Source organism: Hippopotamus amphibius, chromosome 5 (genome assembly GCF_030028045.1).
Source record: "Hippopotamus amphibius kiboko isolate mHipAmp2 chromosome 5, mHipAmp2.hap2, whole genome shotgun sequence".
Taxonomy (NCBI): Eukaryota; Metazoa; Chordata; class Mammalia; order Artiodactyla; family Hippopotamidae; genus Hippopotamus; species Hippopotamus amphibius.
Genome location: NC_080190.1, coordinates 115,888,022 through 116,176,379, shown reverse-complemented (window position 1 = coordinate 116,176,379; position 288,358 = coordinate 115,888,022).

Genomic DNA, 288,358 nt, shown 5'->3' with positions numbered 1-288,358 from the left:
GGAGAGAGAAAGTTTTTTCGGACCTGCTTTCTGTTGGATAAGGTACTCCCGTTTCATGAGAGAAAAACATGGGTGGCCCACGTGTTATTGCCTTCAGCCGGGGTCCCTGGCTGTGGGCCAACCCGTGGACAAGGCTGGGGAGTAGGTTGAGGAGGCTCTCTGGGCGCTGAGAATTAGGTGTTCGTTAGGCAACTGAGTGAACAATGACAGTCAAGCGTGATGAGTGACATCATAAAGACAACACGTGGAACTAAGGAGACACAGAAGAGAAGTAGGTGATAATCCACTGCTTAGAAAGCATTTGCTTGGAGGGAAAAAAAAGCAAAAACAGGTCTCTGGAAGGTAGCTGGTATGCCAATATTGCAGGCATTTATACAAGCTCTAAGCTAGATTCACAGACATGAATACAATCCCAAGAAGGAAAACAGAACAATACTCCAGCATGAAATCTTTTGTGGTAAGTAAAGAAAAATCAGCTTGAGCAATTCATGTAGAAGGAAGATGGAAATGTAAATTTTAACCCAAAGTACATGGAAATATAAGCACCCAGTTGAGGAGTACTATGATTCGGGTTCTCGTTCTGGTTATCTCACTATTCAGTGTTAAATCCCATCCCTGGACCTCATTCCTCAGCCGTAAAGCAAGATGGTAGACAAGATGGACTCCGAAGACCATTCCAACTTTAGCATTCTCTGGTTCTGTCTTAGTTGTGAAAAGAATAATGCTCAGCAGCTCCAGTGAAATAGCCCCAATTAGAGAAGGCAGAGGAGTGCTCACCTCCACAGTCCAGAAGTCAGGAAGCAGCCCCAGACAGTGAGCCCACGGAGGAAGCACAGCCGGGGGCCATATTATACACATCGGAGATTTAGAAATAATGGATGTTGAGTGTATTCAAATGTGAAGTCTCAGTCTCGTATGATACCAAAAAAATAAAGTTCGTTTTTCCTGAATTAAAAAAAAAACGAAAGGCTTAATCCCAGAAAGGAAAAGAATGAATTTGCAAATAAAGTGAAACTCAAAAGAATCAAATGAACAGGAATTAGAGCTCTCAGCAGTCACATGTTTGCAAGTCAGCTGTTTACAATAACCTGAGACATTAAATTGATTAATTATTTTATTGAGCTAGCTAGTCTTTTGAAAATATTTACATCAAATAGTTTGAAAATGAATCCAGATGCAGTTGCTTCTTTGACATTATTGGGACTGTATGAGCAAGTGGAAGAGAGATCATTGGATTAAAAGTCACTAAAATGTCATTTTCTGTTTGAAATATGAGAAACAGTTTTAGTGTTAAAAGTACAGTATGTAAGTTGAAGAGACAATTAGCCGATTTGTAATAGTGGAGGGATACATTGGCATTATCGCTAATTATTGAAGATTAGCGTATTTATGTGATAACTCATCTTTGCAGAGATAACTGGTTACTTCTTTCTTCTAAAAGAAAGTGGAAATGGGTGGAACTGTCAGGAGCTGCTACCTCTCACAAAGATGTTACAATAGCTCTTTGTTTACAGAGGCAAAAAGATTATGAGACTTTACAGTAATTGGAGAGAGCATTTATTTAATTACAGATACTTTCACTATAATTTTAGAGGAAATACCACACAATTACATAAACACTGAATATAATATCTTTTAAATTTACATAGTGCGTGGTTAGAGCTGTACTCTAAAATAAACCAGAGCCATAATTATATATACTTTTGAAGTTAATACCTAGTCTACTCACCAAGTACGATTGTCTATTATTTTATTTGTAAATATGTTAACATAGCAACACTGTATAGCCCTTAATGTATGGTGATTTCTTGTAAATAATTCTTTATATTTTCTGACCCTTTTGAAACTATTTACATAATTTCGTCCAGTTAATACTTTAGAAGAACATAGTTGGCAACATTTTTAAAAATTCCATGTTTTAAAATTGTATTAGGTCTATGTAGAAAACACTGCTTAAGATTTATAATCTATAAGGACTTACTTCAAGAAATTTTCTTTCCACTTTGAACCCTAATTGATGTGTTTATGCCATTTGATAATTTTATGCACACTAAAGTAGTTTTTAGGTTCAGTGTATGTTGCTAATACAGTTTTGCAGTGTTTTCTGTAATGCACATTTTTGTAACTGCTGGATCAAAGAATTGATTTAACTTGTCTGAATCTTCCACAATATAGAGTGGATCTTCAGGAAAAAAATATGAATTTTTTAGCTTAAATAAAAGTTTCTGAGGAGTACAGTGTGTTTCATTTAAAAAAAATTTATTAATAAATCACCTACTATGATCCAGGCATAGGAATTCAAGATAAGCTGGCATGAACTCTGCCTTCAGAGAGTTTACAAACTCTGAGGGGAGATAGGACACACGCCATGAAATAGGATAGGAGACAAGATGGAAAGTCAAAAGTTTTTACAACAGAAGAATGAACCAGGTCAGAAAAGGTGAAAGTGCAAAAATATTGAGAGAGAGACAAAGAACAAAGTGGTTTAGTCCTCGTTACACCTTCTTATTAACCCTCACTCTCAGCAAAGTACAATCTGTCTTCCTTCTTCACTGAGAAAACTGAAGCAATCAGAGGAAAACTTCCATGAATATCACCATTTCTACTCATCTCCCCTCACTCCTGCCCTAAACACCAGCTTAACACAGGTTACCACAGGTAGCCTGCATCTCTATCCAAGGCCAATTCCCTATTTTCTCTCTAGATCCCATTCCCTCTTTTTATACAAGGACATTTTTTGAAGCAGCTGACCTCTACACTGACTGCCAAGACTCAATTCCTCAGATCAATTTGCATTGCAGTCTGAACTCACTTCTTCGACAATCTCATCCAATCACATGGCTTTAAAGATGGTCTTTAGGTGGACCTCTCATTATTCAACTGCCCATTTGATAGGATGGCCAAATTTGTCCAATAAAAATACAGGACATCCAGTGAAACTAGAAATTCCGACAAACAATGAATAATACTTTTTTTTAGTAGAAGTAATGCCATGAAATATTTGCTTTGTATTTATATGAAATTCTAGTTTAACTGGGAGTCCTGTGTTTTATCTGACACCCTACCATCTAGTACTTCCATATTTCCACTTGGATGTGCAAGAGGCATCTCAAGTATAAAATATCAGAACTGAGCTCTGGGCGTTCCTTCCTATACCAGTTCATCTTGCAGAAGCCCTCACCTCAGTAAAAGGCAACTGCATTCTTCTAATTGCTCAAATCAAAAACATCATGGTCACCTTGATGCCTGTCTTTGTCTCACATCACAGCTAATTTATTATTGCATCCTATTGGGGCTAACCCGGAATATTAGAGATTCAGAATTTGACCTTTTCTCATGGTCCTGCTGCCACCACCACCTCTTGACTCCTAGTAGGTCTCCCCGCTTCTGCCTATATCCCCCTTCAGTCTGTTCTCAAAACAGCACTGGAATACATAAATGGATGGATAAGAATGGTGTCTCTAAAAAGTAGGTGATCATTTTAAAAGACAGCACCAACCTCAGATGAAAAACTTTTAGAATTAAAGAAATATGAACCTAAATCTTGTCCAGATAGTTTTAAATAACTCTTTAAAGGGAAAACTATGATGCTCACTAAAGATTTTTCCTCCAAGGTTGATAGGAGGGTAATCCACTATTTTGTAGCCTGTTTTTGCATCCCTAAAGTTATGACATACTGCAGGGAACATGCCAAAAAGCCCTGACAAGATAGGCAAAGGCTGAACTCTTAGAAAGGTTTGAGAAATTTAAAAGAGCAACAATTCAATAGCTATTGAATGGTTACCTGGTTTTTTTTTTCCTTTTGTTTTCTGCAAAATAATAATAGATGACATTTATGGACAAGTTACTAAGTGCCAGACCCAGTACTAAGGATTTTGCCTTGAATCTGTACTACTCTATCCCCATTGACACGTGAAGAACAGAAAAGTTAAGTGACTTTCCTGGGGCCAGCAGCACTGCTTTGGAGTCCCGCACACTACACAGAGCTCAAGCAGATCAGGGACGCCTCATCTGGCTTCAGAATCCGTTTTTTCTTCTGGAAACTAGAGGCACAAGTGAACATGTCCATGTTATTATTTTAGTTACTTGGAGTTCTTCTTTCCCTTAAAAATTCCCCCTTGCAATAGTTTACTTCTGCCCTTATGTCATCAGAGAAAAAGATACCAGTAAGCCCAGAAATATAAATCGGTGATTGAAATTCACATACCCATACCCACATACATTCCCAGAGTTGGAAAAGGCTATGATGCTGACATCAACAGTCCCAGCCTGCAGAGCTATGTTTGGAGGATTAGAACTTAGTAATTACGCTTCTCTGTGACTCCTTGAAATTATGTTGGTTAAACAATGCCACTGTATTCTGAAGCCCAACAGTTATTACTGATGAGGTAAATACTGTGGCTTAGTATTATTGGGGGGAGGGGTCTCTCATGTGGTGCTTAAGAGGATTATGCAGCTGTCCTGTGTCTTGTTTGGAATCCCACAACCCCAAGAAGAAGGTTGGCAGAAACCCACGATGGAATCCACCCACCAAGGAGCCCTGCATTCCTCACGTCCTTTACTGGCCACACAGGAGAGACTTTTCCAACCTGAACAAAGACATTAAGTAAAAATTCGAATCAGCAATGATGAGTCAGCAGTTCTGGAGTCTAGTCCCCACTGTGCTCCTCCTCTGGCTGTAGGAAAGGTAAACCTTCACTGAGGGCCCCTGGATTTCTCAGCAAGGGTAGCTGTGTATGGATCACGTCACATGGTGACAACAGAATACAGTGGCAGTGGTCATGTGGGCATTTGGCCTCACTCTCAGACAGGCTTTGTTTATTTTTAATAGGAGAAACTAGATTAAATAAAGCCAGTTCCCCTGGATAAAATTTCACCCGAGAGAGCTCAGAGAGAAAGTGCTACATGTTTGATGTCAAAACATCATCTTGGTTCCCTTAAAAGACAGAAATGGCCAAATTAATTTTTTGTTCTTCATAACAGCAAAACAACTGATTAATAGATTGGTTTCTATTAACTTTTCAATTGATCGAACAACATTTTTGGGGGGTAGAAAGAAGAGGAAAACAATCATATTCACTAGACTTAATTAACTGTCTTTCACTTTTTAACGAAACCGAACACATTCCCTATTTTTTTTTTTTTTTCACCTTAAGGTAAAACCAGAGGTTGATGAATGAAAGCACCAAAAATTAGAGAGTGATTCTCAACATTGCTGTTCCTAGTCAACAAAGGTTTGGCAGTATCCATTGAGGAGATTAAAAAATCAGAATGATACTAAACAAGTCAGTATATTTAGATAGACATCATGGACACATCATAATACTGCCTGTGTTTTTTGCACTTGTTACTTGCTTACCATTCAGCACTGTTGGTGTTTAGAAAAAAATGTTTGCTGCCATGACCACACTCACTAAGGAACTCATAAGGCAAAGTCCTTGCAAATGTTACTTGCAATATTTATTGAATATTCCCTGTAGTAAAATGAGCCCCAGTCTAGACCAACGCAAATGTTTCACTCAGTTCCGTGTTTATGCTGATAGACATTGCTATGAGTATTTTTACTCAGTTACAACACAATGTTTGATGTGTAGTGAGAAGAAAAATGCATTCTAGCATGAGAATTTCTTTTCAAAAGTATGATTGAATTAAAATACATCCACAAATTTTTTGATACTTCTCCCTTCAAGCAGTGGAACCCAGTCCCCCATCTCTAGACACTGGGCTCTAAGTATTGACTTGCTCCTAGAAAATGGAATTTTGCAGACGTGACAGTGTGGAACTTCCAAGAACAGGGCATAAATAGCATTGATGTTTCCTCCCTGGAATTACCCACTGTGGTGGAAATTGGATACCATTCTGTGAGGCTACTCCAGGAGCCCTACAGGGCAGTCCATGTTGTGAAGACTGAAGCCTTCTGCCAATGAGTCCAAAGAACTGAGGCCTCCTGCCAACAGCCATGTGAGGGAGCCATATTGGAAGGACATTCTCCATCCCCAGTCAGGCCTTCAGATGATTGTAGCCTAGGATGCTGTCTTCATAGCATCCTCAAGAACCAGACCCACCCAGATAAACCTGCTCCTGAATTCCTGACCCACAGAAACAGTGAGATAATAAGTGTTTCTTGTTTTAAGCTGCTAGTTTGGGGGAGTAACTTGTTACATAGTAATAGATAACTAATACAGGTAGGAAAGAGTCTTTGTTCAAGAAAAGACATTAAAAAACACTTGGAGTGGGAATTTCCTAGCAGTCCAGTGGTTAGGACTCTGTGATACCCCTGCCAAGGGCCGAGGTTCGATCTCTGGTCAGGTAACTAAGATAAAGTTCTGAAGGCATGGATTGATGTCAGAGCCCAGGAAGCCAATAGTGATTATTGATTTACTCTGCATGAAAAAAGTAAAAGGTGTATGTATGAGAGAGGAGAAGAGAAGGCAAGGGAGTAGCCAGTAAAATACCTAAAGGCCGTACAACCTATAGGAAAGGGCCAATGAAAAACCTCAGGAGTTTGGAAGTAGAAATGATTTTTAAGAACTGGAATGCCTGATATAATTTTAAGCTTTGGGGGGTGTGTGTGTGTGTGTGTGTCTGTGTGCGCATATTTGTGTGCATACTTGGAAATCAAGGAAATTCAAGATCAGGAGTGAGCAAAGATGAACATGGAAATAAATGCCCCCATTTGTTTATTTAAACCTCAGGTAGCTATTTGGGCTTCCATAGCATATTTTGCTTAAATCTCAAGAGCCATAGGGTTCTTTAATTATAAAAACATTCAACAAAATTTAATGACCCTCCTCCAAATGATTTTCCCTAGACTGAGACATATCAACTGAAACCAGGGCAATAGGTATGTCATAATATTTCAAAGGTCAATATTTTTCTAATTCATGTCATTCCATGATGCCAGAGGAGTAAAGCCTAAATTGACAGGTGAGTGGATTGGACTAAGTCTGTTCTCTTCCTATCTACCTGTCTCTCCTTTCATTCACTCTCTCTAACCCTCTTCATCTCCAAATAATTTTCACCAAAAATGTCTATTCTGCATCGCATTGAAATAGAGCAGTGTAGTTTTATTCCAGAAATGCCATGAACTTTGGAGTCAGACACATCTGGGTTCAAGTCTTAATTCAAATTTCCACCTGAAAGCTGCTGTAGCATCTTAAACAAAAATTTTTAACTCTCTTTCAGCCTCATTTCTTCTTAATGTGATATGTAATTTATAATATTTATTTCCTATGGTTCTTGTAAATATTAAGTGAAATAATATATATAAAAACTTTGCTCAGGGCTTAGCCACAATTGGGAATTTGTAGACTGAAAGAAATGGTTGTGCTTGTTAATATAACTTAAGACTTGCTCTTGGCTGTCCTCTCCTACTAAAATGTAAGCTGGTAAAAGTGTAAGTTTCTACCTTTCTATATTATATCCGAGGAGAGACAAGCAGAATTGCCTGAGGAATTGTCCTGGAACCTCAGGTTGCCTGGCAATGAATCCCCTGAAATCTGGGGCTCGGTCTCTATTAGGTCGAAAGGGAGGGGTTTCCACTGTCTTAATGGAATAGGCTGTCTCTGAACTCAACCACTGAACTCAGCTTTCCATGGAAGCCTCTTTCTGCCATTGAGCATGTAGCCTCTGATCATGAGATCATCAGGCACTAACACCTGGTGCTATCAGACAACTGCCTCTACTCTGCTTTTTGGTGCCAGAGTCCTGAATATTGACGAATAGACATACACAAGGCTGTTCTCACTAGAAAAGACGTGACCGGGGACCAGGCTTCATCCTATGGAGCACAGCCCTGTGGTGTGTGCAGTATCTTGAATGCCTCTCTGGGAGATAATGAGAGAATGGGGATTGTGTGCTTCCTCTTAATGATTTTTTGGCTTTTGTGTTTCCCCAGTAAAGTCTGGCTTTTACATCCAGACCACATTACACTGTAATATTTGCCAGCACACATCTTGCCCAACAAAACAGATGAAAATCCTTGCCCTTGGAGTGTACATTCCATTGGGAAAAAGAAATACAAAAAATAAAGGAAATGAATAAGTAAAATGCTCTATATGTTTATGTAAAATACAAACATGTGTAAAGGCTATATGTGCATGTGAAAGATGTGTATTAGATGAAATTAAATGCTGTGAAGAAAAATTAAGCAGACAATGGAGAGTCCTGGGAAGACACACATATCTTGTAAGCTGGTAATTTACTTATAGGTGTGAATACCTATGCTCTACAAATGCTCTCGATGACATGCACAGTGATGCTTGTTATGGTGATGTTTAAAGCAGTAAAAAAAAAATGGGAAGCTCTAAATGGCCATCAAAGAGATGTCACCTGGTAGTGATCTTCCTAAGGAAAGATCACTGTAGTCAATTAGGGGTAATGGGTGGAAGAGAAATAAGATTGGCACCAGGGAGATTTGGTAGAAGACCATTGAAGTAGTTTAGAGAAAAATGATAAGGACAGGTAATATTTTGAGGTGCTTTCCAAGTGCTGGATGGTGTTTCAAGAATTTAACATAACATTTAATACTCACAACAACTCTATGTAATAGATACTATTTTCATCTCTTACAGGTGAAAAAACAAAGAAAGGTTGAGGGAACTTCCCAAGACCACATCTTGGTGAAGAGAGGCCTCGAACTAGACAGTCTGAGTTCAGAATCACTGTTTTAACTATGATTAACCATGCTACCTGCCATATGTTCTCAGTAACCATAAGATCAGAGAAAGCATAAAGAATTTCAGCAGGAAAATTTTTTCTGGGAGAAATTCTATTTCCTTCTATTTAGTTACCATCATTTATGTCCTGACATTCCTGAGAAAGGATGTTATAGAAAGAATAATTTACATGAAAGGAATTCTAGGGATAATCTTTGGGAAGGCAGTGTTTTACTGGTCCACTTTCAGTTGACAAAATTCCATCTTCATTAATGTCTGCTTAGAGTAATTTGCTCTCCTAATTAGGCTTAAAATATTTGGAGGAAAAGTGCAAGAGTTTACGTAAATCATAAAAAGGTAATTGTCTCCCATCTGCTCTAAGAGAGACATTCCATTAAGTGCTGCATTATGAAACTTAAAATGATAGCAGAAGCATTTTTTCCTTTGTGTTTTCTCATGTGTATGTTTTCATAGTGTTGCTACCAGCCCTTGATTTAAGGCAGATTATAGCACTTTTTTAGTTATTCCATTGTTATCTTGAGTGTGTATCATAAATCTAACATTTTAATGAGTTAGCAATGGTTTAAAATCAGGCACTGCATGTTCCAAATTATAATGGGCCTGGATTTTTTTTTTATTACAACCATCTTTTTTCCATCAATTGTGAAATCAAGTGTGTACTATCTAGTAGGGTTATAAGCTCCAAGACACATAAAACTGCCATACTTATACTAAAAATATCAGAAATCATTTTGTACAATGTCTACAGCAAGGCCATTAATAATTTTGGACATAGTGAGCCTTCTCGTAGTTTCTCCCTAAAAGTGCTATTATCTGCTTTTAATACATGTGTCTTTAGATAGAGTTCATTTCATTGCTTAGCTGTAAAAAGAAAATAAAAGAAACTTTTAGATAGATTATTGGATTTATTGGTCTAAGTAAATCCACTTTGGAATAATAAAAAACTTATTGAGTCATTAAAGACTGAAATATGGTGTATTTGTTTTTACAATTTTACCTCATGTGCTTCATGCTACATTGAAATTTTTAGAACTTTGTAAACTTTCTCACCTTGAAATAACTATGCTATTCAGCTATAAAATGGTTTTACTTCTTTCCAGAATGTCTCAAGCATGTCAACAATCTTAAAATCCTGTGACATTTCTCTTTTTGTAAGCAGGAAATAATCACAGCTCAAATACATTCTCAATCCAACTTAGTCATTGGGAGAATTGAGAAACTTACTCTTCTACGAAAAATAAATGCCAAAATGTCCATGAACTGTGGAAAACCACTAAAACAAATTTCTACCGCTTCTATGTAGTCATTTAGAAGGAAGGACAGAAAGACCTGAGTCCAAGTTTTATTTCCACCCCTTATTCTGTGGTCTTATAAAAGTCATGTTTTTCTTGTTTAATTTTTTTTAGGCTCAGTTTCTTTCCCTGCATTTGTAAATGTGGGGTTAAGGTGGTACCTACCTTGGAGAGTTGTAATGAGGATTAAATAAAATAAAGTGTTTAGTGTGGTGCCTAGAATATACTGAGCCCATAATGGCAGATATCCTTAATATTTCTACTTGATTATTTCATCTTATCCTTCATGATATTCCGTTTTTCACGGATGCATAGCAAGATGGAGAGGAATATTGTGTCTCCAAATGAAAGCACTTTACTTGAATGTCTCAGGAAGCCAGATGCTAAGCAAAGACCATGGAAGTTCTTGATTTCTAGGCACTGTCACTCTATAAGACATCAATGTAACACATGATTCAATACGCAGACACTGCACCAAGTGGATTTCAGCGTATGTCACGTTATAAATTAACCCTGCTTATAGAAATAAAAGGATCATAAAAAAAATACTGTGAACAATTGTGTGCCAACCAATTAGATAATCTAGATGAAATGGACAAACTTCTAGAAACATGAATTGCCAAAACTGGCCAAAAGGAAATAAGAAATCTAAATAGATCTATAACAAGTAATGGGATTGACTCAGTAATCAAAAACAACCAAAGAAAAGTCCAGGACTAAATGGTTTCACTGGTAAATTCTACCAAACACTTAAAGAATTAACACCAACCTTTCTCAGGCGGTTCTAAAAATGGAAGAGAAGAGACCAATTCTCAACTCATTTTTTGAAGCCAGTATCACCCTGATACCAAAGCCAGAAAATGATATCACAAGAAAAGAAATTTGCAGGGCAATAACACTTATGAATATAGATGTAAAAATGCTATAGAGAATACTAGTATATTGAAACCAGCAGCATATTGAAAGGATTATACACCAAGTCCAAGTGAAATTTATCCCAGGAATGCAAGAGTGGTTCAAAACTCAAAAATCAGTGTACTACAGCACAGAATAATTCATCAATAGAATGTGGGGGGGGGGACCATGCGATCAACTCCACTGATGCAGAAAAGCATTTGACAAAATGCAACACCTTTTCATGATTAAAAACATTCAGCAAACTAGGAATAGAAGGGAGCTTTGTCAATATGATACAGGACAGTTATGAAAAACCGACAGTTATCATATTTGTCATGGACTGAACTGTGTTCCCTCAAAATTCATATGCTGAAGCCCTAAATCCCAATCTGATTGTTTTTGGAGACTGGGCACATAAAGAAATAATTAGGATTAAATGATATTGTTTGGAAAAGGGAGAACAAAGTTGGAGAGCTCACAGTTCCCAATTTCAAAACTTATTACCAAGCTATAGTAATCAAATCATTGTGGAGCTAGTATCAGAATAAAAATACAGAACAGTGGAATAGACTTGAAATTCCATAAAAAAAAAAACCCTATTTCCATGGCCAGTTGATTTTTTACAAGGACTACAAGACCTATCAGTGAAGAAAAAAATAATCTTTTCAACAAATGGTGCTGGAATAACTGAATACCCACATGCAAACGTCTGAAGTTGGACCTGTACTTCATGCCATATAAAAAAAATTAGCTCAAAATGGAATGAAATCTAAATGTAAAAGGTAAAACTCTGACACTCTTAGAGGAACATCCAGGGATAAGTCTTCAGGACCTTGGATGTGGCAAAGGATTCTTAGGTATGACACTACAGACATGTCTAACAAAACAAAAAACGTAAATTGGATTTTATCAAAATTATAAAAATTTGTGCATCAAAGGACATTATCAAGAAAGTGAAAACAGAACCTACATGATGGGAAAAAATATTTGCAAATCATGTGTCTTCTAAGGGACCAGTATACAGAATATATCATGAACCCTTACAACGCAACAACAAACAAAAAGACAAACAACCCAATTTAAAAATGGGCAAAGGATGTGAATAGATATTTCTCCAAAGAGAATATACACATGGCCAACAAGCACAAGAAAACACGCTCAGCATCCTTAGTCATCAGAGAAATGCAAATCAAAACCACAATGAGATTTTACTTCACACCCATTAGGATAGATATAATCTTTTTTTAAAAACAGAAAAATAAAAGTTGGTGAGCATGTGAAGAAATTGGAACCCTCCGACTTTGCCAGTAGAATAGAGAATGATGCAGCCACTGTGGAAAAGTTTGATGGTTTCTCAAAAGTTAAATATAGAATTACCATATGACCCAGCAAGTCCACTCCGGGGTATCTAGCCAGCATATTGAAAACAGGTGTCCAAACAAAAATTTGTACACAGATGTTCACAGCAGTACTACTCATAATAGCTAAAGTGTGGAAACCATCCAAATGTCCATCAATGGATGAACAAATGAACAGTGATATACACATACAATGAAATATTATTCAGCAATACAAAGGAATGAAATGTGGATAATAAGCTGCAATGTACATGGATCACGAAAATATTATGCTAAGTGAAAGGAGCCAGACACAAAAGGTCACATATCGTATCCTTCCATTTATATGAAATGTCCAGAATAGGCTAATTCAAAGAGACAAGAAGCAGATTGGTGGTTGCCAGGGAGGGGGAGAAGTCGAGAGTGACTGTTTAATGGCTATGGGATTTTCTTTGGCGGTGATAATGTTTGGGAATTAGATAGAAGTAGTGATTGTACAGCATTGTGAATGTGTTAAAACCCACTGAGGATGCACTGTACAACACGGGGAATATAGCTAATATTTTGTAATAACTGTAAATGGAGGGCACCTTTAAAAATTGTTTAAAGAACTAAAAATTAAAAAAATTAAAAAAAAATCCAAACCTCACTGAATTGTGCACTTTAAAATGATTAAGTTTACATTATATGAACTTCATCTCAATTTTTATTTATTTATTTATTTATTTATTGTTTGCTTGGGTCTTCATTGCTGGCAGGCTTTCTCTAGTTGTGGCGAGCAAGGGGTATTCTTCATTGTGGCACGCGGGCTCATTGTGGAGCATGGGCTCTAGGCTCGTGAGTTTCAGTAGTTGTGGCATGTGGACTCATTAGTTGTGGTGCATGAGCTTAGTTACTCCACATCATGTGGGATCTTCCAGACCAGGGATCCACCCCGTGTCCCCTTCATTGGCAGATGGATTCTTAACCACTGCACCACCAGGGAAGTCCCTGATGGCACTTTCTATAACCAAAAAAACCTCTAAGAATCAGCACCCTCCACATACCCAAAGGCAAATTAGTCAAGTGTGGGATCACTTCTAGACTAGACTATTCCTCAGGGCTTCTAGGTTTTGAGTCAGGTAGGACAGCCCCAAAGTCCCGGGAGTTAGGCACCTCTCCTGGAGTTCCTAATCTTTTCTATTGCACGTGTCATCCTTTTCCCCGGCACCACCATTCCCCACCACAAAAGCGTTCAGTGATCTAACTATTGCATTCTGGTGCAAACCTCCAGTATTAATACAGAAGTCTGAACAAAAATAAACCATTCTGGGTCACCTTTACACATCCCCCACTGACCAGGATTCCCTGCACAGTCTAGCCAGATAAGCTTAAATATCCTTTTATTCCTGAAGCTAAGCTTACTCAACTAGATTATATGGCTGTACCGCTCTGCTCTCAAGCATTAAATTCTTTTTGAGACTAAATACATTCATTAGCATTATTTAAAGCCTGTTGGCTTAAGTTAATTTCTTATCCTCTTCTATGAGTTTTTGGCCTTGGGCTTTAGTTAATCTATGCTAAGAATGTTAAACCCCATCCTTGCCATCCTTTTTTTATTTTAACTCTTTAAAAATGCTACCACACATTCAGCCACTCCAATCCACAGCATTACCACTGTGCCCAAATCCTCGGTTTGTAAGAAGGATAGAAGAAAGGGCTGCAAAAAAGCAGGACATGGGTTTTGAACTTCATGAGAAAAATCACTAAAATGTAACATTGAAAAGGTATAAAATTTGGGGTTCAGAAATGCTGGCCCAATATTTTGCAAAGTAAGTTAGCAGAAAGGTCTAAATACCTTTCAGTCACCAGCGAGTAAATATCACCACCCTCACAGAGGCCTTTAATTTGGTAAAAGCCCTGCAGGAAAATGGATAAAGTCAAACCATGTATTAAGCTCCCTTTTACCTTTCTAATTTCACTTTTTAAGGACTTTGTACTCTATCTAAGCCCATGTAAGCATGCAACTCCTAGGATTTATAAACTTCCAAAACGCAATTGCTTCTATAGTAATAACTAGTGTTTGTATGATTACAAACCAATTTCACACACTGTCTCACTGGATAGAGTAGAAAACAGAAATGTTATCAACCTCATTTTAAAGATGCACAGCCTTAAAACGAAAGCGTTTAAATTATAAACTGATAAGCCACAGACCTGGAAGCGAAACCCAGATCCTCTGATTGCCATTCTCCCTAAACTCGTTATACTATTTCCCAAATGAATGGTGATACCTGACTCTCCCAAATATCTGTTTGCTTCTATTGTTCATGTCTGTTTTTCCCAGTAGGATTTTAGGTACATGCAAAATAGATCCTCCATATATAATTAAAAAGCAGGCTAATTTTTTATTGATTAACTAATGCATAGCAAATATTGCATAAGACATGTTGGAAGATTGAAACCAAAATAATGAATAAGACACTGAAATGAATCTAATGAGTGGTAAGTTTACCCAAATGGCTGAAATATACGTTAGCAGTGTTTGCCAAATGTTCCCTGTAGTATAACTTACCTGGGGTTGCTAGTAAGAGTCTCACAGGCCTCCCCTGAAGATTCTGATTCAGCATCTGTATGTTATCAAGTATTCCAAGTAATTCTTATGATGAGAAACATATTCTGAGTTACAGAAAGTTGATGGTAATAACAGGAATGACTAAAATCCTGCGGCACCTCAAAGGACATAGAGTTTACCTCCAGTTGTGGAAATCTACAAAGGCCATGTGCAGAGAGATTCAAGTCTTGACAGCTGGGTAGGATTTCAACAGCAGAGAAAAGTCAAGGGCAGCAATAAATATCATGAATGCAATGCACTACATTTCAGAATGGAAATTATTTCACCACAACTAATGCCTGTAACATACGTCAGGAAGGATAAGGCCATACTGCAAGGGGTCTTTGCCTGCTTATGCTGGAGGATTTTAAATTAATTCAATGTGTAATGAGGAACAATGATAGGTTTGGGTTTTTTAGAGGCGGAACCAATTGATTGTTTAAAGTTCTCCATGTTATTTTTCATTGACTCCGAAGGGAGGTCAAAATGACCACTAACACTAGTGTATATGTGTATATTTATGTGTATATGTGTGGTTCATTTTCTGGGATATTAATGACAGAATTTATTTATTTATTTACATTCTGCATTTCAGCTTTTTGCAAATGCATTTTAATTTTCCTTCCATTTTCCTTTTTTTTTTAAAGTGTATCATGTATTACTGACATACAAAAAGCTGTAGATATTTAATGCATAAAACTTGATGTGTTTGGAAAGGCTAGTATAGTCTTAGAATAAGAAATTTGAGCAATGTCTATTTGAATGTATTATCTTGGACTCTTTTCAAAATAAACTGAGGTGCTGAAAGAGGTAAAAAAAAATGATCATTAATTTTCATTACCTAAAGCCAAAACAATAATTTTTATTAAAAAAGAGAAAAACATTTTATGTACTTTGCTATGCAGGTGAACAAGTCATTTCTATAAATGCAAGTTTGTGTGTGTAAATATAATAGATAATTATTATTCTTTATATACTTTTCACAGAAATTTATAAATCTTCCCTGGTAAACTGAAACTAAATTTATTACCCTCATCTTTGTATATCACTTTATTTACAGTGTTTTTTATTTCCCTTCCATATCCTGCTGCATTTATTTCTGTGGCATCCAACTGAAAAGTCTTATTAAAGTGCTCTGATTAAGTAAAGTATTTTGGATCCTAGGTTTATTTGTCTCATATGATTGGGTCTAAAGAGTCCAGCAATGGAAAAAAACTTAACATGCAAACAATTTTAGTTATCACAAAATGTATTGATACAAAATGTATCAATTGCCCATTCTAGATTAAGTACTGAGGTCTGCAAGGCACAACGTTACCCACCAGGAGCTTGCATTCCAACAGAGGAAGACATAAATGCTAAATTAAAGCAATGACTTGTTACATTGCAGTGATAGAGGGGAGGAATAGTAAAGAGGTAAAGAAGATGTGTTCAGTTTTACATGAAATGAGAGTTTGGGGGATGAAAATAAATGAGTGAAATGAGCAGATTAGAGATAAGAAAAGTTCATAGAGCAAGTGGTGCTTGAGCAGAATCTTTAAAGATGATTGTGTGTTCACAGACAGGAAAGAAGAAATCATACGATTCAGCATAAGCGAAGGAAGAAGATATCCTGACATGTCCTAAGCCAGCAATAGTTTCACTTGCTCACATTTTGAAGATGAGTAAACATAGGCTTATTGAGGTTATGTAGCTTGCTCAACGTTACAACATTATATACAGGTTCGATCTCATTTAATAGTACTTAATGCTCTCAGCCTCAATCTACACTGTCTCTTAACTTGAATTCTCCACTAGGTGGAGAAAAAGAAGATGGGAGGGTCTTAAGTGATATGCACTGACCTCACCCATCCAGTATTCATGGAGCACCTGCGTTACGTCAGACATTGTCTGCTGCTGAATGTACAGGAGTGAAGGACACACCCAGAGAGCCTGCCCTCCTGTAGTTTACATTCTGGTGGAAATAAAGAGAAAATCCGCAGAACTTGACTATCTCGTGAGGACTGTGAGAAAGAATGGGAGAGAGAGAGAAATCTAGGATATATGGGTCCAACACATTCAGAAAACATTCAATCCATCAATGCTGTTCAGTCCCTACTGTGCAACATGCCTAGTACTGGCTGCTGAAGATACAAAGATACAAGGACACAGTCTCTCCCTTTCAGAAGCTCAAACTAGCTCTTCCGGGCAGCAGAACTTAGGACAATCAGTAAAGTCATAAACCCTGCCATCTACTTACCCAGAGGCATTCAAACCAGATTCGCCCTGTTGCACAAATTATAATCTGCAGCTACTCAGAAGGAATTTTGCTTGTCTTTTTAGATACTCACACTTGTCTCCCAAAGTGAACTTTACATCTACAATCTTTTACATGCATTTATATATTTAAGTCAAGCCATTTTGAAAATACTCTCTAAATGTAAAATGTGTCAAGCAGTTTTTGCTTTATTATATATAATGGCAAAAATAGGAAAAATTATTTAAAAATTTAATGTGTTAGACACTGATCGAACAGTAAAGAAAGACTTGGAAAGTTTGTGATATACATGAACCAACAATAATAATAGACTACAAGTTCCACAAAGTGCTCGGTCTTCTAAGCAAAAAGAGAAAAAAATAAATTTGGCCAAAGTTGTGTGTTAGGAAGTAGGAAGTTTCATCTGGATGAAATAAGGAGAGGGAAGACCTGGGATGACTACTTAGTGGACCACTACCAGATTCTGAATGAGAGTGATCAAACACCCCTGATTATGGGACAGCAGGGGGAAAAGAAGCGAGAGAAAGATGCCAGAGACCTTGAAGTGGCTAAGGCAAAGGCTTCCATACTGATAGGCAGGGGGACAGGAAAAACGAATCCAATGTGACTCGGGAATTTAAGGTCTGAGCGACTCAAAGACTAGGGAGGTCATCTACGTAAGTCAAGAAAAGAGCTTGCTTTGAGGGAGGGATGCTCTGTTTCATTTGACTTCAAAATAAAACAGCAAGCGATTGTGGGTAATGCTCTGGTTCATTGAGGGATGTGGATCACTATCACTTAAGACAATAGCCTAACTGGCAAGATCTAGACCATCTTCTGTTGGGAGCAGGAGAATATTACTCTGGTATTTGATCAGCCTATCCAGTGACATGTGGATTCTATCCCCAGACACAAGAGCCCTTCCCACAAGAACCCTGTGAGAAGTATGCGGACAGAGGTTGATAACAGGGAAGGAACATTTCCTAGAATCTTGGCTCCAGAGTCTAACTGTGAAACTATGCAGAGCGAGCCAAGATTGTGGAAAGCCATAAAGGTTCTCTTTGCCCAAGTGACCTCCTTTCTCCTGGACTTCTCTCTAGTGGCTTCTTGGCTTAGGGCTAGAGAACAGGGGTGGTGGTGAGGTGTGCGTGTATATGTGTTTGAGTATCAGTGTATGTATGTGTGTATTTCTTGAACATTTATCTCTACATTGGAGGAATCTCTGCATCTTAATTGCCTCCAGTTTGGCGAAAGATGATAATCGTGATATTTAGCATTTATTTCAATTATCCAATTATACAGGAACAAATTCTTTAATTGTTATAGCAACCATATATTACTAGCTTCAGTTTACAAAGGAGAAAACTAAGGCATAGTAAAGTTAAGTCAATTAACCAAAGTTGTACAATTAAAGTGGCAGAATCAAGATTTCAACCTGGTCTGGCTGTCACACTGCTTCTTAGTAGAAGCCCTTTTAATTCATTTCAAATTAAGTAACAAGCCAGATAGACCAATGCTCTTCATACCCTCTATGAGACACAGTAACTGGAGATGGAACATACACAGGGTGGTCATGACTAGCGAGCCACTCTCTGAAACCACAAACTTCTACTTGCAAATTATGTGCAAGAATCAGTTGTGTTTGTCCCCAAATCTGTTTCACCAATTTTGAACTTGTAATTACATGAATTAATTAAATAATACATTAACTAGTGAAATGTGGGTGCAAAAGGAAAGATAAATTAGCAAACATTTAAAAAAAATGATTGATTATATAAAAAGTTAATTTTTAATTAATAAAGAAAAGACATTTTAAAATATTGCTGTTGAATTAGGTAAGGGCAAGTCAGTTATTAAAAAATTGGGCAAATTTAGAATCTTTTTGCATTCAGACTACTTTGAATGTACCTTTAGGTCACAGCACTACTTTAAAAAGTTGATACAATTATTCATAGATGATATAATAAAAGCTTAGTTTCTATAAGGAAGACTTCAAATTCTAGTAAGAAAACATAACATCAAAGAAAATATTTCTCCATCAAAATATTGATGAATAAATGTATATGTTTTAAATTAAAATAAAAATTTTATGGCATGATTACATAGCATTTTATTATATATTTTTTAACTTTTACAATTAATAGAAAAAAATCACCATTTCTGTATGTATCATTTAAAAAGGTTTCTACTAAACATCCAAAGAGAGAGACCCTTTTAGTTACATTCAGGGTTTAATTGAACTCTAACTCCAGCAAATTGATTTAATATAATATTTTCAAATTGAACAACCCATATTAATACTCCACCACCTATATTGGTGGAAATGGTAGGGTAAGCTGAGAACTTCTTTAAGCTAATGTATATGTAAAATTATCCTTTTCAAACGGGCAAGGGCCTTATCTCTGACTCAAGAAATCTGCTGTAACTTCATGTAAGGACAGTAGCCATTTAAATGACTTCGGGAATGCTAATAAAAGCATAAATGTAGTAAGAAAAGGAAAACAATCATAGTTTTATGAGCATTGATCCTCATTTGTCAAGTCTGACTTCTTAAAAATGCCTTGTGCCTTCAGGGGAAATATTTTCTATGGGTAAAATAATAAGTACCTCACATCTGAACACTTCATATCAAAGAGTGGGCCTGAGGCAGAGGGTTGCTTAAAATAGAACATGTCCTGTCTTTTCCTTGCTTTTTGAGTTTGCTTTCCTTGCAATCTGTCAATTACAGGTTTAAAACATGGGGAATAATATCTAAGTATCTAGTTTCCATCTTTCTATATGCAATTTTACTAGAATGAGAGAAGAAAAGGAATGCCAAGGAAAGAAATAAGGGCTGGAGTGAGGTAAGCCAAACGTGACTGCCGTATGGTGAGTGGCTTCGTGTGATGTGCCTATTGTACACAGAATTTCTGATTTTGTGGTGGGAACTAGGTAGAGATTGTGGCTTCCCATAGCTTCCTTTTCCATCCCAACTTTACTGCTTTAGCTACGTGGAATGGAATCTCCTCATTTTTCCCATAAATCCAAATCAAACTCATACATGACTCCAGAAAGATGAAAATTTACTTAAATTAAAAAAAAAAATGAGTGTGCAGTTTCAACATCTGCTGGTGAAGTGGAATATATCACTCAATCAGAAAATATGCTAAATTATTTGGCAACCCTACGGTACAAGGAGTTGACAATTCTATTTCTATCACCTCTAAAAATATGCTTTTTTATATTTAAAGGTGTTTTGAATTTGACACAAACACAGATCCCTTAAAGGTCGAATTTGTCAGTTTGGTACAAGTGCTCTGATGGTTAGCCATTAGAGCACTGAATAGAGGGGACTAAGTCCTAGGGGAGTGACATGTTATGTAAGTGCCTCCTGTCTGGCTGAAACATTTGCATTTTGGGCTGTCATTGTTGGAAAAGAAGTGAAATTATCTAGTTGGTGTTTGATCTGTTTTCTTTAAAAGAAATTTCTTTGAAGAGATAAAGTTTCTCAAAAGTATCTTCAAGTGTTTTTCAATTTTTAACTTATTAATACCCAATTTCAATTGAAACCTAACCTTTCATTTTTTCTTGTTTGTCATGGAGGGTCTGCAAACCCAAGGCCCTTGCTCAATAAATGATACCTAAAAAAATTAAAACTAACGGTCTTATATCCTGAGTGATCACACTGAAGGAGATAAGGCTGTATTAACAACTCTCAGAACTGTTCCTTCTATACTTTTCATTCTTTCTTTCATTAATTTATTTGTCTGAAAATGTTTTGAGCACATTGTGTGATAAACACTAGGACACAAGAGAACAAGATGAGTGAGGGAGGACCAAGATGGCAATACACTTGGCTTCTGACCTGACCTCCTCCCCTAGACTCACTGAATGTACAGCTACACACAGAGCAATGCTGTCTGAAAAAATCCAGAAACTAGCTGAGTGACTCCTACACATAGGGTGAAAGAGAAAACACCCACACTGAAGTAGATCAGAAAGGCTAAGGCACTCTCACCTTAAGCCCTACCCCTCACACAGCATTATACAATTAAGAGGGAATCCCCAACTCCCAGCTGCTCCTTAAGGAGTGAAGGATTTGGACTGCACATCTAGCACCCCAACTTTTAAGACTTTCACCGAGGTACAGGTCTCCAAAACATCTAGTTATTGAAAGCAGGGCTTGTACCTACAAGACCCAGAAGACTACAGCAAACAAAGAAGCAGTTTTGGACTTCCCTGATGGGGCAGTGGTTAAGAATCTACCTGCCAGTGAAGGGGACACGGGTTCAATCCCTGGTCCAGGAAGATCCCACATGCCATGGAGCAACTAAGCTCATGAGCCACAACTTCTGAGCCTGTGCACCACAACTACTGAAGCCTCCTTGCACCCAGAGCCCATGCTCTGCAAGAAAAAAAGCCACCACAATGAGAAGCCCGTACACCACAACGAAGAGTAACCCCCACTCACTACAACTAGAGAAAGCCTGTGCAGAAGAACAAAGACCCAACACAGCCAAAAAAAAAAAAAAGGGTCTGAGCAAAGAAATGACTGAACAGATTTACAAAAGAAAACAAGACCCAACTATATACTGCCCATAAGAAAATCACTTCAGCTTTAAAGACACACACAGACTGCAGGTGAAGGGATGGAAAAAGATATTCCATTCAAATGGAAACCAAAAGAAGAAAGGGATCACTATACTTATATCAGACAAAGTAGATTCTATGCTAAACCTGTAACATGAGACAAAGAAGGTCATTATATAATGAAAAAGAAGAGCAAACTAAGCCCAAAGTTAGTAGAAGGATGGAAGTAACAAAGATCAAAACAGAAATAAATGAAATAAGTACTAGAAAGAAAATAGAAAAGGTCAATGAAATTAAGAGCTGTTTTTTAAAAAGATAAACAAAATTGGCAAACCTTTAACTAGACTCAGAGAAAAGTGAGAAGACTCAAAATCAGACATAAATGAGGACACATTATAACTGATAACAAAAAGGATTATAAAAAAACCATGATGCACAAGGGTATGTCAGCAAATTACATAACACAGAAGAAATGGTAAATTCAGAAATACAGAATTTACCAAGAGTGTATTATGAGAAAACAGAAAATCTGAACAGAACTCCCAGCAAAGAAATATTCAATACCAGATGCCTTCACTGGTGAATTCTACCAAGCATTTAAAAAAATTAATAACAATCCTTCTCAAACTATTCCAAAAAATAGGAGAGAGGGAAACACTTCAAAACTCATTTTGTGAGGCCATCACTACCCAGATAGCAAAGCCAGACAAGGATATTATAAGAAAAGAAAATTACAGGCCAATATCCTTGATGAATAAAGATGCAAAAAACCTCAACAGAATATTAGAAAACTGAATTCAATAACACTAAAAGGATTATGCACCGTGTTCAAGTGGGATTTATCCCTGGGATGCAAGAATGGCTCAACATCTACAAATCAGTCAATGTGATACACGACATTAACAAAGTGAAGGATAAAAATCATATGATCATCTCAACAGGTGCATAAAAGCACTTGACAAAATTCAACATCTTTTCATGATGAAAACTCTCAACAAACTGGGTATAGAGGAAACATACCTCATAAAGACTACATATGACAAGCCTGAAACTCTAACATTGTACTCAACGGTAAAAGCTTTTTCTCTAAAATCAAGAACAAGACAAGGATATACACTTTCGCCGCTTTTATTTAACGTGTACTGGAAGTCCTAGCCAGAGTAATTAGGCAAAGAAAAGAAATGAAAGGTATCCAAATCAGAAAGGAAGAAATAAAATTGTCTCTATTTGCAGATGACATGGTATATACAGAAAACCCTAAAGACTCCACACAAAAAAATCTGTTAGAACTAATAAGTTGTCAGTAAAGTTTCAGGATACAAAATCAATACACAAAATCAGTTGCATTTCTACACATCAACAACGAACTATCAGAAAAAAGAAGTAAACAATCCCTCTTACAATAGCATCAAAAAGAATAAAATATTGTCAACTTAAAAAATGCACAAGGTGAGAGTTGCGAGTTAAGTTTTATTTGAGGCAAAATGAGGACTGCTGTCCAGGAGATAGCATCCCAGATAACTATGAGAAACTGCTTCAAAGAGGTAGCGGGGAAGGTCAGTATATATGTGATTTTGATGAAGGGGGAGTACATACAATCGAGCACATATTTTTTTGCAGAAGGTTTCTCCTAGTCATGACAAGCAGTTGTTACCATGAAGGATTTTAGTGTTTTTCTAGATATGAGGAGATACAAGAATTGAGTTCATAAAACCAGCTCCAGATAACATCTAACTATCTGAAGACCTGTTCTGCCAGTTTTTTCCTAGAGCACAGAATGCCTCATTTCAGCTCTCCACTCTGATCTCCTTTCAGGAGGGTATTGAAAATCAGCAACTGCAGAAGCACATGACTAAATCCTTGTAGAGTGGACGGCAAGTGTCAATGGCGACTGCCAATTTGTAGTTGACAATACTCAGGAATAAACTTAACCAAGGAGGTGAGAGATCTGGACACTGAAAACTGTAAGGTATTGATGAAAGAAACCAAAAAGAGCACAAGTAAATGTAAAGATACTCTGTGTTCACTGATTGGAAGAATAAATACTGCTAAAGCGCCCATACTGCTGAAGCCACCTGCAGATTCAAAGCAATATCTATCAAAATTCCAGTGGCACTTTTCATAGAAATAGAACAAATAATCCCCAAATTTGTATGGAACCACAAAAGACCCTGAATAGCCCAAGAAATCCTGAGGAAGAAGAATACAGCTGGAGGTACCACAATTCCTGATTCCTAATTACAAAGCTGTAGTAAATCAAAAGTGTATGATACTGGCATAAAAACAGACACATAGATTAATGGAACAGAATAGAGAGCCCAGAAATAAATCCACATATAAAAAGTCAATTAATTTATGACAAGGAAGCTAACAATATACAATGGGGGAAAGGTAGTCTCTTTAGTAAATGATGTTGGAAAAACTGGATTCTCACATGACAAAGAATGAAACTGGACTTCTGTCTTTCACCATATACAAAAATCAACTCAAAGTGGACTTGAACATAACACCTGAAACTATGAAACTCCTAAAGAAAACATAGGGGTTAAGCTCCTTAGCATTGACCTTGGAAATAATTTTTTGGGTTTAACAACAAAAGCAATGGCAACAAAATCAACAATAAACAAAGTGAAACATACCAGACTTAAAAGCTTATGTACGGCAAAGGAGATCATCAACAAAATGACAAGGCCACTTCTAGAATGGCAGAAAATAGTTGCAAACCACATATCCAATGAGTTTAATATGCAAAATATGCAAGAAATACAACTCAATAGCAAAAAATAAATATCCCAATTAACAAATAAAGGACCTGAATAGAGATTTTTTTCCAAAGAAGATGTAAAATGACCAAAATCAATAAGTATTTAGAGTCTGGTTACTATCTAAAAGGCACTAGACTAGGTTTGGATGAATAAGCATATGTGAAATGTCTCTAAGATGTACTGGGGAGAAAACAAAAACTAATAATAGGCATTATAAGCTAAGTGATTTCTTTTCATTATGAATTTATTTCCAGTGGGCCCAAGCCCTAGATTTTAAATCCAATGAATTAATAATTTTGTAGTAATAGACAAAACAAACACTGGGAAAAAAATGACAGAAAAGCATTATACTTTTACATGGCACAACAACTAGTAATTTTAATTGCTCCTTTTTCTTCTTTCTATGACAATAAATTTTTAAGTCTATTTAACACATTTTTAAGGACTTTTTGAAGGCTTAATCTGGGAAAAGAGGCATTAAAAGAATCCCTGAACCCTGCTATTTTCTGAAGCAAGTTTCAACAAGTATCAGAAGTAGGTATTTGTTGTAGGACTCAGAGTATTTCTATTTTTTTCATGATGATATGCTTTCAGGGGATTCATTTTTCCTTATGTGCTCCATTCATAAATATGAATTATATTTCATTCTCAAGAATGTTGGAATGTTCAAGAGCTTAAAATGAAAAGCACGCAATGGTGAAGTCCTTTTAGTCATCACCTGTGAGCCTCTATCAACAATGTAAAGAATGTCTAGAATGTTTGTGTGTGTGGCCTAGACACTGGCTCTGTTGTGATGTTTCCGTAGAAAACAAAGAATCACTACATGACAAAATGTACTTCCTCGTCACACCAACATACATTCACTCTGTAGAAGTACTGTGGAGACTGAATGCTTATTTAAAATGGAGTGATAGAATTTTTGACAAAGGATAATCTAAACTATGGAAAGAAATGAGAAAATACCTTTTTGTCAGGAGTTGTAGAAGCTCACAGATAGTCTCCATACTAAGTGAAGTAAGACAGAAGGAGAAAGACAAATGTCATACGATATCACTTATATGCGGGATCTAAAAAAATGATACAGATGAACTTATTTACAAAACAGAAACAGACTCACAGACATAGAAAACAAACTTATGGTTACCAAAGGGGAAAGGGCGGGGAGGGATACATTAGGAGTTTGGAGTTAACATATATACACTACTATATACAAAATAATCAGCAAGGTCATACTCTATAGCACAGGGAACTCTACTCAGTATTCTGTAATAACCTAGATGAGAAAAAGAATCTGAAAAAGAATGGATATATGTATATATATAGCACTGAATCACTTTGCTGTATACCTGTAAATAGCACAGCATTGTAAATCAACTATACATCATTAAAAAAAAAAAGACTCTAACAGATATTCTCATCCCATGACTTGTCTGAGAATAGCAGCTTCTTAGTCAACCACACTACATTTATAGGGTATAAAAATGTGTCGTCTTTCTAGTCCAAGTTTCCAAACAGTGGACTGAATCACACACTTTGAAATGTTTCTCTTTTCAGCAAACATACTGGAGAAATCTTAATAGGCTCCTAACGAAGAAGTCAAAATGAAGGTTTTTGTGGTAAAGGAATAAGGTCGTTATTTTAAAGTTACAAAATAGGGCACATAAAGTTCTCAGTGATTTTTGGATGGGAAATTCTTTCCACCCATTCTGTCACATAAAAATATCGACACCACAGTATTATAATACACCAAGGAGGAGAAAACCATGAGTATCCTTTTAGGATATATTCATGTGTCCTCAGGATGTAATTTTCCACTGTTTTTGAAGTCAAATAAGGAAAATAGGCTATTACTGGATTTTTCTTTTTTTAACTTTGGCCAAATAATAAACTTGACAAGCACTGGGATTATTAACATAGTCTTTCTTCATCTTTCCGAGTTGGATCTGAAACATCAAAGTGGAATCTCCCCCCTGATTCCTTCCTTCCTTCCTTCCTTTCTTTCCTTTCTTTCTTTTCTTTTCTTTCTTCTTTCTTTCTTCCTTTCTTCCTTTTTCTTTTTCTTTCTTTCTTTCTTTCTTTCTTTCTTTCTTTCTTTCTTTCTTTCTTTCTTTCTTTCTTTTTTTTCTTTCTTTCTTTTTCTTTCTTTCTTTCTTTTCTTCTTTCTTTCCTTCTTACCAGGACCAGAGGATTGGTTTCCTATTTTTGTGTTTTTTATTGACATACAAACAAATGTCAATTAAAATTTGGTTTTGGGGTGTCCATATTCTAAAATGGTATTCATAAGACTCTGTTATCCTGCTTAAATTTTCTACTTCTTGTGTCTTCTTGGCATTTGTCTAGAAGTGGGGTATTTAAAAAAAAAAAAAGGAAAGGTCATCACTGAGATATAATGGAATGGGAACTTTGCAAACTAAAGACAGAGGAAGAAATCAGTATAGAGGACAGGATTTTGGTTAAATTAATGCATAAAGAAGTTGAAAGTAGATTTTTAAGAAACTTTTTGGTTGTATTCTGTTTTAGTAATGGAATAAATTTGGGATGTCATTGCCATCAATGCAAAGAAAGTTTTCCCTTATTTCATTGGAGTTAGAGAGAGAGAGAGAGAGAAACCATCTCTCTCAGTTACAAAGCTCTCTTTTTAAGGATAGCCCTTTATTTTTGTATGACAAAGATATGGAAGAGAAAGTGAGGTGTCAGATATGTATCAGTAATATAAAAGTAAACACACTTTTAGAAGATGATAAAAGTCTGTAAACATTTTACATAATCTGGTAAAAGAAATGTTTTAGAAATCCAGCTTCACATGAAATAAAATATATGTGTCTAAAAGAATTTTTTTCCTAAAGGTCAGGAGCTTTTTAAGAAAGTCAAATGCAGGAGGATTGACTGCAAAATTTTGTTTATGTAAATGGATACTTTCCTACTCTGAGCACCACTGTGTCATTTCTGTCTCTGGAGTCCTACTGTCAAATGCCACTTTTCACCCTCAGCAAATCAATGGAGCCTCCTCATTTTGTAACTGATTATAGGAATTTCAGATCTGATTCCAGAAGTACATATGACCCATAAAATAAAATTGTGTGAACTAGGAAGAATCTACAAAATCTGCAGCATTTAAAACATTATCCAATTTTAACTAATTGTCAACCATCAATTAACTGAAAACAAAACTTTTATTTTTTTTATTTGAGAGAGAGAAGAAATGAAGATCTCTGGCTAATAAACTGTTATGATTTATCAACTTCTTATCCTTCTATGTTCTTATCTGTATACTAGAAGCTGTGGGGCGGTGGTTTTCCTTCTTCCCTCCCTCCCTTCCTCCCTTCCTTCCCTCCTCCCTTTCAGTATGTCTTGCTTCATATTCAGTATGTCTTGCTTCATATTTTCCAATTTTTCTTTTCTCTCTTCAACAAAGCAAGCATCTTTGTTTTATAGTCTGTATTTGATAATTCCAATCTTTGAAATTTTGTGAATATGTGAAATTGTTTAAATCCGTTCTGCAATTTCTCGATCACGTTGCATTGTTCTTTTTTGTTGTCGACTATCACTCACTGTGAGTCAATCATTTTGGGGGGGGTAGTTATTTGTGGAACTTACTGAGGTCTGAGATAAAAATCTTATCCTTTAGAGAAAATTCACATTTGTTTCTGCTAAGCACCCTGGGAACAATACCAGTCTAGGTCCACCTGAAACCACATTCACAGCTTGAGGCTAATGGGACCCCCTCAGTGTTGTGACTTTAAGACACAAATCCATTTGAGAACTGACTTGAGGACTCAACGATGTCCTCTTCTTCTCAATCCCCCTCTGCTTTGTGCCAAGACAGCTTGCCTTGCTGTCCTTCAGGAGAGGGAGTCAGGGTGGATGGGTCACTTTACACTGGTGCTGCTCTGCTGTGCGTTGCAGTTAGAATTTTGTGACTAGGTGGTAGCCCAGGCTTGGTCTTCTTCCCCCATGTCCTACAAGTGCATGAACTTGGCAGCTCTGATTTTCACAGGCAGCATGCCCTCAGGGCAAAAGCAACTTAGATCCTCAGATTATCTCTCTGGGTCCAAACCTTCATTTAGATTTCAGACTGATAATTTTTCCAAGTTTGTCAGGGCTTTCATGGTTTTCAGAAGCGGTGAAAAATGTGTTTTAACAGTTTTTATACTTATTTCTATTTATAATAAATATACAGGCATCAATTTTACTATACACAGCAAAGTCAGGATAGTAACTATCTACTCTGAATTTTTCTCAGGAATGGAAATGTTAAATAAAAGATTAGCAAATTTACTCTAAAACTAAAATAGTAATACATCCTATGTAATAAACTCTATTTCAGGATACAGAATTCATTTACTATTTTAAAATATAATGATATGTTTAAGCCATTAACAGGCTACTATAGAAAAATATTGAATTATCTGTATAGATAACAAAATGAAATTTAACAAAACTCAATAACAATTTATGTTAAAATAAAATATATTAAAACCCTCTAAGTAAACTGAAAATGGAAGAATGATTTTCTAATAAGGTAAAAAATATATTTCTAAAATCTTTAATTAAAACTAAAACAATGTAATAACACTAAAAGTCATCTCTCAATTTCAAAAGCCAAATAAAAATTCCTCTAGAGCCATTGTTATGAAATATTTTTCTGGCAGTTTTAAGCAATTCAATAGTAGAAGAATTGTTAATTATTTTTAAAAAGAAGCAAGACTTCCGTCATTTACATAAGGATTTTTTTGACAACCTAACAATTAACTTTAAAACTTGAGACATAATAAAATTGAAAATATCTACATGTGATAAATATATAAGCATCGGTTTTACTAGAGACAGTAAAATCTAGTTAGAAAATAGACTGGAGAGAAAAAAGCCAATCGGAATAACTAAAAAAATATAAAATATCTAAGAATAAATGTAATAAGAACTGTATGGGACCTACGAGGGTGAGTCAAAAGTTATCTGCACTCTAGCTGTAGTTTTAACAGAAGTTTTAATGTCACTGGAGTGTGGATAATTTTTAACTCACTCTCGTATATGATGAAAACATCAAACTTTCATTGAGGTATATGAACAAGGTGTGAATAAATTGGAAGATATACAGAGTTTCCAAACGGGAAGACTTAAAATGGTAAAGATAATACTACTCTCCAAATGACATATATATTTGTCAATAATAAAACAAAATCCTACTGGTTAATTTAAGACTGTGACAGTATTATTAAATTTTGAAAACAAAGTTATAAAAGCCAAAGTAAAAACGTTTCAAGTTACATTGTTATGAAATTACCCAATACCAAGGATAATAAGCAGATTCCAAAATCTTCCAGAGAGAAAATAAAGGTTGCTTGCAGAGGAAGAAGAATAATTGTCTTAGACTTTTCTGCAGCAATGCAGGACGTTAGGAAACAGTGTATCAAAGTCTTCAAATTCTTTAGAAGAAATTATTTTCAAATTAGAATTCTATATCCAGCCAAGTCATCAAACAATTATAAGATGTTTTCATATATGTAAGAACAAAACAGTAAAGTTCCCATGCACACTTTTTAAGAAGCTGTGAAGAATACTTTCAGGAAAACAAAAACATTAACCAAGGAAGAGGAAAGCATGAAACCTAAGAGTAAAAGCAATAAAGGAGTCAACATGAAAAGCAATGAAGGGAAAACTCAGCATGAGACACATGCCCAAAGCCCAGAAAGAGCCAGTCCTTACTGGAGTGGGAAAAAAGGGTGCAGGAGAGAACCTCTAGAGGAGAAAGAAAAGTGAAATAGATGATTACTTGACATGGATGAGCGTTTAAAAAATAATTGACAGACATTTATTTGTTGAGTCTGCTTGAACTCTAAAGTTAAATTTAAAATAAGTACTAAAATTAATATTATTTGAAATAAAAAGAAAAAATAGCATTTACAATGATAACAGCTAACATTTATGTGTGAATAAAAATTGTAAATAAAACTCCCTTTATTAAAAAAAAAAAGATTGTAAAAGTAGCCAGAATAATGTTGGAAAAGCAAGTTATGTGAGAATACCAGTGAGAACTGAAAGAGACTCCTTTCCTCCTTTTGGTGTCACCATGCACTGTGATATTTCAAGGGTCCCAGTATCTGATTGTGATGCTATTATGGAAACAGGTCAGTGGATTCAGTCATCAGAGTACGTAAAATAATTTAATAAGTAAGAAATGAGCACTTCAGATCAATAACAAGAAGATGAATTATTTCATTAATAGTGTTAGAAGAATTGATTGACTTTGAGGAATGAAATAATGTATCTTCTTGTCTCACATCATATAGCAAAATAAATTATAAATGCATGAAGATTTAACTCTAACTTCAATTTGAATATTCAAAATCACATCATAGAAGTATTAGAGAAAAATAAATGATTATTGATATCATTTTGGAACTTGAAAAATTTTTCTAAGTATAAATCCAAAGGTAAACACTTTGAAGAAAAATAGTGATAGATTTGATTACTTTTAAAAAATCTTTAAGTGATCATGGTGTGCAAATGGTCAATGGAATAGTCTTGTGGAAATTGTTAAATGCATAACCTAATTCTTCCCGGAGCTGTCATATTTTCTTTTAGCTGGAAATTTTTATGATGTGTTTTCCTTTTTGGTGCATGGAAATGTGGTTGTTGAAATATTTAAAAAGGCTTTGCTGCCCCTTTTTGGCCTATCAGATTGGAATGAAGATTATATTAGGGGACTTCCTGGCAGTCCAGTGGTTAAGATTCCGAGCTTCCAATGCCAGGGGTGGTGTGGGGTGGGTTCAATCCCTGATCAGGGAACTAAGATTCCACATGCCGTGCGTGCAGCATGGCCAAAAGATTTTTTTAAAAAAAGCTTATATTAAAATATTCATAATTATTCGTAAAGTTAGAGAGAAATGACTTCTTAGGTTTAATGGATGAACAATCTTCTATTAACTCAGAGTTAAAACTGTTCCTACATTTTGGAATAAACATCCAAACAATTGACAGAAATTATTTTCTAAGTAAACGTTGTGTTGAATAGCTGACACATTATATAGGTTATAAGCAAATTTGGAATCTAAAATGTTTGGTTTTATAAGCTTTCTTTTAGAAAACTCCTATGTGAATTAAATATGAAAATTCTGATAAAAAAGAAGCTAAGACAATGGCTTTTTAAATAAAGTCTACTTAGAAGGCTCTGATCTCCTCAGTACTGACAAGGCTAATATGTTTGGTTAAAGTACAGGACACAGAAATTTAGGAGTGATTTCATCCTATCGTATGCAGAATTTCATTAGGCTTCTTCATAGTAGGAAGAACACACAAGATATTATCCAAAAACATGTTTATAATTCTGATGGTGGTAAAAATGATGAGAAATTTAAAATATTGTTAGGATATTTTAAGATGTATCAGCACTAGAAATATACAATTGACAGATTCTTTTTCAGGAAAGTGCTTGAGGGCATGCAGTATTTGATGGAAAAATGAATCAGCACAGAGGAGCGGAGAGGGCAGAGAATATGGTGTCTAATGAATAGGGATGGTTGTTTAAAGCTAAAAAAACCCAAACAATAATGTTCAAAGCCCATAACAAAAAAGTGTGCCGTACTCTAATTGAAGGAATGGAACGAACTCATGAAATATTGTGCTGGATTAAAAGCTATTTAGTTGAGTCAGTGGAACCACAAAAGATTGTGGCTCCCCAGAGCCTGAATCACCCACGAAAAGGAAGATTCCCCAGGGCTGAGGTTATTCAGTGAGTTTGGTGGCCCACATTCTTTTGGAAAACTGCTGACCTAAATCCAGATAACCTGGAACTCTACTCTCACACTCAATTGCTAGAGAACCATGCAATATTTTCCAACTGTAAATATTTTTATAGAAAATTTTATAAAGTATCATTCTAGTTGTTACCATGCTTTGGGATTAGTTTATTGGCATTTTACAGTGTGAGGGATGCATTCACATTTATGTCCTGAAAATGAATGAACCTGCAAATTTAAGATAAACTGTTGCTTTAAAAAATAACTTTTGGACTTTCTGTTGGTGCAGTGGTTAAGAATCTGCCTGCCAATGCAGGGGATACGGGTTTGACCGTTGGTCTGGGATGATCCCACACGCTGCGGAGCAACTAAGCCCAGGTGCCACAACTACTGAGCCTGCATGCTGCAGCTACTGAATCCCCCACACCTAGAGCCCTTGCTCTGCAACAAGAGAAGTCACTGCACCAAGAAGCCCGCACACCAAAACAAAGACTAGCCCCCACTCGCCACAACTAGAGAAAGCCCGCTCGCAGCAACAAAGACCCAATGCAACCATAACTAAAAAATTAAAATCAAATCAAAATAGTTAGAAAAAATAACTTTTGAGGTTGCATATTTTGTTAATGATTAATCATCATTTTAAGTGTCTTACTAAAAATTATAAACTAGGTGACTCAGGTTAATCTTGTAGAAATGTTCACCCAGAGAGAAACAGTATCAGTGATTGGCAGAAGTATTTTTTATTTTTTTAACCAATTGAAATATGGAGAATAAATTAGAACATCACCAGACTGAGAATACGGAAGGCTCTTGGAATTCTCAAACAATAACATCTAAATTATAAAGACTTTACTTGGAACAACCTATCTTTTTTACATCAAGGTTTATTAGATGGTTAATTATCCAGAGATGTACTTATGATATTTAATATGAGCCTATCATATATTCAAATGCTTACTCTAAACATGGATTGATGTCCATGAGAGTAATTGTTCCTAACCAATTCTTTAATTGGGATAATACTTGCCATTTGTCAGCTATAAGTCATGTTTTAACTTCAGGCAGCAGGCTCCTTACTGTATGACGGTTATAATGTGGGAGATGTCCTGGACTTTCACGAGTGTGTGCAAAATTCAGATGTTCTCATTCTCCCTCAGGAACTTGCCTTAGTTAATATTTTTAGGACGGTAGAGTTCCAAAACAGGCAGAATGTTTAAGGTAATAAGTGATTAATTTTCACAATCGAACTACAAATAGAACCCTAATAAATGAATTTGATAATGTATGACTATTTACTATTGAGGACATGAACAGCCACATTTATAAAATAGCTGAAAAACAGAGAGCCAGCAGTCAAGGACAGAAGACAGCCACTAACACATATTCATCAGGAAGCTATTTATAGTCTTTTTATAGAGGAAAGCTGGTTGTTTGCTTCAGATCCTCTGTCTTAATTCAAGCTGCATTATGTCAATCAGTGTGTGAAGCTGGCTCCCAGCCAAGAAATATACCATGTGAAATGTGAATATTCTTTTAGAAATTTAAGTGTGTATGCCTAATCTATGGATGTGTATAAATGAATGAACTAAAGTCTACTAGTTCAAAGGAAAAAAATTGTTTTCAATTGACACTGACATCATCACATAAATTATTTTTTCCAAAACTGCTTTAAGTATATAAATTTGTATTGTATCCACTATTGGGTTTGTCTCACAGATCTGACTAGTGTCTGCATATATTTCCTGGATAGAAATGATGCTGAAGCCTTCAGCTTAAAGAATATTCCATTCACCCTCACCGTTAGGCATTCATTACTGCGAATTGTTTGTAGTCCTCACGGAAATGCAGACATCTCTGAAGGGAGTTTCACATACATGATGCTCATCTCAGTCAGTAACATTTCATCATTCATCTTTTATTAGAGTATTTTAAGTTCCCAGAAAATAGGTTTTGGTGTGTTTGAGGGGGAGAAGAAAAATCTGAAGCCTGGAACCAAAATCTTTCCTAGTTGGAGAGCCAGCTAGACATTCCAAAGACCAAGGAAGGGAAGAGAGGAAGAGAAGAACACAGAGCAAAACAGGATGGCACTGAACTTCAGTAACAAACCATGTCCGATTCATACTCAGCTTTTCTCCTGGTGAACTCTGCCCATGAAAAAATCAAGTATTCCTCAAAGTTCTGGACAAATTGTGATATGCATGGTGCTAGTTTACAAACGTTTTATCTAAATCTGATGTATATGCCAGCTGTTTAGAATTCAGAAAACATTTCCCAGAGAAATAGTGCTTTAAATTATTGACAGAATCATGGTCCAGCCCTAAAATTCTACTTAAATAATGTAGACACATAATAACTACTAGTTGTCTATTGTGACATCACAAACTATGCCAAAATGTAGTGAGTCAGAACAAACGTATTATTGCTCTCAATTCTGTGCGTTTATTGGGTTTTCTCCTTCACGTGATGTGATGTTATATTGGGCTGCCATTATCTGGATGATGGATGGGCAGAAATGGCCAAAATGGGCACTCACATTGTTGGCGGGATGCTGGCTCTTGACTGGGTGCTCAGCTGGCAAACAACCAAGGCACTTACACATGGCCTTTCATTAGACTTGGGCTTCTCATAACATGGCTGTTGGTCCTAAGAGGGAGCATCCCAAGAGACAGGAAGGAGAAGCTGCAAGGCCATTAAGGGGTACGCCCAGAACTAGCAAAACATCACTTCAGCCGTGTTCTATTAGGGAAAGCAGCCACAGAGCCCGCTAAGATTCAAGAGGGTAGAGAAATAAACTCAATGCGTTGGGAGAATGGCAAAGTCACATTTCAAAAGAGAATGTGGGACGGAAGTTATTTGTGTGGCCATCTTCGGAAAATACAATCTGCTACTCCAACTATCTACTAATAAAATATCCATAAATTTACCATTGTATAAGGAAATAGCTGCGATGCATTGTACTAAGATCAAGGACCCTAAGGCTTCACACTCAGCTCTACTTAATCTCTCTAATTGTTAGCAGCCTCTGGCAAAACATGGGATATTACAACAACAATATAAAAACTGCTTATTTAGCAACTACTGTGCGCCAGATTCTTTTGAAGTGATCTATGCTCATTTATGTATTTAATCCTAACGAGAGCCCTATGAGGTAAATTCTTTTATTATTCCTATTTCAGGTATAGGAAACTGAAATAAAAAGGGATCAAAGAACTTTCTCAAGGTAACGTCATCCGTAAGTGACAAAGCCGGAATTTTTCAGTGTGCTCACAAGGATTAAATCAGGTAATGCATATAAGTTGAGAATGAAAGGTCAAGTCATCATCATTATTTATAACTATCTAATTCATAATGTTCTTTTAAAGTTAAACATTTTCATTGTGATATTTCCAACATGCAGAAGAGTTTAGGAACCATGCAACATATATACATAAAGAACTAGCACATACGTCTTATTTAGTAATTGTCTGACACGTTAGGAGCTCAGTGTTGTTATTATAAATAGTCTCCTGTTTATATAAAAGTTATAGACCTTGATACATCATGACATTTGAATTAATCATTTTGGGATTACATATAAAAACTCCCTCACAATCTGGACACCTTCCTCTACCACTTCACAGCCCAGGAGAATGCAAAGCGTGAAGGCAATTTCCCAGTTTTAAACTTTGACTGAGAGGTGTGCTGCGCCAACAATCATGCAGGTGTCTACCTTTTAAATATTCAGTATTGGAACTAATTTGGGGAGTAAGGTGAAGAAAATAATTCTTTAGGCAGTTCTAAGAAACAAGTTAAAGAGAAACCTAGATTTGGGTGGGTACATGGGAGACAAAGAAATTATGCTAAAAAAATAAAACGTCCTCAACTCAAGCAGACAAGTGTTTATAAATGAGGTGCCTTGCCAAGTTAGAGGAGATAAACGTTTACACAATGGGGCTTTTTGTATTCTCTCTATATTTAGGAGAAACTAGAATATACATGCCAGTTCACCTAGGAACAAGTCCTAGTTATCCCTGCGTGGTTATTAACAGCATAGCATTTTACGCAAAAGTGCCGCAATTTGGACGATAACTTACATGGTCACCGTACCTAGCTTTAGTTAATGGAATTACCATCCTTTCAGTCACCCAGAAACCTGAGTTTTATCTTATGTTCTCTTGGCTTTCATTCATTCATTCATTCATTCATTCATTCCTTGGGTGAGCATCTACTCACAGCCTAGGATGTGCCATCCTTTGTCCTTGGGACCAAGGACACAAAGATAAATGGAACATAGCTTCTGTTCTCAATGAAATTATACTTGCAGGAGAAATAGTCATATAAATATATTATGAGAAAGAATGTATTGACAGTGAAACAATAGAAATGCATGTATTGGGTTGACCAAAAAGTTCAGGTTTTTCCATAAGAACTTACAGAAAAACCCAAACGAACTTTTTGGCCAAGCCAGTGTTATATTGTAGGGGAATAGATGGGGACATATCAAGGATATCTCAGAAGAGGGAAATCTTGAACTGAGCCTTAAAGGGTCACAGAACCAGGTGAGCAGAGGAAAGCCTTGGGATATTGGTGAGAAGAGAGAGTAACACAGGCAAAGACATGCAGATTGTATTAATTTTCTATTGCCTTCTAGCAAATTACCACAAGCCTAGTGGCTCTAAACAATGTACATTAATTATAGCACAGTATCTGTAAGTGGGAAGTCTGGGAACAGCTGGTTGGATTCTCTGCCCAGGGGCTGAAATCTAGGCGTCAGTCAAGGTTATAGTTCTGTCTGAGACCTGGGCTCTTCTTCCAAGGTCACTGGTTGTTAGCAGAACTTGCCTCCTAACAGCTGTGAGGCTGGGGTCTCTGTTTCCTTCTAGCTATTTGCTGGAGACCACTCTCAGCAACTAGAGACCACCCTTAACTTCTTGCCACATGGTACTTCACAGCCAAAATGTTGCTTTCTTCCAAGTAACAAAGTCTCTCTAACTTCTTGGTTTGTGATGTACTGGAGAAAATTCCTTGCTTTGAAAGGACTCATGCGATTAAATCAAACTTACTAGATAATTTTCCTATTTTAAGGTCAACAGATTTGAGACCTTATGTACAACCACAGAATCCCTTCATAGCAGGAAATAGATTAGTGTTTGATTAAACACCTAGGAGAAGATGTGTGTAGACCAGGGGTCAGGGATCAGGGTGGGGGTGGGGAATTGGAGTTCTGGGTACCACAGAGAAGTAGCATGGCCTGTTTATGAGGAAAAATCACAAAGAGCTCAGGATTGTGGGACCCTAGCATTTCAGACTTCATCACTGTTTGTCAAAGTGTGGCGTATAGCCCTCTTGCTTAAGAATCACCAGATGTGCTTGTTGAAAATACAGATTAGAACTTTAAACATATACTTATTTATATAATAAAGATTCAAGGGCTTCCCTGGTGGCGCAGTGGTTAAGAATCCGCCTGCCAATACAGGGGACATGGGTTCGTTCCCTGGTCCGGGAAGATCCCACATGCTGTGAAGCAACTAAGCCGGTGCGCCACAACTACTGCGCCTGAGCCCTAGAGCCCGCGAGCCACAACAAAAGCCACCACAATGAGAAACCCACGCTCCGCGATGAAGAGTAGCCCCTGCTGGCCACAACTAGAGAAAGCCCACGTGCAGCAATGAAGACCCAATGCAGCCAAAAACTAACTAAATAAATAATAAAATAAAGCTTAAAAAAAAAAAGATTCAAGGTCACAGAATTGAGTTGATTATAATCTTCAATCCCTGGCATGCTATTATTTATAATTTACAAGGCTCCTCTTTTGTTTTATGTTGATTCTTCCTCTTCATCCCCAGTCGCACTCTTACTCCCAAGCCCCACAAACATGGTGGCTCTAATATTCTTAATATTGTCCTGCTAATCCACCTTCTGTGTGATCCTGAAGTATATACATCTCCTTGAAAAATACACAACGTTGTTGTGTGTATGTGTGTTTTGTTAGGTTTCTCATATATAACGTTGTGCTATAAATTTCCTTCCAGTTCCTTTTACTCCAGTAGTCACCCATTTACTTAGTGACTGCTACAAAGTGTTCTCTCCTATTCAGAATCACAATTTGCTTATCGACTCCTCTGGGGTGGAAATCTGGACTGCCTCCAACTTCTTGTCATCACATCCTTCACCCTCTTAGGGAGCTGTGTGAAAATTTCTCAGGGCTACACATCCTGGAATGGAATTGCTGTATTATTGGGTTAACACATACTTAATTTCATTAAGTGCCATCAGATTTGTCTCCAGAAATCTTGCTCTAATTCAACCTCTCATCAGAAATGCTTGAAAGCTTTTGTTTCCCTATATATTTCTTTTTAGTAGGTATTTTTTTTAAATCTTTTTTTTTTTTTCCTACCTTTCTAGCGGGGTTAAAAGTTATCTTGTTTTTCGAAATATGTTTATCTTATTACTAGTGAGGTTGAATATTTTTTCATGTTCTTTGTTCAGTATTTTAGGTACTTTGCTTTTTTTTCTTGCTGTTTTATAGGAAATGGTTGTATATTCTAGCTTTTAAATCATGGCCAGTTTTAGTTCTGTCACCTATCTTAATTTTGGTTTTGATACTCTTTTTTGAATAGAATCTATATTTGTGATATTACCAAATTCCTTATTGTTTATATTATGTTTACTTATGGTCAAAGAGTTATTATACATTTAACTTTCTCTGCCTTTATATTTCACATTTAGACCTACAATTCATTTGGAGTAATATATGGTATGAGATAGGAATCTGACTTTTTCTTTGTCCTGTACTGTGAGCTAATTATTTATCTTTTACTAAATCATTTCTCATTTCTGGAACTTATGTAACACCATCTTTATCAAGCTGTCATATAGAAAAAACCTGAATCTGAGCTCTCTATTTTGTTCAGTGGGCCTATTTGACAGTTGCGGTGCCAAAAAGACAGTGTTTTTTTTTTTAAGTATGATAGTTTTGTAGCACGTATAGATGATAGAGAAAGCTTCCATCTTTGCTTTTTTTTTTCTCCGCAAATTGCCTTGAAACTTTATTCATACGTATCTTAGAATCCGTTGGTAAGTTTTAAAAACAAACAAACATACAAATCCTGCTAATATCTGGTTACATTGCTCATATGCAGTAATTAAGGAAATCCTTTATTAGAGATTTTTAAATGTTATAATAGAGGTCTTATGAATTTTTTAGATTTATCCCTAAACGTTTTTGATCATCGTTCTTTTAAGTTTTTGTTTCTTGCTCCTGTGACTTGTTTCCTACTGTGAATTTCTGATGTAAATAAATGCTAATGATTTTTCTTTGGTTATCCAGGAACGTTGCTGAATTTTCTTATATTCTTATAAAAATTCCTATGTTCAGAAGAACAGTTAAGGACAATTTCAGAAAATAAACACCTAAGAAGAGAAAATGTATTGAGCTAGTTACACAATGATTTGGATAACAGATGCCTTTGATAGGAAAAAGAGAAAATGTATCACAGATTACAAAACATTTTGCTGAAACTTGCTACACAAACATCATTTTTTCAATATTATTATTTTAGATGCCATTATAAAATAGAAATAATATGTTGCTATAACACGATTCTATAACACACTGTGTATTTACTTTTTATGCTGTTACTTTAAAAATATGTAACACCGTATATACTTCTGCTTCTTCATTTACAATGTGAACATTTTCCCTTGATTGATTTTTTTAAAAATATGGTTTTTAAGTGTTTAACCATTTTCTTTTTACTGTTACATTTATTGCATTATATATATATATACACACACATAGAACAGTGAACAAATCATTATTCTACAGTTCAACAAACGTTCACAAAGTGAAAACAGTGGTATATCCAGCAGCCAGACTAAGAAACACACAAAAACAGCATAATTTTGAATGTTTAAGTTGTTTCCAATTTCCCCACACATAAAACTTTTTACAATTCTGATTTTATTTCCTTTGGAAAGATTCCTAGAAATTGAATTACTAGTTACATAACATGAGAATTTTTAAAGTTTGCTATACATATTGGTAAATGCCTTTTGGGAAAGATAAAATCATTTCATAGATCCAAGAAAGGAGTCCATGGAAGAGCCTCTGTTCCAATGTAGAGGACTGTTGCTTTGTTAGTATTTTCCAATTTGATGGATAAAAAAAATAGTCTCATATTGCTTCAGTTGATTTCACTAAAAATGATTGTACTTTTTGACATCTCTTACCCTGCATATTATCTCTCCTCTGGTCATTTTTTTTTTTTCCTGGAGTGTTACTGATTTTTAAAATTAATTTTTAAAATAGTTTACACTTTACAAATATTAGCCTTGGGTAATATTTGCTACAAGTAGTTTTCTACTTCTGATTATTGCTTTTCAATTTCTATGTTTTAAATTTACTTTTAATTTTTTTAAAGTACACATGCAAATAATTTAGGGTTAAGTGCAATGGTATCATAGCTAAACCATAGCTAATCTATGATTCCTTTTACTCTTCATTACGACTTTTCATTTCCCCTGAAGCAAATAATTTTTTGCTTTTTGTTTACTTACCTCTTCTAAATTTTCCTATCTAATTCTTCCTCAAACACTCTCTAAAATTGTGTATCTTTCTTCCTAATAGGTTTTTTTTTTTTTTTAAGATGGGTATTCTACTCGGGGGGGGGAGTCAAGGAAGGGAGGGAATACGGGGATATGTGTATAAAAACAGATGATTGAACCTGGTGTACCCCCAAAAAAAAAATAAATAAATAAAAGATGGGTATTCTATCAATTTAATCTACCAAAAAGGACTTCCCTCAGAGCCTCTAAGCAGCTGCAATCTGTACATGCTCTTCCCTGGGCCTGCTGTGCAGATAGGATGCTCACAGGTCTTTTTCCCACCTCGCCCATATTTTAAAACCCTGGTTCTCTGGATTCTGTGTTTTATCCTTTCTTTGTTTAATCCCCTGCTTTGACTGAAAACCGCCTTAAAGTGGTGCACATCCAAGATTATGTTCATTCTTCCCACACACTTTATTGATTGCCTGGCTATCTGAAGCATTTTTGGTAGTTCAGATACTGACATACACACTCATTTCCTGGACTCAGCTCACAGAATTCTGGCTACCAGATTACACACTCCGGTCAGGAGATTGGAAAATTCTTTTCTGTGGCATCTTGACGAGCTCAAGAGGAAAACTAATGATGTTGACATCTTGGGCTCCCTAATGAAATGGAAGAAACTTCCCAGATAATGATTCTGCAATTGACAAATTCTAGCTGGAATTATCCTCAGGATTTGGAAAGCATTGTTCTGTTTTCTTCTAGCTACAAGGGTTATTCTGGAAGCTCTGTTTTCATTCCAATGCTTTTATCCTTTGAATATAATCTGTTTTTTTTTTTTCTTTCTGGAAGATTTTAGGATTTTTCTCTTCGTCTTCAGCGTTTCTGAAATTTCATGTTGTACCTTGGTGTATTTCTGTACTTATCCATCTGTAATAAGAACTCAGTGTATTCTTTCATTATGAAGACTCTTGTCCTTTAGTTAGGGAAAAGTTTCTTGAAATATTTTTACTTACTTTTCTCCCCTCTATTTTCCTCTGTTCCCTCTTTAAAACCTATTATTTAGATAGCAAGACTTCTGATTTTCTTATGTTTCCCCCATTATGTTCCACTTTTAAATCTTTTTTTCTCTACATTCTGGAAGATTTCCTCATCTTTAACTTTCTTCTTTTTTAAAAAAATTGTTATTATATTTATAATTTCTTTTTTGGGGGGTGGTCCCCTTTTTAAGGTAGAATTTAAAAATACAATCCCATTGATGTTTCTCAGATGCTGCATGTCTTTTAACCCTCTGAGAATGTTATAATTTTTTTAAGTTTCTATGTCCTTGTATCTTCTCTGTTGTGCCTGGGTATCTTTTTAAAACAATATATTTCATATTGGAGTTTTCTCTAGATGTCTAGTTTTCCTTGGTTGTCTGCTAATGCAAGAGGGAGACTAAATCACTGATGCAATCTTTCTGGGCATAGAGCTGCCATCACTATAGGGTAATGTTCCGGGTAGTCATTATCGCTGTTGTCGTTATTTCATTGGGGGGCCCATTATGTAAGTGATTTGAGGTCTCTATTGGGCTGTTCAATATTCCACCCAAAAGAATCCTCCACCCTCCTGCCTGCAAGATTACATCTGGCTGCATCCAAACAAGGGGTAAAGGGAGCGATTTCTTAGCATTTAATTGTATACTTCTCTAATCTGCCTATTTTTAGCATAATAATCCTGCCTACCATTGTACACCATTGTACCCGGTGTCCCTCAACCTAGAAAACATCTGTTTGGCTCTCTTCAGAGAGTATGCCTCCAGCTTCCTGCCAGGCAGGAAAAGGGGAGTCTCCCAGCTGCTTTGCATGGGGGCAGTGACTAGGGATGGGGGTAACTGCTTTTTAAACAGAATTTAATCTCATTCCTAGCTTTTGTTGACAAAGAATGTCGCCTACCACATCAGTAAACAAAGGATGTCGTGGCCATGGAGTCTTCAGCCACTGCCCCCTACTGTACACCCTGAGGGAATTCAGAATGGAGAACACAGGATACTGGCCCTAAAGAGTTATGGTGCATATCAAAGGAAAGATTTTGGTAAGCCCAGACACTTGCATCTTCCCATACACAGAAAAGTGCTAAATACATTAACTTAAGGTGTCTAGTTCTTATTTAACTAACAGTAATCTTTTGATGTTCCAACTAGCTTATATGTTTTGCAAAAACTCCTATATATCCTGGCTCCTTCCTTACCTCTTCGAAGCAGTCTCTCGGAGCTATCTGAGAGGCTGTCTCCTACATTTAAGTCCTCAGTATGTCCTCCAAATAAGACATAATTCTCAACTTTTAAGTTGTGTATTTTTTGTTCAGTTGACACATGTCAGCTCCAACCTCACTCCCACTTTAAGAGATAACTGCTACTACTGATTCCTGCACTTTTGGGGTGTGCAGTACACACCAAGTTGCTTCTCAGCTTTCTCTGCTGCTGACTTAGAATTCTGCTTTCTTAGTTTGCTAAACCAGTCATCAATCATCCTTTTGCTCCATAGCTTCCAAGTCCTGTTGCATCACCTTCACTCCTGTTCTCTTTGTCCTTGTGAGTTTATTATTCCTGTTCCTTTAACAATTTATGTCATTTGAGTGGCTGTTGGAAAGAAACAGAGGCAAATGTTTCAGTTCACTCTCTCATTCATAACGACTTAATGTTGGCTTTGGATAAAGATATATTTCATTTTCATAAAGTGGGATTTTAAATTTTTTTCCTTGACAATTCTTTTATTTGTTCTCATGTTTAGAAGCCTTTCTATACTCCAAAATCAGTTACGTATTCACTCATGTTTTCTTCTACCTGTTATTTCATTTATGTTCAATTTTAAAATTCACCTGGATTTATCTGTACATATATGTTCTTTAAATAGTTAGCCAATTTCCCCTTACCATTTGTCGAGTAATTCATTAGTTTACAGTTGTTTGCATATCCTTTGTTTGTTATCATTCAATTCCTTTAATATCTAGGAATGATCTTTGTATTTCATGGATGTTTTGGTTTACTATCATGGTTATACGGCAGTAACACATCATAGAGAGATTTGAAGGCTTTAAAAAAAAACAAAAACAAAACTTCATGATTCTTTTTCATGGGAAAGGATTAAGATGGTCAGGTGCTGAATATATTTAAGTTTTGTTTTTAGAATACGAAGTAACCTTTTACTTAATAATCTAGTGAATCTGGAACTAGCTAAATTTCTAAAATGCAATTTTAAAATTTAAATTCAATGAATATCTCTGCAGATCTGTTATTGAGGGGAAGAACAGTGTGTTCAAAATAATCAAAAGAAGCCTGGCTGCTTAATTCTCTTAAAATGTATTTAACCTGCATAGCTGCATTTTCGTTTAGTTAATTCAGGTTCACTGGTTTTAATTCCAATTGAAGTTTTTGTTTAATTTCTTTCTATACTAACTCCAAGTTAAATATTTTTCTGCTCTATACAGACGATATCTTCGGTGTTAGCATTTACATTACAATCTCTGGTGAGTGTTTAGGGAAAGAGTAATTACGGTGGTGTTACAGACTAAGTTGTGTCCCCTGCAAAATTTATATATTGAAGTCCTAACCCCCTATGTTAGGGGGACTATTTGGAGATTAGGTCTTTAAAAAGGTAATGAGGACTTCCTTGGTGGTGCAGTGGTTAAGAACCTGCCTGCCAAAGCAGGGGACATGGGTTTGAGCCCTGGTCCGGGAAGATCCCACATGCCGCAGAGCAACTAAGCTGGCGTGCTACAACTACTGAACCTGCACTCTAGAGCCCCCAAGCCACAACTACTGAGCCCATGCACCACAGCTACTGAAACCCACATGCCTAGAGCCCATGCTCTGCAACAAGAGAAGCCACTGCAGTAAGTAGCCCATGCAGCACAATGAAGAGTAGCCCCCACTTTCTACAACTACAGAAAGCCCAGGCACAGCAACGAAGACCCAAAGCAGCCAATAAATAAATAAATTTTAAAAATAAATAAATAAATAAAACAAAACTTGGGAAAAAAAAGAGGTAATGAAGTTTCATGAGGTTGTGAGGCCCTAATCCAATAGACTGGTATCCTTATAAAAGGAAGAGACACAGAGGATAAATGCATGTAGACCAAAGGCCATGTGGGACACAGCAAGAAGGCTGCTGTTTGCAAGCCAATGAGAGAGGCCTCAAGAGAAACCAACCCTACCAGGACCTTTATCTTGGACTCTGGTCTCCAGAGCTGTGAAAAAGATTAATTTCTATTGTTTAAGCCGTTGAGTGTGTGGTATTTTGTTGTGGCAGCCTCAGCTGACTAATACAGGTAGATAGATGGAAAAGATCTTCATGTTTACTCCTTCAAGTTCACTGGACACATTTAGAGAAGCTGATATCATTGTATTTCTCTTCTTCAAAAAATTCCTGATTGCAATCTACTAAATTGATTTCAGAACCCCTTTAATGGATCACAATATAAAGTTTTTAAAACACAGATTTGTTCTACCAGGTCAACTCCAGGTCACAAGACAAACAGAAGGGATGACACACTGCTTTGTGTGACCATGAGGCATGCTTCCAGAGAGGGCAGAGTTTCTGCTGGGTCACCCATACAGATGGAAGGGGCTGCTTAGCTAGACTTCCTGCTGCCTAAGACAGGAATGTTACTTCATCCCCAAGCCAAAAATGTTGTGTTTGGTCGCATCTTTAAATGAAGTAAGGAACTCAATTGTTCTCTATCTCAGTTTATCAATAGGTAAAATGAAAATAGCCCCAAGCTTAATGACAGATATTGGTTGGTTAAAATGAGTTGCATGTGAAAAACATCTGAAAAACAAAATTTTAAAATATATGCCAAGTTATATTTAATGGTTTACCATTTATCTCCCCTTACTATTTCCTCTTGTCAAAATATGTAGAAGGAAGAGATCATAACAATAAAAGCAAATGGTTATAAGTTAAAACAAATGTATGAGTTGGCAAATTTGAGGAATTCTTACCAATAAAGTGTTCCATCCTTTGCTCTTAACTTTTTTATCAAAGGAAGGTCAATTGAATGCATCATGTGATATTTAGATCATCTTTACTATCATTACTCTGAATTCTTTTTCAGCTCAGTTGCCTATTTCCTCTTCATTTATTTGGTCTTGTGTGTTTTTACCTTGTTCCTTCATCTGTGACATATTTTTTTGTTGTCTCAGTCCCTCCCCTCCCCCCCTTGGATGGGCAGGGTTGTGTTCCTGTCCCACTGGGTGTTTGGCCTGAGGTTTCAAGCACTGGAGTCTGTCGGCTGTTGAGTATAGCTGGGTCTTGGTGTTGAGATGAGAACCTCTGGGAGACCTCACACTGATGAGTATTCCCTGGGGACTGGGGTTCCCTGTTAGTCCAATGTTTCGACTCAGAGCTCCTACCTTAGGAGCTCAGGCCAGGCCCTGGGCTTGTGAATCAAGATCCCACAAGCCATGTGGAGCAGGAAAAAGGAAAAAAAAAAAAAGGATAGGAGAACAGCAGAACAATAGTAAGATGAAAAATATGATAAGAATAGGAAACTAACAGATGTGTTAGAAAAAAGTTAAAAAAAATAGATGGAGCAATAACTGGAAGGTAAAACAACTGCAATAGCTGAAGTGAGGAGGTGAGAAAAAGAAAAAAGGGGGAAAAAAAAAGCCAGTAAAGGCCTTGGCTGTGGGGGTGGGGCTTAAACAAGGGTGGGAGGGGGGCAGGGCAGGCAGGCAGTGGGCAGGGCCTACACTTAGAAAAGGCCCTGGGGTGGTGGGGAATGGGGCTTAGGCCCAAGGAGGCAGAGGGTCCCAAGAATGCCTCTGGTCCTTGGGGCAAAGGACCATGTCCAGGTACCCAGCAGGATCCCTGGGCCCGAGTTGGTGGGAGAAATACTAGGCACCACCCCTAGTCCTCCAATCTCAGAGGGTCTCTCCCCCTTGGGTTCTCTTTTTCCCCACCCCCTCCCTCCTATTCCCCTAGGACCCTCACAGCTAGAGGGGGCACTGGAAGGCAGGAGACCAGACTCTGATGCCCAACAGGCTTCCCAGGGCCAACTGGGCTAGGGTAATGCCTGCCGCACTTCCTCAGATCTCCCAGTCTCGTAGGGTCACTGTCTACCTCTCTTCCTCTCGCCCCCTCCACTCTCCTAGGTCCCAAGCGGCTGGAAGGGGCCCTGGAGTGTGAAAGACCAGGTCCATGAGCCTAGCAGGTTTCCCAGGGCTAGTGAGCAGGGGAAATACCTTCCCCGCCTCCCTTGATCCTCCAATCCCAGCAGGCCCCCTCCCCTGCCTGCCTCTCCTTTTCTCCCCTGCTTTCCTCCTACACCCCTAGGACCAGTGGGACTTAGAGGGGCCCCTGGAGGACTGAAGACCAGGCCTTGGGGCACAACAGGCCTCCTGGTGCCAAGTGGTAGGGAGATTTCCTGCAGTGGCTCCCCTGATCCTCTGGTCCTGCAAGGTTCCCCCCACCACTGTCTGCCTCTCTTCCTCTTCCCCCCTCCTCCCTCCCTCTCATGCCTGTAGTACCCACACAGCTGGAGAGGGCCCCAGAGACCAAGGGACAAGACTCAGGAGCCCAGCAAGCCTGCCGGGCCCAAGTGGGTAGGGCAAATGTCCTCCGCACCTCCCCTGGTCCTCTGATTCTGGAATGTCCCACCACCAGTCTGCCTCTCTTCCTCTTCCCCTGCCATGCTCCTATACTCCCAGGACCAACATGTCTGGGAGGGGGCCCAGAGAGTGAAGGACCAGGCCAGGGAACCCAGTTGGCTTCCCTGGCCAAGAGGGCAGGCAAAATGCCCTCTCGCCTCCCTGTCTCCCAATCTCAAAGCCCCCCCGCCCACCAGTCTGCCACTCCACCTTTTCGCCCCTCCTCCCTCCCACACCCCAGGACCCAGGCAGCCGGAGGGGGCCTTGGAGGGTGGCGGACCCTGCTGGGGAGCCTAGCAGGCTCCCAGGCCCAGGAACTCAGCAGGCCTCCTGGCCACCTGGGCGGGAGAAACCCAGATGTGGTCTCCCGATCCCCCTAGACCCCAAGGGTCTCTCCAGGTGGGAAACTCCCCCCTCACCCAGCCACCCCCTAGGGGCACTGGTCCTGTCCGGCTTCCCCTTCTATAACCCCCCTGACTTCCCTCAGGTCCTATCAGAGGGGTAGGGTTCCTCCGGTTCCTTGGGCCTCAGGTCCCCCACCAGCCTCCAGCAACTGATCTAGTTGTGGGGAGACACGACCTCTGTGTCTTCCCATGCCGCAATCTTGACTCCCCCATGTGATTTTTAAAAACTAAATATCATTAGGTTATGGTCCATTAAATGGACTGCATCAAATTAACTGCATTTCTTTTTTAGTAGGAGGGCTTACTGTTTTGATTTTTTATTATAAAATAATACAAACAATATAAAATTCAAAGGCTATAATAAACTATTTTTTGTTCCTAAAATCACTAAAATTCTAGCTCTCAGAGATAAAGACTGCTATCTTTAGCTTTTATCCTGGGTGAAAAGATGAAGGAAATAAAAAAATGAGGATGGAGCCAGAGGGATGTCAGTCGGCACCAATTTTGAGCCCTGGCCCCTAAAGTACCACCATTCAGACCTGTAGTAATGTTCCTAAGTTGACATCCTACCAGATGGGCATGGATTTCTGCAGACACCAGTGAATGGGTTATGTTTCTCCCAGGAACTGGACAGGCGGTCAAGGGTATAGGGGATTGTTGTGGGAGGGGGACAATCAGTCATGGTACAGCTAATGTCCAGGCTATGAGCCTATATCTCCCCCATATGTTGCAAATACTGTCCCATGTTTTCATTTGACTCAGTCACCTCTATTTTTTTTTTTTAATTTTTTATTGGAGTACAGTTGATTCACAGTGTTGTGTTAGTTTCAGGTGTACAGCAAAGTAAATCAGTTATACATATACATATATCCATTCTTTTTTAGATTCTTTTCCCATATAGCTTATTACAGAATATTGAGTAGAGTTCCCTGTGCTATACAGTAGGTCTTTATTAGTAATATATTTTATATATAGTAATGCTTATGTGTTAATCCTAATCTCCTAGTTTATCCCTCCCCTACACCTCTTTCCCCTTTGGTAGCCATAGTTTGTTTTCTATGTCTAGGACTCTATTTCTGTTTTATAAATAAGTTTATTTGTACCATTTTTTTAGGAGTCCATATGTAAGTGATATCATATGATATTTGTCTTTCTGTGTCTGGCTTACTTCACTTAGTATGATAATCTCTAGGTCCATCCATGTTGCTACAAAATGGCATTTCATTCTTTTTTATGTTCTATGTATTTTTAAATATAAATCAGTTGATTTTGCATTTGCCTTAGATGTGATTCTGCTTGTCCCTTGTGCTTCTTCCTTTCAGGGCCCCATGGCCAGTTCTAGGTAAGTCACTTTTCCCCTTGGGGCCTGTGCTTCCTCAACTGTGACATAAAGAGTTTGGACAAGAGACCCTCTAAAATCTCTGTCTCTAGAAACCTCTGCTTTCTCTGTGTCATATCTCTAAATATTTGTTTTATTCATTGAGTGTAATTTTTGTTTAATTTCTTCCTAGTCTCCATAATGTGTAACACTTTGGTTTAGTTCCATACACACTTATTACATTTTTTATATACCAACTATGATCCCAGCACAATATGTTGGCTGAATAATATCTGCTAAACAATTAAAGAGTCAAATTCTTCTGATAAAGTAATAACTGTAACTTTTAGAGTCTATGACTCGTAGCTGGTCCTCTCAGGTTTCTGTTTCTGTGTTTGCTCGATTTTGTCTACATTATAGAAATGTTACAAATTAAAATGCTCCCAAAAACAGAATAGTTGATGCCATAAATACCTCCCATGAATTATTATTTTATTAAAATATAGGTGACTTGGTTATTGTAACACCTGAATAATTTCAGAAAAAAATAAAATATACAAAGCCATTTCTATACACATTTAACCTATTTTTCAGCAAAAGCAGTATCGTTGCTTAAAATAACATAATGTCATAACATAATGACCAGTGTAAACTGAATACACCTGTGCTTGGGGCCTATAAAAAGAACAAACTGAACTAAAATTTAAGTATGCATTAAACCTTGACTATATTTTTTCAGAATTAACAGAAATACAAACTTCACATTGAGCCAAATCTCTGGGTGTGCCTCTGCCAAGAAAAATAGATGTTTGAAGGGCAAAAGCAGGTGGGAAACAAATGTCTTTCTAAATCACGGAATCATAACCTACTTAATGAAAGTACTGGTAAAATTCAATCTCCTGAACCCAGCATAATCTTTTATCCAGGTATATCCTTTTACACCAAGGATATGGCTGGCCGATGGTAACAGATGAGGTTTCATTTCTGACTTCCCCATAATAATCCAATTAACATGATTTACTTGTGATTTAGTCATCTCACAAGTATCTATGTAATAAGTGCTTTGTTGGAAGTGCTAAACCAGTGGTGGCATCCAAGAAGAGTTGAGTTTTCATTTGAGTCTTGCAGGCTCTATAGGAGTTCACCAGTCAAGACATCAGGAGGAGCTCACTGGAGCCAAAGAATAGGGTGAGTACTGATGGGTTCTTTGCCTGAAAACAAGGCCCTGTATGAGGTGGCTTTGCCTCCTTGCCTATCTCCTCCTCTGCTCTATTTATATCATAATATCCAATTATACTCAACCATTAGCTCTTTACTGCCATGATTTGTCCATATAAATGGCTCAGCAGTTTGCTTGAAAACCACACTAAGCTGTTAATAATAAATTCAAGCATTATTTCTACATTCAATCTTTTCTTGTTCCTGTTCCACAACCCCAGCATAAGACCCTCCTTTCCTTTGTGTCCCCAGATGCTTCGTGGCATCTATTTGTGTAAACGTGGATCTTCCCTTCTAGCCCCTTTAGCATAGAGCCTCACTCGTCAAGAGGCGTGGATCCCTGAAACATATGATAGTACCTGGCAGAGTGGAACATCAATAATATGTATTTAATAATTTGAATTGTTTATTTATGGAAACACCATGTCAGATGCTTGAAGGATCTCATCCTTTCCTGTAATTTGAAAGATTTTTAAATGATTAAAATGAAAACATGCTATTAAAACACTTCTCTCAAGCTAGACTGAAAAGAATTTTGAGTTAGTAACTGGGTTCTGTGTCCTCTTTTGTGCATAACTCACTTAAGAAAAATGTTTAATCATATCATTTCCAACTCAGAAAGGAACAGGGGACAACCTCTTGTCTATTCCTTAGTCTATATTTAATCTAATACTAAAGATGTTGGTGTCTGTTAAAGTAGATGAAGGGACTTCCCTGGCAGTCTGGTGGTTAAGACTCCATGCTTCCACTGCAGGGGATGCGGGTTCAATCCCTGGTGGAGGAACTAAGACCCTAGAAAGAAAGAAAGAAAGAAAGAAAGAAAGGAAGGAAGGAAGGAAGGAAGGAAGGAAGGAAGGAAAGAAAGAAAGAAAGATGAAAATTAGGTAATCTTTGCTGCCTTGAAATTTAAGAATTACTCAAAAGACTTTGAGCAGTAAGTTATGTGATGCCAGATATCTATATCATATCATATCATATCATATCATATCATATCATATCTTGTGGTCAGGGTAATTTGACTTTACATCAAGTCAATATCTATGTTATATAATTAATTTTTTTTCTAAGCAATTTTAATTAAGAATTATGACTTCTCTTAAAATAAAATTCAAGTAATAGCCAGTAAAGAATAAAGAAGAAAGTCAAATTTTCCAACATACCCCCTCACATATGTCAGAAATAATCACTATTAATGTGTTTGTTGATGAGCATTTTTTCTAACCTGTCTAACATTGTCTATGTATCCTCTCACTCATTTACACACACACACACACACACAGTCAGAGTTATAATAGAAAAAATGATATTTAAAATAGTAACTCAAAAAGTATACCTTTGTGATTACTATTCTAAACACCACCTTTTTTCTGATTGCATTGTTTAATATCTCCAATGTAATGTTGGTTTTCCTGTTTTTTATCCCTGTTTTCAGTAGGAATGGGTCCAATGTTTTCAAATTATGTAAAATGCTAGCTTAGGGGACAAAGTTTATATATATTATAAAGTCGAGGAAGTATCCTTGAATGCTTTCTCACTATTTCAACATTTGATATGTGATTTTCTTCTGCAGAACTATTAATATAGTAATCAAACCAATGGATTTCCTAATATTGAACCATACTTATGATCTTGAAGTAAAGGCAACTCTTTATTAAATGTGCTATTGGATTCTGTTTGCTAATTTTTATCTCAGAATTTTTGCATTGTTACTCACAAGATTAACCTGTAGCTGTTCCTTTTGTGCACTTTTAATTCAATTTTAGGACCAACAAATAAGAAGTTATTGGTTTAAATGGAAAATCGCCTAATATATGAAAATAAATGAGAAAATGGCCAACAATAATGATATTCAATACCGGCATAGATGGCAGAGTGAAATTGAGAATATTTTTCCAAGATTCCTTCAAAAATAAAATATTCATCTATCAGAAATAATGTGTAAATTCTTTCATCAAGATTGGACCCTCACTGAGCATTCTTTCCATGGATTATTTTTTATCTTATATAAACTTCAACTTTTTGCCTATGACATACTTTATATTCATAAGCTATTAAATCAAGTTGTGGCCTTGGTTATTTAATGTAAAAAAAATGCTACATCCAGTAAAGCTATAAGTACATTCACAGGCCACAGAATTAGTAAAACAACCAAAACACTTAAACACTTTATGATTCTCCTTGTTACTCCTGAAGCTCCACATAAAAGTTGAGTTCTCATTTTACTTGGCTCTAATATTGACATTATCATTGTATTGAATTCCATTGTGTGTTGGAAAGCTGAACCTCAAGATGTAGGATTATATGGCCGTAAATTATAACTATTTGACATGTGTCAATAAAATAACACGGCCAAGTACTAAAACACTTTGGCTTCATGTCAAGTCTGAGGTCAGGATTTGTAAGAATGAAATAGTCCTTTTTCAGGCCTGCTTATTGCGGTGGCCCTGAGGCTGTAGTAGCCAGATGTCTGGCACTTTGCATTTAAAGATCTCACAGTTTGAGCAGATAAAGCCCCAATTTTTTCTTATTTAACTCAAAGTCCGACTGATTCCACTAAAACACACACTTCTTTTTATTAATTGGATTTTTTCTTTTGCCATAATCTATTTTAACAATGAAAAATAAGAAAATTGTAACTTGTATGTTTGAATTACCTTTTTAAACTAAAGAATTAAAAAAATAAATATATTTAATTTTCCCTTACGCTGCTCAGGTCATGTTATATAAATCTTAAATACTGTTGGAAACTTACTTTCCTCATGTAATATCAATAATTTGATGGCAAGTTCCTCATCTTCTTCATCTCTGAATCTCCAGCCCCTATACACTCAAGGAGTGTGCAGTAAATATGCTGAAAGAATAAATAAATGGATAAATCTGGAATTAACATCATTTGAAAACAAGATTGTCTTAAGAGTACCTCCACATTGTGATTTAAAAGCAAAATGAAACCCCCCAAAATTGGCCTGCACTAGTTTGTTGAAAGATTGTTGGCTACATCTCCACAGGGGAATTTACAGTTGGATCTACCATCATAGCTAAAGAGAATCAAATCTCATAGGTATTCAGCTATACCTTTAACGGCGTGCATGGGTAGATGAGGATCCAAAATGTACCCTTAGGGACCATAGTAACTTCATCATTCCGTTCCCTTTATTAAATTTTAAAATTAAATTTTATTGTGGTTATTATGACCAACCATCTGGGTTTTATCTGAGCAACTTAAAGACTATAGGGGTTTGGTTGCATCTACAATAATCTTTATGTCAGAAAAAAAAAATGTCCTTTATAAAATATAGGAAGAAGTTCAAAATACTATCTAATGGGCAGTTGAATCCCAGAACAGAACTATAAAATTGCAGTCAAAAGATAGAGGCCATAAAAGGTCCAGGGCTGCTTAGAGACTTGACTAATTTCAGGTCAGGCACAGGGGACAGACAGATGAACCTGGGGCATGGTGTTGTGCCAGATACCAAGAAATCTATTAAAATTTACTGACGGGTGTAGCAAAAGGACTCAGGAATCAAGATGAAAAGACTCTCACTGACCAAAGATGGGATTATTTGAGCATCCAAAGCAGGAAGTGGAGTAGTGGAGTGTATTGAAACACTTAATATGTCTAAAACCGCGACATCACACACACACACACACACATACACACACCCCCATCATTACCTTCATTGGTCCCCTTCAGAAGATACTAAGTAAACCATCTCAGTATTTTTAAAACTGGTAATGAAGGAAAATATTTCCCCTGCCTTCCCTATATAAACTGTATCTCAAAGTAACCCAACAGTGGATAAAGAGAAGTTTCTCAATATAGAAACTTCCGGCTAATAAATGAAGAGGGAATGATAGAATTAGACCATTTTATTTTGCCATCACCTATGAACTAATAAGTCTAAGAAATAATTACTAAATGGAAATTGACACCATGAAATATGAGGCAACCAGACGTTCATGCCTGCTGATGGAAGTATACAGCACTACCCAGGAAGTTGTGTTGCAAAAAATTAATTCTGAATCTGATTAAGACATTAGATGGACTACCAGTCTACAAAAAAAATATAGACAGGAGACAAAAGAGCTTCTTGACTGACATTCTGGGGATGCAGTGAACAGGACCTAGACAATGGTGCTTCTCAAAGTGTGGTCCCCAGAGTCCCCAAAGGTTTGGGAACTGTTTGTTACTTGTCCATGATGAGATAAGGAACTTGTGTCAGAATCTAAGTCAATTACACCGCTAAGCACACTCTGTAGTTCAGCTGAAGGAAGCTGTGTGTAATTGTCATTCTGAGGCAATTTCCTTATTTTATGTAGACCAGTACATTGACTAGCGAAGCACTACTGCACAAATGACCTTTTGAAATTTGTATAAAATAGAGGAAATGAAAAAGATTCAAAGAGATTTCACAGAAATATCAACTAATTACAACATATTAAGTATATTTTATGCTGATTTAAACAAATAAACTGTAACGAAAAGGTGTAAGAAAATTTGGGCATTGAGTATTTAAAAATATTAATGAATTGTTAGATTTGTAGGCAAGATAAGGGCATTGTGGCTATATTTAATGCTCAGAGACACATTTTGGAATATTATGGATAAAATATATCATTTTATCAAGTCTAGGATTTGCTTCAAAATAATACAGAAGGATGTGAAAAGTGGGTAAGATGTGCGAAAGTAACAAGATTAGACATATGTTAAAGTTGTTTAAGTTAGAAGATAGAAACATGTAGTTTCATTATATAATTTTCTCTACTTTTGTATATGTTAAAGTATTCTGAAATAAAAGGTTAAAAACTAAGACAAAAACAGAAAATCAGTACGTGAATTTCACCGCTATAAAGATAAATAAATAATAAAGATAGAATTCACAGAAAGTGAGAGCTAGAATTAGGATCAAAACAACACTGAGTAATTTTTAAATAGGCAGAAATAGTTTGCAAACACACCTTATGCTGGATGCATACTTACAGTTTTCTTTGCCCCAAAGTTTGTTTTTCTAACATTGAAACATTTCTAACATTCAGCTATTGTATAAGGACATAGGCAAAATGTTCCTGTAAGCCATAATTATGGGTTGCATTGCATCCCTCAAAACCATGATAAAGTCCTTCCCTGGTACCTGTGAATGTGACCTTATTTGGAAAAAGAGTCTCTGAAGATGTAATTAAGATCAGGCCATTAGGTTGGGCTCTAATCCAAAATGGCTGGTGTCCTAATAAGAAAAGGGAAATTAGGGTACAGAGAAACACAGGGAGAGTACTGCGTGGAGACGGAGACAGAGATTGGAGTGATGCTTCTACAAGCCAAGAAACACCAGGAGCCAGGAAAGAGACACGCAACAGGTTCTCCCTTCCAGCCCTCAGAAGGCACCAATCCTGTTGACACCTTGATTTCAGACTTCTATCCTCCAAAACCGTGGGATGATGTTTCCATTGTTTTAAGCTACCTAATTTACAGCACTTTGTTACAGCCTGAGACACAAGTACACTTGCTGAGCTTAATAAGATTGGTGTCTACGTATATGCATGTTGGGAGAAGCAAGGCAGAGGGAGGGTGGTTCATTGTGTTTTTACAGTCCTTTTTACCAAAATCATGTTGTCATTTAACAGTTGACTGAGTTGTTAACTTTTATTTTCCAAATGGCAGCTTTGTGTTTCCTTCTTTAATCATAAAGCTTCAGAATAAGCTACAGTACTTATCAAGAGGTAGAAAGGGAAAAAAAAAAAAATCTAGAACTCTGACCAAGCAAATGAGCATTTTTCCTGCAAAACAAACCACGACTATCCCCCAAAACCACCAAAACAACTGGTCATTTTGGATGAAAACATGATTGCTTGGTCAGCTTTGAAAAAATGTGGTCAACTAATTATGTGGATATCATCTGGTCCACTGTTTCCCAGTCCTATGTTCTACTAGGTACTTCTAAATCGCCAACTTTTGAAAAACACTTTATAGTGAAATTTGATTCTGTTTGTGTACACAGATCCATGAAACAGGAGGTTTTTTAAAGCTGTATTCTTTACTACAATTGTGAGGACAAAGAAAGAAACAGAGGAGAAAGCAGGAAAGGGCATCCGACAAAAAAAGAAAAAGAAAGAAAAAAGAAAAATTTAGAATGGGTGGCAAACAGATAACTTTTTCTCTGTATGGCCTCATATACCATTAATACTGGTTTGCTTTTGGTAGAATAGATTTGATGTCCTACAACATCTGCAGTACATTCTCCAGAGTGACTGAGGAGTTACTTCTGTGAGCCAGCTAGAACTTAAATAAAACAGATCTTGTTCCTTTACAAAATGATAGTACAAGAGAAAGAGCAGGAAGCCTTCGATTCTGAGGAATGGAAGACTCAAGTTTTCCTAGAAAAGAATGCCAGGGAATTAAACTCATCCCCAAATAAGTTTTATCTGCTGTTCACAGTCTTAAGTTTTGTTGGCAGTCCTTAACTCTTGGCACCATTCAAAGTTTCATCAGTGGTGAGACAGCTCATTGTTACCCTCTCAACACCTCCTTCTGAGTGCAATGTATGGTACTTTCCTGCTGCCTTCTAGCAGCTGCTGTCATGCTCCCCAGGACGTCTTCCAAGTTCTTCAGAGTTGCACCAGGGAAACAGACCTGGAAATGGAAAAATAGTGTCACCCTGAGATGCTCCCGAGCTCTTTAATGCCACAAGCTTGATGTTTAACCCAACAACTTTCTGAAATATCCTAAGGCTATAGAGTATCCACAATCACTTATTCAAGGGCAGGTGGGGAGTGAGAGGTGTGTACATTTAAGGAAACATGTGAATTGGAACATGCTGTTATTTCTTTCTTTTTTCTTTTTCTTTCTTTTTTTTTTGTGCTACCAACAGTTTTAATCACCATAAAACTACAGTTCAAGCCATGGCTCAATGTACTCTCTTGGAAAAAAACAAAACAACTCTAGTGTCTATTACAATTTTTCAAGTATGTCTATGATCTATAACAACTTTTTATTTTATACTGAAGTATAGTTGATTAACAATATTGTGTTAGTTTCAGATGTACAACAAAGTGGTTCAGTTACACATTTACATATATCTATTTCAAATTCTTTTCCCAATTAGGTTGTTACAGAATACTGAGCAGAGTTCCCTATGCTATGTAGTAGGTCCTTGTTGGTTATCCATTTTAAATACAGCAGTGTTTACATGTCAATCCCATGCTGTTATTTCTTAAAGAAATAGAAAATATTTCAGCTCAAACTTTCCAAAAGAAGATCAAGGATAATAAAGTTTGACTCCAAAATATGATGCATGTGTCCATCTTCATTTTCATTTTTCTCAAGTTAGTTTTGGAGAAGAGATGAGATGGGATGAGTGGAAAAGGAAAAGAACTGAGTGATCAAGAAAGACAAAGGAGAATGGAGAGAAAGAAATCAAGAGAGGGTACAGAAAAAGGGAGAAATGGAGAACAAAGGAGGAAAGAATAGGCTCAGTACGTTTTGAGATGAGTTTTAGTCGATTTATTTGGGTTACAGAGAGTTATCTGATCTCCTGCGATGTTAATTAACTGACTTGTCATTGCCCACAACTTTTACTTCTTAACCTTAAACCTGAGGTTCTCAGTTCTGAGTACACATTGTAACCACATGGAATTTTAAAAAATACCCATGTCTGGATCTCACCCCAGAGATTCTTTTTTATTTGATCTGGGAACAGCCTGCAATTGTGGTTTTTAAAAGCTCCCCCAGATGAATCTAATGTGTAGCCACGGTTGAAGTTACTGCCACGAAGCTCCCATGACTGACAAAACCAGAGCACTCTCCTCCAAAATAAGGAACAAACAGCACCCCCAGAACTGTGGGATCCACCTATATTTTAGACCAGTGATTCTCAAAACAAGATGTGCAGCAATGTCCCTGTGGAACTTTCGATGAATATTGATTTCTGACCCTCATATCAGTGATTCTCATTCAGTAGTTTCTGAGGTTTTGCCTGAGCATGTGTGTTTTGGAAAACCTTCACGGGTAACTTTGAGTAAAACAAGTATATAAAATCACTGACTTAAATATGTAAACTTCAATTCATTCAGACATTGAGATTCAGGAAAGCATCAGAAAAAGAGATGATCAGATGGATACGGGATACATTTGCTAAGCCTGCCTTAAACTACTACAGCTTCAACAACAAAGACTTATTATTTCACAGTCCTGGAGGCTGGAAGTCCAAGATCATGGTGTCAGCCTGATTGGTTCCTTTTGAGGGTGGTGAGGGGCAATCTGTCCCATGCCTCTCCCCTAGATTTTGGTGGTTTCCTGGCAATTTCCTTGGCTTGTAGATGTCTGCCTTTACCTTCTCATGGAGTTCTCCTTGTGAACATGTCTTTGTCCAAATTTCCTCTTTTTATAAGAACACCAGTAATATTGGATTAGGGCCCATTTCCAATTACCTAATTACATAAAGTTCCTATCTCCAAACAAGGTCACGTTCTGAGGCACTGAAGATTAGGACTTCAGCATGAATTTTGAGAGGACGCAATTTAACTGGTAACATCAGATGTCTGGTTTTTTTCCTCCAAAAATACATTGGCATTGGTCCTATCTGCATTGTCAATTCTCAAGGAATTAGAATTCAATAAAATATAAGTAATGTCAATTAATCTGGACCTAACATAAATCCTGTTTGTAATTTTAAAGACTTTAGAAACTGGATTCTGTAGTTTCTGGTCAGATAAAACTGCATTTAAGATATTTTCCAGTTGCTTCTCTGTTTACAAAACATCCATGAGGACTTAATAACACACTACATTTTAAGAAAGCACTGGCTTAGAGACATTTCAGAACTAAGATGATGGTGATAGAACATGTCATCTAATGTTAAAAATATCAAGTTTTCTCTAATAAAAAATTTCTATTGCCCATGAGTTTTTGTCCAGCCTTGAGACAAATTTTGTGGAGAAATCCATCATTCTGAGGGCAACAGATATTCTTTATGATTCTTCAGTTGTCAAGCTCATTTGGGCTCATATTCCCTTTTTGTTTCTTCTTCTTTTTTTTTTTTTTTTTCGGCAGCTGAATATCAGGTCCTCAGGCATATATGGTCATCTGAGATAGTGAGATTTGACCTCAATATTTAGCAAACCACCTAGTTGACTAAACTGATCCTTTTAAAATAATATAGAACATTCTCTTTTTCACGCTACAATTTCTAACTAGAATTTTTATCTTTTGCAAAAAAAATTGAGAAGCTGTCAACTGGTCTAACTAGCATAAAGTCTGAATAAAGTTATTCAAAACTGTTTCAGCATACCAATGTTTCATGATTTTTCAGGGGAAAACTGGAAAATAACATCACTTTATCAGCACAGAGGAAGATTTAGCTCTAGCATGTTTAAACATAGACAAATCAATTAAATCTGAGAATTCAACAAATGAAGAAACACTGAAAGTACTTCTATTTTATCTCGGCTCTGGGAGAGAAAGAAGAGCTAAGGGAGAAATAATAGATGAAATGAAGGTAAGAATAGAGCAAAAGGCCTTAGAAAAGAAGAAATGAACAGACAAACCAAAACACTAAACAGTGGGATTTGGATTTGTTCTGGGTTTTTTTTGCAATTTCTCTTTGGGGACTTTGCTTTAAGGTAGAGTTCTGTGTTAAGTATTTTGCCTCCCTAAAGTGATTCCATATTTTGTAAGACAGGGAACAAGGGGTGTGTGTGTGTGTGTGTGTGTGTGTGTGTGTGATTGTTGGACTGTGTGAATATTGCCTTTTTCTGATCTACAAAAGCAGCATAGTTTATATGCACATATTTTCCACCTAGAGAGAAACGAACCCAAAATTGAGAGGAGGTTTTGGCTGAGAACCTCGGTGGGGATGTGGAAAGCAAACAGAATAAGGTTAGTTGAAGGTTAAGCTGTGTTGTATTGATGTAGTAATGTTGTCTTTAGAACAAATTAGCTCCCTGGGACTTGGTGACACAGTGGAGTATTAAACCCTTCTTTACAAAAAGAACATGTGCAGGTTGTTTCTAGCTTGAAAAACGCCAGTGAAAAATTACACAAAGATCAAGCTTGAAAAATGTTTACTTTGCAGAAAAATCATTTAAAAATGGAATTTCAATTTTGTTGGCAGCTCAGTTTTTTAAAAGGGCTATTTATTCTAGAGTCCTGCTGCATATGGTTTATAGCCGTTTATAGGGTGTATTGAAACTGCGTAAACTCGAGCACCTTAGGGAATGTTTGTTTTTATTTTTTTAAAAGTGGTTGGACTGAAATTCAGTATGAATCATATAAGAGAGATTTAGAAGCATGTGAAGATAAATGTTTCCCATGTGACATTGAACAGCACATCTGGAAGGTGATCTTATGTAAATAAATACCTGAAAAGACCATAGCTTTAACAGATATCAATAAAGAATAGGATTGCATTTCCCCCTTAATTTGAGAAGAAAATATGGTTTTTATATTTTAAAAAATAGTATCTTCTCATGCAAATTTCTGGAAGCTCCATTAGTGTAGAGATACTTCTACAATTTATTCTTTCACTCATTAATTCACTTACTCATTTGCTCAACAAACATTACTGCGTATTGATCTGTTACAGCTACTACTCTGCTACACTCTATAGATATAAAAATGAGTAAGATGCTCTATTTGCCATAAAATATTTCTTACATTAGTCATTACTAAGCTTTTTTAAAACACATGACTTTCATGCACATCCGCTGATTATGTGTATTAAGATCCTACCATAACATAAAGAATTATTCCCGACTTCTACCCAGTCTGGTGAAGAATTTTTCTTTCACATTATTTAAAAATTTTTACACTTACTTTCTCCCTGTTGCCAGGAGCATTTCAATATCACTTGGTAATCCTTAAAATGTAGTTTTCACTCCTGTTAAAAATAGAAAATATTCATCAAGTGAAATATAGTTTCATTTCAAGTTTAAGCCAAAGAATCTCCCAGTTTTGTTCCCTCCTAATCTTTTTAAAAAAATTGTTTCATAAAGATTATTTTCAGAACAGTATTAGTTCACAACAAAATTCAGTGAAAGGTATAAAGAATCGCCCACATACCCCCTGTCCTACACATACACAGCCACCCCATTGTCAACATCACTCACCAGAACAGTACATTTGTGACCAAGGATGAACCTATATTGACACATCACAATCAACCTAAGTCAATAGTTCACCTTAAAGTTCACTCTTGGTATTGTACATTCTATGGACTTGGAAAATGTATAATGACGTTATTATAATGTTATGCAGTTTTTTCACTGCCCCCCAATCCTCTGTGCTTTTCCTATTCATGTCTCCCTGCAATCCCACCCCTGGCAAGCACTGATCTTTTCAGTGTCTCCATATATCAAAGGACAGGGGAATTTTGGATATAGTATTTACACTACCTGAGCTTCTGTGCTGGTGCATTAAACATTATCTTTATTTACTCCTAACCTCAACCCTTCGAGGTAGTTTTATTAGCCAAGATATTCCGGATGCAGTTTCTAGCCCACCCAATATCCCAGAGGGTTCATGTACTGCAAGTTTTCTCATTTACCTCACAGTCCAATGCAGATCAATCAGGACACTTACTCCCCTCAGACATTTGGGGGACCAGGCATTTTCTCTGGCTCTGTCCCCTCCTAGTGCTTCAGAGTCCTCACGTTGATCCTCTGTTTCCAGAGAGCAAACAGGGAAGAGAGGGCCAGAGTAAAGGAAAGTATGGGATTCAAACTCAGCATCAAGATTAAAACAGTAACTGTTGGACACTGCAACCTCGCTCTTTCTTAAGCTACGCTCTCTATTCCTCTCTGCATCTTACCATTTTACTTTAAGCATTAGTTTATTGAATTATTCATTTAACAAATAGTCCCTTATTGCTTCTCACAAAATGTTAGCTGAATGAATTAAATTTACTAACAGAGGGAGCCACTGCTCACCTATATATATTACTCAGAAAAATAAGACTAAAACAAATTCTCTGTTTACTGGCAACTTCCTCCGTATCAGTTTAATTCTACTGTTCTATAAATTTAGTGTCATAACATAATTTAATTAAGGTAAGATTTATTTATTGCTTGAAATTAGGGTTACTTTTCTTTTTTAAAAAAGTAAATTATTTATTTATTTATTTATTGACTGTGTTGGGTCTTTGTTGCTTCGTGCTGGCTTTCTCTAGTTGTGGCGAACTGGGGCTACTCTTTGTTGTGGTGCGTGGCATCTCTTGTTGTGGAGCATGGGCTCTAGGTACGCAAGCTTCAGTAGTTGTGGCTCCTGGGCTCTAAAACACAGGCTCAGTAGTTGTGGCACACGGTCTTTGCTGCTCCACGGCATGTGGCATCTTCTGGACCAGGGCTCGAACCCGTGTCCCCGCATTGGCAGGCAGATTCTTAACCACTGCACCACCATTACTTTATTTCTAATGAGAGTGGGGAAAAAAGCCAAAATAATGGGTTAGTCTTTATTTTGAGCTTTTCTAATGAAGCAAAGAATAGAAAGCCTGCCTTCATTTAGATTTAAACTTAAAAACAAATTATTTCTGATCACATTTCTATTTTGCCACCTAGAAAAGATTTAAATGGCAAGATTTCTGTTTCCTAATGGTAACTATGAAATCCAGAAAGCTTCTTTCTTAGAAAGAGTGGAGCTAATAGAATAGATTGTCAGACGTAAGTGCAGGAGAAAGATTGAAGTGAAGATGAAAATTTGAGATGATAAATTCATGTAGTATTTATAAAACCAAGAAATCTGTCTCCCTCAATCTAGGTTTAGAATAGGAAGAATAACCAGAACCCCAGAAAACATTTATTTGTGTTTATTGTGTAGACAAATGTCCTCTGAATTAATCCTGATTTAAAAGAATGTCAACATTTTATGAATATTTAGAGTCCCTGGTTCTCTTCTCTACATGGCCTAATGCCCTAAAATGTCTAGCTAAAAAATTTACTTACACAGTAATTTTGCTGCATTTTTCAATTATCAAAGTGAAGTTGTGAGATCTCCAGAATTTCATTCTTGCTCTCTTATTTATAAAGCTTGTTAGAACACCACAGGTAGTTTTATTTTTACATTACTAATAATTTGCTTTTCAAATGGTTAATATTTTATTGGTTTTGAATTGTTCTAAATGATTTGCACAACACCTCCAAAACTTGGGCAGCTGCATACCTGCCTGGGACAGAGGTGGATATGAGAATGAATGACCTTCCTGAGGCCAGTTCCGCTTTTGAGAACGAATTCCCACACAGAATGTGTTTTATTGAATTCAATGAGCAAAGCAGAGATTTATACAAAGTAGTAGATGGGAGAGATTAATTATCAAAGTTTACTTGAAAATTCTAAAATCACTGCGCTGAAGAAAAAACAATAAACAAAATAGCCAGTTTTATGCAATCAATCTTTAGTTTTTAATTACAGTTAGTCATGAACATTTCAAATTATGTACATAAATGTATGTACACATTGCACATGTTATAATATCTTTCACGGGCTTCCCTGGTGGTGCAGGGGTTAAGAATCTGCCTCCCAGTGCAGGGGACACAGGTTCAAGCCCTGATCGGGGAAAATTCCACTAAGCTCGTGCACCACAACTACGGAGCCTGCGCTCTAGAGCCCATGAGCCACAACTACTGAGCCCATGTGCTGCAAGTACTGAAGCCCATGCGCCTAGAGCCCGTGCTCCACAACAAGAGATGCCACCACAATAAGAAGCCTGCACACTGCAATAAGGAGTAGCCCCCGCTCTCCACAACTGCAGAAAGCCTGCGCACAACAATGAAGACCTAACGCAGCTAATAAATAAAATAAATAATTTTAAAAATGGCTTCATTGAGAATAATCCTTGAAAAAAATAATATCTTTCACTTAGATACTGTTTTGCAAAACACAAAACAGGTTCAAAAAGGACTTGGCAGAGTATTTGTCATAGAGGAAGGACAGATAATATTCCTTGTGGTTTTTTGTTAAGCTCTTTGCATGCATTGTCTCATTTAAATACTTACCAGCTTATGAGTAGATGCTACTATTGCTACTATTTTGGAGAAAGGAAATGAAAGATTAAAAAAAAAAGCTAAACAATTTTTTTTTACTCACACACTTCTACTAGTGCCGGGAATTCCTTTCAAGTCTTGTGACTCCAAATGTCTCTCCTTTAACTTATCTCTACCTACAGTAACCTTTATGTGACTCTTTTCTCGTGTACAGGCAAGGTCCATTCTTGAGCAAACTTTATTCCTGAGCACAAGACATAACTTAAAGAGCAGGGCTGGTTGTTTATGGACCATGGGGTGTATCAGCCATGATTTCAGCCATGATTATGTCTTCATAGAAAATTAGAAAATGTACAAGTAATGTGTGAAATAGTTGAAGTACATTATTAGCATCCAATAAGAAGAAGGCACAAATGCAAACAGAGGTTGCTTGGATTCTAACACAGTCTGCTTGAGAAATATGTCCCAGGTTTTAACTATCATACAGATTAAAGTTAGCCCTTCCTATAATCTTATTTCAGGTAATGATACATGAAGTCACTTCCTGTTACAGCAGCCATTTTCATAAATGCCAATATTTATGTTTCCAGTATAAAAAAGCACCCCCTTCTAGTTTCAATGTACTCAAATTTAGCATGAGGTTGCCTGATGAAACACTGAAATTGCACCTGGCCACCTACCTTAATTTGAAGACCAATAAAATCTAGAGCCTTAAAAACGCCATCACCTTGTTTGACTGCACTGAACTGTGAAACCTGGGAGAATGTCGTAACCAGAACAGGCTGCTAAAATGAAGTCATCTTGCTAGAGGGACAATTTGTAATGGGGCATTGTGCTGACAGGTCTGCAAGCCCATAGTCTACAGCCAGTGTGCGTATTTGAGCTCAAAATAGATCCTGTGTGTGAAAAAACAGACTTATTCTCAACAGTTGAGGGAACTTGATGGATGTTGCTTCTCCAAACTCTGGAAAATTAAAATTGAGGCCCTATGGAAAGGCCTGTTCATGTAGCATGTTGTGTTTTCTTAAAGGATTGATGGTGTAGATAGAAAGAATGGTCTACACATGCTTGCTGAATGTGAAGAACTAGCTCTGTCTTTATTTTTGAAATAAAAAAAAACCAGCAACAGAATATACTGACATAGTTGAGGTGTTTTTGTGTGTGTTTTCTTTTTCTCCTGATCATTAACAAGGTTTATGTCAGTTTAGACTCTAAACCACATTTTATAATATATTGTTTTTGGTAAAAAGATTAAAATTAAGTAGCATTGACCCCTGCCCTCCGCCCCCACCAAATCTGCATGGAATTGTTTATCTAGAACCTGATACTCTGTTGACAGAAATAGCTGAATATATTGAGTGGTTACAGGAGGCATGAAAATCTCTTCTTTTTCAAATGCATACTTTATGCTCTTGTGTGCATTCTGTATGATCAACAGAAATTCAGTTTTCACTTTGATTTTCTTAATTATCAAGCAGAAAAGATGCACATGCAAAAAAAGAAAATCCCTCTTTTTTCAAGGATTTGTCTATTTTAGATTTCTAGATGCCTCAAAATCAGACATGCTTCATGTTAATTTATAGATCGGATAATTTGTCCCTCTTAGTAACAGCCTAATTCACTTTCCTCTGTGGGAAGGATTTGCCCTGAGACTCTTCGGGGCCATTTTGGGTGGCTGAGCATCAGAAAATGAGAACTGTAGTCCTTGTTCTGCCAAGTTTGTTCATCCCTGTCTGGAAGATGAAGAGCTTGAAGTCAATAGTGATAATTAATATTTTACTGAGAACTTGTTATGTGTCAGGCATGATAGCTCTACAAGGTTAACTCCTAATATTAGCCCCATTTATGAATGAGAAGAGTTAAGATGCATAAGATTAAATAACTTGTCTAAAATACTCACAGATAATAAGGAATAATTCAAAATTTTTATAGATTATACTCCATTTAAGTTATTATAAAATATAGGCTATATTCCCTGCGCTGTACAACATATACTTGTAGCTTATTTTATACATAATAGTTTGTATCTCTTAATCCACTACCCCAATCTTGCTCCTCCCTGTTTCTCTCTCCCCACTGGTAACCAATATCACTGATAAAGAAAACAAGTTTCAAAGGAGCAAATTTACTTTCTTTTAGACAGCTAACTTCCACATGGCCGAAACCAGGTAGCTTCAAAATCGTATTTGCTTTATTCCAAAGTCAATTACCCTTCAGGAAAATAATTGAGTGTTTTTATTCCATTTGATGCCATCTTTAGTTAAAGACAAATAAAATGCAAGAAACTTCCACAATTCATAACTTGATGAATTATAAAAGACCTTCCTTGACTTCCTTCTCTTTAAATACTCACGTTCCTCCCACCATTTTATTTTAGTGTCCTCTAGCATGGGCACCATATACAATGTTTCTTTTACAGAATAAGGGGCAATGTAATTTTTTTAACAAAAGAAAACTAAATGGTAGTCTTGACTTTTTCATTCCCAGATAGTCAGCTGCCCCATGGAGGAAGTAAGATTGGAGGGTATTAGGAATTAATGGACTGTGGAGGTGGGATCTTCTTTGTTGGCAAAGCAAGACTGAGAGAGAAGAGATTAAGACCTCAGTTAAATGGAGTGGTGACCTTATCAGAAATTCCAAAGCAGAAAAGTCAGTCAGGAAATAGTGTCACATCATGGAAATCAGAGCACACAGAGGTAATTCTAGGCTCTAAAGCAAGAAAAGATTATTCAATAAGGATAGCGGCATGGTTTGTTAACTATTTTCATAAAACAAAATATCACATTATAGCTTTACCTGTATTACACACACAAATTCCACATGGATTAAAGAATTAAATGTAAAACTTAAACCAAAAGAAACAAATTTAAAATAATAAAATAAAAAAATATTCATAAAAAAAATTATGGGATTGCAGAATGGTCATAAACTATATTAGTTCAAAACAATGGAAGAATTCATAAAGAATAACTATTACAAACATTTTCCCATAGAGAATTTTAAAATTTATGTGGCTGAAAAAACACCATAAATGAAATTAATAGTCAAATAAAAATTTCAGAAAATATTTGCTTATATAGGACAAAAGAGCTAATAACCTTAATGTATAAGTCTCCTTAAAAACTTCTTAACCAAGAAGAAAAAAAAATATACAAAGTGGTAGTTAAATAATAAAAACGAAGCCATTCCAGGCCTGGGAAGACTTCTTCTTTGGGGAAGATGAATTACACATATATTTCCCTCTCTTACCACCTAAGTTCAACGACAAACCCTGGGTATTACACATAATTTTTTTAAATGAAGAAAAGAAGATGAAGAAGAAGGGGGAGGAGGAGAAGGAGGAGGGGAGGAGGAAGAGGAGAAAGCAGCTGAAATGTGGAGCAAAGGCAGACCAGTCCAAGGCCTTGGTCTCAGAGAATAATATAGTGGTGAGTTTCCTGGGCTTTCTTTATCTCTCATACCATCCCAGACTTGGAGCTGAAAAGCCAGCAACTCAGAAATAACAATTAGGGTAGGAAAAGGCCAAACAAAAGACCACTCTCTCTAGCAAAGGACCAGGAAAGGAGCAGCCTAACAAGACAGAAAACTTTTAGATAATACCGACTTACTCCAGCCAAAATTCAAAGAAAAACCTGTGACCCCATTAGCACCCATGCCAGCGAAGACCAAGTGGGAGCTTAAACTTCCTCCCTCACAAGGTTATAAAGAGTTGCCCTCATGCCCCTGCAGGGATGGTTTATCTGAGGCTGCCAAGTTGGGACCTGGGACTTTTATCCCCTCTAGCCAGTAACAAGATCCCTTTGCTGTGTAAATGGAGACCATATGGGAAGCCTGGACTTCCATGCCTTCCCATTCCCCAGTGGGGTGGTGTTAGAGGAGGCTTAGTGAAGAGTGAGGACCTTCACCACCTCTCAGCAATAATGAGGCCACCCCTGCCATGGTGTCAGTGGCAATGCAAACATCCATGCCCAGCAATGATAAAGAACCTACCCTAACTGGGTCAGGTGTCAACGAAGGCAAAGTGAGGAATCTAAACTTCTATCTCCATATTGACAGAACTGAGACAGCTTTCTCTCTTCCAGGCAAGTGTCAAACAAAGCCTGTGAAAAGAGAAGGTTTAAATAATATCCAAAGACCATAACATATAAGGAAAATATCCAGGTTTCAATCAGAAATCACTCATCATACCAAGAACAAGGAAGATCTCAAAGGAAATTAAAAAAAATTACATTCACTATATGTCAACATTGAGCTGACAGAGATGAGAGAATAATCTGACAAATCCTTTAAAGCAACCATGATAAAAATGCTTCAACAAGCAATTACAAACATGCTTGAAGGAAATTTTTTAAAATTAAAAAAAACAAACAAACAGAAAGCCTCAGCAAAGAGATGGAAACCTTAGCAAAGATACAGAAGATATAGGAACCAAGTAGAAACTTGATTTTATATTAAAATTTTATTTATTTATTTATTTATTTATTTATTTATTTAGGCCATGTTGGGTCTTCGTTGCTGCACATGGGCTTTTCTCTAGTTGCAGCAAGCAGGGGCTACTCTTCCTTGCAGTGTGCGGGCTTCTCAGTGTGGTGGCTGCTCTTGTTGCAGAGCTCGGGATCTAGGTGCTCAGGCTTCAGTAGTTGTGGCTCAGTAGTTGTGACTCACAGGCTCTACAGCACAGGCTTAGTAGTTGTGGCGCACGGGCTTAGCTGCTCCTTGGCATATGGGATCTTCCTGGACCTGGGATCAAACCTGTGTCCCCTGCATTAGCAGGTGGATTCTTAACCACTGCACCACCAGGGAAGTCCTCCAAGTAGAAATTTTAGAATTGAAATATACAATAACTGAAATTAAAGCTGAGTGGATGAAATCAACTCCAGAATAGAGGGACACAACAAAGAATCAGTAAACTAAAAGACAGAACAAGAGAAATCATCCAATGAACCATCACAGAGGAAAGAGGAAAGAACAGGTGATATCAGGAGCTTGGAAGGAGAGAGAAAAAGAGTGGATCTAAAAATGTACCCCAAGAAATAATGTCCGAAAAGTTTTAAATTTGACAAGAGACATAAACCAACAGATTAAAGATGAGTGGAACTCAAACAGGATAAACACAAAGAAATTCACACTGAGGAACATCAATAATTAAACATCTGAAAACTAAAGAGAGAAAAATTCTTGAAAGCACCCATAGAAAAATGACACTTTACCAATAGGACAAAAACAATTAAAGAGCAGATTTCTCATCAGAAACTGCAGAAGCCAGGCAGAAGTGGCATAATAGTTTCCAAGGGCTGAAAGAAAAGAACTGTCAACCCAGATTGGGATTAACATATATACACTATTGATACTATGTATAAAATATATAACTAATGAGAACTTACTGTATAGCATAGGGAACTCTACTCAGTGCTCTGTGGTGACCTAAATGGGAAGGAAATCCAAAAAAGAGGGGATATATGTATATATATAGCTGATTCACTTTGCTGTACAGTAGAAACTAACACAACATTGTAAAGCAACTATACTCCAATAAAAATTTTAAAAAAAGAATGAAATTGAAATCGACATTTGCAGTAGAAGGAAAACTAGGATAATTTGTTGCTTGCAGAACTTCCCCAAAAATATAGCTAAAGGAAGTTCTCTAAACAAAAAAGAAACAATAAAAGAAGGAACTTTGGAACATCAGGAAAGAAGAACACAGTATAAAGAAAATGAGTAAATAAAATAGACTTTCCTTCTTTTGAGTTTTCTAAAATGTTTGATAGTTGTGAAATTATACCACTAGTGTGATTCCAAATATACGTAGAAGAAATATTCAAGAATATTATATTATAAACAGGGGTCAGTAAGGGGGTATAAAGGGAGGTAAGGATTCTATATTTTGTGTTCTTTGTCTCAGTCCTAACCCACGCTCTCCATCTTCCAAGAAGACCATCTTCCATAATTAAAACCAGCCATCCTCATGTTTTACAAGACAGTGTGTTGTTTACTTAGGAACAATTCTACCTCTAGTTATTAAATCAGCATTTTTGCTTTCTCTCCAGTATTTGTACATATTTTTAAGGGAAATTATCTGGAAGGGTCTACCACAATATTTTAACATTATTCTTTTCTGGGCATCAAGAGTCTCAACTATTTTATTTTCATATCCCTATTTTCTATTATTTTATACATATTTCCTTCTTTAATAATAATTTTTAATTGTAAGCTTCTAAGGAAAAAACAATTAGAAGACTTCAAGTTTAAATGGTGGTATTTCTTTCACTTCTGGTTAAATTATATAACAACATTCAAGAGGATACAAATTAGCAGTAATTTCAAGAATACAAACAAGGCTATAAGTAACCAGAACCTCAAAGGAATTATTCTTTACCATCAATGCAAATAAATTAAGAAATAAATTTGTGATGTGAAATAATAAAAGCATCTCAGTCAAGTAAAAATCAGCAAGAAATATTAAAGCATTTTGAATACCTGTCTAGCTCAGAAAAATCAGGAACTGTACCAAATAAAACCATGCAATACATGCCTCCCTGCATGTACACTTCAAGAATTTTTTAAAGATGTTGCAAGTCTATTGCCTCCATCAGCACTTCCATATTGTACATCTCTTTTTTTAATGTATGTTATTTATTTTTTAACTTTATTTTATATTGGAGTACAGTTGATTAACAATGTTGTGTTAGTTTCAGGTGTACAGCAGTGATTCAGTTATACATATACATGTATCTATTCTTTTTCAAATTCATTTCCCATTTAGATTGTTATATAATATTGAGCAGAGTTTCCTGTGCTATACAGTAGGTCCTTGTCAGTTATCCATTTTAAATATAGCAGTGTGTACGTGTCAATCCCAAACTCCCTAACTATCATACATCTCTTTAATCCATTTCAAGACTAAACTGAAATGGAAAAATAATACTTGAGGTAGACTGGAATAGGTTACAACCTGTTCAGAAATATCCTACAGGTTCCAGAAATACCCTAGAAAACAAAACTCTTCATGAAATGTGGTAAAAATAGGAAAATAATTTTATGCTACAGATTATAGTTTATAATAAAGCATGCAGTTATAAATAATATCTAATATTACCTCCTTCTATTCTCCAGCCAAAGAAATATGTAAATTTTAGCAAGGAAAATGAAATAAGTTGGGGCAATCCACATATCTATATGTTTGCAAACATTGTACCTAGATAGGTATGTTTATTTGCTTGTATGCCAGTATCAATCAGGGCTCAACTGGAGAAGCAGGATTAGTAGGAGATGGGGGCTTGGGGTAGAGAGAGAGAGAGGTGTGTTGCAGGAATTTGATTTTATACAGTTGTGGGAAATTGTCAGTCTCTGGAAGAATATTTTCTGCAAAACCATTACAACTGTTGCTGGAGGTTAAAGTCCACAAGGCAGGGAGAACACAAGGCAAGATGGAGGCAAAGAGGAGGTGATGCTGAAACCCCGTCAGACAGATTGAAATCTGTATTGGTTCTTGTCGCCTCTGTGATAATACGGGATCCTACAGAAGCCAGAGTTCTTCGTCTTAGCGTTTAGGCACACACATCAGGGTAGATGTTGCCTCTCATGATGAGGAGAATTAGCAGATAAGCATCACTTGAGAGCTACAACCTCCTCCTAGTTAACAAATTTTATATTAAATTTTCACTGCTCAAGTAACTAGCGTGGTCTCTGTCTCTTGACTAGACCCTGACTGATTTATATGGCCTCATTATTTCAAGGGTGAATAAAAAGAAAAAAAAATGTTTCCTTTTACATACATAAAAGTTTCTACAACATAAGGAAACAAATTTACCATACAAGAAAAGAGTAGAAATGCACTGAATTATTGGAAAGGGGTTGGGCGGGGGGGGTGTCATTTGTGTTATTGATGTAATCTAGTAAACAGGAAAAATAAATAGAAAATAGGAGAACAAAATAGAGGAACACATTACTTATATGATGAAAGGTCACGGTGTCAAAATAAAGAACAGATAGGAGTCCAAAGAAAATGCATAGACATGGGGCTTCCTTGGTGGCACAATGGTTAAGAATCCGCCTGCCAATTCAGGGGACATGGGTTTGGGCCCTGGTCCAGGAAGATTCCACATGCCTCGGAGCAACTAAGCCCGTGAGCCACAACGACTGAGCTCACTCACAACTACTGAAGCCTGCGCACCTCAAGCCCGTGCTCCACAACAAGAGAAGCCACTGCAATGAGAAGCCCGTGCATCACAACGAAGACCCAACGCAGCCAAAAATAAAATAAATAATAAAATAAATCTTTAAAAAAAGAAGAAAAAGAAAAAAGAAAATGCATAGACGTGAAAATGCTGTAGGCTTAGAAGAAAATGTAGCAAGCTGAATAAGAACAGGAACAGGCAGAGAATAAAAAGAATCTGGGCAATATAAGAAACAAAAATGTAGAAGTCTAAAAAGAACCAAGCAGAATTAAAATCAGGCTGAATTGATTCTGAAGAAACCTATTTATTGATATACTTGAGAAGTTCTTGCCAAATGCAGAAAAAAAGACAATAATGGGTAAAAACAATAAAGTTAATAGGGGATCAAAAATTAAATATAAAAGCAATTGCTGTTCCTAATGAAAAGAAAATGAAACAAAATAATCAGAGATATGTTTTAAAAATGTTTTTGAGCTAAAAAATGTAGTCTACAATGTTTTAGCAAAAAAAAAAGAGAGTAACAAACAGACTCATTCCGGAACTATCAATAGATGCCAGATGAAAAGGAAATACTCTTCACAGAGATTTGAAGAGAAACATCTTATAATCCAAGAATCCTGAATTCAGAGGTTATTACTCATGTGGAAAAATCTCAGCAACACAAGTGCTTAGAAATGTAAAACACATTTAACCTTCCTTTTTAAAAAAAGTACTCAAAGTGCCAAGTAAACACTCAGAAGTAGGGAAAAATAATATGAAATGGTTGATTGCTATAATTGAGAACAAAGAAACATACAGAGTTATTGGAATAATGAGTAAAGAATTTGAACATAAATTTGAATGTAAATTAGGGAAAAATGTTATCACTGTCTTCCCCTTCATCAAACTGTTAAACATCAGGTTAAATTAGCATATATGGGAAGGTAGAAATATAAAAAGATAGAGGAAATAAAGAAAGTTAGGCTAAATTATTTTCCTTACATAGAGCAGATTACAAACACAGGTATTTAAAAAAATTTTTTTTAATTATTAAAGTAACATATATATAGTTAAGGGTCCAGGAAATCTAATTGATTTTTTTTTAAAAAACATCACACTAAAAATATATATGATGTAAAATAACCCATAACATAGAAAAATGTTTTAAAATGCTTCTTAACAGAAGATTAAAAGCCCTACTCATGTATGAATTGAAATAAAACATAATAAAATAGTTGCTAATCTATTTTAAAGTTATATAAAAAGAACAAATCACCTTAAATAAGTAGGTTTTCTTTATAAATGCACTGCTGATGTGATAGTAGAAGAATCCATTAATATACTACATCAGATCTAATGAAAATTTCAATAGGTTAGCCCTGGGTTTAGATGATGATCTGTCATGCTAAACTAGTGTGCTCTTCAGTAGCTACTTTAATCACTACAATTTTCTTACTGTCATCTGTAAAATAGAGCGTCATCATATATCTTTGACTTTTTTGTAAAATTAGGAAATAGTAACATGAAATATCTATCAAATACTCAGTACAGAGTAAGTATTTAACAAATGGTTGATTTTGTTGTCAGTGTTCTCATAAATTAAGGGAGAAAAATCATCTCAATATGTTCTGAAAATTAGTCAGCTAAATTAAAAAATAACCTCCAATCAATTAAAAAAACTTGATTTACATCATAAGAAGAGATACTTCATTAACATGAAAAATATTTTACTCCAGTGGTCCTCAAAGTTAAATTTAAAGCACTAGATCCCAACCTTTAAAGTCCAGATAAAAATCTGAGTGTGCATTGAACCATTTTTATTTAACGTTATTTCAAAAATAATCCATAGATAACTTTTTTTTTAGTGGTAAATTCTGTCAATTATTTTTTTATTTTATTTTTTAAGCTCTTTGTTGGTATATAATTGCTTTACACTCTTGTACCAGCTTTTGGGGTACACCAAAGTGAATCAGCTGTATTAATACACATATCCCCATATCCCCTCCCTCCCACGACTCCCGCCCACCCTCCCTGTCCCAGCCCTCTAAGGTATCACCCATCATGGAGTTGATCTCCCTTTGTTATACAACAACTTCCCACTGGCTATCTATTTTACAGTTGGTAGTATATATATGTCTATGCTACTCTCTCACTGTGTCCCAGCTTCCGCTTCACCCCCCACCCCCCCAACGTTGTGTCCTCCAGTCCATTCTCGGCATCTGCATCCTTATTCTTGTCTTGTCACTGGGTTCATCAGTACCATTTTTTTTTTAGATTCCGTATATATGAGTTAGCATACAATATTTGTCTTTCTCTTTCTGACTTACTTCACTCTGTATAACAGACTCTAGGTCTATCCACCTCATGACATATAGCTCCATTTCATCCCTTTTTATAGCTGAGTAATATTCCATTGTATATATATGCCACATCTTCTTTATCCATTCATTTGTTGATGGGCATTTAGGTTGCTTCCATGTCCTGGCTATTGTAAATAGTGCTGCAATAAACATTACGGTACATGTTTCTTTTTTGATTATGGTTTTCTTTGGGTATATGCCCAGGAGTGGGATTACTGGATCATATGGGAGTTCCATTTTTAGTTTTTTAAGGAAACGCCAAACTGTTTTCCATAGTGGCTGTACCAGCTTACATTCCCACCAACAGTGCAGGAGGTTTCCCTTTTCTCCACACCCTCTCCAACATTTGTTGTTTCTAGATTTTTTGATGATGGCCATTGTGACTGGTGTGAGGTGATACCTCATTGTGGCTTTGACTTGCATTTCTCTAATGATTGGTGATGTTGAGCATCTTTTCATGTGTTTGTTGGCCATCTGTATGTCCTCTTTGGAGAAATATGTATTTAGGTCTTCCGCCCATTTGTGGATTGGGTTATTTGCTTTTGTGGTATTAAGCTGCATGAGCTGCTTGTATATTTTGGAGATTAATCCTTTGTCAGTTGCTTCATTGGCAATTATTTTCTCCCATTATGAGGGTTGCCTTCTTGTCTTATTTATGGTTTCTTTCACTGTGCAAAAGCTTCTAAGTTTCATTAGGTCCCATTTGTTTATTCATAGATAACTTTTTAAAGATGTGTTTACTAGTTTTAAGGACTATTTCTGCATATATTTATAACAAATTGTATTAACTTTTCTCACTGTTTCTGATATGTATGTACATATTTACCAGGAATTTTAATAGGAATACCAGGTCAGAGAGCAGAATTCTCTTGTATTTCATTTCTTCTTAGATATATCATTACTTTAGGACTTTCTAGGTGGCACAGTGGTTAAGAATCTGCCTGCCAATGCAGGGAACATGGGTTCGATCCCTGCCCCAGGAAGATACCACACACCACAGAGCAACTAGGCCCATGTGCCACAACTATTGAGCCTGTGCTCTAAAGCCCATGAGCCACAACTGTTGAGCCCATGTGCTGCAACTACTGAAGCCCATGTGCCTAAAGCCCATGCTCTGCAATAAGAGAAGCCACCACAATGAGGAGCCTGCGCACTGCAAAGAAGAGTAACCTCTGCTCGCCACAACTAGAGAAAGCCCATGTGCAACAACAAAGACCCAACACAGCCAATAAAAAAATTAATTAATTAATTTAAAAAAAAGAAAAGAAATATCATTACTTCAAGAAAATTGATTTATTTAGATACTCAAATAATAGCAAAATATGAAAAGAATAATTGTGATGTATAAGTGATAAATAAAATGAACACATTACTTTTTATTTTTATTATATAATGAATAAGCATTATTAAAGTGAAAACCATATATGAGTATTTAGAGTAACAGAATGAAAGTATCATGTCAAATGGCAATTCTACATAAAAAGGAGAATTTCAGCAGAAAGAAAACACTATTATAAACATAAAAAAAGAATCAATTGAAAATTCTTAACTTGAAAAATGCAATAACTGAATTTAAGAATTCACTGAAATTGATTTAACACCTATTTAGACAAAGCTACAAAGAATGTGAATAGAAGTTCAAGTCTAAGATAGGAGGCTCTTGAACTCAGGCCCTCCCATGGACATACCAAATCTGTATATAACTACAAGAACAATTTGATCTGAAGGAAATCCAGAAACTAGCTGAGTGACTCCTACACATCAGGAAAACTAGAAAAATAACACATCAAAATAGGTCAGAAAGGCTGAGATGCATGTAAACCCCACCCCCAGCACAGAGACATATAATGGGGAGGATGCTCAGAATTCCCAGCTTCTTGTTGAGGAGTGAACGGTTTGGACCCGACATCTATCACACCAACTTTCAAGATATCCATGAGAGACAGGTCTCAAAATATCTAGCTCTGAAAGCAAAAGGGTATTGCTTCCAGGAGACCCAACAGACTATAACAAACAAAGAAATAATTCTTAATGGCTTGTGAGGACTCTCATGGTTATCCCCCAAGGGCTCAACACAGAAGGAATAGATTGAAATTCATCACATCTCCTAGGCTTTCCCAGAAAGAGGTCTATTTGCACATCTTAAAAGCTGCAGCCTGAAGGTCAAGCTAAATTAGCACACAAGGGAGTACTGACTGTGATTGGGGAAGCCAGCAGGAGACATCTCCATGTTCTCCCTCTACCTTGCTCCAGGTCAAGGTATCTCCTGAAAGGGTACACATCTGGATCCCCCATTTCTATGGGTGCCATCAAGTAGATGCATCCCTTGATTGACTGTCTCTGGTGGTCAGCAAGGCTTGCATTCCAGAGTCCCACAGGACTGTAGCAAACAAAGAAATAGTTCTTACCCCAGGGCTTGGAACAGAGGCTTCAGTCAGAAACAGCCATCTCAATCTTTCTCTGAAAGAATCCAATTTGTATCATTTAAAAGCTGCAGCCTGAGGGTAAGGCTTCTAATTTTGCCTGCATCTAGGTGTCAGAGACCTGGTAGACTGGGAAGCACTATCTTTGCACTCCTTCTCTGCCCTGCTCCAGGTCTCTAGTATCTCCCTGGAAAGAGTTTTCACACACTTTGTGCCCCAGCTTTTGTGGCTACTGCTTTTGTGGCTACTCACTCCTTGATCTCCTGGTTCTGCTGCTGATGGGACTTGAGTTCCTGATTCCACAGGGCTATGGAAGCACTTCTTAACCAACAAAGAAGCATTCTTAACCAACTGTCCCTCCAGGGCTCAGTGCAAAGAGAACAGACAGAAACACCCATCTCCCAGTCTTTCCCAAGAGGGTTATTTGCATACCTTAAAAGCTTTGGCCTGGGGGGGTCAGGCTTCTAATTTATCAAATATCCAGGGACAGACTGCAATCCTCCCCAGAGACAGGGGAAGCTAACACCATCTCTGAGTTCTCCCTCTGGCCAACCCAAGGTCACCAGAATCTTCCTGGAATGAGCTTGTACACATATCTGGGGGACTTAATAGACATTTACAGATCATTTTATCCAGTAAGAGCAGCATAGACATTTTTCTCAAGCACACATAGAACATTCTCCAGGACAGATAATATGTCAGGCCACAAAGCAACTCTATAAATTTAAGAAGATTGAAATCACATAAGCATCTTTTCCAACCACAATGGTATAAAACTAGAAGTGAATTACAAGAAGAAAACTGAAAAATGTACAAACATGTGGAGATTAAACAAATCCTACTGTAAAACTAATGGGTCAAAGAAGAAAGCAAGAGAGAAATTAAAAATACCTTGAGACACATGAAAATAGAAATAAACATACCAAAACATATGAGATGCAGCAAAAACAGTTCTAAGAGGGAGTTCATACCAGTAAATGACTACATTAATGGAAAGAAAAGTTCACATAAACAACTTAAATTTACACCTCAAGAATTAGAAAAAGAAGAATGAACTAAGCCTAAATGAGTAAAAAAAGGAAATAAAGATGAGAGCAGAAATAAATTAAATAGACACTAAAAGGATAATAGAAAAGATCAATAAACTTAAGAGGTGGTTTTGAATAATATTAACAAAACTTTAGCTAGACTGACCAAGAAAAAGAAAAGATAACTTAAGTAAAATTGAAAATGAAAGAGGAGACATTGCAACTGATACCAACAAAATACAAAAGATCATAAGAGAGTTCTATGAACAATTATACAACAACAAATTGGACAACCTAGAAGAAATAAATACACTTCTAGAAACATAAAACCTATCAAGACTGAATAATGAAGAAATAAAAAATCTGAACAGACTAAATGATAGAAGAATACTGAATCAGTACTCAAAAACCTACCAACAAAGAAAGATGCAGGACCAGTTGACCTTACGGGTGAATTCTATTAAATATTTAAAGATGAATTAATATCAGTCTTCTAACTCTTCCAAAATTAGAGGAGGATGGAATACTTCCTGACTTATTTTATGAGGCCAGCATTACCCTGACACTAAAGTCAGACAAGGATGCTTCAAAAAAAGAAAATTACAGGCCAGTATTCCTGATGAACATGGATGCAATATCCTCAAAAAAAATTAGCAAACAAAATTCAACAATACATTAAAAGGATCATATACCAGGATCAAGTGGGATTTATCCTTGGGATGCAAGGATGGTTTAACTACACAAATCAATCAATGTCATATACCATATTATCTAAATGAAAAAGAAAATTCATATGATTATCTCAATAGAAGTAGAAAAAGCATTTGACAAAATTCAGTATCCTTTCATGATAAAAACTTTCAACAATGTGAGTAGAGAGGGAATGTACCTCAACATAGTAAAGGGCATTTATGACAAGCCCACAGCTAACATTATAGTCAGGAACAAGGCAGGGATTCCCATTTAGGTATTTTTATTCAATGTACTGGAAGTGCTAGCCAAAGCAATTATGCAAGAAAAGAAATAAACAGGATCTAAATCAGAAAGAAAGAAGTAAAACTGCTTCTCTTTGCAGATGACATGATATCATATATAAAAACCTTAAAATTCCACCAAAAACTGTTAGACCTAATTAATAAAATCAGTAAGGTTGCAGGATCCAAAATCAACATACAAAAATTCTGTACACCAGCAATGAACTATTAGAAAGAGAAATTAAGAAAATAATCCCATTTCCAAGTGTATCAAAAAAGAGTAAAATACATAGAAATAAATTTAACCAAGGAGGTGAAATATCTGTACACTAAAAATTATAAGATACTGATAAAAGAAATTGAAGAAAATACAAATAACAAACAAATGGAAACATATTCCACATTCATGGATTAGAAGAACTAATATTGTTAAAATATTCATACTACTCAAAGCAATCTCATATCCAATGCAATCCCCATTAAAATTCCAATAGTATTTTTCACAGAAATAGAACAATCTTAAAATTTGTATGAGCCCCAAAAGACCTCAAGTAGCCAAAACAATTTTGAGAAAGAACAAAACTAGAGGCATCATGTGTTCTGATTTTTAAGCTATATTACAAAGCTATAGTCATCAAAACAGCATGGTATTGGCATGAAAATAGACACATAGATCAATGAAGCAGAATAGAGAGCCCAGAAATAAACCTATACTCATACGGACAATTAATTTACAACAAGGGAGGCAAGAATGTACAATGGGGAAAGGAGAGTCTCTAATAAATAGTGTTGTGAAAACTGGAAATCATTTAAAAGAAGAAACAAGACCCCTATCTTACATCATATACAAAAATCAACACAAAATTGATTAAAGATGTAAATGTAAGACCTGAAACCATAAAATTCCTAGAAGAAAACATAGGGGTTAAAATCTTTGACACCGGTCTTATTGATGATTTTTTGGATTTGACACCAAAAGCAAAGAGATCAAAAGCAAAAGTAAACCAGTGGGACTACTTCAAACTAAAAAGCTTCTGGATAACAAAGGAAACCATCAACAGAATGAAAAGTCAACCTATGGAATGGGAGAAAATATTTGCAAATTACATGCCTGATAAGGGCATTAATAGCCAAAATATAAACAGAACTCATATAACTCAATAGCAAAAAAACCCCAAAGAAACCAATTTCAAATGGGCAGAGAACTGAATAGACATTTTTCCAAAGAAGACACACAAAATGACAACAGGTACATGAAAAATGTGCTCTACATCACCAATCACTAGGAAAATGTAAATCAAAACCACAGTGAGATATCACCTCATACTTTTAGAATGGACTGTCATTAGAAAGATGAGAAATAGCAGGAGGTTTCAAGGATGTGGAGAAAAGGGAACCCCTGGGCACTACTGATGGGAATGTGAATTGGTATCGCCACTATGAAAAACAGTATGGAGGTTCCTCAAAAAATTAAAAATAGAACTACCATATGATTCAGCAAATCCACTTCTGGGAATATATCCAAAGGAATTGAAAACACTATCTTGTAGGGAAATATGTACCCTCATGTTCATTGCAGCATTATTTATAATATTCCAGAGGTAGAAGCAACCTAATTATTCATTGACGGACATACATACACACCACATTTTCTTTATCCATTCATAAAGAAATATATATATGAATATATATATATACACACATAAATAATGGACTATTATTTGACCATGAGAAATAAGGAAATCCTGCCATTTGCCACAACATGGGTGAAGCTTGAGGGCATTATGCTAAGTGAAATAAGACAGACAGAAAAACAAACATTGTGTGATTTTACTTTTATGTGGAATCTAGAAAGATGGAACTCAAAAACAGAGAACAGATTGGTGATTGCCACAGGTGGGAAGTAGGGGGTGGGGTAAATGGTGAAGCTGGTCAAAAGGTGCAAATTTCCACTTATAAATAAGTTCTGGATGTAACCTACAGCATGCTGACTACGGTTTACAGTGCTGTGCTGTATATTGGAAAGTTGCTAAGAGAGTAGATCTTAAAAGTTCTCATCAGAGGAAAAAAATGCAACTATATGGGGTGATGAATGTTAATTTATGGTGGTGATCAATTCACCACATATACATATATCAAATCATTGTGTTGTACAGCTTAAATAACACCATGTTATATATCAACTATATCACCAAAAAGACTGGAAAAAATAAAATGCCAAGGCAGTTAATTAATCTAGGGGAAAAAAGGGTATGAGTAAATTGAAAAAATAGATTACAGTAAATCATTGAGACTAAAGTTCACAGAAGAAAATAAAGGAAAAGTGCATATGAGAGAAATAGGATATATTATAAAGAATCTAACAATATTTACAGCTGCAGTTCTATGAGGAGAGCAAGAATGGAATACAAGAAACATTTAGTGAAGAGGATGAGAATTCCCGCTACCAATGGGGAAAGCAAGTCTGAGATTAAAAAGCATATTCTAACAAGGATTTTTGTTTTTTTAATGAGGAACTATAGCACACCAAATCATAATGGGATAAACAAAAGTGAAAACAGGAGACAAGAAAAAACCCAACAGCAGCCTGAGAAAAACAGCATAATATTCTCAAAAGAGGAACAATAATATTAACAGCTGAAAGTAGAAAAAAATAAAAATCAGAGGATGAGAAAAGAATATCTTCAAAGTGTTGAAAGAAAATAACTTGCAACTGAGAATTTTATAGCCTGTGAAACTGTACCTCAAAAATGAAGGTGAAATAAAAATATTTTTAGACAAACCAAAACAGAAAATTCATTACCACAAACGTACTGGAAGGGAAATACTGAAGAGTGTTCTTTAGTCAAAAGATAAATGATTCCATCTGGATTTATCAGTAATGCAGCCATCAACAGAGTTATATTATAAACCACTGTACTGTGATTTTTACAACTTTCTTCTCACATCTCTCAATTTTTTGCTTTATAAATTTTAATGCCACATCATTCAGAGAATAAAGACACATGGCTGTTAGATCTTCTTGATAAATTTCATCTTTTAATACTGTAAGTTGTCACACTTAGTCCAGTTGAATGTTTTTCACTTAGAATTATACTTAATTATTACTATCATTACTCTGGGTATTAATATAGTTCATTTTCGTCTATTCTTTTTTGGGTAATTTTTCTGTGATGTGTTTCTAGTAATAAAAAAAATGTAGCTGATTTTTTAAATTGGATTTTTAAAATTGTGCATTTTTATGTGAAGATTTAACTCATTCAATTTATTATGTTTACTGATATGTTTGACTCTTGCCTGTCATTTCTTTACATGTTTTCTATTTAATGTGTACAGCTTTCATTTTCCTTAGGGCAATGATAGGAACAAACTGATTTGTTAGTACTAGGTAGTGAATCAACAAATTGACTGGTCAATTTGTTTTATTCCTTTCATCATCTCGTGGATTGAAAATATATATATATATACGTATTAGTCTTCAACCACAGACTGCTGTAATTCAGCCCTTCTATTAAATTTTGGCCATCATATTTTAATACCTAAGAACTATTTTGTAGTCTCCAATTACTCTTTTTATAGCAGTCTGTTCATATTTTATGTATGTATAGTCCTTTTTTTTTGACAGTAAGTACAAACTAGATTTTTTATTGTATTTTTTCTATTTTTGTTATTGTTTTATTCTCACCTCTATTTTGTCTAGAGTTATTGTTCTTCATATTTCACTTTTGTTCTTTTTTTCATATTATTGTCTTTGAAGAAGTTTTCTAGCTGTTTTACTTCTCTGCTTCCTAGACTGTCTTTTCCTTGACCCTCCGCCAATAACACCACGTTTAATTACTCAGAGACAGCTTTAGAATTGTTGTCTCCGAGTTCAGCATTTTTCTGTAACTTTGATAGAAATTACTGATTTTACCTCTATAATGGTCGTCTCCTCTCTCTCCACTCTCCCCCAAGCCCTCAACCCCACCCTCACCTCTTCCTCCCTTCCCCCACCCCGTATAGATGTTAGGTGCATAGATGTTAGGTTCATCGATGCCTTTGATCTCTCTGGAATATCTCAATATTTCTGATCCAGTCAGGATAATCTTATTCTTTCCTATTATGCCACTATTATGGATATATTTCCTTAATAAATATGTTTTATCCTAAAATTTTAATGGGAATTTTGGCAGTAAGAGATAAGAGGTACAAATACAAGAATTTCATGGGCCAAGTTGAACCAGACTTGAATTGCTTTTTCTCAGAAAAGTCTTATCCACATTTCACCTTTAGAATAATATATGCAAACCTAAAGTATTCTTCATTTCCTGGGAAAGTAAGTGTTTCCTCTACTGGTTAGTCTTGAGATTCTAAGAAATAAAGCTAGAGACTAAAATACACATACAAGTTTATCTTTAGGGTGGTGGCAACTTTTACAAGAACACATTGGAAGACTAAAAACTTGTTACCTGTGAGGTTTCAGGAGGAAAGTCATTTCTATTTGTTTGTTTTCCTTTATGTGCCCAGCACTTAAGAGAATGTAAATTGATGTACTCTTTTGGGGAACAAAAAACCCCATATCTTTACAGTCAGTAAATTTTATTTTTTAAAAATACTCTAGAATTTGAATAGAAAAATATTTCTCCAGAAATAAATCGAAATACATAGTTTTGGGGTTTTCTTTCTCTTTGTTTGGTTTTACTCTATTTTCCAATACTTTTGGTAGAATAAACACCAGTTTAAAAAAAAAAAAAAAGTTGAAACTTTCTGGAGATACCAAATAAAATTAATGGTTATATATACTGCTGGTGGAGATCTTGAGTGTCAATGCTACAGATTTCATAGTCATTCACTTAATAAACTTGTGCAGAGCGGGTCACTTCAGGATTCATCAATACAGAGATACAATGATTTGGAAGCCTGGGCAAACTGTTTATTATTTGAGGTCTTGTGCTATTGATCAGTGAGTAACAGGAAGTCTAGATTTAATAGAAAGTACCAGCAAGGAAACACTTGTCACTGACATCCATCGCATGACCACCTCATGCACGCTCTTGTTAAGTTCCCTAATAGCCATTACCTCTGTGAGCAGAATTAAGTGATGGGAATGATGTCTGTCACAAGCCCAGGCTGGTCAGGAAGATAGCGTCGTTCACAGTTTCAATTTGTGGCCTTCTTTGAAGGAAGCAGCAGGACAGTTTCAGGTACTAGTGCATCGACACAAATTACCAACCAGGCTGTAATGGTTCCCCATTTAAGTCCACAGAGTTTCAGCTTCTTATTATTTGCTCCTAGGTAGCATTTTCACCTAAAAAGTACAAAATCATGATTTCTCTTAAAGAAATGTGGTTTGAAATGCTGTAAGATTATTAATCATGAACTAACATTTTAAAAACAAAATACAGTAGTCTCTGCACCCCTGTTGTGATATTTAACTCCACGTGTTATTTCTACCTGAGCATTAGTCATTTGGCCTGGATTTCCCACAATATTTCTTATGAACTTTGGTCAGCATTTACGTTACACTCTTCTAGCTGTTTAGTTTCTTGTCTTTCCCCCTGGTATTTTGTGTAAGGAAATTTCTCACAATAGATGATATATACTCTACCTTTGCAAAGAATCTGTATTTAGTACATGTGTGCTGAATAACTAAACAAATATTTGCAGGGTTTTTTTTTTTTTTTCCTTTTAGTTTAGCTTTTTCTTTCTTTCTTTTTTTTTTTTTTTTTTGTTCTAATGATGGTATAGCATAATATAAGAATTTATATTTGGAAAGTATATCTGGAAATTTACAATAAACTAGCAACTATCAAAAATTTCTCATCATAGAAAACTTGTCTTCATTATTTCAATGTCCTACTGTATTCCACTACTTTATTGTTTAAAGTGAACAGACCAAAACCAAAAAAAAAATTGTCACTGCATTGTTTGCTTTTAGCCTTTCTTTGAGCTTTATCAAGAAGCAAATCATTTGCCATACTAACCACTGGCCCTTTCATGCTGGCAAAAATACAAATCATATTATAAGAACAGATTTAGATTGAGTGAAAAATAGAATCATAAAAGGCCCTAATGATTTCATTATTCCGTGTCACTACTGCAGGTGATTAAAAACTGAGGAAGAGAGACTGATTCATGGCCTCCCTTTTCTTTTTTTCCAATAAATCTACAAAACCTCATCATTTCAACTGAATATTGTTCTCAGGATTTCCATCCTGTCTTTCATATTTCTCTTCTTTGCAGTACCTGAAAGGGCTTCATAGGTTATACATTCTACTTTCATCTGGGGCAGGAAGCTCCTTTCTCTATGTTACTTGTGCTCTTCATTTCCATTTGCTAAAAAGGACTCTCTTGGACAGCAATGGCAAAAAACAAGCACCACCAACAAAACAGCACTTATGTGCTAAAATGCATCTAATTTCATATTTCTCACAGCCCAGAGAGCACATCTTGGTCTGTTGTGCCTCCAGTTAAATGAATAAATACCTGGGTTCAACAGAGATGTGGATGTGTTGTCTGCTTTTACTGTTCCTGCCCTAGAAACATGACTTCTAAAATTATTGGCCACTGATGCTTCATTCAGTACAACATGCAAGAGAGTTTGGCTCTGAATAGGAAGACCATCGCAACAATTATTGCTGTACCACAGTGGATGGATTGCCTCCATGAGTCATCAAGTCTATGTCTCCAGGGTATTCAACAACCTCTTACTGGGAAAATTTTAGAGTTAAACAAGATGATCGTTAAGTGTCTTCCAACTGTTATTTCTATTACACATTCAGCATCCCTGCAGTGGGAGACAGAGAACATAGGGGTATGAAATACGTACTTAGTCTCACGTCAGGAACTCAAGGAATTTACTTGCTTGCTTGGTAGACATGACGAATAGAACAATAGGGTCAATGCTACTATCAGAGGTGGCCAAAACTAATGAGAAGTGAAGCAATCTGGTTAGGATTTACGTAGAAGCTAGAACATTAGCTGGTGTCACAAAGAAATATCATTTTTGGATTGGTTGGGGAGAACTAAAGAAACCATCCTCCAGGTAGAGTAACACAAACAACCAAGTAAAAAGAAGGGAATGAACATTGTGTTCAAGAAAATCTAGTTGAGGTATATTAAGAAGACAGATCCTATGAATTATTTTTACTCTTCATTCCTCTAATTCTAGTACCAGAGGCAAGAAAAGTGCCTGAAACAATTTCTGAAACATCTAAATTTGGTGGCTTTCCAATAAATTTGCATTAGGGCTAACATCCCTCTCTATTCTACATTTTCCCTCATCTTCCCAGGCCTCATGTTGTAAAGGACAGAACTACTGTTGTTCATAAAAGTTCATTGATCTCTAAGTAAAATTTGTTAACCCCAAAAAAATAAAATAAAATAAAATAAGTAAAATTTGTTAAGAAGAATCTTATACCAGTTTGTTTTATTTTTATTGCATAGTCATGCACAGAACTGTTGACTACGTGACTGAGCATGACTAAAGCAAAAACAATAAATGATTGTTGAATGGGTGAGTAAAAGGTGTGATTTTATTGTGTTTATGAAAGGAAGTCTTTGTTTCCAAAGCTTCAAATCCCCCCAGTTAAATATAATCAAAACACGATAGCCACCATCTGCTATGATTCCTTGTTCTTGGAAAGATTAATTAGCTATAAAATGCTACATTGATATTTTAAATACAAGAAAAATGCTGTACATCTGATTATGGGTTGCAGTGCTCTTTTTCAGCTTAAAATATAGTCTATTTTTCTTAAAGTAACTGGCCTTTGAAATCATATTTTGCCGGCCACAAATTGGTGTTAGTTTGCATGAAAGCCAGACGTCCAGTGCTGACTTCAGAGGTTAACTGTTGAAGGGTGAGTCAATAGAAGCCTGCCTATAAGAACGCTATAATAAAAGCAAGTCACAGAGATCAGATTCTCATTAGGAAAACCTCTGTCTCTTTACAATTTCTGTGAAACATTGTTTTGAGTAACCTTTGAAATCCTGATGGGGAAAAAGCAAACCAAGCTTTGGCTGACATTTACAGCAAATCGGATCCTTCATCACAACTGGAGTGTGTATAATGAGTGGGTGTTTTAGGGCAGACAATGGAGGGAGTTCTTCATGTCTGGTTTACATCAGCTGATGTTGGCAGGTAATGCCCCTATTGCTGCCACTGTTTTGTTAAGAAGGAAGAATGTGGTGTAAATCCCCTTAAAATTAAAAATTAGGAACCAACCCTCACCCCCCCAACATGAGTTCATTCCCCTAAAATGACTTCTTTTAGAAGAGTTAAGGAAGGTTTCAGACCCACACCTTTCTCCACCCAATTACTGGAAGTCTTTTATTTTTTTTCCTCTGTGGGCTTCATGGTGACAGCCCTAGAGTGGAATGTGAATGCCTTTTCTATAACCCAAGTCATGAATCATACCAGATTTGTGAATAATGCCTGGGCTCATTATGAGACAGGCAAACAAGTCAAGGAAACCAGTGTGAAGAGAACTTTGATTCTTGACTGAATCAGACAAGATTATTTACCGTCAACATCTGAATCAAAGGCAGCCAAAAATCCAAGGTGAAAACACTCTGCCCCTAAACATTACAGTAGGACAATGAACCCAAATCAATTCCCTGTATTTCTAAATCAATGTAGTTTTTATGCTACCTATCTGATTTTTGCAAGTGTTTGGCTAGTTCCAATTAGAAGACCATAAGATCTCACTGAAAATACCAGAGAAAATAATCAACAGCTTTTGGAGTGAAAAAATGAAATCCTCTATACAGCAAGCCATCATTCTAAAGCCACCTCTGAAGAATTCCAAGGACACAACAACAACAACAACAAAAAGGCAATTGCCTTTCAAAACAAACCCAATAAATTTCATCCAACTGATTTTAAGTGGTAAGAAAGTCCAATAACAATCTCTGAAGTAACTGAAATTTTAAAACAAATTTTAGGCAAGAATATGTTGATGCTAATATAAATGGTTAATTGATTTTAAAATTTTATACAACAAAAGTAGGGATATGTGCATTTTTATCTTCATTTGAAACACAGCCTTAAAAAGGCAGCTTTTGTTTTATCTACTTAGCACACAACAGCTTTCTATAATAATGATAAAATGGAAAAGTAAATGCATAATCATTAATTTATTTCTGGCTTCCAGTTTTTGTTTTTTCCAGATTTTGATTGATTGATAAATTATCAAGCTTTCGTCATTCTAGGTACTGTAAAGAACATGCAGAAATAAATGGTCAAGAAGTCAAAGAAAGCATTAAGCATGCCTATGTCTCACTCTCTGTTTTAGAGGCATTTTTATTATCCTGACAGGATATTTCTGGGTTAGTTTGTCTCACTTAGACCATCTCACTTATTAGGATAGAACAACCACCACTAATAGTGACTACCATTTATTGGGCCCCTAATATATTCAAAGCAAAGTATCAACAGTTTATAAACACTGTTGCATTTATTTCTCAGATGGGATCCTAACAGGTGGATCCTATTATTATCTTCAGTTGATGATAAGGAAACAGAATTAAATCCCTAAGTAAATTATCAAATAAAATAGAAAAAGGTGACAAAGTAAAGGATAAAGCAAGAATTCAAACCCAGGTCTGGACCTACCTGGTGGAGCAGTGGTTGAGAATCCACCTGTCAATGCAGGGGAAACAGATTCCATCCCTGGTCCGGGAAGATCCCACATGCTGCAGAGCAACTAAGCCTGTGTGCCACAACTACTGACCCCATAAGCCACAACTGCTGAAGCCCGCCCACGTAGAGCCCGTGCTCCACAACAAGAGAAGCCACTGCAATGAGAAGCCTGCACACCACAACAGAGAGTAACCCCCACTTGCCTCAACTGGAGAAAAGCCTGCATGAAGTAACTAAGACCCAACACAGCCAATAAATAAATAAATTAATTAATTAATTAAAAAAAGAATTCAAACCCAGGTTCACCTGATTTGAGGGTCCATGGGTTTTAACTACAGTAATGTATTCTCTGTATACTGCTACAGTATTTGGTTGCTTGGGGTGAGCAAATAAAATTATATATGTGAAAGGAGTATACTCTAGACACAAGCTATATTTGAGGAGATAAAGATAATCCAATTTGACTAAAGTCAAAGTAATAGGCAATAATAGACAAATAAAAGAAAAGAAATGATACTTTGGTATCCAAACAATGAACTTAATGCACAGGGCTGTGAAGAACTGGTCATAAATCATCTATCCCTTTGTTTCCAACCCCAAATATCTGAGTGTTGATTAACTATTCTAAGTCACCACAGAGGACATAAAGATGAGACCAACAGGGTCACTGCCTGACCTGCCAGCGCCAGGCTACACGGGATGATTTGTTAATGCCTTTAAGGGGAACAGGCTAACTGACATGAGAAACCACTTCTGGATGTGAAATGTGATTTAAGTCGCCTCCACTAAAAGGACATTAGATTTAAAAAGAAGAGACTAAAAGCAAAGATAATCAGTACAGATAAGACCAAAGGAATTCAAGCATGAATGGTATTGAGGACCCAGAGCCACTTGCAGGAAAGGGAACAATTTGAAATGGAAATCATATGCCAAATAGTCAAGTAGCTGGACTCTGAGAAATGCCAGAAAAATATGGGGAAGCGGTTGTCATTTAGTTGTTCCTGTAAAGGCTGAAGAGCAGCTCTTAGAATAATGTCTGTGCTGTTTTAACTAATTTTTTATTTATAAAAACCAAAATAAATAAGGAAGTAGATTGGAATGAATTGTTTCCGTCAACAGGTCTTGAGTGAGCCCATTTCAGGGCACGGAGGGCTCTGCTACACTGACTACTCCCTAAAGAAAGACATAGCACAATATACAAGTCACTCTTCGGGGCTTCGGGGCATAATGGAGAAAGTGCCACAGACACGCAGAGAATGTAATGGATGCTTGAGCTGCTTGCCCAGACGACGAGAGGATAACATTGCAGGGCTGATATTTGAGCTGTGCTTGGAAGAGAGGGCAAGATTAAAGAGATGTAGAGGATAAGAGAGCTCCCAGGTAGAATGAATCAGTAAAGTCAGAACCAGCAGAAAGGACAGATATTTCAAGTGAAACACAATTCTGAGAGCATAAAATACATGTTGGGAAAAAGCAGGAGTCAAAGTTGGAAGAGCATGGTAGGAATTGATCTGGAAGGGCCTTAAACGCTAACTTAATGCATTTGGACTTCCTTTGGCAAATAATTGCCTTAAGTCCTTTCTTAGAATCTGATGTGGAAGAGGCACGTTTCTTGGAGAACAGCAAAATGCAATTCATGCCTGCAACTAATTAAGTTAACTGAGACGTGCTTTTCAACTAAAGGCACAATTTTGAGTATTTTGATCTGTGCGAATGTGGGAAATTTAAATAGATCTCAGTTTGTGACAAGTAGGTAACACTAAGCAGACACTAGATTAGGTTTTTAAGAAACTTAAGCATGAAAAAATACATTTATGAAGCCTGAAGTGTATTGATTAACACATGAAATTCAGGGTTATGGATGTGTAGATTCAGTGAATGAAAAGAAAAAAACCACTGGTAATAAATGGATTCCTCCCCAAAAAGGTGTAGAAAAAATTTGTTTCAGTCTAGTTCCAGGGAATTGAGATATGTTATTGAATAGCGGGCATCAAAGTAAACAGAAGTAAAGTTGTAGCATCAATTGGATTTTCACGTATGTGGAGAAAAAGCAGGTAGCTCTGTTTTAGAAGAGTATGTGGATCAATGGAGGTGTTTATATGTGTATGTGAATATACTCACCCACACACAGTAGTATTTCTCCAAACGCTGGGGTTGTTTTACTATGTAATAATCATCCTACTGCAGACAAACAGCATAGGGAAAATGGAAGCCAGATGTTTACATGAAGTCCAGCCAAGGAAGATGTCCGTAAGCAATTATTTTGACTGTTTAGGTATAAGAAAATACAAATTGTCCTCTACAAGATAAGACTCAAGGTTAATTGGTTTAAAAAATTACATACCCATAAAACCCAAGAAACTAAACTAATATTCCTTATTACTTCCTTAATTAAACCACCAGCAGTATTATAATTTCAAATTTTATGCAGAAGCAATTGTTAGCAAACATTTTAAATTTACATTCCAGATGTCACATGAACTTTACAACAACTATTCTGTAATTTATTACTGGGGGTCCTATAATTGAAATGAAACCTGAATATACCAGTCTTTACACAGAGGTTCAAATCTTGCAAACGCTTAATTCGAAAATAGCTCAATTTTCTTCTTCAGATTTATTATGAATACAAAAGATGATACTATGTGTAAATTCCCATCAGTAATACATTTTTCTGTAGAGATATACTGTCTTCACTGTACCTGGAAGAACTGTGACTTACGTTAATACAACTCTGTCTCTGGCAAAACTCCTTGAGATGAGGAAGGTATACATGGCTTTTATGTGTAATTCATTGTCTCCAGAGTTCAAGGGACACTGATCCGTCCCTGTCCACAAAGAAAGTGGACAGACCAAAGCCTTGGCATACAAACTTCATGAAACCCCAAAGTCAAGACTAATTAATAAAGCTGTAGTCAGGCATCAAGGAACCCATGATTAGGCTACTTGAGGAGAAACCAACATCATTAGTGAAAGACAACCTGAGTCAGATCTAGGCTTAGGGCGATTACCTGTCCTAGTTGACTCAAGACCATCCCAATAATGGCACTGAAATACCCCTACCCCTGGAAACCTCTCTCAGGAATAAGAAAATCCTGTTTTTCAGTGGTAGTTGTAGGAATCCATGGGAAAGTACAATACCTATATAGCAGCTCAAAAACTAGGAACTGAAAGTACCACTGTCTGTAGTATCACACAGGACAGCACTACATGCAGAAAACAATCTGGGTTTGGGTGTGGTGAGAAGGGGACATGAGAGCACACACGGAGACTGAACTTCAGAAGTCCAGGATGAGACAGGCAAGTACTTCTAAATCAAATAAAGGTTTTATTATCTCCTTGAAAGAAATCATATCCAGTCAAAAAGAGCGGCCATCACATTAACTTGGGTGTAACACATCAACAATCACAGGTTATCATGTCATTCCTTGATTGCTCTATGGTACTCAGGAAAGTTACATTTGCTGATTCAGAAATTGTAATTATCAATAAAATATCTTGTGGGCAAACAAAAGGGATTATTTTAATAACTGTGCTTGGCCCCTTACAGTGTAGCACAGCTTCTGTCAGATCTCACCAACAATCATGCTTTTTTTTTTTTTTTTAATTTATTCATTTATTTTTGGCTGTGTTGGGTCTTCGTTGCTGTGTGCGGGCTTTCTCTAGTTCTGGTGAGCGGGGGCTACTCTTTGTTGTGGTGCACAGGCTTCTCATTGCAGTGGCTTCTCTTGTTCTAGAGCATGGGCTCTAAGCATGTGGGCTTCAGTAGTTGTGGCACAAGGGCTTCAGTAGTTATGGCTCGTGGGCTGTAGAGCACAGGCTCAGTAGTTGTGGCACACAGGCTTAGTTGCTCCGCAGCATATGGGATCTTCCCGGACCAGGGATCGAACCCATGTCCCTTGCATTGGCAGGTGAATTCTTAACCACTGCACCAACAGGAAAGTCCCAACAATCATGCTTTCTACGTGATTGTTGTTGAAGCGATGTGTTGGATCACAGCAACAACAACAAAAATTTATTCTAGTTCTTTGGTATTTTGATTTGAAGAATGGAGTTAAATTCTGGATAAACTTAGAGGACATTATACTAAGTGAAATGAACCAGTCACCAAGGGGCAAAGACTCCACTTATATAAAGTGTCTAAAATAGTCCCACTCATAAAAACAGAGAATAGCATTCTGGTTGCCAGGAGCTGGGGGAAGGGAGAAATGGGGAATTGTTGCTCAATGTGTATCAAGTTTCAGTGATGCAAGATAAGTAAGTTCTAGAGATCTGCTATACAGCATAGTACCTTTGTTAACAATACAGTATTTCAAAGTTAAAAGAAGTGATCTCACGTTCAGTGTTCTTACCACACACAAATAAAAGCAGACAAGGGAATTTTTGAAAGTGATTGATATATTTAGTGTCTTGTTTGTGGTGATGATTTCCATGGGTATATGCAATATCCAAACTCATCAAAATATTAAATATGTGCAATTTTTGTATATCACACATCTCAGTAAAGTTTTAAGAAATCATCTTCTGGGTTTCTGTGACGATTTTAGTGAAACCACAGAAAACATAAAACAACAATCACTGATATCTTGTCCAAACACAAACTAAATTTTGCTCATTTATATGAAATTTTGACAATTTTCATTTAGTATATAAACTTTTTAATCAGGAAAACAGATCTTACCCACAAACTCCTACAGAATTGGTATACAATGTTGCTCAATATGCGTGTGATTTGCTTAGTGGTGATATTGAAGCTGACATAAAGTTTGGGGTCACTTTTACTTTCTTCAAAATGTACAATTAATACAATTTTGACTTTCTAGAAATGAAAGAAGACAGCCTCCTTAGACATATGCTTTCAAGATGGCTATCATTGTTGCTTGATATAGAAAGATGTTTAAATGTGAGCCTGCTGTAATATTTATTTTCAAAAAATGAGACGAAGAATGTCATCTAGTTTGGAAACATTTTGAGGATGAGAAGGCAGAAAAGGATACTAGTAAAACATAAATTTATATGCTGTATCTCCAAAATTGTTTGCTGACCTTTGATGAGGGCATAAGAAACCTAGGAAAAAATAAACTGATTGCATTTGAGTAGTTCATTATTATTTGTAGTTTGTTAATCTCATACAGAAAAAATGACTTATTTTGAGGATGAAAGACTGCTTTAGAACTCAAAAAAACATCAGCAGCAAAGGGCAGTCAAAATAAACAGGACTTTCCTAATTTCTTTACTAAGACTCTAACTTCAATTTCACAAGTTTAAATTATTTGTATAATAATTGAAAAAGAAAAATCTTCCCTGAGAAAGTTATAACTTAGGATGACATTCACTGTGCCTCCCAGGGTTTAAAAATGATGGTCATTTTAGACACGGAGAGCCTATGTGATATATTTGTAGACCCAAAGGATCTGATTGACAAACAGCTGGTCTATCAAAACAGGATGTAGATACAAAGTAGACATTATTTGAGATCCGAAAACTAACTTTATGTCAGTCTAAACTTACCTTCTGCTGCTATGAAGTCAAATCCTAAGCATTTCATGCTCAAATGCTTTTGTGGAGAGGCTAAATAGCTTGATGCCATTACATTGGAAGAATACCAGGAATCAGAGTACCCTGGGCTTGATGAGAAAAGAGCTGTAAGTCAACACACATTTTATTTTTAACTGCATTCAATTTACCACCGTGTAAAAGAAAAGAAGATTTCCTAAAGGTTTCAGGTAGTTCGGAGTAGTATTTTTGATAGAGGAAATAGAAATAATAGAAATATCGTACTGTATCATGAGTATAAAAAATTATTAAAACATTGTTATTTGTTCACACTTATTTTTAATGTCCTACTACTAATTAATTACTACTAGTTGCCACTGTTAACTAGTCTAATTGTTGTTTTGCCTCAATAATAGCACTTATGTAATAGAAAAGTAAATAATAAGAAACATTATATAATTTCAAATTAACACCAATTTTAACAACACATATGTGCCTGTTTATTAACTATATGTTATGTTGTTATGTTCTTTATTGTTTGCTATGGCTGTATCCCAAATTGGCTAACAAGTTGATTACCCTATATTCAAGGCTGAATTCTGCTTCAGCACTTTACTAGCAATGAAGCCTTGGGCAAATCACTTAACATTCCTGGGCTAAATACTCCTTAACTTGTAAAATAATTATAAACCATAACAGTCCTTTAGTTGTCAAGATGATTAGAGATGATGGAATGTCTTATAGTAAATAATCAATAAATATTAGCTCTTCTTTCCATGTAATTGTCCCATCTGAAACTGTAAATCCAGCGCAAGGTCTTCCATGGCGGTTTTGTTTTCCATTATGAAGTTCTTGACTCTGTGGTCTCCTGGTCCTCAGCTTACTTGTTCAGGTCCTTCTCCTTCAAGGTTTTATAAGGTCTCTGAGTGCAGAATTTTAGTTTAGGCAAAGTCTTTTCTGATTCATTCTCTGGCCTGTTCTTGAGTTTGTTCTCACAGTTAAATTGCTCTAATTAATACTTGTACTTCTTTTTTAACATTTCTGAGTGCATTCCATTCCCATCAGTTCCTTTCAGGAAAATCCCTATCATCTACTTCTGATTCCACCACTTTGGATAGTTTTGCTCCATATTATCAGCCAAAGCTGGATGCAAGAACTACTCAAGCATCATGGACAGGAAAGCACTGAAGGCTGGAATTACTGCATGGCTTCTCTTCAGGAAACCCAGTGATTTGAGGGAAGATTTTTTTCAAGCATGGCCTTTTGTTTCTTAACTTAAGTGTGCTAGTAAGAAACAGTTCTAAGCGGAGAAACAGGAAAACATCAGAGAGAGGTTGTCAATTTGTTTCCTAAAGGGATAATTTTCTGGTGGCATTGTGCCAGAGAGCTTGTCTTTCCCAGAGTCCTTTCTCATCCCGCAAACACAGTAACAGACTGTGTGTAGGGTCAATGCAAACTGTGTCATCAGTCAGAGAAGCCAAACTGGAGAGAAATGTGAGATTCAGATTGTGGTTAGTGTGACCACGAGGCCAGACTGCATGGTGGTGCCAGGAGGCTCAGTGTGGTGTAATCAGAGGGAGACAAGGATGTGACCAAGGTAATCATTTGCTTTATGACTCTCAGGCCAACATGAGATCTTTAAAGGATGAGGTGGCCTGAAACCTCTCTAAAGGGAGGATGTGGACAAATGTCTTTTTTTTTTAAAGTAAACTTTGGAGAGATCAGATAGAGTACACCGCACAGTAATTGAATCTCACAGAAAGAAGAATGGGAACAAATAAGTATAATGCAAAAATAGCTAGAAAGAAAAAAAGTACCATGTGAATTACTGACCCACGCCCTCTTCCAAATTTAAATATAAACAAATCTATGGGAAATTCCATTATAGAGGCATGGAAGGTCCTTAGAATGTTGTCACTGTCATTAAGAGAATGTAGCTTCTTCCCGAAGCACTGGCATAAAGACTCTCAGGGTCACTGAGAGTACCCTCCCCCAGGGGTGGGAGGCAGCTGTCACTAGACTCATTGACCAGGGAATGAATATATATGAGATCCGTGTTTCTGAGGACTTCAATTCTTAGGCCTTAGAATCTGAATTTGGGGGGATGGGAAATAAGATAGAGAATTTCAGTCTGTGAGAGACAAGATGTTACTATGAGAGCCAGCAGCTTCCTCTGGTATTTGGTTGGTGGTGATGGAGGAGAGGGTGAGTGTGAGGAGGTATGTATGTAACCTAAGACAGTTGAGATTTAAGGAATTCAAGCACGGGACTCCTTTGTTTGAATTTAATCTTGAGAGACAGGAATTATACTTGATCTTGCAGAAAGAAAGAGAGAGAGAAAGAGATCTTGCCATGGGAGTATCAAACCAGGGTGGGCTACCGTTGTCAGACAATGGAGGGCCAGTTTCTGAAGGTGACACCACGTGGCAGCAAGAGGTAAATGCAACAATAGACAGACTGCAGTGCTAGCCTAAATCAAATGTGGAAGTCAGTTCATAGTCCCAAGTTCCATTTTAGGGCTGTATAAGACCGTTGGCTTCATGGAAAATCCAGGGGGAAGAGAAGACACTAGATACCTGCCACTATCAGGGAAGTACTGAATCAAGCAATTCAATAAAAGTCAGATAGGTTAAGATTATATTTTTTTGTGCCCAAGTAGTAGAGCCTGCACCAAGTAAGAATTACTTTCAGAGGAAACTCACATTTTTTAACAGCCTGCATCTTAAAGATATTCCTAGAATATTCTAGTGCTTCACTAGAATATAAGTTCCATGAAGGTAAAGAATTCAGTGTTGTCAAGAAGTACTTATATAAATGAATAAAAAATCTATTCACTATAATATTTTGAGCTTTGCAAATACTAATTAAATATATAGGCCATTAAAATACAGAGAAAACACAAACACATTGATTGACATTATTTGAGTATCAGAGATGATGAAATTTTTAAATTTATCTAGGCTTACCTAAGAAAATAAAACATAATTTAATTTATATGTGGTTATTGCATGTTTATATTATGCCAGATACTGTACTGAAATTCAAGTAAAAGAGGAAGTCCCTGTTTTTAAGTAATCTAGCAAAGGAGATGCATAGGCCAAAAAGAAGACTGCAGGAATTGCTCTAAAACTGAAATGAAGGGGCTTAAGATGGGTTCTGTGCAAGTGGCAACTCAGCTGACCCTTAAACAATGGGACAAAGAATAGCTAACAAAGGACAGGAAAAAGATACACAAGATATATTCAAACCATGGATAAGACAGAGTACCGACTGTCTTAGGACAGCTAGAAATAGATATGACAACAACAACAAAAAAAGTATGAAAGAAAAAAGTATGCAAGGGAGGGTATGTCAATTACAAGCAGAACCATCCGGAGATGATAGATGACAGATATAGATAGATAGATGATAGATAGATAGATAGATAGGTAGATAGATAGATAGATATAGATTATATAGATAGATAGATAGATGACAGATGATAAATAGATAGATAAAATTCATTAGTGATTTGACCTTGTGCAGGTATGGACTGATTAAACAGGTTCCATAGTACTGTTGTCTTTACCCAGTGGTTTCCTACCTCTTGGCCACTGGCGTCTCACTGTTCCATTGTACTTGCTGGCCTTCATCACCAGGTGGGTGAGCCACGGCCACTCTTTCCTCTTCCTCTGTTGTTCTCATCATTTGTCCCAGCTCTCTTCTTCCCAGCCCCTCCCCCTGCTCGTCACCTTTTGCAGCCTGGGATGTCACTTCCTTGAGTTCTCTGCTATGCTCTTTATCAAAGAGGGTAATAGAAACCACGATGGTTTCTAAGGAACTTGGAATATATTCTGCATGGAACAAAACATGAAGGAAGACATTTGAGTGACTCAAAAGCATTTATTCCCACTGGTAATCACTAGTGCAGTGATAGAGGCATATGTGTTTCCAGTTTGTCAGACAAGTAGAGAATATCCTTTTTCATTGCAGCAAGTGTCTCCCTATCTAACACCCAACCCCCACGCCACTCCTGCCAACTCCACTGATGTCAGATAGGCCACCTATTCTTTTGCTTGTGAGTCTTAGTTCCACTGTCAAAAGCCTCTGATTTACTCCTCAAAATTCCTTAATCAAATTGACTCCAAAATTCAGTGAGTTTTTCTGAAGCAATTAGGTATGCAGATTGATCCAGGTCTCATACCACCAGGAGACACTGAATATACATGTATTTCCAGTAGCCCCCTAAATCTTTATTCCACTAACCAGAGCCCCAATATTAAAATAAAAATTACTCTTTTGTATAACATCTAAGTTTCAAAACTTTTGTTTTGTGATTTTAGAATTTCAATAAAATAGCTCTATTACCCTCTTCCTCCATTTAGCTTGTTAGTCTTCAAATGCTGGCTATTCAAGATTAACTTCGCCCAACAACAACCCAGCCAATGAGAGACTGTTCTCACTCAGCCAATGAAAAACCACTATACTTCAAACCCTCGCTTTCCTCCAATGGGCTGTTTGTTTATAACAGCCACTCCCTGCTTCCCCTTTTCCTCAATGAGAGAAAGTTTCTCTCCTTTGTTTCTCCAGATTTGCCTATGATTTTGCTACCGCCTGCGTGTCCCGAAGTGCAATTCTTCACTACTCCCAAATAAACCCATTTTGCTGGTTAAAAAAAAAAAATTAACATATAAAAAACAAATTAGTTTTCCTACTATTGCTCAGTTTAGTTGTTGTGGGTTTTCCTTTCTTATTATATCATTATATTGTGTTATATAATAAATACTATTTTCCATTATTTTTTGTTACAAATGTAATCTAGTCACGAAACATGGATCAGGTATGGGAAATCTTTGGGAAATGTATTTCAATATCCAGACAACTTTAACAAACTGTTGTACCAATCTTCTTATGTAGATTCTTGCTGTACAATCTTTTTTTTGTACAGGAAATGTGCCTATTTCCTGTACTCCTTGTGAAGAGTATGTAAACTAACAGTTGAAAAACTCTAAAAATGCTAACACACACTGAAACTCTCTTATCAGATTTTAAAAATGTGTTATTTTGAGAGTAGAATCAAGATGTGAAGACAAATTAAAACAACCATGAAAAGACAGTTTTATAAAAAAAGAGAAATGTAATAAAATTTTGGAATTGAAGGAAATTTCAATCTAGGTCAACCATTTTGAAGAATTCCCTCCTCAGCATATAAGATCCTCAATTAACAGTTTGAATGTGAGGGCTATTTTGAAGATGATCTGAATTAATTGATTTATTTTTATGAAGCCCAGTTGTTTTGCACATAAATCCCATTTTATTTTATTCCTTGAACAATTTCTGCAGGATATTATAATTAGATAAGTCAATGTGACCAAATATGTGCACGTGCGCACACACACACACACACACTACTAGACCTGTGTGTAATAGATAAAATGTGCCTCTTTTTTAATCCAATAAGTAAAGTTAAATAAAACCTAGACTGATTTTTCTATAAAGGTAAATATAACCCTTGACTTTAAAAATAGTTTTGATTATAAAAAAAATAAAAGATTTATATTTTTTAAAAAGAACTAGTCTTTTCATTTCTTTGAACATAGCATTTCAGCTGGATCAAATCCAGGTTTTTACTACCAAGAAAAAAGTATCCAATGTATAAAACAAATAATTTTTATATATTCATAGCCATTTTAACAATTTTCCTTTCAACTTTTCAATATACCATTCTTCTGAAATGTGTAGTCAGAAACTCCAAGCCATTTTGACATAGATCCAGGAGGTATTGTATATTCTAGATTAAAATGGAGTCAAAAGCCTTTGATACATCATCAAAGTTATTTCAGAATCTTACACCTCTTCTGTGAACATATTTCAAACTTAAAGTAGTATGAAAATAGCTCTCTTTTTCTCAGTATAACCTCAAAGTCAACTGCCAACAGAAGATGTATTAAAGAAAATTTGAGAAATAATTAAATAATTTCGGTTTTTGTATTTGGATTTGCATCACTTCTGTTTCACTTTTCTAAGTCAGCCCTTTTACCTCTGCCAGACATCAGTCTCAGCAGATTGCTGTATCAGAATTGTGAGAACCTTGAGAAATTAACTGCTTATCATTCTCAATCATTAATAAGATCTTAGGTATGCCAAACAATTTCTCAGTAAGAACTGAAATTATAGGCTTAATTTACTTACTTCCTATTTTTTGACAGCTGGAACCAAAAATATTGGGTGTTTCTCTTCAGCTGCTTTTCAAACTATACAAGCAAAAAAATAAAGGACAAGGAAAGTGTAACCCCATAAGCAGTTTCCATTTTGACTTGCTATTTTAACCTTATTTAGTGAATATATACATAGAATTCACACCAACTGGGCCTTCAGGATTGTGTCATTTATTTTGTTTGCTGGCTTCTTTTTTGGATATTTTAACTTCTGATCTTGCCAGAACATGCCATGCTATGTACAATAGTAAGTTTGGATCCCTGTATATTATCAGACAATATTTTGGGACAGTTTAATTCAGTTTTCTTCCTTTGGGAAAGCTCACTGGGACAAATATTGTCACAGTAAAAACTGTGGTGAACTTTGACTTTGTACTGAATCATAATATGGCAGAGATCTAATTTTTCCTCAATTTTGCTCCTCTACTGTGCTTAGAGGTAGACAAAGATAACAGTATGTTCTTTAAAGCATTCTTATTTAACAGAGTAATTTCTCTTCTAACATACAGATGGCCAAAAAATACACGAAAAGATGCTCAACATCACTAATTATTAGAGAAATGCAAAGCAAAACTACAATAAGGTATCACCTCACACCGGTCAGAATGGCCATCAAAAAATCCACAAACGATAAATGCTGGAGAGGGAATGGAGAAAAAGGAACCCTCCTACACTGTTGGTGAGAATGTAAATTAGTACAGCCATTATGGAAAACAGTATGGAAGTTCCTTAAAGAACTAAAAATAGAACTACCATATGACCCAGCAATCCCACTCCCAGGCATATATCCGGAGAAAACCATAATTCAAAAGGATGCATGCACCTCGATGTTCATTGCAGCACTATTTACAATAGCCAGAACACAGAAGCAACCTAAATGTCCATGGACAGAGGAATGGATAAAGAAGATGTGGTACGTGTATACAATGGAATATTACTCAATCATAAACAGAATGAAATAGTGCCATTTGCAGAGACATGGATGCACCTAAAGACTGCCATACAGAGTGAAGTCAGAAAGAGGAAAACAAATATTGCTTATATTTGGAATCTAGAAAAATGGAACTTATTGGCAAAGCAGAAATAGAGTCACAGATTAGAGAACAAATTTATGGTTACCAAAGGGGGAAAAGGGGGGTGGGAAGAATTGGGAGATTGGGATTGACATAAATACACCACTGTATAAAATAGATAACTAATGAGAACCTACTGTTTAACACAGGGAACTCTACTCAATGATTTGTGGTGACCCAAATGGGAAGGAAATCTAAAAAAGAGTGGATATATGTATACATATAATTGATCCACTTTGTTGTACAGCAGAAACTAATACAACATTGTAAAACAGCTATACACCAATAAGAGTATTTTAAAAAACCCATGATTCCACTTCTAATATTTTAAGGAAAAGAATATGAATAAGGATTTTTTTCAAGTCGTTTCTCATAACGTTATTAATTATAAAGAAAATTCTTAAATAGTCAGCAAAAGAGAAGTCATTCCATAATTTTGAGTACTTCCATGAGATAGAATAGATGGCAACCATTAAAAAATCATGTTTTGAAACATATTTTGTGACATTGAAATTCTATAAATTTAAGTAAAACATCAGGCTAAGAAAGTATGACATGCAGCATGGTCCCTGAAAGGCGCCTGGAATTTGACCAACAAAGGTTTGTATAATTCCAGTATTTTATCTTAAAGAACTCCTCCCTTGAACACACACAGACATAATGAAATGGTGTTTTAAGATACTCAGCAGAACCAGTATGAGCAGGCGTTGTCTCAGAACTTGGTAAATATCAGAGGTTGGCACCCACTGGGACACATTACAGGAAATCTTCTGCAACAGGAGTCAAGAGAACCGTGGGAAACAGAAGGCAAGTGGACCCTAGAGACAGATACCCACATATTCACGAGTCAGGAGAACAACCCCAGAAAACCACTGTGAATATAGCCACTTTTCCTACTAAGAAGACAAAATTTAAAATTCTCTATTGTTTTCCAGGAGAGCACGACATAAGGAAATGCAGATGTAAGGAGGAGAATCCAAATGAGGCCATGAAGAGATTGTCTCTCTTCCTTTCTCAGGAAGAAGTATTTCTAGCACCTTCCTCCAATGTAAAGAAGTTATTCCCTCAATAGTATAAATATAAGTAGTATGAATGTTTTCTCCAACTCAGAAAGAAGCCAAACAGCATTCTGCTAACCATCTGTTTTAGTCAGTGTTCTCAAGAGAAACAGAACCAATGGGATAGACAGATGATAGATAGATACATGATAGATAGATAGATAGATAGATAGATAGATAGATAGATAGATGATAGATAGATATAGATGATATAGATAGATAGATGATATATAGATAGATGATAGATATAGATGATAGATAGATGATAGATAGATAGATAGATAGATAGATAGATAGATAGATAGGTGATAGATAGATAGATATAGATGATAGGAGGTTTATTATAGGAACTGGCTCACGTGTCTATGGAGCCCAAGAGGTCTCACGACCTGCCGTCTACTAGCTGGAGAACCAGGAGAGCCAATGATATAATGCCCAGCCCCAGGCTGCAGGCTACTACTGTTGGTCCTAGAGTCCAAAGACCTAAGAATCAGAAGCTCTGATGTCCAGGTGTAGGAGAGGAACTAACAGAAACTCAGGCAGAGAGAGCAAGCCTTCCTCTGCCTCTTTGTTCATTTCGGGCCCTCCACAGATTAGATAATACCCCCCACACGCATTGGTGAGGGTGAATCTTCTCTACCCAGTCTGCTGATTAAAATGTTAATCTCTTCCAGAAACACCCTCACAGACAGACCCAGAAATAATGTTTAACCAGCTTTCTGAGCATCCTTTAGCCCCGTCAGGTTAACACATACAATTAACCATCACGCCATCCCTCATTCTGATTTTATATCTGTCCTCCCTCTTATCTCTCAGCTTTGACTTTTCCAAATCATGACAGAATCTATGAGTATTTACCTGAGACTTAACCTTTCTGTATTTTCTACACCAAGATAGAGGGAAGAAAAAACTTTTGCTTGCTGGATGTCCATCTGACTCCACAGCAGAAGGGATTGTTGATGTTGTTTGTTCTACTCAAAGTCTTCATGACAATGATTGCAGCCATGAGCTCCTTCCGCTGCAACTTTTTGCCCTAGGAACACTCTGCAGTCAGGAAGAATCTGTTGTGGATGCATTGCTGCATGAACAGGATACACATTTAAGGCTTTGGAGACACAAACTTTGAGAGTCACAGTTTAAGGATTTCTGATGTGGGTGCTTTTGTTTATTTGAGAAAAGGTGATTTTTCCTAAGATGCTTGCTTTCCTCCCTTGGGGTCATAAAAGGTGAAAAAACTTCTGACCATGACTTGTCATCAACCCAAACTTCCAGAATTCAAAAAGATTTACTTGAGATGGTAATGTTGGCCAAAAGATCAATTTTTTAATAGAATTACAGGAAGAGGGGATTCTGCTCTTTTTGGTTTTGTACTTAGGCATGAGCTGTTACATTTAAGGACTGTTCATGTCGAAGACAGACCCAAAAAGAGTTGATATTAAGCCCATAAGAACTGGTACTCCTAGACCAGTTGTGAATGTCAAGCATCTACTTTAATGAGTTCATGTCTCAGTCACTGTGTGATGTTTTTAAGGTTACCTTTGCATATAAATAAAATCCAAATCAGGTTTAAGGATGCAGTTTAGCTAAGTTTTTCTGTGGGACTTCTCTGAAGCAATGTTATGCCTTTTGTTGTCCCAAAATATTGTTACTTAGACTTATTACATAGATATTTCACTAGACATGTGACAACCTGATAGTTTTAAAATTATTTGGCTTAGTGTTTCACAATGAAGAAACAGCTCAGAAACCCTTATTTTAATTCTGTATTATTTGACAGAGTGTAAGAAATGAGGGTTTAATTACCAGTTCACCCTTAATAATTTTTGCTTTTCTTAAAGGTATTTTAGTTTATTTGCTTCATTCTGAGGTCAGTAGCAAATCATTATTTTGAGAAACATCCCAAACTATTTGACCTTTTGTACCTCATAATACTGTGGTTGCTATGAAGGCATAAATTTGGTGCCTAATCTTATTTTTTAAAAGGCTTTTATAAAGTATAATCTATACATGTTGTAAAACAATCGCTCTCCTCTCTCTCTCACACACACATAATAATACCTAATTGTATGAAATACAAAGTAGAGTCCCCCATTTCTCTGCCCATAATATTCCCCAGAGGAAGCTACTGAAGGAAAAATTCAGTAATATAATGCTTATCAAAAAATATGCAACTAAGATTGCTTAATTGATGAATACTGCTTAATTACTCATCAAAAAGTTGAACCAACTCGAGGATGGAAGATGCCTTAGAGGACTGGGGCAGGGAGGGTGGGGGGGAATCGAGGGGGGGGCGTCAAGGAAGGGAGGGAATATGGGGATATGTGTATAAAAACAGTTGATTGAACCTGGTGTACCCCCCAAAAAAATAAAATAAAATAATAATAATAATTAAAAAAAAAAAAAAAAAAAAAAAAGTTGAACCAATTTATATTCTTACCAGCACTAGATATCAATATTTTTTCCAGTCTTGTGCATAAGGTATAATATCTTCTATATTAAAGTGCTTTTTAAAAATTATACGTCGGATTGGATAGATTTTTATTTTTCTCTATCAGAGTTTGCTCAGTTTTCAATTGAGTTGTTACACTTTTCCCTAAAACATGAAAACCTCTGAAGTGAACGTGTCAATAGTCTCTTCATCTGATGTATTTATCATATTTTTCCTCAATTTAGTGTGTATCTATTAACACTAATGTGTCAGTAATTAATGTGCCATTTTTTCCATGCAGAAAATTCAATTCTGACGTAGGCAAATTTATTAATAATTTTTTTTATGGCTTTGGTTTAGAATCATGCTTAGAGTGTGTCCTCTTTTTAGTAAGAACATGACAGCTAACATGACTGACCACTGAAATATGTACCAGAAGGCCCTGTCCCAGCTGCTTGACCTGCATTTGCAGGGATGCACGGGCGACTTTACACGTATCCACGCAGGCCACACAGGCCAAAGCTTGAAGCACACTTTACCTTCGCCTGGGCAGGAATCCCTGTGATCCTCCGGAACACAGGAGGATGCAAAGTTTATGAGAATCTGCTGCGGGGTCATCTCCACCTCACTCCCCTCTCTGTCCTCAGGAGGTTGTCATGAAATAATGTCTCTCAGGTCTGAGGGTCAGACCTGTTTTTCTGCACCCTCTCCTCCCTCAGTGTGTAGCTCAGACCCTAACACTGCTGAGCTGCCCTCTAGCATTGGCTCAATAACAGAGCATCTCACAACTTGTGTTGCATTCACCTGGCCTCTTTCGTTTTGGTATCATTCATTTGGGAGTGTGAGAAAAGGTCCAGGGAGCTGGTACTTTTGGCCACTCTTCCATTGTCTATGTAGGTAATAACCTGCCCAAATCTCAAAGTGCCTCAATGAATCTTTACCAGCTGGATCCATCAGGTCTTGGGCTAGGCTTTCTTTACCTTGTGTGCTTGACATATTAACATTTAATCCACAAAATAACTTAATGAAGTAAGTGCTCTTTGTACAAATGAATAAACTAAATGCCATGGGCTGAATATTTGTGGCCCCCCACCCCAAAATTCATATGTTAAAGCCTAACACCCAATGTTAAGAGGTAAGCCTTTTGGGAGGTAATTAGGTTTAGATGAGGTCATTAGGGTGGAGCCCTCATAATGGGATTAGTGTCCTTACAAGAACTAGAAGAGAGAACAGAGCCCTCTGTCTCTGTCTCTCTCTCTCTCTATCTCCCTATGAGTATGCACAAAGATGTTATGTAAGCATACAGTGAGGGCCCTTACCAAGAACCAAATCTGCCAGCACCTTGATCTTGGACTTCCCAGGCTCCAGAACTATGAGAAATACACGTCTGTCATCTAAGCCACCCAGTCTATGGTATTTTGTTATAGCAGCCTAAGCAGACTAAGCCACTCAGAGATGGAGCTATGATAGGTCATCCTGGCAAGTGGCAGAATACCAGTTAAACCAAGATGGTCTTATCATGGACACTGTCCTTGTAACCACTGCACTAAGCTGGCTCTTTAAAAAAAGAAAGAAAGCCAATCTACTAGGATGCCTGTGATCAAAGGTACAGTTAATCATAACGATTGGTGAGGATGTGAAGAACTTAGAAACCACATGTACCGCTGGTAGGAATTTAAAATGGTGCAGCCACTTTGTAAAACAGTCAAGCAGTCATTTATAAGGATCCAACAATTCCACTCCTATGTAAATACCCAAGAGAAATAAAAAACGTAAGTCCATAAAAATTTTTGGTATAAATATTCATAGTAGCATTACTCATAATAGCCTAAGAAGTGGAAACAACCCAAACACTCATCATCTGATGGCTGGATAAATAACATGTGGCCTATCCATGCAATAGAATATTATTCTACCATAAAAAATGAAGTACTGTACATTCTGCAACATAAACAAACCTTGAAACCATTATGCTAAGTGAAAATAAGCCAGTTGCAAATGACCACATATCTTATGATTTCATTACTGTGAAACAGGCAAATCTACAGAGACAAAAAACAAATTAGAGATTGTCTAGGGCTTGGGGGAGAGGAAGTGACTGCTAAAGGTGATGGGGTCTCTTTTGAGGTGATGTCAGTGTTCTAAAGTTGATTATGATAATGGCTGCACACACTAGGAATAAACTAAGAATTATTAAATTGTACGCTTTAAATGGGTAAATTGTATGATGTGAATTAGATCTCAAAGCTATTAGAATAAGTTGGTATTTTTATTAAGTTCACACTAAGTCAAGAGAATTAACAGACCATATGAAATATTTTACACTAATTTTATTTATTCAAGTCTTTATTTGTGTCCCTTAGTGGCATTTTAAAATTAAATTTAATACTAAATATTTAAATTTAAAGAGTTACAGTTTCATACTAAATTTGTTATTATTGCTGATGCTTTAGTGTATGATATATTTTCTCCCCTGAGTCTGATTCTATCTTGTATAAAATCTGATTTGGGTATTTTAATTTTATAAACAATCACTGGACTGAATTTTATACCTGTTTCTGTTTTTAGTTGGTTCTTTTAGTTACATAGTCAAGCCACCTAGAAATAATGGTGTTTTGAGTTATTCCTTTCCAGGATTTGTGCTCTTGTTTTTTTTTTTTTTCTTTTGTCTGTTTCCACTGGCTAGCAGTTTGGTTTCTCTTTAATGTATTATCCTTGTCTTATCCCTGACATTAATAGAAGGTTTTTTAATGCTATCCTATTATTACTTCTTTTTGGCATGAGGCCTACTATTTTCAAATGATACTAAGGAAACATCTATCTTCTCCTCTTTTGCTATATCACTATTGGGATAGGTGTGGGGAAAGTAACCTGTAAACTACAGTTGAAACATATTTATATTTGTTTTTTATTTGTGTTAACATTTATAGTGACATTTGTCTGTAATTTCTCTTGTTGAGAAAATTTTGTATTGGTCTGACTGTAAAATAATTTTAACTTATTCTTTCCTTTATTCTTTCAGTGTGAATAACTTCAGCATCTCATATATACTGAGCTCTACTAAGGGTGCTGAGGATATAAACAGTGCTTAATAAAGTCATGTCCTCTCTAGTGGTCAAAACAGACAACAAATAAATGTATGTGTATACATATGTATGTAGGTGTGTGTGTATGAACTGGTATTTTAAATATACATCATATTAAGTGTGTGTATATTTATACACAGGTATGTATGAATATGTATATTAGGTATATCTATCATATACATTTATGATAAATACTATGAAAAAAAAATAAAGTAAGGTTAAAGGAAAGAGTTGTGGGAAAGACATTGTTTAGGTAGGGACACGAAAGGCCTCTCTGAATAGGCAATATTTGAACCATTAAAGAAAAAATTATTCCTATCATTCTGGACCCGGTGGGAGGGGAGGTAACAAGTATAGATTCTGTGACATGAGAATGTTCCTGGTATAGTTGAGTAATGAAGTCAGCGTCATTGAAGCTAGGCAAGGGGGTAAGGAATAAGGAATCCCTAAATTCAGGGATACAGTCCAAGGCACAGGGTAACCAGCTGTCCCAGTTTGCCAGGACACTCCTGATTTGGGCCCTGAAAGTAGCATATGCCAGGAAACCCCTCCGTCCTGGGGAAACCAGGAGCGTTGGTCCCCCTAGCGTGTGGGGGGCCTGGTAAGCCATGGTAAGGGATGTGAATGGTATTATAAACACAGTAGGAAGCAATTAGGGAGTTTTGAACCGAAGTTTAAATTCTCAAATAATTTAAATAGAAACCGTCTTATTCATGAAGTTGTTTGGGTGTGGTGCTTCTGCAGAGCACCAGGTAGAAGGAAAGCGTGGATAGGTTTCTTACAGTTCTCTCAATTTCTTACATGAGTATTGACCTATTTTGGTTTTCTCTGTGTTTTGTGGTCAATTTTAATATATATTATTAGTACAGATAGCCCAGGTTCTTAAATTTATTTGCATGGATTTTTATGAAATACATGCTAACAGTTTTAAATTTCTCTGAACTTACCTTTTTTCCTCCTACTTCACCTGTTCCTTTCTTTATTGATTGTACTAGCAAATATTTTGTCAATATTATTAAATTGTTTTCAATGACATTAACATCTGCTTTAATATTTATTAATTTATTTTTCTACTTTTATCTGACTTAGTTTCCTTTTCTTTTTTTGGTTCTTGAATCAAATTAATTTTCTTTCTTATTAACATAAACATTTAAGACTGAATTGAATAAGCACGATGCTAGCCTTTCCCAAAGAGTCTGAGCACAGAGTCTGTAATATTATTTTCTAGATAGTCGGCAATTACATTTTGAGTTTTTGTTTGATCTGAGGGTTGCTTTGACATACGGACTTTAATTTTGAAATTGTTATTTTTTTTGTTTTGCCATATTATCTTTAATTCCAGTTTTATTGTATTATTTCATTTTCTTTACCTTGGCTATTGTAAATAATGCTGCTATGAACACGGAGGTGCAGATATCCTTTTGAGATAATGGTCCATTTTAGTTTTTATTTTGGTCCCCAATCCACCTGTTATTATCTATTTTCAGAGTCCTCAAATAGTTGCTTTACATATTCTGCCTTGGGCTTTTCGTCGTAAGCAGAGGTATAGGCTGAATGGAGTATAATCACTCCATCTTAGCCAGAACTGAAACTGCACTTGAACAGTTCCCACACCCCAAGGTGGGGGAGGGGGAGGTACCCCTCCCCAATCTTTATAATATATAAAATAACCTCTGTAATAACGCCCTAAAGGTTATTTTATAGCAAGAGAGTAGGGCAATTGCTTTTGCAGTATTGTTTCTGTTATACCTAGTAGAGGGCCACACAAAAAGGTCACTTGGTAACCATATTTTTTTTTTTTTTTTTTTTTTTTTTTGGCACACAGGCTTAATTGCTCTGCGTCATGTGGGATCTTCCTGGAGCAGGGCTCAAACCCGTGTCCCCTGCATTGGCAGGTGGATTCTTAACCACTGCACCACCTACAAAGCCCAGGTAACTGTATTTTAATAAGAATCAGGTAACGATCCTCTATTAGGAAAGACTTCTCACTAGTTTGAGCTTCCTTCCATTTTTTGTGTGGCCATAAATGAAATGCTTTCTAGTCTTCTATTTCCTCTATAGGTCAACAAACAAATAGCAATTTGGAAAAGGATGAGTAATATCAAATAAAGAAGAAAATAATAATATTAATTTAAACATTTTAAATTCAAAGTTCTAATATATTACCTGTAGATAAGTTGGACATTTTTAATGGTAGCCAGACTTACAAAGGCAAAACTAAAATACATGAATCTCATAGAGAATAGTGAAAAGTAATTTCCACTGTAATATATCTATGGTGTCTTTGTAAACAGGATGTCATTTTTGAATATGTCTCTTCTGAATGAATCTATTGCAATATGTATGCATTAATTAATGTTAGAGTTTCAGCTTTTTGAGCCTGGGGACAAGAAAAGATCTCAGATGAACCATAGAAATGAACAACCCAACTTGATGTGGAAAGCAAAGAATAACGAATGAATCAGAGAGGAGGCAGAGAAATCATTTTTCTCTAAAGGCTGAAAAATTCAGGAAGACCTCAGGAAAACTAGATAAGACCAGCCATGTATGAGAGCCAGACATGGAAAATGAGAAATCACACTTAGGGACTGCTTCCTTGAGACCCAGGGGAAATGAATCAAAATTTACCGTTGTATCTTAGGCAGAAGCAGGGCAGCTTTAGGGATCTTTGGGGAGAAAGATAGATGCCTGGAAAAGAGTGGATTTAGGAAAATAAGCTGGCAATCTGAAGCAGGTAAACACTTATCTGTTCCTGTAAAACTCTGCCTGGCTAGCACACAATAATGTTCTCTGCTTTAAAATAAGTGACCTAAGATGGTGCTTCTAGTCCAGACATACAGTGGCATGTGTCAGGGGGTAAGGGTTGGGAAAGGAAGTTGGGTTACAACTTCCGGCTAGAAAGCATTCAAAGGGTGGTAGCTGCAGAAAGAACAGGAAAGGCAGGGACCCTGGATTTCTTGTACAGGCACACTTTCCTTCACAGTGTTTATGCATAATGAATGAAACAGTAGTGGGAGATTCTATAAATAAGTTCTACTTTCATCTTCATTTCAATGCGTTGCTTCTTGTTTTCAAATGAAAACTCTTAAGCATTAACGGAGAGAGGATGATTAAAGCAACTCTGTGCAATTTTGATTCTTGCTCTGTTGATACAACCACGTTTTCCAAATCATATGTTACAAGAAATGAAGGCAAATAGGCTATAGGTAATCTTCTATATGTAACACTTCATTGACCCTTAGAGGAATGTTTTTCACTTTGTAATAACGTCAGTCAATATTAAGAATTTGAAGTCTTACTAAAAGATTTTCTAAAAAGAAAGGCTCTTAGAGATAAATCTGTAGCCACAAACTAAAGTAAAGAATGTGATGTGACAGCCATATAATGGGAAATTCACTATAAATTATCCACATGAAACAGTGCAGCTAGGAGGATACATTATCTTTTACTAACAGAAATATGCTTTGTTCGGCATTGCAACATAGAGTATCTTATTGGCAGGAAAATAAAAGGCTCTTGGGTTTGTCCCAGCTGTGTACTTTACAAGGCCCCACAGCTGCTTTTTTAGATCTTTTGCGGTAAACCATTTAGGAAGAAAGAGAGAGTGTTTTATCATAAACACCCTCATCCATGTTCTCCTCAATTCTTTCCCCACCTCAGATTTCTTTCAAAGTGCAGATCTTGGCCCATTATCAGAAAGTAAAGAAACCAAAAGTTTTGCAACTCTAATTTTAATAAACGCTTGGACTTTTAAATCTATCGGTGAATCAGAAGCCAGTAACCAAGGGAACAGAGGGAGGCACCTGAGCAGTCCTCCTCCAGACCCCCAGCCCCACACAGTCAGAAGCTTGGCTCCCTCAGCGGTGTTGGTAACTCTTAGAGTGGCTGCAAGGACCCACCCTCTTACCAGTGACATCTGCACTAACCATTGTACATCTGCCTAGGTGGGTCAAAAGAGCCTAGTCACATGTCAGTGGGAATTGACCAAGCAGCTGGTGCCACATTCCTACACCCTTGGCTATCAGTGATATCTCAGCTATTCAAAATCTTAGACCACATAATATCCAAGGAAAAGAACACAATACACTATTCAAAACTTTGATGGGGACAGCCACAGAAATTTTGGACAATTCCCTTTTCACTGAAACTAGCATCACTGTATAGCTTTGCATCCAAATCAGAAGCAAGTACTATCCCAGAATATTCAAAATGGTCCCATCAGCATCTTTCTTTTGCCCCCACAAGAGCGGCTCTTTTTTTTTTTTATTAAATTTATTTATTTACTTATTTTTAGTGGCTGCATTGGGTCTTTGTTGCTGTGTGCAGGCTTTCTGTAGTTGCGGAAGGCAAGGGCTGCTCTTCGTTCGGGTGCACAGGCTCCTGAGTGCGGTGGCTTCCCTTGTTGAGGAGCGTGGGCTCTAGGCACGCAGGCTTCAGTAGTTGCAGCAAGCAGGCTCAGTAGTTGTGGCTCGCAGGCTTAGTTGCTCCGCTGCATGTGGGATCTTCCAGGATGAGGGATCAAACCCGTGTCCCCTGCACTGGCAGGAGGATTCGTAACCACTGTGCTATCAGGGAAGCCCAAGAGCAACTCTTGATGTGGGCTTCCTGTAGCTGCTCCCTTTGGCTCCTTGATTAAACTGTGAAATATGAGCTCCGTGATTTATGGCTCATGCTATTCATTTCATGTTTTTCAATTAAAAATAATAATTTCCTGACCCGTTCCTCTTTCATTCTCATTCGTTCTTCTCAAACCAGACCGTGGAGTAAGGGTGAATAAAATGAAGGCTTTGGCAATCTTGGATCTTAATCTACCCCCAGAAAACGGAGATACTAGTTTTTGTGAAGTATTGCAGGAGTTTGGCTTCTGCTTTTTTACAAACAGCCTTGCTGATTATTTCCTGGGTTTTAATCTGTTCTATTGGGAAATGTGACTAAGATAATCTATTGCCTTAAGTTCATGGTAGGCACTACATTCTTCCAAGAACCTACAAACATAGGTGACCAGATCAGGGGGATTGCAAGTGAACTGAATTGTTTTTTCTTGCATACTGGGTAGCTCCTTCTAGCCTGCATAAGATCCTATGCCACCTCTAGTTGGAAATATTTAAGATCTTGGAAAGAGGTGTAACAAATCACATAACCTCTCTTTCCACTGAGCACGTAATTCTGTTGGTGAGAGTGGGGAAAGAAAATGGAAAGTAATAGCTAAAATATGTTGAAATAACTTCTGCCCCTCACATCCTTTGACAATCAAGGTTTGGTCTCACAATATCTGTCATTAATCCTCACAGCAACTGTAGAATGGCTCAAAACAGATTTGAAACCCTTTCTGATATGGAGGAACAGAAATTAACTCAGATATCCTATTCTCAGTACCATCAAAATATTAATACTATTTCAAATACTCATCATGTGTGTACTGGGATCTTATCTATGAAGTGACACCATAGCCAATGACACAAATAAGTGGCAAAAATATGACTGAACTTTCTGAAAATGAGGTTTATAAAAATAGAATATTACTTTATTCGGTTTGATTTTTTTCTGGATATCTGCTTTTATGAGGAAAGTCTGTGTGTTGCCTACTTATCTTTGAAATGATGGAAGCTAAAGTTTTCTAAGTTATTTACCAATCTGAAATCCATTTTTTATCTTCCTAAGTATTTTTGTTTTGCACAGTTTTCTGATAAAACTAACCTTTACTTAAACTTTAAATTGTGGATCTAGTAACATGAGAGGGGACACCAATGACATATAATTGATTGATTGATTATTTAGTCACAGTTTATGTAACATTATGTATCCAGAATTTCAGTAAATCGTGGATAAATCAGGTATACATTCTTACTTCAAGAAGCTAAGAGAATGGTAAAGGAGAAGACATTTGAATAAATAAATATGGTACATAGTTGAAGGAATAAATGGCTAGAAAAATGGTACACATACTGATATATTTATAAAGAGTTTTTGCTAATTGATACAAGTGAGTTATCAGGAAGAGGCTATTTTAACTTAAAATTATGCAGTTGGGAAAGGAGAGCTACTTATGTTCAGTCTGTAGGGAGGTAACTTGAAAGATTAGATTTTTTAATGATATAAATAACTTCCATAATGGAATCCATCTAAACATTTTTAAAAACCCACACTTACATCTCATAAATCCTTCTAAAATTCATAAATAAAATTCCACAAAAAAGGAGCCCCTATAAAATATATCTTAGATGTCTGCAAAAGAAATTCTTACTAATTTTGAGAAGTAAATATTACAAGAGAGAAGGGTTCTTTGCAAAACTCCGAGCATAAAGAAAGATTTCATATGGAAAGTATAATTTGAGCAGGTGGTGACAAATGTATAAACTCTAAGCATGAAAGAATAGAGGAAAGATCGTCTTGGGGAGACAGCATAGAGAACAAAGACTTGGAGCAGGGAAGTCTGGGTGTGTAGGGGGATGCTGGGTAGGCTTGTTAGGACCTGAAGGGGAGCTATGGTAGATTCAGTAGGAAGGTAGGGATCACAGTGTGGAAGGGTTGAACTCTGGCTGTGTGGTGTGGCTATTCTTGGAATGATAGAAACCCTCAAAGTGTTTGAACAGATGAGTAAATGATAGTGGAGTCATTCTGATTAAACTAACTGCAGTGTTTTGAATACCCTAGGGTGAGGAAATTATTAAAACGTTACTATAAGAGTCCAGGTGAAGCCTGGTGGTTAAATATTGAGCGACAGTGAGTAACTGAATAAAAGTAATAACATTAAGAATAGAAAGAAGCAGACAACTGCAAAATGTTTTCCTAGTGACATAATGAATCATACCTTAAACAATGTGAAAAACTCTATCCTGTTCACTTGGTTTCCCTTGCAATATAAAAAGGACCCTTGCTTTGGAAGACTATTGTGCAAGCCCATTGAACAATCTCCAATAATGGAACAAATGAATCTTGAAAACAGCTATATTAGCACACCACATCAGTTTGAGTTTCTTCTCGTTCTTGCTTAAAAAGTTCAAAGCCATATACTCGGAGTACTTTTAACAGGACCACGCAAGTGTTGAGATGACTAAAAGCACGTATTTCCATCTGATGTCGAACACACTGCCAAGCTTTAACTTTACAATGAAGCTGCGGTATATATGCCAAGTAGAAAATCAGAGAGCTGCATTTCCTGTGAAATCCAATGTACCAGTGGACCTGAGGATGCATATTGTCCTAGTTTGGGAACCAAAGAGGAGTCTCACTGAGGTCACTTGGCTTACAGGGTGAATAAGCCTGTGTATGTGATCTGATATTATTATGTCAGTGATTTACTTGACTGTCTCTTCAAATTAAGCTTCAACTTCCCTACCTTCCTTTATGTCAGTTGTTCTTGCTGAAGTCTAAATAAAGGTAATTTAATCCAATCAAACTATAGACTGAAAATAAACACCAAAGGGGAAAAGTAAGCAACCCATGTTATTGAAATTCCAAGAGCTCTTTTAGTTTGGCCAACACTACTCCTATAGGGGAGCCTCCGGTGGGACCCTTGGTAAGTGAATAAACAAAAAGCCAAGTACTATCAAGTAATTGTCTGGCAATATCAGGAAATTTCCATCTTATTTAAGAAGAAAGCACCCATTGGTGTCAGCGAACGTAACATAACAGTGAGGAAATCCACACTGGCATGCAATGGCTTTTCCCCATTAAGCCATAAAGGGCAGGGTGAGTGACAGTCACGCCTCGCCAAGAGCTTCGGCTCAAGTCAGGAAAGTGGAAAATGTCTGGGTGTTTCATTGTTAAATAGAGAACACCAGATATATCAAGAGACACACAAGAGGCAGCAATTTATGGACTGACAAACAGGCTCGTGTGGAAATAGGGAACCAGAGCACTGGCCATGGAATAGCTTTCCTGTGATGGTTTGCAACTGAAGGTTCCTGGAAAAGACCACCCTTCCAGAGAATGGAGAACTATTCACGTGTGTGTGGCATGGGTGATCCAAATGGCCCAAAATGTCAAACCAGACAATTTAGGAAACTATATGACTGGCATTTTAAAACATGCATTTCTACTTCATATATCACAAAGCACTGTATTTCTTATCCTGTAACCTTTAAAGCATGAAAATCCACAAGAGAAACTTTTAATGAAAGTTGTTCTTTTCCAACCTTTGAAATCCTTTCTTATTAATTTGAAGAAACTTGGAACATTGTGAATTATTGAATGGACTGGATCATAGAATGTTTCTAAAGCATTCTGTTGAAGGAGAGATGAAAGAGGGTAGAGAGAAAGAGAGAGTGAGAGAGAGAATCCCTCATTGGAAGAAAGGGAAAAGAACAACTTACCAGTCCCTTGCACATGTAATTACTTCTCAGAGTAGTCCACAGACATAGGTATTTTGAGCCCCATTTTATATATGAGGAAAGAGAGACTAAGAGAGATTAAATAAGTTGTCCAAGGTCACACAGCAAAAACTCCAAGGTGAGATTTTTTTCACTAGAAACCAATGACTCATATGTCCTGCACCCCTGGTATTACCCACTACATCCTCAGCATCCCAAGAGTTGATAAGGACAGCTCCTTGAGAATTAGCTTCATGACTAGATGAGATTTATTTATTATTCCAATGGCTGTATTCAAGTGAATGATTTTAAAGTCCTTAAAAATAGTATGTTTCACAATTCACCATAGCATTCTGGAATGAGGACATCTTTCCCAGTTCTGTCACAGCATTGCTGTGTGACCACAGGCAAGTTACTTAACTTCTCCGAGGCTCACTTTCTTCATGTGTAAAATGGAGACAGTAAAACCAAATTTACAGGTAATTATATTAAATGATGTAATTCATGTACACATTTAGCACAGTGGCTGGCATATAGTGATGATCAGTTAAAGTTAGTGATGATAACCAGATAGATTATGCCACCCTAGCAAACAACCGCTAGTGGTTTTAAGAGACAAAGTTAACTTGTCTTTCACTTAAATGTCAACCATTGGTCAGCTAAACTCTAAATTAGGCTCAGTTAAGGTCCTTGAATGAGGCAATCTTCATTTCAATGTGGCACATGTCCAACAGCACGAGTGACTATTTTCACTTCTCCCTGAAAGTGACCAAAGAAGTTGGCACTCTACTTCTCAGCTCTCCTGGTGTCATCAGTGTTCAGTGGAGAGCTGAGCTTCTAACCCAACTCTGCAGTAACAAAGGGATGAAGCTAAACATGAACATCTACCTGGCTCTTACACTACACATCGATCAGGTGACTGCCTAAAAACAAACAAAATTAAATAGAATACAGAGACTCATAATATAATATCTAAAATGCTCAGCAAGCAAATTAAAAAATCAACTTGAATGAGAAAAGACATTCAACAAACATCAGTGCCCAGATGAATCAGATGTTGGAATTAAGAGACAAGGAGTTTAAAGCAGTCAGCATAAACATACTTAACTAAGCAATTATGAATTCTCTTAACACAATTAAAAAAAATCTAAACAGAGAAGTAACCGTTACACAAAATGAATGGATGACTCTAGTTGATAACACCATATTGTATAATTGAAATTTGTTAAGAAAGCGGAACTTAAATGTCCTCATTTAAAAAAGGTTAAAAAGAAGGTAAATATAAAGTGATGGATGTGTTAATTCACTGAGGGGAATCCTTTCACAATGTATACACATGTCAAATCATTGTATTATACGCTTTAAGTGTCTTACCATTTTATTTGTCAATTATAATTCAATAAAGCCAGGAAAACAAAAGAACCAAATGGAAATTTTAGAACTGAAAAATGTTATAACTGATAAAAAAAAACTTGCTGGGTGGGCTTATGTACAGAATGGAGATGAGGATAGAATTGGTGAACTCGGAGACAGATCTATAGAATTTACCCAATCTAAATGTCAGGGTTAACAAAACAAAAAATAGAGTGTCAAGAACCCGCATGACAATAACAACAACAACAAAAAATCTAACATTCACACTATCAGAGTCCCAGAAGGAAAGGAAAGGAAAGGATAGGGAAGGGAAGGGAAAGGAAGGGAAGGGAAGGGAAGGGAAGGGAAGGGAAAAGAAGGGAAGGGAAGGGAAGGGAAGGGAAGGGAAGGGAAGGGAAGGGAAGGGAAGGGAAGGGAAGGGAAAAGAAGGGAAGGGAAGGGAAAGGAAGGGAAGGGAAGGGAAAGGAAGGGAAGGGAAGGGAAGGGAAGGGAAGGGAAGGGAAGGGAAGGGAAGGGAAGGGAAGGGAAGGGAAGGGAAGGGAAAGGGAAGGGAAGGGAAGGGAAGGGAAAGGAAGGGAAGGGAAGGGAAGGGAAAGGAAGGGAAGGGAAGGGAAGGGAAAGGAAGGGAAGGGAGGAAGGAATGGGATTGAAAAAGTGTTCAAAGAAATAATGACAAAAAACTCTAAATTTGGTAGAAAACATAAACATATACATTCAAGAAGCTGAACAAATGTCAAACAGGATAAACCCGAAGAAATCCATGCATACCAAGACACATTATAATTAAGTTTGCTAAAACTAAAGACAAAGAAAAACATCTTGAAAGCATCCAGAGAGAAACAACCTATTATCTAGAAGGGAACAGCCAGCTGAGCTAGCAGATTTCTCATCTGAAACCACAGGCCAGAAGAGAGGGGCACAACATTTTTTAAGTACTGAAAGAAAAGTACTGTCAACTGAGAATCCTGTATCCGGAGAAAATATCCTTCAGAAATGAGGAAAAAGTCACGACATCCTCAGAAGGAAAAAGAAGAGACTTCTTTGCTAACCTTAAAAAGTAGTTAATGGAAGTTCTTTAAACAGACGGGCAATAATAATGACTGCTGTGAATCTGTGCTTTTTTTTTTTTTTAAGAACTTTTATTGAGATACAGTTAACAGACAATAAACAGCATATATTTATAGTGTACAATTTGGTATCCCAATCTCCCAGTTCATTCCACCCCAACCCTCCCCGCTTTCCCCACTTGGTGTCCATGTGTTTGTTCTCTACCCCTGTGTCTCTATTTCTGCCTTGCCTTTCCTCTTTCATACTTGTTAGTATTTGCCTTATGTATTGAGGTGCTCCTATATTGGGTGCATATATATTTATAATTGTTATCTCCTTTTCTTGTATGGATCCCTTGATCTTTATGTAATGTCCTTTCTTGTCTCTTGTAACATTTTTTATTTTAAAGTCTATTTCATCTGATATGAGTATTGCTATCTCCAGCTTTCTTTTGATTTTCATTTGCATGGAATATCTTTTTCCATCCCCTCACTTTCAGTCTGTATGTGTCCCTAGGTCTGAAGTGGGTCTCTTGTAGACAGCATATATATGTGTCTTGTTTTTGTATCCATCCAGCCAGTCTGTGTCTTCTGGTTGGTGCATTTAGTCCATTTCCATTCAAGGTAATTGTCGATACGTATGTTCCTATTACCATTTTCTTAATTGTTCTGTTGTTGTTTTTGTAGATCCTTTTCTTCTCTTATGTTTCCCACTTAGAGAAGTTCCTTTAGCATTTGTTGTAGGGCTGGTTTGGTGGTGCTGAATTCTCTTAGCTGTTGCCTGTCTGTAAAGCTTTTGATTTCTCCATCGAATCTGAATGAGATCCTTGCTGGGTAGCGTATTCTTGGTTGTAGGTTCTTCCCTTTAACCAGTGCTTTTTTTTTTTAAATCCCATTGTAGGCAGATTCATTGGGGGAATGAAATATACACATTTTGTACTGAACAATGGTGTTATTAGAAAACCCTGGGACTTCCCTTGTGGCACAGCAGTTGTGTCCGCCTGCCAATGCAGGGGACATGGGTTCAAGCCCTGGTCCAGGAAGATCCCACACACTGTGGAGCAACTAAGCCTGTGTGTCAGGCCTGTGCTCTAGAGCCTGCAAGCCTGTAAGCCTGAGTGCCACAACTACTGAAGCCCACACGCCTATAGTCTATGCTCCACAACAAGAGAAGCCACCGCAATGAGAGCCCTGCACACCGCAATAAAGAGTAGCCTCTGCTCACCACAACTAGAGAAAGCCTGCTCACAGCAACGAAGACCCAATGAAGCCAAATCAATCAATCAATCAATCAATCTTAAAAAAAAAAGAGAGAGAGAAAAAGAAAAGAAAATCCTGCCCAAGATCTTGGTACAGGAACAATGTTGTCTGAAACAACAAGCTGAAAAGTGTGAGTTGTAGGTGTGATCTTGGTTTTCCACTGCTGGTTTGCACAGAAATGTGGTCCTACTGTGGAGCCTCAGCACAACTGCTCACAAGTGGAGAGCCAAAGACAAATGACAGAGCATCTTGGGATTTGGGTCTAGCCTTGAGCTGATACAGCACCAAGAAGGAAACTCCAGCTTTCCCCAACAAGAGAAAGGATGTTTAGTTATACCTGGGTGTACTCTTCTAAAAAGAATGCCAGTGATCTGAGACTTTCTGAAACTAAGCCCAGAACTATTCTCCAGGCAAGAAGAGTTGGATTCTTCAATTTTGTCCAAAAAGGTCAAGGGGTGAGGATGGAGGAATAGTAGTTTGGGGTGTGGAGGTGTGATTTAAGGGGAAAAAAATAACTTTTCCATTATTTCTTGGTCTGAATATTCAAAGTCTGGAATACATCAAAAGCAGTTAAAAATAAAGCAGATTGTTTTAGTTATCTGTCATCCCAATGTAGTCTCCATATTATTTAAAATAGCAAGCTATCTTTGGGTGACATTAGCCTTAGTGATGTGAAATGCAGTTTTCTTTATGATGTCAGAGTTTAGTTATTTAGTAAGTGGGGGGAAAACTATCTAACAGAATGTACCTTAATAGGAAGAAAATCATCTGAACTGAATAAACTAGAGTTTACATTCCCTCAGTCTCTATTTTTCATCTAATATTACCCCATGCTACTGAAGCCTCAGCCAAGAACTGAATTTTACTCTTTCTGGCCCTATGATTTCCCTTCAGTAAGAAATGTTCAGTCTAAGACACATTAATAAATGCAAATAAATTTAGCTAGTATTTGCTTGGCTGATTCTCAAAGAGGATCAAGAAAGGAAATGATAAACTATTCAGAGGAGCATTTTGAAATTGGCAAAGTTGCAAGAATGGTATTTTATGGTGGTTCAGATACATAATATGTTTTATAAAACGCTCAGAAAAGAGCGAATGATTAAACCATAGCCTTTCAGACATGGATGGTGTGGCAAGGGGTTTATTTGATATATAGTAAATATTTGAAAATGATTTCAATTTATGTCAAGCACAGTGCAGGATAAGATTTATTGAAGAAAAGATCGTTATAAAGCACACAGAGGTATTTGGAGTTAGATTAGATTTTACTTGTGATGTAAAGGAAAAATACTCAATATTTCTTTTACTTGTCAAGGCACTAGTTACTAGGAGGTAGTTTGCTCCTCTAGCCTCTCCCAATCACCAAACTTGTATTAAGCATGGCAATTATATGTGCCTTATTAACTGACTCGTTAGTATTACTCAGCCCCCAAAATGGATTTGTGGCAAGAAATGAGTGCCACTAAAAGGAGACTAGATGATACCAGTCCTGAAATCCTGCTGCTTATTAGCTCAGCATGGGATTGCTTTACAGTAAACTCATGAAGAAAAAGGGACACATTCAAACTCGATATTTATTAGCGTGGAAAAAATAAAATACAAAATTTGAATATAAAATGCATTTAGTGGAGGGAGGTTTCAGAATGACTAGTGCCTTTGTTGTTTATTAATTTGATACCGATTTCTCATTTTATTTTGCTTTTAGTTCCTTAGCTCTTCTGCCAGTCACAATACTCAATCTTAAAGAAGCTAACTGACATGATTTCCAGGTTGCCCAAAGAGGAAAATAGTGGAAAGCTTACTGAATTTGATTAGTGTAGTTTATTTTCCATATCAAGTAACTTCGGTCAACTCAAGGAAATTTCACAAACATGAACCACTAGAATATTAGAGGAAGTGGATGCAGTGAACCACCAAATCTCAAGGGTTTGTTTTAACCTCAGAAGTAATTCTATCTTTAGAGTTAATCAGTGACACAGCAAAGAATTCAAGAGAAAATATCCAATTTTGCCAGGATTGTCCATAGATGTTTAAATTCAAATAAACAAGAAAAGCAAATGACCCAAAGATAGTAGGCTTCAAGAGTTTCATCAGAATTCATAAAAGTCCTTCCTTTAAATAGTGCTGTTTTGGAACTAACTATATCACCTTGGAATTTGGGTTAATAAAGAAATGCTCATTTTAAGTGTTCTCCTGGTTTAGCTGAGTCCTTTGGAGTTGATGGACTAGAAGGAAACAATACAAGGTGATATTGGATCTGAAAGTTTTCTCTTCTCTGGTTGGTGTGTCACAACAGGTTTTCAAGGAGAGTTTGGCTTTGGGTTTAAACAGTCTACATGCAGGTCAAGCACTCCCACCTATTTGCTTCATGACTTTACTAGTCCTTTAACCTCTCTGAGCTCATCAACAAAAGGTGGTCTGCAACACGTTCTCTGTTTACTTCACGTGTTTGTCATGAGATTGTGATGAACGAATAGATACGAAACTGCTTTATATAAAGTCAATTATTATACAAGGAAAATATACTCTGTTTTCTTTTCAGCGCATAAATGCAAACTAAATTAAAACCATTCTTGTTATCCAAATGGGTTAAACATGGCCAAGCAGTGATATCTGGTCATTGTTCACACTGACAAACGAAAAGCTCCTTCTTAATGTATCAATATCATGACTGAATCAATGGCTTTGAGGTCTTAGAAAAAAATTACAAAGTCCAGATTGGCTTGTCCTTGGGGTTTAAATAATGCGCTCTGTGGAATTAATAATTGTATAAGAAATATTTGCTGAATGAAGTAATGAATGAACAAGTTTTGACCACACAAATCCAGCCCTATGGACTCCAGAGCTGCAGGAAAGCTACTCACCTAAAGGTCGTCCATTGTCTTTTTTACATAAAATGTCATTTAAAAGAGCCTTGAATTTATATTATCGGAGAACTTAGTATAAGTTAAGGTATTATCTCTTTAGGATCCTATGAAAATACATATTCGAGGTAATAGACTTAGTTTAATCCTGATGTATGCTTACTGTTTTTAATGTTGCAAACAAATAAATTTAATAAAATATTGCAAGAGATCAGTCATTCTGATGCCTGGATATTGATAACCTAGACAGATTGTATGTCCATGTAGATTTCTGGGTGTCATACAAGAAGAATTACTCTGGCCTCTTGCTTCTCTTAAAACAACCATTTTTTTTTCCACAGAAAATGAGCAGTTTTAAATGCTTGTTCATATGCTAGTCAAGACTTGTGTGCAAATAATTCAAAATGAATGTAATTATGCTCTGATCTTATGATTCTTACTAATGGAATACTAAGGAAATCTGTTAAGTAAGAAGATTTAGTAAAAGATTTCAAGGTACAATAGTTATAGGAAAGTCGCCTTTTTAAATGTGAATAAACTATTCCATGAGATGACGGAAAATAAGTAGAAAAGTCTTAGTACACTCCATTTTGCAAGCTCGGCAAAATAGCACACCATGCTTGCTTGGAGTCTAAAAAAAATTTGGGTCACTCTTAAAGAATATAAACTTGGAAAAGTTTCCAAATGTAGAAATTTAGTAAAATTTAGTTCAAAATACTAACATACTATATTTGTCTATATTTAGCCTCAAAGCTTGGTCTTAAAGCTTATTGTCAATGTAGCAGTAATCAGTTTGGAAAAGTCTTGAGAACATTTTTGCTACTGACTTACTTTTTTCCTCTATGTATATCACAAACTTTCATTATATCTCAAAATAGGCTAAGTTCAGAATATAAATGCAGAAATCAATTATGTGATGACCTTTAATTAGCAATATTTGGAACAATCCATATTCCTTATAATACAGCCTCAGTATCTGAGGTTGGTGTAAGTATCATCCTGGCAGTGGTCGTAATGCTCTATGAACAAGAACTGTTGACTGGAAAGAATCCCTGCTTCCAATCTCTTTGTCACTTAAATTTTTACTTTTCTATCTGCCCCTGTGCTCTGGGCTTTTTTTTTACCAGTCTCCATTTGGGACCATCTCTACCACCATGGATGGCCTCTACTGGTGTGTTGATCTGACTAGCCATCTTGGTTGAGAATGGAACAAACGCTTTCCAACTTGCTTGGAAATATTGGGAAGTTCTTTATGAGAAAATAAAATATGACACCTCTCCTTGTATAAGCTCTTGTCTGCCCAAAATGTGCTCCATCTTTTCCTATCAGCAGAGCTTGCTCTTAATTTCAAAGTGGACATGTCACCCAGGATAGAAAAACCACTACTGTAGCCTCAATGATTGGTTCAGAAAGAGGCACAGAACCCAAGCCAGACTACACAAATGCTTCCTGGGATTTTATATGTAGAGCCTGTGAGAAAGAAAACTTTCATCTCTGGGGACGGGAATTTTGAGATTGTGAAGCTAGTGTTGCAGTGTGGCCATGATCTCCATTCAATATGGTAAAGAAGGGAAGAAAACTCATCCTTAGAAAGATAGTATGAAGCCAAATAAAAAAATGTAGACAATAAGAGAGAGAGGATTCTGACTTTGTTTGAGGCCCAAGGCCAGCTCTTCCACCACCATTTTGTGAGCCAGTAAATTCCTCCTTTAGACTTGTTTGTTTGAGATGATTTCTATCACTTGCAACCAAGAGTATTAACCAATAACCATGCACTTCCCAAAGTGATAGAAAACCATTGAAATAGGAAAGACTACAGAACTCAGTTTCTTTATATGTAAATAAAGGTTTGCCTACCTATTAACTTGAAAACCATATTTACCAGATTCACCAGGTATTGGTTTTTTGATTTGTTTTTAATCTTTCTAATTCACTTAGACCTGGATATTTTATTGACCACTCAGTATTTGGCCCAACACTAATTTAGGTTGCCACTTTCAGTAACTATACAGAGAGATGCCAAGTACTTGGTAGATCTTTTCATTTATTCATCCTTCCACTTATTCAGTAAACATTGATTGACAGTTCTACTATCTCATGATCAATGTTCTAGACCCTACAGTTGCAAATAAGAGGAGAACCCCCCTGTAGGAGCTTATAGTGTAATAAGGGAATAACACCAGGGAGGGTTATGAGGACTCAGAGGAGGACCCTGCTAGTACTCTGGAAGGGCGGGGAAGTCCAGAGAGGCTTTACATAGGAGGTAACATTTGAGCTATGTCACAAGGAATGAGTGGAAATTTTCCTACAGTGCATTTCCCCATGAGTGTCAGTTTCTCGCCTTTCTCATATCTGAATTTGAAAATGGAGACACGTAGAACATTAAAAGATGGCTTCAGTGCCAGTAATTGAACTTAAAAATTTTGGCTTGCAGCATCCATGAACAGGTGAGAAAGACTGTTAATGCTCAAAAACAGATTTTATGCTATAAAAATTGGAAGCAGATAAAACAATATGGAAAGCAAGATGAATAGAAAAGAGGTCTGTTTCGTATTTCTTGAATTCAAATTTTTGTGTTCCAGGACCACTTTTTAAACATTATTAATAATTCTGAGGGTCTTGCATAGGTCCAGGAACATTGCCAGCCTTTCAGGGCATGAAACTATGAATCTCTTCACCATGGTTTTCTAATCATTTCAGTTCTGAAATTAACTTTCCACAGACTGTTCATATTAGTGACTAGTAAGTCATATGAGTTGATCAAGAAATGCAGGTTTTCAGATGATGGTATTGTTTTCAAATGTTAGCTTTTCTGAAGGAAATAATCATTCACACGCTATCAAAACTAAACTAGTAATCAAAATAATACACTAATTGTTGGGAGTTTCAGAGCTTGTATTTTGATTGTTTCTTTTAAACCCAGAAAAATATATATATACATTTTAAGTGAACGGTTTTGCCTTCAATTTTTTTGTTGAATTCCATTTTATTTAAACTGAATTTCAATAATTTCATTTGAGTACGCGTACTACCTCTCAGGACTGCATCTTTACAAAACAAAGTTTAGTTTTAAGTGACTTGGGTATCTGCTGATTGTTAAAATTGTTCATGTACTTCAAGATTTTCTTAATTGTCAAAGATAAGATAATTGTTGTGGCTTGTTGCATGAGTTCCAGAGAAACTCTTCATGTACAAATTATTTTTATGACCTCATCCGCATTAAGAACGGGAAGGAAGTGGTTAGAATGGAGCTGGATATTTTTCAGACACACCAAAGAGGTGGAAGGAACATGGCAGAAGGGTGGCAAAAAAAGAAATGACATTGGGAAGAATAAATAACAGAAAAACAGGAACATATTTGTATTTATGTACAAAAAACATAAGAAAAACCTAAGCCCTAGCAGTTGGTACGTTTTTATCGACAAAGTAGTGAAAGAAGTCCAGAGATTACGGTCAGCTACCTCAAAAATAGAAACATTTTCCAATACTACCACCAACCAATCAACTTATTTTGTGACACACACCTGTATTTTTAGCACAGCATTCTGGTATAGTACAGATTTTGTCTGAGACTCACTGAACTCCTCTTTTCACATACCGTAAATCACAAAAATATACCAAAGAAAGTTGAGGTAGTCGGAGTAGATTCTTTCACAATCATTTCCCACCTGGTCTCTCATTCTCTCTCTCTCAACGCTAACCACTTCTTTTCCGAAACACCCAGTTCATTGTTAAGTGTTATGTAAGGTCAACAGTTCTGCCAGTAAGTGGTTAAGGCCGGAGTGACCTTGCCCTTTTTCTTCTATCACAGGATTACATTGCATGTTTAGCAGGTTGCTAAACTAAATAATGTGACATATGCCTGTTTTTGTCTATTGTCTGTAGACAAATTACTGGAAATTTGATTTATTGGGTAATCTTCCATCAAGATTAAACTGAAACACTCAGTAAAATATTACAGTCAGCTGTGGTTCTGGGAAATTTACCAGTGTTTGCCTCTGCCTAATGATTAGTAAAACCATGATTTTTTTAAGATAATCTTTTTTTTTTTTTTAAGTTTATCAGACTCGGGGCCTAATCTCTTCATGTTTTTCAGGGTAAAAACAACGTCAAATATTTTAACATAGTCTATACCTACATATAGTTCTAATACGAATAAACATAATGACTTGGAATATATTTGAAACTCCACTTTCTACCTTTGTTTATTGTCAAGGTTTGAATATTTAAGTGTAGGCACATGAATTTAAGGCTTCATTAAAACTTCTCACAGTGTTAGTAAATGAGAATTTGGAAGCTAAATATCAATTAACTTTCAATATATTCTTGAATTATATATTAAAAGAAAAAATTAAAAGAAAACAAAGAAATTAAAAGAATTTAAAAGAAAAAAAACGCTATTCCTCAAGAAGACTCATTTTTTCCAAAGAACACGAAAATATAATTATGAAAGTAAATTAGTCAGAAGATAAAAAGGACAAGAGCAAATGAATTTTTGAAAGTTCTGTTTGCTTTGGAGATTCTAAAGATAGCTGAGAAGTTTCACTTGGGATTTTTCTACAGGGATTCCTTAAATTATCACAAGATTATCACCTCCACATGTATAGCTAGTATTTCTGAAATAATATTTTAAGGTGCTTGAAAGAGACTCGTTTCTGAAAACAGTAATGATTCTGGGTTAATGAAAGGTTTTAAAGGTCAGACATTAGGAAATTATCATTCTTCTCTCCAGCTCTACTATTGACCTGATATGTAAGCTACAGGAAATTAATTTATCCTTTTTCTCCCTTTACTGGTAAAACCAACTGCTTTCAAGGTATTGTAAAACTAAATATTGGTTTGATATTGCTAAATGAAAGCAAAATCAGATTGGCGGTTTAAAACACCATATTCTTATAAGCAATTCTTTATCATCCGTATGGTCACGTGGGAATAGCTTATATGCTGTTTCTGGTAATAGTCACTGTTAAAGTCATCTTCCCATTTCTTCAAAACCTGAAGTGTTGGAATACTAGTTCTCCAGAAAGGAGAAAAGTCATGCCATCATGCCAGCCAAAACTAACGTTATTCAAGGGAAGCATGCGGATTTCCATACTTCTTTCTTTAAAGGGCTCTTTAGCTTATCTTGGTATCGAGATGTTCTGCACAATGGAAATGAATGTCCCATCACTGGAGTAGCACCACCTCTCTCAATAGCAGTAATGTCGTTGCTCTTGGCTGCCACAAAGTGGCAGTGTGCCCACTAACTTCTCCACTAGTAAACCCAATGTTGGCCTTCAGAAAAAGCCAAGGCAGGAGAACTACACAAGATGAGATTTGCCAGATAAAATACAGGAAGGCTGATTAAAGTTAAATTTCAGCTAAACAACAGCATACATTTATACTAAAAAAACTAGTCAGTGTTTATCTGAAGTTCAGATTTAACTGAACATATTGTATTTTTGTTTGCTGAATCTGGCGACACTACTCGATAGATTTGACACTTGCAATCATGTAACCTTCTTAAGCTGAAATATATCTAAACCTATTGGTCCATTTAGCTATCTATATGTGTTGAATTATAGAAACTCTTTAGTTAAGGGAATCTATATTTCTCCCTCCTACTTCCATTTATCATATAGTACTAGATTCACATTTTTAGTCTCATGAAAATCAATGTGTTTGAAGGTATGTCTGTAGTATATTTTGAATGCTGGTTGCATCATTGATATTAAACTAACAGGTATTTATTGACCAGATAATAAATACTTCGGTACAAGGGCTTATGTGCCAAAGAATTAGCAAAGGCTCTAAAGAAGGGGAAGAGATTGACCTTAATCTTGGGGGAAAAAAAGAGAATTAAATGGTCAGAGTGGAGTTACAAGAACCTTTTAGATGGATGGGCAGGTATTTTCTATAGCAAAATAAGTGTTTTATGAAAACTTGAAAGGTTTAGTCTAAGGAACTAATTAGAATATTAGACCATTAACATGATTTATTCATTCATTCCAGGGCCCCAAAGTCTTGGCATATATCATAGGCACTCAGTCATGCATTCATTGAATTATTTCAAAAAATAAGAATGGCACTGGGCAAAACCCAATTTTTTTTTTTTCCATTTTTAATTCACTTGAAATTTTCTCCTCTATGAAATCACTCCAAGCTTTATCAAATTTCAGCAAAACCCAAGCCTGACTTTTATTACATCAATCCTATGTAATTTTTTCTATATAAGATTATGTATATTAGTTGTTTAATATACTGGTTTAAAATAGAATTTTTTTCTTTCTCTAATGTATTCAAAAGTCAGTTTAAACTTGAAATTTTCTAATTTAATGCAAGATGTTTCATAAAACTTTTTGCATCAAAGATATGGTTTGTGAACTTTCCTTTTCATTTTTCAGAGAGTTAAAATTTATACCCTAGATTTGAACTCCTGTAAGACTGCGTTCATCTATGCTTCTAATTCTCATCAAGCATCTTCTGTGTAGAAGGGCTCTATATTTTCTATAATCCTAGAGGGTAAATAAATCATCTATTTATTATTATAAAGAGAATATTGTGAGAGAAAATCTGTAATTGCTGTGTTTTGAATAGTGAATCAGTAATTAAATCTCCTTTGAGCTACAGATATTGTCTAACACAACTTAACTATAAACAAACACTTTATACATTATCTATGTCATAGCTGAAAAGTGTGTACTGTAGCTATTTAATGATTTTATTAATTTTTGGAAAATTATACCGTATTTTGCCAATTCAACAATCCTCTATATTTAGGTAAGATTTGCTTCTTTGAGAAAAGCATTATAGAGAGCTTTCAAAAAAAATTATTATTAGCATCTCACTTTTTGAGTACTAGTGTACAAAAATGTATTTTATATGTAACTTCTAAAAGATTTTGAAGCACCTTATAAATATAGTTAAAAGACATTATGGGTATTCATATAGTTACATTTATATTCTTATGAGCTGAAGATCGTCAATAGTTGCTAGATTAGGCAATTAGCTCATGGGGGTTCAAAGCTCTCCAGTGATGAATGTAAAACAAAAAACCTGAGTGGTCACAGAAATGGCAGAGAGATGGAATAACATTCTCTAGCAACCAGATTTGTAAATATTTCAGGTTGCCAATTGATGGCAAATTTATATATATATATATATATATATATATATATATATATATATCATCTATCTATAAGAATAAGAGATAGGTTTAACTTTTCTTATGGAAATCAAGCATACTTACTGGTAACTAAGTAAATGACAAATCGACCTTGGCATGAAGAAGGACCAGGGAAGAAGACATATGGGTAATGATACCTCATCTCATCATGAACAGTGTAATAGAAGGACAGGAGATTTCAATAGTGCAGCAGATGGAGAGAGTTTTCAAGAAGCAAAGAACTTTTAAATATTTAAATCCAAATGAGACTGGCTGAGTAATAAAGGGAAGGACTATTATATGGTGTTGAAGAGCATGTCAGGAAAAAAAAATGACCTAATTTCCTTAATATATAAATGTTCCTATAAATCAGTGAGAATAAAACCAAAACCAAATTGAAAAGTTGGCAAAAGATATGGACAAACAGGACATGAAAAGAGAAATACAAACAACTTAGACATCTAATAAATTGTCAACCTCACTCATATTAAGAGAAGTGCAAATTAAAATTACGAGACACTATTTTCCATTATCAAATTGCTAGAAGTACAATAGTACAACAGTTAAGACAATAGAGATAAGAGATATGGAGGAAGCAGGATAAAATGGCAGTGACAGTGGAGCAGGGGATGGCTGTTTTAGATGGTGTGGACCATTCTAGTAGAGTAGTTGAGGGTGGGGCAGTGATGAGAAAGCAAATGCGTAAAAGGAAACAATGACGATAGAAGACTTTTTTGAGGTGTTTTGCTATAAAAGAGACAAGAGAAATAGAGTACCTACAGGGGAGTAAGGAGTAAAACGAGTGTAGTTTATTAAGTGAAAGAGAAACATGTACAATGTGTATAATATGCTACCATTTGTGTGTTTTGATTTTTAATAGATGGATGTGTGTGTGTGAGAGAGAGAGAGAGAGGAATGGATACTTGCATATGCAAATATGCAAATAATATTTCTGGAAGGAGTCACAAAATACTGATTACAGTGTTTGCTTCTATAGAAGGAAATTAGATGACTGGAAGATTAGAGGTAGAATACAAATTCCTTTTTTGCTTTTTAACTTTGTACCATATTCATACCAATCACCCATGCAGAAATAAACAATCAATCATTTAAAGTACCATATAAATTGTGCTCAACTCTATACAGAATTTAATTGTTTTCCATCTAAGGTATCATATCCTTACAAGTTAAGTTAAAACTCATTTGACTTTTAACACTGTATATTTCCTTAAAGCTAGTTTAATCAGAAAAAGATTTCATGAAACTTAGAGTGGTATGTGGACTTTATTAGCTAATAAATATCTTGCTTATTGTAATCTATCAGCTTTTATCAAAAAGTATCTTCACAATTGTCATGGGTTGAATAGTGTCCCTCAAAAAGATATGTTCAAGTCCTAACCCCCTCATAGGGTGAAAATTACTTTACTTGTAAATAATGCCTTTGCAGATGTTACTGAGTCAATATGAGGTCATACTGAATTAGGATGGTTCCAAATCTAATGACTGGTGTCCTTATAATAGAAGGGAATTTTGAAGACAGAGCTACACAGAGAGAACACCATGTGACAATGGAAACCAAGAGTGGAATGATGCAGCTATAAGTCAAGGAATGCCAAGGACTGACAGCAAGGGCCGGAAGCTGGGAGAGGCAGGGAAGAGGTCTTCCCAAGAAGCTTTATTGGGAGCAAGGCTCGCTGACACCTTGATTATGAATTTCCAGCCTCAAGAACTGTAAGAAGATTGATTTCTACTGCTTGAAACCATCCAGCTCATGGTATTTTGCTCCCAAACTAATACAATAATAAAGTGACATTTCATGAATGATGTAGGAAAATGTTTCTTTGAAAAGTAGTTGAGATTTCAGAAGTATGGGATTATATGCATTCACAGAAAACAGAGATTAGCACAGTACAGAATATCTTTTAAAGGAATGAGATAAATTATGCTGAACTCATCCAAACTATTTGAATAGGAAAGATAAAAAGAGAGAACTAATATAGGTAAGGTCTCTATATAAATATGAATCATTCATTTCTCTCATTATGAAGATGCTAAATAGACAGAAAGGAAGAAAAGACTTTCCATAGACATATGACTTTACGATTAAAACAGACTATTCTGAAAGTTTGTCTGCCAGACAACCTGGCTTAAAGAAAGCACGGATGGCTTTATTCATGTAGAGTGTATTCACGTTGGGAAAGGTGTTGCGAACAATATACTGAATACTTCAGAATTTTAAAAAACTTTGCAAGTGTGAGTACTACTCACAGAGCAGTGAGTAATTGCTGTTCTTTTGTTTATTTTTAGATAAAAGATCTGCAGCTACAGAACTCTTCTCCATGACATTTTCACAGAACACACTATTTAAGATTTACATTATTTCATCACTCAAGGTAATTTATTTCTTAAGAATACCATAAAGTCTATTTAAGTCATTTCCTGTCTCCCAGTGAAATGAAATTCATCTCTAAAGGGATTTCAATGTATCCATTTGAGTGTGTGTGTTTTATATTTTTGCATTTTCCCAGGAAGAAATGGAGACAGTGACTCAATTAATACCTTATGTTTATCCTCTCATTATTCCATTCTTGGTTTTGGTGATCATTTGAAATACATGGAGGTTGTTTGCTCAACTCTCTCAGGCTGGTGCTTATTAAATAACAGCCCTCATCTGCCCTGTGTTGTTTTCATAGTTGAGTCATGAATAAATAGGATGCTAGTTTTCACCAAAGTAATATTTGGAAACTAATTTTGCCTTCTTTCCTATTTATTTCTGCTAACATTTAAAAAGAAAGACACTTTTGACACTGATAAAAAGTTAAAGTTCATGTAGTCTTAATATACTGATAGAGTTCCTCAAATATTTAAAAATGAAAAACTGTCAGCTCATCAGATACACTGGATATGATGAGTTACATGACTCCCTGACTGAATTGTTAAGCATTCTTCACTAAGATGCTAAAAAGATCTACGAATTAATACTCATTTTGTTGTTGTTGTTAAGGTAATTGTAGATTTACACCCAGTTGTTAAAAAATAAAACCAAGAGATCATTCATATCCTTCCCCCAGTTCCCCCCAATGGTTTCACTGTACAATGCTGTAGTGTGTCACAATTCATTGATCTTATTCACATTTCTCCAGTTTTACTGGTAATTGTGTGTCTGTGTGCACGTCTGTGTAAGTAGTTATATATAAAATTTTATCACATACAAAAGTTTATGTATCTACCATCACAGTTAAGACGCTGGACAATTCTATCTCCAGAAGCATCCCTCCCTGATCCTGCCCTTTTCAAACCAAACCCACCTCTCTTCTGCCCCTGCCCCATGGCTACTCCTTGACCCCTGTCCCTAATCCCTGACAACCATGGCTCTGTTCTCCATTTTGACAGTTTTGTCATTTCAAAAAGCTATATTAATGAAATCATACAGTATCTAAACTTTATAGATTGGCTGCTTTTTAGAGACTGGAGGCTGAAACCAGTTATTACCTGTAGCAAGAGTTTGTTCCCTTTCTCTGCTACATTATGGTGCACCATAGCTTTTTTCACCATCATCTGTTGAAGAGCAGCTGCACTGTTTCCAGGTTGGGGCTATTATGAATAAAACTGCTATGAACAGTCATGCACAGGTTTTTATGTAAACATGTTTTTGTTTCTCTGGGATAAACGTCCCAGGAGTGCAATTGCTGGATAATCGATACCGGCATATTTAATTTTATAAGAAAATTCCAACCCTTTTTCCACATTAATCTTCCATTATACATTCCCATCAGTAACACAAAAGTGATCTAGTGTCTTATAATTGTCAGCATTTGATGTTGTCACCATTTTTTATTTCAGTCATTCTGCTAGGTTTGTAGTAATATCTATTTGTGGTCTTAATTTGCATGTACCTGATAGTAATGAGACTGGCATCTTTTCATGTGCTTATTTGCCATCTGTATATCCTCTTCAATGAAATGTCTGCTCATGTTTCTTGCCAATTTCCTAGTTGGATTGTTTGTTTTCCTTACTGTGGACTTTTGAGGGTTCTTTGTATTATCTAGCTACTAATCCTTAGTTGGATAGGTGGTTTTCAAATATTTTCTCCCCACCTGTAGTTTTGTCTTTTCATCTGATTTATTAGGCTTGATTCATCATTTTCCTTTTTATGAATTCAGCCTAAAAACACTGTACCTAGTTATCAATCTCAAATATTTTTTACTTTTTTTCTCTATAAATTTTCTAGTTATTTTACATTTAAGCCCATGGTCCATTTTGAGTTAATTTTTATAAAAATGTGAGCTTATTTGATGAAAAGGCTATCCTGCCTCATTGAATTGCTTCTGTATCTGTGTGAAAAATCAGTGGAGCATGTTTGTGTGGGTTGATTCCTGATTCTCTATTCTGTTCCATGGCTTTATGTGTTTATCTTATAATACCATGCTGTCTTAATTACTGCAACTACATAGCAAACCTTCCTATCAGAGTGAAACTGCAAAATTTATTTGAAGTATCTTATTTGTCTAGATTTGTTTTAGCTATTCTAGAGATTTTTATATAACTTTTGGAATGAGCATATCTATATCAACAGAAACATTTGCTGGGATTTTGATAGGAAATGCATTATATTTATAGATTAACTTGGGCTGAGTTGACATCATTAGTATACAGTGTCTTCTAGTCCATAAACATGGATGTTTCTCCTTTTATTTCAATCTTAATTTATTTCATCAGCATTTAGTAGTTTTTGGCTTAGAGATTTCATACACATTTATTAGACTTAAACCTAAGTATTTCCTTTTTACTAGAGCAATTATAAGTGGTGTCATGTTTTTAATTTCAGATTCTGCGTGTTCATTGTTAGTGTTCAGAAGAGCAACTGATTTTGTTGGTTTTGATCTTGTATTATCCTGTGGCCTTGCTGAGCTTACTTAATAGTTCTAGGAGTTTTTGGTTTTTTGGTTTTTTGGTTTTGTTTCTGGTTTTTTTTTTTTTTGTTTTTTTTTTTTCAGATTCCTGGGCATTTTCTATGTAAACAATCAGGTCACCTACAAAAAGAGACAAGTTTACCTCTTCATTTCCAATCTGTATGCCTTTTATTTATTTTCTTGCCTTATTGTTAGTACTTCCAGTGCTATGCTAAGAGTGATGAGAGTTCACATCTTTGCCTTGCTCCTAATCATAGGAGAAAGCATTCAGTCTTTCACCATTGCATTTACTGTTAGTTGTAGGTTTTTTGTAGATGCACTTCATCAAGTTGAGATAATTCCCCTCTATTTTGTAGTTGCTGAGAGCTTTTATTATGAGTGGACACTGGATTTTTCAAGTGATTTTCCTGTGTCATCTGATATGATCAAATGATTTTTCTTCTTATTCTTGTTGATATGATGATCACATTGATTTATTTTCAAATGTTGAACCAGACATTCAAAAGTGCAATAAATTCCATCTGGTTGTGACATAATTACTTTTATACGCTGCTCAATTTGGTTTGTCCATATTTTGTTGAGGAAGTTTACATCTAAGTTCATGAGAGACAGTTACTGTGGTTTTCTTTTTCGTACTGTCTTGTCTGGTATCAGGGTAACACTGACCTCGTAAAATTAGTTAGAAATGTTCCCTCCTCTCCTAATTTCTGAAAGAGAATGTATAAAATTGATGTTAATTCTGCTTTAAATGATTCATAGTATTCTTCAGTAAAACAATTTGGGCCTAGAGATTTGTTTTTGGGGAGCTTCTTAAATTCTAAATGCAATTTCTTTAATGGTTATAGGACTATTTATAATATCAATTTCATCTTGGTTGAGTTTGACAATTTGTGATTTCTGAAGGATTGGTCCATCTTATCTAAGATGTTGAAGATATGAATGTAAAGTTGTTCTTAGTATTCTCCTACTATCTTTTTAATATTTGCAGGATCTGTCATGATATCTTTTATTTCATTCCTAATATTGGTGGTATGAGTCTTTTTTCTTTGGTCAATCTTTCTAGAGAAATAAAATTTGTCAATTTTATTCACTTTACAAATAATCAGTCTTTATTTTATTAACTTCCCTATTGTTTTCCTGTTTTCAGTTATATTAACTTTTCTTTTCTCTTTATTATTTTCTTTCCTCTGCTTGTTCTTCTTTTTTTTATTTTCCTGAGATAGAAACTTAGATTTTTGGCTTAGAGCTTTCCTCATTTCCATTGTAAGCATTTAGTGCAATACTTTTCCCTCTGAGCATTAGCTGAGCTGCATGCGACATATTTTGATAAGTTGTATTTCCATTTTCATTAAATTATATGTACTTTTAAATTTTCTAGAGAATTCCTTTTTGACCCATAGGTTGTTCAGAAGGGTGGTATTTAATTTCCATACATATAGAGATTCTCTTCTTGTCTTTCTGCTACCAATTTCTAGTTTGATTCAATTATGGTCAAAGGATCACTCTGTTTGGTTTTAAGTCTTGTAAATTTGTCAAGGTTCCTTTTAAGGCCCAGGATATAATCTATCTTGATGACTTTTCCATGGGATTCAGAAAAACATGTATTCTGCTATTTTAGGGTACTTTGTTCTAAATATGTCAACTAGATTCATTTGATTGATTCTCTATCCCTGGTTATTTCCTGACTGGTAGTTATATCAATTGTTAAGAACAGAACATTGAAGTCCTCCACTACTTGTGAATTTGCCTCTTTCTCTGTCAGCCCTATCAGCTTCTGCTTCATGTATTTCGAGGCTCCCTTATTTTGTGCATACATTTGAGACCATTATATCTTCCAGGTGGATTGATACTTTTATCATTATGTAATGCTTGTCTCTAGTAACTTTCTTTACTCTGATGTCTACTTTATCTGATATTAGTATTACAACTCCTGCTTTGTTATGTTTGAATGATATGTCTTTTTCTATCCTTATATTATACTTTCAACCTACCATGCTGTAAAATTGGAAGTCAATTTCTTATAAATAGCATATTGTAATCAACTCTACCAGTCTCTGTCTTTTCATGAGTTTATTTATATTTTGATTGGTATATATAAGTGTCATTTTATTTGTTTTTGCTGGTCATTTCCTCTGTTTCTCATTTCTTTATTACTTTTTTTTCCTTTTCAATGCATTACTTCAACATTTTAAGGATTCCATCTTGATCTTTATAGTGTTTTTGAGTGTTTTCCTTGCATAGTTTTCACAGTGGTTGTACATGTGTGTGACATCACTCTACTGTATCAACATTTTATCACTTCCATTTAAGAATAAATTTAAATTCCATTAAAGTTAGTTAAGAATAAATGACTAAATGTGTACGTGAGTGATATATTTGAAAGGAAAGAAAAAACATAGTATATTACAACAGGTTCTAGTAAACCCTCTCACTAAAGAATTGGTGACATACTTGACTTCTTGCTGAAAGTTTGCTCTCTTGTACTTTCTCTGTCCTTTACTTTGTTCCAATCATTATTGTTCTTCCATTAGGCACTGTTGGAAATCTGTGTTTCTTTTCAGAACCCTTTTTACTAATCACAAAGGGTGTTGACAAGTCAATTTGCTGAAAATCATAAACAATTTATTTCCTCTCCAAATTATCCTTCCATTCAATACACATAGTTCACTTCTGACTGCCTGCTTGACTTCTTAACACAAAAGGCATTTATTCATTTATTAAACAAATATTATTGAGACTCTATGATATACAAGGCAATGTTTTGTGCATGTCTCTCTCTCTACATTGAGTGCTCTGTACTGTTCTTCCTGGCAACTGTGTTCACTCTGTGGGATTGATATTCCCTGAAGAATCAGTATTTTACACACACTCTATTGATGAAAGGCCTTTCAAGAGGGGGAAAAATCATTTCCAGCCCAGAGTATATGATGAAAATAGAAAGCCCCATTTTCCAGAAACATTAACAGCCTGACACTTCCTATGTACACCATTAAATAAACTCCCAGAAACATAGAGTGATGTACATTATTGTTTCTTCATATCCAAGAGACTTCTGTTATAGTATTGTTAGGTTTGTTTAAGAACAAAAATACAATTAATAAGCCAAATATTAGGAATGACAGATTTGAAAATAATGAGAATTAAATAGTACAGAAAACATTGTTTACATAGAAGTAAATTTGGAAAAAAGACAAAAATTAAAACAAGAGCCTTTTCACGATGACTGTCTTGATCCTCCATCAGACATCCTAGATCATCTGAGCTCTGTTTTCCTAGTGAGTTACCTTTAAGGCTACCAAGCCACCACTGGTTTGCTGATGCTGTAAAAATTTAACTATGCCTACAAAACGACTTCTGAAGATAGACATTTTCTCTTAGAGGATAAACAGGGACTATATTAAATTGTAACCAGTATTCAACTCCACCAACTTGTTGGTTGGTAACTAGTACATTGCAATTTATTTAACTTTATATGATCAAGATGTTGTATTATTCAAGCCTCTCGCTTGGCCTCCTGCAGCAGTAAAAGCTTTTCCCTCTGTTGTCCATATGCTTGAGTTCAGGTTTAAGTCTGTGGATGAATGCACTATACGAGTGTGAGTCAAAAATTATCCGTGCTCCGGTTATATTAAAGCTTCCATTGGCCACACTGTCTTATCAGTGCTTTCCATTCAAGGCTACTGTCTCCCTAGTCACTGTTGTGCAGGTGTGAACGTGTTACATCAGTTCAGTTGCAACTGCGATGCGAGCAAAAATGGATGCCCCACTTGTGATTTGCACAAAAGAAGAGCAGTGTGCAGTGATTTGTTTTTTGTGGTCTGAGGGTGTGCACATCTGCACGCTTCTGCCCACACTGTCCACACTCTGCAAAAACTTCATTTTGAGGTGTTAAAGCATCCTCCCCATAGTTCTGACCTTGCTCCACCGGACTTTCACCTGTTTTGTCCCCTGAAAGCAGTGAGGACAGCAGTGCATTTGTGGCTCACAGCTCAGCCTAAAACATTTTTTAATGAGGAAATACTAAAAGCTTGTTGACAGATGGACAAAACGTATTGAAAAGTAAGGAGATTATATCAAAAAATGATGTATCTGTCTTCTCTAAAAGTTAATTAAAATAAATTCCACAGCCAGAGTGCAGATAATTTTTGACTCACCCTCGTAGAGTGCTGGAGTAGTTTCTTACATCCTCAGCACATGAGGCAAACTGTTGGTGTTTATTTTACCCAACCTGATTCAGGGCAAATATACTTCCCACCCCAAGTATAAATGGATTATATGACTTATGAATGAACAGTAACAATAGAATATACCCTAAATTTCACATAAATAGGGTAAGACCCAAGATAAAATTCATTCATTCATTTATCTAAAATAAAAATATTATTTGAGAGACTGCTATATACCAGTCTAGAGTCTGGAGCTTTCAGCAGAGATGAGATAAAGTCCCCAACTTCATAAAGCATACACTCTAGAGTTATCAGATCATTAAAAAAGCAATCAACACATAAGATACTCATAGACCATGATGAACATTACCAATAAAATAAGGAGAAGGTAGAGATACCGAGTGATCAGAGGAGGATATTTTTGCTTGAATGATCAGAGACCTCTCCAGTGACATTTACACAGCATCTCAACAAATAGTCTTCTAACACCTGCAAGAACAAGTCAGGATCCTGAGCAACCTCTGTGTCCCAAAACAACCCTTTCTATTTTTAAACAGCTCTGTCATTTAATTTATCGCATCTTTAATTTAATGTGATTGTATGATAAGTATCAAAGACTACCTTTTAAAGGCTAATAGCCAGATTTTTCTGTTCCATTTAAAAATAAAGTATCCCTTCCTTATTGATTTGTGATGCTTTCTTCATCATAACATTACATACCGTAGATTTTTAAGGGACAATGATATTTAACTTTTTATTATCTGGAATATATATTGGTGTAAGGTAGAGTACGTAATTATGCCCTTTCTGCTATACACCTCTTAGTACTGTTTGTTGATGCTACCTTTGTCATGTCTCAAACTCTTATGAATAATATTCTCTCCTTTCTATTTCAAGAATTCTTATTTGTATACCTATAAATAAAGTTGTCTACTTTACGTTTCTGGATCTTCCCTCGTTTTGGTGTCGAGGCTCTACCAACTTCATAAAATAAATAGAAGCAATTTCTTCATTCTTCTAAACATTGGAACAATTTTCATAATAGAGAAATCTTTATGACTTCAATCTTTTCCTTGACATTTAAAAAATAAGCTGATAGTAGTCTAACGGGAGACCTCTCTGAATGAAATTATTTTATATACATTTTCTCTGTTTCTTCTGTGATTATCTGTTAATTCAGACCTCTAACCATTCTTGAGTCAGTTTGGAAATTTGTATTTCCCTATAAAATGTTCTACTTCTTCAGGATTTCAAATATATTACCATAGAATTATATGCACTATAATCACAGTTTGTTAATCTCATTAAGATGTTTCTCAATCTGTATTGAATTTTTGTCCCCTTTAAAAACATTGCCAAAAGTTTGCCTTATGTGACTGTCTTAAATATATGACAAGTTTCTGAAAATATCTGTAGTAGCTTTTTTTGCTGCTATAACAAATTACCACAGAGTTGATGACAACCACTACACAAGTTCTCTTGGTTTTGTTTTCAGTTTTACATTTTACAGTTCTGTGAGATCAGAAATGACACAGATCTTCCTGGACCAAAATCAAGGTGTTGGCAGGACTGCCCTCCTTCCTAAAGGCTCCAGGGGTGATTCCATTTCCTTGCCTTTTCTGTCTTCAAGAGTTTAGCTCCATTCTTTGCCTTGCCATTTCATTTCTCCTCCTTCAAAGCCAGAAGCAGTGGGTGGAGTTCTTCTCACACTCCATCACTCTGACCTTCTGTAGTCACATCTCCCTCTGATTCCGTCTCCTCTTCTGTCTCCTTCTGCCACTTTAAGGACCTCATGATTACGTTGAGCCCATCAAGGTTAGCCACAGGGATCTCTCTATTTTAAAATCAGTTAATTAGCAACTTCAACTCTCTCTGCTACCTTCATTCCCCTTTACCATGTAACCTAACAATTCACAGTTTTCAGGGATTAGGCTATGGACATCCGGGAGGGATGGGGAAACACATTATTCTGTCTACCAAAATACCAATTAAGCTCTTGATGTTTTGCATCATTTTTCTGTTTTTATTTTTATTCTTTCTCCCTGCTTCCTTGACGTAATTTTACTGCCATTTAAAAAGTTTTAGTGGAAGAGTTATTCATTTCTCCTGGGTCTCTCCCATGTATACAAGTTATTAAACTTGGTGTGATTTTCTCCTGTTCATCTGTCTTATGTCCATTTAATTCTCAGACCAGCCAGAAGAGCCTAGAAGGGTGGAGGGAAATTTCTTCCTCCCCGACAGTTGGCAACAAGGATGGAATACAACTTTACTGGCTAGACACTCCTGGCTCCAAGGCTACTGCAGTTAGATCCTGAGACACCTGACCAAAGCCAGTAGGAGGTAAGAATCCTTACCAAGTCAGCCAGCCTCCTGGGTCTTTGCCTGGAGACAAGAGTGGTACAAATTTTTCTCTTTCTAAAATTAGATGAGCAGAAGAGAATACTTGTAGGGCTAGGTCCTTGGACTTGGCAACTCTTGGGAAACTTTTGTAGAGTACTCTCGGTTTGTTGATCCCTTTCCTCCCATAGATGGTCACTGTTTGTTTGGTTTTAGTTTTGGTTTTTTATTTTTATTTTTTTGTCTCTGTCTGTTGTGTCTTTTGTCATAGTAGGAAACCATTGGTCCAATCAGGGTTTCCTTTCATCTTGAGAGCTTGCTTTGTTGAGCAGTGAGAAAATTCTCTCTGGTCGCTGCCATCTGAAAGGGCACATACTGGTGGACATTTGGCAACCAGTAGAACAGACAGGGATTCCGAGCAGTCCCTTTGTCCTGTCACACCAGCTCTCAGGGGAGATTGTCATAAGGGGTCTCAGTCCATAGAGGGCCTCTGTCATCTCAACTTCATTGCTTTATTAGTGATGCAACAAAAGGCCTTTACTTTCTTAGATTACGTTTGGGATGGAACTATCTGGATCTTATGAGGCTGCATCTCTTGCACTTCCTTGTGGGAACCCTTCTTGTGTCTTATTGATTTGGGTTGCTATTAAGATCCTACTTGTCAACGGTCAGACAATGGATCCTTTGAATTGGAAAAACTTCTAAATTGATAAACTTTTAGAGCGCTCTTCTCCTAAGCAGTTATACCTACTTTAATTGGTATGCATAAGCCCCCAAAGGCTTCAAAATTCCAAAAGAGCTTCACTGAAGGATTTGTTTTAAAAGGCTAATGAAAAGTTAGAAACATAAAAGGTAACTAAAAATATAAAACTTTAAAACTGTTGTAACTACTTTTTCCCTCTGTCCTCCCTTATTTGAAAACTGATTCTAGTACTCCTCTTTAGTACCCTATTTTAGGTGCTGGACATGCAGAAATGGTCTCTTGGAGCTTACATTCCTGTGGAACAAGGTAAAAAATAAACATGAAAATCAACGTAAGTTAGCAATAAGGGCTGTAAAGAAAGTAAAACAGGGCTATGCCAGTTGCTGGAGATCCAGAGAGGCTACTGTTGCTAGAACATTAGGAGGAAAAGACTAAGTAAGGATGTGACATGAAAGATGAGAGCAAACCAAAGAGAAGAAAATAGCCACATGGAGATCAGGAAAAATGCTACCCAGGCAGCAGAAAAAGCAAAAAGACTATGTCCTAAGACACAAATAAGCTTTCCTTTTTGAAGATCAGGAAGGACAGGAAAGTAGTATGTACTCATCAAAGACAAGAGTGGTAAGAGATAAAACTACCGGAGTAGGAAATGAGATTGAGCCTGGGAAGCCCAAGGAAAGAAAGAAAGAGAACTTGACTGAAGCATTGTGATAAAGAGGGAGGTTGGCAGAGGACCAGAGTCTCTTCTAAGTATTGGGTATTCTACTAATACGTGCTAGATATTCTACTGAGTATTTTATCTGCACTATCTCATTTAATTCTCACCCATGGGGTTTATCATCCAACCTAATGACTAAGGAATTGGAAATTCCAAGAGTTTAACAATTTGCCAAAGATTCAACAAATCATGTATGGCAAACTTAATGTCTGACCATTCTGCCTGACCCCAAAGTCTGTGCCCTTAACCACCATCCCGTACAAAGTGGCACTCATACAGACTTGTTCACAGTAATTGGAGTAAAATACATATGAGAAATACTGTAAGATTTTAATTCTTCTTTGTCTCCTTAGAAAAATGTCTTCTTCCAGACTTCACACATTAGTTCTTCATTCTCCCTAATGGCACACAGTATAAAAATCTATTTCTATGGTCCTTTCACCCTCCATTCAAGCAAGACTACTTTCTATTTAGCTGGTGAGTGAATGCCTCCAGTAGGAAGCTGTACGGGGCACAACTCCATTAGCCTAAACCCAATCTCTAGCCACTGCCTCTACAGCTGCCATATTAAATCAGTGTTTGCCATCTCTGTCCATATCATCTCTTCCAAATATGGGGGAATGGTACCTGGTAGCTTTGCTTATCTTTTCAGGTTTTAGCAAGAAATATTAGTTGTTCACAGGTGTTGGAAAGATCTTTCCAACTAATCAACGTATTCAACCAGGATACATGCGAAAAGGATGGCCACTGAGCCATGTTTCCCTTTACTTCTTTCCAATTCTTTCATTTTATGTGTTTGTTGCCAGGATGCCTCCTATTCTATAGCTTACACACAATAATCTTTGGGATTGGTTTGCCTTGTGGTGACTAAGCAAGGTGGGTAATCATATGGAGGAGTGAGGAGAGAGAATGTGTCCCTTCCCTCAGGCTTCAGTTGTGAAGTAATGTTACTTGTTCATAAAAAATGTTTTGAGTAAATAAAGTTAATAATTTCTTATTTAAGTGAAAATAACCTTAAGTATCAGTGTAATTATTTATTATAGCCTAATCACTATTTTTTCTTTATTGTACATTGGGACATTATATATTTTGACTATTGTTATTAAAAACGAAATACTAGATTTCTTAAGGCCCATCCTTTGAATGAAACAAATTACTCATTTTGTTATAGTATATAAGAAAAAAAAGTCAGTAAACTGATCATGAAAAACCCTATCTCCAAAATAAAGACATAAGTCAGTCCAGTTTGTGCTCTGTTGATGAACTATCATAAAAACTAGATGGGCTTTAATATAGCCCCATGAATCAATCTGTACATTTCACTTGGGGAATGTTGTCAATATCGGTGACTTTTTACCAGTAATGTTGTTTCTGCCGAATCCCCCTGAACCTGGAGGTAGCCCAAGAATGATGGAGTGATGGGAAAGGGTGGACAAGGAGGAAAAGAGTTCTCATTAAGGGTCTAAAGACACACGTCTGTAATGTCATTCGTACTCCTAATTCCTTGTCTTACTATTTATTTTTCCACACCGGTATTCCAACGGGCCATGTGTTCCCACTTAAAGTGGCATGTTAGCACTTTAGTTTCCAGTTGCCGGCTTGCTCTTCATTTTTAATAGCTTATACATTTCACTCAGTATATCATTTTTGGAAGAATTTGAAAGAAACTATAGGCATGCCTTAATTGGTACCATTACTTTCAGTAGACTGATTAGGTATGGGGACTCTATGACTCATATTTATGATGTGGTTCATGTTTTGATGATACTTTACTGAAAAAAATCTCTTTTTTGGCCATGATGACAGTACCTAGGGACATAGAGCTCTGTTCCTTGCAACATAGTCTGATTAATAATTCTACTGTGACAGGAAAACATAAAAGTAGAACATGTGTATGGATTTCTCAGTGATTTTAGCTATGTGAACAATTCTACTTAAATATGAAGTTGTTCTATCTTATTTGTAAGAACCTGAATGAAGAACTTAGTGCAGTGTTTTTCTTCCCATAGTCCTTCAAATCAGGATTTTTATGGTTTGAATGGTAGTGGAGACTCTGAAATCCAACGTCCTCAGCCTCTCTCTCATCACCTCATCTCAACTCTAGAATTCTGTGAACTAGAGACAATCATTGACTTAGCAGTATTTCTGTGAGTAGGTCCACTTGAGAACATCAGGTAGAACTAAAAGGTAAGTGGACTTGAATCACCAGCTACATCATTCTGGGCAGGGCACTCAGAAGCATCTCCTCTGCTCCTACTAAGTGTCATCACAAGTCTGGGTGGGCGACCTCAACGTCGTCTGGACTTTCTCATCCGCATCACTCTGATGCATTCGTAGAGATAACACCAAAATGGGAATCTCTATTGCTTTACCTAGACTAGACTTGTCATTAGTACTTGGGGACAGTAGTTTCAAAGCGGAAAGTCAAGAACAGGAAATAAAACCACTTGTGGCTCTGATTAGGAACATCATGGCTGCTTTGTGCTCTCTGACACTCCCCTCTCCAACTCTTCCCCATTGCTCTCCAAACGTGCTGCTTGGAAGGACCAGTGGAATTGCATCCGTTGTGTTGATGGGTTAGCAAGTGTTTATTAACAAGTAATGGCATCTTTCTTATGTAAATACACAGAATTGAAGAGGAGGTGGAAATTCTTGAAGACAGAAGTCTGAAGCATTTTATGTCTGGGATAACTGTCAGAATCTCTTCTCTAGTATCCTTAGAACTTATCCCATAAATGAGGGTCTATAAAAGTTCTGTGCGCTAAGGAGATATGGACTTTGCCTTGGGTTGGTCTTTTGAAATGTGCACAGATAGTAAGTCATCAGGAATGCCTTCCTCAATTAGGAGAGGCAGTAATGCATTTGTAAGCAAGTAAAAACACGCTGGCCCAGCCCTCAAGGGATTTTAGATTTCCCTTAGTACATTTATAAGATGGATTCAATGTAATTTTCCCATAAAATGAATATATGGGAAGTGATTTTTCCAAGAACACACAGTGAGACAGTAGACAAGGAGTCTAAGAACCAGACCAGATGTCATAAAACATGAAATCTGTTCTCAACCCTTTCACTAACTCACTGATGTGGCTTAGATTAGTTGACTCAATTTCTAATCCCTTTATAAAAACAATACTTCCTGTTTAATTTTAGAATCATCCACTCAAAGACTTTAGCTGTTTTTCTTGTTCATTGTAAATTATACCATAAGAAAAGTTTGAACTTTATCTCGGACCATCATGATTTCCATTTAACACAGAGGGAAGGAAAACCATCAGATTGAGGTTACTCTTGTACCAGATCAAACAGCAGCACAGAACATGCGTGTTGAATGCATACTCTCCTGCCTGATTTCTAGAGGCACAGACTGGAAGACAAGGACAGTAGTTTTCATCCATCAAAGGGCAGCTACCTACGTAAGTATCTACATGAACCAGGGCAAATTTCAGGCTTGTGCTTCATCGATGTCTTTGCTGATGGCTTTGAGTCCACAGCAGCTTAGGTCTGGGTGCACACCCCTGACCAGTATATTAACACAAGCAAACAACATCATCAACATTGTTACCTGCACATGTTTTTAACGCTCAATTATCAGAGTCAGATTCAAAGATGCAGTAGGGTCCATCACAGTCTTTTTCTGGGAATTGTCTAGTTTGGGGAAAGAAAATTTAAGATCTAAAATGAGGAAAAGGATGAAAATTGCAGTGACTGGAAACAATATTCAAAAGTTGCTCATAAAGAAGAAAAAAGTAAGCATACATGGGTACAGGAAGGCAAGAGATTGTAACCACAGGTCATTAAAATGAGAAAAGCATGTTTATGATAAAACAAACAGCAACTGCATGAAGCCTCTAAATTTTAGTCAGAACAATGTACAATTTTAAAAATCGAAATATTTGAAAACCTGTTACCAGATGCCTATAGTTTAGAAATCATTTGGAGTGATTTTTATTTTTATTGTTTCTGCTTTGGGGGGCTGTTCTTCACATTTCAAAAGCAGAAAACAAAAACCCACCTGAATTGATTAAAAGAAATTGTCCAGACCTGCTGGTTGGAAGTTAACCTCATCAGAGAATAGGAACGATTTGTAATGTCCTTTCTTTTCACGTCATTCACAGACTGCTAGAATTTAGCATTGACTACTAGCTAGCAACTATTTAGTCACATTTTGTATTCATTATTTGAAATATTTTTCTCGCTGAACTGGCACATTTTGGTTGCTAAATAGAATAAACATATTTACTGGGTTGAGAGTAAATAACACTGAACATCTGATTAACAGATGAATCCTATCTTTTTTTTTTTTTTTTTTTTTTTTATTTTTTTTGGGGGGGTACACCAGGTTCAATCAACTGTTTTTATACACATATCCCCGTATTCCCTCCCTTCCTTGACTCCCCCCCCTCGAGTCCCCCCCACCCTCCCTGCCCCAGTCCTCTAAGGCATCTTCCATCCTCGAGTTGGACTCCCTTTGTTATACAACAACTTCCCACTGACTATTTTACAGTTGGTAGTATATATATGTCTGTGCTACTCTCTCGCTTCTTCTCAGTTTCCCCTTCACCCCCCGCCCCCTCCCATACCTCGAGTTCTCCAGTCCATTCTCTGTATCTGCTTCCTTGCTCTTGTCACTGAGTTCATCAGTACCATTTTTAGATTCCGTATATGTGAGTTAGCATACAATATTTGTCCTTCTCTTTCTGACTTACTTCACTATGTATGACAGATTGTAGTTCTATCCACCTCATTACATATAGCTCCATCTCATCCCTTTTTATAGCTGAGTAATATTCCATTGTATATATATGCCACATCTTCCTTATCCATTCATTTGTTGATGGGCATTTCGATTGCTTCCATGTCCTGGCTATTGTAAAGAGTGCTGCAATAAACATTATGGTACAAGTTTCTTTTGGGATTATGGTTTTCTTTGGGTATATGCCCAGGAGTGGGATGACTGGATCATATGGTAGTTCTATTTGTAGTTTTTTAAGGAACCCCCAAACTGTTTTCCATAGTGGCTGTACCAACTTACAGTCCCACCAACAGTGCAGGAGAGTTCCCTTTTCTCCACACCCTCTCCAACATTTGTGGTTTCCAGACTTTGTGATGATGGCCATTCTGATCGGTGTGAGGTGATACCTCATTGTGGCTTTGACTGGCATTTCTCTGATGATGAGTGATGTTGAGCATCTTTTCATGTGTTTGTTGGCCATCTGTATGTCTTCTTTGGAGAAATGTCTATTTAGGTCTTCTGCCCATTTGTGGATTGGGTTATTTGCTTTTTTGGTATGAAGCTGCATGAGCTGCTTGTATATTTTGGAGGTTAATCCTTTGTCCGTTGTTTCATAGGCAATTATTTTTTCCCATTCTGAGGGTTGCCTTTTAGTCTTGTTTATGGTTTCTTTTGCTGTGCAAAAGCTTTTAAGTTTCATGAGGTCCCATTCGTTTATTCTTGATTTTATTTCCATGATTCTAGGAGGTGGGTCAAAAAGGATGTTGCTTTGATGTATGTCAAAGAGTGTTCTGCCTATGTTTTCCTCTAGGAGTTTTATAGTGTCTGGCCTTACATGTAGGTCTTTAATCCATTTGGAGTTTATTTTTGTGTATGATGTTAGGAAGTGTTCTAATTTCATTCTTTTACATGTTGCTGTCCAATTTTCCCAGCACCACTTATTGAAGAGGCTGTCTTTTTTCCATTGTATATTCATGCCTCCTTTGTCAAAGATAAGGTGCCCATATGTGTTTGGGCTTACTTCTGAGTTCTCTATTCTATTCCATTGATCGTCCTTTCTATTTTTGTGCCAGTACCATACTGTCTTGATCACTATGGCCTTGTAGTATAGTTTGAAGTCAGGAAGCCTAATTCCACCAACTCCATTTTTCCTTCTCAAGATTGCTTTGGCTATTCAGGGTCTTTTGCGTTTCCATACAAATCGTAAGATTTCTTGCTCTAGTTCTGTGAAAAATGCCATTGGTAATTTGATCGGGATTGCATTGAATCTGTAAATTGCTTTGGGTAGTACAGTCATTTTCACGATGTTGATTCTTCCAATCCAGGAACATGGTATGTCCCTCCATCTGTTTGTGTCATCTTTGATTTCTTTCATCAATGTCTTAAAGTTTTCTGCATACAGATCTTTTGCCTCCTTAGGCAGGTTTATTCCTAGGTATTTGATTCTTTTGGTTGCAATGGTGAATGGGAGAGTTTCCTTAACTTCTCTTTCTGCTCTTCTGTTGTTAGTGTATAGGAATGCAAGAGATTTCTGTGCATTAATTTTGTATCCTGCTACTTTACTAAACTCATCAATGAGTGCTAGCAGTTTTCTGGTAGAGTCTTTAGGGTTTTCTATATATAATATCATGTCATCTGCAAAGAGTGACAATTTTACTTCTTCTTTTCCAATTTGGATTCCTTTTATTTCTTTTTCTTCTCTGATTGCTGTGGCTAACACTTCCAAAACTATGTTGAATAACAGTGGTGAGAGTGGACACCCTTGTCTTGTTCCTGTTCTTAGAGGAAATTCTTCCAGTTTTTCTCCATTGAGAACAATGTTGGCTTTTGGTTTGTCATATATGGCTTTTATGATGTTGAGGTAATTTCCTTCTATGCCCATTTTCTGGAGAGCTTTTATCATAAATGGATGTTGAACTTTGTCAAAAGCTTTTTCTGCATCTATTGAAATGATCATATGGTTTTTATCCTTCAATTTGTTGATATGATGTATCACGTTGATTGATTTGTGTATATTGAAGAATCCTTGCATCCCAGGGATAAACCCCACTTGATCATGGTGTATGATTTTTTTAATGTGCTGTTGGAGTCTGTTAGCTAGTATTTTGTTGAGGATTTTTGCATCTATATTCATCAGTGAAATTGGTCTGTAGTTTTCTTTTTTTGTGACATCTTTGCCTGGTTTTGGGATCAGGGTGATGGTAGCCTCGTAGAATGAGTTTGGGAGTGCTCCGCCTTCTGCAATATTTTGGAAGAGTTTGAGAAGGATAGGTGTTAACTCTTCTTGAAATGTTTGATAGAATTCGCCTGTGAATCCATCTGGTCCTGGGCTTTTGTGTGTTGGGAGATTTTTAATCACTGCCTCAATTTCCGTACTTGTGATTGGTCTGTTCATGGTTTCTATTTCTTCCTGGTTCAGTCTTGGAAGATTGTATTTTTCTAAGAATGTATCCATTTCTTCCAGGTTATCCAATTGATTGGCATATAGTTGCTTGTAGTAGTCTCTCATGATGTTTTGTATTTCTGAGGTGTCCGTTGTGACTTCTCCTTTTTCATTTCTAATTCTGTTGATTTGCATCTTCTCCCTTTTTTTCTTGATGAGTCTGGCTAATGGTTTATCAATTTTGTTAATCTTCTCAAAGAACCAGCTTTTAGTTTCATTTATTTTTCTTATGGTTTCTTTCCTTTCTTTTTCATTTATTTCTGCTCTGATCTTTATGATTTCTTTCCTTCTGCTCACTTTGGGGTTTCTTTGTTCTTCTTTCTCTAGTTGCTTGAGGTGTAAGGTTAGGTTGTTTATTCGATCATTTTCTTGTTTCTTAAGGTAGGACTGTATTGCTATAAACTTCCCTCTTAGAACTGCTTTTGCTGCGTCCCATAGGTTTTGGGTTGTTGTGTTTTTGTTGTCATTTGTTTCTAGATATTTTTTGATTTCCTCTTTGATTTCTGTAGTGATTCCTTGGTTGTTTAGGAGTGAATTGTTTAGCCTCCATGTGTTTGTATTTTTTGCAGTTTTTTTCCTGTAATTGATATCTAGTCTCATGGCATTGTGGTCTGAGAAGATGCTTGATATGATTTCAATTTTCTTGAATTTGCTGAGGTTTGATTTGTGACCCAAGATGTGATCTATCCTGGAAAATGTTCTGTGTGCACTTGAGAAGAAAGTGTAGTCTGTCGTTTTTGGATGGAATGTCCTATAAATATCAATAAAGTCGAGATGGTCTAATGTGTCATTTAAAGCTTGTGTGTCTTTATTTATTTTCTGTTTGGATGATCTGTCCATTGATGTAAGTGGGGTGTTCAAGTCTCCCACTATTATTGTGTTACTGTCGATGTCCCCTTTTATAGCTGTTAGCATTTGCCTTATGTATTGAGGTGCTCCTATATTGGGGGCATAGACATTTACCAGTGTGATATGTTCTTCTTGGACTGATCCCTTGATCATTATGTAGTGCCCTTCCTTGTCTCTTTTAATAGTCTTTACTTTCAAGTCTAATTTGTCTGATATGAGTATTGCTACTCCAGCTTTCTTTTGACTTCCATTTGCATGGAATATCTTTTTCCATCCCTTCACTTTCAGTCTATATGTATCCCTTGGTCTGAAGTGGGTTTCTTGTAGGCAGCATATAGAAGGGTCTTGTTTTTGTATCCATTCAGCCAGTCTGTGTCTTTTGGTTGGAGCATTTAATCCATTTACATTTAAAGTGATTATTGACATGTGTGTTCCAATGACCATTTTCTGAATTGTTTTGGGTTTGTATTTGTAGGTGTTTTCCTTTTCTTGTGTTTCCTACTTAGAGAAGTTCCTTTAGCACTTGTTGTAAGGCTGGTTTGGTGGTGCTGAATTCTCTTAACTTTTGCTTGTCTGGAAAGCTTTTGATTTCTCCCTCAAATCTGAATGAGATTCTTGCTGGGTAGAGTATTCTTGGCTGTAGGTTTCTCTCTTTCAGGACTTTCAGTATATCCTGCCATTCCCTTCTGGCCTGCAGAGTTTCTGTAGAAAGGTCAGCTGTTATCCTGATGGGTTTTCCCTTATATGTTGTTTGTTGCTTTTCTCTTGCTGCTTTTAATATTTTTTCTTTGTGTTGAATTGTCATTAGTTTGATTAATATGTGTCTTGGTGTATTTCTCCTTGGGTTTATTCTGTATGGGACTCTCTGTGCTTCTTGGACTTGGTTCATTATTTCCTTTCCCATGTTGGGGAAGTTTTCCACTAGAACCTCTTCAAAGATTTTCTCAGACCCTTTCTTGTTTTCTTCTTCTTCTGGGATGCCTATAATTCGAATGTTGGTACGTTTAAGGTTATCACTGAGGTCTCTGAGGCTGTCTTCTAGTCTTTTTATTTTTTTTCCTTTTTCCTGCTCTGTGGCATTTATTTCTCCCATTCTATCTTCCAACTCACTTATTCGTTCTTCTGCCTCAGTCATTCTGCTGGTTATAGCATCTAGAGTATTTTTAATTTCAGTTATTTTGTTATCCATTGCTGTTTGTTTTTCTGAGTTCTTATGAACTGTTTCTTGTACTTTCTCTAATTTGTTATCGAGATTTTGTATCATTTTTACTATCATTACTCTAAATTCTTTTTCAGGCATTTTTCCTATTTCCTCCTCATTTATTTGGTCTTGTGGGTTTTTTTCCTGCTCCTTTGCCTGCATGGGGTTTCTTTGTTTCCTCATGGTTGTCCAAGCTTTTGGGGTTGCTTGTCCTGGTGATAGAGGTGTTTATAGAAGACTGTCCAAGCCTCAGACTAATGTCCAAGTATTGGATTAAACGAATATTCAGTCTAGGAAACACATACATGTATAAGACACACAATTATTGAATCCGTTAGGACATAAGGCTCTAGAAAGACCTGACAGAACCCCAGTGTGCTATCAGATATTCAAAGAGAAACCCAGCAGAAATTGACAACTGAAACAGAACAAATCAGAGACAAAAGCAAAAGCAAACAAACAACAAATAACACCCTACACATACAAACATCAATCCAGAGAGATTTTGTAAGCTAGGATCAAATATAGAAATGAGCTGGAGTACCACCAGAGAGAATGGAGATTCTCAGAATGTAATTAGACAACTGTACTAAGAACTAAGATAAAGACAACAGCCTAATATTAATACCAAGGCAGTGCATCATCTGGAGAATAGAGCAAGGAGTCTGAGCAGACCGATAGTGTTGCTTATAAGTATGTTAAGATAAAATAAACTTAAAATGGCTGGAAGAAAGGGGAACAGAAGAGTGTAATGTGGTTGGAAATATGCAAAGAAAAAGAAAGGAATAGAAGTGTATAAAAGAAAGGGATGAAAGGAAAGTATGAGAGATATTTTGTCCGTACTACCAAAAACTTAGCTAGATATAGAAGTATATAAAAAGGCAAAAAAAAAAAAAATAATAAGAATAAAAAAATATCCTTAAAAAATTATGTTATAAAACTTGTAGATCCCTTAGGGCTAAGATCGTATTTAATAAATCAAAAAAAAAAAAAAAAAAGAGAGAGAGAGAGAAAGAAAAGAAAAAAAAAAAAAAAATCCAGAACTGATCCCAGAATGGACCAGTTCAATAGGTATTGATACTACTATTTCTGTTTCCTTAGCGTCTCAGCTGTAAATGTCCTTCTCCTTGCCTTGGGTTTTTTTTTTTGCGTTATTCTGTGAATAACCAGCAGAGGTTCCTTTATTGTTCGTCTGTAAGCCTCGGTGTGTGGGGAGGGAGAGGGTACAATAGTGGCTCCTTTTCCTGGGAGGGAGTGAGCAGTGGCGCACTGTTGTTTCAGTCAGGCTTGGAGGTGCCTGTTGCAGAGGGCGCTGGTGGCTCAGGCGTACACAGAAAGTCTTAGAGTTGGGCCTCTCTCGGGGTTTTTACTTTTTGATGCTGTTTTTTTTTTTTTCTCTCGGCAGCCTCCCTGCTGCTGGCGTTGCAAGGAGTTTTAATCTAGCCCCGCCCGAGGGCCTGAGGGTGCTTGTTATCCCTGAGAGCCTTAGGTGGCCCGCAGGGCATCTCTCCACTGCCTGTTGCAGAGGCACCGAAAGAGAGGGAGAGGCTATGCGCGCGGCTCCTCCCCCCCCGCCCGGGAGCCTGCAGCCTCCAGCCGCCATCATGGCCGGGCAGCTCTCAGGGACCGGCACTCCTCTCCACGGACCTCCTCCCTCCTGTCCTCTCGGTCCGTCACCCTACCGGCAACAATGTTTCTCACCCTGAACCAGCTCTCCGGTTCCCACGCTCCCGCTCCTGGACCCTCCGTTCAGCCGCGGATCGATGTCTCGGTCCGGGAACGCTGAGCTGCGCTGCGGACCCTCCGTATGTTTCTCCCTCCCTCCCGTCTGCCACAGCTCCACCGCTTCACCCTCTTTGAGCCCTCGTAGATGCCTCCCTACCGGCTATGTCGGGCTCCCCGCAGCCCTTTCTGGTGTCCGAGGCCGTCTGCTGGTGTTCAGCTGGTTCTCTGTGGGAATGACTGCGTCCTTCCGTGCATTCCCAATGCATCTGTGGAGAGGGATGCACTCCACATCTCTCTACTTTGCCGCCATCTTTTTCTCCTCAATCCTATCTTTTAAGAGCTGGAAGATCCTATCTTTTAAGTGCTGAATGATTGATATTTTCTCATGGTAGGTCTAGGAAAGATAAAGAAGCAATGTAAGACCTGAATTTCATTGATCATAATAGATATGATACAGAGATATTTAACACTGTGTAATATAAAATATTCAGATTAAATTTGTCTTTTTCATATACATTTGAAAATAACGTCATGTAGATTTCAAACATTAGAGAACTTGATCTTGAATATATGTGGTTTTCCACAAAATCTTTATTAATTATTCCATTGCCTAAAGATAAAGGAAAGATTTCAGCGGTCTACCTGGCTACTGCAATACAATACTCATTCTGATAAGTACATTGTGAAATAAAAAGCCAAAGAATGTGTTTGTCCAAGTGATCTTTTTATCCTCCATGTCTCAATTCTCCATTGTCATTTCAGGATTCAGCAACATTCAGAACATTTTCTGTTTTTTTTTCTTTTTTGCTGCATACTTAATGAAACACTAGTACTTCCTCTTTGTTGGCTTGGAATTCTAGACGAAAGCAAGATTTTAAATATCTCTAAAAATTGAAACCAAATTATTGCACCATATTGAAATTTTTGTCATAGTTCACTCACTAGTGACCAAATTCTCATAAAATTTCACCCACATCACTTCACGTCTCAGTTTGGTTTCCTTGAAAATAGGCTCCAATACACAGATTTGCACGCAAAAGGTTTATTGCGGGAGTGTTCTCAGGGGATTTTCTGTTAATGTGTCAGGAAGCAGAGCTGCGAAAGGGCAAAGCCAACTCACAACTGTGCTTGCAACTGAAGCCTCAGCCAATCAGCCCTACAGGGAGTCCTGAACCTAAGAAGGCCTGCAGAGTTTCCCCTTGTCATTGACTACAGGCAGGACCCTGGCGATGAGAGGATGGAACAAACTTGGGCAAGACAGTTCCTAGCAGACAAAGGGGATTCCCAGTGAGGGCAGAGCAGGGAGCCTTCGGGAGTTGGTATCCTGGAGGCTGGAGGATGGTGCACAGGGCCTGAAAAGGAGGACAGGGCCAGGCACCAAATATTTTTTCAGTTAAAAATCTGTTATGTACATATGACATCACTTATATGTGGAATCTAAAATATGACACAAATGATCCTATCTATGTAACAGAAATAGAATCATGGGCAGAACAGACTTGTGGTTTGCCTAGGGGGTGGGAGAGGAAATGGATTGGGAGTTTGGGATTAGCAGATGCAAACTATTACACATAGATGGATAAACAACAAGGTCCTACTGTATAGCACAGGGAACTATATTCAATATCGGGGATGAACTCAAATGGAAAAGAATATGGTAACGAATATATATACATATATTCGAGTCACTTGGCTGTACAGCAGAAATTAATGCAACACTGTAAATCAACTATACTTCAATTTAAAAAAATCTATTTTGTAGACTGAATCATTTAAGGAGGATGTGGGAAATGGGATAGCACAATAAGAATACTATCATACATTAATCTTTTAAAATCAGGATGATGTCTGTATTTGTCCATTTATAAAATAACCCTTTTTGTTTTCTCCTTAGGGTGTTCATGCATCACTTAGAGCTTTCTGGTAAAGGTAGGGCTCATTAGGACCAGAGACATGCTCGAGTGACCTGAGGAAATAGGGTAACTTATTATGCTCCCTCTACCCCAAATCTGCTCTCTCTTCTTCCAAGGCTTATGGCTGCCCAGCAAGAGACAAAACTCCCCAGCCTTCCTTGTGAACAGGTGTGATCAGGTGACTAAGTTCTCACCATTGGGGTGTGAGTAGAATTGATAGGGGGACTTTCCAGATCCCTAGGGAAAAAAAAATGCTTTTCTGGAACTTGTTCTTTCCTCTTCTTTCTTCTGGCTGGAATGGAAATTACTAGAACAACTCTGGAAGTCTCAAGTTAAAGTTACCAAAGATGTCTCTACTCTGTGGAGTAAAACCCATCTGTCTGCTCTGACCTGTTTGCAACATAGAAAAGTCTATCTCTTGTAAGCTATTTCATTTTTTAGTCTATTTGTTAGAAGAGTTTAGCTTTTCACCTAATTAAAAAAAAAACACAGATTATGTTAAGAAGACACAGAAAATAAGGGATACAGGAATATCCATGTTTTATGATAGATCAAGAATGGAAAGGTCATTCATGATACAAACAGCCAACCAGATTATTTTGTTTTTCCCCAGTATAAGGTTTCCAATACTCCTTCCTTTAGTTTTGTGCTTATGATAATCAAAAGAATCTTTGTCTTGGCTGGTACGGACTAACTTCTAAGTCCTATTTCATGCCTTCTGCTTAGGTCCACCTCCTATCTTGTGGTTTTTGGTGACTGTCTTTTCTTTGTGCTTTTTAGCTTATAGAACCTCATATAAACTACTGACTCCATATGAATCACATTTCTGCCGTTTAAGAGGAAAGGTCTGATTGGTGTCTGTTGTAATTACTATTCCTGTTGGGCAAAGCACTCATTCCAGAAGACTTTATGGGCTTCCGGTGAGCCTACAGTTGGGTGGTCCTATAGGGACAAGTACTATAGGGGATTTTATCAATTTCTGCTGCCCAGCATCCAACTCCCTTCCTATTCGTTTAAAAGTTCCATTGTGTGTGTGTTTTAGTAGTAGTTACAGGAAGTCAGAAATTCCTTCTCCTTGTTCCTTGGCTTAAGGAATGGACACATAACCTAGACTCAAAAAACCAGGCGCTTCCCCCTAGGATTCAAATCAGGAGGAAGTAACATAAATTCCCAGGCCAGTGAGAGAATATTAGCAATGGTAGCAGAATGGCCAAAAGTCCAGTAGCCTGAGCAGTGGTATCTTAAGTAAACTCGACATGAGACATCCACCTGGCAATGTCCCCTGTTGCCCCTGCACTCCTGTTTTCTAGAAATGATTTTTCAAACTTCTTATAAGTTCTATGAGCTTCCCAATATCTCTCAACCGCAAAAATCTTTTCTGATAAGTTAGCCATTTATCTTGCTTGTACCCAAGAGCCCAGTTGTGGTGGATACTGGCACCCACCTGTGATTCAGTCAGCTGTGGCCAAGTCGGCAGGGCCATGTGATGGGCCTTCCTCACAAATGGCTCTATGAGTGGGGCTTTTAGGGCACATTAATTCAAAACAATACAAGGTAATAGAATAAGGGAGCAAAAAGTCTTTTTGCATGCACAAGTTTACAGTCTGTAAACAAAAAACAAATGGGCAATAACTTTGAAGATGATAAATTTATTGAATTACCTAAGGCTTTCTCTTAGTGGAGACTGAAGTCCAAGACATGGAAGAAAACCCACCCCGTCTTCAGCCTACACTCAGCAACTCTCCCCTCTAGTTACTGGTGACTCTGCAGAGGCAAGCACAGCTACAGCTAAACTCTAGCCCTGGCTTCAACCCTACATCAGAGCCCATGAAAAAACCACCTTCATGTGCTTCAGTATTATTCTCTGCAATTTGTATAACCTACATCAAGTCTTCTTATATATTGTCTCAGTTAGAAGCACTAAATCTATTCTCTGGAAAATAAACATAGGTATTAAAATAAAATATTCCAGTTTGTAAAATAAGCGTAGTGGCCATTGCAAAACACCCTTCTTCCTGACATTCCTGAAAATCATTGCTGTAAAACTGCATTGCTCTAATGATGAATAGAGCTCTTTTTAAAAGCTTTAGATGAATGACATGGAGTCTATAAAGAATTTTACTGACTGCCCTTTCTGAGTCTTAATATTGTACAAGGTAATTGAACTAATACCACACTGATCAATCAAGATTTTCCTTTTCTTTCCCCTTTATAAGTCCTTTTATTTTTCTCTTTCAGTGTTTATACCACTACTTCACTAAGCAATGGAAAATGCACACAGACTCATGATAATGCCAGCACTATTGATTTTCAGTTTTCAGAATCAACCTATTCATAAAACACATAGGAGATTTGCTTATTTTTACAAAACTGAATATGAGTCCTTGTTTTAAAGTACAACTGGCAGAATTTGAGAAATGGACATGGAATGAGAAAAGAGATATAGGTAAAAGTGATGCAATAATAAACTATGTTTGCCCAATGGAAGTGAAAGGATACTGAAGAAAGTTATCGGAGCAAAATGTTTATCAAAGTTTACAAAAGTTACCGAAGAAGGGACAAGATAGTAGTGGAGGAAGGGAGACTAAACTATCACAAGTAAACGAAATACTCGTGTTTTATTGATGGATAAGTAATAGGCAATAAACCTAAATTTGATCTTACCTTTCATTTCAACATAGCTTGGTAATAAATATTAATATGTAGATATTTTACTAAGCGCCTCATGTGTTCATGATACAATCGTGCCTATAATATGCTTTTGTGCTCTGCTGCACTACGCCTACGTTGAAATACTACAAGTTGGCATTATATTATTTACAGTGCTTCCTTTCATGTTTTATTTTTTGTTTTTGTTTTAAAAAGGAATCCTGTTTTACTGTGTCTCCAGTAAGCACACTGATGAGAAATGAATTCATGAATTAAACTTCCCTTGGGGTTGAAGGTGGGTGAGGGCTTCAGGGGCTCCTCAGGTCCTAGCAGGTCATTTCTGTTTTTCTTGTCCATCCCATTGCCACCTCCTTCCATTCCTATGATGGTGACTTCAAGGACGATGAAGCACAGTTTTTCACAGCCATCATCATTTCCAAATGCAGAGATTATTCCTAATCTTCTCTCTTTGTCACTGGCTATCTTCTCTGTGAACACTGTAACTTACTCTCCCATTGCCATTTCTAAAAGTTGTCACTGCTGTACCTTACATTCTTCTATTTTTTATTCCTCTTCTTTGTTTTTTTCTCTCCTGACTCTCCTCTTACTTTTCTCAGTTTCTTGTAGAAAGGCTTATGATATATATGTATGTGTGTACATCTATGTATATACACACATGTACGGATACATATAGAAACACATATATGTATATACATATTGCCCATAATCTTTTATATACAGTAAATACAATATGTGTCTTTGAATATCATTCCCAATCCTGTCATTTTCAGCTTCGTAATAGTATTGCTGGATAATTAGAGTGAGTATATCCTTAGAGTCGGAGGCATTGGATTGAAGTTTTAGAAACTATTGCCAGTTTTTGAACATTTACGAATATTTGAGAGTGCTAGGATGCAGGTTCAAAAAATATATATCCCTAAAGGGAGGCTCACCACTTTTTCCTTCCAAAGAAAAAATTGAGTATGTTTATCATGTAATGCAAACATTCTTAAGTAATCTATCAGTAAAGCCTTTTTATACTTGTTAATTAAAGCTTGTTATTCTTCACCGAGGATAGAGACATTATAAATATATGTGTATATACTTACGAAAGACAGGGTTGTAGATCTATGATAAAGTGAGATCAGGACAGAAAAATGTAAGCTGATACATCTGGCAAAGAAAAGCTGTGGATATAGCTATTTCATGAAAGGGAGAAACTTGGCAAAATATTCAAAATGGGCTTTAAATGTAATCATTTGACGAAAAGTGTTGAGTGGCTCTGATGTCAGTTTTCAATGAGGTATGTTGAAACTAGGATACAATGTATAGCTCTGGACACCACATTGCAAAATAGTGCTTTTTCTGATAATGTGTAATAGTTGAAAATACACAGTAATATCATAGAGATGACCTAATGATCATCTGAACGACTTCGGTGATGGTTTTAAGTGGTACCTTCCTGGAAGGCAAAATTTGTTTAATGCACTCTGATATGCTTAGCATTGTGGCATGTGTGGCTTCAGTCCTTGACTGATGTTTTTAAATAACAACCATATCTAATATTAGAAATGCCACCTAGGGATCATAGCAGGAAGTCCACCAGAACACTTCTGTGGATGAAGAAGTCACCTGCCATATCAGTAAACAAAGGATGTTACGTCCATCAAGTCAATAGCCCTGCAGCCGCCCCCAACCGTGTACCCTGAGGAGATTCAGGATGGATAAAAACAAAATACTGGCCTTAGATAGTGAAGGTACATATCAAAGGAGTGATTTCAATGAGCCCAGATGCTTGCATCTTCTCATACATAGAAGCTTAGTAAATTCATTAACCTGAGATGTTTGGTTTTCTTTAATTAACAGTAATCTTGTGATGTTCCAGCTACCTGGTTTTTGTTGTAAAAACTCCTATATATCCTGGCGTCTCCCTTACTTACCTCTTCGGAGCAGTCCCTAAGAGCGATCTGAGAGGCCGCCTCTCAGTCTTGAGTCCTTGGAAAGCCCTCCAAATAAAACACAATTCTCAAGTTTTAGGTTGTGCTTTCTTTTTTTCAATCGACACTTCCTTAGGAAAGGATAAAACGCACAATCATTTCTCATTGTGGCTTTAAGGGTCTTCAAAGCCAGACAGTGCTGCTGAAGAAATGGAAGAAAGCTAACAAGGACAAGCAAAGAAATAACTGGAGGAACTGTTTTGAGAGAAAAAGGGCAAATATAGCAATTATTTACTTGAAAGCAAACACTGAATGCTAAATCAGTGGGAGAAGAGAGCAAAAAAAAAAATTCTAAAAAATTTTGTCTCTTTTTTAGAATCTGGGAGCAAAGTCCTTGGCCCATGACAATGGGGGACAGTGGACAAGCAGTCGCCAAGGGCCTCATCAGGCAATCTCTGGTTTGCAAACTTGGCAAAGGTGTTTGAAGTTTTCACATCACCACTTTCTCATTTAAACACAGGGAGACACTTTATCCTCCTCTGCAGGAGTTTTGGTTGTTAGTTAATTTCCATAGAATGGCTGTATTCTAGATCTTCCTCCTCCTCTCTAATTACTTTCTTACTGCCATCTCTTAATTCTTCCTCCATATAACAATTACCTCCATTTTCCACTTCTTTCAAGCAATAACTCACCATTTATTTATCTCGTGAAAACTTTCCTACCAAACTCCATCGCAAAATGAGTCATATCACCAAAATGTGAGAAGCATGAATTATACCAGATGATTACATGTTTGCTTACATATTGTCGTGGAATAGTCTATCATTTTTCAAATGAGTGCATCCTGTTTCAATAAGGCTCTTGAATGGAAGCACATTACATTTTATATATTCTGGAGCTACTACAGTTTTTAAAAATGCTGGGCATTCTACAGGCACTACTATAGACACTCAATAAATTACCATGATCTCACAGATTTATTTGATCCATTTATACTGTCTGCTATGTGTCCCTTAGCATATCCAACACCTAGAACTGGGCTCAACACCTAGAACAGGTCCTGCCACATTATAAGGGCTCAATACATATTTGTTGAAAGAAGAAATGTTATATATAATAAATATAATATAATATAATATAATATAATATAATATAATATAACACATAATATCATTATTTTAAGAAAGATGCATTTTTAACATGGAAAGTCTCTTTTTCTTTTGCCTGGTCACCTTCTTTTCCAGACAGATTGTAAGGATCATTCTAAAATAAAATGTAGTTCATTCTACATTTTACCTATTAGAGCCAGAAATTTTTTTTCTCTCAATTCAGATTTAATCTTTGTGCTGATATTTGGACACAATTCTTTTGTCACTTGCCCTAAAGAATTTAGCACTCTGGACAATAATAGGTGAGGTTTCACTTTATATATTCACTTTATATATTCTTTTTTTTTCTGTTGAAAGTACCTAAAACCATTTTTTTTGCAGGATATAGCTCATGAGGTTTTGCTATGAAATCCATAGCATCCCATCTTACACACAAAATTTTTCAGACCCCCTCATGAGAACTTACAAGAGATACAATAGCAAATCAGAGTTGATACAACCTTGAGGTTTCCCTATGCTAGATTCTAAAACTTTAACAAGCTTAAAAGATATCTGATTTCTCAAACCTCCCTCTGACTTGAAGACAGTATCAGTGAGAAAAAAATAAATGTATACTAAAAAAACTAATAAATTCATGTCCTTTACCTTTTATTATAACATCTAACTGGCTTGTATAATTTATAAAGCTGTAGTTTGATTGGGTGACCCCTTTCCATCTGACTGGTAATTAGACTGCGGTATCCATTCACCCCTCGGATCCTAAGTAAATATTTTGTTTGCACACCAGAGACTGTTTACAGTGCGTTTAGCTTGGTACCTGTTGTGAGAACATAAAGTTAAACTCACTTTGCAGCAGTTATGAAATTTCAGTGATTAATTTCTGCTGTTGGGTTAGAAAGATTTGTTCAAATAAGATGTAAATTGTCCAGAACTAATAGTCTTCGGACAGACATGGTTTATGTGGCAATCCGATCGTCCAAAGGAGCAAGTGATGAAATAAATCAGACCCTGTAGTACTCACTGAGTCTTGGATTCACACACCCACCCAAAGCTGGAAAAATGCATCAGAGATTTTAAGGAGATAGAAAACTAGCTAATATCAATAGCACCCAAGACTCAGAAAAACAAGTGGTTTACAAACCAAGGTCACACAGTAGGGAATGGCCAAGCCCATGAAGACCAGCACTCCTGGTTTCCAGGGCAGCCTTCTTTCACCTCCACACCACGCTGCCTCCTACTGAGGGAAAGCAAATTGCTCATGTCCATGCTACTGAGCCTGGGATTTCAAATCAGTCCTCATCCCCATCATCACTTCCATCCTGTCAACAGAGTATGACTTGCCCTCCTCCTCTTGCTATATAACCAGATGTGCTCTCATGAAAATCTACCACACGCCCAGGGCCAGGAGAATTCAGCCACGGCCTCAGCCTCTTAGTCCTTGATGACCATTAGCAGAATTCCCACGCCGAGACATAAGGCTGGTTATATTTAGGAAGCCACTGCTAAAACATTCCCAAATGGAAAGAAAGAAAAGTGGGATAACTTTGACATGAGAATTTGCCTGGTCTTCTTTGGAGAAACAATGTTACCATTGATATTTTTAATTCACTAAGTGCCCATTGAATATTTAATGTATGACAGATCCTAGCCTGGTGAAACCCAACTATTCTAGGGCTCTACCAGCCTATGGCTACAACTGAGGGCAGGCTTCTGTAGCAGCTAAAAGGTGACCGCTGGGCGGCTTTGGGGTACCTCCTCGATTCCTGACTCCCCAGCCTCTTTACTTTGTGCGGGAATTCCCAGGGTGCCAGGCTGTAGCCTCAGCACCATCCACTCTGCTGCTCCATTCAGAATTGCCACGTCTCTCCTCTATCAACCACATCACGACACTGCCCCATTCAGAGACCCTCCAGGGACTCCCCATTGCATTTAGAAGAGGATGCTCAAGTCTTTGTTCTGGCCTACATGGCCGTGCTGTAACCTGGGCCCTCCTTCCCATCTGACATCTCCCATCAAGTCCCCTTGCCCCCTCAGCTCCAACCATGCCGGCCTGCTCTCCTCCCCTCACAGGGGGGTACACTGATCACTGTCTCAGGCTCCCTGCATCAGTGATGCCGGCTGCCCAGTACATCCTCCCCCCAGGAATTCCTCTATCAAATAAATTCCTCTGATCTTGTAACAGGAAAGAGCCAAATCTGACTACATGTTGGATCTGTTTCTTTCACTTTAACCTTTACTTCCCATTGCTTTTGTTCACTAAAAGGATACTGTGTGTACATAGTGGCCTGCCTTGGGGAACACTGCCCCTCTGCCTGAATGTTAAACCAAAGTGCCTTTGTTCAGGGAAGCATCCTGACCCTGTCCACCTGTGGATGGCTGCAAGAAAGAAGAAAAACACATCACCTCCCTGAGCCTGGCCATTCCTGGGGACATTTGCAAATTTTATGGCCTTTTTACTTTACTTCCTCATCTCCTCCCCTCTCTGTTCTATAAAAGAAACTGGCATCCAAACCCCGATAAGATGGTCTTTCGGCGACACTAGTCTGCTGTCTTCTCCGTCTGCCAGCTTTCCGAATAAAGTCGTATTCCTTGCCTCAACACCTCGTCTCTCGATTCATTGGCCTGTTGTACAGTGAGCAGAGCCAGCTTGGACTCGGTAACAATCTCAACCCCCATCACAATCTAAATTAGCAGCCTGGTGGTCTAGTAGTGAGGATTCATCCTTCTCACTCAGGCTGTGGAACAGTTTCTTCCATTCATGGTCATGTGTCAATCAACCGGAAGTGGCCACATTCTGTCCCCTCTTAGGTTCAGACTCAACCTAACACAGGGTATCATGAGCATTACAAAAACAAGCACCACAAAGGCCTTGCCCTCAGTTAGATTCTTGTTGGTGAGAGGTGACAGATACGTACATAAATTACCATAATGCATAAAGGCCCAGGGAGAGAGAGGAACAAAGTTGTTCTGGAAAACATCTACTGGCAGCATGGTCTGGCAGGAAGCTCACAAAGCTTGGGATTATCTAGAAGTGGATTCAAATCCTGCCTCCATGGCTGGGTAACTCACTGACCAAGGGCAAGGTATTCTCTCAACCTCTCTTCATCCATCAAGATGAAGTGTACTGTTGGGAAAGTTCTCTTCCCCCAACTCCCTGCTCATTTTCAGCGTCCCTGAATTAAGAATGTGCAGGCTGGTTCTCAAGAATAAAGCACAAACTATTCTCCCCCTGCGCCCTCAGAAACAGCTCAGAGAAGGATGTTTTTACAGGTGTTGCCTTTAAACACCTCCCCATAAAGGAAAGATATTTCGGTGAGGTTTCTATGGGGGTTTCTTTGTTTATAATCTGGAAGAGTTCTGAAAAAGAAATCATCTATCTGGTTTGAAAATGATTTACTCGGCAGCTGATTGAATAGCAGAAAATGTATATTTGCACTACATAAGAGAAATTTCACGTTTATAAGAATATGAAAATGTAAAATAAACAGTTTCTTCATGTTTTATCTCTTGCACGCTTAGCAAAAAGCAGTTTCAGTTGAAAGAACTATACGCTGCTTGGCTAGCCCATGCTTCCATTGGGAGGAGTGAGAGTTCTGTCCTCTGGCAGGAACATGAAGTTATTAGTTCAAAATAAAAACGAAACTAACACAAAAACCAGCACAAAAACAATAAAAGAAATACACCTGCGTTTTCAAAGGTAATCAAGCTAACAGTGATTTCTTAAACTTTGTGAACCCAGCCCTCCACTGGACCCTCAGAGCTGCCAGAAGTACTACTTTGTGACCCTACTCAATTCACTCCCCTCTTGAAGCCAACTACTTCATAGCTCCCTGTTACGGATTGAATTCTGTCCTAAAAAAGATACACTGAAGTTCTGACCCCAATATCTCAGAATGTAAATTTATTCAGAAAAAGTGTCATTGTAGATGTAATTAATTCAGACAGGATCATATCGGTGTACGGTGAGCCCCTAATCCACACAGTGTGGACTCTTATAATAAGGGGAGAGAGACCATGCAGGAAAGACACCATGTGACAGTTGACAGAGGATCCGAGAGAAGAACCTGCCAACTAAAAACTGGCATTTGCCATCTGCCTCTACAAGGGTTAAATCAGGAGCCGCTTCAACCACTGCCCTTCAACATCCCCTGAAAGGAGTTCAGGAGATCAGGAATGAGGCACTCTGTGCTGTGGGAAAAACTGGCAGAACAGGCCTTTAGATAGTTAGATATTTTCAGTGGAAGATTTTATGAGCACAATTCTTGCACCTCCTCATATGAAGAAAAGCACAAAAATCATTAACAGTGACATCTGCCCCTCATGACTAGCAGCAAGACTCTGCCAAAATGTGTGCCTGACTGCATGTCCCCCCGTCACTAGAATCATATATAACACTGACCCTCCCCCCACCTCTTTGGAGCAGTTCCTCAGAGCTACCTGAGATGCTGTCTCCCAGGTTATCGTCCTCATTTTGCCTTAAACAAAACTCTCACTTTGTACTTTTTTTTCCAGTCGACAAATATATATACTCCAAAAAACACCAAGCATTGCCAGCAAAGCACCAGAAGCTGGGAAGAGGCAAGGAAGGATTCCCTGTAGGTTTTGAAGGGAGTATGGTCCTGCCGACATCTTGCTTTCAGACTTCTAGCCTCCAGAAATGTGGGACCATAAATATCTATTGTTTTAAGCCACTTAGTTTGTGGTACTTGGTTATGGCAACCCCAGGACATGAATACAACTTGGCTTCATTCTTCAAACATCCATCATCCCTTCAACTTCTCACCACCCATTGAAATCAGCTGATGCGTTTCATGGAGAAAATAAAAGTAATCATAAAAGCTATCCATATCACCCCTGCTACCCCAAGTTACATGGGTGCTTTCCCTCCTGCTTTAAGAAATATATTTTCCCCGCTCAAATCTAAGGCTATCTTCCTCTCATCTACTAAGGACTTTGGCAGTTACATTCATCTGCTCCTACACCATCAAAATTTTCCTCCCAAATGCATAATTCTATCAGCAAACAGACATGCTTTAAATTACCCAAACATGAAAGGAAGAAAGAAAGAAAAAGAGAAGCAAAGAAAGAAGGAAGGGAGGGAGGGAGGAGGAAGGGAGAAAGGAAGGGAGAAAGCAGGACAGATTCTCTTTTTGATCTCACATTTTCTCCCAATAATCACCCCCGCCACCATTTCTTACTCTCTTCTCTAGAAAAACATTCAGAATGGTTGTGTATCTTCACAGATCCTGCCTCCTCAGCACCCTTACAGGGTTAGAGAAGACCTCCACTTTGGGTCCTCAGACCTCATGCTACTTGATTTCTCAACTATTGTCCATATTTGGTCACTTCTCAGGCATTCTTGTCATTTGGCTTCTAAGGACACCATATTCTCTTGGTGTCTCTCCTCCCTCATGGGCCATTTCTTCTCAGTATCCCTCATTATTGAGTTCTCAGGCTTCATACCTTATGATATTTCATCTAATACCATGCTTTAAATTCCGTATTTAGTATTGAATAAGCATGGGAGCCAGTGAAAGTTTTTACTTTTATGAAACGTATAATATCCAGTGTTGAAATTATCAGTGGCTTTCTCATCCTTCCTAGAAATCTAACTGCTGGCAGTGGGATTTTGAAGTCACACTTATTTTATTAGGCCTATGTGACTGTCTCACTCTGTTGGCAGACATCCATAGGAATTGCCTGTTCTCAAGCCCAATTCCCTATAATTGAATATGGTCCATCAGTTGAAGTTTGGTCCTCAGTGATGTTTGAAAAACAGCATCATTTAGTAGAAAATGCTTTGACTTCAGAGCCAAACTGAAGTCTCTGCTCAGCCATTTACAGCTAAAGCTAAGTTATTCCATCTAGATGAAAGACAATGATCCTAACTTAAAGATATATTGAAAATATCTGAAAGACCATATCCATAGCCTCCAGAATGTACTCAATGAAGTAAAATCATTACCTATTTTTTCCCATCATTTTCCAGCTGTGCAAGTGAAGGCACGTGCATTTCTGCTCTATCTGTACTGGTTCTGCGCTTTTTTCTGAGGCCTTTGGAGCAGATAGATGAATTAGGCACTTGAAGCCTGTGAATGTGGTCATAGCTCCTGAACTATCACTTTTAAAGAATCCATCACCATTTTAGTGATGATAATGACATGAAATATAACAGATTGAATGTCAGACCACTGTATCTGGATGCTGTGGCATTTTCTAAACTGGATTCCTGTCATATTTTTCCAGAAGCACAATGAGGAAGGATTATGTCTACCTTGATCTTATGGACATATTGAGAATAATGCTAAATTCCACAAAAACACCTGTGTAACTCCAGATCCTTCTGTCCTATCCAAGAAGGCAAATCACAATGCCATGGAGACAATGGATGATAGTGTAAGGATAGAATTTAATTTTTCAAAAAATACACCATCTGCCACCTTACTACCATATTAGTCATTAAAAAAATCACCTTTGTCTATCACTTAAGATCACCTTTGTCTATCACTTAAGATCACCTTTGTCTATCACTTAAGATCGTGGTCACATATACATGGAGAACTACTGCTATAAGCCAGCAGAGAACCTAGTAGTAGAAGAACTGGAACCCTGGAGATGAGTGGATAAGCAGTAACCTATGAAATACACTAAAAAAAGATGAAAAAAAGAGAGAGAGAGAGACAGACTAAGAGTATTTCAGCACCAATGATCTGATTCAGGGACTATGTGAAGATGTCCTTCATAATGCAAATTAATGGCTTCATGAACTAGCATCGAAGGACAGTCCTGATGAAAATAATTTATGCCAAGAGGAAAAGAATCACCATTTACTCATAAATATATCATAATTGTAATCCTGATGAAGAGCCATAACCATCACAATACACACACACACACACACACACACACACACACACGAACTCATGCACACGGTTTCAAAGCTGCTGAACCCAGATAACTGGATGCACTCAGAGGTTTTTCCCTGTTTCCTTCAGATACTACAGTTCATTGGGTGACTTAGGCAATGCAAGAAATGACTAGCACCTTGATTATACAACCTTAATATTAGTTGGCAAAAGAAAAAAAATTAATAGTATTTATGTGATTGTCAAAGAGCTATGCTTTGTTGTTAGAGAAAGAAAAGAATTCCAAACAATTTTCTGTGTCTCTATGGTCATTTTCTATGTGAAATCATCAGGTAAAACTGAAAATCAGAGACGTAAATACATAGAAAGTCCTAGCCTTAAGCTATCTGTTTGTTGATTTGTATCTTTGCTTGCTTTCAATTTTAACCTAATCCAAACCCTAAGGGATCAGTTCTTATCTCATAAGGATGACTGTTTAGCATATTATTTGTCACCACTCTCTGTACACATAAATTCTCTATTTTATTTAAAGATACCAGGTGCAATATTACCATGGATCCAAACTGGAAATCATACTCCCAAATGGGATATATTTTCCTTAATGCTGATGCAAGATTCCCATTATGCTAATGGTACCTCGGGCGCACTTTAGGAAAGAATACAGCCCTAAATGTTCATTTATGAAGGCTTTCTTTTCTGAAAAGGAGAGGTTATTTTAATGATATGCATTTTTTTGTACCTAGAAAGCATTAAACGTTATCATCATTGGTAATTGTTCCATCATTTTCACAAAATAGTTAAATCACATTTGCTTCTGGAAGTCTGGATTAAATAAAACTGTCATTATTTCAATAATACTGCCCTATTGGCTTCACAGTGTTTGTATGCTCATTCCTTAGAGATTTGTAAAGAATTTCTAGTATATTTGAACATTCGAAACATTTGGGATGCATAGTACTTTTTAAAAAATTTGTTTCAACTTCATGTCTTGCCCTTTTCTTGTCTCAACTCATGTCTTTCTAAAATCAGAAACGTATTTATTTGATGAAATGAGCTCTAAGCATGTTTTAATAATTTTCGATAACTCCATAAGGATAACATCTGGCTGTTTACATCAAAAGGCAAAATCTGGTATTCATAAGACTTTATAAATAATATATATTTTAGATCAGATGAATTCTCTGTGAAGTTTTCACTCTGAAACCTACAGTGAACACATGAATGTGAAAAATTAGTTAACATTCTCTAACCATGAATGAGTAAATTCTTACTATTTAATGCCACAATATTCCAAATTAATTTCCACTTTGCATTGCAATTCTCTGGAATTCCATCTCTATTATACTAATGAATATACTTTTGTACTGAATGGGGTCCCTTCTAAACCAAAATTACATCCCGGGGTAAAAGTACGAATATAAGAGAAAAACACAAAATCATTGGTTAGTGGTCCAAAGCAATTGCTTAATTTCCTAAATATCACTACCTTATTTCTGGAAGTGTTTTACCCCTCTTGGAGAAGTTCAACAAGTTTTGATCAAAGTCACTTGGATCAATTTTTTTTATCCTTTTCTCTTTTATTCTATTTGTGTTGAAGATCTTTTATGGACATGCCATTGGGCGGGTATATTAATTAAAACCAGGTGATCAATGGGTATGTATTTATATCTTTTCAGTAATTGCAAGAGTGAAAAATCTGACTCAAAGATTTCTAACTGAAGCTACTGAAGACTTCCTACCATGACTGATACCACGTGAGTTACATGAAACCCCGCCATGACACCCTGCGCAGCCTGCTCCCATCACCACCTTCTTCCCTCTCATTCCTAGAGCCTGCTTCATGTCCATTTGGCTGCTCTCACTCAGGCGGAAGGAAGAAAATCTATTAAACCAACGTCTCCAATGTGAGCACAGGGTATCCCTTCCCTCAAAACCTGTTTCCCAGAGATAGAATCTGATTACCAAATATTTGTTGAATGTACAAACTCTCTATGAAGTTTTTCATCTTAACCAAAATGAATGACTCAACAGGTTAATGGGACACACACACACACACCTTACTAACATTTGTCGGGTTCATTTTAGGAACTCTTCTGACCCTGCAGACCTGACTCAATTTCTCTGTCTGTAAATGGGGATAATACTATCAATCTCACGAGCTGTTGTGTGCATGACACCAGCTACTACATTTGAAGCACTTATCCTAATGCCTAGTACACACTGAACAGTTTATACATGATAACAGTTATGACCATCATGGTCAGTGGACCTTTGGGGGATGATGTGCCCAGTGAACACATTTATCTCCCCGATACCAGACACAAACTTTGGAAAGGAGTGGATTATACTCTAAAGCAGAACCACTTGCTCTTCTGAAAAGCTGCCCATTCTCCATTTGGTCTTTGACAGGCACAAGCACAGGTGCCCATGGGAACGTATACTCTCCCAGGCTGGAGACAGGAGGAGAGAGAAGACCCCAAAGACCCAGGGTAAGAATGGGAGCAACTTAGCAGCACGTTCTCACTTGTGCTCTGACCTCCACTCACTTGTTTCTCAATAAGTTTTTTTTTAATGAAATATAGTTGATATAAAATATCATGTTAGTTTCAGGTGAACTACCTAGTGAATTGACATTTGCATAATTGTGACATGATCATCACCATAAGTCTAGTAACCATCTGTCCCCGCACAAAGTTATCACAACCTTATTGACCATATTCCTTATTCTGTTTGTTACATGTTACGGCTTATTCTTTTTAGAACTGGAGATTTGTACCTCTAAATCCCCTTCACCTATTTCCTCTCCCACCCGCCTCCCCTCTGGGAACCACCCATTTGTTCTGTCTATGAGTCTGTTGTCAATTTCATTTCGTTTGTATGGTTTTTAAGATTTCACATGGAAGTAAGTCATAAGGTATTTGTGGACAACATGGATGGATCTAGAGGGCATTATGCTGAGTGAAATGTCAGACAGAGAATCAACAGTTTCTGATGCTTTCTTCCGCTCTTTCAGAGCCAAGTGCTGCAGAACCTCAGGGATCAGTCTCTTGCCCTCTTCTACTGACCCCAGATATCAACAGTAACATGGTTAAATGTCCTTGTCATGCTTGTGATGTCCAAATATATGTCTCCAGCATCAATGTCTATTATCTGAGCTCTGAACAAGCATATCCAGCTACCTCTTTTGCATCTGTGCTTGACTTTCTCACAGAAATTTTAAAAGTAATGCGTCCAAATGGAGTTTTAAATTTTTCCTCAAGTGTATCTTGCCCTTAAGTCTTTCCCGTTACAGGAAATAAAGTTATCACCCATTCAAGTCCTTGAGCCAGAAACCTGGAAGTTATCGTTGATGCTTCTGTAATCACAACCCACATCTCATCTTTCAGCAAACCCCAGCAACTCTACCACCAAAACATATCTTGAATCAGCTTTCTTCACTCAGTCCTCCCTGTAGTCACCTGAGTTCCCACATCACCTCTCACCAGGATTAATGCACTGGCCTCCTAACCCCTCTCTTCTCTAACCCTCTCCAACCCATTCTCCAAACAGTAGCAAAATTCATTTTCCTAGTAAATTTCAGAAGTTTGGTCCCAGAACACAATGGTTGATTGAGTGAAATCAACAACCAGGAAATAATATCATTCCTATGGTTTTTGATAACTGGGACCCATCTTCCCGCAGATGGTCCAGTCTAGCAGTGGTACCAGTTTGGAGTCAGAGTCAAAGACCTCAGAGAAGGCTATGGAAGCTCTGTCAAATATCTCAAATTGTGACCAACATAGACATGTGCCTATTACACTGTGTAACAACATAATGTCTAAACTATTTACTGAAAGAGGCAGAATTTAATCCCATCCAAGTACTGGACTTCTGCTGGGGTCAAATGTGATCAGCCAGCAGGAGCATTCTTGTGTTGAATGATGATGTGCTTAAGGTGACCCCAAACTGGGAAACATGCTCCCAGTATCTCTATGCAGAATCCAGGGGGATAGGATCAAGTGGAGAGATCACAGCACAGTCATGCAAAAAGAAAACGTAAAGTATAGACCCTCCCTGAATCTCCTTCACAAGCACAGCAACGCTTTGTCCTGAGAAATCACGTGATACCACAGGGCCCAGGTGGCCATCTTGACAGGCTTCTATAACCACACCTTTGCTACAATTCATGGATTTGATTGCTGCAGAATTCACCTTTAGACCTTTTATTCCCAGAAGTAAAGCAACAGCACTTTAATTGCAATGTTGATGTCAACCCTTCTGGACATGCCCTAAATGAAATGATGCATGCATAAAAATCATTTTCATTGGTTTCTAAAAGCAGGATGCAAAGTGTCACTAACTTTCACACTGCAAACTAAACTATCTGTTAACTAAACGATCTGTTTCAGGGGAAATTTCTGGCCCATTTCTGAATGGCCATGAAACCAATGGGTAGAGTAGTATAAAAGTTGAGTACTTGGCTTTCTGCACATCTGATGATACAGACAGGGCAGCTCTGCGTGACATTCAGGACAATGTCTAGAGCAGTAGAATATGCAAGTCTTACTGAAGAGGCTTTCACTCAGTTTTGGATGCTCCACTTCATGGAGAAACGCTTCCCTATGGCCTTACTCTTCCTGACAATGCTTTGTAAGCTCTGCCTTTGCTTCACACCGGAGAAACTCAAGGGACCTCTCATCCATTCCCTAAATCATTAAGAAGGCTGAAGACAGGTCTCAGCTCGGGGAGGGAACAGGAAATTCTTGAGCACCTAAAGAAGAAACAGGAAGAGTGTGGGATGGCAGGACTATGCAGTCCATCTATTTTACATAATTATGCCCTGTTTTTATTTATTCAGTATAACAAATATTTTCCCCCATTACTATTATGAACTAAATGTTTGTGCATCTCCCAAATTCATATGTTGAACCCCTAACCCCTAGTGTGCTGGTATCTGGAAATGGGGTTTCTGAGAGGTACTTAGGTTTAGATGAGGTCTTGAAGGTGGAGCCCTCGTGATGGGATTTGTGTCCTTATAAGAAGAGACACCAGAGCCCATTGTCTCTCTCTCTCTGGCTCTGTCTCTCTTTCTCTATCAGATGAGGACACAGAAGGATGGAGGCCATCTGCAAACCAGGAAGAGGCCCCACACCAAGAATCAAATCTGCCAGCACCTTGATCTTAGACTTCTGGCCTCCAGAACTGTGAGAAATAAATGTCTCTGTTTTAAACCACCCAGGCTATGACATTTTGTTATAACAGCCCAAGCTAAGACAGTATGTTACAAGATTTATCACAGTAATTATTAACAGCATCCTAAAATTTTGCTGAGAATACAACTATATCGTGCTTTTTACTTCATCATTTTTCTTTGGGGGAATTCATATGTTGTTTCTAATTTCTCACAAATGTAAATAACTCTGTGAAGGACACTCTTGTACATTAAGACCTTCCATTTTCGGTAATGTTTCCTTTGAGTTCATTCCCAGAATCTGACTTTCTATATTAAAATGTAAGACCTTTAAATCATATTACCAAATTGTATCCCTAAAGTTGCAAGAATTCATCCTTTTATCAGCAGTGTAATAAAAGGCCTTTCCATCCACCACCCTTTTCATTATTGTCTTCAAGTTTTTAAAAACAATATGATATATGAAAAGTTTTACTTAACTTTAATGAATATTTCCTTAATTTGACTTACAATAACCTAAAAGTAAATCCCACAGCTGTATTTTTATGAGCATTTGTTTGGAAAAAAAAATCAGTGCACACTCTAATCAATACAATGAAAGTGTATTCACTCAGAATTATGGAAACACTACTCCAGGGTACAGGGAAGCCTTTTTGGAAGAGGATACACTTGAGGGATTAGGAGTTAAGCAAATGAAAAGAGTCAGGGAGTAGCAGAAGGCATATGGCCGTTTGGGTCATGGGGAAAGGAACAGGCTAAGACACAGAAGTTACAAATGGTGTAATTTTGGGTAAGAAATCGCAGGCGATGGCAGAGGGAGAAAAGGCTAGAGAGCCTAGCAAAGGCTGGGTCAGGGAAAGACAGGTTAAAAAATTTTAATTTTACATGATTTTCCTCCCAGTGATACTTTGCTTTTCTGTCTGTCTGGACTGCACTTCCAAGCTTTATTCTCATAACAAATTCTTCTTCCTCCCCTCACACCCAGTAACATCTCCTCCTGGGTGAAGTGCTTCCTGATCTCACCTGCCTCATTCTATCAGGCACTTAGTCAACTCTTCTTCCAGGCTCTTGAGGGACACATCACATTATAATATGCATTGAAATTATCTGTTTAAATTTCCAAAATATACACCTCATAAAAATCAATTAATATAAGCTTACTGGTCCTCAAAAGAAATCTGAAATACAGTGCACTGGAAGACATTTTCTATTTTAAAGGCAATGCCTTGAGAGGAAATGAAACCAAACATTAATTTAAAGAATATAGTAGTCTTTGGTTTCCTCTAGCAAACTATCAATAACTAGTAACGCATTGTTATTTTCTGATCATTCTGCGATACACTATTGCAATGCTAGGGTTTACATTAGTTTCATTGGCTTATTACATATATATATGTATATATGAAGACAGAAATTTTATTTGGGTTTAGAATACAGCTGAGGAAGAATGCCTTTATATTTATTTCATCCTAATTTTTTTTCTTTTTGAGAATGAATACTAGTAACTTTGGAGCGGCTCTGTCCAATAGAACTTTCTGCAATAGTAGGAATTGTCTGTATCTGTTCTGCCCATCACAGCAGTTAGCAGTCACATGTGTCTATAGAGCACTTGAAATGTGGAACCAAATTTTTAAATGTGAACTTGAACACTTGAAATATCCTTTAAGTAAATGAATTTTCATCCACTAAATGAGTATTTGTTGAGTACCTACTACATGTAAAGTTGTATGCTAGGTTGCAGAGAAATGGGATTTGTTAACAAGAGCTTAATAGTTTGATCAGAAATTATTAAGACATAACTAAATAACCATGTGTATGGTTATTAGCCCATGTACACTAGCTAAAAGAAAAGAACATACAAGCCTTCCCAGAATGATACGCTAAGGCTGCCTGGAGGAGGTGGCATCAGAGCTGGGCCAAGAAAGAGGAGCAGGAGTTCATCCAGGACTGATAAACTCATTGCATTCAGATTTGTGAGCATTACTAGGCCAAAAAATTGGCTCATTCAGAGACCACATGTGTTACAGACCAATGTTGGAAAATAAACACTAACAGAAGTTGAAGACAAATTAGAGACTATTGAATGGCAATTCAGTATTAGGGCCTCATTTTGGTAGAAAATGAGGAAATCTGATAGCTTTTGATCAGCGTGATGACATTACCAAATTTGGTCTTTGGAGAGATTCATGTTTGCAAAGTTGTGAAGTTGAACTTGGAGGGTGGGGGAGGGGAGGAGCAAAACTGAAGTGACCAGCATAGAAAAATATACACAGTAATCTAGGCATACAATAATGAGGCTACAAAAGTAACAAAGGGATTGACAAATAGTTCATGGTTTAAAAAAATATATTCTAAAAAACTCATTAAGGAACATTTAAAACTTGTAAATCACTACTACTATTTCTTTCCTGTGATATTTTTTCCTCCCACAGTTCTCTAATCATGTGATCATATAGTCTTAGATTATGCCAGAAGCATTCAACTAGTGCCAGAATATGACCCATTTCTTATTAGAATCCTAAGAGGAAAACTATGAGGCCATTCCGTTTCCTCCAAATGGGTTTGTTCTCATCCTAAAGTTGTCCCAAGATACCAATTAAAGAGTAGTCTCCGGGAAAAATAGATCAAAACACATTTGGTGATTTTATTATATTTGCAAGCCACTGCATTTTAAAAGTGTAGGTTAGATTATATTAAGAAGACTTTTGCATCTGCAAAAAAGAAAAAAAAAATCTCCATCCGTTCACTGCCTGATGAGAACAGATCTTTCCAGAAGCTTGTACTTCCATCTGGAGCCCTTTGAATGAACTTCAGTCAAATCATTTTTTTTTCTAATTTATTCCCTAAGGTATACAACAGAGGATTTTTTAAAAGTGAAGTATAATATACATACATAAAAGTGTACGTATTGTAACCATACAGCTGGCTGAAGTTTTTTAAGCTCGCACCTGCATCACAGCACCCAGATCAAGAAACAGAGCGTGACCACGACCATACAGCCAAGCCCTCCTCATGCTTCTGAACAGTCCCCACCTTCCCCTCCAAGGAAAAGTACCCTCCTGACTTCTAACACCATGTTAGTTTTACCCATCTTTGCACAATCAATGGAATCAAACAATATGTATTTTTTAAATAAGACTTCTTTCACTCTATAGTTTGCGAAGTTCACGTATTTTGCTACATAGAGTTGTAGGTCGCTTATTCTCATTGCTGTATTCTATCTTGTGCAAATATGCCATAATTTTATGAATGCATTGCTGTATAGTGGAGGTTAGCAAACAATGGCCCTCTGGCCAGCTGCCTAGTTTTGTAAATAAAGTTTTATTGGATCACAGCCTTGTCCATTCATGTACATATTGTCTCTGGTTGCTTTCATGCTACAATGGCAGAGTTCAAGGAGCTGCAGCTGAAACGGTATGGCCCATAAACCTAAAATACTTACCATCTGGCTCTTTACAGAAAAAGTCTGCCAGTCTCTATTAATAGTGTTTTATTGTGTGAATATGCCACATTCTTTGGGTATTTCCAGTTTTGAACTATTACAAATATTCCATCTATGAAGATTCTAGCTCATGGCTTTTGGTGGGCACGTGTAGAGTGGAATTACTATGTCACAGGGTATGCACGTGTTTGGCTTTAGCAGACACTGCCAAACAGCTTTCCAAAGTGGTTTTACCAATTTACCCATTCACTAGTAATACCTAAGTTTCAGTTTCTCCAGTTCTAGGTCCACCCACTGGCAACATATAAGTTCCAGTGTCTTTGCCTCTATGTGACATCTTCCATCTTCTTAATTTTATCCATCCTAGTGGGTATGCAGTGATATCTCACTGTGGGCTTAATTTGCATTTCACTGGTTACTAATGAAGTTCAGCTTCTTTTCAAATGTTTATTGGCTATTTGGATATCCTCTATTGTGAAATTTATATTCAAAGTGTGACCATATTTTTTTTTTGATGGCCTGACTGCCCTTTTTCTCACTTATTTAGAGGCATTCTCTTTACATCCTAGATGTGAGTTCTTTGTTGCACACATGCGTTGTGAAGACCTCTCCCACTCTTTGGTTTGCCTTTCTCTCTCTTAATGGTATATTAGTGTTTTTCATGCTTAAGAAGTATTTTCCTATTCCAAAGACAAGAAGGTGTTTTCTTCTGAAAAGCCTGATAGTTTACTTCCCACATTCATACTTTTAATCCATCTGGAACTGATTCTGTGTGTGTGACATGAGGTAAACACCCAGATACATTTTTTTTTCCCATATGAATATCCAGTTAACTCAGCAAAATAAAATCTACTTGTCAATTTGCATACACACACACACACACACAATCTACAGACATTTCAATTAGGAATGCATTGAATTTCCAGATACATTTGGGGAGGGCAGATATCTTTATAATTACAGAGAGCATGTTAGACTACTTTGACTAAAACCAAGGAAGCCTGTATTTATTCAATTTTTATTCATTCATTCACTCCAGAATATATTTATGGAGTATTTATTAGTTACTTGGCGAGTTGGTAATTTCAGAGGTTTGAGAAAAATTAAGAAAATTGAGAATAGTCACAAGAGAACACCCAAGAGAAATCAGTACAAAAGCCAAGAATTTTCTCAGGGCAGTATTGAGGTACCAATAGAAGTAGGACACCATGTGATTACAGTGACAAAAACCTAAATAATGTAACTTTGCTGCTAAATTATGAAGATAGGCTCATCCTGGGTAGGAGTTTTGACAGCAAAATACTACTGTAAACAATGGAGTAAGGGACTGGAGGATACTGGGTAAAAAGTGGTTGAAATTATAGACCATGAACTCTAACCTGGATGGGAAATGAAGGCATGAGTGATACACTTGGAGACAATAAGGTGCAGGAGGTCTTGAGGCCCAAGAACAGGCTCAGTGAGTGGGTGTAGCTAAATGAAATAGCTGGAGTGGCCTGAAAGAAAGATGTTTGAAATTGACTTCCAAGGTGTGCAGTTCCCAGAAATGGGACATCCCGAAGTACGGAAATGGAGTTAAAGTAAAGGTTACTAAAGATGCACAGGCCAAGGGTATGAGAAGCTAGGGGATGGAGGCTGCAGTGACTCAACACACTGGAAAGACCCAGGGCAGGGAGGAAGACGGTGAGCCAGATGCCAACAGGTTATTAAACAAATAGAGCAAGTGACCTGCAGATTGCTAGATGGCGGTGGGTGATAAGGAAGGGAAGCTCATCCTCTGCATGAATGGCTGGACTTAGAGCAGTGCTTTCCCAGGACGGTCGAGGTGCGATAATCTGTTGAAGAATGGGGAGGTCAGGGACCCTGGCACCCCCTTGATGCTGCCATGTGTAGGACAAGCAGCCTTGAGCTGAGAGAGATGGAGCGCTTCCTGCAAGAGTGAGCCAAGGCTCAGTTATGGGAAAAAGAGAAAACAAGAGCATGAAGAGAAAAGTCTGAGGGTGGGAGGGATTGTGTTCATCATTAGAAAGATGTTCCAGGGGACGCAGTAGAAAGACTGTTGAGGGAGACCGGAAAAGGCTGCTGTATGCTCAGAACCGCCCATGACCTTGAACAAAAAAAGTCCATGCTCATCACTTTGCCCTAAGGTACGGGTTAGAATTGGTTCTGAAGCTGCTCTGCTGCCTTTCACTTCTGCTTCACAGACTACAACGGCAATCCACTTTATTTTATTTGAACCTCTAAATAAGAAATAAGTGTAAAATCCAGATGGAACATTTTTGAAGTACTGTAAGTTGCATTTTTAAATATTTGCACCTTGTGAAAAAGAACAGTTTACAGGTGTTGTTTCTGAGACCCACACAAACGGAAACCATTATTACCTTCAGAATCTCTCAGTTCTCATGCACCTGTTTTATTCTGCTGTATAGAAGCCATTTGTTTTTCCACAACTATATTTTAAAGAAAATCCATAAATCGGTGTGCCTACTTAAAAGTAGTTTTGCCAGTGATAATCTTAATTGCTGGATTTCATTTGACTTCTTCAAGGAGTGCCAAGTTTCTGAGAAGTCATTCAGAGACCCGTTGTTACTTTGAACCACATATTTAAAATAATTGAAGAACTATGAATGAGGACTTTTCAGAGTCCTTTATATACTAAGGATTAGATTTTCCCTGCGAAAATGCATAGAAACTAAAATGATCTTGCAGAGAAGAATAAGTTCAACAGTGACTCAGAAGGAAGCAGCACTAAACAAATCAAATTTTATCAACCACGAGAAAGATCTGTAACAAAGATCTGTAACTCATGTGTATCTTTGTGCTTGTTTTTTCTTGTTATAGGGCTAACCCTTTCCTTTTCCTTAATATACCATAAGATTAATAATAGTGTTTAGAAAGCTTTCTTTCTTTCTAAAAATGGAGAGAGAAAACTCAATGGCCCACGATGAGAGATTTCCAGGCTTATCGCTATTATCTTCATTAAAAAAATCAATCAATACATTTGTAACATACATTCTTTGATATGGTCCTAGGCTTTCTATATTATGAAACAGAAGGAGTGCAGAAAATTTTTATTTTCTCTTGGTTTTCAACATTGGCTATAAAGTCAGGAAAAGCAATACAAGCATCTATTATGTGAGGCACAATTATCTTTGCCCCATATCAGCTTTGTATTTTTTTTCCCTTCACTGAAAAAAATAACAAACTCTGCACATTGGTGGGCGTGCCCGCCATGCTGGAGTGGGGGCAGGGGCCGCAGGGTAGAGAATGAGCTTTTGTTAGTTACTCTCTTTTCTGTTTTCTTACAGGCTGGTCTTGACTATTACTTCCTTCTTTGTGCTTTATCTGTGGGCGAAATAATCCTCTGGAAAAATGAAGGGTAGCTTGACCTCTCATTTATCTCTGTCCCGAGTCCACTGTCACCAGCCTGATGAAAAGTACGGAGAAAGGTCCCTCAGCAGAGGCCCGTTAATTCTAAGTTCGCTGTGTGACTCATTCTGTTTGGGGAGTATAGACTTTCTTTCTGTTAAGTGAACAAATTATTTTCTTTCTGTCCAGCTCAGGCTACAGAATGATTAGGGCCCCTGAAGGGTAAATGAGACTCTGGTGACTGTGGTAACACAGGAGTTTGAGAGTCAACAGAGTTGTTAAAAGAAGACTTTCTTTCGAAATGTCATTTTGTGTGTCAGAGCCAACTGCTCATGACAGCACTGAGAAACAGAAGTGGATTGATAAGTCTGCAATTAGATTTATCCAGATCGAGGGGAAAAGCTAGCTGTGACATGGGCAAAGCAGAAAGCTAGGTCCATGGAGACAATCAAAGCTGGCCTGTGATTGGAATGCATGAAGAACACTTTGCCAGCAATTTGAATTTCTTTCTGAAGTCCTCTTTGCTTTTCTCCAAAGGCATTTTGTGTGTTGATAACCTACATCATTTCCCAATATTTTCCTTCCCCTTAGACTGCAAACCATGAACAGCTGTGAGGAAATTAAATGTGCAAAAGTATGTGCTGTCTTAGAATATGTTCATCAGAACTTTCTTTCTTAGGCCACATTTGATAACAGTGGAGATGATGCTGAAATGGTTGAGGGAAGAATCCAGCAGTGGTATTGATCTTACCTTGATAGTTTATGGGGGTAAGAGGTGAGGAAAAAATATGAGCGTGGTCCAAAATGACATGAACAAGCTCTAATAATTGAAGTGAAAAAAAAAAATACACATAATATGCTGTTCTTTATAGAGGGGAAAGAGTTGAAAAAAGATATCCTAATTTGCGTTATACAAATACACTTCTGTTAGGGTATCATTGACTGAAGGGGCCTGCCCTGGCCAGGAATGGTAATGACCACTTGCATGAGTTACCTCACAACAGGAGGTCCCAATAAGGAACATGGAACTAACAAGCCAGAAGAATTTGGGAGGGGCCAAATGCAGGGAGGAGACGCCAGCCCATAATATGTCCTGCCAATCTGCCAGAAACCTTCTCACTTGAATCCATCTTGGCTGAGAGATGCACACATCACCAGGAAGGACCCTGAGTTAGACCAAACATGGGCACAAGCAAGATGATTGGCCAGAGACAACCAGGAAAGCTAACTCCATGACCATAAACCCTGAGACTGCAAAGCACGTGGCAGAGCAGTTCTCCTGGGTTCCCTTATACCACTGCTCTCTGCCTGGGGGCCCCTTCCCAATAAAGTCTTTTGCTTTGTCAGCACGTGTGTCTCTTTGGACAATTCCTTTCTGAGTGTTAGACAAGAGCCCACTCTCAGGCCCTGGAAGAAGCCCCTCTTCCTGCAACATTTCCACACCGGATGAAAACAGTGGCTATGTCTGAGTGGCAGGATCATGGTAGGTTTTTCATTTTTATGTATTTTTAAATTTTACAACACAGTTAACAACATAACCAGCATCACTTAGTTTGTAGATTATGATTGAGGAGGGGCCAGTCACCACATACTGAAAATGAGCAGGACCCTGTGGGGCTCCTGGGCACAAATCCTTTCCATGTCCCTGCTCTTATTTGTAGGAAGTGGGCTTCATTCAGCCTCCTAGACCCTCCTGAATACCAAAGAGCAGATTCAAACAGTTGCTAATCAGGGAAGGGAGGGAAGGCAGAAACAAGGGAGGAACAGTCAAGAAACCATAGTGCAGTGATTAAAGCAGGATCCCAGTTCCTCTTCAAGGAATATACATAACAATACCTTTGGGTTCTTCTCCAGGAACTAAGGCCCACACCCAGGTAGAGGATGGCAACTTCAGGCTGAGTGCAGGATTCCTGGAGCACCACCCTGCTACCTCACCACCAACCAATTAAAAGAAAGCCACACACTCTGCAGCCCTCACCCCAAATTTTGCCTATTAAAAACTTCTCAAAAACCATCGGGGAGTTCTGGGTTTTTGAGTACGAGTCACCTGTTCTCCTTGCTTGGCCCTGCAATAAACCTCTCTCTGCTCCAAACGTCAATGCTTTGGTTTTGGGACCTCACTCTTGTGTTTGGTAACAATACTTTTCACCTGCAAAAAAGGGAAAGAAATGTTTCATTAAATTGTGAAGACTGAGTGAGGTTAATGAGATAAATAATTATTCACCAGTATTCTAAGTAGTCTGGGGGGAAGCAGTTGGGAGTGGAAAAGGGATGAGCTGAGAGAGAAGGATAAAGAGCCAGAGAAGAGAAGGATGTAGCTTGAAATCTGATCATACTGGGTGTGGGATGTGGGAGAGTTAGATAGGAGAAGGGCCAGTGTCCAGGTGATGCTGCCATATCTCCTGCTGCCACATTTCCTGAGGACCACAGAACTCTTCTAATTTCTTGTTACAGGGGCCAGTGAGTTCAGTGACTGCCCACAGTCACATATTGCAGCATGCCCTCTGGTCACTGAAGACCAGCCATCCATTACCCATCCATTGATGAGCTCATGAAAGTCAGAGAGTACCCCAGCCCTTGCCTTGCCCCTCCCCTGTGTGCCTCATTCTTTCGTCATCTGTAGATTTCCACATTTGTGCCTTCAGCCTCAATCTGCACATCCATGGACTTAGCTGTGCCTCCCCTCACCTGTCTTCTTGACTACAGATGCTCCAAATCCTACTCACAGTACGTCACCCTGGGTGGTGCCGTCACTCACATCCCCTCCACCAACCAGAGCACCATCTGGGTAACACTGGATTAAACAACACTCCAGCACTTGAAACAGATTAAAATTCCCATTTCTTTGTTACTTTAAAATAGGAAGCTTTTTTTCTACATTGCATCGCCTTGTTTTTGATAGAGTATAGATACAGACAGGGTTGTTATTAAAAGTCTTACAGAAGCAGTTTAATAATTACTATTTTTGGTAGCCATGTGAAAGAAAAGAAAAATAAGACATGAAAGACAAAAGCCATACAAATACGTTTGCTCTATAATTTACTTTCCCTGAATTATTAATAGCTAAGATGTCTCTTACCTAAGTTCTTTCACAAGCACATTTATAAATAATAAGAACAGACAATTTTATTATAATATTCTGAATACATGTTTGTTCATGCCTTCATCTTCTTGAAGATATATTTTTAAACTTTGGTCTCAATATGCATTTATGACAGTATGACAGTGACTTTATTGCCAAGTATAAGATTTACAATAACTCTAAATTTAAAAATATCTTAAAAGTATATTGATGGTTTTCAAATGTGGAAAGACATTTTTACATTTACTTGAGGAAAATAAATTTAGTTTATTTAAAACATTAAAATGAGAATAAAAACAAAAATCAGTAGCAGTTTATGTCTTTTAAACACAGTTCTATGAGTCTGCGTTTCCAGGAAATAATTTTCTCTTTGGTGACCACTGTGAAAGAATAAAAAATTCTGTCATAAAAATATTGTACTTTGTGTGTCCCTTGGGCAATTAGTTGAGTCACTGCCTTAAAAAGAGAAGACCAGAATTCCCTTAAAAGTCCAAGGTTGGCTCACTAAATGTTTATGGCTGGGCCATTCTCCTGTGTACTTTTTTTAAGAAAAAGAGAAACTCTTATACCCATCTCATTCATTTCTACTTGATTAAAACTTGGTTATTACAGAATCTTTAAAGCCAAAAAAAAATGCCTCTCTAAAACCATGGTGATATAATATCCATTTTGAAACATAAGGTTTTATTATAACTCTTTGGTTTTGTCTATGTTTTCCAAGTCCTAGTTCTAGATATTTTCTCCAATCTTCATATCCAAAGCAGTCAATAAGGTTATTTTCCACTGAAGCATTTGCAAGAATCACCAAATGAATTTATCTTTCTTTTTTCTTTTAATGGTACATTTGTCTTCTTACTGTTAAGCTAATAAAGTTAAGCTTCAAGGAGAGGATATCTTTCATTGAATTAGATATAAGACAGCACATATTTGGTTGCAAACAAAAGTAAATATTTCCTTTTGGAATTTCTTGTTAATGATAATTCACTATTAATTTTCTTTTTAAAGTTCCACACTTAACTTATAATAGGAGGATATACTTTGCATCTCTCTGCTCAATCCTGGCTTTACCCCATCTGACAAAGATCTACCCATCAGCAGTCACCTGAGTGTCCACTGTGAATCTTTCCGTGTGTGTGTGTGTGTGTGTGTGTGTGTGTAAGCACTAGAGTGACACCTTCATAAAGTTGATGTGGTCTCTGAACCCAAGGAAGTTCAAAGCTAATTGGAGGAGGGTGAAGTAATAACCATTAACTTAATTAAAGAACATTACAGTACACTACATGTAACCTCAGGAGAAAGAACAGTCCATGTAACTTGTAGTTTTATTTCTCAAAGCGTGTTCTGGTACAGTCAAGTAAGTTCAGAAAATGTCTTTACTTTGATCGGTTATATGCTAGCATGCCTTATGAAGCTAAGAAAACGGAATATGGTATCAATCTATCTATTCAAAAAATGTTTATCAGGTGCCCAGCAGGTGTCAGGCCCTGGGAACTCAGCAGTTAAGAGAAAGAAGACTGTCTTTCATACGGAGCTTTTATGTGGGGTCTGCAGGTAAGTCCTCACCAGTAACACGTGGGCAGAGGCCTGAGCAAAGTGAGAGAGCAAGCCTGGTGGTTATGTGGGGGGAGGGCTTCCGGGGCAGAAGAAACAGCAAAGGCAGGAGCACACGTAGCAGGTTTCAGGGATGGCAAGGAGGTCCTGGGGCTGGAGCAAAGGTCGGGACATGCACCACTAACCTAGCAAAAGGATGTCAATATTCCACATGTCCTGGAACACTGCACCATCCTCTCTTTTCTAGAGAGACTCTTACAGGACTAAGGCAGAGCAGGACAATATGTCCACTATGGCCAAGAAAAGTTAGGAGAGCAATTAGAAAATTAGGAGGTGCTCTAGGCATTAAAACGTGGGTTGGCATTTGTGGTTGACCATGTTGACAAAGGACATTCCAGGAAGCAGGGACAGTGGGAACAAAGGTCATTAAGAAGGAGGCAAAGAAGAGCAGGAAGTGGGACAAAAAGGATGGCCTGATACCTGAGACCAGGTAGTGAGTGGGTCTAGTTATTTATTCAGACTAAATGTGAGGAACGTGGAGGGAATCACTTGCATTTTGCAAGCTGAAAATAGATTTTGCCAAATTTAATGTGTGGCTTGAATTGGCCAGAAACTTTTTTCATTTCTCCTTCTGACTTTGAAGGAATAAGTTTTGTTTTCATTGAATTGGACGATTTTGAGTCATAATGTCCGTGTCTTGAGAAAGCCATGCCAGACATTGTTCACAATGATTTATAGGAAATTATTTATTTAACTCATTCCACAAGTCTCTCATTTATTCGTTTAATCATTTAGTCAGTGAGTCAGTCAGTGAAGATTTATTAAACACCTACTGTTGAGAAAACACTTTGTCAAGGGCTGTGAGGGTTACAAAACAGTTGGAGATCCGGCCACTGCCCTTAAAGAGCACAGGATTTTCCACAGAGTATAATAAGACTGACATTTGCTTTTCGGGAAAAATCGATGTATCACTACAGAAGCTAATAACAGGCTGGCTATCGTTGTAGAATTCTCAAGGAAACCTGTCCAAATGAAAAATCCAGATTTTCAAGCAACTCATAACGCATATTAAATGACTACCCTGGGATGAATGTAAAATGAACATGAAGACACTGAAGACTTGGTGATGAGCTGGGGTTTGTCTTCTAAAGTCTTGTAATAACATCTGATTTGGTGAAAAGAAAAAAAAAGAGGGGAAATTATGAACACTTGATGTTGACAAAAGTTGGAAAATAAACTTGTTTGTGCACTTGGCAACACATACTCTGCAATTCTGCTGTCAGGTCTTGCTCATTCAGGAAGGCTTGCTTTTAGAAATACAAATTGCTAAAATCAAAGCCACCCATGAGGCAGCTCCAATTCATTCTTCCCACATTTTCCACAATTAAAAACATAGAAACACACAAAACTTGCTCATTTCACTGTTGGCGTGAACTGTTCCTCTTTCCTTTTCAACATCTTTGCTCCATTTCTAGATAGTAACTTTCACTTGCACTGTACTTTTATAACATTGACTCTGACATGAACGATCTTCAATTTCCCTTACCATAATATTCGGTTAAAAAAAAAAAAAAGATGTAGGGACTTCCCTGGTTGCACAGTGGTTAAGAATCCGCCTGCCATTGCAGGGGACGTGGGTTCGATCCCTGATCCAGGAAGATCCCACATGCCATGGAGCAACAAAGCCCGTGCGCCACAACTACTGAGCCTGTGCTCTACAGCTCGTGAGCCACAACTATTGAGCCCATGTGCCGCAACTACTGAAGCCTGCGCACCTAGAGCCCGTGCTCCACAAGGGAAGCTACCAAAAATAAGGAGCCCGTGCACCACAACGAAGAGTAGCCCCCACTCACCACAACTAGAGAAAGCCCATGTGCAGCAATGAAGCCCCAATGCAGCCAATAAGTAAATTAATTAATTAATTAATTATTTTAAAAAGATGGAAGGGGGTTTATGGATCTTGTCCCCCAAAAAAGATTGCAAGCCCTTCTCATTACCACCACAAACTTTTATAAGTGCACCAAGAAGGAAGACCTGATAGTAACAAACTGATTCAATCTTTGCCTTGCTCTCCTGACTTGTCAGAGTTCTCTATTCTTCTAGAGCTGATACATGCAGGAACATCACAGGGTGAATGTTTTAGGAAGAGAATTTAGTAATATAATCATTTCTATATAAACTACATCCTTCCCAATCATTATCAATATTGCTCATTTAACATGAAATATTTACTGCTAATGGGTTTAAAAATTTAGTTAGCATTCATAGGTCTCCTCAACTATCTTGTGATAATTTTGAGGGGCTATAGCTACAAACATAGACATTGGCATGGAGAAAGAGAGAGAGAGTCTAGTTCAGCGCTTTGAACACATTAGATGCTTGTTTCCTGTCTAGGGTTTGGTCGCTAATTGCATAGAAGCAACGTGCTGCTTGGGGTGTGCCTGTGACATTGGTCAAAAAGGCACAGAACTTTAAGCTCCTTCCCCAGCTCTGCACTTAAATAAATGACGGCTCTTGGGGAAGTGACTTCACAGCTCTTGCCTTGGTTTGCTCACTTATAAAATTTTTTTTTGAAAAAAGACCATGTTGATGTTAATATCTCTTCCATAATAGTCGAAATTCTGTAATTTTATAATAACTCTATAATTCCACAATAGTTCAAAATAAGAACAATTAGCACATTGATTTGGCTTTCCACCGACAAAGAGAGTGCTTAACACAGTCATGAATTTTTCTACTCAACTAACTGGGTCGTTTTTGAAAAATTTTGGGCTTACAAAAGAGTTACAAAGATAATACAGGAAGCTCCTACCCCTCATCCAGCTTCCCCTAATGTTAATGTCACTCATGATCATAGAATTATCAAACTCAAGAAATTAACATTGGTACAAAAACTAACTAAACTACAGAATTTATTCAGCTTTCACCAGTTTTTCCACTGCTGTCCTTTTTCTGCTCTAGGATCCAATCTAGGATCCCACATTACATTTGGTTGGCATTTTCCCTTGGTTCTCTCCCTAATTAGGTCTTTGGGCTCTTTTCGAGGGAGACGTGGATTGTGCTAGTTCTGAAACAATTCCATTGCTGCACATGAATAAAGCCTTCATCTGGTTCTTTTCCTCTTAGCAATTCTATTAGTTTTACTTTTGGCTCTTTGTCTTCTCACAAAGGGTCAGTCTTAAATCTCATCCCTCTATCTCAATATTTCAGAAAGTGAACCTGAATCTGCAAAATGGAATTTTTCTTTTCTTTTTTTCTTTTCCCTATAAAATCATCCCTACCTGGGAAACCATCTGCTTGGTAACTGAAGTAGGTCTTTGTCAGGAACAGCAGTGTGTATTCTGAACCAGTGCCAGTAAAGAATTTTAGTAGGTTTAGTAAGCGTAGTGAACTTAAGGGGGTCCTGAGAAAGCAATCCTTATCTGCAGGAAACATGGATCTAAGGCACGATACACTTTGCATTCTTCCATCATTGGTAGAAACATGTTAAGATCTTTGGTTCATTACCCAACACAGACTCACTTCATAGTGGATTTTTTCACTTTGAACTTTAGCAGGGTTATCATCTCAGAAGCTGATGTGAACAAAAGTTAGGTCTGGTGTACACTGTTGGTGGGAATGTAAGTTGGTGCAGCCACTATGGAAACAGTATGGAGGTTCCTCAGAAAAGTAAAAATAGAATTACCATATGATCCAGCAATCCCACTCCTGGGCATATGTCTAGACAAAACTGTAATTCAAAAAGATGCATGCACCCCTATATTCATAGCAACACTATTCACAACAGCCAAGGCACGGAAGCAGTGTAAATGTCCATCGACGGGTAAATGGATAAAGTGGTATACACATACAATGGAATACCACTCAACCATAAAAAAGAATGAAATAATGCCATTTGCAGCAACATGGATGCAACTAGAGATTATCATACTAAGTGAACTAAGTCAGAAAGAGAAAGACAAATACTATATGATGTCACTTACATGTGGAATCTAAAATATGACACAAACGAACCTATCTACAAAACAGAAACAGATTCACAGACATAGAGAACAGACTTTTGGTTGCCAAGGAGAAGAGGGGTAGGGGAGGGATAGACTGGGAGTCTGGGGTTAGTAGATGCAAGCTATTACCTACAGAATGGATAAACAACCAGGTCCTGCTGTATAGCACATGGAACTATATTCAATATCTTGGGATAAACCCGAATAGAAAAGAATATAAAAAATAATGTATATATGTATATAACTGAGTCACTTTGCTGTACAGCAGAAATTAATACAACATTGTAAATCAACTATACTTCAATAAAAAAAAATTTTTTTTAAAGGTTGAGTCTGGGGACAGGTACTGGTACACCAGCAAGGTTACCAGACTGCACACCTGAAGCTTCGTGGTCGGTTCCTGTTCTAACAACTGGCCATTCCAAGGCCAACAGTGATTGGGAAGCACACCTCTGCTCTCCTGTGTACCAGGTTTTCCAGGCTGACTGCTGAGCAGATGTCTCAAGTGATGCAGCCTGGATAGTAATTGGGAACTGCTGAAAGCCTCCTCCTTCGGGAGAAATTTTGGAAGACATGTCTTTCCCTCCTACTGTTTAAGCATTGCAGCTTGTCAAATTATACATGGCAGATGGATTAGAGTTTGTCCTTTTAGTGACAGGAAAAGCTGTTTCTTTACCCTGGCAAAGGCATCCACTTACATCAAGATATGACTCTATTGCTCCTCAGCTATATTTGGGAAAAAAAATTTTTTGGTCTGTTTTAACAAGTGACTATAAAAAATTTTATTATATTATGCTATAATTAAATAACTGGCTTTCATTAATATATTGTACTAGATACGCAATCGGCAGCCTATAATTACATGTAAGACTTGGCTAGTATTAGCTCAACTGTGTTGTCTTTGCAGTGTGTAGGAAAATTACAGGATACATAAAATGTGCACAGTGAGTCATCTTGGCATTATTGGGAAAATGTTCTATTTATTTAAGAGCAAGAAGCAAATATAGCTTTTTCCCCCCTTGTTGGAACCAATAGAGAAACTCAGTGCCTATTCCTTTAGTTTCCCATGCGTTGTTTTTTCTTAAATTTTTCTAACTTCAAGTCTCTCTCGCTTTTTTCTCCTTGGCTTTTGGCTTTTGTATTTTCTGTATCTTTGTTCTTTCTATAAATGTCATCGATTTCTTCTCCAGCAGTAATTCTTCAGGGAGTCTTTTGCCCTGGCTTCAGTTTTGATAGATAAATGTTAAAAAATGATTGCCTTTAAACATTGTCATCTGTTGAATGAATGAAAGAGAATAGTATCAAATAGAAAATCATGTTTCATAACTTTGAATGAAGCGCTTCAGTGTTCTTATCTTCTGTTTAATTTCTCTTTTATAATCTATTCTATCCCAGAAAAAAATATTTTCAGGGTGAGAAGGAAAGTCTTAAAAATTCACCTCCTCCTCCCTTCCTGACCCACTGTTTAATCTCCTACTGTCCTTCAGGAATTTCCTATTGTATTTCTGCTATTTTCCTCAAAGGCAAAACATCCAAAGCCAAACTGATCTTTCTTCCTCATATCTCGATGTATTCATTTGACCTCCTCTTCAGATATGAGTGATGTAGTCATAGCCTCAGGAATCCAAGCTCCAAACTGCTGAATAATCCTCTACTCGTCCATCACCTTTGTGACATGGGAAAAAGCTACCAAATCCTGCCCACCTTCCATTGACTTATGGAGTCCACTCCTTCTTTTCCTTCATTTCTATCATTGCCAAGTCCATGCTCATCTCCAGACATCTAGACCCGTTCAACAATTGCTTAATGGTTCTACTTGTTCCTGATCTTCTTTTATGCCTCACCCCTCCACCTGAACTGTCATCTTAAATTCCTGCTTTCATCATGATACTTGCCTGCTCAAAAGCTTTCATTACTCTCCAAACTTTAGTTCAACCTTCACTTGCAGGCACAATTGTTAGAGAATGCAGGAAATCTGCCAATTAAACAAGAGGCTCATGTCTCTGACCTACACCAGCTCCCAGCCTCCTTCCAAAATTCAGCCTGGTTTTCACCGCAGATCAGAGCTTCTACTACTTACTCGCATTCCTGTGTCCCATCCCATCATCCATCAGGTATTACTGAGATGTGAATTGTCATCGCTTCAGAGCTCTTTAAACTGTTGTCCCTCAAAGTTGAATCAGGACCATTTTTTTTAAAGTTGAACTTAGTGATTTCATGGAAATATAATGAGTAATAAAATTAGAAATGGGTATAAGAACATCTAGCATCATTTTAGAGAGTTCTTGATATTTCTCCTCATGTCTCAGTCCCCCAGGAGACAGACACTGTAGATTTTCCACTGTGGGTAAGGAGCAAGGAGCCTTTAAGGGCTCCCATACTTTAGAGGGTGACATCTCAGGGAAATTGAGATAAGGGTCTTCAGTGTTAATGCCAGCCCTTTCCTCCTGGCTATTTTACACAGGAAAGTCACTTTTGCCGGTTCACTAACAATCCATCAATTAGTGTTTTAGAGCATACCTATCAATAATCTAAATGCAGTCCCTAATAGCACACTTTCTTTCTAGCTCTGCCAATCTCCTCATTTTCCCCACTAGTACGATACTCATTACCACCTGCATTTTTGCTTCTTGCTAGGAATGCCCTCCTGCCTCCTTTACACCAAACTAATCTTTATTCACGTTTCAAGCCTCAGTTCCTGTCCCACTCTCACCTGTAAAATCTTTTCATCCAGGCCGGCCCATGATGGTCTCCTTGTAAATCCTACCACCCTTATCGTTTATACCATTTACTTGCTGCCTAAGTCACTATACATGCTATTTATGTGTGTCAATAGATCTCTTTTATCTATATCTTATTGCCCAAATATGCTAAAGGGCTGATAATCTAAGCCAATGTTTTTAACCTATTGGTCTCAACCACAGTCAGCTTTGAGGAGGAATAGGATTGGGACATTCCAAATTTTTACAGCATACAAGAATCCACAAAAATAATGAGCTCCCTAAAGACTAGATTGTATGTGGCTTAAAATATGCAGATTCGTATCTTATGCACATATGGATGATATGATAATTTAAAACTATTTATTTGAAGTATTGTTGAGTGTATTCCAGTCATTAGTCATTTTTCAATCAATATATACTAAATATAAAGCTGCCATGAAGGAATCTTTGAACTCTTTTTACATTAAATTATGACTATCGTACCTGGGAAAGTATGTCATAGGCAGTCAACCATATACACATACAGGCCATCATAAAACACACTTTTTCTCCGATTATTTCAACTTTAGCTTAGTTTCTACAACTTAGTGGGGAACTCTCTTTGTGAAGCTAAAACTTTTCACCAAATTTGGGTATTCCCAACAGTGTCACTCACTGGATGCGTGGGACCAATTTACTGAATAAATTACCTTCCACTGACTGCTCACAGGAGGAGGCAAACCCCTTAAGAGGTTGCAGGTTAGGAAGTGAATGTGCCTATGGGGGAAAGGCAATATAGCCCCACTTCTAGAGGAACCAGGAAGAAATGGCACCAGGATCCTTCTCTCTACAGCCCTCACTTAGGCCATCACCACCTCTTGAGTTTTCCTGAGCTTCTTGGTAATCTATTCTCAAAGAATTGGTGTCTCTAAAAAAGGAAAACTTAGTCATAGTCACAAAAATATCCCAGGCAATGGAGTATTATTGCCTGAAGAGTTTATTCAGTTTGCCAAAGGCCCGTGGACACTCCATAAGTGGCATGGTAATACTTTGAAAATTATAAAGTTAGCAAATGAAGAGAGAACCATGTTAAAAATGCAAAACAGGAAGATGCTGAGTGTTCGAATTTAAAATTGCTCCTTTATCTATATGGCTGTTAATGAGACCTTTCTTCTGGTCTCCGGCTTGTGTTGGGTGACTTATACTCAACCTCAGAGTACCCGTCCAGCTTCATCTAAGAATGATTCTGCACACGTCGTAAAGCAGAGATGTTAGCCATTAGAGATCAGTGTTTCTCCATTAAGAATTAAAATGTGTTAGGACTATGACTGCATTAACTATCACTGAATTAACAAAACAGCCCCATCATCGACATCTTAATTAGCTCATTAATTATGTTTTAATTATCCATTCTCCGTAATCTACAACTGTCAGCATTTTCAGTCATTGACGTTAATTACGTGTTCTGTAATGACTCTGAAATCACAGTTTGGAGCACTAGGTAAAAATTAGCCAGTTTAACAAGCCAGTGTTATATTGATTACAACAAATTCACCTTCATGAAGATGATTATAGTGGCTCCAACTTACATACTTAGGGTAGTTTCTCCAGTGAGTAATTTAGAAGGTGGACTTCAGTTAAACTTAACATTCATTCTTTTTTCACCCAATCTTTAATTATGGGAATCCTACAACTGAATTTTTTCCCATCAGAAACTTTGACTGTAGGTATCTCATCGCTTAAAAACAAACAAACAAACAAAAAACAAAAAAAACTTTAAAAAGTAGTGTATCTCCCACTTTAAGTGCAATCTCTGACAACAAAAAAATAATTGAAGATGACACTGCCAACTGCTCACAAAGCTAAACCTACCCTGGCCCCCCATGTGTGTGATTTGAGAAGGTCCAGGAGCCCTCCTTCTAAAAATATTTGTAAAAGTGGCTGTCTATTCCAACTACCTGGACCTTATTTCTAAGCTGATATATGAGAACCGTGTGACAATTTTTTTATTTGCTTATTTATATATGATAAGACTTGCAAAAGCAATAAAATTAAATTACATTTGGAATGACTTTTAATGAATCCTTATTGAAAAGGATAAAACCCTCCTAATATTTGGACTGAGCTAGAAAATGTAGGTCATGTGGTTTTTCGATATAATGTTTTCAATTTCTGCATTAGAGTTTTATATCTTAGAGCTTTGAAAGCATTGAAATCCTTAAGAGGTTCCAATTAAGATGCACATCTCCCCAGGATCAATAATACCTGTAGCATTCATCAATAAACACCTTAGTGAAAAATAGCCCATAGCAAGTGAGGATGGGTGAGAATTTTCCAGAATGTCAGCAATGAGGAAGTGCCAAAGCTATGTCACCAATTTCCCTCTTTTCTCTGGAGCTAAGAAAGTGAAGAGAAGAAATCAGAAAGACAACACCCAATTCTTAAATGGTTCTTTATAAAACTCACACACGTACATACAAATGAACACAGATATGTGCAGATACTTTCTCTTAATTGAATAAAAACCTACTATCTCTCAATGATTTCTAACCAGTCTTTACATTTCTAACTTGCCAAGGCAAATATAAGACTGCTATACAGTAACTATTCAAATCCATTGCCTTCCTCCATTATTTTAAGCCCCATCTTCTGATAGCATTGTTCTAGATCTGAAAATGTTCAGACGGACTCAATAAATATGTTTGTCTATGAAAGAGTAGAAGGGAAATTCTTAACAATCAGAGCATGAATTTGATAAAGAGAATGCTACTGATAACATGCAAGTTGCTGACTTGTCAGAAAACGAACTGAATAGAAAATATTATATATAAAAAGATAGGTACTCAATATGTTTGGGACATAAAAGTTTCCTTTTCTCCTAATTCTCTTTTACTAAAGTAGATGCTTTCTGTTTCCTCTTTGATGGAGAATTCTAAAAGCTATAAGCATATTCCAATATTGACGGTTTCTTATTTTCTCAAATTTTGTTCTGCCTCTTGTAAACTAACTTCTGAGGTTCTACATTCCTTAATTTTCAGTAACTTGTAGCTTTGGTGATGAAGGGGTTAGATGGCAGAATGCCAGAATTATGTGATGCACGAATCTCTGGAAAATACTGCACAGCTTGTAGGGCTCTCATGTGAAAAGGCAATATTGAGTTTAGAAGTGAAACCATCATCAAAACCCCCTCATGTACTGTCCTTTATCTTGTCAGATGACACACCTGTGACACCTCCCAGGCTGAACCATGTTCCCAAAATTCTGAACATGATAAATATTGGAGCTTGGTCTGAAACAGAAATCTCTTGCTTCCTAAGGAAACTCTCACACACTCTGGTTGCCCCTCTTTGAATTGTAAAATATTCTCACCTTTCCAAGTTGTAGAAATTTGTTTTTACTTTTCTTGTTGTAGTTTGTTTTACGCACTGAACTTCCTGTGTTAGTACGTCCACAATTCATTCATCTTGTAATGAGCCTTATATGGTGTAGATTTAATTATCAACAAATCAGAGTTTTAAGGTTTTGGGATCAAGTCTCCTTCTAAATGTCTATCTTTTTTTTTTTTTTTTTTTTTTTTGGCTCTAACAAAAATTACTCTCATGACTTCTTGAGTAAATACATAATTATGAGTCATTTTATTTTATTATATTCACCTACAAATTAAATTAGATTAATTTTGATTATTTGGTGACTGGACAAATTGTCTGCTGGAAGCAAGAAATTTAGGAAGGAAAAATAGAACTCAGAGGGCATACTGCGGAGCTATCCCATAGTTGTATCATGGAGAAAACTCATTTTATTAAAACATTAGATGTCCAAAAGCTATAGGGGAGACAACTGCATCTGCAGTGTACCTTTTCCAACAGCCCAAAAGAAAGCAGGCAATTAAATAGACAAACTCAGTCATCAGTGCTTGCTGAGAAATCACTCACAGATTTGCAGTTCTTATTTCTCGGTACCAAATCTGCACCATCATTATTCAACCACCCATATTCTGCTCTCTTCCTCTCCTCCCACCTTATCAAATTAGCACAAACAGGATAAACAGGTGATCCTGGTTAGACTCTGGGACTATTTAAATACACACACTTCAGTCATTCAACCTTGGCTCATAACCTTTTCCTGGACTGTACCTAGTAAAACATAATGACATATGCCAGAGATACTGCTCTCCCCTTGCTCTGTACTCCTCCTGAATAACATACGATGCCAGCTGGATTAGGTGGTGCTTTGAGACTTGGCCAGTGAAAGTGCTTTCTGCCTTAAGATACTCCTCCAAACTTATTTGATGATTACTAGAAAGATATTTGTATCTGATAAATTTAAGTTTTTCAGTTTGGCCAGATATGATCTTGTGACGCAGGCCATTTATACAAGAAGTAAACTAATTCCAGAATAGCCTGATAAAAAGTCTCAGTTATTATAATCTGCCTATATTAACTTCATCCTGGCACCTTCTTGAATTTAGTAGTTTCACTTTGCTTTTTTCATGGGAGAATGTGATAAACAAGGAAAACTGCAAATGCAAATATAATTAATTTTCAGAACAGAGATAATTTTTGCATTTACTTGTATCCCAAAGTGAAACTCCAGAATCTGAGAGAGGAATAAAGCATTATAGTACCTTTTCAAAATCTGTTAAGAATTAATTAATAATTCCAAACATCAGAAGCCCAATACTAAATTTACTTAGATGGACTTAGTTTGATACATTTTTGTAACATACACAAAATTTTATTACCTCCCAGCTTCGCATATGGAAATACTAACCCCTGCTCTGCTCTGTAATCTTGGATTAGAATTTAGACACTTTGTTCTCCTAAATCTTTCTATTGAAGGAATAATTTTCTAAATTGGTTAAAAACTCTGGGTGTGTAAAAGAACTCTGAACCAGAGTGATGATTTGGCCAGAATGCTGTTGCCGAGCTGATGAATAGAAAGTGCTTATTCACCACCTGTTGGAAAATGTTAGTGTTCAGCGTTCAATCATGTGCCTAATTTAGTGTGTAATTGGAAATGTAGGGCTCACAAGGCAGGCAAATCTTTTTGAAGATTTAGCTGTTTATACTTAGCGTATTAATTACACTGAAAGAGAGGAAAACATAAAGCTATCAGGAGAACAGAGACTACTTTCAAAGTAACTGCTCAACAGGACACACTGGTTACTTAGAGAGATAAAAGCACTGTGTTGTCTGAGTAAGTGTGAAATACTTCAGGGCTGCCATATTATCACCATCACAAATTGTCAACAGATGTTCATTCTATTCAACTCAAATGGGCACTGGCTTTTACCACTGGAAAAAAAAATGTATACCAGTGGCTTTTAAAGTCCTTGTGTCTCTTTTCTGTCCTACGTTAACATTAAAATGTTCCTCTGGGTTTATTTATAAACATAATTTGAAATACTACGATACACAACAGGCACATTGCAACTTTCTCAGTGTTCTTCAATTTTCCGCTGAATCCAAACATTTAACAGAATTGTCCTAAGAGCTTTTCTGAGTGAAACTTTTGGTTAGTGCAATCTGCTTGCTCAGCATCACCATGAAGAGGATTAGGGATTCCTGTTGCATCTGCTTGAAGAGTTTTGTCCATGTCAAGGAGAGGATAGAAATTAATGTTAAGTCACACTTAAGACCCTAAAATGCAGCCAGCCAGTCCAGCTCTAGTGCAGTGAGGAGAGGAATGCGTTAGGAGAAAACTGGGAGCTAAGAGGATTCCCTAGCAGCTATAAGTAAAGCAGTGTGGGAGACAATGAGATCAGGAAAGGCAGCAAAAGTGCTCAGTGATCTCCTGAACAATGTGTACTAGAAAGGACTGTTGGTCAGTTATTCTAAAATACTTCCTCGTACTACAGCAGATGTGTAGAAACCCACGGTAAACCTGGGCATCCCAAGAAAACCAAGGGTTCTTGCTGTCACATTTGCTCATGACACAGACACACTAAAGCAACCACAAACATGACTTCAAACACTTTGAATAGTCATGTAAATCTTTGATGAGAAGATGCCCTTGATGGGGAGTGAAAGGGGGAAAGGGCAAAACAAAAAAAATCTTTCCTGATTCTCTTTACTGTCCCAAATTTCTCTTCCCTGCTGTTTTTTAAACTCCAGCCCATGATGGGCCACCCCTAGTTCTTTGTCATCTGTCTCATGCTTCAGAATACTCTTTTTTTTTTTTTTTTTGTGGAGAGTATGCTCCAAGTCCTATCCTATACAAATTTAGCTTCCCACAGCATCTTTGATTTTTGGTCTCTGCCCAGCATCCTCAATAAGCCTCTAAGACACAAGAAATAAGTAAGAGAGCAGGAAAGACCATGAATACTTACCACAGACAATTTTTTTGCACTTGTATTTTGGCTTAATTGCATTATTCATATGAACATTTTTGCTTTAGTGATCTTGATATTCTCACAGTTTCTTTGAACATAAATAATAGGTTAAAATTTTCTCAAGAAAATGAGTTAGAGAAAATATATATAAAGAAGGCTGGTGGGACTCCAGAGAATATTGATGGAAAATGGAAGAAAATATATTGGATGAGGTTCAACTCATTTTACTGCTGTACATTGGTGATGATGATGGGCTCTTCGGGCTCTGCAGTACCAACTAACTCGATACAAAGTAGCTAAATGAAGAAACCAGGACTTGGAAAGTGACATGACAATGTTGTAAAGCTAGAGAATTGAGAAAGTTAATGACTTTTGGGGAGAAAGTTAATTCCTTCCCCCCAAAAGAATAGCTGTGTTTTAAATTGCTTTAAAAATCTATATGTAGTTTAATTTTTTCTAACTACCTACTGCAAGATAGAGAGGTGATGGGTAGATAGATAGATACATAGATAAACAGATAATTAACAGCCTCCTTCTTAAGCGGTCATCTTACTTTTGGACATACCCTCCTCTGCATATTACTCAGAAAGATCTTCTGAAGCACAGTTACAAATCATACCACGCCACATCTCAAAACAATGATTCTCCCGTTTCCTTCAGAATAAAATCCAAACTCCTCAGCTTGACCTTCAAGGTCTTCTGTGTTCTGGTGCCATACGCATTTCTAATTCAGCTCCCACTGCTTCAGCTCACATACCCTATGCTCCAAGCAAACCAGACCTGCTCCCTATTTCCCAAATAAACCCTGTACCTAAAGACTCACATGACATCATTGAGAGTCACTTGGACCCAGAAAGTGACCTTCAGCTGCAATCTGAGTGTTCTGAGATCCTACTACATGCTTAGACCCAACTCCAGGATTGCCTGCTCTCAGAGTACGTCCTGACACTCTGGAACTGGTCTCTACACCATCACTCTTCTTGTTTATCTCTTATATAGCATGTTTTATCTTATGATAATTTAAGTACTAGCCTTATCTTTGTTGTAAGTTCCAGTAAGAATAGAGGTTGTTATGCCTGGCATCCTTCACAACTAACACAGTGACCTACCTAGACATAGAAGATATTCAGTAAACAGGTGTTCAAATAATTAGCCTAGATAGCCTAGTTTCTCAAATAAAATGATAATTTCATTGGGTTCTGTCATCTGTCCATAATTTCCTAGAATAACAGCAATGAATTGTAGTTTCTTTGTTAATAAATTACAAGAAATTTGGCACCTGAAAAGTGATGTAATGGATAAATTAAAGTGAAATAAAATATAATAATATGTCTTTAGATACTTAAGCTGAAGGGCATATAGCATAATTTGATCAAATGCATTAAGACAGAGTTGTGCCGTTGCTAATATTTAGAATGTTTTTTTGCTCTTTGTCATCTTTACAACGAGATACAAGAGGCATGGAATTTCTGTAAAACACTACAGTGGAACAACATTAATAACTTCTAAGCAAGGAGGTATTCAAGGGTTTTCCATTCATAGGTAGCTGGATAGATGGATAAATACTGCACATCTGTGTCCATTCAGGAAAACATTGTTAAGGAAATTCTCTGCGGTTGACAGCTAGTCCAAAAATCAAAATTAAGGGTAATAACCAAATTACACAGAGATAGCAATTTAGTTTTAAATGTAATTTTTTCCCTAAAGGTATACAAATAATTTTCCATTCAAAGAAATATTACCCATAATGGTACTTAGAGTCATTAGTCTTATACTGTGTTGGCTAAGAAACGGAAGGCTGTATATAGGTTCTCATTGGATTGATAGGGGAATGAAATAGGAAAATCCACAACTACTACCAAAATTTTACCTTCTCTGGAGTAATTTTATGTTTTTTCATGATATGCTAATTGCATATATTTTCTTTTTCCAAATGGGTCTCTCTTGTGTGTAATGGCTGTGAAAGCAACTTGCGTTGTCCACCTTAAAGACAACAATTTGCAGTCATAACCCTTTAAAAAAGACAGCATGTAGGTTGATCATTCAAAAGACTTTTTTCCTTGAAGTAATGATAACCAAAGAGATACATATATTTGTGAACACTGGCACAATGGCTTACATACAGCAAGAGCTCAAAAAACACTTATTGAAGACATGGGAGAAAATATTTGCAAATGATGCAACTGACAAGGGCTCAATATCCAAAATATACAAGCAGCTCATACAACTCAATAACAAAAAGACAAACAACCCAATCAAGAAATAGGCCGAAGACCTAAATAGATATTTCTTCAAAGAAGACATACAGATGGTCAATAGGCACATGTTAAGATGCTCAACATCGCTAATTATCAGAGATATTCAAATCAAAATTGCAATGAGGTATCACCTCACACCAGTCAGAATGGCCAAAACTAAAATGTCTGCAAATAACAAATGCTGGAGAGGGTGTGGAGAAAAGGGAACCCTCCTACACTGTTTGTGGGAATATAAATTGGTGCAGCCACTATGGGAAACAGTATGGAGGTTCCTTACAAAACTAAAGATAGGGTTAGCATATGATCCTGCCATCCCACTCCTGGGCATATATCCAGACAAAACTATAATTCAAAAAGATACATGCACCCCTATGTTCATAGCAGCACTATTCACAAAGGCCAAGACATGGAAGCAACCTAAGTGTCTCATCTATCCTCAACAGATGAATTGATAAGGAATATGTTGTATATATATACAAAGGAATACTACTCAGCCATGAAAAAAGAATAAAATAATGCCATTTGCAGCAACATGGATAGACTTACAGATTACTAAGTGAAGTAAGTCAAACAGAGAAAGACAAATATCATATGATATCAATTATATGTGGAATCTAAAATATGATACAAATGAACTTATATACAAAAAAACAGAAATAGACCCACAGACATAGAAAACCAACTTATGGTTACTGAAGGGGAAAAGTGGGCAGGAGGAAGAAATTAGGAGTTTGGGATTAACAGATACAAACTACTATATATAAAATGTATAAATAATAAGACCCTACTATATAGCAGGGGGAACTATATTCAATATTTTGTAACAATTACAATGAAAAAGAATATGGAAAAGAATACATATATATATAACTGAACCACTTTGCTATACACCAAAAAGTAACAGAACATTGTAAATCAGCTATACTGCAATTAAAAAAAGGGGGGGCTCTTGATTCTCCTAGTCACTGGTCTGTCACCTTGAATGATTAGCTTAGCCTGTCTGCATGCTTGAGCTTCTCCATCTGTAAAATGGGGGAGATAACAGAGCCTCTCTCATAGGATTATTACATTTAAGAGTAGTTGGCAAATGCCTACTGTAGGCCAGAGACCACTTGAAGGGCTAGGAATACATCAGTGAATAAAACAGGTGAAATTATCTTTGCCTTCACGGACCTTACATTCTAGAATTAAGTGAGATGGTATATATAAAGCATTTAAAAATACCCTTTGGTACAAAATGAGAGTTCAATAAACATTGTCTATTGTTTTTCTTTCATTAGTGTTGTCTCTTCTTAAATTGTTTATTTCTAGTTCATACTAATGTAAATCAAAGTTGACACTTAGAATCACTCTTTTTCAACCTCCTAGGTCACATCTCCTAGTTTGTTTTTATGATAAAATTCACTTCAATCTTACTATTTCTGAATTGCCCTTTAGTTCATGAGAAACTGACAATCAAATAAACCTAAAGTGCATTTTTTTTGTTAAATAGTATTCTTCTCCTTTGCTTGAGTAAAATGTATCAGTGAATAACACAAACCTGAAATTGTACCCTGATATACTAATAACGTGTCAAAAGATTTTAGATTACTTTAGACTGACTGCTAAAAAATTCAAATTTTTGAAAGTTATCAAACTTTTGCGTTATTATATATTTTAACATCTATGAAACCCTTTCACTTTATTCCTAATTGATGTGGATGGGCATATACCACCCAAAAAAGTAGACCAATCAAAGGGCAAAGTTGCTTTTCAGATACAGAAGAGTCCTATCTATAAACTATTGGGCCAATGGATTTCAAACTCTGTGGGTGTTAGGTGGGATTATCCATTTCTTATAGTACATGAATTTAAAGTCACTACCTGCAAAAGATGTTTTGACCTTTCATAAGAGTCTTTATTTTTACTTTTTAAACATCTCTCCCCTTATTTACGACATAAACAGCAACATTTATGCTGTTACTTGTTGGATACAGATGTAGAATTGGAAATAAGTAAATGTCTTGGGCATTGGGCATGCCAAGTGTCAAATGACTTAGGTGATTTGGGGGCATTTCAGTACACTTTAGAGGACATTTCATTTATCTCTTGTCTCCACTTGTGGAATTGCAGGAGTTTGAGATGATTAGGTAATTAACACCACCTCAATACATGGTTTCTAGAGCACTAAGTGTATTTCTAAAAATAAGCTTGGTTTTGGAAAATTAATGTGACATTAGTTATGATTACCTCACGAGATCTTTACTTTATTGTTCATGTCAAGAAAGAATAAGCAATCATATACATGAATGTATAGACAGATGTTAAAGAAACTTAAAAGGTAATATTAGATATACATTTCTGCAGGCTCTAAAGAGGGAGAATTTGAAGAATCTAAAGTCAATTTTTGATTACAAATATGAAATTTAAAATTGGTTGGAATAAGAAGAAAAAGAATTCTGTTTCATCATCCACAATTGCAACCTCAAAGATAAATTAATAAGAAAGACCATTTTCTTATTAAAACTCTGGAAACATCCATTTCTTTTTTTTTTTAGTCAATATTTTTTCATTGAAGTATAGTCAGTTTACAATGTTGTAATTTATTCTGTACAGCAAAATGATTCAGTTATACATATATATATATACGTTCTTTATTTAGTATTCTTTTCCATTACGGTTTATCATAGCATACTAAATATAGTTCTCTGTGCTATATATACAGTAGGACCTTGTTGTTTATCCATCCTATACATAAAAGTCTACATCTGCTAACCCCAGCCTCCTACTCCTTCCCTCCTCCACCCCCTCCCCCTTGGCAAACACCAGTCTGTGGAAATATCAGTTTCTTTCTACCCTTAATTTTGGCCACCATTAACTCTCCCCATATTATTTCAGTAGCCTTCTAACTGTCCTCCATGCCTTATCCATGATCTTGGCCACCTTATATCTGCTCTCTACTATTAAAGAACAAATCAAGTTCATTCAGTTAATTATTACAATACCACAAACCGATCATAGCACTTTCCTGCCATGGCTTTCCATTACTTTATAAAGTTCAAGTGCCTTGCCTCAACTTTACATGATCTCATTCCTGCTGACCTTTTCATCTTATCTCATCCATTGCTTCGCCTCCTTTCCCAATCTAGGCTACATGCAATCTTGTGAAACCACCATACTCTCTTTCATCCAGACTGTTGTAAATACTACATTGTCTTCCTTAAGCATCTTCTCCCAACTTTGCCAAGCTAACTCCTATCCTTCCATCAGGAATCAGCTAAAAAAAGAATCTCCTCTACACTCTCATCCACGGCCCACCTCCCCTACCCTAAGGCTTGATTTAAAAGTCTCTTCAATATACTAAAACTACAATACCTAATTATGCCTACCACAGTGTTCATTGAAATATTTGTTTCATTAGCTGTACATTTTTCTTCCACACCTAATGGCCTGCAAGTTCCCAGGTCAGGATCTGAATCTTGTTCTCCATCTTAGTGAGGGGAACACTGTGATTTCTCAGAACACATTTATTGAATAAAAGGTTTGTCAACAGTGCATAAGGCATGGTGCTGGGTCCTGCCAGTGCTCGTGAGCTTTGCTGCCTGTGATGAAATAGTGTAGTAATGATGTAAGAGAATGGAATTCAGATGAAAGAGACTGGAGAATTCCTCTTGTGATGGACAATCTTAGGTGTCAGTTTGACTGGCACATAGGGGGCCCAAATTTTTGGTTAAACATTTTTCTGGATTTGCCTGTGAGAACGTTTCTGGAAGAGATTAGCATTTGAACCAGTGGACTGAGTAAAGCTGCTGGCCCTCCCCAGCGTGGGGGGGCCTCATCCAATCTGTCCATCTGTCGGAAGCCTGATGAGAACAAGAGATGGGTAAAAGGGAATTCGCTCTTTCTGCCTGTTTCCAAACTGGGACGTTGGTCTCCTCCTGCACTTGGGTTAGAACGTCTATCATCAGTGCTCCTGGTTCTCAGGCCTTAGGACTCAGAGTGGAACCACATCACAGGCTCTCCTGGTCCCCAGCTTGCAGATGGCAGCTCACAAGACTTCTCAGCCTCCATCATCACCTGAGCTAATTCCTTATAATAAAACCATATATATATATGGTTTTTTATATATAATAATATCATATATTTATGTGTATCAGAATGTATATCCACACAGATATATATATATACATATTCTGTTTCTCTAGAGAATGCTAACACGCTTCTTCTGCTAAAGTTAAATTTGTTTCTAACTAGAATCAGGCACGGTAGAACTTTTCTCCCCCAAATGATGTAATGACTAAAAAAGAGAAAAGAAAACTCAATATCCTTCCCTAAATTCACCAATATGTGGAATTCTCAGCAAGTTATTTTTTCTTCAGATGCTAAACCTGGTAAAATATGTAAATTGCTTTATGGTGATGAAGGCCATACCATGAGGCTGGACTCCAGTTCAGTTATCAGACAGCAACTATATAGTGAGAGCCGGGCACGAATCAGCGAACTTTTTTCTGTTAAGGTCAGGGAGCAAACAAGTTTGGCTTTGCAGGCTATACGGCCTCTGTCACTACTACTCCACTAGGCATTTATGATGTAAAAGCAGCCACTGACAGTACATACGTAAAGAGGCATGGCTGTGTTCCAATAAAACTTTATTTGCAAAAATAGGTAGCAGGCTCGTTTTTGCCTATGATCTATAGCTTGCTGACCCCTGGTGCAGGGGTTTAGATAGAGCATGACTAGTAAGTCAGCCAGCCTGGGTCTGGGTTCCGGCTTCACCAACAACCTGCTCTGTAACCGCGTGCGGGTCACTTAAACTCTGTGAATGGAGTGCCCCTCTTTAGGTTCGTTGTGAGAACTGAACGAACCATGTGCTTCCATCGCTCAGAGAAGCACCTGAAACATGGTAAGTGCTCTAGAGAAGGTTCGTTATTATTATTCCTTTCAGCTTATTTTCTTTGGCACTTGAAGGTTTGCGGTTTTATATACAACACCAATTTTCCAAAAAGAATGTACAGTAGGCAGAAATGAAGTGACAGTGAGTTTTGTACAGGAGACTTTACAGTGCCCTTGTGGAGCTTTGGGACCTGTCCCTGCAAATATTATTTAGTAATCTCACTCTTCGTAAAGCATCCTCTTTAGCAACGAAGAACATCTTGCTGCAGTGAAGCCAGAGAAACTGTCCTGAGGAAAAAACAGTTTAGATAAGACTTGGGGAAAATGACATTTCAACCACATCAGTAGTGCAGCTTTCTTCTACAGCTTCTCAAGGCTTTGACATTTAGTTTCCCTCAATGACCCAATTTTGTCTTTTCTAAAATTCAGAATCTTCCAGTGGTTTAAACCGATAGGAAATAACCCAGTAAAGACACGGCCATGTTTACTTCTCCTTAAGGTCAGTCATAAGTATTTCACCCCATATAATTTTTTCTATTTACCACTTTGATCATTTTTACCCTCATCATGGAAACTGTGAAGTAGCTTTTAATTCTCCTTTATACATTGTGACCAAATGCTTCCTTGTGGAGTTGGCAGCCCTGTGCAGGTTTCTCAGGACCCTCCCACACTATCCCTGACTCCCTCACGCCGGGGTCCCCTCCACCCAGATAGGGAAGTATGTCAGCCCTTTCATTCCCAGGACCTGAGCTATGTCTGGAATGCCTTCTCTTCTGTCTTGGTCTTAATGGGGTCCCTCCCTTCTATCATTTACGGAGCTTATCAAATCACACTTGCTTCTCAACTTTTCCCAAATAACTGAAAATGCAGAATTAGGTCCCTGCACCCCCATGCCTTTGGAAGAACAGGAAATTTTGCCTACGATGGCAAGAGGGCATGTGCCACACAACACTTTTCACTTTTTTTTTTTTAATTATGATGCTCTAATCTTTGCATTTTCTATTATTTGAGTGCCGTTCTGTAAGGTAGTGCTCTCCATTATCGATTGCTAATTCCAGTAAGATAGTGGGGAGTCTTGTTGTGTCCACTGACAGCCAGGTCCTCTGGGAACCAGGTCCTCTAGACTCACAGAGATACAAGGACAGGAAGCACAGGTTCTCCAAGAAGGGTACTGGAAGTGAAAGTAAGTGCCAGTGTGTGGTAAGCAAAATGGTCTCCAAAGATGTCCTTGTTTTAATCCCTGAAACCTTTGAATATGATGTTACACAGCAAAAGAGACATAACAGAGGTAATCAAAGTTCTAGTTACAAAAGGAAGATTGCCGTGGATTATTTGGATGGGCTTATTCTGTGATTACATGTAATTGTGTGACTACATGAGCCCTTGAAAACAGAAAACCTGCTCTGACTTGAGTAAAGAGATGGAGCAGCAGGAGAAATCAGAGAAATTCAAAGTATGAGAGGGACTCAGGACTTCCCTGGTGGTCCAGTGGGTAGGAATCTGCCTTCCAATTCAGAGGCTGTGGGTTCAATCCCTGGTCAGGGAACTAAGATCCCATATGCTGCGGGGCAACTAAGCCCACGTGCCACAACTACTGAGCCCACGCACCTCAACTAGAGACTGGTGTCGCAGCTAGAGGCAAGCCTGCACACCGCAGCGAAGAGCTTGAGTGCCGCGACTAAGACCCAACATAGACAAAAAATTTTTAAAAATTTTAAATTAAAAAAATAAAAGTAAATAAGAAGTATGAAAGGGACTCGACTAACCGTTGCTGGAAGAGAGCCACTGGGACAGCTAAGAGGGAATGGAGGCTGCCTCTAAGAAGAAAGACCAGCCCGCAGTTAACAGCCTGCAAAGAAACAGGGACTTCAGTCCCAGGTCTGAAGTACTGAATTCTCAAGGAATTGAATTCAGCTGACACTACATGAGCTTGAGTGTGGATTCCCCTGCCACCTCCAGAAAGATGTACAGGCCTGCCAACACCTTGCGTTTGGCTTAAGGACATTCTAAGCAGAGACCAAGGCTACAGAACTGTGAGATAATAAATTGGTCTTGGTTTCAGTTGCTTTGTTTTTGATCATTTGTTATGACAGTAACAGAAAACTTAGACAAGAGGCCACTCCTACTTTAAACCTTTGGTGTCCCAACTTGTGTATTCTACCTATTGTAAACAGAGCACCATAAAATGTTCATGATTGAAGGTATACACTGTGTCCTGGAGGATGGCTCCCAATCCTCACCGAATTTCATCACCAAACTAGTTCCTCACTGTGTCTTCAGCAGGCAGTTCCAGTAGTCCATCAGTTTGGCAGTGTCTGGGAGTGTAGCCTATCACAGAACCAAGGGATCTCATACCCATGTGGCCACTGTCTCACGATAAGCCTTCAGATAGTGGTGCTGCCTAAGATGCTATGAGAAGGAAAGGGAGGGACTTCCCTGGTGGCATAGTGGTTAAGAATCTGCCTGCCAGAAATAGAGATACAGATGTAGAGAACATATGGACACCAAGTGGGGAAAGCGGCGGGGCGGGGGGGGGGGTATGAATTGGGAGATTGGGGATTGCCATATATACATTACTAATAAGAAAAAAAAATCAAATTGTACACTTTAAATGTATGCAGTTTATTGTATGCCAATTGTATCTCAATAAAAGTTCTTAAAAAAGAATCCGCCTGCCAATGCAGGGGACACAGGTTTGAGCCCCGTTCCTGGAAGATTCCACATGCCGCAGAGCATTTAAGCCCATGGTCCACAACTACTGAGCCTGTGCTCTAGAGCCTGCAAGTCACAACTTTTGAGCCTGTAAGCCACAACTACTGAAGCCCGAGTGCCTAGAATCTGTGCTCCACAACAAGAGAAGCCACCTCACTGAGAAGCCCGCACCCTGCAACTAAGGGTAGCCCCCGCTCTCCGCAACTAGAGAAAGCCCATGCAGCAACGAAGACACAACACAGCCAATAAATAAATAAATTTATTTAAAAAAAAAAAGAAGGAAAGGGAAACACATACCCAGAATATTCATCAATTGTAATTAATTAGGATAAATTACAGCTCCCTCCAGAGCGTAAGAGGTCCAATGTAATCAACTTGCCAGCATGTGGCTGGTGGATATTTTTCAAGGATGGTGCTGCACTAGGGGCTCAGTGTTTTCTCTGTGTTGCTATGCAGGGTATCAGCTACCTCTGTAGCTAGATCAGTCTTGGGGAGTGTGCCCATGTGGGTGGGCCATGCATGTGTAACATTTACCCTTGCCAACCTGGCTACAGCATGGATTAACTCTTCATATCAGCCCTAAATTGGCTGAAGACAAAAGTTACCTATGTCAACTTGCTGATTATTCTGTCTATCTGGCTACTTAGTGCTTTCCCTTGGTATATAATCTTTTGTGAATGTTAGTATGTAACACAAAAAATTAGCTAACACATATTCTCATGCCTCCTGTTTCTAGGTGCCCTTCCTAACTTCTCTCTCTTGTTTAGAGAAACATCCTCCCTGGCTTCCTTCATCTGTATCTCTGTTCTGTGCCAATCACATGTGCACTTCCCTTACCATAATTCTATCACAGTTTCCCCTATACACACTCATCTCTCTCTTTTATACCTGTCTTTCGTGAACTGGAAATTAATTAAGATCCTTTCTCCATTGAACATGGAAATAAGATTTTATGGCATGTTTTATAATCTGCCTTACAATATAGAGTACCTTGACAGGGCAGGGATTATATTTTATTCATTTTGTAATCTACTGAAGCACTTTCAACAATTTAGTTATTTATCTGTTCATCAAGTGATATTTATTGATGACCTACTAAGTGTCAGAGAGTATAGGGAATGAGTAAATAAGAAAAGATTCCCGAAGGATTTCAGAAAAACCACATAAACTAGCGTTCTTGAGGATGAGTGGGAGCTCTCCAGGGAAACAAGTGAGATGGAAATTATGAGGTTAAACAATGTAAACAGCATGAATAAAATATCCAGAAGCATGACAGCTCCTGGGGGCGTTTCGGGATGGTAATCAGCCTGGTATGCCTGGATCAGTAGTTCATAGTCAGGAATGCTCATTAGACGTACCTATGAAATTTCTTCAAAACATTCATGTCCAGGGCCCAACACTAGAAGTATGAAGTTAGTAGATGTATCAATCAGGAGCCCAACAGAAAAGAGTGGGCAAAATAAAAACAGGTAATTTAAAGAGAAATTAACATAGGTACTCTTTACCATGATATGGGCAGGGTCAAAGCAACAAGGAAGGAATAATACCATACCCAGTATTTTAGAACTACCAACACGCGAGGAGTGAGGATCCTAAAGCGAAAAGGGAGGAGTTATTACCAGAAACCACATTGGTTAGCTTTATAGACGGGGCTGCCAATAACCTTCAGCAGAGGGCTTTAACCAATGCAGAGTCACATCTCAGGGAGAGAGGATGAAAAATAATGACCTAATCTCGCTCTCTTCCTGGTCTTTTCCAGACATCCATTGAGAAAATGCAGCCAAACGCTAGAGGGTCAGGAAGTCTGTTACTGTAACCTATGAAGATCAGCTTCCCTGGGCACAGAGCATCACGGAGAAGGCAGACAGGGGATCTGAATAGGCAAAAGGAAGATCTCTAGCACAGGTGTGGAAGGGAGCCTGGGCGAACGTGTTTTCAAATAACCCCCAGGTGGCTGTCCCCCTCTTATGGCTCCATGGCCAAGTGACTCTGTGGCATTCATTTTTTCATTCATTTAAGAAATATTATTTGAAGGACTTCCCTGGTGGCGCAGTGGTTAAGAATCTGCCTGCCAATGCAGGGGACAAGGGTTCAATCCCTGGTCTGGGAAGGTCCCACAGGCCGCGGAGCAACTAAGCTGAGTGTGCCACAACTACTGAGCCTCTGTGCCACAACTACTGAAACTCACAACAAGAGAAGCCACCGCACTGCAATGAAGAGTAGCCCCCGCACGCCACAACTAGAGAGAGCCCATGTGCAGCAACAAAGACCCAACATAGCCAATAAATGAATGAATTAATTAATTTTAAAAAAAAGTATCATTTGAGCACCCACTATTTGTGTGACCCAATGCTGGTACTGGGAAAACAGGGTTGAGAAAAACACAAAAAATTCTCTTTTTCAACCATGTCACAATCCCCTGGGTGGAGCTATAGTGACTGCATAGTCTCAGGACTGCATAGGTTTGTTCCTATTATTGCACCTGTGTACTGATATTTGATTCCAGGCTGCCACAACCCACACTGCCATCCTGCCTTGGGCCACATTCCTCTATATGGGTCACCATCACCAATGATGCTACTACCATGTCCCTAACACTGTCCCTGAAACTACCACTGACCCTGTGGCTGAATCTAGCTATCCATGCCAATTCTTCTTCCTTCAGGTTGGATTTTCTCCCAGGCACCAAATATTCTTTTTCTTTTTCCTGGAGAGAATCTAAACATAATTCAGTTGATGTAAAAAGAGGTAGAGAGAGGCCACCCAATTTTCCTTGGGCTCAGCTAGGACACCAGGTACACCATACTCACTAATTGAGATTTTAAAGTCTAAATTATGGAAGCAACCATACCTGATGATTCTCTTCTAGTAAGCAGTAAACTGGAGTAGAGTCCCAGGCCTTCATGGGGTCAGCAGGACATTTACCCAGGATTTACCATGGGAACACACTAGAGTCTGGTGGGATGGAGGTTGGGAGGAAATCCCTGAAACAAGTGCTATCAAGCAACAGGTTTGAGAAGCAGGTACTAGGGTTAAAGAATAGGACAAACAGTGGTAGGTTAAAATGATAAAGTCTTTTGAATATTATGAGATTATTTTGCTTCGAGTTTGTGTCTATGAGTTCTGTGCCATCCATCTTGCCAAAGCTTGTTATTTCATGCCATTGGGTGGGCCTTTGACTTTAACCTGGCTTGTCAGTCCTAAGGCACCATTTGCAATTGTGATCACACAGCCTTCTCCTAATCTTAAAATGTGCATAGTCTTGGTTCATCCTTTTAGAATTCTATTGTTTATATCCTCTTAAGCACTTTTACATCCAAGATCCCCTCAGAAAGCAGGCTCCATGTGCTATACCTAGTTTACTGACATTGCAATTAGGAATAAGTGGCTTGTGATGGAAGATGAACACAGTGGTCCCGAAACCACCCCATGGCCTATTTTGGAGATCCCTCCATGCCCAAGACCTAAAGCAACGTTGGCTCTTTGTCTATATCAACTCATTTGTGTCTAGTCCGTACTGGATCTTTCCACAGTACCACAATCTGTACTTTTTATGTTCATTTTCTGATTAGTTTAACACATATTCCAGTCTCCAAAATAATGTTATATAAAATTCTAATAAGTGTTTTATGATCCTAAAGTTTTTAGAGATCTTTTCTTTCTCTTAATAATATTGACATAACATTAAGGCCCCAATCACTAGTTTTTATCTTTTGTAACATGGTAATTCTCAGAATCCATTAACTAAGCCTACTAGATTAGAGTGTTTTTCTAACAAGATAGCAAGGAAATAAATCAAGATTCTTTTTTCTGCTGAAATGACAGCCAGCACCATTTTCCAAGAATTTAATCCACAAATGTCTCCTGCCCTTTGGTTGAGATGAGAAGTTAAACAAAAAGTAATTGATCGTCATATTTCAATTTGCAGAGATTATAAACTTTTCACAAACACTGTTATTTATCAGCACTTTCATTAGCAGCATTTAAAATATTCTGCAACTGAAATTTTACCAAACAAGTTTAAGAACAAAGGCAAGAAGGTTTAACAACTGAGGTTTAGTTTACTTAAAAACTAAGCATAAATTTGCTCCTAAATTCTGTTTTCCATTCTTCCTTCCCCCCCGCCACCGCCCCCTTTTAAAAAATTTTATTTTCTTCCTCACCGGTGGCTCATAATAACAGCTTTGTCTGGGCTCTGAATTCTCCCTTGTCATTTAATGCCAGCTGGAGTCTTGAGGAGCTCTGGCTTCACTTCTAGCTTTTAACTTCTCCAGACTGCAGGTCATTAATTGTTCAGTAAAAGAGCTGAAGATCAGATAAAGTTGCTTAACCCCTCCCAGGCCAGTGGCCCTGGTAGCCTGCGATCTCTTTGCAAGTCATTCTGCTTCCCTCAGAGCTATCCTATGGTCAGCTCTGCAGGATTTCCAACAGTATCCTTTTGTTGAACTCTGTCTACCTTCTCTAGGGCACTGAGAGGGTTAAGTAACATTAAAATCAAAATTTATTTGCCCTCTACCCTTTCCGTGAGTTGTGCTCTGGTTTGGATGTACATGGCCTTTCTTATTCCTTACTATCCCTCCCAGAGTTTCACATTTATGATCAATGGATCTATTAAAGAAGAAGGTGTTACATACTTAGGTTGTAATTTAATATAGCTCTTTTGTTTACTTAATTAATTAACCCATAATTGCCTCTACCCACAAATTGTTCATGGTAGCTTATGAGTACATGCTACAGAAAATAGGGGTGGGGAGAGTGTACACACACACACACATATATACATCTATGTTATATAAATATAGTGGATATGTAATATTCACCATAAAAAAAATGTAGCAATGTATAATGCAAACTATAGAAAGTAGGAGACAGAAATATATATACGGAAATATACATCATTAATTAATATATTGATAATATTTCTATATTATTAACTATATAATATATAACTGATAACATAAAAATATATTGAATATACATAATTAAGGATGTGTGAAATAGGAATAGAATGTAAGAAAGTGTAATAAAACACGTACAAACCAATTCTCACATGAGAAATTGAAAATCAAGTATCTGTTCTCGCTAAAGTGGATTTTGAAACTTGCATTAGAGTTCTTTTTTTGAACAAAATACTTAGGAAAACCATACAGGGCAATGCAAAACCGATAGATGTTCAAAGCTGTCAGATCCTTTGCACTAGCTTCCCCTCACCTACTCACGTTTAATTTTCTTAATGGTTCTACTTTTTTTTTTAAGTGAAAGGATTTTGTAAAGATAAGGGTACATTAGAGCCCATTAACACCATTAGGGCAAGTGTCTTAAAGAAAATCTGTTGAATATAACAAAAATGCTGAATTTCTACTCTCTTAGGCATTTTTTTTTTTCTTTTGGCTCCTAGGACTACAGCCAGGTGGGATATGTTTCAAAGCACCTTAATACCATTTATATTTTACTTGTGGGATATCATGACCACAGATAAACCTTAGGAAGACAGAACCATTCAGTTAAACCTTGCATTGGGCCACGTGACATAAACTGCACGCAGACAGTTTCCAGCTGGGCAAACACTTAAGTTCCATTTAGGGCTTGAAACTGTGATCCTGTCTTTGAAAGGTCTCACTAGACCCTCAGCCCCGTGCTTGATGTGTTATCTGTATGAAGATAACAGGAGCCTACATCTTCACTTTCCTTTCTAGAAAATTGCATGGAGTCTTAAGTTGATTGTAGAGTCACAGGACTACAGTCATAAGGCTTTACATTTAATACAATAAAAGAAGAAAAATACAGTTTCCATAAAGAGAACAATTGTCATCAGACCCTTCTGTTTACTACCACTTCCCTCCTCTTTAAAAACCACAGACAGAAAAGTTTTATTTTGACCTCTAAGGAGAAGCTTAGAAAATGACTAGCTCATGTGTATGAGGATTCGATGTTCAAGAGTAATAAAAGGAAATTTTAAGAAAGAAAGACAAAGGAGAATTTCAACCTCCACTGCTGGAAAAAAAAAAAATAGCTCATGTGAGTTTGCGGCTCCCTAAATACATAAAAACTTGCCCAGATTTATTTTAACCTTCAACACCTAGTACTGTATCTTTTGTTGTTTGGTTATGTTGCTCTTGGATTCTCACTTTTTTATCTGTTATTCTTTCAGCTATACATTTCTGATTAATCATCCATAACACTTACAGTTTACAGTAGTTGTTCACATCCATTTCCCAGAGGTCCCTCATGAAAGATGAGATTTATGTGCAGGAAAAATTTCCAAGTAATAATCATGGGCTCCTATATATAACATCACTCCTCGTATGCCCCTCAAAAAAAAAAAAAAAAGAAAAAACCATATACAAATTAATGAAAGTAACAAAGGGATAACCTTGAGTACAATCTGCTGTTTTTATTGTAAATCATTGATAGAGTTTATTTCTCTCACTTATAAGACATGCCCAAGGCAGTAAGACACACCCGCTACATCATGGCAGTGCCAGTGAAGAGTACAAACTAGTGTCAGACAATGCTAGGTCTGAGAGCCACCTGTGCCCTTTCCTAATGGTGGGGCCTTGGGCAAATTACCTAACTTCTCCTGTTTTTTCAGTCTGTAAATGGGAACAAGAATAGCACATACACGAAAATACTCTTGAGAAGACCAAAAGACAGAACACATGTAACATGCTAAGCACAGTGCCTGGCATATCCCATATAAACATTCTATTAAGATCCTCTGGTTTAAAGAAGGTATAGTATTAAAAACCTTAGTTCAGAAACTAAGACATTGAAAACCTTCTGTTTCCACTCACGAGGGAGAAATAGATCTGGACACATCTTTCTACCATAACCAATTTTAAGACTGGACAAAATATATGAAACACCTATTTTTCAGATATTGGACAATAGGCAGCTTGGACTGTGATCTTTGAGGGAAGGGAAACAAATGAAGTGAATCCTATGATTGCCCCAGCTTTTTACCTGGAGAGATTTTCCAAGATTGAAGCACAAGGAGGGAAGCTAAGCAAAGAACGCTAAGTGGAAAAGACAGAGTTTGGAGTTGTGTCAAAGTGGCTGGAATTTATGGGTCATATTACTCAAGAGGAGGGAGCTATTTAAAGAAAGAGCCCAGAATTCTCCATGGTGTTCACTTGACTCTTTGGATGATTGCCAATCTGCATGTTTAGAGCAAAATTATATCAGGCTGGACAAAAAACAACGTCTGGTGAAAGAATATTACCAAAAATCTTTAAACCAAACAATTCCCAGAGCTCACACAAGCACAGAAACCATTCAAGTTTTCACCATCCAGAGAGGAGAGACCGCATAGAATATACAGAACCTTCTGTAGAGACTCCTGACAAAGTTAAACTGCAGTAGTGGGACAGGACAATACCTAGAGTAACATCAACTCTACACCTGCCCTAACCTCAAAATGATCATTCTGATCTATAAGTAACCCAACTGCCTGCCAAACACATTAACAAAATTTTAAAGATATTCAACAAACTCTAGTACTCAAGAATGTACAATTATAATGTTCAGCATCCAATAAAAAGTTAGTAGTTATCTGAAATAGCAAGAAAATATGACTCATAAAAAGGAGAAAATTAAGAAAATAGAAATAGATGTAGAAATTTGAGAGATTATAGAATTAGCAGACACAGATGTTATAAATTTTATTATAAATATGCTCAAGGATTAAAATAAAAAGATGAGCTTAATGAGGACAGCACCTAGTAGAACAAAAGGAACTTTTAAAAATGAAAAATAGAATATCTGCAATAAAAATTTTACTGGATGAAATTTATAGCAAATTAGGCACTTCAAAAGAAAAGATCACTAACCTTATAACTACATCAATAAAACCACCCCAAATAAAGCACAGTGAGAAAAAAATGACTGAACAACAATAACAACAACAACAAAAAAACCCAAACAGACATTTACTGACTTTTGGGGCAATATCAAACAATCTAACATTTGCACAATTTGAGTCCTAATAGATAAGAAGAGTGGGGAGACAAAAAAAAATTTTTAAAAATGAAATCATGGGTGAAATGTTCATAATTTGATTAAAGTTATAATCCTACAGTTGAAATAAGCTCAATAAATTCTAAACTGATTAAAGCAAACAACAAATAAACAAACAAAAACACATCAAAGTATATCACAATCTAATTACTTAAAATCACTCATAAAGAGAAACTCTTGAAGGCAACTATGGTGGGGAAGAGGCATTTGACATACAGATATAAGCAATACAGCAGATTTCCTATTAGAAACTATAAAATCCAGAAGATAATGAGGCAACACCTTTAAAGTGTTGAAAGAAAAAAAAATGTTAATCTAGAAATCTTTCGACTATGAAGCCAAAATGCAGTTTGTTTTTCAGAGAAAGAAGAGAGAAAATTTATTACTAGCAGACCCATATTACAATAAAAGTGCAAAGAAGTTTTTTAGACCGAAAGAAAATGACACCAGGAGGATACCTGGATCAACACAAAGGAATGTGAAGTGACAGAAATGATAAATATTTTAAAATTTTTCTAACTTTTAACTTATTGAAAAGAGAACTGCTTAAAAATATAAAATCAATATATTGTAGGTTTTATGATCTGTGTGGGAGTAATATGTATGATAACCACAGCACAAAAGATGGTAGGGGTGAAATGGAAGTATATTAATTGTAAGAATCCTATGCTATATGTGAAGTAGTATAATGTTATTTTAAAAATTATTGCAATAATTATTGCAATAATAATTTTAACTGTAATGATTTAAAGCACAAGTGAAAGAAAATAATTAGTCAGATTGGACAAAAGAGCAAATTCCAACACAAACTATCATGAGAAACTCATTTTATATGTAAAGACACAATTAGGCTAAAAAAATTGAAAAATGGAAAAATATACATCATGTAGTAAACACTTATTATTAGAAAGCTAGAATGGCAATATTAATATCTAGAAAAGAAAAACTTCAAAACAAGAAAAGTTACCAAGGGTAAAGATGAACATTTCATAAAGATAAAGGATAATTCATCAAGACGACAAAAACAATCTTGAATGTGTATACACCTAATAATGGAGCTTCAAAATTGTAACAGTAAAAACTGACAGAACTGACACAAATATAGTTAGACATTTCAACATTCTTTTCTCAATAATTGAAAGAAAGAAAACAGACAGAAAATCAAAATGTCTCTTGTAGACCTAACCAACACCATCAACCAACTTGACCTAAATGACATTTAACAGAACACTCTACTCCAAAGCTGAATTATACAGAATCTATGTAGAGCATTCACTATGATTGAACATATGCCAGGCCATAAAAATGTTTGTATTAGAAAAGAAAATATTCGATAGCAATGATATATACTACAACTTTAGAAATCTATAAATTTAAGTAGAATGAAGACAATAATTTAAAAAGGGAAACAAAGGAACAGAAAACAGACAGACAATATAGAAAATTAATAAAACCAAAAGCTGATTCTTTGAAATAAGAATGACCAGAAATGATCAATATGAGAAATGAAGAGGCAATATCACTACAGATCACAGAGTTATTAAAGAATAGTAAGAGAATATTATGAACCACTTTCTGTCAATATATGACAAATTACATGAAACAGACAAATATCTTGAAAGATACAAATTACTAAAACTAATTTAAAATCTGAAAAATTCTATGTCTTTTAAAGAAAATTACTAGGTATTAAAAACCTTTTCCCCAAATAAAGTTCAATACCTAGATGGTTTTACTGGGTAATTTTAACAAGCTTTTAAGGGAAAGATTAAAATGCTACAATGATTATTTATCTGAATTATTAAGTTCACGGGACACAAAATCAATTTCTGAAAGTCCATTGCATTTCTATATACAGGCACTGAATAATGGAATATTTCAACAAAAATACCATTTACAACAGTGTCCAAAACCACAAAATTTTATGGATATGTTTAACCAAAAAATGTGTGCAGGAGCCTATACCCTAAAAACTATAATACACTGCTGGCAAAAGTTAAAGAAGATCTATGTGAATGGAGAGATATACCATATTCATGGATCTGGACACTGAATATTCTTCCCAAATTGATCTATAGATTAACATAATCCTGATCCAAATCCAACCCAGTTTCTTCAAATAAAATCAACAAAACTATTTTAAAATTTTTATTTAAATAAAAAGGATCTTCAAAAATAGCCAATGTATCATGAAAGAAAAACACAAAGTTGGAGAACTTAAAATACTTGATTTGAAGATTTACTATACAATTATAGTAATTGAGACAATGGTATATTGTCATAAGGATATGCAGATTAATGAAATCTTATAAAGAGATCCAGGCATATAAGGTCAATTTTTGCCAAGAGAGCCAAAATAAAATAATGGTCTTCTCAAAAAATACATTGAAACAGCTAGATATTTATATGAAAAAAATAAAATTTACTCTTACCTTACACCTTATACATAAATTAATTTGAATTTGATTATATACCAAACAAAAAAGACAAAATTATAAATCCTGTAGAACAAAACTTATGAGAAGTTTTTGAGAGTTTGGGGTAGGTAAAGATTACTTAGAGTGCAAAAGCATATAATATAAAAGAAAAATAATAAAATAAATTTCAGAATTAAAACCTGCTGCTCTTTGAAAACAACAAAGAAAATGTTAACAGTATATTTTTCTGACATACTGCTTGTATCAAAAATGCTAATGCAAAGAACCCAACAAAAAGAAGGCCCCAAAATTTAAGTAGACACTCAAAAAAGAAATATCCAGGTGACCAATAAACACATTAGAAAATGGTCAGAATTATTAGTTATTAAGAAAGGTAAAGTTAAAGCAAAAATTAGATACCACTACATACCCACTGAATGGCTAACAACGAAGGAACTGACATTACCAGATGTTGGTAAGAATGTGGAATAACTGGAAATCCTATACATTTTGGTAGGAATTTAAAATGGTAAAACCACTCTCTGAAATAGCTTGGCAGGTTATTAAAAAGTTAAATATGCTCTTACCACATATCCCAGCATTTCCACCCTTGGGTGTTTATCCAAAAGAAAGAAAAACATATGTCCACCCAAAATCTTGTACATAAGCATTCATAGCAAATTGATTCACAATAGCCATGTGTAGGGTGGACTTTAAGGTGGCCCTGTGATTCCCATCACCTGATGTTTATGCCCTGGAGTACTTTCTTCCTCTTGAGTGTAGGTGGGACCTGGAACTTGCTTCTAACCAATAAAACATGGCAAAGTAATGCCATATCACTCCTGCAATTATATAACATTATATGACTTCATCTTGACAGCAGACTCTGTGCATAGAAAGTGTCAATTTCCATTTCTGGCTTCCAAGGAGCAAGACACCATGTCTTCTACAGCCGCTAGGAAATGAATTGTGCCAAAAGCCTGACTGAGTTTGGACGTCCTTCCCCAGTCAAGGCTTCAGATGAGAACCCAGTCCTGGTGGATACATTGTTTACAGCCTTGCAGAGGACCCTGCAGAGCTGTGCCTAGACTCCTGGTGCAGAAGCCTGTGAGATAATGAATATATGCATTGTTTGAAGCTGCTAAGTCTGGGGTAATGTGCCACACAACAAAAGAAAACTAAAACAAGCCAAAACCTGACAATAACCTAAATATCTAACAAACACATGGACATGTGATATCTCTATACTATATAAAAGAAAAAAATACTAATGTACATAACAAGGATGAATCTCAAAACAAGGATGAATCTCAAAAATACTATGCTGAGCAAAAGAAGCAAGAAACTAAAGATTGCATGTTGCATCATTCCATTTATATGACATTATTCCAAGAAGAAAAATTTTATCTATGGTAACAGAAAGCAGATCAAAGCTCATTGAACTGTACCCATAAATTTTACCTCAATAAATGTGATTTTAAAAAACTTTAGGAACTCAGAAATGGTATGTTTAATTCTAAATATTTAAGCTAATATAAAGGGAAGCTGTTTATATGCTTGGAAATTTAGAATATCTAGCTATAAATAACATATTCAAGATTGGAAATCTTGCTTCTGATCTAGGGTAAGTACTTAATAAATAATCACCATAAAGGAATTTTAGGAGCCTACATAAAATTCTGTATTGATTCTAACTACACAATAGCAAAAGCCTAGAAAACTCAGGCTAAATCAGGGCTTTCACTTAATTTCATTGACTAATAGTGTATAGATATGATTTTTTCCACTGATTGTCTATTATATGCAAGTCACACCAGATTATTTGGACCATGAAAATGATATAAACCATGTATTCCAGAAGTAAAACATATTAGGAGAAAAAAGACAGTACAGCAAGTCACTATAAGGGCAAGCAGAAAATGAGGGTGCAGATAAAGTTCTAGATAGATTCACTGGAAGTGATACTTGCTTTGGGGAGGGAGCTCAGGCTAAATAAATGTAGGAGTGGATGTCTGAGCTAGTTTTTGAAGGATATATAGAATTTGGATGTTTAGAGAAGGAAAGAAGCCAAATGGAAGGATGTTTTTGTTTAAATGCAAGAATAGTGAGAATAAGAAAAAGTTTCATCTTAAGGATCATGGTATAAGTAGTGGGAAATAATGCAGACTGAAGAGGGATTTGAATGATTCTACTCTAAATACACCCTCTCTAGCTCATTTTATCCAATTTCCTGACACTAGATAACACATTTATGCCAACTATTCTGAATTATATCTTTATTTGGCCTCTTCGTTAAACTCTAAACTCACTAGCTAGCTGTCTCCTTAAAGCTGACTTGAATGACCAATAGTAATCACAATGTCAACAGGGTGAAGAAGAGATTTTGATTCCACCTATTCCCCAAATTTGTGCTCTCAATTTTCTCCTTCTTAGTAAATGGTATAATTGTCCATCTATCTGTCAGGTCAAAAAACCCTGGAGTTCCCTTTGATTCCTTTCTTTCTTTCATCTTTATTTCAATTACATTGAAAATTCCTGCCCACCTTTCTCTGAAAATAAATTCTGAATATCACTCTCCAAAGCTACCAGCCTAGTCCAAGCAGACATAATCTCTTGCCTGAAGTACTGCCTTGGCTGCTAACTGGTCTCCCAGCTCCCATTCTTCCCCTCTGCAATCTCCTTCCATACAGAAGCCAGAATAAGCTTTTTGAAGTTAAATTATATTGTGGAACACCCATTAAAACCTTTCATCAGCTTCACATTGCAGTTGAAATAAAATCTGACTTCCTTATAATGTCTGCAAAGCTGTGTGTGGCCAGGCCATTGGCTGTCTCCCTATCTCATTTGTGCCCACTCTGCACCTCGCTTATTCAGCTTCAGACAAACTGGTTCAACCTCAGTTCTGTTCAGGGCTTTTGCCTTGCTATTTCCTCTGCCTAGAAAATTCTGGCTCTAGGTTTTCAAATGGCTATTCTATCTTGTCATTGTGTTCTCCCTTGGTTCTTCCTTGATGGACACATTTAATTAGTCCCCTACCTAGGCTTGATTCCAAAACGTAAAGAATTTGGGGGGCCCTTTTAGAGACAGTGGAATGAGACAGCATGTTAACCAACTGGGTAAAACATCTTATTTTGATAAATATGACCTTGTAAACACCTTTGTAGGGCTCCCCAAGGCTCAGGAAAGGGTTTTGCAATTGATGGACCCCCTGTATTTAGCTTTATTAGTTTCACAGTCAACCTTCCACTAGTTCCACCTTGTCAATCTTCTTCATTCTACCCTATTTTGTTTTCTTCATATCACTTATTGCTTTCCAAAATTAACTTTCCATTTATTTGTGTATTTTTAAAGATCTGGTCCCATTTTCCCTATTAGAATGTAAACTCCATGAATATTTGTTGAATGAATAAATATTAAAGAATCTGAAGACACAGACTGGCTGAATGGATACAAAAACAAGACCCTTCTATATGCTGTCTACAAGAAACCCACTTCAGACCTAGGGACACATATAGACTGAAAGTAAGGGGATGGAAAAAGATATTCCATGCAAATGCAAGTAAAAAGAAAGCAGAGTAGCAATACTCATATCAGACAAATTAGACTTTAAAGTAAAGACTATTACAAGAGACAAAGAAGAACACAACATAATGATAAAGGGATCAATCCAGAAAGAAGATATAACAATTGTAAATACCTATGCACCCAACATAGGAGCACCTCAGTACATAAGGCAAATGCTAACAGCCATAAAAGGGGAAAACGACAGTAACACAATAATGTGAGAGACTTTAACACCCCACTGACACCAATGGACAGATCATCCAAACAGAAAATAAATAAGGACACACAAGCTTTAAATGACACATTAGACCAACTTGACTTAATTGATATTTATAGGACATTCCATCCAAAAACTACAGAATACACTTTCTTCTCAAGAGAACATTGAACATTCTCCAGGATAGATTACATCCTGGGTCACAAATCAAGCCTCAGTAAACTCAAGAAAATTGAAATCGTATCAGGCATCTTCTCCAACCACAGTGCCATGAAGACTAGATATCAATTACAGGAAAAAAAAGACTATAAAAAATACAAATACATGGAGGCTAAACAATATGTTATTAAACAACAAAGAAATCACTGAAGAAATCAAAGAGGAAACCAAAAAATATCTAGAAACAAATGACAATGAAAACACAACAACCCAAAACCTATGGGATGCAGCAAAAGCAGATCTAAGAGGAAGTTTAGAGCAATACAATCCTACCTCAAGAAACAAGAAAAATATTGAATAAACAACCTAACCTTACACCTAAAACAATTAGAGAAAGAACAAAAGAACCCCAAAGTGAGCAGAAGGAAAGAAATTATAAGGATCAGAGCAGAAATAAATGAAAAAGAAAGGAAGGAAACAATAGCAAAGATCGATAAAACTGAAGGCTGATTCTTTGAGAAGATAAATAAAATTGATAAACCATTAGCCAGACTCATCAGGAAAAAGAGGGAAAAGATGCAAATCAACAGAATTAGAAATGAAAAAGGAGAATGAACAACAGACTCCACAGAAATACAAAAGATCATGAGAGATTACTACAAGCAACTACATGCCAATAAATTGGATAACCTGGAAGAAATGGATACATTCTTAGAAAAGTACAACCTTCCAAGATGGAACCAGGAAGAAATAGAAAATATGAACAGACCAATCACAAGTATGGAAATTGAGACTGTGATTAATTATCTCCCAACAAACAAAAGCCCAGGGCCAGATGGATTCACAGGTGAATTCTATCAAACATTTAGAGAAGAGCTAACACCTATCCTTCTCAAACTCTTTAAAATACAGCAGAAGGAGGAACACTCCCAAACTCATTCTACGAGGCCACCATCACTCTGATACCAAAACCAGGCAAAGATGTCACAAAAAAAGAAAATTACGGACCAATATCACTGATGAATATAGATGCAAAAATCCTCAAAAAAATACTAGCTAACAGAATCCAACAGCACATTAAAAAGATCATACTCCATGATCAAGTGGGGTTTATCCCTGGAATGCAAGAATTCTTCAATATACACAAATCAATCAATGTGATACATCATATCAACAAATTGAAGGATAAAAACCATATGATCTCAATAGATGCAGAAAAAGCTTTTGACAAAATTCAATATCCATTTATGATAAAAACTCTCCAGAAAATGGGCATAGGATGAAATTACCTCAACATAATAAGAGCCATATATGACAAATCAACAGCCAACATCATTCTAAATGGTGAAAACTGAAAGCATTCCCTCCAAGAACAGGAACAAGACAAGGGTGCCCACTCTCATCACTATTATTCAACATAGATTTGGAAGTGTTAGCCACAGCAATCAGAGCAGAAAATGAAATAAAAGGAATCCAGATTAGAAAGGAAGAAGTAAAATTGTCACTCTTTGCAGATGACATGATATTATATATAGAAAACCCTAAAGACTCTACCAGAAAACTGCTAGCACTAATCGATGAATTTAGTAAAGTAGCAGGATACAAAATTAATGCACAGAAATCTCTTGCATTCCTATACACTAACAATGAATGAGCAGAAAGATAAATTAAGGAAACATTCCCATTTACCACTGCAACAAAAAGAATAAAATACTTAGGAAAAAACCTGCCTAATGAGGTAAAAGACCTGTATGCAGAAAACTATAAGACACTGATGAAAGCAATCAAAGACGATCCAAACAGATGGAGAGACATACCATGTTCTTGGATTGGAAGAATCAACATTGTGAAAATGACTGTACTACCCAAAGCAATTTACAGATTCAACATAATCCCTATCAAATTACCAATGGCATTTTTCACAGAACTAGAACAAGAAATCTTACGATTTGTATGGAAACGCAAAAGACCCCAAAGAGCCAAAGCAATCTTGAGAAGGAAAGATGGAGCTCGTGGAATCAGGCTCCCTGACTTCAAACTATACTACAAGGCCATAGTGATCAAGGCAGTATGGTTCTGGCATGAATACAGAAATATAGATCAATGGAACAGAATAGAGAGCCCAAAGATAAACCCATGCACATATGGGCACCTTACCTTTGACAGAGGAGGCAGGAACATACAATGGAAAAAAGATACCCTCTTCAATAGTGGTGCTGGGAAAATTGTACAGCTACATGTAAAAGAATGAAATTAGAACATTTTCTAACACCATACACAAAAATAAACTCAAAATGGATTAAAGACCTAAATGTAAGGCCAGACACTATAACACTCTTAGAGGAAAACATAGGCAGAACACTCTATGACATACATCAAAGCAAGATCCTTTTGGACCCACCTCCTAGAATAATGGAAAAAAATAAAAAATAAACAAATGGGACCTAATGAAACTTAAAAGCTTTTGCACTGCAAAAAAACCCATAAACAAGACAAGAAAGCCCTCAGAATGGGAGAAAATATTTGCCAACGAAGCAACGGACAAAGGATTAATCTCCAAAATATACAAGCAGCTCATGCAGCTTAATACCACAAAAGCAAATATAAATAGACATTTCTCCAAAGAAGACATACAGATGGCCAACAAACACATGAAAAGATGCTCAACGTCATTAATCATGAGAGAAATGCAAATCAAAGCCACAAGGAGGTATCACCTCACACTGGTCAGAATGGCCATCATCAAAACATCTAGAAACAATAAATGTTGGAGAGGGTGTGGAGAAAAGGGAACGTTCTTGCACTGTTGGTGGGAATGTAAGCTGGTACAGCCACTATGGAAAACAGTATGGAGGTTCCTTAAAAAACTAAAAATAGAACTACCATATGACCCAGCAATCCCACTACTGGGCATATACCCAGAGAAAACCATAATCCAAAAAGAAACATGTACCATAATGTTTATTGCAGCACTCTTTACAATAGCCAGGACGTGGAAGCAACCTAAATGCCCATCAGCAAATGAATGGATAAAGAAGATGTGGCATATACATACAATGGAATATTACTCAGCCATAAAAAGGAATGAAACTGAGCTATATGTAATGAGGTGGATAGACCTAGAGTCTGTCATACAGAGTGAAGTAAGCCAGAAAGAGAAAAAAAAATACTGTATGCTAACTCATATATACAGAATCTAAAAAAAAATGGTTCTGATGAACACAGTGACAGTGTAAGAATAAGGATGTAGATGCAGAGAATGGACCTGAGGACTCGGGGTTTTGGAGGGGGGTGTGAAGTGGAAGCTGGAATGAAGTGAGAGAGTAGGATAGACATATTTACACTGCCAACTGTAAAATAGATAGCTAGTGGGAAGTTGCTGTATAACAAAGGGAGATCAACTCGTTGATGGATGATGCCTTAGAGGGCCAGGACAGGGAGCGTGGGAGGGAATTGCGGGAGGCAGGGGATATGGGGATATATGTATAAATACAGCTGATTCACTTTGGTGTACCTCAAAAGCTGGTACAAGAGTGTAAAGCAATTATATTCCATTAAAGAGCTTAAATAAATAAATAAATAAATAAATAAATAAATAAATAAATACTACCAAATGTAAAATATATGGCTAGTGGGAAGGTGCTACAGAGCCTAAGGGGATCAGCTTAAAAAAAAAAAAAGAATCTGAACTTAAATCTGTAGAAAAAGATGTAGAAAATAAAGAAGGCAAAATGAAAACTGAAATCATTAAGAGGGCTGTTGTTTTTATTTGTGGTGGCCTTTGAGGAGAGAAAATGAGAACATGAATTCAAGCTATGCAAATAGAAACCATGAGGAAAAGAAAAATATGAAAAATATAATGCCTGTAGAATACACAGGGTTTGCCAGCTTAAATGAGAGTAGCAAGCAGAGGAAGTAAAATATAGCTGTAGTAATTTAACCCTAGACAACGAGAGGGTGATGATACCATTAAAAGAAACAATGAAAAAGCAGTTTATTTGAAGAAAATCGTAAGGTTAGTGTCCAAGACTGAATCAGACATAGACTGAAATATTGCCCATAAATATGTGAACCTTTCTTAAAAATTGTTTTTTCCTGTTGATTTTTTTTTAAATATTGGTATTGTTTACTCTTAGAAAATGTTTTGGCCCCCAATCTTAACAAAATCATATTTATTAGTACTGTAAGCCAAAATTATATTAGTATAGGAAAAGATTAATTTTCTGAAATCTTCAGTGATATTATGAACAAGTTAAAATATTATTGTAAAGAAATATGATTTATTTTCATATCTGACCTAATTTAACTTTCAAAGAAAGCTTGCCAGTGTCAACCAGACTGAGCAAAATGAATAGAACAGAATCAGTCAATGTCTATTTAATCATCTTGTAAAGCAGGATAACATACGGCTCTCCCTGGCTGCCCAAATGTTAGTTCCAGACAATGCTGTGCAACCCACGGGCTTTTAGAAGCTGGAGGAAGGGCCAGGGTTCACAATGGAGCCATGGGGCAGTCTCCATAGGAATCATCTTTAATGAAACACTTTGCTGGGTGGACCTAAAATCTTGTAAGGTAAAAATTTCAAATAACATCCTTGCAATCTGCCCCCTGGTTTAAAATGTATCATTATGCAGTATGCCAAGTTCTCTCTTTTCTGATTGAAACCTGGTCCGACCTATGACCAGAGAGAGGAGGCAACATTTGCATAAACACAAAACCAATGATTCTGCTTCAACAAAGAAAAACTCTATACTGACAAGATATAGGAGATTAAAAACCTGAGATGGAATTTCAACTGGTTCTCACACAATTCATCACTTACCAGTGAAATCTGAAATGTGTTCCATCTTATCCTCAGCCCATCATCCCACCTGTACGATTAGAGCATACAGAGAGTCTAGAAAAGAGTCACTGAAACCTGTCCCTGCCTTACAGACCCCACGGCAGACCTTTTGAACGGAAGCCGTTTCTTTCTCCACCGTATCTCATCTCCATAGGGCTGCTTATGCCTCCTCATAGGTCTCCCTTTTCCTTTCCAGGCCCTGATGCTTCCACCTTGATACAATCCCCTCCTCCTTGAAGAGGCATTTCGTCTGGGTATAAAGAACCCTCCAAACTCTCTCTCCCATCTCCCCCCACCTCCACCCCTAATGAACCAAACTATGACTTTGGCATTTATCTTACACGCCAGCAAGTTCCAAGTTTCATCATGAATAACCTCTGAATTTGTATATACAGCTCACTCAAATCCCTGGTCACAAAACTTCTCCTTCTTCTAGAAGTCAATGAATTTCATGTTTACTTCACTTCAGCAACCCATTCCCTTGAGCTGGGATTTCAGCCAGAGTTTCAGGCTCTCCGACCATAACTCTCATCCCTTCCACCTTCTCAAACCTTAATTCACAGGGCAGGCGTAGTCACGAGACATATAACAAAGGATTAATACCCCACAAATCAACAAGAAAAGGTCAGATCACCAGGAGAAAATGAGCAAATGATGAGAGCAGGCAGTTTAGAGAAGAGAACCTCAGAAGACCTCCGGTTATTTGACTCTTTTTCTTCTAGACCAGCATCCTTACCCTGTAATTTAAATCCTTCCAATTCTCTTATTTGCATTCTCAAAACCCTCACCTCCATCTGCTCTACCAATCACCACATCTCCTATTAACCCATCTATCATTTTTCCAGTTCACCACTTCTTGCCCATGGCTGCTGGGTACTATTATAAACCCTTGTGGTTTGGTGCCTACAAACTTAAGGCTACTAAACTCAGATGGGGCTTTGGGTCCCACAGAAGCCATTCTAAGCTTTTATCACCATAAGAATGGTATTTATTTGCAGTCAACAGATTATATTTCATGTTGTTTCACAGAAAAAAATTGCAACTATCAGGTGGGAATGCCCTCCATTTCCTTGTTATAAATCATCATTTTATACCCATTCAACAAGAGAAACAAAGTTTTTCTTAAAGAACCCCACACATTCATATCCTCTGCCTCAGAGAAAACCATGATTTTTTTTCATGGCTTGTGTCTTGAGACCCTTTTCTGTGCATTAAAATACACACACACACACACACACACACACACACACACATATGTATGTGTATGTGTGTGTGTATATATATATTTGAAATATATTTTATGTGTGTATATTTTTATGTAATTAGTATTTGTCTTAGTCCATTTGGGCTTCTATAACAAAATACCACAGACTGGTAGCTTACAAACAACAGAAATTTATTTCTTACAGTTCTGGATCTGGAAATCCAAGATCGGGGTGCCAGCATGGTCAGGTCAGAGTAAGGGTCCTCTTCCAGGTTGTAGATTTCTCACTGTATCCTCACTTGGCAGAAGCAGGTGAGGATTCTCCCTGGAGCCCTCATGACCTAATCACTTCCCAATGGCCTCACCTCCCAAAACCATCATCTTATGGATTAGGTTTCAAAATATGAATTTGGGGAGACACAAACATTCAGACCATAACAGTGCCACTCTGATATTTCCCTTTTATTTCACTCACCAATATTAGTATGAAGATTTCGTCACTTCAGTGTTTTGTAGCTTCTGCCTTCTATTTCACTGTATAAGTATATCACAGCTAATTTAGCCATCAGTCCATCCACAAACATGTAGGTTGTTTCTAATTTCTCACTATTGCAGACAAGGCCATAATGAATATTCTTTTATATACCTCTCTATGCCCATATGAAATTGTTTCTCTCTGGAAAATATCTAGAAATGAAAATGCTAGGCAGAGGTTATGTGCCTTTTTAAAAAAAGATGTATTTGAAATTGCCCACCTGCCTCTAGGATGCTGGACATTTTCCACCCCTGTAATCAATAAACGAGAGTAATTTTTCCCACACGTTCAACAATACTAATTTAATTAATGGTTTGGGGCAGATATCTGACTCTGTTAATTTTACAAAATTATCACAGTATTACTTATTGGAAAATCCTTCCATTCCACAGTAAGTGTATAATAGTCCAAGTTCAATTTTACAAGAGTCTATTATGAGACTTGTGACACTCTATGCTATTCCACTGATTTGTTTTATTTTTATACAACTTCCATAAAATTTTAATTACTATATCTTTATTGCAATTTTTGTCATCTTATGTCTCAAAATTTTCTTAGAAAATTTTGTTCATTTTTTTTCTTCAAATAAATTTTGAATTTTCCTTTAAGAAACCCTGTAGAGTTTTTATCTGGACTGCACTGAATTTATAGATTATTCTGGAGACTTTGGAAACATTTCAGTATTGTGGCTTCCTATCCAGGAACAAAATATCTTTCTCCATACAGGTTTTCTTTTGATTCTCCAGTTTAATACTCTTCTTACGCATCCTTTTTTTCCCCCAGATATTTTTTAGTTGTGCTGGCTTATGAATGAATTTGCTAGTTCCTGCAGGCTCATAAGAATCCATCTCTAGGTATCCCTAAGAGGAGTCTCATCATCTCACAGTGTCTGAGCCCTTCCCTGGGCACAGTGGTTCCCCCAAAGCAGTTTCTCTTCCTCTGGGCACTCCACATCCCTCTGTACAATCTCAGAAATGCAGTCTGACCATGGAACTCCCCTGCCTGAAATCCTCCAATGATATCTCATCATCTACAAGATGATGTCACAAATAGGGCACACACACACACACGAAACCTTCCACATTCCAGCTGCTGTCTTCCCTCTATCTTTATCCCCATCTGTGTCCTATGTGTCAGGTACCGTGTGAGGCACTGGCCCAGCAAGCTCCTTGCACACCCTGATGATGTCATGCTCCTTGACTTCCCTTTATCTTGGCATGTGGTCTTCCTTCTCTTTGAAATGTCCTTCTCAGCTTAGGTCAAATACCTTAATCCTACTCATCTGAAGTCCATCTCCTCCAAGAAGCTTATCCTGCTATTCTAGGGATTTCTCTAACTTCTCTCCATCCCCCCACCCCCCGCTCCACTGTACCTGGTCTGTACTGCTGTTTAAGCACCTGTCTCCATACTTGCAAACATCTGTGTACATATCCCACCTGTACCAGACTATGCCTCTGTGTCTAGCATGGTGTCTAGCAAATAGAAAGAATTATCAGTTGAACTAATGTGTTATATATAAGTTTGCCCTTTTTTATAGTACATTATTGTTTGCAAAATGCTTTCATATATAAAATTAATATGGTCCAAGCTCTTTCTACTACTAAGTGAAAACAGATCGTAGTTACAATAATACCTTTAAATTTTAGCATTTTTATCAAAACATTGTTGATGTACAATATTATAAAAGTTACAGGCGTACAATACAGTGATTCACAATTTATAAAAGTTATATACCATTTATAGTTATTATAAAATATTGGCTACATTCCCTGTGTTGTACAAAGGAAATAAAAGCAAAAATAAACAAATGGGATCCAAATTAAACTTAAAAGCTTTTGCACAACAAAGGAAACCATCAACAAAACAAAAGGATGGCATACTGAATGGCAGAAAATATCTGCAAATTACATGACAGATAGGGGTTAATACCTAAACTATATAAACAGCTTCTAAAACTCCACATCAAAAAATAAATTTTAGTATTTTAAAATGGCTCACTCACAAGTTACATTTTTCTTGAGATTATTTTTCAATCAGTCTGAGAATCTTCAGGGCTGCGAACATCCCTGGGCCATAACAGGGCTGTTCTAGGGGTTATTGGTTCTATCAGGTTCTAGGGGAGGACGCTTCCGTGAGTGGAGTTTCTCAGTCAATGGGGAAAAAAGGTACGTTGTCTCACATGTTAACTGAGTCCCTGCCTGCGATTTCCGGATCCTTCCGCTCATAGACCACGGACCACATTGCCCTGCATCAGAGGTGGGTCCACATTGGTTCCACTGCAGGAGGATCTGAACTCCAAGCTCTGTTGCTCATCTCCTCACTGACCCAAGAAAAGATTTCCACCTTGTGAGCAGCTGTTCAATAGAGTTTCCTCAGGAGGACTATTTGGACCACCTGTGACATTGTCCTTTTTTTGTAGCACAGACATTTTTCTCTCAGACCACACAAGCATTCCAGGGACAGGGTAGGGTGGGAGAGAGAGGGATATTGGTGTCATGACTGGACACAGACATCTTCCTATCCTCCCACCTCACACACACAGTCTGGCCCACTCAACTATGCCACTTCTTCCTTCTTGGTGGACTTCTCTTAGGGGTCTCTTTCCTTTCAGGACTCCTTTCCAGTCTGTCCAACAGATCTGCACACATCTGAATCCTAGTTAGGGATAAAGCCCAAATTCTCTGTCACAGAGTTTCTGGACCCCATGACAGCTTTTTAATTTAATTTAATTTTATTTTTGGGGGGGTGTCTTTTTATTTTTTATTTTTTTTTAATTTTTATACAATTTTAAAGGTTACTTTTGATTTACAATTATTACAAAATATTGGCTGCATTCCCCATGTTGTATAATAGATCCTTGAGCCTATCTTACACTAGTAGTTTGTACCTCCCATTCCCTCACCCTATACGGCCACTCCCCCCACCACTGGTAACCACTAGTTTGTCCTCTGTATCTGTGAGTCTGCTTCATTTTTGTTATATTCACATCTGTTGTACTTTTTAGATTCCAAATGCAAATTAAATCATACAGTATTTGTATTTCTCTGTCTGACTTATTTCACTTAGCATAATGCCCTCCAAGTCCATCCATGTTGCTGTAAATGGCAAAATTTTTGTTCTTTTCTATGGCTGAGTAGTATTCCATTGTGTATATATACCACAACTTTTTTATCCATTCTTCTGTTCATGAACACTTAGATTGCTTCCATAACTTGGCAATTGTAAATAATGCTGTATGAACATTGGGGTGCATGTGTCTTTCCAAAGTAGCATTCTTGTTTTTTTCGGAATATATCCAGGAGTGGAATTGCTAGGTCGTATGATAGTCCTAATTTCAGTTTTTTCAGAAAGCTTCATACTGTTTTCCACAGTGGCTGCACCAATTTACATTCCCACCAACAGTGTACAAAAGTTCCCTTTTCTCTACAACCTCGCCAACATTTCTTATTTGTGTTCTTTTTGATGATAGCCACTATGACAGGTGTGAGGTGATATCTTATTGTGGTTGTAATTTGCATTTCCCTGATAACTAGCAATGTTGAGCATCTTTTCATGTGCCTGTTGGCCACCTGCATTTACTCTTTGAGAAAATGCATGACAGCCTTTTTTATTTAATTTTTTTTCTTTAGATCGTTATTGGAGTATACTTGCTTTACAATATTGTGCCAGTTGCCACTGTACAACAAAGTGAATCAGCTATATTTATACATATGTCCCCATATCTCTTCCCTCTTCAGCCTCCCTCCCACCCACCCTAACCCAACCCTCTAGGTCATCACCAAGCATCAACTTGATCTCCTGGTGCTATGCAGCAGCTTCCCACTAGCCATCTATTTTACATTATGTAGTGTATATACATCAATGCTATTCTCTCACTTCGTCCCAGCTTCCCCTCCCCGACATGTTCTCAAGTCCATTCTCTATGTCTGCATCTTTATTCTTGCCCTACCACTGGGTTCATCAGTACCTTTTTTTTAGATTCCATATATATGCATTAGCATACGGTATTTGTTTTTCTCTTTCTGACTTACTTCACTCTGTATGACAGACTCTAGGTCCATTTACCTCACTACAAATAACTCATTTTCATTCCCTTTCATGGCTGAGTAATATTCCATGTGCCACATCTTCTTTATCTATTCATCTGTTGATGGACATTTAAATTGATTCCATGCCCTGGTTATTGTAAATAGTGCTGCAGTGAACTTTGTGGTACATGTATCTTTTTGAATTATTGTTTCCCCAGCAATTCCCAGTAGTGGGATTGCTGGGTCATATGGTAGTTCTATTTTTAGTTTCTTATGGAACCTCCATACTGTTCTCCATAGTGGCTGTATCAATTTACTTTCCTACCAACAGTGCAGGATAGTTCCCTTTTCTCCACACCCTCTCCAGCATTTATTGTTTCTAGATTTTTGGATGATGGCCATTCTGACTGGTGTGAGGTGATACCTCATTGTGGCTTTGATTTGAATTTCTCTAATGATTATTGAGCATCTTTTCATGTGTTTGTTGGCCATCTGTATGTCTTCTTTGGAGAAATGTCTATTTAGGTCTTCCGCCCATTTTTGGATTGGGTTATTTGTATTTTGATATTAAGCTTCATGTGCTGCTTGTCTATTTTGGAGATTAATCCTTTGTCCGTTGCTTCATTGGCAAATATTTTCTCCCATTCTGAGAGTTGTCTTTTTGTCTTATTTGTGGTTTCCTTTGCAGTGCAAAAGCTTTTAAGTTTCATTAGGTCTCATTTGTTTATTTTTGTTTTTATTTCCATTACTCTAGGAGGTGGGTCAAAAAGGATCTTGCTGTGATTTATGTCATAGAGTGTTCTGCCTATGTTTTCCTCTAAGAGCTTCATAGTGTTTGGCCTTACATTTAGGTCTTTAATCCATTTTGAGTGTGTTTTTGTGTATGATGTTAGGAAGTGTTCTACTTGTAGTTTCATTCTTTTACATGTAGCTGTCCATTTTTCCGAGCACCACTTAGTGAAGAGGCTATGACAGACTTTTTTAAAGTGCACGAGACTTCCCTGAACAGACCAAATACCCTAAACACAATATAACAGGGAAATAACCTGCACAGAGTATGGGGGACCTCTAAGGAACAGTGTTCCCCACCTCCACGAACCCACCTAAATAACCAAGCTAAGATACGTTGCTACAGATGGACTTTTAAATTTTGACCCTCACTACAATCATGACAAATATAACTGATATTCACAGAGCTTAAATGATTTACTCTAAGACAATCGGTGAGAGACAAAGAAGGATGGAGAACCAGACACTTAAGCTTTATAAGCATTATAAGTTAGAAGCATGTGGCTTTGTAATCAGATTGGTATGGGCTCAAGTTCCAGATACCCCACTACTCAGGTGACTATGAGCAAGGCTTAAACTTTCCATATCCACCAAAGGGTGGACCTATACAGGGGAGCTGTATTCATAAAGTAGGTAAGCAGAGAATGGAGCCCAAAGCTCGTCGCAAAATATGTATCCAACAAATGTTAACTCTTCATATTCTTTTTTTAATACATTTATTTATTTCTTTATTTATTTATTGGCTGTGTTGGGTCTTCATTGCGGTGTATGGGCTTCTCATTGTGGTGGCTTCTCTTGTTGCAGAGCGCGGGCTCTAGGCTCACAGGCTTCAGTAGTTGTGGCACGTGGCCTCAATAGTTGTGGCTCCTGGGCTCTAGAGCAGAGGTTCAGTAGTTGTGGTGCACGGGCTTAGTTGCTCCACGGCATGTGGGATCCTCCCGGTCCAGGGCTCAAACCTGCCGCCCCTGCATTGGTAGGCAGATTCTTAAGCACTGCGCCACCAGGGAAGCCCCTAACTCTTCATATTCTTCATATTTTAAAACTCATCTCTTTTACAACATCATGAGCCCTGTTCCTTTAAATTTAAGTCAATGAATACTTATTGACAAATAGAATTTTAAATGGACTCCTACTGAAAACCTTCAGCATAGTTTTGTGTTCTAAAGTTAGAATGCCAGAAACACATTTCCTAGAGTCAACTTGTTGACCACCTAAGCAATGCATTGGTCAAACTGGGTCAGTCAACAATAATTATTAAGTATCTGCTGTGTACTATTGCCCTTGAGTAGCTTTCTTTCACAGGTTATACTTGCATTTACATATCCTTTTCTCCAAAACGAATAAATCGTTTGGAAAAGCTGCTCCAATTCTGGATTGGGCTCTGAAAACCCTTAATAATATAATCTGATACCTGAAAATACAAAAATTGTTTTACATGTAAATGCCTAAATGTGTAAATAATAATGATAATACATTAATTTGCTCAAACTAGAACTTACTAGGTACCTGTATGGCACAAAACACATATCAGTTCTAGTTTGACAAGAAATTAATTCATTGGAAAAAAACATTATCATTCTCTAACATACCTATTTGAAGCTGTGAGTTTTATCATACAGAGAATAATGATTACACTTCAAATCCAATATTTCGGATTTTTTTCCTATTTATATAAACTAAGGTTGAGGCATTGGGCTATGAAATTGGGTTTCAAATTCTAGTTTTGCTGATAACTTGCTCTGTGGTCTCAGTACAAGTACTGCTCCTTCTAGAGCCCCATTGCTTCTTTTAATCTACAACATGGAAAAGACATGTTAGTGAGACTCGACCTCATCAGCTTTAGTGAGGCTTGGATGAGACGTGTACACTGTGGCTGGCTGATAGCAGATACTCAATACATGTTAGTTCCCTTGTCTATTTTTATAACACTGTTGTCCTTAGTGAGACGAGACATTTGGGACAGGCTAGCATATTCTCTTGAGGTTTATTTTTTTAAAGATTCTCTAGTGATATTTTTTAAAGTTTTTAAATTTTTTAAAATTCCAAAGTCACTTGTGTTCTGGACATATTTTCAGGTCAAATGTGTGGTAAATTTAAGGAAGCAACAATAAGGCAGACTTTATCTATTGTCTATATTCTTTGGAAAATATATATCGAATAACCCCTGCACACACACTATCCCACAATCACAATGGCCTCCTTATGAACTTATGAAACACAATATTAAATTAGTCAAATTAATATTTTAAAATATGCAAAAAAATTAGTTGTGACTATAGAAGCAATTCAGTGGTTTGAAATAAATCTTAAAACGAGATTTTATTGAAAGAGACTACTATCATCAAAAAATTGTATGAATGGAAAGTAACAAGCATTTATTTCATCCCTACTTATGGCAGGCACTTCACATACAACATGTCTTTGGATTTTCACAACTGTCCTAAGGGTTATATAGAATCATTACATTGCACAACTCAAAGGTTGCCATTCACATCATGGACCACGTGTGGATACCCATGGAATCATCCACTGTATAGTCTATTGGCCATATATAGTGTCTCTGGGTTTGTAAAACAAGAAAATTCTTGGAATCTTAGTGATAAACAATATTTCAGTGTAACAAATCCAATTTTACTACTATTTTATAAAATAAGAAAACATTTTCTTTTAGAAAAGTCACTAACATTAGGAAATAACATCATAGTTACAAGGATGACAAATATTTTTAATTTTCCCAAGCTAAATGTTATACCTTTAACTAAAATCGTATACATTTGTTATGATAAAAAAGACCTTTGGAAACCAAAAATCTGGTCACTCTTCCTGACCCACCTAAACATTTCTCCTATTCCTTCTCTGGTTAGGATATAGAAGTTTGCAAAATGTCATCATCGCCATCTTAAAAATAAAAAATTACAGAATAAACTAAAAAATATTTTATTTTTCTTTACAGCTATTGAAATGCTTGGATGCAAATGCATTAAAATAAACTAAATTCCAAAGAGGAATTAGCCCTTCCTAAGTAAGCAGAAACCATTGCTCACTTTTGTTTCTAGGGGCACTTGCCTATTCTAGAAAACAGACAAGGGAAGTCATGAGCCTGATAAAAGCTGGAAATTTTGCTGTGAGGAGGAAAAGTTATTGAAACTCTCAATGGCCTTACCTGTGCTGACAAGGTGGATTGAAGTACAAAGAACAAAAACTTAATATTCCCTGCCATGTATAAATTCTTCCCCATGGGACTTTTCCTGAGTAAGCAGCATCATGGAAAGTCAGGGTGGAGCTAAAAACTAGAGAGATGACATAATCTCACAGTTCTTAGACTCAAAATCCTGCTGGAGAGAGGAACTAATTTCACCCTGCAAATACTTAAAAGTAGAGGTGAACTGAAACAAACTAAGGTAGTAACCCAGCTCTACAACAGCTCAATTCCTCATTATATTGAAGGAAACCAACCGTCCCTTACCTTAGCTTACTCACAGAAGAAAGGGAAATTCCTTTTTGGGGTAGAATTAGTGTCAGTTTCTACCATATTATATATATAATGTCTGGTACACAATCAAAAATGTGAAGAACCGAGAAAATATGACCTCACTAGCCAATGAAAAGTAGTCAATAAAACGATATTCACTGATCACTCAAAAGTTCAAATTAGCACACAGAACTTTCATTATTATGAATATGAAAATAGTTTAGAAAAAATAGAAAAAAAATAATTTTAATGAAGAATCTCTACAGAAAGAAACTGAAACTCTTAAAAAAAGGACATTTAGGATTAAAAATTATAATATCTGAAATAAAAAATTCAATGGATTAAATCAATATCAGACTGGATTTTATAGAGAAAATGATCAGTGAAGTTAAAGAGAAGTCAATAAAAATTATCCAAACTTAGCCACAAAGAATAAAAAGAAGAAGAATTTTAAAAACCAGAAGTGTATCAGACATCTGTAGAACATTATCTGTCTACAGATATCCATAAGTGGAGTCTCAAAAGAGAAGTGAAAGAGGGTGTGGTAATATTTGAAGATAAAGGTTAAGATTTTCCATAACTGAGAAAGAATATCAGCCCACAGATTCAAGAATCTCAGTAAACCCCAAACTTGTTGACTACAAAGAAAACTAAATTTAGTCATCTCATATTCAAACTGTTAAGAATCAAAGATGAAGGGGAAGCCTTAAAAGCAGGAAGAGGAATAGTACCCATTATATTCAAGGACACAACATTAATAATTATGGCTAGATTCTTAAGAAAATTAATGCAAGCCAAAAAACATCTTTGACATGCTGAAGGAAAATAATTCTGTCAACCTAGAATTCTATACCTGATAAAAATATCCTTCACAAGTGAAAGTAAAACTGGAACACTTTGGACAAATAAAAGCTAGAGAGTTTGTCACCCAAAGAAAACAAATAGCAAGATGACAGATTTAAGCCTAACCATAACAATAACTGTATTAAATACAGGTAGATCAATTAATCTCTTTTTGAAAGATTAGATAAAAAACAAGACCCAATTATATATTATTAGGAATGCATTTTAAATATAAGGACTGAGAAAGACTGAAATTAAAAGGATGGAAAAGAATATAATCTACCAAAACTAACTTATGAAAGCCAATGTTTATTTCATTATACACTTTATTAACATGAGATAAAGTCAATTTTAAGACAGGCATACTATCAGAGATAAATTAAGATATTTGTAATAACAAAACATTCAATTCATCAGGAAGAAAAATAATCATCATAAATTGGTGTGTACCTCGTAAAATAACTTCAAATTGTATAAGGCAAAAATTGATGAACTAAAAGAAGGAGTGGAAATATTTACAATCATGGAGATTTTAACATACCTCTCTCAGTAAATGATGGAAAAAATGGACAAATTAATCAGTAAGAACATAGCATATTGGATAACACTATTAACCAACTAAACTAATCAACATTTGTGCTACACATCACCCAACAACTAAAGAAAATCCATATTTTCAAAGTAGACATGGAACATTCACTAAAATATGTCACATATTAGGTCATAAAACTAGTCTTAATAAATTTTTAAAAACTGGAATTATAGAGAATATTTATGAGCACAATGGAATTAAGCTAGAAATCAATAACAAAAAAGAAAAGTTTTTTAAACTCCCGACATTGGAATAAAGGAACACATCAAAATAACCTATATGTCACTGAGGGAATCACAATGGAAATTATAAAATATTTTTAATTGAATAATAATGAAAACACAACATTAAAATTTATGGGATACAGCCAAAACAGTGTATAGAGGGACATATTCAAATATAAATGTTTATATTAGGTAAAAGTAATGGTTTATGATCAATAATCGCAGTTTCCTGCTCAGGAAGCTAGAAAAAGAAGAGAAAAGGAAATACAAAGAAAGTAGAAGTAAGGAAACAATAGTAGAAATCAATGATCTGGAAAACATGAACAAATGAGGAAACCAAGATTCAGGGTTCACTAACTTGCCCAGAGTCCCAAGAACTCAAACTCCTCCTGTCGGTGTGAGTACAAAGCGCATACTCCTTCCAATACACCATCTTCCCAATAACAGGCAAGATTAGTGGATCATTTTCAATCACCCTGTCAAGAAGTAGTGCCACATAAGTTCTGTATTTGGTTGTGTTTTAATTATTAATTAAACCAGAAAAAATAAAAAGAATTTCAGAGGGAATATTTATTCAGCTGCTTTTATTCTTGTGAATCAATCTGCCATGCTTCAAATGACAGGACTTGTCAAATGTTAAATAAATTCTACTTACTTTATCATTTCTAAACTTTCAGGAATTGCTGAGTGAGGATATTCCAGTCCCTTTTGTTTTTATTTAAAATATTGGGTTAATTTAGAACAGAAGTGAGAAACTTGCCTCCTAAAATGGTGTGACTTCCACCATGGAGCCTCTGCTGACTGTCTACTCCAAGCCATTCCCACCACCACTCTGGGTTTAATATTTTTACTATCATCTCCTCCACCACCTTGTAATTACCCTTTTAGAAGCATTTATAACACCATGGTCAACAGAAAACTCCTTGAAGACAATGACCAAGGTCTTCTTCACTACTGTATATACTCAGTATGCCTAATGTCTGGCATATAGGAAGTACTCAATAAATATTAGCTGCATGAATAAACAAGAAAGATATTTTAATCTCTAATTATGTTATTAATAACCTGCATCCTGCCTTTAAAATTTCCATTTTGTCAAATTTGTTTTCATTGTCTATTACTATAATTAAGAAAAGTGTGAAACTCTAGGCAAGTTTGCTTTAACAAATATCTTTCGAGTATCTATAGTTTTCTGTGTCTTTAAGGAAAAACAATTTCTATGTTAGAATAGTACTGTCCAACAGAAATATAATGCAAGACAGAAATGCAATTTAAAGTTTTCTAGTATCCACATTTTAAAAATTTAAAAATTGTAAAATAAATTTAATTTTCATAATATAGTTTATTTAACTAAATATATCCAAAATATATTTCAACATGTAATTACTATAAAAATTATTAAGATGTTTTACATTCTTTTGCTCATACTAAGCCTTCAAAAAGTATATTTTACACTCACAGAGCATCTCAGTTCAGACTAGCCACATTTCAAATACCAGGTATTTGAATAACAGAGTTAGAATTTATTGATAAGACAATTTTATGTAGGCAGGAAAGAGATTTCCTAAAAAAAAAAAAACTAAATGGCAGACAGATGTAGAGAGGTAGAAATTACATACTTCTGATTAGAAAAAGATATCCATACTGATTCACACTGAAAGGAAAACACAGCACATGACTTTTTCTCTTTTCTACGTCATGCCAGGTAACATGAGTAAGAAAAGACCTCTAAAGAGATTGGCACAGAAACCTCTCCGAAGAATTAATTCCAAAGTTAAATGAGATCCTGACGCTACAGTTTTAGACAGAGTGAATACTGCAAACATTCTAATTATCTTAAGGAATTGGTTAGTAATTACCAGGAAGAAATAAGACAGAGACCTTCATGCCTTTATCAGAAAGGACTGGAGACACCAGTGCCCATCCCTGTTCAATTACATGAAGTGAAAAATCAACCAGATCCCAAAGTTCATAGCTATGTTGAAACTGTGACCAATTCATGGCAACATGTTTTTCTGCACTCTGAAAACCAGCTTGCAGATTGTTGGGAATTTGTCACATATCTGTCATGAATAAAATTGACAGAATAGAAGGTCTTATTACCTGGAAAAATCATTAACCCTCAATCCATAGCTAGCTGTCTTTTGAATAAAATGTAGCATATCTTAGCACCCCACAGTGTGTCTTATTTCCTAGCCCAACTCTGATCTAATCCTGGGTTTAGAAATTCATACCATAAAAATCTAAAATACCGTAGAGGATTCCACTTTGAGCAAATTACCCACAATTAAAGACAGAAGGCTTTATGTGCTTGTAGTAAAAAGGTGGCAATGCTTCCAGATCCACTGATTCTCACAGACCACCAGCCTCTCCAGATCTTCAGGATGAGAGATTTGTCAGGACCATGCGAGCTGAACTGGATCTCCCAGATTCAGACAAGCCCCAATCGAGTGTCATCTCACCAAATCACGTCTAGATTCCAGTCCACCACATCTGAAGTGGAGGCCACACCCAATCAAATCAGTGAAGAAAGATTTCCAAGAACCTCACTATTTGGTCCCTGAATTCTCCTAAATGTCACTATCTGAAGTCAATATGATGCTTTAATGAACATTTGAGAGCCACATTTTCCCTCCTTCTACTGAATTGAAATAGCACATTGCTGTAGGAAGTTAATAATTTTAGTGTACAATATGATGGCTGTAGTTAACACTACTGTATGATACGTATGAAAGTTGTTAAGAAAATAAATTCTAAGAATATCCATCACAAGAAAAAAAATTTTTTTTTGCTTTTTCTTTTCATTCTATCTATATGAGATGATGGATGATAATTAAAATTATTGCAGTAATCATTTCACAATAAATGTGGGTCATACCATTCTGCTGTACACTATAAACTTATATAGTGATGTATGTCAATTATATCTCTATAAAGTTGGGAAACCCCATAAAAGAAGAAAGTTAGCAATCTCTTTACTCAGACCAGCAGTCATCAAAGCATCCTTCTGAACCATCTTCCATGGAACAATTTAGCTGTCTGTTAAAATGAGGCATCAACACCAATATTATGTCAAAAAGATGTCCGAGAAAAATGCTGCCATCTCTGAAAGAAGCATGGCCATGTGAAATGTTTAAAAGTTAAGTTTCCCTAGTGAGTTTCCAGGAATTTCAAAACCACCCAGTGATTATGAAATGTGTCTCTAATTTAAGAGCCAGTTCCAAGTCAAATTTTTAAATTTTCTCAGAACGAGTTAATCTCCTCTGCTTTTTCTCATGTTTCTTGACTTGGTTTAAAACTTAAGAGAGTCTTTCCTTGGCTTCAGCCCATGGACTTCTAGCACTGCAATGTTTTTTAAAAATATGGTTTCCCTTACACTGGTGTCCATTGCCATAAAGGTCAGTTTCTTAACTGCGATGACAGCCTGCCTTTCGTGGCACAGGTTCAGTAAATGTCAGGAAGTGAACAAAGAGAAGAGATACTGGAACGTTCTTAGGCTTAATAGACTGAGAAGGTAGTAGTGAACTGAAAGTTAAATTCATTCAGAATAAAGAGCCCTTTAGAGTCCTTTTTTCTGGTTGAGAGATCAGAGCAAATGAATCTAAAACCTGAAATAGTAGTTATTTTATTCTCACGGGTTCTGACATTTTAGTGGTGAGCTGCAAGCTATAAAAACTGCTACTAAAATCCAAATTGTTAGTACATATGGAAAAAGATCCTGCAATATGTCTTTTATCATCATAATATATATGTGTAGAAAGTCATCGCACTTGAATTATTTCAGAATGCTTTTTTTTAATAAGCACAAAGGCAGGAGGGTTGAAATATTGAGAGGTCATACAGACTATTATAAATAAAGGGATAGCTGCAGACCTCATGCTTGCATTGAATCTTTAAGTGGGCTGCATCCTGGATACATAGTGAAGTTGGTGAGTTTTAGGAGATGTGTTACATATCTTAATCAAATATCTCATGGTTGACTTGTGGTAGGTTACTTAGAAAGAATTTCAGGAATTTGAGCCTTTATTTAAACCATCATCAGTTGGAACTGGAATTAGATAAATGGCTTCTGCCCAAATGAGCTCAGTATTTTCTCACCAAATATAAAATATTTTGAAAACTAAATATATATTCTCCTTGCCTTCCCTTAGTAATGCAATAAATAAGGAATAGGATTTTGAGACTCTGAAATGCAATTGCATTTTAAGATAATCAGGAAAATGATGCATAGAGTAGAACTACAGAGAACAGATACAGGCAGCAGGAGTAAGTCTGTACGTTCTGAAATCCCATTTGATGCTTCTGTTTTAAAAGTAATAGCATCTTGGACTTCCTAGGTGGTGCAGTGGTTAAGAATCTGCCTGCCAACACAGGGAACATGGGTTCAATCCCTGGTCTGGGAAGATCCCACATGCCAAGGAACTATGAAGTCTGCGCTCACCACAACAACTGAGCCTATGCTCTGGAGCCCATGAGCCACAACTATTGAGCCTGTGTGCTGCAACCACTGAAGCCCATGCGCCTAGAGCCAGGGCTCCACAACAAGAAATGCCACCACAATGAGGAACCCATGCACCGCAATGTAGAGGAGCCCTGCTCGCTGCAACTAGAGAAAGCCCATGTGCAGCAACAAAGACCAACACATCCAATAAATAAATAAATAAATAAATAAATAAATAAATTTAGAAAAAAAGTTAAAAGTAATAGCATCTTATTCCTGTGTAGGTGTAGGGTACAAGGTCTTAAACACTTTGGGGATAACTCCTCCTACCTTAGTATATAGTTTGCTCTAGATTCTAAGCCATCTTTTTTTTTTAATGGTAACAATATCTAGAAGTTATTGAAAAATTATTAGATGTAGTGGTAGCTAATGAGGGAATAGGGTCAGAGTTTCCAGGGAATCCCTGCCTTGGCTGCACGCTGGAATCACTAGGGAGCTTTTAAAACACCCATATCTAAGTCTCAACTCAAAACTAAATCAAAAGCTCTGGGAGTGGAACCTAGGCAACAGTATTTTTTAAAAACTCTCAAGTTGATTCCACTTTGCAGCTTAGATTGAGACACACTGGGTTAAACTAATTCATCAAGCTAGTAAGTAATCTGGGAATAAAATGAAGGTCTGTGTCACTGCAAAGCCCGAGCTTTGCCCCAAGGATTTCCCACAAAACCTCCTTGGGTACCCTGACGACTAGGGCCAACATCCTCACACATATTATAGGCCATTCACATCAGTCAGCTACTGGCCCTAGGGAAAATTATCATGACTTGATCTTTCCCCATCAATTTCATCCTCCATATCACGGTAAGACAACTTCTGGGCCAATATAGGGCAATATACACCATGCTTCCCAGAGCTATTTTCACAATATATGGAGTCATTGGAAAATGCTTTGTAGACTAAGATTCTACTATCTCATACACTTGATTCTTTCCTACCAAAACATTTGTTTATCATTTTGCAGATAATCACCAGTGGGATTCTGTGGGGCGGCTAAATTCTTCTAACTTAAAACTTTATTATTCAGGAGTGTCATACAGCTACCATGGGACAATTCTGAGGATGGAAAAGCTGTGGTGCTTTAATGTAACTAGCATAAAACTTTCCATATGATGGAAATTCAAAACTGAGCAGTCAAATCACTAATGGCTGAAAACAATAAACCTAATTAACTTCTTTAAAAGAAACAAGCTATACCATTTCTAACACTAGTTTGCTTTGAAATATTTATTCTAAAGTCATATTTCTAAAGTTAAAGTGTGTTGGGTCCTATAGTGTGCAGATGCTCATGAAATATTCTTGAAAGAGTTTTCTGAGAGTTAGAATTGGAGATTTTTATTTTCTTTCTTATATTTTTCTATAACATAAGTTTTGCAACAAGCATAATTAAGTCCATTATAAAATGTGATAAAAATAAAAAGCATTTTTAAACCATAGAGATCTTGATAGATTTTTCTCTTGGCATCACCCTAATTAAGGAGTCAGAATGAAAATGACCAATTACATATTTCACCATTAGTTAAGTCATTCCTTGAGAGTAACCATTTTTGGCTTCCTTTGCCTCACAATTCATACTTGATATGAAATTGAAAGAAAGTATTTCTTCCCTAAAGAGTCAAAAAGCCTCTACCATTGCATACACCTCCCATCCCACTGTCACAAAACTCAACCATTGAGAATCTCTCCAAAAGACCAACCTAATTGATTTCTGTCTCTGTGGCATTCACATCCAGCTCACTCCTATAAGTTTGGCAGGACCAAAAGACACTATCAGAATACGTATGACCCAAGAGTTCCCCATATCATCAAGGGGGTCGTGTCATCATCCCTGAAGCCAGCACCCAATGCCAACTGCAGTAGTACAATCTGACCAGCTCCCTAAACAAGAGCTCTCTGCATTTGTGGAGAGTTGGAGAATTATCTAGAGCCAACTTGACTTGCTGGATATTTTAGAAAATACACAGAAGGATTTCCTAGTGGGGGGAATTATCTGCATGCTCCCAGGACAGCAGGGCGGGTTCTGGCACCCACTGGTGGATTTCCTGGTTTTAAGTCAGACACAGAAAGACAAATATCATATGGTATCACTTACATGTGGAATCTAAAAAAAAAGGGTACAAATGAACTTATTTACAAAACAGAAGCAGAGTCACGGATACAGAAAACAAACTTATGGTTACCAGGGGATGGAGGGGGGGTTAAATTGGGAGATTAGGATTGTCATATACACACTACTATATATGAATTAGATAACTAATAAGGACCTACTGTAGAGCACAGGGAACTCTACTCATTACTCTGTAATGGCCTATATGGGAAAAGAATCTAAAAAAAAACAAACAAAAGAGTGGATATGTGTATATGTATAACTGATTCACTTTGCTGTACACCTGAAACTAAGACAACATTGTAAATCAACTATACTCCAATTAAAAAAAGTTGATATCAAAAAAATACACAGAAGGAGAGGTAAAAAACAGAACTTCTACCTTTTTTATTTGTTAGTTTACTGACTAATGGATGGATGGATGGATTGAATTCTTGCCTAGCAAGAATTACAACTCTATGCATGTGTAAACTTTAATAAATGATTTCTGAAAAGAAAACATTTGGAATTTGCTCAATAACAGATCAGAAATATGGATTATTTCAATCTGGTCTAAGTGAATTTAAGCTAGTTCACCTTTTAAAGAACTATTTTCTTTTTTTAAATGTATTTCATTTAAATATAGTTGATTTAGAATGTTAAATTTCTTTTGTTAATTTCCACTGTGCAACAAAGTGATTCAGTTATACATATATGTATATTTTTTCATATTCTTTTCCATTATGGCCTATCAGAGGATATCGAATACAGTTCCCTGTGCTATACAGTAGGACCTTGTTGTTTACCCACCCTATATATGATAGTTTGCATCTGCTAATCTCAAAATCCCAATCCATCCATCCCTCACTCCTCTCCCCCCTTGGCAATCACAAGTCTGTAAAGAACTATTTTCTTAATGCTCCTTAAGCACGCATACTGGTAGCCCACAAATTTAAACTTGTCACCTTTTATTATCCAAGTGTTCAGTGTATTTATACTAACTTCCTGAAGAGATTCCAACTTCTCAAAGGCAAACAAGAACTCTTTGGTGTCCAGCATCCTCCCACTTCATGCAGTGTGACTGCAGCCACAGTGCACTGTTACCTGCCACTATATATTTTCCTCAAATGAATGCCACCTGTCAGGAAATTTCCACTACTATTTATTTATTCATTTAGTCAGTCATCTGTGAAATATTTATTGAATACCAAATATGCATCAGTTACTATTGAACAAACTGGTGATACCAAGATGAATAAGGCATGATGGAGCCTTGATCGCTGTCTCCATGGCGTTCACATCCAACTCATTCCTATCTGTTTGGCAGGACCGAAAGACACTATCAGAATACGTATGCTCATTCATTTGGCATATGTTATTGGACACCATGAGCAAAATTCAGCATAATCTTCTTTTACACTTACCCCGTCCTAGGTCCCTTCCGATTGTTTTGGACACACACACATCAATAGTCACTGACCTTTCTCTCCCTTCCTGTAGACAATTACAGAAATTCTAGGTTCTCCCCCAACTGAGATTTAACAGGTCTAATTTGCCTGAGCTTGAGATCAGTGTGAAGGAGTTAAGAGCATACTGTTGATAATGCTCTGGTGTAAAATTGGGCAAAAAATGTTGAGTAAGCTGAGTAAGCTAAACTCCAGCTTGTGAGGCTTTCTAGCCCAGGTATCAGTGGGCTAGGAAAAGCCCGCCAACCTAAGTACACATCACCACCTAGGTTGGTACCTCAAGCCAATCCCATCTCTTTATCTGTGATCACGTAGGAAGGGAGAACCACAGATAGTTGCTCCACAGGCCTCCAGTTATTTTTACGGACCCTAAGGATTACCTAAAGCACAGTCTTAAAAACCACTGTACTAATTTTCCAGCAATTGCTTTGGAAAGCTAAAGCAAGATTTCGGAGTAGGTGGATCACTGAAATTCTTTTGAAGGGGAGGCACTTAATGGAAAGATAAGTTGACAAAGTTAACAAAAAAATGTATCTACCTCTGTGGTACATATATACAATGGAATATTACTCAGCTGTAAAAAGGAATGAAATTGGGACATTTGTAGAGACATGGATGGACCTAGAGCCTGTCATACAGAGAGAAGTGTCAGAAAGAGAAAAACAAATATAGTATATTAACACATATATGCAGAATATAGAAAAATGGTATAAGTCAACTGGTTTGCAAGGCAGAACTAGAGACACAGATGTAGAGAACAAACATGGACACCAAGTGGGGAAAGCAGGGGTGGGGGGGTTGGGGTGGGATGAGTTGGCAGCTTGGGATTGCCATATGTATGTTACTAATAAGACAAAAAAATATCAAATTGTACACTTTAAATACATGCAGTTTATTGTATGTCAAAAAAACAGAATGTTATATAAATGGAAAAAAAATGTATCTACCTCAACATGTCTCATGATCCTGGGTTATAATAGGTTTTAAATAAATTTGGAAAGCATTTTTTCCTAACCATGTGCCATTGAATGACTTTAGTAAAATAAAAATATATGGTCTATCATTTTAAAAATACTGAAATACACAGGTATACATACACACACACACCTTAATATTTAATTGCATAAAAATGTATTTGCTAAAGTCCAAAACTGGCTAATGTTCATCTATGCTTTCAAAAATCAAAACATTATACCTATATTGACAGTTCCATCATACAACTGATTTGCTGTTTATTTCACTGAAAACTATTATCATTTTCACATGAGTGGCAATTGTTATCCCTCAATATCTATTCCTTTTTTCACCCATAGTCTTAACAATAATCCTAGAGCTAGCAATTATGCAGTGTTTACAATATTTCAGGCTCTGTTCTACGAACTTGAAAATGTTAACTCATTTAGCTAATAATAGTGGAGGTTTACCATAAGACCTTTGGTCCACTACAAAAGTCCTTGAAACTGATCCTTGCCAAAATGTCCATAAGCATATTTGGTCTATGCCAGATAGTTTTGGACAGGACCAAATGTCTCCATGAACATTTTGGACAGGACCAAAGATGACCAAATATCAAGGACCTCTTAACATGGATCAAACATCTTAAGCATGTTTTGGACAGGACCAAATGGTCCTGCAAATATCAAGGAATTTTGGCACAAAGTGTATTATGGATGTTTTAGACATGACCAAATGTCTGTTAATGATCTGAACATATAGATACCAAGCTAAAACTATATTTCCCAGCTTCCCTTGTAGCAAAGTGTGACAATATGACTAAACTTCGGTCAATAAGATGTGTGCAGAAGTGATATAAGCCACTTTCGGAGTATTCTCATTAAATGCATGGGCACATCCATCTGCCCCCTTTACGCAATGGAGTGTGGACATGATGGGTGACAGACAAACGACCATTTTAGGCCCCATAATGATGCTGCATGTTGAAGATTTCAGAGCAATAAGACCAGTGCCAGTGTAGAGTTTAGTAGGCACTGTATACAGTAGACTCACAATACTTCTAGGGGACCATTATAATGTTTGCATTTTAATTTCTTTTAGACCAAAATAAAATTCAATGTAATAACAATGAATATATAATCAGTGCAGTCTGTATTATACTCATCTCTATGCCAATGCAACTGTAAAATATGATCTTTAATATTTTCTATGGAAGAAGGGGCCCACAAAAGTAAAAGTGCCTAGGACCCCCAAAATCATCATGTAGTCCTGAAAAAGATAGATGACCCCTGGAACAAAGCCATCCTACCCTTCTTAGACCATCTACCTAGGGACAGTTATTCAAGAAAATATATACATTTATGTATTTTCTAATCTCTTAGCTTACTTTTTATCCTTATAGAAAAGATTCTTATCATTAAAAATATACTAAAATTAACTGAGTCAAAATTGACGTATTACTTCATCTTTTGCAAAGTGCTTTCATAAATATTATCTCATTATATCCTCACAATAATCTTGGGGAACTGGCAGGGCAGCCATCATCACACCCCAGGTGTATTAGTTTGCTGGGGCTGCCATGACAATAATACCACAGACTGGGTGGCTTAAATAAAAAATTTATTTTCCCATGTTTCTGGAGGCTAGAAGTTCAAGATCAAGGTGCCAATAAGGCTGGTATCCTCTGAGGGCTCTTTCTTTGGCTTGCACATGGCCATTCCCCTACTGCTTCTTTACATGGTCATACCTCTGGGCACTAGTGCCCCTGGTGTCTCTCTGCGTGTCCTAATCTCCACTTTATGTAAAGGCACTGGTCAGACTGGATTAGGGCCCACCCTAACAGCCTCATTTTAATTTAATTACCTCTCTACAGTCCTAGTCTTCAAATACAGTCACATTCTGAGATACTGTGGGTTACAGTTCAATGTATGAATTAGGGAGGGGGTTACAATTCTGTCTATACCACCCATTTTACAGATGAGACCATCAAGGTTCAGAAAAGGCATATTTCTTATGCAAGCTCAAACAGTAAATGAGAGGCAGAATCTTGACATATGAAAGGGGGACCGAATCAAATTGAATTTTAATCTGAAAGTGTCTGTGTTTGTATCTAAAACATGACTCAGGATTTCTCAACTTTGACACTATTGATATTTTGGACTAGATAATTCCTTATCCTGGGGGCTTTCAAGGGCATTGTGGGATATTCAGCATATCCTTGGCCTCTACCCACTAGATGCCAGTAGAACTCCCTATACCAATTTGACAACCAAAAAAGTCTCTAGATGTTGCCAAATGTCCCTTGGTGGGGATGGACAAAATCATCCCTAGTTGAAAACCACGGTAATAACTACAGAGTAATAGAATATAGAAGGAGAAATTTTACCATCCAAGAAAGGTAGTATGGTATTAGGCTATGTTAAAAGTATGATGCGTATTATAATAGGTGAGACTGCCGCTTCTCTTTGATGAAACAATGGGCAGATTATTATGTCAAGTAGTGGATGCTGTCTTAGAGAGGTGTCAAGATTATTTAGTGTGCATTCAGAGAAACACTGAAATAGCAAGGATCTCTAAAAACCCTCTGGAAGATGGCTAAATAAATGAGAAATTCTTACAAGATTCAGAGAGACATGCAAAATCTCTTCAGGGATGAAGATAGGAATTTTTTTGCAGTGTTAAGAGGTAGAAGAGAATCACCAAATGGGAATTTACAGTCAGATGTGTTTATAAAAGATGCCCAAGGAGAGAATGGGATTCTTCAAAGATACAACTGGTTGAAACGATCATATGGCAAGGGTAATGAAGAAGGTAAAGCATTTATTGAAGGCATCTAAAAATTCTCTTTTCTATGAATCAGGACTCAAATCTAAATCCTCGTAAACAATGGCTGCTTGTACCCAGTTCCACGACTACACTAGGAAAATCAGTGCTTCTGCCAGGGCTAACGAGTATATATATGGCTGATGGGCCAACTTCACCCAACCACGGGTTACAAAAATAGTCCATTCTGTTAGTACCAGAAGTGACAGCATAAGCAAAGGAGGCCACTTTGCATTTTGATGATCACCTTCTGGCAAAAGGAATGTAACTGTAATCTTCACAGGTAATGGGGACCCATCAGTGTTTTGAAGTAGACAGCAGTTTTCTCCTACAAAAGGAATTTAGAAAGTAACCTAACTCTAAGATAAGAAGTATATTCTCATGAAGTATATGAAGTATTTTCAATGAGGTATCACCTCACAATGGTCAGAGTGGCCATCACCAAAAAATCTACAAACAATAGATGCCGGAGAGGGTGTGGAGAAAAGGGAAGCCTCCGACACTGCTGGTGCGAATGTAAATTGGTACGGCCACTATGCAGAACAGCATGGAGGTTCTTTAAAGTACTAAAAATAGAGCTACCATATGATCCAGCAATCTCACTCCTGGGCATATATCTGGAGAAAAACATAATTTGAAAAGATACATGTAACCCCAGTGTTCATTGCAGCACTATTTACAACAGCCAAGACATAGAAGCAACTTAAATGTTCATCAGTGGAGGAATGGATAGAGGAGATGTGACACATATATGCAATGGAATATTACTCAGCCATAAAAAAGAATGAAATAATGCCATTTGCAGCGATATGGATGGACCCAGAGATTATCATACTAAGTGAAATAAGTCAGACAGAGAAAGATGAATATCATATGATATCGCTTATAAGTGGAATTTTAAAAAGTGGTGCAAATGAACTTATTTAAGAAATAGAAACAGAGTCACATATGTAGAAAACAAACTTATGGTTACCAAAGGGGAAACGGCGGGGGGGCTGTGGAGGGGGTTATGGAAGGGATAAATTGGGAGTGACATATACACATTACCATACATAAAATAGATAATAAGAACCTACTGTATCGCACAGAGAACTCTACTCAATACTCAGTAATGACCTATATAGGAATGGAATCTAAAAGAGTGGATATATGTGTATGTATATAACTGATTCACATTTCTGTACAGTAGAAAGTAACACAACATTGCAAATCAACTGTACTCCAATAAAAATTAATTCAATATATTCTTATCTTCATTTCTTTTAGAGGGAATCACAGTTTTAAATCATGTCCTACCAATCACTGACTCATCCTACCACTTGTACTTTTGGCTTGGTGGTGCACCACTTATGTGACATTTTAAGTAAATCTTGCTTCATAGAACACACTGTTCAACCCACTAGTAATTCTAGAATGTGACAGAATGCTGACAAATCAACATCACTTATTCTACATCTGCTACGGTAATAAGATTCAAAGAAAACCTCACGTCTTTGGTACTCATGAAATTGCAATTAATCATGTAATCATTTTTTAAAATTAATTGCTTTTCCTTAACTTTTTTCCTATAACAATTTAAATTTCAAATTATGGCGGCATCGAGATAGTAAGACATAAATAAATTCTGTCAATCTTCCCCACTTCCTAATCCAGGATTCTGTCTAAATGCTGAATTTTATCTTTGGGGTATCTATGAAAAAAGTTTGCTTAGGACATTAATATGAAAAAACATGGAGCTTATCCTACTTAAGAGTTTATATGCCAATCTAAATTCATTTGTTTATCCATGAAGATGATTTTTGAAAGACCATAGTCTTTTTTTAATTCTTTGATAATTTTAATTCTTTGCAATTCTAACTACATTTTCTCAGAAGAAATAAAAAAACAGCTATATTCATTTATTTAATGTATTAATGCTGTCATCAAGCATTTCAGTAATTTTCAACTACTGTGTTTTAAACTGTGTTTAACAGCCACCATCATGATCGTGCCTTGGTGCAATGATAGCACCACAAATGAGGAGTGAGGAGTGCACTCCCAGATTACCAATGTTATGTTGTTGTTTCAATAGACCCATCAAAATCCTCACAAATTTCAGGCACTTCAGGTACATATAAAGAGAACTTACAGGTGAATAGGCAAAAGAAGAATATCCCCTATATTTCAAAAAATGGGCCAATTTACAAAGAAAATAAATATCCAGCTTCACAAGTAATAGAAGGGATGCAAACTAAACTAAGAAAAATGCATTGTTTTCAAATGATTACATGCAGTGTTTACAAGATTGTTTATGAGGATGCAGGGGAAAGGGAAATCTCTGAAACCGGGGCTTATTAATAGATACAGACCTACTTAGGAGAATTTAGTAAAAGATTTCCAAAGTTTAATGTGTTTTAGTCTATAAGTTCCACTCCTTGGAATTTATGCTTTAAGACAGGCTCTTACGTGTGCAGAAACAGAATTTAGGGCAAATTCATGGTAGCATTAATTATAATAATGTCAACTCGAAAATGAGTTAAGTGACCAACCAGAGGAAATTTATTAATTTCATCCATTTAATCAATAAATTGTGTTAGTCACTGTTTTTTGGTCACTTTCTCTGCCACCCTGTCTATGTTGTTTCTCATGACACAGTGATGGGTTCCCATATGCTAGTGATGATTCGTAAAACCTGCATGAAGTCAATTTCAGTCCCCACCGTACATCTTATGACCCACAGCTTCTACACTGACTCTGTTATGAGAGGTGGAGTGGGCTAAATAAACGGTGTAGTTTCAGAACCATGTCTTCATTATAAAACTGTCCTCTCGATGGAGAGCTTACAACTCAGTCATATAATCGAGACGTTAAGATGACTCCACTTCCATCGCTGCAGTTAATTAGACAGTTCGACTTTCTTTCTGAAAATGTCCCCTACTTCTCCTTTCTCCTCCTGGGACTGTCTTGTACATCGTGTGCTTAAAATAGTTTATTGAAGCATTTGAGGCATGTGGCTAGATTGATGGGAAATCAGGGAGCTTTCCCCCGCCTGATCTGTGAACCTTTCTTGCTCTCCGTTCTCCCTTATTTAGCAGTCTTTACTGTTTGATTTGTACCAGGCTGCTGGCTATTCCTCTGTTTTTCCATGTGCACTGACAAATTTTACAGGGTACTAGCTACATAATTGCCCTCCACTTTTATGAGCTCAGTCATGGCATTGTTGGGGCCAGGTGCTTTTCCCAGCTAACTTTTCTTTTGCTGTGGGTTTTAGATGTGGTTTCAGTTTCTTCCCTAAGGCTTCAGTGGCAGCGTTTCTTTCAGTATATTTAACTGCCTCATTATTGATCATTTTCCCTGGAATATTTAATATCCTTTTCTAATGTCAATGGGTTTGAACCATTCTTTCAGGTGTTTTCTTTTTTTAAATACAAATATCCCTTTGCCTTCAGACACGGAATTAAAATTTATAGAGTCTAACACTCTGCATGTCTCAGAAATGATGGCCATTCATTCCCAGATGCTCTTTCCTGGAGTCTCATCTGTAATTGGAGAAGCAAATCTAATGAGCATATTTGGATGAAACTGGAAATGTCTTTTTATTGCACCTCAGTGATTACATTTTTTTAATAATTGGTGTATATAAGTATACAGACTTTCTGCGTGGGATGTGACTTGAAAAAAAGAAAAGAAGTTTTGCTTGTATGATGACTCCTATTGAGGATGAAATATTAAAGAACACCTTAATCTTTTTGGAGCCAAACATTTTTTAACTCTCCCTTATTGGACCATAAAGAAGGACAGAAACTATGCTGAATACTGGAAATTTGCCAAGAGTAGATTTCATGTGCTCTGTTCACACACTCAAAAATGGTAACGGTGTAAGAAGATATGTTAATTAGCTTGATCATAGTAATCGTTTCACAATGCATATGTGTATAAACATCATGTCGTGTCCCTTAAACATATATTATCTTTTTCAAAAAAATAAAATTAAGTAAATAAATAAGAAGGATAGGAAAACGCTTCTGTGGATTTCAGAATTGAGAATTCATTGATGGTTTCAACATGCAATAGTAGGAAGAGAGACACAGAGTAGTTGCTCAAATTAAAACACAAAGTGAATTTTAAAAGTTTAGTCCCATAGAAATAAAATTTATTATACAACTTTATGAGAAATAGAAAATTTAAAACAAAAGCTTATGGCATTATAGATTCTCTCACCTTACCAAATAGCCCTCTGGAAATTTTAAAAGTATGTTTTAAACTTAAAACTTTTTATCTTAGCATGTATATAATACTCTTTTACCTTATTCACTTACTATTTCCTAATTTATGGATTTAATTATTTCTCTGGATCTTCGACTTTGTGTGTGTGTGTGTGTGTTATACATGAGAAGATGCCAGAATGCCAGAAATATTTTATTTAAAATTTCATAAAGCTACTTACATGTTTCCACAGAAAAGCTTGTTTTAAAATAAATATCTTGAAACTGTGAAAATAAAAATGTTGGCCATGTATAGCAATCTGGTTTAAAGACAATAAGCAACAGATAGTAGAAAAGAGCAGTTCTTTGGGTGAAAAGTGTTAACACCCAGATGTCCTAAAGACAGATTTGGGGACTTTTCTCAATTATCATATTTATAAATGCTTTTGAAGAAAAAATGTATAGTAAGAGCTGTAAGTTTAGTAAATAACACTAAGATCTTCTAGACCAAAGAAAGCAATCTTGTTAATATGCAGGTTGGGTGCGGTGGGTCTGGAGTAGGGTCTGAGATGCTACATTTCTAACAAATTCCCAGGTGACGCAGAGGCTGATTACCCTCAGACTATACAATCAGGAACAAGACATCTAGAATAATTGTTCTCAACCCTGGCTGCACATTAGAAGCACCTGGGGAGATTTTTTAAAACCCAGGGTTCAAGCCACACTCCAGAACAAGTAAATCAAATTTTCTGGGGATGGGGTCCAGGCATAGGTATTTCTTAAAAAATTTTAGGTGATTCCAATGTATAATCAAGATAGTGAATCAGGGTTTTAAATAGTGAAGGAGGAAAGGCAACTCAAAACGCCCAGAAAGAGGTACAAATGCTCTAAGGAAGTTTCAGTGCAGAAAAGCACGAAGTAATGCGTTTAGGGAAGTATGTTCCCAATCACATGGACAAGATGACAGACTCTAGACTATCCATTTAGACTTAGGAAAAGGGCAGGTACACCCCGTGCTTGTGTCTACTATAGAGTTTACCCTGTATCATAATTACATGTTCATTTGTCTCTCCCACTAAGCTCTAGCCCTCTGAAAGGGCAGCAACCAGATCCTGTTGGCCATTGAATCCTAGCTCTCAACAGAGTGCCTGTAAGGGTAGACACTCAATGAAGATTGCTAAGTTCATGGATAAGAGTTAGCGAGTGCCTATCTAATGCCAGGAACTGTGGTAGGCAGTTTGGCTATAGTAAGAAGTCAGACAGGATTCCACTCTGGTGGGATAAGGAGGAAAGAGGCAGCACACCACTAAGTAAATAAATAAGTTATCAGGTATTAAGAAGTTTTGGGTGGAGAATCCAAACCTGGTGATGTGATAGAGTAATTACATGGCTACTTGGAACTGATTGAGATCACACTCAAACTGAGAACTGAATGACAAGAAAAAGCTACCCATGGGAAGATCCAGAAGACTTAGTATAAATGCTCACAGGCAGGAAAAATCTTAGTGTTCAGGGAATAAAAATCAGTGGCTGAGAGAGTAATGACAAGAGAAATAGGGTAGAAAATGAGGTCAAAGATGTAGGTAGAGAGAGACCAGATTCTGTAGGATTTTAGAGGCAACGTTAAGAAGTCTCAATTTTACTGTAAATGCAATAGAGGACCGTTCATTGGAGGGTTTTACTCTGGGGAAGAACATCATTGATTTATGGTTTTGAGAGATCCCATTAGCTGTTGAGGGAGAAATGGATTGAAGAGGAATCCGTATTGGAAGCAGGAGACCAGTTAGGAGGCTCTGGCTGCTGTCCAGATGAGAAAGGGTGTGTCATTTTCTGTGTTGGGAAAACTGGAAGAATAAGCCATGTGGGAGAAGGTGAAAATCAAGAATATTGCTTTCAGTCTGAAGAGTCTGTTAAACAAGCAGAAATACCAAGAAAGGAGAGCCATACACCAGTCTGGTGACCAGGAGAGAGCTCAAGGCTGAAGAAAAATATCTGGGAGAAACTGGCACATGTAGGTACTGATATTTTATACCATGGGGCTGGGTGACAGTACGTAGAGAAAGTATACAAATTAAGAAGAAAAGCAATCCTAGTGTGATTCTGCTATGATAGATTATCTGTTAGGCAGAAATAGGAAAGCCAACAAAAGATAAAGGATAACCAGGAGACGAGGTTTCATTACAAGAAAAATTAGCTAAATACTGGTGACGAAATATAGTATACTAGACAACTTGGAGCATTTTGCTAACCTAGAAGTAATCCTTAGGTGTTCATCACACAATATTATTATTTCATCCCTTATTCAAGGTGCCTTTTCATTTATATACAGTTGATACTTTAAATTTTGTGAAAGAAAATAAATTCCTTTTGAAACCCATTCCCTAAAAAATGTGTATGTTTTTAAACAGTTCATGTAATTAAATATAAGAATAAAGGAAGCAGTTCTAAGAAGAAAAGTAAATACTTTCTTCATTTCTTTTTCATATGAAATGTATTGAATTGAATTGTATTCTACTGCACCAAGGTTAAGGCAATTGTTCTCCCCCCTGGGTTAGGGGATGAGTGGGGCAGACAGGGTTTCCCCTCTGGTAGCATCTCCAGATCACTTAGGGAGTAAATTTCTCCTCAGTATGCTTCTTCTACAGGAGACTCAGACAATTCACATCTCCCTGGAGCCCTTGTGAATCATTGAAGCCACTATCACTCATTGGAGCATGCCATGTCCATCAAGGGGTTTAAAGTGGAAAATAGTTGATAACCACTGCCTTTAGGCATGAAAAAATAATGAAGCCTACTTTGGTACCTATTTTTAAATGTACAGAGAAGCACTAGAAAAACTGGATTTAAATTTTTTATAAGAATAATACTCCAATAAAGATAAAAAAAAAAGAATAACAAAGTCATAATAGAGTCACTATGTTCTTACTTTGTATTTCATTTAAGGATAAAACTCTTACCCACCTAAACTGTTTTCATGGTACACAATATACAACAAAGTTTAACAATGAATCATTGAAATGGAAAATGTTACCTTACAGAAAAAGACATAGCAGAGTGCAGTGTTTAAAACAGACCAATAAACATGGATATGGGAGATGCTGTGGGTTGAACTGTGTCTCCAAAAAGATGTGTTGAAGTCCAAACTCCCACTACCTCAGAATGAGACCTGATTTGGAATTAGGGTCTTTGCAGATGGAAGCAGTTAAGATGAGGTCATACCAGAGCTGTGTGAGCCCTTCATCTAATGGGACTAATGTCCTTTTAGGAAAAGAGAGAGACACACAAGAAGAAGACAGCCATGTGAAAACGGAGGCAGAGATTGGAGTGTTGCATCTGTGAGCCAAGGCACAAGGATTGCGGGCAAACATCAGAAGCCAAATGAAACCAGGAAGGATTTTCCCAGGTTTCAGAGAGAGCATGGCCCAACGGACCCCTTGACCTTGGGCTCTAACCTTCAGAACTGTGAGCAACAAGTTTCTGCTGTTTTAAGCCAAGCAGTTTTTGTTCCTTTGTTACAGCAGCCCTGGGCAACTAACGCAACCACGGCTCTGTCACTTACTAGGACTGTGACCCTGGGAAGTCCCTGTACTTCTCTACGCTTCAGTCTCTTGTAATGTGAAACAGGGATGAAATTAATGATACTTAATAGGATTGTGGTCAAGATTCAAGGAGTCAATATATGTGAAGCAGTTAGAAAAATGTTAGGTCCTTCGTAAAGTTTATACAGACATTTTTTATACTCATTATGAATACGTAAAAGACCTACCACAGTACCTGATCCACAGATGACATTCAATGAACAGTTGTTTCCTTTCTACAGTTATAGTGTACTAACCATTATTAATTTTAAGACTTTATAAAATGGCCTTCATAAAAAAAAAAACAGGCAGTTTTTCACTATATCAGACAAATCTGATAACAGATGCAAGTCTTTTGTCTCAGATAAGTCTTTTGCAAATTTTTAAAAAAATTTTTCTTGCACATTTTGAATCCTGAGCTTATCTGCGAAGACTGACTTCAAGCCCACCCTTTACTCCCCGGTTGTTCAATATAAGGACATGGAATTTAAACTTAATCGGCTACTAGACAAAGAAAGCTTTAATTACATAGATTACTTCTCAGCCCCATCACCACCTCCAAATAATATTCATTTAATAATTTAAATCCACAGAAGCCTGGAAATTTGTGTTTTGAATTTTGAGTTCCTGATCCTTCAATGTAGACACTTGAAAGTTAATAGAGTTCTTAATTGGTATGAATACTGACTTGATGGGACCAAATACTAAGAGCTCTGTGATGTCTTTAAAAATTAAGTACCATTTGATAAATTTCAGAAACTAATTTCATGTTACACATCATATCAACTACTAGTACATTAACTGTATTTATATGCACTATTTCATGCCCCTAAAATTCATTCAATGTGTATTCATTCAGAAAGCACTTATTGAATTATTTTGTACAGACCACTAGAGGAAAAAAGAAATAGAGAAATGTAAGAAACTAAAATACAGTACAAGGAAGAATAAAACATATAATAGGAGCAAATACATGAGCCATCATTTCCCCTTGGGGCATTCAATGAAAGCTTTATTGTGGATGGAACTCTTGGAGGATATGGATTTTAAAAACCTAAATTTTATATTTAGCTTTTCTGTTCTCATAATAATTCTGCTGGCCTCTAAGAACTACAATAAAAATTAAGACATTGATAATCCAAAATGGAGGAAAATGTGCCCATGGTAAATATAAAACATTTGTGAGAGTCCTATGGAGAGCATTTGACTTCAGAGCCTAAAAGCAAAACCTGTTCCTCAAAAGACCAAGTTCCTGAGAATAAAAGATGGTGGGATGGGGGCAGTGAAGGAGAGCGCAGCATGTCTGCATGTGTCTGTGACACTGGGGTGGCCACGGAAGAGTCTTCTGATGTCTTCACATATCACCCGGACAAGTTAGAAGATCCAAAGACATGGGAACGTTTATCATTCCTGTAATTCTAGCAGTGTTTGAAAACTGGAGGTGAAAGACACCATTTTAGTACAGTCTTCCTTTTAGAGTTTGGCAAAACAAACCCATAAGAGAGATATTGGGTTTGTTTTCATTGGCAGAGAGGCGCACTCTAAACTTCTTTCAACTGAAACTTATTACCATCTTTGAAGGCAGAGCTGCTGAGATCATGGCCGATTTGTGCATTTCTCCAACGGACCCAAAAGGAAGCTGGAACCATCCCTGAAAATATTCATGTTCAGCAGGAAGCTCCAAGAGCCATTACCAAAGAGAGACAGAGAAAGGAAAAAGTATACAAAAATATATTCAGATGTATTGGTATACTGATAAAAAGCCTTTTTAGTTTGCTACATTAGTCATCTAAAAATACCTAACATAGAATACAAGTGGTGCTGCAGAGAGCCATTAACCAACGCCAATTAGGTGCTTAAATTATGAACTCACAGCTAACCACGACACCCTCAAGGGAAGCAAAAGATGCTTTCACAGAATCTAAATTTACACAGGCAGAACTGAGTAATGAATTAAGATGATCATATAGATAATTAAACAAAAACCTAGCCAAAGGGTCCTGTAATCTGAAAATCCCATTTTGTCTATCTATATTTATCTAGATATTGACTTTTTTGTTCCATTTTCTATTTTATTTTGAGTTTGGGTCAGATAGGATGCCTTAGAGAAACAAGGTCATAGGAGAACACATGCTCAAGTATCAAATACTTACTGACCTTGGAACCCTGGTTGAGGCTCTCTGAGCCTCAATTTTCCTGTCTATAAAATGGGGTAAACAACACCTAATTCTTTGAGTGCTAGTGAGGGGGAAAGCCCACTGCCGGGCTTAATATGTGAGAGCCCTTATTATCACCGCAGGCTCAAATAGCTTTTCAACTTCTTGATTTAAGTACTGCTCAATTCGAGTTGAAATTAATGTCATTTTCTTGTGTCTGAACTGACTTAAAAGGGAAACAGAATGTGTTTCAGCCGCTTGTCTAACAGCCACCTAAAAACCTTGGAAAGCCCTCTCAACTTTAGGCTTGAAGAAGGACATTTTTTTTTTTAATCATAGAAATTACACAAAAGGCTATCCCCTTCATGCAGTCTCACAGGCTTCTGCAGCCACTGAAGATTCTGGAAATGAACACAAGCTAACACCTGGGCTTTTTGCATTTAGATTCAGCCATCCCCCATCGCCAGCCACAAAAGCTGGGAATAAATGTGTAAGGTGATGGTAAGATATACATGAGTGCCCCTCAGACACGGTATTTCCTTTGGATGGGACGTTAAAAGTTGGAGTTTAGCATTCTGCTCTTGGGAGAGGTTGGAATGCTTCCGCAGGTGAAGATTTTAAATAACCTTCTATTGAGATTTTTGACAAGAAAGCTAGGCACAGATCTTTTTGGACTGGTTTGAATAAAGGTCCATGAAAAGATCCAGTAAGGGCTGGGTTACAACTTGGTGTCCCTTCCAGTACATCACCCCACACAGGTTACTCACGACTTCTTCCTTGGCTGATGGCGTTGTCTTAGATCTCATCCAAAATGTCCTTTTTCCAGGCCTTTACTGGGGACAGCTAGGGTGTACGTGACCATCCACTCTTCTGTGGTGTCTTTTGACTTAAAAGAACAGTGGAGAGAGACCAACAGAGTGGGCTAGAGGAATGCCCCCCACCTTGGAGACCATTGTAAATATTGATTTAGGACATGTGCTCACCAATCTCGGAGAAAGTATCAGTTGCCTTTAAAAGTTCACATAACCAAGGCATTGGAGTAAGTTATAGGATTAGCACGGTTGGGCAAAATATTGACCAACAGACCCAGCTCATGCACTGAAAGGGCAGTGAAGCATGCCTGTCTCCACAAGACTAGAACGTGTTCTTTGGCATGATCGATACAAGGCTTGGCTTTAATGATGCAATTCTTCGTGCATCATTGTGACAATCGGGGAAAATGTGAAAATCCTGGCTTCCCCACTACTATGAAAGTCAGACCAAATGATTCTGAGTATTCATATTTCGATGGAAAAATACTTTTAAAGTAGGACAATTTCTAATCAGTATAGATTCTAACCTACAAAATTAGACAACTCTAGATTTGGTTAAGGATAGCACTGTTTTCCATTATTCTATGAAACAAAAGGCACTTCTGCTCACAAAAATAACATTTATCAAGCCTTCTTTAATAAGGTTTTATATTCTTACCTCTAAAACCTCTCAGGAAACAAAACAAATAGAAAACAGAATTAGTGATTCCACTGGCTTTCTTCCCAGGCTAAGTACTCACAGCAAATGAGATTTTTATATTTCTAAACATCTGCATTTCCTTCATATCTTCTCTCAAGTATAGAATTTGAGACAGGATAAAGGAGCAGCTCTTCATCTACAAAACAAGGGAGGATACCCTGGCTTCAATGGGCCAGATATCTTAGAAAGTCCATCCACTGAGAGAAAAACTGTACATCACACTTGTGTACAGTCCTGTGTTTCCTCCTACTCAGCAGATTGTCCTAAGTAACTGCTTAAATTCTTTCAATTTGGTACTAAACAGCTGCCACTCTGACCATTTCCTTTTGTAGACCCACAAACTACAGAATAAATGAATAGCTCCTTTCCTTTGATAGCCTTGCCCAAGGGCTGTTTTAGCACCTCATAAATCCTGTAATTGTATAGGATCATTTGGCAGTGTGTGGATTTTTCTGCTAAATCACAGTGAGAAGAAGATCAGGAGGAAACCTAAAAAATAAAGCATTATAGGGGCATTAGAAGATTTAGAATGGGAGCGAATAGCAGTGGCACAACACCAGCCAGGCCTTCATTACTGGTAAGGAGAAAGCACAGCTAAGCATTAGGCATCTTCCGTATTAGCTGAGAGTAAAACTCAGAGCCAGATCCAGCTCTTTTTGTCTCCTACACACTGTGGGTGTAGTGAGGGTGTGATGAAATTCCAAAGTAGGCTTAGCTGTCAAGTATATGAACTAAGTGTGTGTTCTTTTCTAGAGATGTCCTGTAAATAGACTTATCACATGGTAGTGGGGAAAAAACAGGCATGGGAAACAGAGAGCACTTAACCACTTGTGCATATGTTGTTTTTGTTGTGTGTATGTGTGTGTTTTCCCTGGAGGGTCTCTGTCAAATGAATGTGTGTAAAAGCATTGTCATATTCTGCCAAATTTTTATAAATTGCATGTTCATGTCTCAACAGGAAATCAGTGTGGGGCTGAGATGGTTGGGGTTTACCACACCGGTTCTTGGATGGATGCTGATAGTGGTTTGAAAATCCAAGTTATACCTTGTTTAATAAAATCTGTGTTATTCCCTGGATAAGAAACTTCAGTTGCTGTGTTTATGAATGCTTCGAGAACAGTAAAGTGTAAAAAGATATATAAAACCTTTCCCCTAATGGTATCCAATTGAGATGTTTTCTAGCAAGTTGAAACCAGTATAAACCTTCAGTAATTAACAGATTAAGATCTATCGACAGACTCTTCACATCAGAAATTAAAAGGAAAATTACAGGTCTCTTAAGAAGTTAAGGCTTCTCATAAAGCAAGGGCAAGGAATAGCTGCACATCTTAACGGAAATTTTTTTTGGCAAAATAAGCAGTGCTAAATTATATGGAAGAAGTAATTCTTTTGAACTCTCTGAGACTGGGAATCCTATAAAATATAAGCTTCAGGTTTTGGAAAGAGCTTGCTAATATGAAAAGAAGCATATTGGAAATAACTGATAATAAACCTTGCCTGCGATGGAACTTACGCAGGGCTTGGTCACGGGTCTCTCCCCTCTCTGTCCGCATTCTTCCCCCAGGTGATCTCAGACTCTCCCGGTCCTCAAAGATTACGTATGTGCTAGTGAATCCCAAACTCAATATCCCACCTCTGAGCCCCTATGAGTTCCAAACCGGTGTGTCCAGCTGCCAACCAACATCTCTAATGCCTAATTTATCATGTAGTTCACGGTTAACCTGTCCAGAACAGAACTTTTGATTTTCAACTTCACTACATGGACGCGCACACACACAAATAAAATAATAAAATGAAATGAACTAAAATAAGATAATATAAAACACAAAACAAAGCTGTTTCTGTCTTGGTCTTCCTCATCTCACCTTCCTCCCAGTTGCCTAGATCAAAACCTAGGAATTCCCCATAATTAGTCTCTTTCTCTAACCTCCCATATATAATCCTTCCAGCAAGACCTATCGGCCCTCCCTCTACAACATATACCAAGTTGTCTCAGTTCTCTTCATTTCTACTGCTTCGACCCTATTCCAAAGCATCGTTATCTCTCTTTGGCTTCTTAGAGGGTCTCCTGCTTCTATTCTTGTACTCCGTGCAAGGAAAAGGACTTGGACAGCATTATATAAGATGTGGAGAAAAGGGAACCCTCTTACACTGTTGGTGGGAATGTAAGTTGGTGCAGCCTGTATAGAAAATAGCATGGAGGTTTCCTCAAAAAACTAAAAATATACTTGCCATATGATCCAGCAACCCCACTCCTGGGCATATATCCAAGACAAAACTACAATTCAAAAAGATAGATGCACCCCTATGTTCATAGCAGCACTATTCACAGTAGCCAAGACACAGAAACAACCTAAATGTCCATCAACAGAGGAAGGCATAAAGATGTGTTACATATATAGAATGGAATACCACTCAGCCATACAAAAGAACGAAATAATGCAATTTGCAGCAACATGGGTGGACCCAGAGATTATCATACTAAGTGAAGAAGTCTGAAAGAGAAAGACATATACTGCATGATATGACATATGTGGAATCTAAAACATGACACAAATGAGCTTATCTATGAAACAGACTCACAGATCAGACTTGTGGTTGACAATGGAGAGGAAGGATGGTGGTGGGATGGATTGGGAGTTTGGGATTAACAGATACAAACTATTATAGATAGAATGGTTAAACAACAAGGTCCTACTGTATAGCACAGGGAATGATATTCAATATCCTATGATAAACCATTATGGAAAAAAATATGTAAAAGAATATATATATAACATACAAATATAAACTGAGTCACTTTGCTGTACAATAACTACAGCATTGTAAATCAACTGTACCGCAATAAAATAAATTATTAAAAATAAAAAATTTTTAATTAAAGATTTTAAAACATTACCAGTTGCTAAAATGAATTAGCAGAATGAGAGGATCCCACTGTGAAACAGGACAAGAAAGGAAGTGCAAGGAGGGACTTCCCTGGTGGTCCAGTGGTTAAGACTTTGTGCTTCCACTGCAGGGGGCACAGGTTTGATCCCTGGTCGGGGTAAGATCCCATATACCATGTAGGGTAGCCAAAAAAGAAGGAGCAAGGAGAACATGGGCAATTGGTAATTCAATCATTGCTAACAAAGCAGAACAATTTCACTAAAATAAGATGACTCAACCAAACAGAGACAATCACAGACATTAAGGCATCTCCTAACTATGATCCAGTCTGTCATGTGGCTATTGGAATGCTGTGCATCAATGCATTCATTGATGTAGACAGTTAAACTGTCAGTCAACCAACACTTACTGAGCAAGTCTACATCTGGGCACCACGGTCTACCCTAGGAGCACAAGGATGGAAATGGCAGAGGACGCCCTGGCAGCTCCCAGCCTAGAAGACAGAAATGCAAGTCAGTAATTACAATCCCACATGACCAGTGCCACAGTAGTGGTGGGGACAATAATCAGCCGTAGGAACATCCCAGAAGACTTCATTGAGCAAGTGACATTTGACTTGGGATGTGAAGGTTGAATGGGTGGCCAAGGAGGAGAGGAACATGGTAAGCAGAGGGGACAACGTGTGAAAAGGTAAAAGTCAGAGTCTTGCACAGTTGGCCATGACTTAGTGGTCAAAAGAAGAGATTCTTAAAACTTTTTCTTTTTTAGTGGTAAGGGTAGTTTCTGCTTTGGGTTTCAGGGAAAAAATCAGTCTCTTTTTGAGTGCTCTGAAACTTTTTATGTCTCGTAGCCTAGGAGCATTGCAATGTAATAGCTCCATAGCTGATCACATATTGTGTATTGATGGTACCTACCACGTACAAGGCACAGAGCAAGGGGATACAAAGATGCATGACACAGCCACCTCCCTCAGTCAAGTCACAGTTAAAGTAAGCCATCCACAACCACAAGGCAGATTAGAAAGAAATCGCCCTTTTCTACCAGAAGTAAAAATATCATCAAGTTTTACAGGCGACTGGTTAATTTGTTAATTAATAATGTATAGCATAGTGAGCTAGTAAGAAAAACTGATGGATGTTAAGGTTTTTGCTCCAGGAAAGAAAGACAAGTACTATGTTTTTAGAGCGGATAAGGGAACAAGATGTCAACTTTGAAGCTCCAGCCTGCTGCATGCTGTCAGTGCATTGTGAGAGAAGATCCCGCCTACTCAGATGGGCAGGGCTTCAGGGAGCACCTAGGGAAGGTGGGTGCAAGGTGATAGGGCCCTGGAGTCCACAAAACATCTTTTCCTCAAGCTTTGAATAGCAGAAGCAGACACTCAAGCCCGCAACAGTCCCTGTCACCTTGGAAAATGAACTTATGAGTGGTGATCAACACAGACTAATAACACAAGACCAAATAGTTACGGGGTCTTACTATGCTACAGTATTGTCCTAAGCACTTGACTGACTTATTTATCCTCACAATCCTATGGGGTAAGCACTAACATCATCCTTGTAATAAACATGAGGAATAAATTGACATAGAGAAGGTAATTGACTTGCCCAGTAACCCCACTGTGTTAGTTTTCTGTGGCCCCTGTAACAAATTACCATAAGCTTGGAGTCTTAAAACAACAGAAATTTATTCTCTCACAGTTCTGGAAGCCCAAAGTATGAAATCAAGGTGTTGGCAGGGCCGTACACCCTCTAAAGGCTCTATCAAAGAATCCTGCTTTGTCTTTTCTAGCTCCTGGGGGCTCCAGGGTTTCCTTGACGTGTGGCTGCATCATTCCAGAATCTACCTTCCAATACACAGGATGGCTTCCTCCTCTGTCTGTGTCCTCTCCTCCTCTTCTAAGGACACTGTCATTGAATTTAGGACCACGATCCAAGGATCTCATCTCAAGATCCTCCACTGAATGATACTTGTAAAGATCCTTTTTCCAAATAAGGTTGCATTCACAGGGTTGGAGTATTAGGACATGGACATATCCTTTTGCTGGTCGCCATTCAACCCACTAAGACGATTATCAAGTAATGGGGTTGAAATTCAAGGTCTTTGCTCTCCAAACCAGTCTAATACAGGAAGTCCTCTACATACAAATGAGTTCTGTTCCGAGAGCATGTTTGTAAGTCCAATTTGTTCGTAAGTTCAACAAAGTTAGCCTAGGTACCCAGCTAATACAATCAGCCATATGGTACTGTACTATAGGTTTACTATAGGTTTGTAATGTTTATAATACTTTTCATACAAATAATACATTAAAAGAAGCAGGACAAACAAAAAATAAACATTTTTAATCTTACAGTATAGTACCTTGAAAAGTACAGTAGTGCTGTACAACAGCTGGCATACAGGGGCTGGCATCGAGTGAGCAGGCAAGAAGAGTTACTGAGTGGAGGAGGGAGAGGAGGTGGGAGATGGTAGAGCTGAAGGATTGTCAGCAGTAGGAGATGGAGGGTTAGCTGCAACTTCACTCATGCCTGACGTTGATGGAACGCATGTTTGTATCTTCGAAAGTTTGCAACTTGAAGGTTCATATGTAGGGAACTTACCATTTACTGCTTCTCAAAGACTAAGGATGGGGAGCGGGAGTTATGGTGGAGGGTTGCAAATTAAGGGTACTTCCATAAATGTTCCACTCTACTTAAGATAGGTGAAACCTTCGCTTAACCCTGACTGCTGGGGAAGTATTCCAGTAATGACTGATATTTAATTTCTTGCCAGCCCAAGGGGATGAGGGCTTATAACAAATTAAATTTGATTTATTTAAAGGTAAGATGACATATCTTTTACCCAATATCATGGAATAAAATTTATAGCCACAACTACAGCAGACTAATGCACAAGGCTAGGTCGTTTTTTACTCTTTACCAGGGAAACCTGGTGTCTAAAGATTAGAATTCACACCATGTTTCACAGGCGGTCCAAGCAGCTAAATAATTTTGCCAGCCTTAGTAAAAGAGCTACTCTAGGATGATGGGAAAACAGGCTTTCAAGTTGGGAAGAATTCTCAACCTTCTGAGGAACATGGAGGCTTAAATTAATCAACAGAAAGACCTCTAGTCTGGGAGTTGAGGCCTCTAGTTTTCCAGGAACTTTGCTACATGACCCTGGTTAAATTTCTTAGCTTTAGGACCTCAGTTTCCTCATCTGTAAGGTAAGATGATTAGAGTAAATGACTTTAAGAGTTCATGATGTGCTTAAAATTTTACTCAAAAAAATTTTATGGCTTGCCAATTTCACTAAGAAATAGGATCTTGATGAAAAACTATTATATTTGAATATTCATTTTTCATTGTGGAATAGCATATTCTACTTCATTTGGGGGAATAAACTTCAAAAAGAAATTTTCTCTAGAAATGATCTACAAACTTGAAACTGATTTTGGTTACATCAGCTTTTACACTGCATTAAAAGTTTGCCAAAGAATTAAAATTAATGATTTTAATATCTTTGGGGAAACTCCAATCCTAATTTATCTCCTAAAATCACAGCAAAATTGGTATTGGTACAATTCATCCCAATAAATCATTTTCAGGGATAGGAACTCCCACTTCTGGGAAGTCTGACTACATCATTTGTGATCCAGTTGTAACTTACTAAAGTATTTACATAAGAAATTGCAGAGGATTTCTGAATTTCTATTTTAACACATTCAAATCCCCCTCATGTTTTGCCCAAGTCACTTATAAATATCTTTTGAGGAGAGGAGATACCGTGAATGGACCAGTATTCATAAGCATTGACTTCTTATATTTGAGGCTATAAATCATGATTTCACTGAAGCCAGGTCACTACTTTTGGAAATGGTCTTATTCCTTCCCAACACTACTGGAAAGAAGTGCTTAGTTAAACGGTCATGTTTCACCATGAATACTACAACCACCACCACATTGTAGGCACTTACAAGATAGGGATTCAATAAAAGTAATGGTTAAGACAGAAAATACAAAACAATTAGTCAGCAGTTAACTCCATCTCTCCGTTTTCTCTGGATGCATTCAGAACTTCAGAACTCAGCCTGAGAGAAATGAGAAAGAGTAAGTCAGCAAGAATGGGGAAAATTTTTGATCCTGGGAACCACTTTTGAACAAGTGCCTTCATTACGAATGTGAGGGGATTTACCAACTGAGGCTGCAAACACTCAGTGTTCCTAGCAATAGACAAAATTAACAAGGAAAAACAGCTTATTTTCTAGGAACCAATTTTTCTACTTATCTCACAGACTGTTTATAATTTTACCACCATCTTTTTAAATTTTAATCTATTATTTTGTCCAGTGTCTATTTTGATTATCTTATGAACTTCCTTCAAATTAACTTTCTATAAACCCCTCGCCACATCTTAGGCTCCACGCCTTACCCCAGAGGAAGGAGGTGGAGTTTTTACTCCCTGTTCACTTCCCTACCAGTTTTGTTGTCTAGCTATAGAATTCCTACTCACATCTGCAAGGAGAAAAAAAAAATGCTATAGTAATCTACGGGTTGGATGCATGAGAAAACCTTTGCAGACTGATTCTTGTTTCCTTTACAGAATATACATCCTCTGGGGTGAGATTCACCTTTTCATACCTAAGGCAACATTACAAGGATAGGAATTTAGAAATTATGCCATAACTCATAGCTTTATATAGCTATACTTTGAAATGTAATTCTCTGCCTTTGACAATTTACAATCTCACTGTGGGAGACAGTAAGCATCCATCCAAAGTATATGTGCAGGAGTGTGTCTGATACAGGAAATGAAGGAGAGGGAGGAAGCAGAGAGCGTTGGTGTGGTTAGAGAACGATATAAACAGAAAGCAGGCCCACAAGAAGAATGTGAGACTCAGATCTGATCTACAGAGATCTCTCTCTCTCATGAGACTGGCCAGCAGTGGGATTTAGGCTATCACCCAGGCCTTAATTCTAAGCTACCCTCTGTTACTCCCCATGTGACTTTTGCCAAATCACCATATCATTTTAAGCATCTGTTTCTTTATCTGTCAAGTGTAACTTTTGATGCACCATTTTAAAATACAGTGGAACACTATTCAGCCATAAAAAAAGAATAAAATAATGCCATTTGCAGCAACATGGATGCAACTAGAGATTATCACACTAAGTGAAGTAAGTCAGAAAGAAAGACAAATACCACATGATATCACTTATATGGGGAATCTAAAATATGGTACAAATGAACTGATCTACAAAACAGAAACAGACTCACAAACACAGAGATAAGACTTGTGGTTACCAAGTGGGGGGTGGGGAGGGATGGAGGAAGAGGGATGAACTGGGAATTTGAGGTTGGTAGATGCAAACTGTTACATTTGGAATGGATAAACAACAAGGTCCTACTGTATAGCATAGGGAACTATATCCAATCTCCTGAGATAAACCATAATGGAAAACAATATTTTTTAAATGTATTAATTAATTAATTAAAATCCAGGTGATGCTCTTCACTCCCAGTATTTCTTGGTCTTTCTGTGACTTTTGATATTGTTATATCAAAAAGACAAAAGCTCCTGCTTGGAATATTCTTTACTGTTGGCTTTTGAGATACCACTGTTATCTCAATTTCTTTCTGGTTCTTAGACGGTGTCTTCTCTTTCCCTTAAAGGTCAGGGTTTCCCAAAATTCTTTTTTTAACTCCTTTTTTTTTTTTTTTAATTCCCAGAGTAATCTCATCCTTACCCGTGGATTTACATAGCATCTCTAGATTCCTAGCCCTGAGTTAGTCTTCTCTCCTCTATCCACGTTTATGTATAATTCTTACTGGACATTTCCATCTGTATGTTCCCCAAGCACTTTAACTCAACATATTCAAAATTGAATTCATATTTTCCTCCAAACCTCTTTCTCCTCATGTATTCCCTAGCTCCATAAATGGTGCCACTATTTATTCAATTGATTACTTGTTTTCAGAGGTCCCCAAGACCACCCTCAGCTTCAACGATTCTTTAGAAAGACTCATAGAACTCGGAAAAGCTGTTATGCTCACTGTTACAGTTTACTGTAGTGAAAGGATACAGATTAAAATCCTCTAAGGTAAAAGACATACAGAGCAGAGACCAGGAGAGACCAGGCACGAGTTTCTAGTTGTCCTTTACCAGGGAAGTCTTTGAGACAGACCTTAATTCTCTTAGTGATGCTGTGTGACAACACACACAAAGTATTACCCACCAGAGAGGCTCTGGAGCCTTCCTGTCCAGGATTTTTGTAGGAGGTTGGTCACATAGGCTGATCTTAGTTACTTAGTGTCCATTCCCTCCAGAGCTCAAGCTGATACTGCATGCCCCAAAGCCCCCGCCATAGATCAAGTTGTTACCATAGACTATCTAGCATGGCCCAAAGCTTCAGGTAAACAAAGACACTCTTAACAGTCAAGATATTCCAAGGGCTTGGAGGTTATCTCCCAGGAGATGAGCAAGAAGAAACCTTTTCTTTGGAATATGAAGAGTTTGAACAATTTAGATCTGCTGAGTTAATCCTTTCCTGAACACTATTCCAGCCCAAAACTTACTGCGTAGAATAACCCCTCTCTCCCCCTCTGCACCCATATCCAATTGGTCTCTAAGTTTGTTTATTCTACCCCTATATATCCATATCTCCATATATTTATCTTTGACCCCAGTACTTTCTACCCCAACCCCAAACTAATCAGTTGCTGAAACATTCATTTTTTTGTATAAAGTTTACCCGATTTCATCATTTTTTTTCTTTCTCACCTCTACTGCCTTAATTTTGAACTTCATCACATCTTCTATTGGCCCTGCTCTGCATCCTGCCAATCATCTTCCATCTTGCTTTCAGAATGAGTCCTATAAAATAGAAATCTGGCTGTGTCATTTTGCTACCAAAGCCTATGAAGTGAGTATTCATATCTCCATTTTGTCCACATCCCTTAGCAGAGCCCTGGTAAGATGGTTGCTGATTACTTCTCCAGACTCATTCCTTACTGTGCTCCGAGCTAACCAAAATGCTTCTTTGTCTGCATGCCTTTTTATATTCTGTTCTCTCTATCTGAATTTGCTTTCCCTCCTACAATCCACTCAACATCCAGTCAACTATTCGCCAGGAGAAATTCCATTTTTCGACACGAAACGACTCAGGTGACAGTTGCTTTAGAATGTCTTACCTGCCTGTAAAGTTGGGTCAGGTGTCTTTTCTTTGGACTTTGGAAGCATTCCAGGCATAAGTCATTCCACATCTCACTTCAGTATACTGATATTTTACTCACCTATATACTTCTCTATCTCCCTCACTGGACTGGAAGACCCTCAGTGGCATTGACTGTGTGTTTCAAGTTGGCATCCCCAAAACTCAGTGGATGCATGAAAGAGACAGATTTCTGAAGAGTTTGCATAACTCAGAACTGCCATTATAACCAAGATAATCTTAACAAAGGATGACAGGTATTTTTGTTTCCAGATAAGGTGTTGCTAGCATAAATACATCTTACCAACCCCTTAACTTCTGTAACTATACAATATTTTGAAGAATTTTTAATTTGTGAGAATCAGCGTCATTTCAATTTTGCATAAATCGATAATATGTATATCATATCATTTCAAACTTACATAATTTAAATTCACAGTAAATGTAATGCCCACACCCAAAACCTTATTTATAGTATGTTCTTAGTGCTTATTTCCTTCCCAACCAGTCCTCCTCTGGCCTATCATTATATTTTGTTTACTTTCTTAATCATTTTCTTATTTATCACCATAGTCATCACCAGTATTATTTCCTGAGGTCATATGAAAATGAAAGATATATCCTTTCTCTCCTCTCTTTCAAGTTATTACAATTTTTCCAAAAAATATTATGGCAGGAATGCAGGCAAAAACATTCTGTATTTCATACTTTTAAGAAACCAGCTACTGGTCTCTCCTTTATTCTATATGGTTTAGTTTGGAATAATCATCAGAGACTGTTTTTATTTACCATAATGAGCCAGGTAGAATATGAAATATAATCTTAGTCAGATCACATGATTAAGTAATCTAATCCAGATAAAGCCATATCTAAAAAGTGGGTTTAAAGAGCTTTGAGATTCCTGCTACTATTTGCATTATTTTTACTGGCCTGTTGTGTCTAGAGTTGTTGCAATGTATTGTAGCAATGTTATAAAAATAACAATAACCTTTTATCATCAAGAACCTAGAAATGTAAAGATCTCTTCAGCCCAAGGCTGAAAACTTTCATTTGCATTACAGCCTCTTAAAAAAATGAAGGATTCTGTTTCAGCTTAATTGGCTGTCTGGTCAAGCAGCAGTATAAAAATTGGAACAAAGAAAAGAGGCTTTTTTTTTTTTACTTTTTTAGCATATAGATTAGTATTAATTACCATGTAATGAGCTGAAAATTCCTGCCAAGAAGCTGAGGTTTGTGGTTCCTTTAATGAGTATTTTCTTCCCACTGGGTGAAGTAAAATTTTTTAAGTGTTAGGGATTTGCACTTGGAAAACATCTCTAAGCTATTTATACAAGCAAGTCAATAGGAAAAGCACATTTTCCATTTATAGCTTTTGTAATACATTCATGGGTCTGACGTTTCTGGCTTTGTTGCTTCCAGGGGTGGTTCTGAGTTTTGGCACTGGGCAGACTTCAACGCAGCAAGAGTGAGACCAGTGCCCTCCACCACCCAGACGCAAGCTTCCGCAGCCAGCCTTGGGTCGGCTGTGGCCTCATCTCTGTTGAGTTCTCAGGTCCCATTTATTTTCCAAACTGGGAGAAACCACAAAAGTGTGTTCTGTTACTCTCCTCTCTGAAATGGATTCAGCCTATAACAGGTACCCCAACCATTGAGGGACACTAGAAACAAGATGCCACCAATGACATCGTTTTTGGTTTTGCCCCACTTAAAATGCTTTTGGGCAGTTTGCCATCACAGCCATCTCTGAGAATATTTTTGAGGAGGAGGAGTTTACATAGAAATAGACATAAACAAAATTGTCTTTTGGCCATGAAAATGCACCTCAACCAGTTCTGCTGGGGGCAGTGTGACTAACAAATGTCCAGTTTCTGTGCTCTGAATCCATCCACTGTTGCACTCCCTGCTCCAAACCAAAGACTGGGACACCCTGCAGATCCTTGCCTGGGAGACACAGGGCACCTCAGATGGGCAGCTTTGTCCTGCCCAAAACCTGCTCTGCCAACTGAGATTCTGGCTGTACCCCATGCCCCACCCCCTTTCCTCCCTCTTTCCAGGGCTCTCCTTACCACCTCTGGCTCCCTCCCCTTTTTTTTTTCTTCACAGACCTTGATCTTCTCCCCCAAATAAATCTCTTATATGTCCAATCCTGTCTTGATGTCTGCTTCTATGATAACTCATTCATGCAACTCTTGTTATCAATTGGGACTATGTCACCTGAAGTTTATTTAAAAACTCAAAATAGCACTGTCTCAAAGATCATCAAATTTTACTTCTCTCAAGTCCAGTGATAGAAAGTCCAGTCCTGGTATAACTAAGGAATGATCTTTTTGCTCCACCATCCTAATTAACGTTGGCTTTCATCCACCAGGTCACCTCATGGTACAAAATGGCTGCTAGGGCTCCAATCATCCCATCTGCTCCAGACAGTAGGAAAAAGTAATGGTATGCCTCCTAATGATCCAGTTCCCTTTAACAGCCTTCTTAGAAGTTCCACACAACTTTCCCTTTTGTTTCATTGGTTAGAACATAATCACATGACTATACATAGCTGCAAGGGAAGCTACAAATACTAAAATGCATTTTACATCCAGAACAGCATTGACATCCAGAATAGCACTGGATGTTCTATTACTAAAGAAAAATGAAAGCAGGGATGTTTGTGGCAACCCTCAGTCTCCTCCACTCTGCTTTCCTTCTTCATTTCATGTGGACATTGAGAGACAGGATGATGTCTGGATCTCTGAGAGGAGGAGTCCTGACCATGAAGCTTATGCATCTTTGCCCAAGAGGTAGGACCATGACCCTGTAATCTCTTTTGTCTTTAGTTCTTTACAGACCTAGACTCAGGATTTTAGGGCATAAGTGAATCTTTAATTCTCCTAACTGAAGACAAATATACATTCTACATCTTCAAAATTATAGCATAGTGGTTTAAAATGAATGAATTTGGATGTCAGAAATAATTAAAACCAAATCGCAGCTCTTTCACTGATTAGTGGCTGAACTAATGACCAAGCAATTAAGCCTTTCTGCCACATACTAACTGCTCAATAAATGACAGTGAGCTATTGGCTTGATATTTTTACATGAAGTAAAGACAGAACACTTAAAAAAATAGGATGGGGTGTAAAAAAATACCCAAAAATCTCTTTGGCTTTTAACTTAACTCATCCTAAACTTTATACCCTAAAACACCAAATTTGTCCCTCTTTTTTAAGTTACAGGTACCCATCCTAACACTTCTGTTTTAAGTATTTCCAGTCTTAGTCTCTTCAATAAGTGGTGCTGAGAAAACTGGATACCTACATGTAAAAGAATGAAATATAACACCATACACAAAAATAAACTCAAAATGGATTAAAGACCTAAATGTAAGGCTGGATGCTATAAAACCACTGGAAGCAAATACAGGCAGAACACTCTTTGACATAAATCACAGCAATATATTTTTGGATCCACCTCCTAGATAATGAAAACAAAAATAAACAAATGAAACCAAATTAAATGTAAAAGCCTTGGCAAAGCAAAGGAAACCATAAACAAAATGAAAAAACAACCCACAGAATAGGAGAAAATATTTGCAAACGAAGCGACCAAGAAGGGATTAATCACCAAAATATACAAACAGTTCATGCAGCTCTATATCAAAAAACAAACAACCTAATCAAAAAATGGGCAGAAGATCTAAATAGACATTTCTCCAAAGATGACATACAGATGGCCAAAAAGCACATGAAAAGATGCTCAACATCGCTAATTATTACAGAAAAGCAAATCAAAACTATAATGCGACGAAGCGAGAGAGTAGCACAGACATATATATACTACCAACTGTAAAATAGATAGCCAGTAGGAAGTTGTTATATAACAAAGGGAGTTCAACTCGAGGATGGAAGATGCCTTAGAGGACTGGGACGGGGAGGGTGGGGGGGTGGGGGGGGGAGTCAAGGGAGGGAGGGAATATGGGGATATGTGTATAAAAACAGATGATTGATCTTGGTGTACCCCCAAAAAAATAAAAAAAAAAAAACTATAATGAGGGGCTTCCTAGGTGGTGCCGTGGTTGAGAATCCACCTGCCAATGCAGGGCACACAGGTTCGATCCCTGCTCCAGGAAGATCCGACATGCCGTGGAGCAACTAAGCCCGTGCACCACAACTATTGAGACTGCACTTTAGAGCCCGTGAGCCACAACTATTGAGCCCACGTGCTGCAACTACTGAAGCCCACGCACCTAGAGCCCAAGCTCTGCAACAAGAGAAGCCATGGCAAGAAGGAGCCCACGCACCGCAACGAAGAGTAGCCCCCACTCACCGCAACTAAAAAGAAAGCCTGCGCACAGCAAAAAAAAAAAAAAAAAAAAAAAAGACCCAACACAGACAATAAAATAATAAATTAATTAATTAAAAAAAACTATAATGAGGTATCACCTTACACCAGTCAGAATGGCCATCATCAAAAAGTCAACAAACAATAAATGCTGGGGAGGGTGTTAAGAAAAGGGAACCCTCCTGCACTGTTGGTGGGAATGTAAACGGGTACAACCACTAAGGAGAACAGTATGGAGGTTCCTTTAAAAACTAAAAATAGAACTACCATATGACCCAGCAATCCCACTCCTGGGCATATATCCGGAGAAAACCATAATCTGAAAGGATATATGCACCCCAATGTTCATTGAAGCACTATTTACAATAGCCAAGACATGGAAGCAACCTAAATGTCCATCAACAGAGGAATGGAAAAGAAGATGTGGTACATATATACAATGGAATATTACTCATCCATAAAAAGAATGAAATAATGCCATTTGCAGCCATATGGATGGACCCAGAGATTATCATACTAAATGAAGTAAGTCAGACAAAGACAAATATTATATGATATCACTTATACGTGGAACCTAAAAAACATGATACAAATGAACTTATTTACAAAACAGAAACAGACTCACAAACTTCAAAAACAAACTTATGGTTACCAAAGAGGAAATGGGGGAGAGGGATAAATTGAGAGTTTGGGATTGACATATACACACTTGTATATGTAGAACAGATAATCAACAAGGTCCTACTCAATACCAAGGGAACTCTACTCAATATTCTGTAGTGACCTATATGGGAAAAGAATCTGAAAAAGAATGGATATATGTATATGTATAACTGAATCACTTTGCTGTACACCTGAAACTAACACAGCATTGTAAATCAACTAGACTCCAATATAAAATAAAAATTAAATAAAAAAAATATTTCCAGTCTTCTTTTTATCTTTTTTCTATGTCTGTTCTATCAGTCTCTCCCTTAGTTTTGGTTTCTTCTGAGCCTTTTTTCCTGCCTTTTTTTTTCTTTTTCTAGGTTCCACACTTCTAGGATGTTCACCATGTACCCTTTCTAACCTCCACTAACACTACCATGCATTCTTAAACCCCTTCTGGCACCTACCCCGGCGCCCTGATATGGTAGCATATACTCATATGGCCTCCAGACCTTCCTGCAACCTACAGGTTTAGAACCACCAGCAATGGCATTTGGTAAGCTTCTGATTCTGGCACATTTTTAATCATTTCAACACACTGAGACTAGAAACACAATTTCAGCCAACTAATTCAGATGACGTAAACCCACAGAGTGCGTAGCTAATTTGAACTTAATTATAGATCAGTTACTGAAGAGGTTAGAAAATCTCCTCACTCATCTAAGCAGCAGATTCTTGCAAAATCACATAAGATAATCTTAATAACCTCTAGGCTTGTAGATGGAATGTGTACTACATTGCATACTCTAATGCTGTGGTCACCAACCTTTTTGGCACCAGGGACTGGTTTCATGGAAGACAATTCTCCACGGACTGAGAGGTAGGATGGGATAGGGATGGTTCATGTGGTAATGCAAGCAATGAGGAGCAGCAGGTGAAGCTTCGATCGCTGACCTGCCACTCACATCCCGCTGTGCGGCCCGGTTCCTAACAGGACCACAACCCAGGCTTTGGGGACCCCTTCTCTAATGGAATAAGATCACTCAAAATACTATGTTCATTTAGATAACTATAGCTGAAATATAGTTTTTAATTTTCTATTTATAAATGTCTTTCATCTTTACTACTAAACCCTGCTGATAGTCACTTGCAAACATGTCAGGTCAACTCAAAAGGCTTTTTCTATTCTTTTTAGATCCCTCATGAAGAAATTATACTGGAAATAAACAGTACAGTATTATAGCTTTTGCCTCCCTATACAGTTGAAATAATTTTTCATCCAGAGATAGTTCTCTAGGTTCCTATACTTCTTAACTGTGTGACCTATGACAAATTGCTTGACTTTCTAGGACATAATCACATTTGTCAAGAGGAGTTATCTACCTGTTAGGATTGTTGTAAGGATCAGAGACAATTGAAATGAAACACTAAGCCCCAGGCCTCCCACGTAACAGGCACTCAGTAAAAAGGGGCTATGGTGATGCTGCTGCTGCTGCTGATGTTGATGCTGATGCTGATGATGATGTTGATGACATTGATGTTGATGCTGATGATGATGTTAATGCTGATGCTGATGCTGATGATGATGTTGATGTGATGCTGCTAATGATGTTGATGCTGATGATGATGTTGATGCTGCTGCTGCTGATGATGTTGATGCTGATGCTGATGATGATGTTGATGCTGATGATGGCCATGAGGAGATTGAGGAGATGAAGGGAATTGAAAAGGGGATGTATAGTTGAGCCTTGAACAACACAGGTTTGAACTGCACAGGTCCACTTATACGTGGATCTTTTTCCAATAAATATGTACTACACAATTTCAGGTTGCCTGAGTCTCTGGATGTGGAACCTTAGATATGGAGGACCACGTATAAGTTATATGTGGACTGCAAGGTGGTCAATGCCCCTAAGCCTTACATTGTTCAAGGGTCAGCTGTATTCATTTTCTGTGACTACAGTAGCAAATTGCCACAGAGTTAGAAGTGGTCAGAAGTTCGTGGGCTCAGTTAGTTTCTCTGCTTCAGGTCTCACAAGGCTGAAATCAAGATGTCAGCAGGGCTGTGTTCCTTCTGGAAGTGTTATGGGAGAACCTGTTTCCTTGCCTTTCCTGGTTTCTCGAGGCCACCTGTATACTTTGGCTCATGGGTTTTTCAGATCCACCAGCAGTATCCTTCAAATGTCACTTTCCACTTCTTCCATCTCATCTCTGACTTACACTTCTGCCCTCCTCTTCTACTTTTAAAGGCCCATGGAATTATATTGGAGGCACCGGGTCATCTTTGTATCTTTTTTTTTTTCCATCTTCATATCTTAAGGTCCTTAACTTTCATTCCATCTGCAAGGTTCCTTCTGCCATGTAAGGTAACATATTTATAGATTCTAAGGATTAGGGAGTGGACATCTTTGGATGGCCATTGCTCTGTCTACATAGAGGTAAAGAAAAATGTCAATCATAATACAAATAATTTATAAATTTAGACACTAGATTCCAAAGGATCCAACCTATCTCAGTGCTTAAAGGGAAATAAAAGTTTACATGACCCAGTCAACTTGATGTAGTAGAAAGAGCACTGACATCAGTTCCATCTCTACAACCTTATGTCTGTTATTAAATGGTTTTAGATATCTGGTTGCTCACCTATCAAACAGGAAAGTGAGTTTAATGATATAAAAAGTTGATTTGACACTTCCCTGATGGCACAGTGGTTAAGAATCTGCCTGCCAATGCAGGGGACACAGGTTCGAGCCCTGGTCCAGGAAGACCCCACATGCCACTGAGCAACTAAGCCCCTGTGCCACAACTACTGAGTCTGCATACCACAACTACTGAAGTCCACATGCCTAGAGCCGGTGCTCCACAACAAGAGAAGCCATCACAAAGATAAGCCCGTGCGATGCAATGAAGAGGAACCCCTGGTCACCGCAACTAGAGAAAACCAGTGCCCAGCAAGGAAGACCCAACACAGCCAAGAAAAAAAAAAAGTTGATTTATCCAGTTAGAGTAAATTTAACAGGCAAGAAAGAATCTCCTGAATCTTTCCATAAATTACAATGATACTGTCTCACCAAAACTAAAGATGAATATGGGATTGTACCTGTGGTCTATGGCCCACGTGGAGAATTATAATGAAGATGAAGCCCTGGTTTATTTTTAATGGAATAGAATTCCGCTGAAAGACAAACGTGTGTTGTCAGCTTCTCAGCATCAAATTCTCCTGCTGTGAGCAGTCTTCCTTATGAAAGAGCAGGAAAGCCAAGCAAAGCAGAGTACAGAGCTAAACCCGAGAAGGCAAGGGCCATTATATACACAAATCTATTACTTCTGGGTCCAGGAACACACTAACATCTGTAAAAATATAAACGCAGTCCCTCTTAGATAATTTGAGTATAAAAGTATCCCATGTGGGTTTTTAGAATTTTGTCCACTCTTTCCTAATTTTCCATTTCTCTTTTTGTAGCTTTTCCAAAATTGGTGTTTTCTGTAGACATTGTTTTAGATAGGAGTCACCAATAGTAAATGCAGTACAAAATGTTGGTTTATTTATAATAGTGCAACTACTATTTTTCAATCAGCTAGGCTTCTAAATGGTGTTTTTAAATCAGAACACTTACCATCAGCTAGTTGAAAGTGATTTCTTCCTATTTATGTGCCCTTCATAATCATGAGAATTTAACCCATCTTGAAAATTGCCAGGTAATATAAAGTAGTCTCATTCACCACCTTAATTAGACATGCCTTTACGTAAGATTTCACCAATATTCACTGATCATCTTACCTATATTCTGCACTAGGTTAAAGATTAGAAATACAAAGATGACTACTACATAGATTTTGATTTCGAGAATCCTAGAGTCCATTAGGAGAAAAGACAAGTAAAAATAAGTAAAATAATAATAATAATTGTTATTATTACTGTTATTATTATTATTATGCAAAAGATAGCTGCCATCATAATCACATGCACACAATGCAAAGACAGTTCATGAATAGAGTCAGGGAAAGAGAAGGGCATGAGAGAAGTTTCAAAGAAGTGGTCACATATGAGTTTTTAATTTGCCAGATGGACAAAATTGGAAAGAGTATTTTACACAAAATTAACAATATGTGCACAAAGAAGAGAAAGAACACCCACATGTCTTCTCTGAAAAATACCACAGTACATTCATTTACTACTTTACATTTATTTATAACTTTAGTGGAAGTTATGTTCCAGTATATGCAAATTGCTAGAATTGCAAGTTACTTCTACTGGTGATAATTCCAAAAAGAGAACTGAAATTTGGAAAATGATAACTTACATGGTGGAGGAGTAGAAATTTTACTTGGAAACCTTAGGATGCATAGAAGAAAATAAAAAAAAACATCTTGCACTTAAGTCCAATGCTTTATATGGGGTAAGGTGGTCACTGTGTACATGACGCTGAGAGAGGCAAAGCCCACAGAGAAGGGAGGTGGTATAAGGAAGGAAGGAACGATGGGTGACGGGGAGAGATATGAACACTCCGGAATCATAAAGTCTGAAAACTATTAAACATTTAGATAGAGGACTAGACTCAGGAAAAAATACATCTTAATATGTATATTATTCATGAAAGAAAAATTTATAAGCAACTCATTAACGCTGTTAAGATGGGAATTTTTTAAAGTTTCTAATGAAAAAAGGATCATAAATGGAGCAGTCCTCATCATTAATAATTTAAGTTGTATCACTGATACTACTCTTATTTAGCCTTTTGCCTTTATGGTACTAAGTTTTATTGGAAAGGAAAGCTTATATACAATTTCTTTTATTTTTTGTGAAGGATACTACAAGTTCCTTCTTTGCTTAGAAATGGACATAAAAATCTACCTTGGAGAAGGCTTTTTTGTCTCTTCCCCACCTCTTGAGTGTTCCTTCCTGGCAATGATGATTTGAATAGAGGGTATCAGGATCATTTGTGGTCTAATAGAAAATCTGTTCCAATACCTTTGGTTTTACAGGCTTGATAATGGGGGAGGGGAATGGGCAAATCTTAGTAACACCCAAAGAACATTCCAGAAGAAAAAGATGAAGATCTGTAACAGCTGTTCTTTGGTGGTTCCATATTACCAGACCCTCCCCCACAATAGAGTCTCATGGTCTTAACTAAGGTGTGCTGGTAAGAAAGGAAACCAAGGGCCCTGAAGTGGAAATTCACCATCAAGGTTGGGTAAACACAGTTCAACACACTTGCCTCAAGTTTGGAGGTGAAGAGCTAGTTTTGCATCAGCATGTGAGGAAACCACTTTATAATAACAGTTACACTTTGGGAGCAGTGACTATACACAAAGGTACCACTTACAAAGAGTTGTAATGTTAGGAGCTGAAGGATTGAGCCCCATTGTAGCCATGCAGGTGACTAGACCTATGGGTCAGCCCCAGTGAACAGGAATCCATCGGACCATCTAAGACCAAATTTTCATCAGCAAAACCTCAAAGGAATAACACAGAGTCAGAGATTCGGCTGTCGGTGGCTTATAAGGGTTTCCATCTGTTGGGGCAGTGAGGGAAGTAAGACAGGGCAGAGAGAAGAAGTGAAATGTGATACATTCTCAGCAAAGGCCTCAACCGAGTCCACAGGCAGCTCTGGAGCTGTGGTCCTCTGGTGTTGTCCCAAGGAGTCAAAGAGGCCGGACTTACACTCACCGGAGATGGGCTCCTTGGAGAGGGGTGGGTATAGCATGGAGAGGAGGACAAGGAGGTGGAGGGAGGCCTTGGGCGAGGTGGCTCTCACTGGCCTGAGACAATTCTCACAGAGTGACTTAGGTGACAGCCATCAGCCTCCTACACTCCCAGCAGCTGGGGGAATGAGGGTCTCAGTCCTAGGGAGGTGGTCTGAGCAGTGTCCCCACAACTGTCATCACCAACAGCGATAAAGACCTGGGCCCATGAGCAGGTCCTCCAGCCCTCTCTTACCTAGAATATGTCAGAAGATAAAAATCAGTATGTAGTACAATCAGGATAGACACTCTTATTTTATTTCTCACGTATATGTGGGAGGCTGGATAGAAGAAGTAGTGTTCTATGAGATGACCCACTGATCTGTTTTCTGCAGTTGTAATAAGGCCTAAAAGTTTAAAGAATTTTCTGTAATTTTTAATGATGTGTCTGGGACTTTCCTGGCGATCCAGTGGTTAAGACTCTGTGGGCGGGAAACTAAGATACCACACGCCTTGTGGCACTGCCAAAAAAATAAATTAATTTTAAAAAAAAGTTCTTTAAATGAAATTTCTCTAGATCATGTAATATTGACTATAAGTCATAACTTTCTTAAGTTCTACTTTTGTGATGTTTTTGCTATTTTTCCACCGGCCCCATGCCTCCACTCCACTGCCTCCTTTCTTTTTTTTTCCAGTTAAGGCAGTGGTACCTTGCCTCTTCTTTAGCTCAGCCCTATAATAAAATTAGAGCTAGAAAAGGCTTGCAGTGAAATTTTGCAAATCATCACTCATTTCACCTGTCACTCTTTACTATAGTTCCTTGAGTGTTCTTTCCTTCTTTTTGAAAAACCCGACAGGTTTGCCCCCTGCACAGTGATCCTCCCATGCCTCAGGTGGAGATTTACACTAAGGCGCATGTCTGTCAACAGTCAAAGCAGGTAGGAAAGTGGAAACAGTGCCAGTGAGTGTAAGGGGTGCCATCTGGGAAGCTCTGTTTGGAGCTCAATGTTAAGCCGCCCATGGTAATGTCCTCCCGAAGTCCCTGGTCACTAGCCCAAGTTATTTCCAGCAAAAAATGAGCCCACAGACGGAAGCTTGAATAAATATGCATTGGAAAGTAAGCTTGGGTAAATAGGCATTATTAAATTTATAGCTAAATAGTTCCTTGCATTCTCCTACACCAGAAAACAAGGAACAAATGCATATTCTGTTGTATTTCTTAACATCTATACCCCTCCTAAGATGCCCTGCTTCTCATAGAATAACGATAGCTTCCAGCTCAACTATGAAGACAAATCCCCAATTCAAAACTGAGAAAACACTCACTTATATATCCAATTTTTAAATATAGAGCATAATTTTATCCAAGCTTATTTTTATAAACAAAAATATGCACAGAAAAGCATTCTGAATTAAATTAATTTATAAATGTAAGCCCAATAATATATTAAACATACTTAACTGAGTTGAATTCATCCTAAAAGGAAAAGATGTAGTACCTGGCTTTGGTAGTCAACAGATGGCAGGATATTTTTATGATAGCATTTTCGTAAAGCCCAAGTATGAATTACTAATCTTTTTGCCTTGGAGGGAAATGGATGAATAGTTGAGTATGTTATGAGAGTTGACAGGGCTCTGGTCTAAGCATACTTATCAAGAACAAGATGGAAATAATTCTACATTGGAAGCTCTGCTTTGTGTTAGGTAGTTACATGAATTCCTTCTCTGCTTTATATATCAGCTTCTTAATTACCATGCTGAATTCCTGGCAACCCAAGCTATTTTGTCTTTTTTATATTATCTAGAATGAGAATTACATGGTGAATTTTTTCATTTTTTTAATGTACCACATTAGTGTAATTTAACAAAGTTAATCTGACCAGTCCTATTTTTCCCTCGTGTTCCATCTTTTTATTGATATCTTTCTTTTCACTAATCAAGATTTTTTTCAAGTTTAAAGTCCATCTTTCTAAGAGGGAAACAATTAATGCCACTTTAGTAACATACATACACACACACACACACACACATGCACACAACTTCCTTAGGTATTTTTATCCAGAAATATTTCATTTTCTTAATTGGATCAATGCTTGTAACATAAAATCTGCTCTAGTAACCATGTAAAAGAAGAAACAGATTAAAAGCATTATATCAATTTAGAGTAAGAAAAGAGATACTTATTTCACAATGTGGTGCCCAGCTCAAAACTTCATGGCTTTATTTAGTTATAGGATGAGTATCGAATGGGTAAAATGTATAGTTTCCTTTGAGGGGAAAAAAAATCAGGATCTCTCTAAAATTATTTTTGGCTTAGAAAATTATAGAAAATGACAGCTTCAAAGAGAAGAACAGCCTAGTGAAATCAGTGTTGCCAACAGACCCAAGAAGGAGAAGTAGGAATATTTTAGAAGGCTCTGTATATCACAAACTTATGCACAAAATAAATTTACTAAAGGGCACACGCACTTCTCTGTCACTTACAAACCAATGCTCAGAGCAAACATAACCAGTGCTGTATGATGTTTAAGAACCAGCTCACGGTGGTAGGGGGAACATGATGTGCTGATCCCCAAGATGTAAATACTCCCACCTATGGCAGGTTTCAGACTCCCAATGTGACATCATTGACCTCAGAACTGGGAAAGATGCCGTTAACGGATTCTCTCAAGCCCACATGAGCTGGGTCCAGCCCGGCATGATCTGTGTCTCTGACCATACCCTGTTGTGACTAATACAACCAGGTTATCGCCCTATCTCTGGCCCTCTGTCTACTAAACAAAAGATGACTGTGTCCAAATGCCATGAAGTTTTCTGTGTTGGGTTTCTGATGGCGTCAGAGATAACCTTGACTTAGAGTGTGGGCAAGAGTTGAGAGGTAGAAACTTTTAGGTAAGAAAAAGGACAAATTAATTAGTTTGTCAAATTCTTCCTCTCTGATAACTCAAATGCAATAGAGTCTTGCATAAGGAACTTTTGTAGTTTGAGCAAAAATAACATAAATCAGTGATTTTGCTCGACAAAATAAATCATGGATTAAGTTTTAATAATTTTTGAATTGTGTATGTTTTTATTTGATCACTTATTCAAATATCACTAGCCCATCAACAGAACATTTAGCTGACTACAAGAATAAATTGTCATCATTTTGCCAAATTTCATATTAATAATGTAACATCACACATATATTTTATTTTGTTATATTAAGTCCTATTTGTCACGGTAGAAAGCTAGAATATATTTTACTTAACAGATTAATAACCTAATTTATAACTTTAAATATATGGATATTACTAATTCATTAGTTATGTTATTTATGAAATTGCTTTTCAATATTGTCACACTCAATATTATATTTGCTATGCAAAAGGCCCACAAGTAAATCCTTATCAAGTATTGTGGAAATACGGATTAAAAATTTGGATTTGAAATTTTAAAGCAAGTTTTTTTCCCCACAATAATTAAGCATAGTTATTGACTATAAATGCAGGCATTTAAGCATTTACATGGATAACATTTTGATGTCTGGAACCAGATTAAAGATTTTGCAAGCAGTAGGCAGTATTGTACTGTCTTCAAAGGTTTTCTGAAAACCCACTCTTCTCTCCTGAAACACTGTTTTGTCCAAAGACTATGGATTTTCTTAATTAAACCTGTCATTATGATTGTGCTATAAAACTCAAATTGAATAATTGAACCTCCCTGAGTCTTAAATATCTTATTTCCAAAAAGAATTAAGGAGAGTACATACATATCATACTCACCTTGTAGTTTTTGGTATTTTGCAAGATGACACACTGCAGCATATAACACAAGCTGGACCTTCACTAAATGTTTCTAGAATATAGTTTCTGTGGCAATCATTTAGCACATTTTTAGTCTCATGTTACTACTATTTAATTAGATTTTGATCCATGGAGGACAGAGACTATGCCTCATTCATTTTTCTTTTTTCTTTTTCTTTGAAATGCAACCAATTCCTTTTTTAAAAATTTATTTATTTATTTATTTATTTATTTATTTATTTAATTGACTGTGTTGGGTCTTCATTGCTGCTCACAGGCTTTCTCTAGTTGCGGAGACTGGGGGCTACTCTTCACTGCAGTGCATGAGCTTCTCACTTCAGTGGCTTCTCTTGTTGCGGAGCACGGGCTATAGGCACGTGGGCTTCAGTAGTCGTGGCATGTGGGCTTAGTAGTTGTGGCTCGCAGGCTCAGTAGTTGTGGCACGTGGTCTTAGTTGTTCTGCGGCATGTGGGATCCTCCCAGACCAGGGCTCAAACCCGTGTCCCCTGCATTGGCAGGCAGATTCTTAACCACTGCACCACCTGAGAAGTCCCTCATTTTTCAATCTCTAACCCTAAACTTGAGGCCAAGTGTATTTCCTAGTGTTGGCCAATGTCAACTCCTTACACATAAAGGTTATACCATATGTTTTGTGTTGTGAAATGTGAAACGTCAACCTATGTGTAGGTAGAATAAGTGTTCACCTATGTGATGTTATGTGACGTGAGGCAATCCAGTTTTTTAAAAATCCCAATTCCATAATGTCTCACATTCTATCAGTAGAATTTAATTACTTTGAGATTTCCTTGCTTTGGGCTTGTTTTATGACACAAGCTAAGATCTTTAAAAAAAAAAAATTTCTTCTCTGTGGGGATCTGAAGGCAATAGTGCCAGAGGCTGGGAGAGAACAAAAACTCAGGCAAAGAAGAGATTTTGCTAACATTTTGAAAGAACTAGCTCTAGGGTATTTACACACAATGATTGCAAATAGCCTATCGTACAGAACTTTCCCAATTGGTAAATTTTAAAACAAAAAAAAGATATTACACTTTGGAAGTTTTTGCCAGTATCTCAAACCGAAAGAACCCTTTCATACTCTTTATTTTTGTTCCCACACTATGATCACTGTGTGCATCTCATTCCTTCCAGAGTCATAAAAAGAAGTTAAAGGAAATAACTCTGCATCTTCTCTCATCATATTCCCCCTCATCCTGCATCGAAATGCAAATCAAACAGGAAGATGACAAATACAAGCTATAGAATACCTGCCAGGATCTGGAAAAATTGCAACAGTTAAGTGGAAAACGATAAAAAATAAATGAAGTTAATGCAAAGTTTCTTTGTCTTGGCGAGGAAGAGGTGGGTGGAGCAGAAAGCAGGGAAGGGGTGGAGTGGGGCGGGCGCTGCCCTTTAGACCCATGTCACAGAAAAGGCCCACGTGTTTAAAATCACTTAATTTGAACTCATATATTAAATTGTGCTCGCTTCTTTGTTTTTTAAGTCACTGATGTTGTTTTTTAAGCTATTTAAGGCACTCATTAAAGACGATCTCTGGTTTACTCTGCACAATGAACCACAAAGTTTTGGCAAGGAATTGACCCATAAATGTTGTCCAAAGTGGAGTGTCTTATAATGGGACCATGCTGAGTCCTCTGAATGGAGCTCTCATCTGGAATGGAAACACAATGTTTGCCATCTAGACTGTGGCTGTTCTATACACACAGCCTATTTATCAGTTTAGTGCCTGCCCAGGGAACTATTCTTTTTGTTTTGCTTCCCTGTTATAGCCTAGTTTTTAGAGATTGTTTCAAGCCCCTAGGCACAGAAAACTTTTAAAAAGCTCTTCTCT